The 250,116-nt window shown below is 43.2% G+C and overlaps 2 protein-coding genes and 1 long non-coding RNA gene across 3 annotated transcripts; 2 read left to right on the plus strand and 1 right to left on the minus strand.

The window, feature by feature from the left end:
* The first annotated feature begins 38,970 nt into the window (after window positions 1-38,970).
* SYN2 (synapsin II) lies at window positions 38,971-188,942 on the plus strand. Its single transcript, XM_043442369.1, has 13 exons — window positions 38,971-39,510; window positions 139,422-139,479; window positions 141,217-141,308; window positions 143,634-143,790; window positions 148,741-148,830; window positions 159,387-159,449; window positions 159,877-160,019; window positions 166,152-166,226; window positions 166,687-166,789; window positions 168,091-168,240; window positions 181,547-181,607; window positions 185,333-185,582; window positions 188,023-188,942. Exons 1-13 carry the CDS (start codon window positions 39,125-39,127, stop codon window positions 188,156-188,158), a joined length of 1,764 nt encoding a protein of 587 aa, XP_043298304.1. The 5' UTR covers window positions 38,971-39,124; the 3' UTR covers window positions 188,159-188,942.
* Window positions 147,596-157,366, minus strand: TIMP4 (TIMP metallopeptidase inhibitor 4). Its single transcript, XM_043442370.1, has 5 exons — window positions 157,088-157,366; window positions 155,589-155,686; window positions 155,059-155,173; window positions 151,668-151,792; window positions 147,596-151,053 (listed from the first exon to the last, which is right to left on the minus strand). Exons 1-5 carry the CDS (start codon window positions 157,224-157,226, stop codon window positions 150,856-150,858), a joined length of 675 nt encoding a protein of 224 aa, XP_043298305.1. The 5' UTR covers window positions 157,227-157,366; the 3' UTR covers window positions 147,596-150,855.
* A 28,264-nt stretch (window positions 188,943-217,206) lies between the features above and the next one.
* On the plus strand, window positions 217,207-221,177 carry LOC122424910. The gene is made up of 4 exons (XR_006264608.1): window positions 217,207-217,879; window positions 218,328-218,545; window positions 219,202-219,301; window positions 219,686-221,177. It is a non-coding gene; the product is annotated as an uncharacterized LOC122424910 (long non-coding RNA).
* The last annotated feature ends 28,939 nt before the right edge of the window (window positions 221,178-250,116 follow it).

The following is a 250,116-nucleotide window of genomic DNA, read 5'->3' on the forward strand; positions in this document are numbered from 1 at the left end:
TTTGGAGGGTTGCCAGCCAGAGAGGGGGTGGCCCACGCCCACGTTTGTCTGCTTCTGCGTGCCCGCAGCTGGGAGAACCAGGGCAGGGCGCTGGCTGCCAGACCGTCCGCTGCTCGAGCCTCTGGCCTGGCCCACTTGGTGCCGGCCAGCTCCACATTCTGCCTCCAGCCTTAGGATAACTTTTTAGGCCTTATTTCTGGGGTTCCCCCCAATAATGACAATATTAGTAACATCGATTACCATACTGTGTACTCGTCTCACAAGATAACACGGCTTGCATTTGCAGAAACACGGATGGACCCAGAGATGATCCTCCTAAGTGAAATAAGTCAGGAAGAGAAAGATAAACACTGTACAGTATCACTTGTACACAGGATCTAAAATATGACCCAAATGAACTTATCTATGAAACAGAAACAGGCTCACAGATGCAGAGAATGGAGCTGCGGTTTCCAGGGGGACAGAGGTAGAAAGGGAAGGATTGGGAATTGGGGATTAGCAGATGAAATGAGCATATGCAGGATGGATCAACCGCACGCTCCTACTGCATAGCACGGGGAACTACATGGAATATCCTGTGATAAACCATAATGGAAAAGAATATAAAAAAGAGTATACGTGTGTGTGTGTGTATAACTGAATCAGTTTGCTGTACAACAAGAATTAACACAACATTGTAAATCAACTATACATCGATTAAAAAAAACAAGGAAAGAAAGACACTTGGCTCGGCCATTTATTAGCTCTGTGAATTCAAACTATATGACTGTTACTGAAGCTGGTGGTTCTCAAACTTTGCGAGAGAGTAGAATCACCTGGGGGAGGTTTTTAAAATCCCAATGCCCAGGCCACACCCCTACTAATTACATCAGAATCCATAGAGGCAGGACCCTGGCATCAGCATATTTTTTTAGTCGACACCAAACAGCAGCTGCCTGAGGACCTAAGAACTCACTCTCCAGGCTCAGCCTTTCGCTCAGTGTGGTCCTGGACTGCGGGGTGGACATCACCTGGAAGCTTGCCAGCACTCCTGGGCCTTGGGCCCCACCCCAGACCTACTGAATCAGAATGCCCAGGTGATTCTCCTGCCCATAAACATGGACGGGAGAGGCGCTGGTCCAAGGCTAGCTTTCCTTATCCGTGCGTGCACGCTCAGTTGCTTAGGAGTTCCACTCTTTGGGACCCTGTGGACTTAGCCTACCAGTCTCCTCTGTTCATGGAATTTCCCAGGGTAGAATACTGGAGTGGGTTGCCATTTCCTCCTCTGAGGGAACTTCCTGACCCAGAGATCAAACCCAAGTCTCCTGTTTTTTCTCCTGCACTGCAGTCAGATTTGTTACCTGCTTAGTCATCGGGGAAGCCCCCTCCTAATCAGTAAAGTAGGGATAATAGTAATACCCACTGTGTTTCTCAGACTTACCTGCACACAAGGGTCCCCTGGAACACCTGACGAGAACAGAATCATTAGACCTTACCGCAGCCCCACTGAATCTGAATGTCCAGGGTGAGAGTTTATGAATCTGTAATTATACCATGTTGATTCTTACAACCACGTACATTCTTATAACCAGGTACATTTGGGAAACACTGAGTTCCAATTCTCAGGTTTTTTTTTTTTTTTTAGAAACAAAGATTTTGTTTTGATGTGGATCATTTTTAAAGTCTCTATTGAATTTGTTACAATACTGTTTCTGTTTTATGTTTTGGTTTTTTGGCCCGGAGGCATGTAGGCTCTTATCTCCCCTATCAGAGGTTGAACTGACACTTCCTGCATTGGAAGGCGAAGTCTCAGCCACTGGACCGCCTGGGAGGTCCCTGTTGTCATGATTAAGGTCGCAAGTGTTAGTCGCTCAGTTGTGCCGCACTGTTTGCAACCCCACGGACTGCAGCCCACCAGGCTCCCCTGTCCATGGGGTTTTCCAGGCAAGGATACTGGAGTGGTTTGCCATTTCCTTCTCGAGGGGATCTTCCCGACCCAGGGATCAAACCTGGATCTCCTGCACTGCAGGCAAATTCTTTACCTTCCGAGCTAAGAGGGAAGCCCATTGTCAAGACCAAGTGAGACAATAAAGCTCTATTTTTGTTTCTGTCGTGTGGAGGGTAACTATTTGTGACACAATGCTAGCTCTGTTTTGTGCACTGTCTGATTGAATGAGTGTCTCCACTCATTGCCTACATTTTTACAGAGAAAGCAATGGTTTTACTTTTTGGCTATTAGGAAAAATTTGTTTCTTGGCTGGTTAAAGTTTCCTGGGACCCCTCCCCAACCCCGAGGGCAAAGTCCTCCACATGCCGATGTTCAGGACCAAGACTGGTGCAGTTCTGTGGCTCCACCAGGTCAACCCAAAACCTCTGTATTCACCATGGTGGGAGGACAGAAGCAAAGAGAACTGCCACTTGCTCTTGGCTGCTTAGCCCCGGAAGTGACATATGTCACCTCAACTAAAGCCTGCTGGCCAGAACTAGCCACGTGGCCCTGTATAGTTGCAAAACTGTACTTTCCCTATGCACTCAGAAAGGGGAAAATGGAAACCAGATTTTAGTGAGTACAAGTAATGTCTATCCCAGGCAGGCGAATAATTTGGCATTCCTACAAACCATTATTCTTCAAATATTTGCTAAAAGGGTATTTAGAGAAGACACTGAATGTTGTTGGGTGTTAAAAATGAAAACAAATAGGAGTCCTCTTGACAGTATTTAGTCTCTCTGTTGTCCGAGCCAAACGGCTCTGGATTCAAAGCCACGTCTCCGTTCAGCAGAAGGAAGGCCAGCATTAATCTGAACCTCCTTCCTAGAAGATGAGTTAAGAACCTGTAATTATTGGACTGGAGTCTGAAGTCCAGTGGGCCTTAGGAAGCATCACTACGAGCAGAGCTAGGGGAGGTGATGGAATTCCAGTTGAACTATTTCAAATCCTGAAAGATGATGCTGTGAAAGTGCTGCACTCAATATGCCAGCAAATTTGGAAAAGTCAGCAGTGGCCACAGGACTGGAAAAGGTCAGTTTTCATTGCAATCCCAAAGAAAGGCAATGCCTAAGAATGCTCAAACTACCACACAATTGCACTCATCTCAAATGCTAGGAAAGTATTGCTCAAAATTTTCCAAGCCAGGCTTCAACAGCACATGCATGAACCATGAACTTCCAGATGTTCAAGCTGGATTTAGAAAAGGCAGAGGAACCAGAGATCAAGTTGCCGACATTAGTTGGATCATTGAAAAAGTGAGAGAGTTCCAGAAAAACATCTATTTCTGCTTTATTGACTATGCCAAAGCCTTTGATTGTGTGGATCACAACAAACTGCGGAAAATTCTTAAAGAGGTGGGAATACCAGATCATCTGACCTGACTCCTGAGAAATCTGTATGTAGGTCAAGAAGCAATAGTTAGAACTGGACATGGAACAGCAGACTGGTTCCAAATCAGGAAAGGAGGATGTCAAGGCTGGATATTGTCACCCTGCTTATTTAACTTATATGCAGATTACATCATGGGAAATGCTGAACTGAATGAAGCAGAAGCTGGAGTCAAGATTGCCAGGAGAAATATCAATAACCTCAGATATGCAGATGACACCACCCTCATGGCAGAAAGCAAAGAAGAACTAAAGAACCTCTTGATGAAAGTGAAAGAGGAGAGTGAAAAAGTTGGTTTAAAACTCAACATTCAGAAAACTAAGATCATGGCATCTGGTCCCATCACTCCATGGCAAATAGGTGGGGGAAACAATGGAAACAGTGACAGACTTTATTTTTCTGGGCTCCAAAATCACCGCAGATGGTGATGTCAGCTGTGAAATTAAAAGACGCTTGCTGCTTGGAAGAATAGTTATGACCAACCTAGACAATGTATTAAAAAGCAGAGACATTACTTTGCCAACAAATGTCCATCTAGTCAAAGCTATGGTTTCTCCAGTAGTCATGTATGGATGTGAAAATTGGACCATAAAGAAATCTGAGAGCTGAAGAATTGATGCTTTTGAATTGTGGTGTTGGAAAAGACTCTTGAGAGTCCCTTGGACAGCAAGGAGATCCATCCAGTCCATCCTAAAGGAAATCAGTCCTGAATATTCATTGGAAGGACTAATGTTGAAGCTGAAACTCCAATACTTCGGCCACCTGATGAGAAGAACTGACCCATTGGAAAAGCCCCTGATGCTGGGAAGATTGAAGGTGGGAGGAGAAGGGGACGACAGAGGATGAGATAGTTGGATGGCATCACCAACTCAATGGACATGAGTTTGAGTAAACTCTGGGAGTTAGTGATGGACAGAGAAGCCTGGCTTGCTGCAGTCCATGGGGTCACAAAGAGTCACTCAGACACTACTGAGTGACTGAACTGAACTGAATTATTGGACCATGCTTCTTGGGTGTCCCATCTACCTGAACAGTTCATCAGATAATATTCTTCCCAACCACGCACAGTACTTTCCTCAGACGGAATTCTAAAGATGGAACGGTAGAGATGGCTAACTGCCTATCCAATGTTCAATCTCCTTTCCTTCTTTCTGAATATAGGCTAGCAATGAGAGCTAGCTACTTACCCAGTTACAATTTTCCTTCTTTTTCCTTAAGAGTAGGACTCTGTTGGGAGTAACAATGTACCTATGTGAAAAACTATATTTCTCAGTCTCCCCTGAAGATAAGAGTGGCCAGATGATAGTACTTAGGTGGGACTTCCAGGAAAGCTCTTCTAAGGATGTTGACTGTGCTGAGACAACAAGGTTACCTCTCATGACCCTGACGTTTCCTACCACTTGGAATATAGATGTGATGGCTGGAAAGGCAGCATCACTCTTATCACTATGAGGTGACTCTGCCCATGGAAGCTATTAGATAAGCAACACAGACGGAGGATGGAGTTATCACATCTGTCATGAACTATCCATTTCCAGACTTCTTTTATAAGAAAATGAAAATATGTCTAAGCCTGTAGCTGGTGTTATAGGCTGTCCTCTGCTGCAGGCTGGTCACAGAGAGAAAGAGGTGGAGAATGAGAAGTAGACATAAAAGATGGCATTATTTGTCAATAGTGGAAAAATTAGGAGACACAGAGGAACAACAGGAATAAAGAATGTAGCTATCCCTTGTGGTAGGCACCGTCAGCTGACTAACCTCACGCCAACCAACCCTGGGTTTTTCCCAGCTTCCCTTGCAGCCGGGGTGGCCATGTGACACAGTTTTGGCCAATGAGATGAAAGGGTAAAGTTTTTGATTTTCTGGCTCAGAGGAACAGATGGGGCTCGTGCCATATCTTCTCCCTTGAATGTGGGATGTAACGTGTGGTGTTGCAACCATCTCGAGACCACGGAGAAAGGCCGAGGGAACTGCACAGATGCTGGCCCTGACAATGTTGGGCTGATGAGTTAATGCCAGCAGCCGCCCACTTCCAGACTTCTCATTTTGTGAGAATAAACCTTCGTTATTTTAAGCCACTGTTAGTTGGGTTTTCTGTAACTTTCATCATAGCTATTATTTTAATATACTCTCATCATCCAGGGATCATAAATGATGACATCCCAGCATGCATCTTTTCAGATCTTTTCTGATGCTTATGCAGCAGAAAAATATTTTGAGAGATAAATATTTCGTTTCCTCCTAACACACGCTACTTTGTACCTTGTGTTCTGCACCCACCATTTGGGCATTTTCCAGGCATTACCCATGAGGGACAATAAATAGTTTATAAAAACAAAAAGCCCAAATCTTGGCTACTCTGAGGGTGACTTGAAAACTTAACAGCAGAGACAAAAGCTTAGAAGCCAGAGTACATTTGATTCAGAAGAGCCAGGATTTTGACAGAAAACGAAAAACTTATCTTCAGATTTGCAATAGCCTGACTTTATATATGAAAGAAAAACCTGGGAGCTTCAGAGCACAGAGCTTGGAAGATAAGCCCCAGAATGGAGAAGAATGCAGGCCTGAAGAAAGAGAGACCAGGTAGAATATCCGGAGAGAAAAGGGAACCTGGGAAGGCTGAAAACAGAGCTGAGCCTTGCCTCAGTTCTGAGGAGGGGCTCAGAGCTCTGCCCCACGCCCAAGACTGGCCATGTGCCTTAGGAATCCTGAGTGAGTTTAGCGAGAACAGGAAAACAGGAGGCACTTGAGCTTCTCCCCCTAGGATATGAGTCCATTAAAGTCTCTCCATGTCAAACCTGGAGCCTTGAGAGGCAAAGTAGCCATTGCTTGAGTGGAGGTGGTGAGACAGAGGGTATCCTTTCAGATGTGGGAAAGCATCTAAGAATCCCCCCCATGGGCCCCTGTGAAGGATACCAAATGGGCTGAAAATAAATTGGGACCAGGAAGACCAGGGCGTGCATACATTTCTCAACTAACAATTAGGACCAGACCAGAGACTTAAGTAGCAGATGCCAGAGCTTGATGATGGGGACCAGAAAAGATGACCTGCAGAGGCCAAGGGAAAGACAGAGAGAAGGGTGGGACCAGATGACACTTCTCTGGATTCCAGGACAGCACATCTGTCTACAGAAGAGCTGGAGAAGCAGGGGAGGAGGAAGAAATGGAGAGGATCTTGAACTGACCATCTTAAATTAGGAAGTGTCAGAGTTACTCTGAGTTTTAAGATTAAGTTTTCTACAATCAGCAAGAATGTGGGATAGTAGGATTAGTTGGGTTTTTAGGAATAAAGTTTGTTTTTGAGGGGTGGGGCCTCCCAAGTATATATTCTGTAAATTTCAGCTCACCACCATTCATACAGTAAAGAATCTGCCTGCAATGCAGGAAACCTGGGTTTGATCAGGAAGATCCCCTGGAGAAGGAAAAGGCAACCCATTCCAGTATTCTTGCTTGGAGAATCCCCATGGACAGAGGAGCCTGGCGGGCTACAGTCCAGAGGGTCGCAAAGAGTTGGACACGACTGAGTGACTAAGCACCATGCATGCATTTATAACACATATTCAATTATTCTCAATATGGAAAAATATTGAACATGCTGTTTTGTCAATTTCTGTTCTCCCAATATATTGTGAACATTTTTCTATGCCTACAAATATTAATTTGAAAAAGTGATACTTAAAACGTTTTCTGAAAATTTTGAGAATCTGAAAAGAATTATGCACCCAGAAAAAGCATATGCAAAAATGTTTGTCTGTCTGTATTTATTTATTTATTTGAAATATTTATTTGGCTGTGCCAGATCTTATTTGTGACACACAGGACCTTTGATCTTCGTTGCAGTGTGTGGGATCTTTAGTTGAGGCATGCAGGATCTAGTATTGATGTATTTAAGGGTACTTGTTTAAGAATGCATATTTAAGAATCCTTTGCCTGCTACAAAATTTTCCGTCCTTAAATAGTATATACTATAGCCACTCTGCTGTCTATTCCTTCAGCCTCATATTGGTGCACATTGAGACTCCAGTTTTCCTCTATTATAGGTGCTCTTTATGATAAATTCCTAGAAGTAGAATTTCCAGTTATGTTAGGAATGTTTCCACTGCATAGAACAGAATACTCAAATAACAATGGTTTGTTTTTCTCCACATTATAAAATATTCAGAGGAAATGGCCTGAAGTCAACTCAATAATGCCATCAAGGATATCATACTTATCAATAATGCCATCAAGGACGCATACTTTTGCTCTCTTTCTGCTCTGCTCTGCTTTACTTTTTGGTTTGTCACCTCATGGCTACAAAATGGCTGTTGCAGCACCAGACATCACATCCTTCTTTAAGGCAGGATAAAGAGAGGAAAAGGTAACACTTTTTTATCAGCAAAGTCAATTTTTGCTTAAGTCTGCATAGCCAGAGCTAGATAACATGTCTGTAGGTCTCTAAGGGAGGCTGAAAAAGTAAGTATTCCATTTGCCCAGACTTTTTTAGTGGAAGCAGTTAAGGGAGAAGAATGTCAGTGGTGGATCTTAGGTTAATCGGTATGCCACACAGGGACTAAGTCTGAACATTTTAAAGGAATTGATCTACAGAGGCAATATACTTGAAAAGGTTTTATAAACCAACCAAATATTCCATGCAAATGTGAGGTATATAATTTACTAGAAATGATGCTGTGTTTCCCCAGTAGATTGAATATGTAGTATTATTGCTAATCTCCGGGCAGCTGCCTTTCTAATTGGCCACCTCTGTTCAGAAATAAACTGTTAAAAGCTCTTTCTTATAGAAACAGCTTTTCCATCCCCAGTGACCAAATTACTTGTTTAGACCCTGTTTTGATTCTTCAGTCACCTCCTGCTGAGGTGTCAGGGAAAAGACTGTAGGCATGGGGTCCAAAGACCTGAGTTGATTTCTGAGTTTTGCTTTCTGACCACAAGAAAGCCATTTCCCATCCCCACCCCCACCCCCCAGGCCTTGGATTCCTTATCTATAGGACATGAATAATAATTTCTACTTTACAGCATTGCTAGTGGGGTAAGGTGCCGTTCTGAGTAGGAATATAAATTTTGGTTACCTCTTTTTTTTTTTTTTTTTTTTAGCACTCATTCTCTCTTTTTTTTTAAATTGTGTATTTACTGTTGGCTGCACTGGGTCTTTGTTGCTACGCTCAGGTTTTCTCTAGCTGTGATGAGTGGGGGCTCCTCTCAAGCTGCGGTGCTCAGGGGCTTCTCACTGCAGTGGCTTCTCTTGCTGCTGAGAACAGGCTCGAGGGCAGGGCTCCGTCACCGCACAGCAGGTACAATCTTCCCAGACCAGGGATGCAACCCACGTCCCCTGAATTGGCGGGCAGACTCTTAACCACTGGACCCCCAGGGGAGTCCTGCACTCAATCTTGCTGGCCGTTTCCAGACCTGTTGAATCAAGGCCAGGACCTGAGGTTTGCTGATAAACTCTCCAGGGGGAGAAAATTAACTTGATTTGTAGTGTTTGGTGATAGGCATGGCAGATTTCAAACTATCAATGGTTTAGCAACTAGCTACAAAATTTCCAGATATTTAACAAATCCTCTCATTAGCTGGGAAGAGCCAGCTCCAGCACGTCCTTGGCCCAGAGCAGACAGTCAGCCACCCTGTAGCCAGCTGTGCTGGCTGGGCCATAATCAGCGTTGGATCCACCTGGCAAGTGTGGTTGGCTTTCCCAGTGGCTCAGTGGTAAAGAATCCACTCGCAATGCAGGAGACGCAGGAGACTCAGGTTTGATCCCTGGGTCTGGAAGATCCCCTAGAGTAGACAATGGCAAACCACTCCAGTATTCTTGCCTAGAGAATCCCATGGACAGAGGAGCCTGGCGGGCTACAGTCTGTGGGGTCACAGAGAGTCAGACATGACTGAAGAGTCAGCACGCACACAGGGCAGGTGTGGTTATCCGCTCTCGCATGTCTTCCCTGTCTCCAGTATCTCTCTGCATACATACCTCTGGATTTTTGAAAGATGTCTATAAACTCCAGAGGGAGTCTAAATGCAAGGTGCTTGAAGAATTGATTTCTAGTAGTGAATAGTTCTAGGCCTGCAAAGAAAGGACCCGAGTTACACAAGGAGAAAAGCTATTGAGAACTCTCTCACTCTTTCTCCTCTTCCTGTTTATTTTTGTCCGGAATCAGGTCTCAGTCAATTTCACGTCATCTCCACTTCTATGTGCCATTCATTTGGTTGATAAGTGACAGAACCCCAAGTCAAACTCATTTAAGAAAGGAGGAAAGTTTATGGGCTCACATCAACATGATACTCGGGATTACGCTGGCTTCAGCAAGGCTGAATCCAGCTTCTCAAACCATGTAACCAGGACCTCAGGAAGGCTTTCTCCAGATGACAAAATGGCCATCAGGAATTTGAGTTTAGCAACCCTGTGTAAGGAGAGCATGTCTTTCCTGGTACAGCCTGTCACACTCCCAGGAATTGCTGATTTGCCCAGTTGGGGTCATGTGCCCGTTGCTGAGCCTTCCATAGTCAACAGAGAAGGTAGTGCTTTCAATGGAAGGCTGGAGCCTTGTACTCATTCCTGGAGCTGGAGTTGTGGTCTGCCCATCTGAAACCACATGGACGGGACTTCCCTGGTGGTCCAATGGTTAAATTTCTGCCCTGTGACACGGAGGACAATCCCTGGTTGGGGAACTAAGATCCCACATGCTGCAGAGCAGCTAGGCCCACGTGCTTTAACTACTGAGCCCATGAGCTCTGAAGCCAACTTGCCAAAACTAGAGAGCCCGTGGGCCTCAACGAAAGATCCCGCATGCCGTAAATAAGATCGGATGCAGCCAAATCAATCAATCAAGAAGCCACGTGGGCTAGGAATGCTGGGAGGTGGGTCACCCAAAGAACAGTGGGATCCCACTAACAGAAGAAGAAGGATCAGTATTTGGCAGGTCAAAATAGCAAATGTCCACAACAATTCTGGTATGCTTCCTGTTACCCTGGGGAGATCTGTGTGGCATCAAAGACAGAAATGACAAATATAGCTAAACATCCCTGGGCTTCATCAGCCTGTGATTCCCAAGGAGGTCGTATTAACACTAATACTCATAATTTCTTTTTTCATTTAAAAAAACCCTACTTTTATTTATTTATTTATATTTTTTATTTTACTAAAAAAATTTTTTTTTAAATTAGAGGATAATTGCTTTACGAGGTTGTGTTGGTTCCTGCTGTCCAACAACATGAATCAGCCACACGTAAACACACACTCCCTCGCTCTCAAGCCTTGTTCCCCACCCCAACCCCCCACCCTACCCCTCTAGGTTGTCACAGAGCGCCGGGCTGGGCTCCTGGTGAAAAAACTGCTTTTAAAGGCGGCCTCTATGATAATTCAGAGCGTCTCTCTGGGTGGATTCACCTGGCCTCATGAATCAGTCTGGGGTACTTACTGCTCCAGCAAAGCGGTCCATCCAGTGCCCAGCTGATCACTGCGACCTCCAGGGCTGTCAGGATAAAAGGGCGTGGGCTCTGCGCCTGGAGCCCCAGCCCAGGGGGCAGCTGAGCTGAACCACAGCTTTGTATATGAAACAGGGACTATAGACCTGGTATTTTACATGTGGCTTCTTTAATCCTCTCAACAACTCTTTTGTTGTTCAGTCTCTCAGTCGTGTCTGACTCTGTGACCCCACGGACTGTGCAGCACGCCAGGCCTCCCTGTCCATCACCAACTCCCGGAGCTCGCTCAAACTCATGTCCATTGAGTCGGCGATCCCAACCAACCATCTCATCCTCTGTTGTCCCCTTCTCCTCCTGCCCTCAATCTTTCCCAGCATCGGGGTCAGGGAATCTGACTTTGAAGGTCAGCGGGATTCAATTACAGAACTTCCACAGGACTGTGCAGAGACCCTGGGAGGGCACAAACAAAACCTTGTGACCCCGCAAGAGACTGAGCCAGACTTGCCTGTGAGTGTTTGGGAGTCTCTGGTGGAGGCGTGGGTCGACAGTGGGTCAACAACCCTTGGAGGTGTGTATTGTATCATCCTGCCCTTGATGATAAAGCTGGAGACTAAAAGTCGTGTTCAGACTAAGTTTGCAGGACAGGGAGTCAGGATTGGCTGATCAGGTGTTTTGATTTTCACTCTCTCACTCTTTCTCCTCTTCCTGTTTATTTCTGTCCAGAATCAAGTCTCAGTCAATTTCACATCACCTCCACCCCTAAAACAGAGCTCCCCTCCCAAGGGAAGCTTAATTAAAGTTGGTTGAATGTAAGAACCTGTCCTTGTCCCTCAGAGGCCACTGGTCTGAACGGGTGAGTTAATCCGTGTAGAGCCGGGTCATGGGGTGAGCTGCACCCTCCAAAATTCACGTGTCCAAGTCCTGACTCCCAGGCCGCATGAAGCGAAGGTGTTTGGAGACAGGATCCGAGAAGAGGTAATGGAATTAAAATCAGGTCTTGTGTATGGGCCCTAATCCAATACAATATAACTGGTGTCCTTATGGGAAGAGGTTAAGATCCAGACCTGCTCAGAGGGAAGAGCAGGTGGGGACAGCGACAAGACAGCCATCTGCAAGCCAAGTGGAGAGGCTTCCGGAGAAGCCAACCTTGCAGGCACCTTGGTGTCGCACTTGTTTTCGCTTCCAGAATTATCAGAAAGTACCTTTCTATTGTTCGAGGCACCCAGTACTTTGTTATGGCAGCCTGGCAAACTAATAAAGCCAGGAGTATCTTTGAAGAAAAGGGAAATCAGAATTAAACACTGCTGAGATGGGGGGAGAATGTCTTCTTTTTTTTTTTATTAAAAAAAAAAAATTGTCTAGGACTTCCCTGGTGGTACAGTGGATAAGAATCCACCTGCCAATGCAGGGGACACGAGTTCAATCCCTGGTCTGGGAAGATCCCACGTGCTAAGGAGTAACTAAGCTCGTGGGCCACAACTACTGAAGCCTGTGGCTCACAAGAGAAGCCTCCGTAACCAAGAGTAAACTCCACCCCCCTGCTCCCCAATACAACTAGAGAAAGCCTTCGCACCAAGCAACCAAGACTCAGCACCGCCAAAATAAAAATAAGTTAATTTTTAAAAAAATTGTCTGGGTAGGACATGGAAGCAACCTAGATGCCCATCAGCAGATGAATGGATAAGGAAGCTGTGGTACATATACACCATGGAATATTACTCAGCCATCAAAAAGAATTCATTTGAATCAGTCCTAATGAGATGGATGAAACTGGAGCCCATTATACAGAGTGAAAGTAAGCCAGAAAGATAAAGAACATTACAGCATACTAACACATATATATGGAATTTAGAAAGATGGTAACGATAACCCTATATGCAAAACAGAAAAAGAGACACAGAAATACAGAACAGACTTTTGAACTCTGTGGGAGAAGGTGAGGGTGGGATGTTTCAAAAGAACAGCATGTATACTATCTATGGTGAAACAGATCACCAGCCCAGGTGGGATGCATGAGACAAGTGCTCGGGCCTGGTGCACTGGGGAAGACCCAGAGGAATCGGGTGGAGAGGGAGGTGGGAGGGGGGATCGGGATGGGGAATACGTGTAAATCTATGGCTGATTCATATCAATGTATGACAAAACCCACTGAAATGTTGTGAAATAATTAGCCTCCAACTAATAAAAAAATTAAAAAAAAAAAAATTGTCTGGGTAATAACACACCCACAGGCAAAAGGCACAAAGTCGCCTTCCTACCTCTGTCCCTCCCTTAAGCCACCTGGTTTCCCTTCAGGAAGGCGAATGGTTACTGATCTCATATTTCCTCCCAGAGTTATTCATTCTCTCTCTCTCCACACACAGGCACAAATGTATATTTAAATAATTTTTTGTTTTGCACACTGTTTTGCACCTTGGTTTCTTTGTTTAATAAAACATGCTAAAGATCCTGCAAGAATGACTTTAACCAAGCATGTTGGGAAAGTCAGAGAAATACCCTGCTGAATCACCAGCGTGATTAAAAACTAAAAGCAACACATTAAAACAGCGCTGCCACCCTGTCAGATATTTTAAGCCTGCCGCCTTCTGCAGAGGCGGGAGGGAGGCCCCAGAAGCTTCGGAGAGGGGCACTGACCGAACCATTAGCGGCTGGAGAGGAGCCTGGCTTGTCGGGAGGGCAAACCTTTGGTTATTCGCTCCCGCCTCAGGCCTCCTCTCTGCCCTTCTCTCCCCCAACACACATCAAAGTAGGTCAGCCGGAGAGATGCTGCCTTGAGCGGGCGGGAGAATGGTCCTGCTGAGTGGGAGGGCCCGCTTCTGGGCCCATATTGGGATGCCATCTGTAATCGTAGACTCTCGGAGCTGCGAGAGATCTTAAAGATCGTCGTGTCTAATTCCTTCGGTTTACAGATGGGGAAGCTGAGCCCAGAGCGATAAAAGAACTTTGCTAAGGTCACCAGCTAGGTGGGGACGGAACAGGGCAGAAAGTCAAAGTCCTGCACGTTTCACAGCTCAGTCCAGACCTGCGGTCCCCAACCTTTTTGGCAGCAGGGACCCGTTTTGTGGAAGACAATGTTTTCCATGAACTGGTGGGGGTGGAGGTGGTTTTGGGATGATTCAAGCGTGTTATATTTATTGTGCACTTTATTTCTATTATTACTGCATCAGCTCCACCTCCGATCGTCAGGCATTAGATCCTGGAGGTGGGGGACCTCTGAACCGTAGACGACACATGAGTGGTACTCTCCGCGGTTGTGCAGTGCAGACTGGGAGACCACACATGGGACGTGGCAGGCGGTGACGAGCTAAATGAAATTGTGCTTGTCTAGGAGAAAATTAAATGTTGGCTATTATTATCATTATCATTCTTATCGTCATCATGAAGAACCAACTGTCTTGTTTCTAGAAGCAGAAAGGAATAGGAGAACTGAGAAGAAAAGTTATCTTTTCATGTTTCTTTTCTGTTATAAAGGTTTAATAAGCATTCAGAACAGAAAGCCTGGAAAGCATGTAATAAAAACAAACCAAGTAACAAGAATAATACAATTCCACCAACCGGAAATAGCCTCTTTTGACATATGGTGTATGGTTTTGCAGATCTTTTATTCCCACCTGCTTTTTAGCTTACAAATACATTGGGGGAACAATTTCCCCCGTCAATAAATGTTCATCTACAATGTCAGCTTCAGAGACAGGACTACAGCCTAGTGGTAAAGAACATGGACTCTGGATCTAAGTGGCCTGTGTTCAGTATCAGCTCTACCCCTTACTAGCTGTGTGACCTTTGGCAAGATAATTAATTTCTCTGTGCTTGAGTTTCTTCATCTGTAAAGTGGAGCTAATATTAATGTCTACCTTGTACAGAGTGTTTTCCATAATACTGTTCTTAGATCAGCCTGTGTAGTATTTTGTGAAAATACTACAGTTTGCAAAGCTGGTCCCCTATTGTTGGCCCTTTAGATGGTTTCCAATTTTTCCCTGTCCTAAATAATGTGGCCACAAATATTCTCAACCGTATATCTTTGAGCACATCTATGGTTTTTTTTTTTTATTAAATTCATAGAAATGGAATTGCCAACATATAGGGGGCTTCCCTGGTAGCTCAGGTGATAAAGAATTGGCCTGCAATGCAGGAGACCCAGATTCCATCCCTGGGTCAGGAAGATCCCCTGGAGAAGGGAATGGTAACCCACTTCAGTATTCTTGCCTGGAGAATCCCATGGACAGAGGAGCCTGGCAGGTTACAGTCCACGGGGTCGCAAAGAGCTGGACACGACTGAGTGACTAACAATTTCATTTTTTCCCCCACCAGGGGATATATTTGCCAAATTATCCAGAGTTTGTGCCAACTTACAGTTTGGCAGCCTTTGGAAGGACTGAAGAGCAGCGTGAGACCCTGGGGTTCTGGAAACAGGCCAGGGGTCTGTGGGGACACAACTTAGGACATGTGATTTATTTATTTATTTTTAAATTTATTTGGCTGTACCGGATTTTAATTGCTGCATGTAAGATCTCCGTTGCAGGGTCTTTTAGTTGTGGCATGTGGTCTCTAGCTCCCTGACCAGGGATTGAGCCCCAGTCCCCACTGGAAACGCAGAGTCTTAACCACTGGGCCTCCAGGGAAGTCCCTCAGACATGCGCTTTAGTTGTCAGTAGACCCATGTAGTTCCCTGGAGAGGCCAAGTCTGCTCGTGCAGCCTAATACCATGCTTCCCACTTTCAGGGTTTTTTCCATATCGAAGAAGGTATATACCATAATATGTTTAATATTGAAAAGAAACTTACTTTAAAGACACCATTTACTTTAAAAGAGAACTTTTGTTGTTCAGTGGCTAACTCCTGTCTGACTGTTTGTGATGCCATGGACTGCAGCATGCCAGGCTTTTCTGACCTTCACTGTCTCCCAGTTTGCTCAAATTCAAATCCATTGAGTCGGTGATGCCATCCAACCATCTCATCCTCTGTCATCCCCTTCTCCTCCTGCCCTCAATCTTTTCCAGCATCAGGGTCTTTTCCAATGAGTTGGCTCTTTACATCATGTGGCCAACAATATTGCAGCTTCAATAAAAGAGAACTGTAAATGACTATAAATGTAAAATCAGAATCACTCAAGTAAAAAATAACTGTAAAAATAAACATAACAGAAGCAAAATATTATTGAATTGTAGCTAGAAGCTTTTGCCTGGGAGGACTCTGACTCCAGGCCCTGCTCTTGGCATCTCTGGTGGGGATTAGCAAATTAGCAGGAGCCAGAGAGGTGTTAAAACATTAACTCCAAGCTGACACTTTCTCTTTGGTATAGTCAGAAAGATCAAGAGAGCATTGAAAAGCGATTTTAGTGGGAATAGAGGGGACATTGATTTTATGTTGAAGGGCCTGTGAAGTTACCTTCTAAAACTGCCCTGTAACCATTTTCTTCAGTTTAGGAAACATGAGCCAGAATTGCTTCACCAAGGGCCAACTTCCCAGGTGTGAAAGAACTCTTTCCTGCACACGTCCATCCCATCAACACGGTGTTATAAGTAATTATCGACTCTGTTTTACAGATGATAAAACTGAGGCATAGAAAGGTTAAGTAACACAGCCAGGATTGCTATAGCTAATGGCCAGCAGGGCTGGCGTTTGGAATTCAGGTAATCTGGCTCCAGAGTTTAAGCTCCTAAATAGCACTGGATACTGGCAACGGCTGATCCTATGACTAGTTACCAGTTACGTCCCCATTTGCATCTCATTCTCAGAGCTGAGAATGTTTAGACAGCAGGACTCACCTTGGACCCCTTTAGCCCTGCTTTAACCGGCTTCTCACCTTGTTAGACTGAGCTCGCTTTGACCTTGACTTGACCCTGAACTTTCCTTGTTACCTGGCCTGATGACGGAGACTCTGCTCTCCTCCGCTGGCACTGATGGCTCTAGGCCTTTTTGAACCAGGGACACTTGGGTCTAGAAGTGAATGTTCCATTGGCATGCATGGTGTGGGGGCTACGGTGTAGAGGGGAGTTACTTTGCCAAGGGCTGCAGAGTGAGCTCTTGCCAAGCCTGAGCTAGAAGAACCCTGATCTGCCGAGTCCTACGTGCTCCACCACATCCTGCATGTTTCTTAATTACAGAAACAATTTGTCTTCATAACAGTGGTTTCTTACTTGCTTTTCCCAGCAATCTTAGGAGACAGGTAAGTGTTGCTGTGAATGATTTATAAATGGGGGAACTGAGGCTGTGTCCAGATAAGAGCTAGTTCTGTATACCAGAGGAAATTCTATCAGAGAGGGGCATGGGACGAGAACCCAGTCCTGTGTGGCTTTAAGTTCAGATCTCTTCCTATTAATACAAATGACCCATCTCCACGTCTGTCTCTCCAGTTTCCCAGGTCCTCTCTCTCATTTCCTAAGACTTTTCATCTTGTCTCTTTTCTTGTAAGGATGGTGGTGCCAAAATATGGGTGATTCATACTGAAGTGTGAATGACTATACCTAGGTCATATGTTTCTCCATCTGGGTGTGTTTGCACTTACAGAGATTGCTCTCTACTGCAACGGAGGGTTTCATTCCTGTATTTGTAATCTACTGCTATGTAACAAATTACCCTAAGACTGGTGGCATGATATTAATACAAGAGCAGTCATTTATTATCTCTCACAAGCTCTGCGTGTCAGAAACCCAGACAGGGCAGACAGGAGAGATCTTGACTCTGTTCCACAATGTCTTGGTCCTCAGCTGCGAGACTCAAAGGTTGGGGGCGGAATGAAGACATTCACTTATGCGTCTGTGGTTGGAGCTGGCTGTCAGCTGGAAACACCCCTCATGGCCTCTCCATGTGTCCTAAACTTTCTCTCAACATGGTAACTGAGTTTCCAGGGCAAGTAACCCAAAAAGAGAGCCAGACAGAATTCACGGCCTTTTTTTTTCTTTTCATATAATAAAAAATATATGTATATTATTTTGGCTGCACCAAAATATTATCAGGACTACTGCTCAGTTGTGGCATGTGGAATCTTTCCTTGTAGCATATTGGATCAAGTTCCCTGACCAGGGATTGAACCCAGGCCCCCTGCCTTGGCAGTGCAGAGTCTTAGCCACTGGACCACCAAAGCAGTCCCTGAACTCATTGCCTTTTATAATCTAGTCTTGCAGTTCATGCAGTGTCGTTTCTGCCTAATCCCACTGGTTGAGGCAGTACCCAAAGCCCATTCACTTCCCAATGCAGGCATGTCAACGTCATATTATGAGAAGGGCATGTGGCATGGGGCACGTATTGGTGTAGCATCTTTGGAAAATACAGTCTGTCACAACTCTCTGTCGCTGGGATCTCAAGCACAAGTCTGTGGGAACAGCTCTTAGGCACTTGGTGGGGAGGGTCTCTCCCTGTCTTTCCCATCAGACTCCCTTGCTCTTGGGGTTCTCTTTGCTCTAGCTTCCTGCATTCCAAATTCTGCTTTGCTCTGCTCTGCATTTATACTGCAGTTAATTTGTGATACATTATTTCTTAAAAGGTTCAGACAGCCCTCTCCACTGATAGGCAGGGGCGTGATCCCGTCTGCCAAGAGGAACTGACATTGAAAATAGAGAGGAATAAAAAGTGCTGATGCAATTCTGTGCCATTGGATGGAGCCCAGCCAACAACGACTAGAAAGTTTCCTCTCTGGAGTAAAGGCCTTCCCTGGTCCCAAATGAGGAATTTAAAGGCTGAAGGTGGGCTCAGCTTTAGGTAAGGGATTGTGTATACTGAGTGTGCACATGTGCATGTTCAGTTGCGTCCAACTCTTTGTGACCCCATGGACTGTATAGCCTGTTAGGTTCCTCTGTCCATGGAATTCTCCAGACAAGAATACTGGGGTGGATTGACATTTCCTTCTCCAGGGGATCTTCCTGATCCAGGGTTCTAACCCACGTCTCCTGCAGCTCCTGCATTGGCAGATGGGTTCTTCTGCCCCTGAGGGTAGAGGGTATCAGGATCTGTCCAGCAAAGTGGTAGCAGTTCCAGAATTCCTAATTTGGGGTGGGAGGTGTTTGGGGGCAGCAATCTGTTTAGCAGAAAGGTTTGGAAGTTCCACTTGCATAACATTTTACAGATATTTGAGAGAGCATCAGTTGTCTATTTCAAGGGTTCGGAAGGGGAGCTGTCTTAGTTTGAATTTGACCGCAAGCAGACTCTGAGATAGATTCAAGAATGGAGAATATTCTAAAACCCACTGAATTGTACACGTAGGGTGAATTTTATGGAGTGGGCAACCTACAAAAACCCTTTGAGCCTCTGTGTTCTCTTTATGAGAAAGGAATGATAATATTATCAATGCCTATCTCAGGGGGTTGTTGTGAGGCTTCAGTGAGATAGTGCTTCAGACACTCCTGTTGAGATCCTTTGTATTCTTTACTCTGCTTGTTGGTATAGACAAGCCCAGGGGAAAAGCAGGTGTTAGGGCTGAGCTGATTGAGAATTTCTCGGAGGGCAGCAGCATCAGTTTGGAGAGAAGAGCTTATTTCAACGGGCCTCTCTAGGCTGGAGGGAGGAGAGTTTTGGCTGAATTTCAAGCATTCGCTCTCGCTCTCTCAGCACAGTCAGAGGCTGCCTCCCGGGTGGAATTCTGTACCGCCGTAATCGCCTGTCTGGCTTTCTGCCTCAAATCCTTCTCATATCCACAGCTGAGATCTCTGTCACCCCCCCGTGGCCTCAGCATCACCCAGACTTCAGACAGAATCTAAGGAGACTGAGGCAGAGCAGGAGCATCATCATTAACCAATGAAATAGTCTTTCCACGGCTTACATTTATCATGTATTGGCTACACAGCGGGTATCATCCTGGGCTTTGCTGGTGGCTCAGACAGTAAAGAATCCATCTGCAATGCAGGAGACCTGGGTTTGATCCCTGGATCAGGAAGATCCCCTGGAGAAGGGAATGGTTACCCAGTCCAGGATTCTTGCCTGGAGAATTCCATGGACAGAGGAGCCTGGTGGGCTACAGTGCATGGGGTCCCAAAGACTTGGACATGACAGAACAATGAAGACTTACAGGTATTATGCTTAGAACTTCACCCGTGCGATCTCGTTTCATCCCCCCTGATAAACTTACAGGGAGGTCCTGCTATGATCCTCATTTTACCAATGAAGAAACTGAAGTCTCAGAAGGTCATATAAATTGCCAAACCCCTTGCCCCTGCCCGCCCCCGAGCCTTAACTGCCTGGATCGGGATTGGACAGCTGATCCAAGCTGGGTGACTCATTCTCTCTCCCAGAAAATTTGGGGATTGGATTTGGATCCTGGCTAGTGTCTGCTGGCCACTCAAAACGACGACATATAAGCTAGGGAGTTGGAGGGGAGGTGCCTAATAGTCATGTATGTCTGTTTAGTCGCTAAGTCATGTCTGACTCTTTTGTGACCCCATGGACTGCAGCCCACCAGGCGCCTCTGTCCACGGGATTTCCTAGGCAAGAATACTGGAGTGGGTTGTCCTTTCCTTCTCCACCTTAATGGTCATATGTGCACACAAAGGTGGAAACGAATGAGGCAGACATGCAGAAAGACACAGAGATGAATGGGCTTTTGGAGAAAGAGACAGTGAGAGAGAGAGAAGTGCTTTCTAGATTAACCAACTATATACTTCTTTCCTGTGTTAGTCAGGGCTCTAGGAAGTCAATGATAGAGGTCTGACTCCTTCTGACTTAAATGAAATCTATTGACTCTAGGAATAACGCTGGCCCCAGCAATGGCTGGATTGGGGGATCCTGTTTTCTTTTTGCTGATCTTTATTTCTTATAAAGAAACTGCATTTACTTGCGAATTAAAGAGAAGATATAGAAAAGAAATCCATGACACTGTAGGGAGCTCAGGTAAGAGGAGGCATTTTATTTTTTATTTTTTTTATTTTTTTGAGGCATTTTAAAATATGATAAACATGTTAATTTTTTTTGGCCGTGCCCCACGGCATGGGGGATCTACGCCCCCTGCATTGGAAGCACTGAGTCTTAACCACTGGACCACCAGGGAAGACCCAAAACATGCTACCTTTTGATGAATAAAATATACACACACTTTTCCGTTGAATAGTTTCTTGAGTGTGGTTCGTGCTGAATTATCACAAACTTTTGAGCTGCTGGAATCCAACCTTATTCCCAAGAAGACTACATAAAATGTGATATTTTCCTGCCCCCTTGTTAATTAAAGAACTAATCATGTTACAATGCTGACCAGGTGTGACATATTGATTTCGCTTTAAAAATACTTTCCAGGGAGCTGATTATGAAAACATAAGGAGGATAATGTGCTTCTTTCAATACTGAACCCAATTAATTTTGGTGACTCATAAATGCTAGGGTGAAAAATTAGAATACTAAAGCTCCATTTGTTTAAGAAAGGAACTATTTTCCATGTTCTCAGTAGACTTTCAGTTGTCTTGAACATAAATTTCTCTCTCAAGTTAGGTTAGAGAATTCATTGAAACTAAAGGAAAGCTCATCCCCAAGTGTTATTGAAAGTATATCCAACTGTCAGGTGACAGACTGCTAGCTGAAGAATTGATCACCCTGTAAGGAAAGAGAGGCAATGTCTTTGTGGCCCCATGGACTACACAGTCCATGGAATTCTCCAGGCCAGAGTACTGGAGTGAGTAGCCTATCCCTTCTCCAGCAGATCTTCCTGACCCAGGAATAGAACTGGGGTCTCCTGCATTATAAGTGGATTCTTTACCAGCTGAGTTACCAGGGAAGCCCAATGATTATTGTAACTCATATTTATTGAACCCTTTCATGGACCACACGATTTGTTGAATTTGTCACAATACTGTGAGGCAGGTAATTTTTTTTGACAATTTTGTTTTTTTGGAGTGTGGATCATTTTTAAAGTCTTTATTGAATTTGGTACAATATTACTAATGTTCTTTTTTTTTCTCTTTTTTTGGCTACAAGGCATGTGGGATCTTATCTCCTTGACCCGGGATCCAATCCTCATCTGCTGCATTGAAAGGTGAAATCTTAACCACTGGACTGCCAGGGAAGTCCTCTGAGGCAGATATTTAATTCCCATTATACAGAAGGGGAAAATAAGGCTTAGAGAGGTTTAGTGAGTTGAGAAGTTCTTCCAGATGGTAAGTAATAGACATGATACCCTAATCTAAGTCTATTTGGAGAGCCGTGATCTTTAAAAATCCACCACTAAATTCTAACATGTCAAGGGGAGATTGTAAGATGCAATCTCCAATGCTTACACATGAGGAAAGCAAAGTTTCAGACGATTCCTGGTCCAGGGTGGTTTCTAATGCACCAAATGCCTTTTACTGAAATGGGCCCACATCTATAAAGCTGGTGAAATTGATCTGTTTGTAACGCATAGGTGATTCCCTATTGGTATGACTTTAAGAGCCCTGGGAAGACTTTGTTTTCTCCAAGATAAGATTTCCCCTCCATTAGATGATCTCTGAGGTCCTACCATTAATTCCTCCAACTTAAGCCATTCTCATGTTTTTCTTAAAATGCAGTTGCTCAAGCATTCCAGTGCCAGTGTGTGCACCTTTTCCTGAGAGCAGATTTTAACCGGAGAGAGGGAAACAGGAGAGAGAAGAGGAGCCGACTGACGTGAGTCCTGGGACAAGAGAAAGAAGAATGAAGAAAACATGAAAAAAGGGGAGGTGGGGTCTGAGGATCCGGATGGCAAATCTCTCTAACTACTGTGCTAAAGAACTGCTTTTGACTAAAGAGGGACACTTAAGGGTTCATGATACATTTTTGTTTTGAATGGGGATAAAGACGACATTGGGCAGATCTGCTTTCTCACACTAAAGTCACTTACAGATATGACGCGGATGTGGAGCACAGCTTCAAAGAGCTGGAACCGGAGACTTCGTTGTTCTTGTGACCTTGAGCAAGTCACTCCACCCTGCTCCCACCTGGCTTTAGTTTTAAGACTTGCTGTCAGGTGGGGCAAGTGAGCAAGGGTCAAAACTGAGAATTGTTTTGGCTGCTGAGTAGACATATTTTTGAAGCATTTGGAATCTCTGCTGTGTTCCTCCAATAGCTTCTCCACTCTGCATAGGGTTCAAACAATATTGACATTCAGTTCAGTTCAGTTCAGTCGCTCAGTCGTGTCTGACTCTTTGCGACCCCATGGACTGCAGCACGCCAGGCCATCTTGTCCATCACCAACTCCCTGAGTTTACTCAAACTCATATCCATTGAGTCAGTGATGCCATCCAACCATCTCACCTCCATTAAGCATTAAGCATGCTCAGTCACTCAGTTGTGTCCAACTCTTCACGACCCCGTGGACTGTAGCCCATCAGGCTACTCTGTCCATGGGATTTTCCAGGCGACAATACTGGACTGGGTTGCCATTTTGTCCTTCTAGAGAGTTCTCAGTTCCCAGCAGCTCCTCTGGTTCATTTCCCTCTCCTGCTTTGTGGTCATTAGTGGAGCAGACTCAGTTGTCCTTCGAGTTCTTGTTTGGCCAGAGAAGCCTCTGCTAAGGTCCTTTTCCTGGAAGGGTCCTTTCTCACCTCTGGGTGAAGCAGCAGGAGAAAGAAACAGTTTATGTAATGGTGTGATTGCATGAATGCCTCAAATTCATTTTTTCTCCAATTACCACATTTTCTGACAGCTAGTTTGGAAGTTGTTAACCAAAAAAATTTTTTTCCAGCCAGAGAGCTTCCAGTTAGAGATCCAAGTTTATCAGAGCATAACTTTAAAGAACACATTGAAAGAGAAATTCAGGTTTTAAGAGCGAGACAATGAGTGCTTTTTCATGGATGACACAGAGTGGGAAGAGGATGACTCTAAGAAACCTAGTAAAAGATATTGGTGTTCAGTTGCTCAGTCATGTCTTTCCCTCTGCGACCCCATGGACTACAGCATGCCTGGGTTCCCTGTCCTTCACTGTCTCTTGGAGTTTGCTCAAATTCATGTCTGTTGAGTCAACGATGCCATCCAACCATCTCATCCTCTGTTTGCCCCCTTCTCCTTCTGCCCTCAATCTTTCCCAGCATCAGGGTCTTTCCAATGAGTCGGCTCTTTGCATTAGGTGGCCAAAGTATTGGAACTTCAGCTTCAGCATCAGTCCTTCCAATGAATATTTGGGGTTGATTTCCTTTAGGATTGACTGGCTTGATCGCCTAGCAGTCCAAGAGACTTTCAAGAGCCTTCTCCAGCACCATAGTCCAAAAGCGTCAATTCTTCGGTGCTCAGCTTTCTTTATGGTTCAGTTCCCACATCTGTACATGACTACTGGAAAAACCATAGCTTTGACTAGATGGACCTTTGTCAGCACAGTGATATCTCTGTTTTTTAAAACGCTGTCTAGGTTTGTCATTGGTAACTTGGCTGCTAAATTCCTTGAACATTTAATTTGTTAAATATGTGCTGCTTCTCAAAGGACTGGATGAAGAGACTCCTTCAGGAGAGCCTGCTGTGGGAAGCAGGGGTGACTGAAAGGCCTCGCTGTTCACCCCTGGACCCATAACTGCATTTTGCTGAGGCCACATTTCCCCTAGACTGTTTCGAGGCAATAACTGAGCAGGTGGGGGGTCAATATTGGACCAATACTCTATTGGGCAACCTTGGCTTGGTGACTCCCCATAGGGCGGGCCCAAACATTCTTAGAACTGTGCTGGAGTCAGAGACTTTCCTAACCAGTCCTCTCTCCTTCCGTGTCTCTTTTCCTAGGTCAGACCTGCACTGCAGTCCAGGCTCTCCCTGTCCTACTCCTTCTCACTCCCCACTATCCTCCATGGGGGTTTCCCTAAGGAATCCCTTCTATGTCTAATCCCACTTGGTACTCGCTTTTCAAAAGATGAACTAACATAAATAATAAAAAGGGTTGTGGGTAAGTCTTGTATTTTACCTTAGAATTTCTATCCACCATAAAGACTATTGTTCTTTAATTCAGTTTCTTTCTTTCTTTCTTTCTTTTTAACCTCCAGGAGAAAGACTAATTGACTTGGCTTGAGCCAGGTAAATCAATGAACTGTGGTCAAGAGAGTGAGTCATGTGGACACATGGCAGTCATGTGGATGGATCATGGGGGAAAATTCTCAAGAAAAGGTTGGAGGAGAGGATACCAGATGGTAATACGATAAAAAATTTCCACAGGGTCTTGAAGGCATTGCACGTTTTCAGAACTCTTTGGAAAATCCAAAATCAGAACTCTTTGGCAAAAGGGTTGGAAAGAAGCATTTGTAAACCTAATCAGCTGGTGTCTTAAGGGTGCTGACTGTCAACACAGAGAGACGCTTTATGGAAAATGCCAAGAGGAGAACAGCATCATTAAGTCTGGGCCAAGGGCCCTGGGATGGGTGTGGGAAGGAGTTAGAGGCAAATTTGTATCTTCTTCCCAATTTCGCTAGCCTTATCTGGGTTCTCCTTGCGCAGGGGCAGCGATGGAGGTACTTAACAACTATAACAGCTATTCAGATAACAAATAATTTAGGAACCCTGAGGTCTAAATGCCAGGGGAGACACAAGATACAAAAATCTAGAAGGAGCCAGAGGCAGGGATCGAAACCTGGGAATGGAGCCAGGGGTTCAGACCTGGGAGGCAGATAGATCAGAGAGCATTGTGGGATTGCCTGACTTGTCAGCCACCATTTATAGATTGCTTTTAAGGTCTGGCAGGAATATGAGGAGTGGGTGGGATGGCCTTATTGAAAAGTCCTGGGGTAGAAAGGCCGACACACAGGGTAAAATGCACATGTTGAATTCTTACCATGAGCTGAGTTGAGCCACAATGATAGATTAGTGTCCATGGAGCCTTAATGGAATTTTCCAGGAGAACTCAGGGCCAGAGAGCACCATGTAGGTCAACATAAATCTGTAATTCTTGGATATCAGAGGCTTTGGGAAATAAAGAAAATAACTACAGAAAGGGATTTGGGGTATTTGGATCTTCTGAGATAAAGGGAGGTGACTTTGTGACAGTCAGTGGAGTACAGACACAGCCCAACAGCAAACAAGTTGAAGGAGTCAGAGATCTAACACTCTGTACTTATCCTGATTCTGCCCAACCACGAAGCTGTCACACCCACTCTCCTCTGAGCACACGCAAAGTGCCCTTCTTGCGTCTACTGTATGCCAGACATTGCCCTGATCATTTTTTGTGTATTTCCTCTTTGAACCTCAGAAAATCTGTGATCGTTCCCATTTCACAGAGGAGAAAACTGAAGGTCATAGGATGAAATCAACTGCCAAAATCACACAGCTAGCACAAAACAGATCTGGACCTTGAATACCAAGTTCAAGTCCAGAATGAGCAGCCTACTATATTGCCCCTCCACCCTCGCTTTTAATTTAAACTCTCTCAGTTATCAGCTTTATTACTCATTTTCCCACATAAGCCTTTGATGCCCACAGTGGTCCTTTCAACTAGTACCCAGAGTCTTATTGAGTATTATTTTAAAATAGTTTTTGTTTGTCCCCCCCCTTTTTTTTTTAGCTCAGTCTTTTGTTTTTTTTTAACTGGGTAATATAGCCAAATGGTACAAAATTTAGAGACACAAAAGAGCATACAAGTGTTGTTTCCCCATTACCCAGTCTCTATTTATGATGAGGTTTAGAAGTCATTTGTATTTTCTTTCTTTCATGTCTATTACCACCTTCGCTATAGAATTGTTTTTTTCCTTATTGATATGTATTATAGAAGCTTCTAATATATGAAGGGAACTAGTCCTATGCTTGTGGTATGAATTGCCTGTATTTTTCCCAGTTTATCTTTTGCCTTTTGAAAATGTGAAGGTTTTTTCCATCAAGAAACATTGTGGCAGTCAAATCTGTCAATTTTTATATTTTATGACTGGGATATGCCATTCTCAGACAGCTATACCTCACCCCAAGATTATAAAACAAAATTCCCTTCGTTTTCTTCTATTACTGTTCTGGGTTTGATCCGTCTGAAAACTTTTTGCTGTAATGAGATATGGATTCAATTTAAGTTTTTCATAATAACAAGCCAGTTATTCCAACAATGTTTACTGAATAACCTTTGTTCCTCACTGATTTGAAATGCCACATTTATTCTGTGCTAGATCTCTCAATATATTTAGGTTTACTTCTGAGCTATATGTTATGGATATGCTTGTCTCTTGATGTAAGTACCACACTGTTTAAATTACTGCAGCTTAATATCATGTTTTAATAGCTGGGAGACCCAGTCCCTTTCTTTCTACTCTTCCTTTCAGAATTCTCCTGGCTATTTCTGATTGTTTATTTTTCCATGTGAATTTCAGAATTCATCTCTCTAGTTCTCCCCATCTCTAGCACCCACCTCAAAAGCTTTTGTTGTTTTTTCTATTGGAATTGCACTAAATTTACAGATTAATTTAGGGAGAAATGACTTCTTTATGAGTTGAGTCTTCCTATTCAAGAAAAAGTTGTAACTTTCTGGGACTTTCCTGGTAGTCCAGTGGTTGAGGGTCTGCTTTGCAGTGCAGGGGACCTGGGTTCAATTCCTAGTCCAGGAACTAAGACCTCACAGGCCACAGAGCAATTAAGCCTGTGTGTCGTAACTACGGAGCCCAGGCATCACAATGAAAGATCCCACATGGCACAAGTAAGATGCCACGAGCCACAGCTAAGACCCAATACAGTCAGATAAATGAATAAATATATGTTTTTTACAAGATATAACTTTCTTTTTTAAGTGTGTTCTTTGATGTCCCTCGGGAATGTTAATTTTTCAAATAGAATTTGCATGCGTCTTGTTAAGTTAATGAATGGATCAGTTCAGTTCAGTTCAGTCGCTCAGTCGCTCAGTCGTGTCTGACTCTTTGCGACCCCATGGAATGCAGCACGCCAGGCCTCCCTGTCTATCACCAACTCCCGGAGTCCACCGAAACCCATGTCCATTGAGTCGGTGATGCCATCCAACCATCTCATCCTCTGTCGTCCCCTTTTGCTCCTGCCTTCAACCTTTCCCAGCATCAGGATCTTTTCAAATGAGTCAGTTCTTCACATCAGGTGGTCAAAGTATTGGAGTTTCAGCTTCAGCATCAGTCCTTCCAATGAATAGTCAGGACTGATTTCCTTTAAGATGGACTGGTTGGATCTCCTTGCAGTCCAAGGGACTCTCAAGAGTCTTCTCCAACACCACAGTTCAAAAGCATCAATTCTTCGTTGCTCAGCTTTCTTTAGAATCCAACTTTCACATCCATACATACCCACGAGGCTCAGTGGTAAAGGTTCCACCTGCCAGGCAGGAGATGTGGGTTCGACCCCTGGGTCGGGAAGATCCCTGAGAGAAGGAAATGGCAACCCACTCCAGTATTATTGCCTGGGAAATCCCCTGGACAGAGGAGACTGGTGAGCTACAGTCCAGGGGGTCCCAAAAGAGTCAGGTACGACTGAGCCACTAAACAGGAACAGTGGTAGTCTGGCTTTTGAGCTAGGCTTTTGGCTTTTGAGCTAGGCCTTAAAAGGTGAGGAGTAGTTAACCAGTTTGGCAAGGGTGGCAGAGGGTACAAGGATCTATGTATGGGCTTTACCTGAGAGCCACTGGTGGGGGCTGGGCCTAGCTCTTGCCCAGGGCAGGATGTCAGGGGTGGGGGAGGGGTGGTGGTGGTAGTTAACCTTCCCAGGAGCAGAGCTCACCAATCGGGAATGGGATAAATGCCCTAATCCTCACCCACCTCGTGGGACAGCTCCAAAAGGTGTTCTACAATACTGCTCAGTGGATTGGGCCCCAGTTGCCCAAAGGGGAACTTGCTCCCTAACACACATCTTCTCTGCTTCCTTCCCTTTCTGTCCTACTTGTCCATGTCCCCACTGGATCCCTTCCTGGGATCGCCTCTTCAGCAAACTGCGTGCTTGCGTGCTAAGTCGCTTCCGTCGTGTCTGACTGTGATCCCATGGACCGTAGCCCTTCAGGGTCCTCTGTCCATGGGATTCTCCAGGCAGGAATGCTGGAGTGGGTTGTCATTTGTGCTCAAATCCTAACGTCATGGTGTGCGTCTGGGCAACTAACCTCATACAGCAAAGGATTGGCAGAGTGCATTACTGGAAGGAAGAATAGTGTCAGCAAAGGCGCAGAGGTATGGCAAAGCATGACTTGTCTGGGGACCAGAAAGAAGTTAAATACTGGATGGCTGAGGAGTCGCTCCAGCAAGCTCAAGGTGGATGAGCTTGTCAGGCAGTGTGGAGAAACATGGGTGCCCGGGGAACCCCAGTGGCTTGACCCTTTGTGGAGAAAGGATGGTGGGATTAAAATGAAATGTTGTAGAAGTTCAGGCGATGATTTGGTGGTGCGCGGGGACACTGCCTGGGGGCTTCCCGGGGGCTCAGAGGTAAGGAATCCGTTTACAATGCAAGAGAGTCTGCCTGCAACGCAGCAGACGCAGGTTCCATCTCTGGGTCAAGAAGATTCTCCTGGAGAAGGAAATGGTAACCCACTCCAATATTCTAGCCTGGGAACTCCCATGGACAGAGGAGCCTGGCGGGTTACTACAGCGCAGGGGGTCGCTAGGAGGCGGACACGGCTGAAGCGACTAAACCACCAGCACCCGGGCACCGCCTGGGGAGCAGGGAGGAAGAAGACCCTGCCCTCCTCTTCCTCTCCTCTCTCTGACGCTTTTGCCCGGGGCTCGGGGCTCCCAGCGCCAACTCTGGGGCTCAGCACACTCCACCCCACGTGAGCGAGCCTCCTGCCTTCCAGGAGAGATGCTGGCCGCCTCCCCCACCTGCGGCGCCGCGCGGTCGCCGGGGCTGCAGCGCAGGTACCGGCGGAGGTGGGCGGGGCGCCGCCTGCAGCCCCCACGCGCCGCCGTTTCCAGGCCTGGGACGGCTGTCTGTCCCCAGCGGCGGCACAGACGGAATTTTCCTTTCTGCAGCTGCGCCTCCCCGCCACCGTCCCCACTCTCTGAATGCCGGGCTCATCCGAGGCCTCCTGCTCAGGCGGTCATTGATATTCTCATCCTGTTGCTGGCTCCTGTCAATGGAGGATGGAGGAACCGGGAAGGGCTCCCAGAGAGCCTGGGGGAACCAGGGGCCTTTCCTGTCTGCGTGGACGCAGGGACAGGCGTTTCGGGCGAGCAGGTGGTCATAAGCAGACCTGTGCCTGTTTTCTTTCCCTTTTGTCTTTTCTTTTTCTTTCTTTCCTCCTTCCCTTCCTCCTAGGCTCTGAACTAGGCATTCCGGATTCAGAAATGACTCAGTTGAAACCTTTGCCCTCACAAAGCTCCCAGTTGAATGAGGGAAACATGATGACCCAATACTTATACAGTTTTGTGTGCTGAGTACTGTGATTGAATTATTTATGTATTTCAAATATTTGTTGAATGATGAAAGAAAAAAAAATTGAATGAATGTTAGGGCATGGAGGGGGGAGGTGTAGTCAGGGAGATGTCTTTATAGAGACAGTGGTGTCTGAGCTCATTGGGAAGGGCTGGTTATAATCACTAGCTCTTGCTAACTGCCGGGTACCTCACTAGGCCCTTTTAGCTGGAATCCTCATGACAAAACTGTGAGGCAGACAATCCTACTTTACAGAGGAAGAAAACCCCAGAGAGATTGGATAAATTGTCTGAGATCATAAAGGATTCCAGAACAGCTCCATCTTCTGCAAAGCCTGTGGTTTTCCACCAGGCCCGGGGAAGCATATCCCAAACAGAGGGAACAGCTTGAGCACAGGCTTGGGGGGCATTCTATATATGACACAGGAGCTTATTCTCTGAAACCCTTGGCTGTCACGCTCTCTAACATACTTGAGCACTTTCCAAAGCACTCACTGTGGCTTGTAGGAAAAGCAATTGGCAGGTGAGTGTTCAACACTTCCTCCTAGAGTTGGGAATTCGAGTCTGAATCTCAGCTCTTCTCTGACGGGCTCTGTGACCTTGGGGAAGTCCCTTCCCCTCTCTGAGCCTCTTTTCCCTCATTTCTTTAAATGACTTTGTGATTCTTACCCTGTAGAGTTGTAAGAATCCAAGGCAATGTGTGAAGCCTTGAATTATAATCTATCCGTTCAAGGTGACTTTGGGATACCCAGGACTGGCTCTTGATGAAGGGTTTGGCTGAATCACCAGGCAAGGAGACTTTTAGATAATTGGATAGGGAATGCCTTCCATCTTCTAAGAAATGAGGGTGCTGGCAGACAGCCTGCTGCTAGCCTGCTTCAAATGGACCAGATGCTATTTTGGAGATGAGAAAAGACTTTCTCTTGACAGTGGCAGTGTAGAGAGAAGATAAAAACCAAGAAATGGAAATACTGACTGACTCCTGATCAGGATTGGGAGACATGCAAGCCAGCCAGGTGTCTCCAGCCCTTGAGAGGGCCTCTAATCTTGGCAGCATCCTGCAGATGTTCTGGGTAAAAGGGAGGGGATGGAGAGAGAATGCTGATGGACTCTCAGGCTGAATCATACTCATGAAAACGACAGTCACGTGTTTGACCTTGGACTATGACTGTTTTTCTCCAATCCCTGGAGTTGGTTGTTTTCAAGAGTAGAGAAATGGGGCCATCTGCTCAGAGCTGGCCCTGGCACTGAGGAGCCTTTCCTTGGGGACAGCCATGTAGGAACTCATACAATGTGGTGTCAGGGTGGGGGTGGGAAATGTCCTTCTCAAAGTACAGATATTTACATTAAGGAGTAAAGCCATTAATGCCTCATGCCATCTCACCAGTAAAGAAGAGGATGTCTTTTTTTCTTTCTGGCCCAAATCCTAAGGTTCTCGGCAGAGATATTATAACCATACCTGCAAAATAAAATCTTCACAGAGTCTATGAATCTCATCCTGACCTCTTCAAGAAATGGGAGACTCAAAAAAAAAAAAATTGACTGCAGAATATTACATACCTATTAAGCTATTAAGTGGTAAGCCACGGATTCAAATATTAGTCTGTTTCCAAATTGGAACATAAGTTTCATTACACTCTTTTTTTTTTTTTTTAAAGAAATAATTGCAAAAAAAAGAGAGATAATTGCTATCATGAACATGTCCTTACCATGTGCCAGACACTGTATTGGGCACAATTTATACATGATCTCTTAATTTTCTTCGGTAACTCAGCAAAGAATGATTAACCCCACTTTACAGATAAATAAACTGAGTCTCATTACAGAAATTGCAGGAGGCTGCCTGGCTAATAGGTGGCTGAGGCAAAGGATAAATTGCTTGGGTCTGACACTAAGGATCTAATTGATCCTCAGTCTAGGAGTGATGGAGCAGGATGGGGAGTCAAGAACTGCCCACTGTTTCTATAAACAGCTCATTTACTGGCCTCTTGTAAATATCTCGTCCTACTGCCTGGAAGGCACCCCCTTGAAGAGGAACTGTACCAGAGGTAGAGAGAGGGGGTTGCCTCCTGCATGGGCTTGGTACAGAAGGCTCAGCTCTGTCCCTGGGATGGGGTTAAATGCTAAGTGGAAGGGATGCTCTTTTACTTATCAGTGAAGTGGTGTGCAGATGCTGCTACAAAATAACCTCTGATGAATTCTCTGAGTTTCCCAGGCAGGGAAAACCCACTCTGTGCTGCTACTGCGTGCATGACAGAAATGTTCCTCTATCACCATGGCAACAGCCAATACACCCGCATCCCACAAGAGGCCAGAGCTGCTCTGTGGGGAGCTGTGGTCCAAGCTTGGTGGGAGTAGGAGTGGGGTGTATGGGGGGGAGGGGTGTCTCATCAGCTAGATTCTTCTTGTTCCTGGAGCAGGAATGTTTATACAGGATTCTGAGCCTCCTGTGTCTGCAGGAATTTGGGCAAAGGGAGATAGATGGCAGGGAAGCTGAGGAGAGTCCAAGAGGCCTATTATTTTTTCTATGGCTTCCAATAAATGTGTTTATCAGGCAAGCTGCTGATGAATGCCACCCTTCTAAAGATGCCTGTCGATACGCCCTAATGCAGAATCTCATGGGCCTTGCACACAAGCAGACCTGACTTACACCTTTGTAACTTTTTAGTTCTAAGAGGTCATGTTGGTTGGCGTACCCTCTCTGAAGTCTAATTGCTTCACTGGCAAAAGGGGGATATTTAACACCTCCATTATGAGAGGTTAAATGAGATGACACATGGGCAGTTTCTGGTATCCGGTCAGCATCTAATCAGTTGCAGTTATTATTATGTCCCCAGTACTGTCAGAGAAATGGAGACTTGGCGAGGGGACTATTTCTGACTCCCTTAAGTCAGGGGCAGACTTGGAACTAGAATTCATGCCACCTGTGTTGCTTCTGGGTGTCCCAGCTTCTCTCTCTTCCTAAAGCCATCTGCCAGCGTTTAGCTTCTGTCCCTGTGTTCCCCAGCTCAGCCTGGTGATGTCAGGTGCTCACTTCCCCCTGTGGGGCCCTGCCCAGAGAATCTCACAGCACCAGACCTTAGGGATCACCCAGCTTAGCTCCGTCTCCTTCATCTTTTCCAGGCCAGGAAATAGAAGCCTGGAGACTGAAGTGAAGTTCCTTCTTCAAGGTCATCCAGAAAGGCAGAAATCATCAATTAGAGTGCTTGTTACCTTTATTTTGGCAGCTATAACTCAGCCCGGGAGTAGCTGCAGAGGTGAATCTTGTGCCGTCTATGAATTCCCTTGGGTGTGCAATGTGGTGATACGTATGTATGAGAAGAGGTCTTATTTTGCATTTTAGTTGTGCTAGTGGCAAGTTCTATGATTCCCCTGGCATCAGAAATATTAATAACTAACATTTGCACAGTGCTTTACAGCTGATAAAATACACTCACATACTTGATCTTATTTAGGCCTCCAAATAGCCCTTCAAGGTCGTTGTGATAATTATTGCCATTCATTTACAGATCAGGAAACTGAGGCTGAGAGTGACTTCTTCAGAAGGACACAGCTACAACGAGGCAGGTTTAGGAGTTGAACTTATGTTTGTGAGATTCCTAAATACAGCAAAGTGGCCCAGGCGATGTGCCACCTTCAGAGGATTAAAAAATGGGGACATAGCTGTCTTCTGTGCCGGGGTGGAGGAGAAGGGCATCCACAGGGCTGATGGTCACGAAGGCCTACCGGAATGCAGATGACAAACCCTCAGTTCAATCAGGTTCTCCAAATGACAGGTCACAAGATAGTATGGGAGGCAATCATGATGCCTCTTCCAGTAAAACTTTGTCACCTTCAGAGTGTCCCCATGTTATCTCATGAGAGGCCCAAGGAAGACCTGTTCCTTCCGGTTTACATAAGAGGCCCAGGTTGCTGAGCAGCTTGTTGAAAATTGCAAAGCCAGTGAGTGAGTGACAGAGTCAGGACAAGGACCTATTATACTTTCTGAACCCAAACTCTACCTTGCCTTAGGGCAGCTGGGTCTGAATGGGGTCCCAGATCCTAAGGCATGAGGGACGGACAAGGATAGTATCTATGTTTCAACAAACTTCTGTTTGGGAGGAACCGAGACAGTGCACCAAGGTTTGCCTTTAAGCTCTGTTTTTTGAGCTCTGCCTGCAGAACGCTCCTGTAGCCAGCCTGGCTGCCTGTGAGCCTTCTCCACTGCACTGTTGCTCAAGGGGAAGAGAGAAATCCAAGAGGCGGTAAAGCATTTAAATTGGTTCCTGATTTTAGCAGGATTCTTTTCATCTGTGGTCGCCAGATGTTTGCTTGTGTTTACAATTCAGTGGGAAGATAAAGATTACACAGGGAAGGACCTCAAAGAGTCCCAGGCTTCCAGGCTTGGAAGAGACATCCAAGATTCTGACAGTTGGTTTAGTCAATCCCTGAATGATTAAGAAAGATGGGGGAGACACCCCCACCTCCTGCCTTCCTCACCAATTGCTCTGGGAGCAATGCCTTCCCCCCGCAGATGAGGAATGGTGCTAGTTGGTTTCAGAGGAAGATAGGTAGAAAAGGGCCTAAGTGCACCAGAATTTTCTATTTTACAGCATTTCCTAATCCTGCTCCTCCTTCAGTTCCAGACAAAAGGCATTGGTGGCTCAGATGGTCAAGAGTCTGCCTGTCAATACTGGAGACCTGGGTTCAATTCCTGGGTTGGGAAGATCCCCTGGAGAAGGAAATGGCAACCCACTCCAGTATGCCTGCCTGGAGAATCCCGTGGACAGAGGAGCCTGGTGGGCTCCAATCCATGGGGTTGCGAAGAGTCAAGACACGACTGAGCGACTAACACACAAGATAGATGAAGAGCACTATGTTCTCCTTGCATCCGGATCCTAGATCCACAGGTAAGGATAAGGGAAAACTTTGAATTACAGCTCATGAAAAACCCCAGCTCATTTATAATGCAGCGTCTTTGCACGCTGCAAAGACACTTCTCGGCAAGGACTCAGAGGAACACAGAAGATGTTGGTTTAAGCAAGTGTGATTTATAGTTGTGCCAACAAATGATAAACTTCTGACCTTATTCAACTGATTAATAACCTCCCATGCCCAATCATAAGAAAATAGTCTGTTCTTCTGCAAGAGTAATATCTTATAAAAACCAACCAGAAGATAACTGTGAATGAGTGGAATGTTTGATAAATATTTTTACTGGTCTTGTGAGCCTCCATTGTATCAGTGAAGAACTCTCTAGGTAAGCAATTCTCTGGGAACATTTTGATCTAGCAACCAAGACTGGGAGACTTCCTGTGTGTTGGATATTATATCAGGCTTTGCAGATCATTCTAAGAGAACTAGGAGACAGAATTCCTTACTGGGATTGCCATCTAAAGAAGTAGCTGGATAGGGACTTTGCTGGTGGTCCAGTGGCTAAGACTGTGCTCTGAATGCAGGGGGCCTGGGTTCGATCCCTGCTCAGGGAACTAGATCCCACATGCCTCACCTATGAGTTTATATGCCACAGCTAAAGATTCTGCATGTCACAAAGAAGACAGAAGATCCCATGTGCCACAGACCTGGCACAGCCAAATAGTAAATAAAGATATTAAATTTTTTTTAAATAGCTGGATAGACACTAACAAAATAAATATATGCATAACTACAGCCCCTCAGAGCACCTCTATAGACATTTGAGTGCATTCCACATGCCAGGTGCTATTCTAAGGCTTAAGGAGTATAATGTTAATACAGGGAAGGTCTTTGCCACCAAGGAATAGATCTCTACATTCTTATGACTTACCCAGTGCATCGTCCCTGACTTTGCTCTTGCCATTGCCTTTGTCTTGATTGTCTCCTCCAGTCTGTCCTGGTTATCTAAATTCTACCCACTTTATAAGCCCTCCCCTGTGAAATCTTTTCTACCCCGGAGATCTCTTCTTCCTCTGGCTCCTTTGACACTCACTGTCTGCTCCACTTTCTGGTCACACACAGTTGTTGTTGAGTTGCTAGGTCATGTCCAACTATTTGCAACCCCGTGGACTGCAGCACACCAGGCTTCCCTGTACTTCACCATCTCCTGGAGTTTGTTCAAACGCATGTCCATTGAGGTGGTGATGCCATCCAACCATTTTAGCCTCTGTTATCCCCTTCTCCTTATGCTCTCAGTCTTTCCCAGCATCAGGGTCTTTTCCAGTGAGTTGGCTCTTCACATCAGGTGATCAGTTTTGAAGCTTCAGCATCAGTCCTTCAAACGAATATTGAAAGGTCACACACAGACTTCTCTGCTATGGTTAGGTATGTGTTCACCTGTTTCTAAGTTGTCTTCTTATGGGCTGAACTTGTATTTTTTTCATCCTTGAATCTCCTCTACCCTCCAGTGCCTAGCATCATGATTTGTGTGTATCAGTTTCTCAAAACATGTTTGTTAACTGGTTATTAACAGTTAACTGTTAATATTATATGTGCACTACACGCTTAATGGTTAGGGGGAATTACTTAGTGAAATATGAAAAGAAAGATAATCCATTCATCCAAAAAAAAAAAAAGTGATGCAGTGTCTGAAATCCCACGATTAGAGATTCATGCCTTTGAAAAGATTCCCCTCATTTTCTAAAACAGTACTTTTAGGAAGGACAATATACTAATCAAAGTTTATTTACTTAACATATTAATGACTTACTAGTTTTATTCTGCAATAGACTCAAGAACTAAGTTGGGTACAGTTGGATTGTAAAAGAGCAGAGTCCTTGCTATGGATCAGGCAGTGTTCTTGATGCTGGGGTCCAAAGATGACCATGACCCAATCCTATCCTTGAGATGCTTATACTCTAGTCACCAGAATATTTTGTTATCATTTCTTCAGGGACTCTGATGAATCCAAGCACAGGCAATGAAACACAGCCCAACGTGGGGACTGAAGAAAGGCTTCCTGGAGGAGTCATCAAGGTGCATTCCTCCAGGACTTCGCTGTCTTCACGCTTTCCCCACTTCTCTGCTGGTAAACTCTTACAGATGTCACCTCTTCTGAGAAGCCATCCCTAAGCCTAGAAGGCAGAATGAGTCCCTTGTTGTATTACAGCGTTTCTCACATCTTTGTGTGGTGATTGATCTTCCCTACTCTCCCCGCTAGCCCACATGGACAATGAACTCACAAACAGGGGCCACTTCCTAATCATGTCATTAGGGAGATGGGTGAAAGTCGCTCAGTCGTGTCTGACTCTTTGGGACCCCGTGGACTATACTGTCCATGGAATTCTCCAGGCCAGAATACTAGAGTGGGTAGCCTATCCCTTCTCCAGCAGATCTTCCCGACTCAGGAATCAAACCCAGGTCTTCCACACTGCAGGTGGATTCTTTAGCAACTGAGCTATCAGGAAAGCCAGGGAGGAGATGGGAAGACCGCTGTATTACTACAGTTGACCAAAGACCTCTCGGGCATCACTGGGTCTCTGGCTCAGGGCTGGACTGTGCACCTCCAGCTCCCAAGCTGAGTGCCAGCTGGGATGTAGGAAGCAAGGACTGCCTGCCAACATTAGCACCGAGCTGCTCAGTGATTCCATTCAGTCCAGTACATACTTAACTTACTGAGCACTGAGTTCCAATAAGAATAAGAATCTGGCCACCACTCCTAGAATATTTACTGTGTGCCAGGTGCTTTACATATATGATCTCACTGGCTCTGTGTAACACTTTTGTAAAGCGTGATCTCCTTTTACTAGCTGAGGAAAATAGGCTGGGAGGTCTGATTTTGCCAAAGGTCAACATCACTCAGAGTGGTCTGAATGTAATGTGCATCTGCCGTGCCCTGCTCCAATTCAATGTGGGGATTAAGTATATCTCCTGAGAGATGAAAACAAAGGTCTGGGGGTGGGGGGCATACAAGATTTAGGGAGCGTCCACAGGAAGGCACTAATCAGAAAGACTTCATGGAGGTCAAGGCAGATCTGGGCAATAAATGAACTGGAAAAAAGACATTGATCTTAAACAGGTGACTTTCTTGGTACAACACAGGATGTACGAATATCTGTTAGCAAGGATAGAGAAGGGGTGGGGGAGTCTTAGATGTCTCACTTTGGGGGGCTCCTCCGGGGGGAGGGGGACCTCCAGCCTCTCAAGTTTCCTCTCTCTTATGGAAGAGAAGGAGGAGAGGGAGAGGATAGGTGCTCTGAGGTAAGGCATCTCTAAGGTGCAGATGCTGAAAGTGCGTCTCACACACCCTTCTAAGATGGGTGCAGAGAGCCTATCCCCCACCCCCTTACTCCCCAGAGTGGAGGAGATGACCCTTGGCTTCCTCACCAGGTCTTGTCACCTTAGGGTGTGTGTGAGGGGGTGACTTTCTCTCCCAGCACTGAGCAAGGGATAGTTCTTTTTCTTCTTACCATAGGGTGTGTGTGTGTGTGTGTGTTACTAGGGGCGGATTATTCCTTTCTCCCTCACCTGGGGGTTGGGGAGATGGCACTTTCTCCCTGCTTTGGGAAGGGAGGTAGTTCTTTTCTTTCTCATTCCCGCCTCTGTGTGTGTGTGTGTGTGTGTGTGTGTGCGTGTGTGTGTGCGTGTGTGTGTGTGTGTGTGTGCGTGTCCGCGCGCGAGAGAGGAATGGCTCCTCTCTCACCTCAGGGTGGGGAAGCTGACATTTCTCTTCGCTCCCAATGGGGACAGTTTCCCTCGCCTCCATCTCGGGTGGGACACGGTTCTTTTCTCCCCCAGTCAAAAAAGGGGTAGGGGCTCTCGGCTCCCCTTACCCACTTCTTGGGGAGCAGGACTGGCTTCCACGCCCTCCCCACAGAGCCGCGCCCAGGTCGCAGGAGCCCTGGCACTCCGCGGACCTCGAGTCTCCAGACCCCGCAGACTCCGAGTCCCCAGACCCCCGCAGACCCGAGGCTCCCAGCCCGCGGCAATTGGCGGCGAGTCGGGGGCGGCGCCGGCTCTGCGGAGAGGGGCGGGGCGATCTGTGGCCCCGCCCCGGCCCCGCCCGCTTCCTGGCGCTGAGCCTCGCGCCGCCCCGCCCGCCTGGCCCAGTCCTCCGCGGCTGTCTGCTGGGCTCGCGCGCCGCGGACTGAGCTTGGGCCACCTCGGCCACCTCAGCCGCCTCAGCCCTTCGCCGCCGCCTGCGTCTCGCCCTCTGCGCCGCCCGGCCCCGCCGCCCCGCGCGCCCCCAGCCTCTCAGCCAGATGATGAACTTCCTGCGGCGCCGGCTGTCGGACAGCAGCTTCATCGCCAACCTGCCCAATGGCTACATGACCGACCTGCAGCGGCCGGAGCCCCAACAGCCACCGCCGCCGCCCCCCGGCCCGGGCGCGGCCTCGGCCTCGTCGGCGCCCCCAGCCGCCTCACCCGGCCCGGAGCGGAGGCCGCCGCCCGCCCAGGCGCCCGCGCCGCAGCCCGCGCCGCAGCCGGCCCCGGCGCCGTCGGTGGGCAGCAGCTTCTTCAGCTCGCTGTCCCAGGCGGTGAAGCAGACCGCAGCCTCGGCCGGCCTGGTGGACGCGCCCGCGCCCGCGCCCGCCGCTGCCAGGAAGGCCAAGGTGCTGCTGGTCGTCGACGAGCCGCACACCGACTGGTAGGTGCCCGGCCGCCGCCGCTGCCGCCAGGGGCTCGGGGCTCGGGGCTCGGGGCTGGGGGCGCGGGGGCCGCGCGGAAGCTGCTCCGGGGCCCAGGGAGGTGTCACAGCGACGAAACCAGGGTCTGGTGAGGAGAGGTCCTGCGAGCGCGCGTGTGTAGGGGGCGGGGGAGGCACTGATCAGCCTCGAAAGGTGAAGTCTGAGGTAAAACAGCCCCTCAGTTGTCTCAAATCCCTCATAATATGCTGGAGCTACTTTATCCAGTAGAGAAGAGTCGTAAGAAGTTTTTTTTTTTTTTTCTTCTTTCTGAGGGGTCGCGGAGGGGACAGACTTTTCTCCCTCTATACATCAAAAGCTGAGGTGAAAAGGGTCCCAAAGCCCCGGAGGGACATTTAAGGCCAATAAAATGGGTTCTGCTTTATGAGGCTGGGGAGGGGGGCGGGAGTCAGGAATTAAAATAGGTATTTTGAGGGGCGGGGAGGTGAGGTGGAGAGGGCAAAGGTATTTTTTTCACCTGGTCGGTTGAAGGCTGATGTCAATATTGACATCAAGGTTGACCAGAGCACAGATGTGGGAGCCCAGGTGTACACGGACCTGTACAGCATGGGGAAGTCGTTTGAGAATAGTATGATTCTTGTATTTTGTGCAGCCCCAGGTGTATGTGTGTGAGGGGGAGTCGGGATATGTGGATTAATGAAATCGTTTTTGGAAGGGGGTATGTGTTTTGGGGTGGAAGTGATAGTGGCTTTTTCCAGTCGAAAGGATGATGACCGAGGTAAAATATTCTGGATCGTTAAAGGATCACAAATGAAAAAAGATCTGCCTTAGTGCAGGAGGAGATGGGGAACTTAAATTTTTTCGTCTTCTTTTTTTTCTTTCCTTTTTTTAAAAAGGGATATTCCAACTTGGAATGGTGAAGGTTGGGGGAGTATGTGACCTCTGGTTGATAAAAGCATGAATGAGGTCTGTTTAAGACAAATTGGTTAAAAGAGGTTCTAATTTATGGAGGAGGAAATTGACCCAGGGCGCATGGTTGGGGAGGAGGTATAGTGAAATTGACTGGTGAGGGTCTTGAAGAAATGAAAAGGTGAGAGAAAGGGGTTGCTTTTTCTTCTGGACCATGGAAAGGGGTTTTTTTTTTTTTTTTCTGGCTTGTTTGTTGGTGGTTTTTCCTTTCCTCACTAGAGTTGGGGTTGGAGACTAGACCTAAGTCTTTCCTCCCAAGAGGCAGGCACAGAGGGACCACGGAGCTATTTATCTCCATTTCCTCTTCTGACTGCTTCTCTGGTTTTCTCTATCATTTTCCTACTGGGAGACCTACAGGGAGAGATTGCTGGCGTGGGGGTGATGAAAATGAGATGTAGATGTGGAGATGCCTTCCTGCTGGCCTGTAGATACGACCATTCTGAATAGTTACTGGGGTGGCTTGTGTAGTTGGCTTTTTCTTAGGACAGCAGAGTAGAAAATCTAAAGGGACCTTTGTAAGGAAATGACAAAGGCACAGGGAAGAGTGTAATGGGGAAGGTAAGAGAGTGTACGACGGTGCCATTGGCAGTCCCCTAGGAGAATTACTCTAACTCAGTTCAAAATCAACAAGTGCTTAATAAGTGGGAAGGAAAGGTAACTAAGCTTTTTGAGCATTGTTATATGACAAACCCTGTACTAGTTGTTCGAACAGATCTCTTGTCAAATTTTTACCACCAAATTGAGGCTTAGAGAAAGTAAGTAATGTGTTCACATTCAAATGGTAGGACTATAGACCTATTTGACTCCATTATTGCCACTCCATTATATTACCTATTATTATTATTTTATTATTAGTAATATTATTAGCTCCCTCTAGGGGCTAGGCAGTGTACCCACCTCACAGGGAACTCAGACTCTAATTTGAGAGACAAAACGAAAACAAAACAGTTAACAAAAAGGAATCTAGAATAATTAGTTGAGACTAGTGTTTCAGACATTCAATAGATGTAATGATTAGTGAGAGTTAAAGTTATTGGAGAAAGCTTCACAAAGGATGAGTCTTGAAGAAAGGCCAGGAAAAGGAGGGGAGAAACGAGAATGAAATCACTGCTTCATTTTTTATGCAAGAATCTGATCCTCCTGTACATGCTTCTGCTCTCCTACCCTGTTGAAGGCATTTGTTTTGGGTCTAATTACCAGTTAGGTACCCACAGGTAGGAAAATACTCATTTGTATGGGTATGTGTTTATAACTGCTTCAGTGGCTTTGAGATTTGAAACTCTCCTAGGAAGACTACCTGCCTGGCATGAACCACAAAATTTACCTTGCCCTGGAGACTAGACTTCTGATGAAAGTAATAGAGGCCATTTTCCTATGGACTGACTCCCAAAGGTTTTCTCTGAAGTAATAACGTGGATTTATTAAAACTCATAAACCCAGTTTGAGTCTAGCGTCTGACAACAGTTCTGTGCTTCTGTGTTTCTGTGCTTAACAGCAGTTCTCAGACTTGCAGAGTCTGTCTTCTTTAAGGTGTCTATGTTTGTTAAAAACATCTCAGTTAAATATTGCTGAGTGGTTTTATTGAAAGGTTTCTATGAATTAAGAAGCAGATGTCTGTTTATGACAAGCTCAGTGACTTTAAAAGGTGTTTTTTGTTCTAAAGGTTGATTTTAGTAAATTTGTCTCACAGTTTAAGCTACCTACATAGTATTCTGTGAGCAGGTGTCATACATGCCTGATACTGTTTTCTTGGTGCTTGAATAGGAAGTCAAAGTATAGCCTCCCAGTAAAATTTAAGAATTTTGGTCCTATTTGAATTATGGAGTTTTAACAGGTATTTCAATAATTGGAAATCTAAAGGGGGGCTTAGAATAGGCAGCCCTGATACACAGCCGATTCTTTTGAATTTCTGTAGCATAATTGTGGGCAATGGAATTTGGGGATCTTATCACTAACCAGGTTGATGGGAAAATTGGAGGGTGTTTCTCTCTCTCTTTTTTTGGGGGGGGGGGCTTGAAATGTGTTTTCATTGGGTGCCTGAGGCCTTGAGATTAATTGCACATTAAAGAATCATTGAAAAATGTTTCTATTCCACTAAAAAGTGATATCAAGCTATTATATACCTTTTTAGTTAATTATTACTATAATTATTATATATAATAAATAATTTTATTTTAAGAAACTACTATTATATAATAATAGCTGTATTAATATATAATAATATATATGTATATTGTGTGTATACACACACACACACACACACACCTGAAAATGCGTGTCTTCTTTCACAGTTTGTACCTGAATTTGAAGTCCAGTTAAGATTGCATTTTAATGACCTTTGTGCTTAAACAAGGAACAAGCATCCATTTGTATATATTGTTTTTTCTGTGTTTTATATTCTCACTGGTTATGAGGTAAGTTTTCTCTCAGATTCTTCCCTGCCTCTGTTCCTGTGAGCCTAATTCCAGTGACCAAGTGCTTTTTCGACTTCAAATGTCTTAGTGTTTGAAAATCAGAATGGTATAGGTGTTCTAGGGAGTATTTAGAGACTGCGGATTGGTAAATCCACAGATGTTTATTGAACACCTCTGTATAGGGTATATATGCTAAGAAAAATGAGACATAGTATCTCTCTTCTAAGATCTTTCTGTCTGGGTGAATAGACAAGATAAATACATTTAAAAAAGTTTCCAGAAACTTCCCCTCCTATTAGAACTATGGTCCTTGGATCAACAGAGTTGGCATCAACAGGAGCTTTTCTTTTTTTTTTTTAATATATTAAGGGATCATTTTACTACCTCTACTTTTGTCTTTGTTGTTGTTTTTAATTTTTCTAATTATGAAAGTATGATAACACATTTACAGGAGACTTGGAAAATACAGAAGGTTACATATAGTTCCACTATGTATTACAATTATTTTTTTAAGTAGATAAATTAAGATTTTAGTTGAAGTTTCAGTATCACTCAAAAATTAATAGACTGAATATATAGATAAATAGAAGGATATAGTAGACCTGAAAAGTACTATGAACCAATTCAACATAATTTGATGTGTACAACTTTTACACAACAACAGAATTTGTAGGAACTACAATTTCTCTGTAAGTTCCCATAGACTGTAAACTGGGAGACACTGGAACATATCCAGGGATATAAAACAAGGTGCAAAAGTTTTATGGTCTAAATGTATTAAAATCATATGGAGTCTGTTCTCTTATCACTATGGAATTATGTTAGAAATCAGTATCAAAAGATTTGAAAATAATCCACATATTTTCAAGCAAAATGTGACATTTACCAAGAAAGATCTTCAACTTAGCCATCAAATGTCTCAATAAAAAACTGAAAAAAACAGGGTAATTGCAGAGAATAAAGGAGTTAAATGAGAAATTAATATCAAAATGAGGAATTAGTATTAAAGATACTTTAAACAAAATTCCATGTATTTGGAAATTAAATGTCTACTTTTAAATGATGGGTGTATCTAAGAAGCCATAACAAGGAAAATTAGAAACTATTTGTAATAGAATAAAAATGAAAAGAGAATTTATCAGAATTTGTTGCATGCAACTGAAGCTGCTCAAAGCAATTGAAGACAATATGGAGGCTTGAATAGGGTATGAAAACAAATAATGGACACTAGCATAAAATTTTGTGAAATTTAAACAAAATGTGTACTTGAGTTAATAATACTGTATCACTTTTTAATTTCCTGGATTTTTTTTTCAGCATAGTATTTCTTTATATTCTCAGAATTGGATTGGAAGTTTCAAGCCTCATTTGAATTTTTTTTCAATCACTAAGATAATAAATTTTCTCTACTTTTATCAGTAATACTAGATGCCAAAATACATAGAACTATATCAAAGTTTTACATGAATATAAATTAGAAATCTAGCATTCAATTCATACTAAGTAAAACAAGTGGAATCAAAATGTCATAAATTGTTTTAGCTAGGCAAAAATTCATAAATTTTCTAAAATATATATATTATACATTATATAGACTTCCCTGATGGCTCAGATGGTAAAGAACCCGCCTGGCAATGCAGGAGACATAGAGACATGGATTTGATCCCTGGGTCAGGAGGATCCCCTGGAGAAGGAAATGGCAACCCACTCCAGTATTCTTGCCTAGAGAATCCATCCCATGGACAGAGAAGCCTTGCAGGCTACAGTCTCTGGAGTTGCAGAGTCGTGCACGACTGAGCGACTAACACAGTCACACACATGCATTATATATACATATACCTACACACACACACACACACACAACCTCTACTTTTAATATACTTGGGCATTAGGACTTGCTTATTCTTTAATACACAGCAATATTAATTAAAAGGCACAAATAGACAATGGTTAGGCAATGAACTTGTCTGAAGACTGATGGGCACAGAACCTTTCTTAAGCAGGAGCTTTTTGAACTACAGATTATCAGGTCCCACTTGACGCCTACAGAATCATAATTTGCATTTGAATAAGATCTCCAGGTGATTCACAAGCACATTAAATTTAGGATGCGCTGAATTAAAGGCTATGTGATTAGTGCTAAAGTGTGGTAAAGCACCAACTGCTATCCTTTTTTGAGCCACTGCTATATGTCGTGTGTGGTGCCACGTTCTTTACAAATACCGTTTAATCTCTACCACAACAGTGTATTGTATTGTGGATGTTTGAAAGAGGGAGAGATGGATGTGGGCTAGAATGGAAATAGTGAGATTTGAACTGAGCTGTAAAGAATTTAAATCAAAAGAGACGAGTTGGCTCAGTCCAGACAGTGGATGGCATAAGCAAAGTGCTCCAGTAGAAAAGATGGAGACCATCATGAGACCAGCTTGATGTGTGGTCTGGGAAGCACGTGTTTCCATTCCTCTCTGGTCAGTCTTTGGGCATTTCATTAAGAATAGGGGAATTCAAAGTACAGTAGCCTGGACCAGTGCTTATGTGTAGTTCGAGAGAAATATTTGAATTAAAACTTGGGGTGGGAAGCTCAAGTGAGGTCTGAGGTTTCTCTCTGCCAAATGTTTTATCAATACGTCCTGTTTCTAATACAAACATACCAATTCCATAGAATTTCATTGTTCATAGCAACAGTAGCCTATAGCTTAGAATCCTAGGTTGTTAGAGCTGTTGTATCATCAGATTATTTTATAAATGAGGGAAATGTGGATCTGAAGAGGTAAAGTGGCTTGTTCAAGTTTACCGAGAACTAGGATCTAGAATTTCTAAGTCTTTCTTCTAAGCCCAGAGAAATGGAATGGTTTGCCCAAGGTCAAATAAGAAGTTAGTGAAAGAATGGAGACCAGAATTCTCATCTTCTGACTCTTTAGTTACTCTATCAGTAGATTCCTTAAATTTAACCCCTTTACTCTGTGAAAATTCTGTTGTGTCTGCTTCTTTTAAAGAGTTATTGTGGAGTTGTGAATGCTTCAAAAGGAACCACATGAGCATAATATTGCACTAAATCTCCACCAGTAATTTCACTATCTTATTTGTGTTATTGTTGTTTCAGCAAAGGTCATGGTAAAATGATTGAAGGAGACTCTTAGAGCCTACTCATCAAACTCCAACAGTATAGTAAAGTTAGTAGGACTGTGGTATTAGGATGACCTTGCTCCCAGGGACGCATTTTTACCTTAGTGTCCCTATCTGCCTCAGACTGTTTACTGTCTTTCTGTACCCAAGTTCAGAATGGAGGCCAAAATAGCAAGTTTCCCAGAATCTCATACCTTCCCCTCAAATTTACAGAACAGTTAACTGGGATGTGTTCAGTTCACTTGAACGTCTAAACATAAGCCAGGTGCTGGGTATGTAAGATTAAGTTGGGCGTAGGCCTTGTCCACTGAGATCTTCCAGTCCAGAAGGGGAGAGGACAGACATTTAAGTAGGATTTTAGTATAGCATGGTAATTAGTATGCATAAGATGCTGTAGGAACACAGAAGAATGATGTTGTGGTTAGAAGTGTTTGTACCACTACTCGTTAAAAATGTGCCACTACTGAGCCTGATGGAGAAGGAAACGGCACCCAACTCCAGTATTTCTGCCTGGGAAATCCCATGGACAGAGGAGCCTGGCAGGCTACAGTCCTTGGAGTCACAAAGGGTCGGACACGACTGAGTGACTGAGCAGCCCTGAGCCTCCGCTCCAGAGCCTGGAAGCCACGACGACTGAAGTCCTGGGGCCTGTGCTCAGCAACAAGAGAAGCCTCCACACTGAGAGTCCTGTGCACCGCAACTAGAGAGGAGCCCCCCGCCCAATGCAGCTAGAGAAAGGCCCAGGCACCAACGAAGACCCAGGACAGCAAGTAAAGACATAAATAAAAATTATTTTAAAACATGTACCACTGTTACTCTTAGTTAAACCACGTCGCGTCTTTGGAGTTTGATTCTCTAAACTCTTGTCAAATGAGAGCACTGAAACAGACATCCTCTAAGATCCTTTACGGCACGACATTAGTTCCATGTTATAGTTTTTGTGCATTTTTCTTTCAAAGACTTTGGCTCTGTGATTTGTTCTATGTGGTAATGCTTTTGCAAACTTTTGAAAGAGGGGGCCTAGGTCAGTATATGGCTCACATGTCCTTGGATGAAAAGCTCATCTTCAAGTAGTGTCCTTTCAGTACCCCTTTCTTACAGCATTGCTATCGTGTGGTAGACCCCCCAAAAGGAGTTGATCCTGTAATGCCCACTGTGTGTTTCCTCCTCAGTAGTGGGCACTTGTGGTTGAGTTTCCCTCTCCCTGATAGATGGAAGAACATTTGAATACATACGCTGAAGGGTTGGCTACCCGCATTTATTTCTTCATCCCTGCTGGGTGCACTGTGTTGCACAGTTTGCACAACATATTCATACCCATTGTCTCATTTTATCTTCATGATGATGAACAAACAGGCTCATAAAATTAGTTGCTTGCCAAATATTAAATAGCTATTCAGCTCTCCAGCCCGCCGTTTTTTGATGTGCATGAACACCCGATGCGTGCTCTTCCTTCCTTTCTGGAGAACAGCTATTGTGCTCTCTGCCTCTTCTGCTCTCTCAGCCTGGGCATGAAGATGTCTTTCTTTTTTCTTTCTGTCTAAGACCTTTCTTCCATTCCACTCCTCCCAAGCCCAGCTTTAATCCCTTTCTAGGACATCGTGTGTATCTAGTTCTCGTTTAGGGGACCTACCAACTTTATGAAGTAACTTGAGCCTGATTTAATCCTGCAGAAGGAGGCTTGGGCTTTGTGGGAGTAAACTGGAAATGCCCTCTCTCTATTGTGGGCTTGAATCCTTGGAGGGGCCCTAATATTAATAATAACACAGCTTAAGACTGTGTTTTCTTTTATACCTCCAAGTTTTAGTGATATAGAATGAGTCTTCTGTTGTTGGACGCTGTGATGTGCCTCTTGGCACACCTATGGATATAATTCCCTCTTCAGTCCTATCGCATCCTGAGGCATAGCTGATGATGAGAATTTAAGTTCTGTAGAGTCCTGTGTTTACTAACATTTTAACTCCTGGGGAAAAGGGAAGCAATGAAAGATTGATCTGCTAATCAGTTAGCGAAGAGCTAATAAGTCCAGTGTGTTAGTTTCCATGAAGACTACAAAATAAGTGAAAAACTTAAGAGTCAGATAAATTATATAATGCATGCTTTCACTTTTGAGAACTTGTACAGAATCTTAGGGAAGACAAAATTAGCATTGTATAGTGGAAAGATCATTGCAAACATTTAAAATACCTGGATTCACATCTCTCCTCTGCCATGTAACTTTTGTTTCACTTTTGTTTCAGGCAGTTTAACTGTTGAAGCCTCCTTTTCTATTTCAGAAATTAGGGATTAGAGCTAAATCATTTCTCTTCAGAGTCCTTTAGAAATTTGATTTCTAAAGGTTATATTGTTTGATGGTATAAAGAGTTGTTCAGAGAAGGAAGAAATCACTGTGGTCTGGTAAAGTCACAAAATACGTTGCAGAAGGGCTAGGTCTGAGCTAGGCTTTGAAGGCTGAGTGAGATATTCATAAGGAAGGAGAGAGGCATTACAGTTAAAAGGAAGAGATAGAAAAATTACAACAGCAGTAATGCGTAAAATGTGTGTAAGAGAACTTTAGGCTAGTCAGCGTACACGTTTCAGGACAGGGAAAAGAGGAAGGAAGGTTTGGATAAGCGGGGTGAAATAATGACAGGAGAAATGATGACAATAATATCTAATGATGACAATAATATCTAAAAAGAACCCCTATCACATTGTATAGGGGTTCTTTTATACAGAAGGTTGTTTTTGAGATGGCTTATTTGTAGACACTTTATACTTGAGGACTGTGACATCCATGTCTCATTTAATCCTCCATACAGTAGTATTTGGGCTTTCGAGGTGGTGTGTGTGTGTGTGTGTGTGTGTGTACATATGGGGCTTCCCAGGTGGCTCAGTGGTAAAGAATCCCCTGCCAATGCAGGAGATGTGAGTTCGATCCCTGGGTTGGGAAGATCCCCAGGAGAAGGAAATGATACCCCACTCCAGTATTCTTGCCTGGGAAATCCCATGTACAGAGGAGCCTGGCAGGCTACAATCTGTGGGGTTGCAAAGAGTCAGACATAACGTAGCGACTAAACAGCAGCAGCATATGCATATCTGCTATTTATTTATTATTTCTGATTGCACTGTGGGTCACGCAGAATCTTAGTTTCCCAACCAGGCATTGAACCCGTGCCCCCTGCATTGGGAGCACAGAATCTTAACCTCTGGACCACCAGGGAAATCCCAAAGTGTTCTAAGTAGATGTATTAACTCATTTACTAAGTTATAAAACAGATTACTGTTGTTAATCTAATTTTACAAATGAGGAAACTCATGGTGAATTTGAGATTTGAACCCAGGTAGTTCAACTCTTAAGACTATGTTCTAAAAAAAAAAAAAAAAAAAAAGACTATGTTCTGCAGTCACTAGATAACAATGTTCCAAATTTCTCCTTGGCACGGAACACGTTGGTATTTCTTTTCCTCAATGTCACAGACATGTGTTTTATGTTGAGCGATGTCTTGTTCTCTGTGAACTTCAGTTTCTTCAACTGTAAAGAGGAAATAAAGTATATTTCAAAGGGTTCTTGTGAGAATCCGTTGACATAAACTCTCAAAAATGCTTAATGTGACTAGGACCTGGGAAATATTAAATAAATGTTCCATCATGACAAGCAGATTTTCATAGCAGCTTTGAGGCAGCAGCTTACATATGAGTATTTATAGGAGCCTTCAAGTCAAGTAAAATCATTTGTAGACAGGTTTCTATGACACTAAAAATAATTTTGAAAAATAGGACAAACCTAAATGAATATTCCTTCATTTTGATTGGAGTAGTTTGTTGCACATAGTTGAGAAAACATTGATTACTAATGTTTTGAAACAGTCTTGGGGTAAGTAGTTTTTGAGATGGCTCAGTTGTAGAAATTATACTTTGAGGACTGTCACATCCATTTTCTCATTTAATCCTCCATACAGTAGTTTTGGGGCTTCCTAGACAGCACTAGTGGTAAAGAACTCACCTGTCAATGCAGGAGATGTAAGAGACACAGGTTTGATCCCTGGGTCAGGAAGATTCCCCTGGAGGAGGGCATGGCTACCCACTCCAGTATTCTTGCCTAGTGAATCCCATGGACAGAGGAGCCTGGCGGGTTAGCATCCTTGGGGTTGCAAAGAGCTGGTCGGACACAACTTAGCGTGGGTGCATGGTAGTATTTGTGGGGCAATAATTAATGCTATTTTAATTTACCTATGAAAGAATTAAGGTGGGAAGGTTACCCAAGGTCAAATAGCCAGGAAGTGATACAGTCAGGACTACCACCCAGGTCTCTGTCTTTGAATCTTGTGCATTTTTTCTATGGGCTTCCTAGACTGAGTTGCAGGTGCCATAGAGCTAGCTGGTTAACTAATTTAGTTAGAAACTTGTTTTATTTTTTTTTATTTTATTTTTTTTTAGAAACTTGTTTTAAATGAACAATATTATTAGTTATTCCAGCCATTTGTTAAACTTTGTTTGCCATGAGTATTTAGATTAATGATTTTCCTTTAGTGCTACCTTGGGGTTCTCTTGCAGAAACTGTTATATTTGACACAAAAAAACAGTGAAACAGTGCCATGAAAGATGGTCACAGGAAGGTTGGAACTGGTATTTATCTTCTCTGGCGAGCCTGGAGCCAAAAGACCTCAAGAAGCACCGTGATGTTCTGGACAGCTTTGGAGATTTGTAGTCAGAAGGTCTGGGTTTAATTTAATGATAGCAAGCTGCTATTCTCTGAGTCTCAGTTTCTTCATCCTTAAAACTGAAGTCATAAAACCTGCTCTGCTTTCTTCATAGGATTGTTGTGAGGTCAGATTTCAAACAGTAACATCCACAACAGATTAAAATATGTACATATTGAAACTCTAGCCACAGGTGGGCCTAAGAGTAGATATGAGGAAGAATTCCACACTTAATTTCCTTCTAGGTATTGTCATGGGATTCCCAGGTGGCCAAGTGGTAAAGAATTCACTTGCCAGTGCAGGAGGACATAGGTTTGATCCCTGGGTCAGGAAGATCCCCTAGAGAAGGAAATGGCAACCCACTCCAGCATTCTTGTCTGGAGAATCCCATGGACAGAGGAGCCTGGTGAATTACAGTCCATGGGTGTGGAAACAGTTGAACACAACTGAGTGACAGAGCACACACAAAGTATTGTCATGGGCAATTTTTCTATTTAATTAGGAGTAAGCATTTAGGGGGAAAAATAGTTTTTTCCCAAGTATCAGGGCTGCTGATTCTAATTAGAACTGTGGAAACTGTGGTTAATTTTGTTTTTTCACTTTTCTGTGCCTTCCCTCTCCACCGATGCCTTTCATTCTTTGTCCATGGCCTCCTGTGGCCTAGGACCCATTCCAGAGGTGAACATATTTTCTAAAACAAATTTGGGAATGAGGTCTTGTTTTTCAGTAAGAAAATAGTCTGAGAGATGTTAGATGCTGAAATATGGAAATTGGGGGGAAATTTGGGTCTTCCCTGGTGGCTCAGATGGTAAAGAATCTGCCTGCAATGCAGGAGACCCGGGTTCAATCCCTGGGCCGGGAAGATCCCCTGGAAGGGGGCATGGCAACCCACTCCAGTATTCTTGCCTGGAGAATCCCATGGACAGAGGAGCCTGGCAGGCTACAGTCCATGGGTCACAAAGAGTAGGACATGACTGAGCGACTAAAACATTTTGGAGGTTGAAGACAATGGTGGTTGCTGATAGGAACCTCTTTGAAATCCATAGATTCCTGGCCAAGTTGTTGTTGGCCTCCTTATATCTGAGCTTTTCATTTTCAGCAGGCTGAGTTAATCTTTGTTCAGTATGAGTTGTCAGTGGCTATTGACAATCCCTTTTTACAGGTTTTTGCATTTTCATAGAAAGAGCTGGAAAATAGAAAAATCTTCTGTAACCCTAAGTAATGAACAGTGCAATTTTAGCATTAAGATAGGAGGAAAACGAGAATCATACTTTATTGCCACCCACTCACATGAAAAGTCTACTCTTTAAAAGAAAAAATGATCATGACTTGGCAAAGAGGGGTGAGATCAATTTTCCTGTAGCCCCTGAATGACTTACACAGTCAGATCAGGCTGAAAAATGTACTGACCTTAACTTTCACCCTGTAAGGAAATTGTAGCATTTGTGATTCTGTAATAAAGCCATATATTTAAGTAAAAATTTATAACGTATTACATACTTCAACTTGCATGTATCGTCTCATTTAATTGTCACCTTAACTGTGTGAGATAAGTTGGTATGGTTGCCTATTTTGATTAGGAAACCAGTGCTCAGAGAGAGTGTGGTTTATTTAAAGTTACAACATGAAACAAGTAGAGCTGTATCTAAAATCTAGATTCTTCTTTCTCCGCACCCTTCTCTCCTTGCTCAGTGTCCCTTTCTCCATGCAGCTAAACTTTCTGAGCTCTGCATTAGTCAGTAACGATGCTCTTGCCTCAAAGCACCAAGGACAGATGAAAGATTGCCTAAGCTGAAAAGAGCCTGTATGGTCTGTGACAGGTGCTGCGTAGGTTGGTTGAAAAATAACTTAAAGATTGTCTCCTTTCCCTACGTGTTTTTTGTTAATGCTTATAATACTCTGATGACTTAGAGTCCTTCTGGTGCCTCTGGTATATTTCAGACTGCTTTTAAGTTGTCAGGAAAGAGAATGTTCACTCCAGAGCTCAATTCCTTTAAAGCTTCTTATTTTCCTTTTGTACCTGGGTATTTGTTTCTTAGCCAGAGCTACACCCACTCTTCCTCACCTCATTTCCAGCTGGAGTCATACATAAGGTTCTGCGAGTCAAGAGCAGCGAATTTGGAGGCAAAGAATATGAAGCTCCTGTCCCTTCTGACTCTGCCTTTTCCCTGAATATCTGCAACGTCCTGCTGCTGTGTCCACTTAGCAGAACCCTCTGCCTTTCTCTAGACCCTTCAACAGCAAAGGTCGGGGCAGTGGCTTTGAGGGAAGAGAGACTTTCCAGAGATGCTTCAGTGAGATGATTTGGTTTTCCCCATAGTTAGAGCTTAAAAACAGTCATAGAGACCAGCCTTTTGTTTGCTTTTGACCTCGTGCTTTTGGGATCTTAGATTTCCTGGGTTCCCCACTGTGAAAGCATGAAGCCCAAACCACTGGACCACCAGGGAATTTCCACCTTGTCTTTGTTTTTAATTATCCACTTCTTCACCCCTTCTTGGGGATTAGTTTGAGGTTTCCCGTTTATCTCATTAATTCTTTCATGAAATAAGGAACTAGTGCTATAATGCTGAACACAAGTGACATTGTCCTGTCTTCACAAAGCTTATAGTTTATTTGGGAAAGTAGTCAATTAAACAAGCAGTGTAATAAAGTATGCTTTATTATTATATCAACACGATTAAGTGAAGTTTTAAATAGAACATGTTTCTATCATAATTTCACCATAGCAGTAGAGCAGCTGTTACATTTTTATATTCTCTTCCAGTATTTGTCTAAATACAAGCATATTTTTACAGAATTGTGGTTGTTATTTAGCTGTAATTTCATATTTTGTTTTTCCCTTATAAATAATTTTTATATATTGTTACATAGTCTTAATAATTATATATATTTTAAGAACTGTTGTATCATAAATTATTCAGTTATGTTTCTATTAGAGAACTGTGTTGACTTCCAATTTTTCAACATTATTACATAGTAATGCCATAGGCATTTTCGTTTTTCAGGATATGAACTATTTGATCGAATATTATGATAATACGACTCATCATTGGCTCTCTTGGCTCAAATCTCAATGTAAAACACAGCTAGTTGCCAGAATTAATGCAAATTGCAGGACACATTGATCACTGACGCTTTGAATGCCCCTGAGGGCCTGGGGCTATGCCTTGTGAGTGTTGCTTAAAAAAAAGAAAGATTATGATGATATATGTAGCTTTTGGTAGATTTTGCTATATTGTTTCCTATAAAAGGTTTTTCCAGTTTGCAGTCCATCAACTAAATTCACCTCACTTTTCTGCAGTTTTGAATAGTTTATCAAATATTTCTATGAGTACAGATGAGTTGAATGTTTTCCCTAATGTTTGTTGATAAATATGTGAAACAATTGCTCTGGGATTTTTGGCATTTTACTGGTTGATTTGCTAACTTGATGGTTTGATTTTGAATGGGACATTCATTGTCAATGAAGAGGAATGGATAACAGTGGTAGAATGTCTTCTGGGGATTTGCTCTAATTTGACAAAAAACTTCTATGATTGTAGCATTAAGAGTCAGATTGTTTGAGCTAAAATCAGTACTCTGTGTAGACCTGACACCTGTGGGGTCTACAGTGGACTGTGAGCTCCTTCAAGGCAAGACCTATGTTTTATTCTTTGCCTCAGAATTTAGCAGCCTGGCCAATGCTGCTGCTGCTAAGTCACTTCAGTCGTGTCCAACTCTGTGCGACCCCATCCCTGGGATTCTCCAGGCGAGAACACTGGAGTGGGTTGCCATTTCCTTCTCCAATGCATAAAAGTGAAAAGTGAACGTGAAGTCGCTCAGTCATGTCTGACTCTTCGCGACCCCATGGGCTGCAGCCTACCAGGCTCCTCCGTCCATGGGATTTTCCAGGCAAGAGTACTGGAGTGGGGTGCCATTGCCTTCTCCAATACGAGGCCTCAAAAAAAAACAAAAACTGTTGAAGGAATATGAATTTCTTGGGATAGTCTCCTTGGGATAGAATGTCAACATCATTCTCACATCCTTACCATTAAAATTCATTCTTTGGCTCTCAAAGACTTTCTAATCTTGGATGCCTCTAGGAATTTATGAATACCTATAGGAGGATGTGTGGCGCTCTCAGGAACATATTGGAGATTATAACCATAATACAATAGCAACACTCTGAAGAGGTGGAATAAAAAATGGATAATCAGTGATGCAGGTGTAGAGGGGGAGTGAGAGAGATGCTGAGAAGAGTAGTAGGTAGTTGTCAGGAATAAACCTCATTTATTGCAGAGAATCCCAGGAATATGAGAACAGGAAGGTAACATTGGTGATAACCTGAACTTTGGTGTCCATATGTATAAATGCAGATGAGAATATTTGCTTTCCAGGTTTGTTGTGCCACTTTATTTAAATAAAGTAGGTTATAAGAGTGCTTTGTAAACTCTGAAGTGCTATGTGAATAAAAAATCATTGTTATCATGTAGGAAGCCATCATGTAGGAAACCAAGGAGTATAGGGAAAAAGTTACTTTTATTTTTGCCAGGAACTAGATTTCATCTTCATATTTTGCAGTCAGTCTTCATCATTTGAAGATGAAATGGAAGTTTCTAAAGTATTATCTGCGCCCCGACCCCTCGCCAAATATAATAGTGAGGAAGAATGGAGGATGGGGTTGGGTAACTTTAGGGACTGCATAGACTTTGTTAAGCTTTTTGTCAAATGCTTTTAACCAAATGATAAGTTTCTTTGTGCCCAAGTCCTTTTCCTAGAGCATGAAGCATAGCAAAAGAGGAGGATAAAAGAACCTGAGCATGGCTGTGTTCAGAGGTGGTAAGTGATTTGACTGAGGAAGTGGGTTAAGATGTTGAGGAATCATGAGCTGATCCTGGATTAGTAGATTAGGATCCAGCAAGGAGAACCTTGAATACAATGCTTAGACGTGGTCAGTAGAGAACAGTGAAGGTTTTGGAACAGGAGAGTAATTCAATCAGTACTGTGTTTAGGAAGGTTTTTCTAGGATGCCTGCTTAGTTGCTCAGTCGTGTCTGACTCTTTATTGTCCCATGGACTGTAGCCTACCAGGCTCCTCTGACCATAGGATTTTCCAGGCAAAAATACTGGAGTGAGTTGCCATTTCCTACTCCAGGGGATCTTCCCAACCGGGGGATCAAACCCGCGTCTCTTGTATCTCCTGCGTCTCCTGCACTAGCAGGCAGATTCTTTACTGATGTACTACCTGGGAAGCCCATTTATCTGGGGATGGTGTAGAAAATGGGGAGGGGGAAGAACTTGTGCAGGGCTGGAGACCGATTTGGTGCATGCTTTGGTTGTCCATCTGTGAGACACTGAAGGCTTCTAAAAGGACTATGGTAGTGGAAAAGAAGGGGTCAACAAAGGATGTCAGAGAATGTAGTCCCAAGCTGAAGGAACTCTGGGACATTATGACCTTTAACCTGTTATCTCTCCCAGAGATTTTTTTCCCCTGTAAACTTTTTTGAAAATTGAAGTATAAAAATACATGAATAGTAATAGTTCAGTGAGTTTTTACAGAGTATAAAGTCTGAGCCAAGTCAAGATATACAACATAACCTCTAAGCCTCTGTAAGCCTCAGTCCTGGCTCAGACAGAAAAGAATCTGCCTGCAGTGCAGGAGACCTGGGTTCAATCCCTGTATTGGTAAGATCCCCTTGAGAAGGAAATGGTAACCCACTCCAGTATTCTTGCCTGGAGAATTCCATGGACAGAGGAGCCTGGCGGGCTACAGTCCATGGGGTCACAAAGAGTCAGACATGACTGAGCGACCAACACTTTCACCTTCAAGCCTCTATAACCCCTTCAGTCATTACTTCTCCCTCCCCAACAGGTAACTATTATTTTGACTTCCTTCACTATATGTTAATGTTGCCTGGTTTTGAGCTTCCTATAAATAGAATCAGGCGGTACTAACTCTTTTGTCTGGCTTCTTTTGTTTGACATTATGTTTTTGAGATTTCTCTGTTTTCTGGTATGGAACATTAGTTCATTCTTTTTTAGTGCTCATTTGTATTTCACTGTATGACTATATCATTTATCCATTTTGCTATTGATGGACATGTAAGTTGTTCCCAGTTTGAGGCTGAATAATCAATTTATTCAAGTTATGAATCATACTGCTATGAGAAATTCCTTTACATGTCTTCTGATAAATGTAAGCTCTTGTTTCCTACCCAAGAGTGTAATCTGCTGGGTTATAGGGCATATGCAAATTCAGCTTTAGTTCAGTTCAGTTCAGTCGCTCAGTTGTGTCCGACTCTTTGTGACCCCATGAATCGCAGCACACCAGGCCTCCCTGTCCATCACCAACTCCTGTGTCTTGGTCAGCTTGGGGTGCTGCAGTACATACCACAGGCTGGTTTAATGAGCAGTTATTTCTTTCTCACAGTTGTGAGGCTAAAAGTCCCAGATCAGGTTGCCAGCATGACCAAGTTCTTTTGAAAGTCCTCTTCTTGGCTTGTTGATACCACCTGCTTGCTTTATCTTCGCATGGTAGAGAAACAGCCCTGATCTCATCAGCTCCTTATGAGGGAACCAATTCTGGTGGGGCTCCACTCTTATGAGTTCTTCTAAACCCAATTACCCCCCAAATGCCCCAAAACTCCACTCCAACAGGGGCTCCACTCTTATGAGTTCATCTAAACCTAATTACCCCCCAAATGCCCCACTTCCAACTACCATCACACTGGGGATTGGGGCTTCAACATAGGGGTTGTGGCAAGGGACACAAACATTCAGTCCATAATAACTCAGTATTGTAATATTTTAAGGGGTTTCCCAGGTGGTGCTAGTGGTAAAGAACCTGCCTGACAGTGTAAGAGATGTAAGAGACGTGGGTTCGATTCCTGGGTCAGGAAGATATAGTGGAGGAGGGCTTGGCAATTCACTCCAGTGTTCTTGCCTGGAGGATCCCATGGACAAAGGAGCCTGGTGGGCTACAGTCCGTAGGGTCGCACAGAGTTGGACACGACCGAAGTGACTTAGCAGCAGCAGAAGTGACTTAACACGCATGCACGTAGTATTTTAAAAGTCAAAGGCTTAAATTATAAGAAACTTGAACAGAGAGGGCTGAACCTAGCATAAAGGAAGAAAGGGACTGCAGTCCTCCCTTTGCATCCTCAGGGGATTGGTTCCAGGACCCCTGTCCCTACAAATCTATGAATACTCAAGTCCCTTGTATAATAATGGTGAAGTATTTTCCATACAAACTATGCCCGTCCTCTCATATACCTTAAATCATCTCTGGATTACTTATAATACCTTCAATACTGGAGTGTGTTGCCATGCCGTTCTCTAGAGGATCTTCCCAACCCAAGGACTGAACCTGGGTCTCCTGCATTGCAGGCAGATTCTTTGCCATCTGCGCTACCAGGGAAGTCGAATACAATGTAAGTGCTATGTAAATAGCTGTTGCATGGCAAATTCAAATTTTGCTTTTTGGGGGAACTTTCTGGAATTTTTTTCCCCAAATGTTTTTGAACCCCAGTTGGTTGAATCTGTGGATGCAGTATCTCAGGTACAGAGAGCCGACTGTGCTGGTTATTGGAGGCCTGCCATATACCAGATACTGCCTCAGTGCTTTTACTTACATTGTCTCATTTAATCAAGATAACTTGCATGTACACTGTGAGCTCAGTGTTATTGCATTGATGTTACAGGCCAGAAAACAGACTCACAGGTCAGGGAGCTCATAATTACTTCCAGAATCCAACCTAGATCTGCTTGAATCAAACAGTCACATCACATAAAACTGCAGTTTGTCAGTGAGGCGTTTTTGGTTTTTTGGTGTGTAAAGGGGGCTCTTCCTGATGACCCCGAAGTCCCCTCATATACATAGTCCCCTCTGAGACTTAGACTTAGCTGACCCTATAAACAACAGCCTCCCAGCCGGGCATCCCCCTGCCTTGTGCCCTCTCTGCTTCCCCACTGAATCTTCTTAGCAGCCAGTCATTAAGACTGTCTCAGGGTAGTTATTATCCTGACACGTCCTCCAGCTAGGAATTTTTAATGCTAGCCGAGCCTCTTATTTCTCTCTCACCAGTTTTCTTCATGTAGCTTTCCCCCTCCCAAGACTAGGAAGACAGACATGACATGTAATAGAAAGAGCTAGAAGGCAGGAGACCTAATACGAAGTACTAATACTACTAAATACTAATACTGACCCTAAGACTAAGTTGTATGCTCTTGAATGTCACCTGCTCTTGATCCAGGTTTTCTAATTTATTAGAAAGGAGATTGGATTGTGGTTGGTGGTTACATGGGACATCCTCAGGGCTTACTGCGGGAAGACTCAAGCAGAAGATTCTTTGAATCCTCTGTATATGATTGTAAACAGAGCAGCTCTGGTTTTACTTTTGTTGTGTATATATTGAGCTTCCTCCTGAGATTTTAGTTAAGGTGGAAGATTATATGAAAGTACATGTTTGAAATCCACTAGACCAGATGATATCTATTAAGTCAGTGTATCACTTTGTGAAAACTTTATGAAAGATTATGAGTGGCAAAACTGAAATAAGCAAAATTTTCATCCTTCACACACACAGACACACTTACAAGCCTGCATGCTCTTCTGTGATCACTGTAAGGGAGTGGGGCAGATATGATGAGTTTTGCCCAGGGTGGTAGGTTGTGGAAAGATTAACCAAAGAGGACACATCTGAGCTGGACTTAAAGGAAGAGTAGAGCTTCACTAGGTGGATTAGGAGACTGGAGAGAGAAGCCATTTCAGGCAGAGAAATGAGGCAGGAAGGCATGGAGAAACACTGCTCTTTTAGAAGTATTGTGTTCTTGGTGTAGAGGTTGTATATGATGGAAAGAGAAAGGAGGAGGAAAGCCAGGTGACGAGGCCTCTTTGTCAAGGGACTTGAACATTTGAGGACTAATGAAGTGTGGATGTCATTTGAATTAGCACTATTCATTCATCTGGAGCTCCTTTAGTCTCAGGACCCCTGCTCCAACAGCAGTGGTTTTGCATGGTAGCTATGGCAATGGTGATGCTCACATACTCAGAAGTGACTTTGATTAGAGGCAACCTTGCTGATCTGCATTAATTTCTTCTTAATTGGCTAGGAGTACTGGGCATATATGTGTCGTAATTGTATAAAACGAAAGGATAGGTGTGGTGGAGGCTCTGCTTGTGGGCAGCGACTTTCTGCACTGTAATAAACTCAGTAGTGTCTTTACCATTTACATTCATCATCAAGAGTGGAAGTGGCAAGATTGTCATTTTACCTCCTGTGTGAAAAACTAGAGTCAGGCTAGTGGCTCAGACTTCACAGCTCTTCTCTGTAATGGATCTCCTATTCTGTCCCTGGAAACATATGTTTATTTGTAATGCACTCCATTTGTGGTAATTGGAGCACCATGCCTTTTCATTCTCCTGTCAGACGCCTGTCTTACTGCTTGGAGAGCCTCAGAGCCTGATATAAAGAGCCTATGAATTGCATTAAATCGGGAATCAGGTTTCTGATTAAACATGTAGGAGGGGCATCTCACACCCACTTGCCCCTTTTTCTCATTTATGACCTTGAGATGTCCCTAAATCTCATATGAATCCTATCCTGGTTGAGGACAGATTTCAGATTGGAACACATATCTGATTGGGAACACTGCCCAGTTGGAGGCAGTGTCAGCTTCATCCATTTTACAGAACGAGATAGAGTGAGCTGATAGTAACTGAAAAGTTACATGGAGCAGGCACTTTACATACATTGTCTCACTGACTGCTTACACCTAAAAAGAGGGGTTACCAACATTTTGCATATAGACAGATAGTTAAGTAACTTCCCCAAAGTTGTATATAGCTGGAAAGTGATGTGAAGATTTGAATCTTTGTCTGAATTCAAAACTCATTTTTTTTTTTTCCATTTCATGACTCTGAAAGCAGAATGGTTGTGCTAATAGAGTCCTAGGAATTTTGTAGCTCAATGGAAAAATTTAAGGGAGGAGGCTTTAGGCATTAGAGCCAGAGGGGCGGCTTTGGAAAATCAACACTAAAAGCTAATCAAAAGAGTAGCCTTTATAAAATATAGAGAGTAAAGAATTATAAGCTGTTCTATTACTTTCCTCACTTTGGGAATGAAACAAATTATGCTGTGGCCAGTGATAAGTTTAGACGATAGCCAAGTGTGAGGCAGAGTACGGAGCAAGAGATTGATATGATATGTAGCTGGGACTTAAAAACAACCAAGATACAGTTTGCATACCATACAATTCACCTTTATAAAGTGTGCAATTCGTTGGTCTTAGTGTACTTATAAGATTGTATAACCGTCACCACTGTCTAATTCCACAGTCTTTATCACTCCAAAAAGAAAATGACCTGTACCCATTGGCAGTCATTCCCTTCCCCTTGCTCCCTTTCCCCAGGCCCAGGCAACTGATTATCTACTTTTTGTCTCTATGAATTTGCCTGTTCTAGACATTTGATGTAAATGTCTAGAACTACACAGTATGTGACCTTTTCTTCTTCTGTGTCTAGCTTCTTTCACTTAACATTATGTTTTCAAGGTTTATCCACATTGCAGAATGGACATAAAAAGGAACTAAGTAAATAGCACTTAGTAGTACTTAGTTCCTTTTTATACAATTTTATTCCTCTGTTCCTTTTTGTAATATTCCGTCATATGGATGTACCATATTTTATTTACCCATTCATCAGTCAATGGATATTTGGATTGTTCCCACTTCTTTGCTATTGTGATAATGCTGCTATACACATTTGTGTATGAGTTGTTATGAACATGTTTTCACTTTTCTTATGTGTATTCCCAGACGTGGAATAGGAGTGACTCTATGTTTAACTTTCTGAGGGACTGCCAAACTGTTTTCCAGAGCTGCTGTGCTGTTTTACATTGCCATCAGTAATGTGTGATGGTTCCATTTTTTCCCACATCCTCAACAACATTGTTATTGTTCCTTTAAAAATTCTTATTCTAGCCATCTTAGTGTGTGTAAAGTGGTATCTCATTGTGTTTTTTATTTGCATTTCCCTAATGATTAATGATGATGAGCATCTTTTCATGTGATTATTGACTATTTGTATATCTTATTTGGATAAGTATCTATTCAAATATTTTCTTATTTTTAATTGGATTAATTGGGTTGGTTTGTCCTTTTGTTGGTAAGTTGTAAGAGTTTTCTTTATATGTTCTAGTCATAAGTAACCTTACCAGAATATGATTTGTAAATATTTTCTCATACTTAGTGCATTATCTTTTTACTTTTGATAGGGTTTTTTGAAGCACAAACCAAATTTTAAAATTTTGATGAAGTTAAGTTTATCTATTTTTTCTTTTGTTGCTTGTACTTTTGATATATGTCTAGGAAATCATTGCCCAGTTCAAAGTCACCTGTTTTCTTCTTATAGAGCTTTATAGTTTTACCTCTTACATTTAGGCCTTTGATTCATTTTGAATTAATTTTTATAGATGGTATAAGGTAGGAGTCCTACTTCATTCTTATGCATGTGGATATCTATATTTCTCAGCACATTCATTGAAAAGACTCCTCTCTCCTCATTGAATTGTTTCAACACCCAGTTCACTATAGAATTATGGATTCAGTTTTGGATTTTCAGTTCTCTTCCATTGATGAGATGGATTCCAGTGACCTGCTGTCTATCCTTATACAACTATCACACTGCCCACACAGCAGTGGCCTTGATGTAAGCTTTGAAATTGGAAAGTATGAGTCCTCCAACTTTGTTCTTTTATAAGACTTTTGGCTATTCTTGGTTCATTGAATTTTCTTATGGGTTTTAGGATCAGTTTCTCAATTTTTAAAACTTGTTATTTATTTTTGGCTGTGTCACACAGCTTGTGGGGTCTTAGTTCTCTGACCAGGGATTGAACCTGGACCCCAGCAGTGAAAGTGCTAAGTCCTAACCACTGGATTTCCAGGGTTTCTTTTAAAAAGGCATTTGGAATTTGGAATTTTGATAGGGTTTATGTTGAATCTGTAGATCTATTTGAAGAATCTTGGCATCTATTAAGTCTTCTAATCCATGAATACTGTTGATTTTCCACTATTTAGATCTTCTTTAATTATTCTGTAGTTTTCAGTGTATCAGTCTTGTAATTCTTTTTAAACATTTGTTACCAATAATTTTATTCTTTTTGATGCTATTATGAATGGAGTTGTCTTCTTGATTTAACTTTTAAGTATTCATTACTGGTGTATGGGAATACAACTAATTTTTTTATATTGGTTCTGAATCGTGCAACCTTGTTAAACTCATTTATTAGCTCTAATAGAATGTATACATATATTCCTTAGAATTTGTTGTGTATAAGATCATGTCATCTGCAGACAGAGGTAGTTTTACCTCTTCCTTTTCAATCTGGATGTCTTTGATTTCTTTTTCTTGCCTGAATGTCCTGGCTGGAATCGTCCAATGCTAAGTGGAGAGAGCAGACATCTTTGTCTTATTCCTGACCACTGAGGGGAAACTTTCAGTCTTTCACCATTAGTATAAAGTTAACTGTAGTTTTTTTCATAGATGCCTTTTATTAGCTTGAGGAATTTCCTTTTGATCCCTGGGTTGCTGAGGGGTTTTTTTGTTTTGAAAACATACTGGGATTTGTTAAGTACTTTGACTGTGTCTGTGATCGTGTGGTTTTTGTCCTTTGTCATTATTGTGTATTATATTGATATTTATATGTTGAATCAACCTTGCATTGCTGGGATAAATCTCAGTCATCATGTATAATCCTGTTTTTTCCTCTTGAGTGTTTCTTTTTCTTTATTGAGTTCTAGCTGATGTATCGGAAAAGGCAGTGGCACCCCACTCCAGTACTGTTGCCTGGAAAATCCCATGGATGGAGGAGCCTGGTAGGCTGCAGTCCATGGGGTCGCATAGAGTTGGACACGACTGAAGCGACTTAGCAGCAGTTGATGTATAATATTATATATGTTTCAGATATACAACATAGCAATTCACATTTTTTAAGTTATATTCTATTTATAGTTGTTACAAAATGTTGGCTAGTACATAATTATTTTTATACTGGTAGATTTGGTTTGTTAGCATATTGTTTGTAGCTGGAGCTTTTTGCAAAGTGTTTTTAGTAGATCTGACGTTGTACAGAGAGAAATAGAAGGTGCCTCACATTTCACCAATTGCTGTGTGCTGCCACCATGCTAAAAGACTTACTTGTCTTTCTCTTATTTAGACTTCTAGGCTGTATTGTCCCTGTCTTGAAGATGAGAAAACAAAGAGCCAAAAAAAATTTTTTTTGGCTCAGCGCTTATCTTCTCTTAAATAGGGATTGATACTGCAAGGAAAAGGAGTAAGACAGAGCCAGATAGCCAAAAAGGCAGCAGAATTTTTGAAGATGTATCATAAATTATAAAGCTAGCTTTATGTATGTAATAACAGAACTGAACCTGTCATGGATATAATCGTAAGCTAGACATCTCATATAAGGTAAAGGGTAGGGGATAGAAAGAAACACAATTTTTTCTTGGCTGTATGACTACCCTTTTTTGATATCAGATACGGTCAGGCCTTAACCCTTAAGCCTCAGTTTTAAAGAAGACATAGTTTCCTGCCCTTAAGTATTAATAGTTAGTTTTCTAGTGTGGATGACATGTAAGCTGTTCAGGGAAGTTCTGGGTCACTAGCGATGCCCACATTAACCAAGTGGGCACTGGTGTTGGGGGAGCCTGGAATATTTATGGAATGATTAAGTATAAAATATGCTGATTTGGGACACAGATTGGTGATTTGGGAGATTTGTGTCTGTGTTTGGCAGCAGAGATTCTCAGTTGGATTCCCATGAGTTAAGATTTCATGAGGATTCAGCTTCCAAAGATGATTGGAATTTGATGAGGGATTGCCTGGCAAGTGTGTAGCTTGCAGACAGAAAAGACAGTAAACGTAGATGTCAGAGTGGGAAAGGAGGTCTTTGGACTAGCAAATTAATCTAGTTCTGATGAACAGGAGAGGAGATTGATAAACACTGCATTCTGCATAGTGATTACTTCTGATGAAAGCCAGGGTAAGGCAAGAGGGTTGGATAGAGAGCTTTAATGATATTGGTAAGTTCTGTTTCTTAAAACAACTGGTGGATCCATGAGTGTTCTTTTTATTAGTAGACTTTATAGTAACTTTATCATGTTTTAAAATATATCCAATATTTATTTCAGAAAAGGAGGAGATGAAAAATGATGGAGGAATAAAGGAAGAGAATCAAGTCCCAGCAGGGAACTAATAATGCTAGGCAGTCTTTGCTTAATATCTGTCATGTTGTAGTCATCTTGCCCATTTGGAGTTATTAGGGGATATATGTTTCTCTCTTTTCTTCCATGACTTATAACTGAAAGGTAATTTCTTAGAGCTAAGCTTTGGGAGGAAGAGAAAATGAAGCTGTGAAACAGATTTTGTTTCTCCTTCTCAGGGGAGAAAGTGGAGGGTGTGGGAGTGGGAGCTCGTGTGTCCAGGCACCAAACTTGGCAGACAGCTCCGTCAGAGCAGATGGAGTGAGGATTTCATCGCCTGACAGACTGACTCAGACCTGCCTCCCTGCAGCCAGCCACTACTGGGTATGCTGGGTATGGCTTGAATCTCTGTCAAAAGCGGCAGGATGGTGTTATTTCTCCTTCAACTCTAACAGTGGCATACTCTAACCTTCCCAGATGAAGAACTGCCCAGGACCTGGCAGACCCCGTGTTTGGTCAAGGAACTGGTATATCTGACCTCTGTTGTTTGCGGGGACAGTGGCTTTGGTGGAACAGGCATTTCTTAGACTGAAGTGTTTAGGCAGAGGCTATAACTCGCAGTGGATGACTTCCCCAACCCATGCTGCTGTAGGGAGGATTTTTACATTGAATTAGACCGCCTGTGTGTCCTCTGAGCTTTTTCTCCCCGGAGATTATGAGAAATGTGAAGTGGAAGCTCTTATGTAGTCCATGATTGGTTTAGTGAGGTCAGCATGGGAAAAAAAAACCTTGGGAAAGACCTAGAATTATCACCTAAGAAGTAAGCAGCTTTCCAGAAGTGACAGATCTTGTTGCCAGTCACGATTTTAGCAACCAGTGAAGATGAACATGTGCTGGATTAGGGCCACAGCCTTTTACTTAGTGTCCTTGCCTTTAGTCTCTCCCCTGCCAGTTTAGATTGCAAATGCTGCCAGGCTTTTTTTTCCTAAAAGCCGACTTTCATCATGGCACTTTCCATTCAGGTTTCTCCAATAGCTGCCGCTCTGCATCAAGTCTAGGCTTACTGTCTACCTTTGAAAGTGAAAGTGTGAGTCTGTCAGTCGTGTCCAACTCTTTGCAACCCCATGGACTGTAGCTCACCAGACTCCTCTGTCCATGGACTTCTCCAGGCAAGAATACTGGAATGGGTTGCCATTTCCTTCTCCAGGGCATCTTCCCAACCCAGGGATTGAATCCACATCTCCCGCATTGCGGGTAGATTCTTTACTCTTTGAGCTACCTGGGGAAGCCTTTGAGATGTGTTCTATCTGGCCGCCTTATCTATCTAAAACCTACCAACCTGTCCTGTAAGTCTTAGCTCAGTTTCCTCCTCCTTCAGGCTAACATTGATCACTGTCTTCTGTGTTCTAACAAACACATATAGTAGTTTCTAAACAATGTAGTGATAAATTGTTTCATAATGCTTATTTGTATATGAGTGTTGGACTGAGAGCTCTTTGAAGCTATGGACCATGTTTCCTCCTCTTTCCCATGGTATTTAAGATGGTACCTGGCACTTATCAGTACATTTTGTTAAATTATTGAACACTGAAATTTTTGTAATAACTAGTATCTGTATATTAATAATTTTAGAGTTCACAAGTGCTTTCACATTTATTATTTCATTTAATTCTCCCAGAAATTTTATGATATTCCCATTTAGAGATGAAGAGATTGACTCTTAAAGAGTTGATATAATTTTTCCAAGATCTCATAGTTGCTAACTGGTAGACAGAACTGGAGTCCAAGTTTTTACTTCTGTTGAAAATACCAACTTGCCTCAGGTTTTCTTAGAATCCCAGTTTTCTTTAAGGGATTTGTAGATATTGTTATTCAATACCATGGAAATATACTGGGAGCGCAATGAGAAAGTACTATCTTCCTGTGAACTAGACAGTTATAGAAGATGTTATGTTTCAGACTCAAACAGATCTGAGGAGGAAAGGTATAGTGAATTGAACAGGGTCCCTCTAAAATTCATATCCACCCTTCACCTCAGAATGTGACCTTTTTGGAAAGTAAAGTCTTTGCAGAAGTTAAGGACCTTGAGATGAAATCATCCTAGTTGTAGGGTGGGCTCTGACGTCAATGACTGGAGCCCTCATAAGGAGAAGAGCGCACAGAGAGGAACAGGAGGGAAAGGCCCCATGGAGACAGAAGCAGAGGCATGAGCCAGGCAGCTGCACGCCAGGGAACAGTGAGGGTTCCTGATAGCCGCTTGATGCTGGAAGAAGTGAGGAGCTGATGGTCCCCTACAACTTCCAGGGGAAACATAGCCCTGCCATCACCTTGATTTTAGGCTTAGCCTCCAAGAACTGTGGAGAATAAATTTTGCTTGTTTTCAACCATTATGTTTGTGCTAATTTGTTATAGCAGCCTTAGAAAACTAATACAGAAGGGAAGAAAAAATAATATTTACTGAAAGTCTCTTATATATCAGGCTAGCTCAAGGTGCTATAATATGTTATTTTACTTTATCTTTCAACAACTTTATGTTGGTAGGGTGATTTATCCGTATTTTATGGTCAGGAAAATAAGACTCAGAAAGGTAAAATAGAAAGCTCATGTTTTAAAAATATTCTGTCATTCTGTTTTCAGCTGCATACTTTTCCTTTTTCTGTTGATTACCTGAGGAGCTTATTTTGTGGTCCTCACAGTGCCAGGGCACTGAATTGTGATGGTCTATCCTTATTAGATTGGTCAAAGATGTGAATGGTGGGTTAATCAAACGAGGGCTGAAAGTCTCATATGACCTTTCTCCTGGGCCTGATTTTCAACCTCACTCTCCCAACTTCTTTACCTACATATTCACATAGCCTTCATGAATCTTTCTTAGGTTCCTCTTTACCTAATATTCTCTGTTTCTCTCCCTCTCTTTTTCATCTGAAACTCCATAGCAGCTTATCTATTGAATTTTATTATACTTATCGTTGTCTATCTTTTATCATGTGATTTCTGCCTGTCTAACGCTCCCAGGTGTATTGTTGGTTTCTTAAGATGAGGATCTTGTCTCGTTCATTTTTATATCTTCCATGTTACTTATTGGGAATCCTTAGTTGTAACATCTGTCAATTAATGATGAGTTGAATTTTGCTTTCCTTTTCTTCCTCTTCCCCAGTTTTCAGGTCCCAGTGCCGACCTTTGGAAGGCAAAGTCCGTCTTTGGTTTCTTTCTCTTCCTCTCAGTGACATCACTGCTCTGTGCGCACCTCCTCCCGCTCTGCGCCTTGCTGTCCTCTGGCTGCCACTTCATTCTGTTGTGAGGTGTTGCTGTGCTGTGTTCCAAATCACTTTAAAAGAGGCCTGCCGTAGCACTTCCACAGTGTTACGGTCATGTTAGGTGTCTGCCTCCCAAACTACAAACTCCTCAAATGGAAAAGAACTTTCCTTGCTCATTCTAGTACCCAAATGCCTAGCTCTTTGCTTCACATTCATTAAATGTTGATTGAGTGAGTAAATTAAAAGTGTTTTACTTCATAGGATGTCTGTATTTTTCTAGGAAAACTGGTAACCTGATAGGCCTTCCAAATCTGGTTGAATTTGGTAGTAGAATTTTTAAAAAAATATTAACAAATGTTGAGGTAGAGGTCTGAGTTGGGAGCCTTTTGATTCCCCAAGTATTCAACCTTATAGCTTACTTTCTGTTTTATATGGCTAGTCTTGCCAGGTATAGATGCGAAGTAGATCATAAGGCCAAGGTCATCTTGAAAAGTGATGCCAAAACCCTCCATATGGAGCAGAAGTGTTTCCTGGAGAGTTTTGTGAAGCCGTCCTTTCATGAAAATAGCTTTTAAGAAGCAAAGCAAAGTATTTTAAGCTTCAGATAATCCAAGGCTTAGAGGTGATTGAGATTCTCTTTTATAGTTTCTTCCCCCAGGGGAGTTGCATAGTATGAGAGAAAGAACACCGAACTGGGAGTCACAGTGCAAGTTCTACTCCCAGATATGACTGTAATTAGTTACATGGTTATAGTGGACTCTTGTGGGTTTTGGCTTCTTTTAAATACCAGTGTCCAGGTTTTCCATCTCCTCCCTAGAACTCACACTTTATGCTTTGGACATATCCCGCTTCACCCCTGGCTCCAAGGATACACATGTGACTCATGCCTTGCTAATAAGAGGATTGCATTTTTTCTGATGATGCAAATTGACTTAGGAATGGGCAGCAGTCTCAGTTTGGATCTATGACTGACTTTTTAAAAAAAATTATTTATTTTTTACTTGAAGGATAATTGCTTTACAGAATTTTGTTGTTTTGTGTCAAACCTCAGCATGAATCAGCCATAGGTATACACATATCCCCTCCCTTTTGAACCTCCCTCCCATCTCCCTCCCCATCCCACCCCTCTAGGTTGATACAGAGCCCCTCTTTCAGTTTCCCGAGCCATGCAGCAGATTCCAGTTGGCTATCTATTTTACGTATGGTAATGGAAGTTTCCATGTTACTCTTTCCATACATCTCACCCTCTCCTCCCCTCTCCCCATGTCCGTAAGTCTATTCTCTGTGTCTGTTTCTCCATTGCTGCCCTGTAAATAAATTCTTCAGTACCATTTTTCTAGATTCCATATATGTGCATTAGAATATGGTATTTATCTTTCTCTTTCTGACTTACTTCACTCTGTATAACAGGTTCAGGGCTCATCCACCTCATTAGAACTGACTCAGATGTGTTCCTTTTTACGGCTGAGGAACACTCCCTTGTGTGTATGTACCCCAGCTACTTCATCCATTCATCTGTCAGTGGGCGTCTGGGTTGCCTCCATGTTCCAGCTGTTGTAAATAGTGCCGCAGTGAACAATGGGATACATGTGTCTTTTTCAATTTTAGTCTCCTCAGGGTATATGCCTAGGAGTGGGATTCCTGGGTCATATGGTGGTTTTATTCCTAGTTTTTTAAGGAATCTCCATACCATCTTCCATAGTGGCTGTATCAATTTACATTCCCACCAACAGTGCAAGAGGGTTACCTTTTCTCCACACTCTTTGCAGCATTTATTGTTTATAGACTTTTTGACGATGGCCATTCTGACTGGTGTGAGGTGATATCTCATTGTAGTTTTGATTTGCATTTTTCTAATAATGAGCCATGTTGAACATCTTTTCATGTGTTTGTTAGCCATCTGTATGTCTTCTTTGGAGAAATGTCTGTTTAGGTATTTTTTCAACTTTTTGATTGGGTTGTTTGTTTTTCTGGTATTGAATTGTATGAGCTGCTTGTATATTTTGGAAATGAATCTTTTGTCAGTTGTTTCATTTGCTATTATTTTCTCCCATTCTGAGGGTAGTCTTTTCACCTCACTTACAGTTTCCTTTGCTGTGAAAAACCTTTTAAGTTTAATCAGGTCCCACTTGTTTGCTTTTGTTTTTATTTCCATTATTCTAGGAGGTGGGTCATAGAGGATCTTGCTTTGATTTATGTCATCAAGTGTTCTGCCTATGTTTTCCTCTAAGAGTTTTATAGTTTTGGGTCTTACATTTAGGTCTTTAATCCATTTTGAGTTTATCTTTGTGTATGGTGTTAGGAAGTGTTCGAATTTCATTCTTTTATGTGTAGCTGTCCAGTTTTCCCAGCACTATTTATTGAAGAGGCTGTCTTTGCCCAGTTGTATATTCTTGCCTCCTTTGTCAAAAATAAGGTACCCATAGGTGCATGGGTTAATTTCTGGGCTTTCTATCTTGTTCTGTTGGTCTATATTTCTGTTTTTGTGCCAGTACCATACTCTCTGGATAACTGTAGCTTTGTAATATAATCTGAAGTCAGGAAGGTTGATTCTTCCAGCTCCATTTCCAGCTCCATTCTTCTTTCTCAGGACTGTTTTGGCTATTTGGGGTCTTTTGTGTTTCCATATGAATTGTGAAATTTTTTGTTCTAGTTCTGTGAAAAATGCCATTGGTAATTTGATAGGGATTGCATTGAATCTGTAGATCGCATTTGATAGTATCGTCATTTTCACAATATTGATTTTTCCTACCCAGGAGCACATCTGTTTATATTGTCTTTGATTTCTGTCATTAGTGTCTTATAATTTTCTTTGTACAGTTCTTTTGTCTCCATAGGTAAGTTTATTCCTAGATATTTAATTCTTTTTGTTGCAATGATGAATGGGATTGATTCCTTAATTTCTGTTTCTGATTTTTCATTCTTAGTATATAGAAATGCAAGTGATTTCTGTGTATTGATTTTGTATCCTGCAACTTTGCTAAATTCACCGATTAGCTCTAGTCATTTTCTGATACTATCTTTAGGATTTTCTATGTACAGTATCATGTATGACTGACTTTTGATCAATTTTTTCTTCTTTACAGAAGGCATGTATTCTTTTTATATTGGATATGAACCTGGGAAGATGTAAAGATTGGGGTCCTCAGGAGAAGTTCTGCCTGGGAATGAAACCAAAACAGAGGTGAAGAGCAACCAGGTCCTTTGAACCCCTAAAGTCTGTTGAACTCAAAACCTGGATGTTTCAAAAAAAAAAAAATTTTTTTTGCCTAATTTACTTTTGCAAGTCATCTGAAATGGTGACTTTTGACAAACTTTTTTGAGCCTCTATTTTAGTACCTTTAAAATGAGTAGACGGGGCTCATTAAGAGAGAGATTTCCTTTTATGTTGATAGCTGTTTGAAATAAAACAGATTTTTTCCACACTGGAGTTACACAGATTGGGAGTCTAGGTGTTCCTGGTGCTACTAAATTGTGTTTCCCTGTAGTTAAATCTGGCCACTGATGTTTCAGGGAATTCATAAAGTTGTAGCCTTGTCACTGATTAGATCTGTGAACTTGACCACATCTTTTAGCCTCTGAGGTTTAATTTCCTCTTTTAGGATGTGATGCTGAATGGTGTCTTATTAAACTCACAAAGTCAAATGGTAGAATGAAATTGGAGGGTCAGAAGAGAAGTGTAATTTTGACTGTAAGGATAGGTAGGGTTCAGATGAGGAGAGGAAAGGTAAGGCATGAACATGAATGATGTGAGCAAAGGCAAAAAAGAGTGAGTCAAAGTCTGTAAGACAAATTTGCTCAGATTCCTCATGGAATATTGTGTTTCATTCTGTCTTTCCCACTACATGAATAATTAGAGTACTGAAAGATTTTAAATAAGATCTTTGTGGGAAAGTAAAGGCTTCCAGAAATATGACCGAGAATTTAGTAACTGTCTGTAGTTATCTTGCTCTGTGGTTGAAACAGTTTGAACAACTGTTTTCCATTCTTTCAGAGGAGAGGACTAAAGGAATTAGTGTGAGATATTTGCAATCTAATGAAGACATTTGTTTAAACATTATAACCCCTCAAAATAGGAGGAATCTTTGTCTTGAGTCATGGTCCTCTAGTTTTGTATGGAGGCACTGAAGTTTCCAGAGGTGCAGTTTGCATCCCCTATAAGTCTGCATCCCCTATAAGAACCATGTGGTCGTGGTTCTCGTTGTAAACTACAGATATTTCTGCTGTTGAGGAATAAGCACAATACCTGTGAATAAGTTTTATATATTTTATTAGGCATTAGGCTTACAGAATCATGGAACTTTAGAGCTGAAAGAGATAGAATAATAAAGCAAGTATTTATTGAGTACTAATTGTGTGCTACCCACTGCCCTGATTTCTTTACATATATTAAAGATCTTCCTTGACTTATGATGGAGTTACATTTTTATAAACCTGTTGTAAATTGAGAATATTGTAAGCTGAAAAAATACACTTAATACACCTGACCTCCTGAATCACATCACAGCTTAGCCTGGTGGTATTTTAATCATTAAGTCATGTCCAGCTCTCTGCGACGCTATGGACTGTAGCCCACCAGACTTCTCTGTCCACGGGATTTCCCGGGCAAGAATACTGGAGTGAGTTGCCATTTTCTTCTCTAGGGTATCTTCCCAACCCAGGGATTGAACCAGTGTCTCCCGCATTGCAGGCCGTCTCCTGCATCGTATGCAGATTCTTTACCTACTGAGCCCCCAGGTGGCGCCAGTGAGCTGAAGTTTCAATCCCTGGGTCAGGAAGATCCCCTGGAGGAGAAAAGGCACCCTACTCCAGTATCCTCCCTGGGAGAAGCCCGTGGACAGAGGAGCCTGGTGGGCTACAGTCCATGGGGTCTCAAAGAGTCAGGCACGACTGAGTGTCTGAGCGTAGCACAGACAGAAATAGCACAAATCGACAGTATCGTAAGCTGAAAATGCCCTTAATACACCTAACCTCCTGAACATCACAGCTTAGCCTAGGCTACTTTAAATGTTCCCAGAACACTTACATTTGCCTACAGTTGGGCAAAATCAAGTGTTGAGTCTCTCATGAATACTATACTTGAAAGTAAAAACAGAATGGTAGTCTAGGTACAGAAAGGTTGTAAGTGCGTCATTTGTTTACCCTTGTGTTCGTGTGGCTCTCAGATGTTGGGGAGCTGTGGCCCAGTGGTGCTGCCCAGCATGATGGGAGAGTGCCCTACCACCTGTCGCTAGCCTGGGAAAAGATCAAAATTCAAAATTTGATGTATGGTTTGATGAATGTGTATTGCTCTTGTACCATTGTAAAATTAAAAAATTGGAAGTCAAACCATCATAATTTGGGGACCATCTGTGTGTTTAATTCTCACAGGTACCCTATAAAATAGGTACAGCTCTCACTCCTATTTTTAAAAATTGAAGTATAGTTGACTTACAATGTTTCAGGTGTATAAATCATTCCTACTTTATGAGTGAGGAGATTGAAAGATTAACAGGTTAAGAAATGTACCTCTAGATCATACAACTAAGAAGTGGCAGAGCCAGAATAATTAAAAATTTGTAATTGTATACCTTTAAGTTTCTGTGGTCTGGGGGTTTCCAGCCTGGGCTCCTGGTGTTTGGTCGTCTAGAGTCACAGTCCCCTTCCCTTCCAGGGTCATTGCACTGCACCACCACCAGGGGGCAGTACTCGTGGTATAACAAAATCTGTGCTAAAAATGAAATTTACAGGGAGTTTACTACATTTAGTATTTTAGTGTTTTTTTTTTTTAATATTAACTTCAGTGGCTGCTTAATGACTGAGATGTGATTATAATAAATTAGGACTGTCAGCCTTTTAAGATTTTTCTGATGCAATAAAAGAGTAGATAAAAAGCAAAATGCATAAATTAATTTTCCTTTTGCTGCAAATAAGAATTTTGTATTTAAAGTGATTTAAAATGAGATGCTAAGAATGAATGAGGAGAAATATATTTCAGGTTTTTTTCCTGGGTTAAAAAAGTAAGTGGTGGCGCTATTTCTCTATTTGAATGGGTGGTTTGTTTTTGTTTTTTTCTTGTCCTTTGAGGATTACATTGCTTAGAGAGACCACCACTACTAATAACACTTGAGTAATGTTTTATATTTCACAGAGCACTTTCACTTATGTTATTGTACATATTAGTCTTTCCATCTTTTGTGTTCCCATAGACCTCTGCATAGAGACCTGCACTGTGTTTTATGTGTTATTTACTCCCCACCCAACTGTAGTCTCCAGAATAGTGTTTCCAGAGAACTGATTTGTGGGTCCTGTGGAGTTAGTTAGTATTTCCATGTTGAGTGGTAGGGAGCTCAGAGCTGCCTCCCAGAACTGTATGAACTTTGAATCTGTTGGAGTTAAGAAAAAAGTTAAAATCAGTTTGCTTAGAAATAAAAATGAAGCTTCTATTTCAAGCATAATGTAGCAGTAAAAAAAGCATAGAACTTGGAGTCAGAATACTTGAATCTGAATTCTTTCCCCTATTTACTAGACATTCATTCATGCTTAAAGCACCCTTGTATTTCTTCTCTATAGTATTTATTGTAATTGTAATCAAATAATTATTTGTTTAATGATTATATTTTCTACTAGCATATAAATTTAATCAGGAAAGAGACTGCTGTATTCTTCAAAATTACATTCTCTGCACCTAGCACAGCAACTGATACAGTTTAGGTGCTTAATAAATATTTGTTGAATGAGTAAATGAATGAAAATCCAGTAAATTGGGACAAGGGGGATTAAAATTGGCTTGACGGGATCTGAGGAGTTGGAAATTTTTTAACTGAGGATGTTTTATTTAAAATTGAGACTTGAAGGGTGAAGGGGAGTTGGCAAGGCAAGTAATGAGGAAAATGTTCTGAGGGAAAAAACATCTGGGAAGGGGAAAGAGCCTGGTTAATTTGAAGAAACACGTCCCTGTGTGATTGGAATGTAGAAGGGGCGGGAGGAGTGGTGTGAAGTGAGCCAGGAGTACACAGAGGCAGGATCATGCAGAGGCTTATGGGCTTTGCTAAGGCTTTTGCACTTGATTCTAGTAGAAATGGGATGCTGTCAGAGTTTTGGTAGAGGAGAGCCATGATTAGGTGTCCCTTTTGAAATGGCTGTCCTAGCAGTTGTCTATTGGGGACTGGGTTGGAGGAGGGGGAATGTGGGTCCTGGGAAACCATTAGCAGTCTCTCACAGAAGCCCATGAGGGAGATGATGGTGGCCTGGGCAAAGATAGTGGCAGTGGGGATGGAAGGAGGTGGAACAGTATAGTGTTTGCTAGATAGGATTATCAGGTCTTGGTGACTAACTGGATGTGAGATCGAGAAGAGGGAGGTAGCAAGGTATGTCTAATAGGTTTCTGATGAGGCAGCCGAGTGGATGGGGTGCTGTTTACTGAGAGGTGAGGAACACTGGAGGAGCCTGAAGTAACAGGTTTTAGAGTGGGAGGAGGAGTGTTATTTTAGACATGTTTTTGACACCTGTTTCAAGTGCCTACGAGACATCCAAGCAGAGGATGACTATGGGCAATCAGGCATATGGATTTGAATTTCAGGAATGCGTATGGTATTCTATGACTGTGAGAACAGAAAGAACCACCTTATTCTTTTTTTCATGACTGCATGTTTAAGTCCTAAGGTACCAATTATGTGGCATAATTATCTTAAGGAAAATGTACATAATAGGGAGAGAAAGGAGTAATTATTTTTTGCCCAGATTGTTTTTTTATTGAAGTATAGTTGATTTAAAATTTAGTATTAGTTTTAGGTGTTATGACAGGTGTGATCAGAGCAAGGTGATTGTTATACATATATTTTCTTTTCCAGATTATTTTTCATTACAGGTTATTACAAAATATTGACTACAGTTCCACCCTGAATGCACCCCCCCAATTGTCTAATTTCATAAGGTCAGCAGGGTGGGGCCTACTTGGTTGAGAGAGAAGAGTAGTTTAAAATGTGAGTTTTCTTTAAGAGAAAGGGGAAATGAGGTCCCCCTAACAGGTGGTTTTGGTCTTAGATTAGAGGAGGTCCACCCGATTTATTATTTTAACAGAAGGGATGGAGGAGAATGTACAGAGGGATGGAGGGGAAGATACAGAAAGCTGTGTAGACTGAATGGTGTGAAGTTGAGGACGTATCCATCTGGTGGATTCTATTTTCTTTGTTAAGTAGGAGGCTAGGTCATCTACTGAGATGGCAGAAGGGAGAAGCAAGGGATGCTATTTGAAGGGAGTGAATAAGATTGGAAGTCACCATTGTCTTTTGACCAGACAAACATGTGATTTATTGGCAGTTGAAGACTTTGTTGAGGTCCTTTCTGCCCTTTTATATGTGGGTGTTTTGGCATTCCTCAGCAACTTGGGGACATATTTGGAGAAGGTGGGTAATTGAGCTTATCAAGGGGTTTTGAAGTTTTACCAGGTAGAGAGGATGAAAGGCAAAGGAAATATAGGCTATTGAAATACTGGGTCATGGAATTCAAGTTGAGTGGAGAGGCAGAAGATGATAGGAAAGGAGCAATAGGGTGAGAGAGTGGCACTCAAATTTTAGTGTGCATCAGAATCATTTGGAGGATTTGTTAAGACATAAGTTGCATTCATTTGTAAAACAGGAGGATAAGTTCTGATGCCTTTTTCATTTGATTGTTGTAGAGTATAAGGAGGCAGCATGTGAACATTCTCTTTAATTTGAAGAGAGCTATTAACATGCTTTTTTTTTTTTTTTTGCAGTAAGGCATTCAGATTTAAGGTGGGTCAATAAATTAGCAAGTAATTCTTGGTATAAGGATACTTTCATTTCCTAGGTACCTGATTACACACAGGTGACATGCTTTGTGTATCCCAGCCTTCTGCTCTGACTTACAGGCACAGTGCCCATTGTTTGTCTCCAGTGGGCCCAGCGTTTTCTGTGATCCCTAATGAAAGATTTAACCTCTGTGCCTTTTTAAAAGGAGGCTATCAGTGTTTGCCTTGTTTTGCTTCCCCATGAGGAGAGTATGAGATTTCATTAATTTTTTTTAAATAAAAACTTTTTTTTGTACTTTCAACACTTTTTCACATATAATAAAAGTCTTCATTTTAGTTATAGAATCTGGTGATTTATTATAATGGTGATGATGGCTAACATTTATTGAGCATTAATTGTGTGCCAGTCACTGTCCCAGTTACACAGTAAACAGGACAATCCAAGGAAGTGCTTGCTTAGTGTTTTTATGTGTTTCACTTAATCCTTTCAGTAGTCTTAGGAAGGGATACACTACATTTCCCCTATTTTACAAATAACTTAAGTAAGGCTTAGGTAAGTAATAGGCCCAAGTCATGCAGCATCTATGTGATGGCTAGGGTTCAAATCCAAGGTTATCCAATTCCATACCCCTGTTCATAATCACTAGACTAGAATTGCAGCAGTCAACATAGTAGTGTCTTCTATTGCTCATTGAGTCAGCTGGCTTATTAATTTTGCAGTCACATGCAGACTTAAGCACCAGGGGCTTGTGTGTCATTCTTTTGAGTTCTATTTAAGACGGGATTGTCAGGGTTTATGAATATGCAGATGAGCCTGGAGGCACTTGAAGTTAAGAAATGTTCACGGCCCCATCTTTATCATTTATTCAACAAAAACTTATTGGAAACTTAGGGTTTGTAAGGACATTGTGCTAAGTATATTCTAAGGAAGACAGTCTGAATTCTTACTGGTTAAGCATAACTTAGGGATTTTAACATTGGGGCTCAAAAGAGAAGCAGAGATAAATTGTGGGAAGAAGATTAGATTGAAGCTTGAGAGATCTAGGTTCTAGTCTGGTACCAGAGTGCCATGGATGGGTTGGAGGTTTTATCGGAAATGGTACAGTACTTCCTGTGAAGTGGCTAGAACTTGCTGAATGAAAACCGTGGATGGGAACTAATTTTGTTTTACAGTTCTGTGATATTTTCTGTTATGAAATTCTTCTCTTTTGTTTATTCATATATCCATTGGGCCCATTGGGCAGTGTATATGTTTGTTCCACACCTCTGCCTAGGTGGCTGATCAATTTGGAAACATGCTTGTGTGCAGAGGACTGGAGGGCAGATATAAGCCAAAGGTAGAATCAGTACCCTGGAGAGCTCTAAGTGGGCCTGTGATCCGAAAACAAACCAGTCCTTAAGCTGTCAATGATTGTAATTCTCTGCAAGAACCTTAGAATGTTAACAGATCCTGAAGTTACGCCCTTCATAATATAGATTCCTTGAAAATGATGGCTCCAGTTTGGACTTACTTCATAGGTTTGTAGACTTGGAAAGATCTTTGGGATCATCTCACTAACGTCTTAATTTTAAATATAGAGAAAACAGAGACCCAGAATGAGAATAGCAAAAGAATAAGTGGTCTGGACAAGAATCCAATCTTTTGACTCACAGGCCAGTGCTTCATGTGTGGTGATGGGTCCACCTGTCTTTAAGTGTCCTCTTAATAAAAGCAGTTCAGATTATAAGAATAAAAGAAGTAGTAAATCATACACAGTATTTGTAGCAAGAACTTACAGTTTTCTGAGTGAACCAGGGTTTAAGATGACCTCACAGGACTGTGGCAAAGGGATATATAGTGTCAGTTTCTTTAGATACTCTTGGTACCTTTCAGTGGAGAATATTCTTTTTTTATTATTGGAACATGAACAGAGGGTATTGTGCTGAGAGGTAAATTGCTGCATTGTTCTACACCTCTGGAAGAGGCACGGGCTCTGATAATTTCTTCTGCAGAGCTGCTCCCGGTCTCCTAGTGCAGGGCGGTTGTGGTCTGCTCTTCACGTTGCTGCTGCCCTAGTAAGTTTTCTCAGTGCAAACAGACACCCAGACGTCAGAGCCGAAGGGTCTTACCTAAGGTCCACCTCCTTTATTTTATGGGGTACTTTCAGTTCTGACCTATTCTCCAACTTTAAGTGTATCTCAGGGGCTCTGAAACTGAATCCTCAGGCTTGTTCTTACGTTAACCTACTTGGAAATGGCTTACCAGAGATCTTTTCTGAACCAGAGGAATATACCTTAAATAGGTCATCTGCAGAGAACCTCTTTTGAAGCACACTCTGGAACAGCGTCTGGCCTGAGGTGTTAGGGTAGCATGTCTTCAGGCAAAAACTTTCTCAGAGACTCATTTGACTTCTCCATGAAAGAAGCTGTTTCGTCCACTGTATGTTTTCTTGTTAAGTCCACTCTGTACTTCCCATATGGGTTACTGCCTCTGGGCTGGCTTTCTGCTGGTTTCCTCTTCCATTCTGTTTCTTTATGTTGTACTTTTTAATGATGGTAATTCTTTGCCTTTGACAGGTGTTTCAGTTTTAAAATTGCTGACACATCCTTATTTAATCCTCACACCAATTATATGAAATATATATTATGCACATTTTAGTATATAGATTTAGCAAATATTTATGAATGTTAGCTACATGCTAGACATTGTGCGAGACTCTCATATATACCATTTTTAAAAGTGTCAAGTTATATCCACATTTTAGGAAAGAGAAACTAGAAGCTCAAAGAAATTAAGTAACTTTGATTCCATTCTTTTTTTTTTTTCTTTCTTTCTTTCTTTTTTATACCTATCACCTGATTAGAATTGCTCTTAGCATTTACGAGATGTAAAAGACACGTTTGCTGTTCTCTGGAACTCATGCGGTGTCTTGAGGGAGTCAAGATTTGTAAAGATAGTGTAGACTTTAATCAAGGTTAAGAGTTAATTGTTGGTTATACTTCCAAGAAAAAAAAATTAAGTTGATCTGTTAGAAGAGAGCAAGAAAAATCAGAGTGGACCAAAGAAACAAATACAACTTACTGATGAGAAGATAGAACCTAAATTGAGGGATCTGGAGCCATTATAGGTTCCTGATCTGTGGATAAGATGAGAAAGAGTTAGGTTAGGAATGTTAAACTAACTAGAGGGATTAGTGGGAAAAGAGATTGGAGGCTGAAACACAAACTAGGAAATTGTTTTAATCTAGATTACCCATAGGGGCCAGGCCTGGCCATGTCTTTGAAGTTATAAGAGAAAAGATAATTTTTTTTTTAATACAAAGGATCATAGCATTTCTGAAATTCTTAGCTTTATCCCTGCAGTTAACCTTCAAAGAAGTGGTAATTTAGTGACTTTGAACTCGGATCCCTCTTTTCCTTTGACCCCAAAATGCCGTTTTGAACTTGCTAATACGCTCTTCTCCCATCTCCTGTGTGGAGATCTCCCTCCCAGAACCCTCTGTTCTGTTTCAATCTGTATTATTTGCTATCTAGGCCTATTGCATCCTGGGACTTTGTTTTTTCTTTCAGTACTTTCCTGGGGCTTAGACGCTATTTTATGGATTCAACTTTTTTTCTTTACTTTTATATCCTCATTCTTCAGGAGCACATATTCCAGGAGGTTTTAAGAAAGAGTGCCTAAGAGATGAGTCTTCTGAGAGTTGCATGTTCAAAAAGATTGTTATTCTACTCATACATTTCGCTTACAGTTTTGTCGAATACAGAATTCTAGATTGAAAATAGTAGTTTTCTCCCAAATTTAGAAAATTATTGCTTCTTTCTTGACGGCATCTCATTTTACTTTGAGAAGTTTAATACTGATAGGCAAGAAGGTTAAGAATACTGATAGATTAAGAAGGCACAATTGAAAATTGTAAAGCTCAATGATTGAACTTTTGGTGATTTAGATTTCTGTATCAAATAATTTAAGGATATGTGTGGAACATTTATAAAAATTAATATGAATGAGTCATAGAGAACACATAACGTTTCAGAAATAGAAATTATAATGAATGATCTTTGACTATAACTTAACAAGATCAGAAGTTAATACAAAAAACATAAATTTTTTAATTCTTTTATGTATGTTGAAAATTTAAAAGCCTATAGCTAACCTACGGTATAGCACAGGGTAAATCTGTTCAGTATTGTGTAATAACCTAAATTGGAAAAGAATTTGAAAAAGAATAGATACATGTATATATATAACTGAATCACTTTGCTGTACATGTGAAACTAACACAGCATTGTGGGGATTTTTTGACATTTTAGAAAATTATCAATTAAATTCACATTTTAAGTGCTTCACATTTCTATGTGTGCAGACTGTAACTTTTTTTTTCAGTTCATATGCAGAAGATATTTACCCATTACCCTTATGACACCATTGAATATATTATTGATTTAGAAACAAAGATTTCAGTAGAATTTTAGTTCTGAACACTATGGGGAAAATGCATTTTCTTTGGAATTATCCATTATTAACACGTTGTTAATCAACTGTATTCCAATGTAAAGTAAAAAAAATTTGAAAAGCATATTGCCAAATAAGTAACACAAATTTAAGATGCCTAGAACTGAATGAAAATGAAAACATTGCATAGCAATATTTGAGGGATAAAGCAAAGGTATAGTTTTGAAGAAAATTTATATTTTAAGTACATAAATTAGGTAAGAAATCTTTAAAATGAATGAACTATTTTATGAAGTTAGGAAATGAGGAAAATAAGCTGAAAGGAACAAAGAAGCACATAAAAAAATAATGGTTTTCCATACATCCAGAAAAGACCTGTTGAGATTTTGTGATTGTAATGACTCTATGGACCAGTTTTGGAAGAAATGACATCTTTGCAATTATGAGTCTTCTAGTTCATAAACATGATGTATCCCACCATTTATTTGTTGCTTCTGTAACTTCTCTAAATTTCATTTTGTGGTTTTTCAGTGTGCAAGACTTTTGCATATTTCATTGCCTTTATCCCTGGGTGTTTGGTGGTTTTTTTATGCTATTATAAATGGCATTCTTCTTTGAAATTCATTTTTTATTTATTGACTGCTGGCACATAGAAACATGTAAATTTTTGCAAAAAAAAAAAAAAGACAAAACTAGAATATTATCATTTTGCAACTCCTAGTGAATTCATGTATCTAGGTATTGACCAACAACAGCGGTTCAGTTCAGTTCAGTTGCTTAGTCATGTCGGACTCTTTGCGACCCCATGGACTGCAGCACTCCAGGCTTCCCTGTCCATCACCAGCTCCCAGAGTTTACTCAAACTCATGTCCATTGAATCAGTGATGCCATCCAACCATCTCATCCTCTGTTGTCCCTTTCTCCTCCCGCTTTCAATCTTTCCCAGCATCAGGGTCTTTTCCAGTGAGTCGGCTCTTCATATCAAGTGGTCAAAGTATTGGAGCTTCTATACATTCTATACATGTTTTCTGTGATCTGAACTAATGAGCAAGATTAGTGGAGGAAAGAAGGGAGCTGTATAAGAAAAAGATTTTTTTTTTTTTACTGCTCTATGCTGGTCTCTGTGCTAGGGCGTTTCACAGATAGTATCTTAATATTCAAGACCCACTATCCCTGTTTTACTGAGTCTTACAGAGGTTAAATAACTTGATCATTATAGTGAGTTGGCAGAGTACAAATTAAAGCCCAAACTTGACCTGGTTCCAAAGTACAGATTATTTCTGCTTTTCCCCTTGACTGATATTGGCAAACAGAAATGTGGGGTGTACACTGATTTCTCTCTAAATTCATTCTCTGTTGTATTGGCCCTTTAATTAGTATTTCGTGTATATGAAAAATTTTGTGGAAACATGTATGCTCAATTCTCTTTCTCCAACTGATCAATACAGAAAGACCCATTTATTATTCATTCTAACAGAAAAAAATGATAGTTCTAAGAAGATATCATAAGATATGAAAATACAGTATTACCTTTAAATATCCTTTTTTTAGGGGAATTATTTTTCTAGTGAAACATGGAAAAAAGATAGGAATGAGTTACAAATATAGTCTAGTAGCTGAACAGTACCAGAACAGTCTTATACATATAAAAGTATATGTATTGGTAGAGATATTGTTTTTAATATTTTGTGTTGATTTTAGCCCTAAACACTGTATAAACTTGGATTAGACTTGCCAATAGATTGACAAAAATTTAAAACTGTTATTTTTCTGACTCCAGCTTGATTTTCTAAAGTGTATTTTGTATTTAATTTTGACCTAGACTTATTTCTCTTGGCATTTTATCTGTTGATAACTTTATTTGTACTCTTAGTTCACAAGAAACTGATCTCTTCTACTCTCTGTTGTCCTACTTTTCCTCTCCCACGTTGCCGTTGTTGTTTAGTTGCTCAGTCGTGTCCAACTCTTTGTGACCCCATGGAATGTAGCCTGCCAGGCTCCTCTGTCAATGGGATTTCCCAGGCAAGAATACTGGAGTGGGTTACCATACCCTCCTCCAGGGGATTTTCCCAACAGAGGGCTCAAACCTGCATATGCTGCATTGGCAGGCAGATTCTTTACCACCGAGCCACCAGAGACGCCCTTTCTATTCCCTTATCATGCCTTTATTGTTACTATAAGACAATCAGGGGAGATTTTGTGAAATGCTTAAAACAAGCATATAAATTGAGCTGGTTTTAATTTTAAAGGAATGTTAAAACTAAAAATAATTATATAAATATACCTGAAATATATTGATGGTTTTAATCATTTTAGAGCATGGTTTCTCAAAGTGTGATACTCTTCCTGCCTGCATCAAAAGCCCCAGGATGCTTATGATTGTAGAAGCATACTCCATAGGTCCCTCTCCAACCCTTCTGAATCAGGATCTCTGCATTTCTAAATGAGTGCACGTGTTTAGAATTTGATTTTCATCCTTTTTTCAATTTCCATATCTCTTACCTATAATGTCTTTAATGACATATAGATATCAATAGACCATCTGCAGGTTGACTTGGTAGATTTGTGATGTAAGTGGGAGATAATGAGAGCATAAATACATTTTCTTTCCAACAAATTAATGATCTCTTTAATGATAATATATGATTCTGAATGATTCCCACTTGCATTATCAAAGATATTAAATTAAAATGTTATTAGGCTCTGTGTATATATAGACTAAAAAAGGAATCAAGACTCAGAATTTCTTTTTCCAGAATGAGTGTCAGTTATTGCAGTCATTATTAACCTTTGTATGTCTGTGTGGCTTAAGATAACAGTAATTTACTTCTTTTCCTGACAAGTAGTTGTTCCCTTTCTGTTTAAATATGTCAGAGGCAGGAAGCTCTTTCCTGAAGCACACTGTTCCTTGCAGTGAAGGACAGTTTGCCTCTATTATTTCCACTTATTCTAGGATCAGTTCTTCTGATAATGATTAAGCTCTAGCCTGTCAAAGTGGACCCAGTGAATGAGTCAAGATAAAAGTATTGGGGAAGGGAATACGAAGGCAGTGCTGAAACAGGAAGAGAGGCCTGGGCAGAGAAAAGCCCAGAAAGGAACATGGGCGCTGGAGATCTATTTGATCATTTCGCTTTCCCTGACCTAGTTAAAAGATTCTGTTGGAGTGTCATAAGGTGCTGAGAATGGCTTCCAAATGGAGCACTTACCTTTATTATCTCCCACCCCACCCCACACCCTGAGAGTCCCTTCTCATTTCAGTTCCATGCTGGTTCCAACTACTTTCTCATCTTATAAAACAGTTCTCTAATGGTAGCACTTGAGCCCTAAGTCACCATCAGTTTGGATGAGAAGGCATATTTAAATCTGTCTCTCTGGCTACATGCATCTCAAGTATGATGTTTCCAGGTGGTTCCTTAAGAGGACAATTGATTAAACCATATGGATGAAAATGCAAGCAGCAGGTGTCAGTTCCCACATACAAAGAGCTTAGAAGTCATCACACCCATCCTTACACAAGAAACAACTGAGCAAAATGAAAATTGGTAACTTTTCTTGGACAGTGGGAAATCAGTAATAAGTAACTTTTCTTATCAGAGAGCTGAGATTGCTGCCCCAAAGTATGGAGAGACTTATCCAGAAAAACAGTTGAGATCTGCTTACTTGGGGCAAAAGCTTCTGCAGTCATGAACTGGTAGGAACACCTAGATGGTAATTTAGATGAATTGCTGCAGGCTCAGTGCAGGCTAGCTGGAGAGTGAGAAACTCCTGGGGCCACAATCTTAGAGATGCCCCACATTTTCATATGTTTTACACCCAAGAACCTTATCAGGTTCTCACTGTGAAGAGCCAAGAAAGACCCCATCTTGATTCTGGCAAGAAGAGGAGAGTAACTGTTATGAAATGTACCTGGAGCCTTCTCTGTAACAAAGGTCTGCTTTCCAGGGGAAAAGACTTGGCCAGAGCCCTATTCCACTTGTGGAAAGGACATTTCTGTGACTCCAGCCCCTCATGTCTTATTGTCTCACCTAAGTGAAGAGAGGAGAAAGAAGTTGAGAAACACTGGTGAAGGTCTTAGTCCAGGGACAGAATCCCACTAAAAGACTGAGATATACTCATAAAGACTATAGAACTCTTCCTTCTCCCTTCTCTTACCAGCCCATTAATAGGACTCTGATATAATAACTGGATCACAGCCAACAGTCTAGTAGGATTAGATAGTTGGTGACGTTGACACAGCCTTCTGAATACACTACTGCTGCTGCTGCTGCTAAGTCGCTTCAGCCGTGTCCGACTCTGTGTGGCCCCACAGACGGCAGCCCACCAGGCTCCCTTGTCCCCGGGATTCTCCAGGCAAGAACACTGGAGTGGGTTGCCATTTCCTTCTCCAATGCGTGAAAGTGAAAAGTGAGAGTGAAGTTGCTCAGCCATGTTCGACTCTTAGCAACCCCATGGACCGCAGCCTACCAGGCTCCTCCATCCATGGGATTCTCCAGGCAAGAGTACTGGACTGGGTTGCCATTGCCTTCTCCTCTGAATACACTAGAACTTTCTAAATCGTACACCTTAAAATGGTGAATTTTATCTTATGTAAATCATATTTCAGTAAACTAAGGAAAAGAAATCTGAATAATGTTTCTACTTTAGTTAATAATAATGAATAAAAGAATTTATTAATCTTCATAAGTGTATCATATAAATGTAAGATGTTAATAGACAAAGCTAGGCTTGGGGGTTTTGAGAACTCTCAATCTGAAATTGTCCTAAAAAATAGCGTTGGTTTTAAAACAGGAAAGCCGCTGTTTCAATATCACAAGTGAAAACAAAATCTCACTTATGAAAGCAGGAATAGTTGGAATCATTTGTTTTTGAAAAAAGAAAAAGATTTAGAGGTAGAGAAAACCTAATCACACTGCAAAGGATGGATTGAAGATGTTCACCAAAACTCTTGGGGCCATTTGTAGAAAATCCAGCTGATTCTTATGCAAACTGAATATCTTATTGGCATAACTACTGAGTTTTTCAGCCCAAACATTTCCTGCTCTCCCCCCAACAACATTTGTATACTTACATCAAAATGTTTATAGCATGTTGGATATGGAAATAAATATGCTGGAGCCCTGATATCACAGGGTGATGTGGTAGTGACATTTGGAAGGTAAAGCACTATATTCTGTTTCCAGAATCTCTTCACCAGTTTTGTGAAATTCGTCTCTCTAGGGGAGAAAGGACAGATGCAAATTGTAGCAAGGGAAAGGGAAAGAACAGATCCATGTCAAAATGTACTTCAAGTTGTGTTCTGTGATAAAAAAGGGAATGTTGTTCCTTTATTGTTTGGACTGTCTGATCTTCCCTTGTGAAATTCTTTCCATCCTCCAAGACCGTGTCTTCTATGAAACCTCTGTTTCTCTCTAGTCCTTATTATGTCTCTGTTGAATTGCTCTAACTACAATTGATGTCACTACTTTTGCCCTTAAGTACTTATATATAGTCTGATTATTTGGGACATCACATATCATGTATGACATGTTTCCTTTTTGTGAGAATCTGTGGGAGGAAGTTCATTTTAGTTCTGATTGTGAGATGTAGTTGGGCTTCACAGGTGGTGCTAGTGGTAAAGAACCTGCTTGCCAATACAGGAGACACAGGAGATGAGGGTTCGATCCCTGGGTTGGGAAGATCCCCTGGAGAAGGTCATGGCAACCCACTCCAGTATTCTTGCCTGGAAAATCCCATGGACAGAGGAGCCTGGCGGACTACAGTCCATAACATCACGAAGAGCAGGACACGACTGAAGTGACTTAGCATGCACGTGAGATGTAGCTAGGCTGTATGTGCGTGTGCTTAGTCACTCATTCGTGTCCAGCTCTTTGTAACCCTATGAACTGTAGCCCGCCAGGCTCCTCTGTCCATGGAATTCTCCAGGTAAGAATACTGGAGTGGGTAGCCATTCCCTTCTCCAGGGGAATCTTCAAACTCAGAGATTTTCCTTGCCTTAACACCATCAGTAATTTATTTTGCATTCTCCTCTATTGTACGTATGTTAGGAAGCACTCATAAATCCTTTGTAAAAGGGTTTAAACATTAAAATTACTTGTGGGTGTGTGGTTATTATAGCTGGTATGGTGAGAACAGTAATTAGAAAGTCAGTAGACTTGGGTTCTCAGTGATCTGGGACATTAACTAGTTATTTGCACTTCCTAGCTTCCATTTTGCCACTTGCAATATGAAAGAATACTATCTTATACAATTTCTAAGGACATTTTGTGATATAAAATTCGTGGGACTTCCCTGGTGGTCCAGTGGTTAAGAATCTGCCTTCCAGTGCAGGGGACATGGGTTCCGCCCCTGGTTGAGGAACTAAGATCCCACATGCCGCAGGGCAACTAAGCCTGCCCACCAAAATTTAGACAGTCCATGTGCTACAGTGAAGATCCTGTGTGCTGCAACTAAGATCTGACCCACAGCCAAGTAAATAAACAAACAAATAAATAAACATTAAAAATAAATATGTATGTCAGTCTCATCCCACTACGTGAAATTCTCTGACAGCAGCAACTGTCCTTTGTCTCTTGTATCTCGCAGAGCGTCTTACATAACGCAGAGTACCTGTTGGGATATTAATAAAAAAAAAGTTTAATTAAACATTTTTCCAGGCACTATTCCTGTGTATGGAGTCATGGTTATATTTTCAAGTTGATACCCCACTCATTTTTACTAACAGATGAGGAGGTTCATTTATTTCACAGAATACTGCAGAGTGCAGACTTCTATGCTGCAGGCATTGTGAACTGTTTGCACATACCCTGGGGCTTTCTGCAGGGCAAGTAAGTGGCTGCACTTGTGACAATATCATTGATGTTCCATTTGGCCCATTTATCAAAACTGAAATACTGTAACCTCTGTAGTAGACATTAATGTCAGGCTTTCTGGGAAGAGATAGCAAGTCTCTTCTATCTCTCTAAGATACAAAGGTCTTATCGTTGTTGAAAGGCAGATAGGAGGACATGTAAGAGAGCTGAACTTAGAGTTCTAAGTTCTGGTTCTGGCTCTGCCTTTGATTTTTATTTTTGAAACAATAAAGTTGGTTTTTAAAAATATAATCCCAACATTATTGGTCCCAAATAATTTTACACAGAATTTTTTTTTTCTTTTTTACTTTCTTTTAAACTTTGGAAAATCACTATACGTCCCAGGTCTTTAGACTCTTCATCTTCACACTGAGGAGTTGGACAAGATGATTCTTGCAGTCCTTTCCCAGAGCGAACATTCCAGAACTTGTATGGCTTAAGTGCTTGAAGATGATAGGCTTTGCCTGAAACCCCTGATGGGTGATAAAAGTTCACAGTCACACTCATAGCTTGAGCCTAGAGCACTGAGGGAATCCAGATATTCTCCTTGATAATTTGTATAATCACCTCTAGTGCTTGAGGCACTATTACCTCCCAGATAGATTCACTCAGGTATTTTGCAACAGTACACAGGAAGGTTTGTATGGAATCACGCAGGTGCAGCCTAAGTTCTGTTTTTCATGTCTGAAAGTACTACCCTAGTGCTTAATTGATAGTTACCTGGCCTTGGAGTTCTAGATTGGAAGTCTTTTTCCCTCAGAATGTTGAAGGCATTATCTTCTAGATTCCAGTATTGTTCCTGAGAAGTTCAAAGCCACTTTGATTCCTCATCTTTATTCCTGGTCTTTTCTGTGTGATCTGTTCCCATCGCTCTTCCCTGAAAGCTTTAAGTATTTTCTTTTTGGCCTGCTCTTCTGAAATTTATAATGTTGAACCTTCATGAGAATCTATTTTCCTTCTTTGTGCTGGGCTCTCTGGAGCACTTTCAGTTAGGAAAACAAGTCCTTTGATCTTGAATTCATTCTCTTGAATTACTTCTTTGTTCATTTCCAACCTGTATTTTTCTCATCTCTCTTTCCGGAGCTACTATTATTTGGATGTTGAACTTTCTGAACCAAAATCAGCTAATTTTCTTCTCTTCTGTTTTCCATCTTTCAGTTTTTTAAAAAATGTATCTTTCAGAAGGTCTCCTCAACTTTTCTTCCAACCTTCCTACCTTTTTTTGAGCAATATTTTATTTTTCTCTTAAAAAAACTTCCCATTTAAATCATATTATTCAGTGGTTTCTAGTATTTCCACAGAGCTGTACAGCCAACACTATTTGCTCTTAGAATATATTCTTTCTCATCACCCCTAAAAGAAACTCTGTCCCCATTAGCATCCATCCTATCTCCCCTCGCCTTCAGCTATAGACAGTCACTGATGTAGTAACTAAGGCTGAAGTCACATAACTAGGTAGTCAAAGAGCCAGGACTAAAATACAGGTCTGATGCTCTAAGTTCATGCTGTTCTCATTATGCTGTGGTGCCTTCCAAGGTGAGAAAAAGCAGACTCGTAGGAAGTTAATGAAGTGATGCCCGTGTGAGGTAATAAGTGCCTGTGATACCACAGCTCTTGAATTTTCTTGATGCTAATTTCAGATAGTCTCCTTGTCCCATGAGCCATGAAATGTTTGGCAAAATCCAGTGTTTGGGCATGTAAAATATATTTCTCAGGTTGATTTTTGAACCTAGAAGTAATTTTTTTTTTATTCAGACCATGTGTACCAATATTTTTTTATTACTATAACATGATCACCTTGAGAAGTGAGGCTAAAGGAAAAATGATTTCCAGGGAATAATGCTAAGGTGCCAGACACTATGCCAAGTATTTTACCTGTGTTGATTAATCCTCACAAGAATCCTATTGGGGAGGTATTATTTCCTGCCAAGACTAAGAAAGGTTTAATAACTTATCTAAATATCACATGGCTCCTTAGTAGTAGAGCTGTACTTTGAACCTTCATCTCTGCCATTACAAGGTCCTTGAACATCCCTTCCAGAACATACACTGCTCTGGAAGCAAACTGGCATCACCATTATAGCCCAGGGAGAGATGAATTCAGTCCCAGGAATATTCATGTAGGAATAACCTTCAAACGTGGTTACAGATTTAAAACAAAATCAGCTTAAAATGTTTTAGGGTTTTTTACCATCTTAATTGTGGTGGAAGAAAAATGTTCAACTATAAGAATATGAAGGTTGATAGTTTAGAGGAAAGATAATTAAATTTTTAAATAGTGTGAAGAAAGTAAATAGCATCATCTGTTAGTGTGTTTTCACTGATGAGAGGATTTATCACATCTGGATTTTAGAGCATTTTTAGCCAATAAACAGCAAAGTTTAGTCAAAGGTTAATCTGCACTGTTAGCTTGGTAGTACTTGGCATATAAATGCTTAATAAATGCTCATTGAATAAACAAATGAAAAGCTGCCTTTTATTTAAGCACATTTAAGTCTTTTGTAATGCAGTGCTGTGAGCATGTCCGTAATATCAAATCACAAAAAGAACTTCTTGAAAGGAAAATGGAATAAGTAATGTTACCTTCTGTTGGTTTTGTAAGGAATGGGCTATTGTTCCAGATATTTTTCATTTCTACAATAAAAATACAGATGAAAGATGATTTGCTTTTTTAGCATTCTTCATTTTAGTGCATGATTTTAACCATGACCTTACTAGCATGGGAGATGAATGCAATTGCTTCTTGACAGGAAAGTGATAACAAACCTAGACAGTGTGTTGAAAAGCAGACATTACTCTGCCAAAAAAGGTATGTATGGTCAAGGCTATGGTGTTCCCAGTGGTCATGTACGGTTGTGAGAACTGGACCGTAAAGGAGGCAGACACTAAAGAATTGATGCTTTTGGACTGTGGTGCTGGAGAAGACTCCTGAAAGTCCCTTGGACAGCAAGGAGATCAAACCAGTCACTCTTAAGGGAGATCATCTCTGAATATTCACTGGAAGGACTGATGTTGAAGCTGAAGCTCCAGTATTTTGGTTATCTGATGTGTACAGACGACTCATTGGATAAGTCCCTGATGCTGGAAAAGATCGAGGGCAGAAGGAGAAGAGGGCATCAGAAGATTAGATGACTGGATGGTATCACCAATGCAATGAACATTAACTTGGGCAAACTCCGGGAGATGGTGAGGGACAGGGAGGCCTGGCATGCCATAGTCCATGGGGTCGCAAAGAACTGGACACAACTGGGTGACTGAACAACAACATTTTAGTGCATATTATCCGATTGTTCATTTTAGATATTTGAACTTCTAGCTTCTTCCCTTAATTTACCTTTTTTGTTGTTGTTATCAATGCAAATCACAGAAAGAATACTTGAGGAGACAATTTGGTAATGATCAGTCCTTTATAAGGCTTCCCAGGTGGTGCGAGTAGTAAACAATCTCCCTGCCAACGCGGGAGACATAAAAGGCATGGGTTTGATCCCTGGGTCAGGAAGATCCCCTGGAGAAAAAAATGTCAACCCTCTCCAGTATTCTTGCCTGGAAAATTCCATGGACAAAGGAGTCTGGTGGGCTACAGTCCATGGGGTTGCAAAGAGTCGGACATGACATGACTGAGCACACATACCATCCTTTGTAATAGACTCAATGAATGTATTTTGTACATTTCTGAGTTAGGAAAGATTCTGCAATTGATGATTTGTAACAGTGCTCAAAAATTAAGAGAGTGAGAATTTCAGACTTTTTTTTCTCAATAGCCACCTGAGCCATCCTTCTGCCTCCAAATATGCCCCTCTCCCACCAGTCTTCTGCTTTATCCTGTATCAAAGTGCTTGCCCTATTATCTAAATGGATTGATTTGTAATTTATTTTCCACCTATTTATATGCTACTCATTACTTAAGGCCCAACACAAATATTATTTCCTCTAGTGAGCTTTCCTATGGCTCATGCTGTTCTCTCTTTGTTTGCTTCTTGGTTTGTCATTAACTTTAGCATTTGTTCTCAGGTGTAGAACTGAAGGACCAAGGGGCAGAAACTAAGGGAGAAAAAGGCTCCATCTCTGTGTCAGGAGTCCCTCAGGGCACCCTCAGGTTTGGTGATTTGCTAGGAGGGAAGATTCTCAGGCCTCAGCATATAGTCATCCTCACAGCTAAGATTTATCATAGCAAAAGGATACAAAGCAATGTCAGCGAAGGGAAAAGATGCACAAGATGAAGCGTGGAGAAAACTGTGTGTAAGCTTTGACTCCTCCTTGGTGGAGTCACACAGGATATACTTAATTCCTCCAGCACCAGTTGTGACAAGTAGAAATGCTGTCTTCCAAGAAAGCTCGCTAGAGACTCAGTACCCCAAGTTTTCCCTCGGGCTGGTCACATAGGCACCTTCTGCTTGGCATATACGTAATTCTAGGCCCTACAAGGGAAGAATGGGCTTCCCTGGTGGTTCAGTGGTAAAGAATCCGCCTACCAGTGCAGGAGATGCATGTTCAATCCCTGGGTTGGGAAGAAAAGATATATCCATTGCTGCTCTACAAATCTGGGGACTTTTAGAGTCCCATAATATATGTTATTTTGTAGGTTCTTTGTTCCATGTGTTAGTCCCTTATTACACTGGAGAATAGCACTGGATTAGAAATCAGAAGACCTGAATTTTGACTGACTTACTGCTGGATTATGGGTATTATTTCTGCTATATATTTACTTCTGTCAAAATAATGAAATCTCAAGATTTAGTGGAAATCTCAACAGTGGTCTGGCCTCTATAATTTGCCCATGACTTGACATCTCAGCTTGCTGATTATTGGAATAGAGGACTTGACCCTCAAATAAATGTAAGGCAGCAGCTTATGGGGAACTAGGGAGAGAGATTGTTGAGCCAGAATTTGAGGTGACCAGAATAATCTTTTATGTTTCTTGATCAGTACCAAAGAACCATTGGTATTCTGAGAGTAGCTCTGTATTTTTCCCTTCCCTTCATTTTCATTACTTTTCTCACCAGGGGCACTATGTGACTCTCCTTCTCCAGGATCTGTTTGCCATCCTGATGACCTTCTCTCCTTCAGGGACCCTTTGACTTTGAACTTATCACTTATCCCCTTGGGGCTCCTGTGTCTTCATTAGTAAAATAAAGCCAAAGAAATCTTTAACTTTCTTTCCAGCTCTAATATTCTATGGTGCCATTGTCCAGAAGCTTTGCTAAATGGTGGAGCAAATTATATATCAACATTTCATTGTCATAGAAGCCAAACTGGTTTATTGAACAGGCTCCTGGATAATTAAAACTTATTAATTCAGGCCCCAGATGTACTGGATATATTAGTATTAGTGGTCTCTGTGGGTTTTTAATCCAAGGAAACTTTAGACACAGGAATGCTCTTGGTTGCTGCTGTCAACTGAGAGATGCAAGCTAGGAAAATGTGGTTGACGTCATTAGCCCCTTTTGACAGCGTAATATTATTCTCAGAGCACACCACAGCATATGAGTTATTTTTGTCTCCTGTGGGTCAGAATCTGGGGCTTGTTCCTATTCCCTGGGAAGGTGGGCAGATGGTTTAATGATGGCTTTGCCCGCCAGGACATTTGATCTTAATAATGGGCTCAAATTTTCCTTTGTTCCATTGGGAACTTAAATTGTTTCAAGGAAACTTAGTAGTAAAATACTCTGATGTGGGGAAAAATAAGTACCTCTTGCTGAAATCAGTTTGCTCTCATCATTGATCCTGATCGTGTTTTTCTTATTTCCACATCAGTAACTTTATTTTCTGAATGTCCTGCCCCTCTTTGCTGATATCCTTAATACACATCCTTCCTGTCCTAATAGACCTTTCCAGAAGCCCACTTCCATCCCCTTCCCCCCAACTGCCCTTTCCCCTTTCTCTGAAATTTTATTACAAGAAGACTCTGCTATGCAATGTAATGCTTATATTATAATGTCTTACATATAAGACATTATATATATATATATATATAATGTCTTATTATATAATGTCTTATATTATTATCTCATTGTTTTATGTTTGTTTATTTTGTCTCCTTAAAATATTTGCTTAAGCAAGGAGCAATCTTTGTTCAGCTCTGTAATCCTAATATTGCTGAATTTGCCCCAGAAAAAAAATGTATAGAAGAAGGAGTAAAAGACAGTAAAGGAACTTAATATTTATTGAACTGATACCCAGTACTAGGCATGTGTAACTTATAGTTTATTTAAAATTTTAAAATAATAGCCTAAAGATGGGAAGTATTAGGTCCATTTTACTCCTGAAGAGACTTGGCCTTAGAGAGGTTGAGTAGTAGGGTCAGAGGTAGTGTGGAGTTACAGCATTTAGTCTTGAATCCCTCTTTCTCTGCCATTTACTGTCACAATAAGTTTCTTAACCTTTCTCAGCTTCAGTTTCAAGATGGGGATAATACCTGCTCTACTGGGTATTTATGATCCTTAATGAGAAAGATAATGTAGATGAAGACTCTTTGAATGTTCAATCCATAGACAGTCTGTAAATGAGACATATGTGAAAGTAGAATGAACAGGACTTCCTATTGGATTGATTGTGGTGCACAGGCAGAGAAAAAAATGAAACATGACTCCCAGGTATCTGTCTTGAACTACTGAAAAGACAATGATATAATTTGCAGAGAATTTGACACACTAGGAGAGAAACACCCGTGGAAGGGGAATACAGAGGTTAATTTCGAGATCTTGAACAGGCAATTGAAATGCAATTCTAGAGCTCAGAGGGGAGATCTGAGACAAAGATCCAGTGTAAAATCTGGGAGCCACTGGCCCACATGTGGTAACTGAAGCTCTTAGGTGGAAGGGAGGGAACAGCAATAGATGACCTAAATTCTGAAGAACTTCAACATTTAAAGGTAAGTAGAGGGTAACTCAGCAAAGATGACCGAAAAAAGGCAGCCAGATATTTTGAAGAATCAGGAAAGTACAGTGTCAATGAAGTCAAGGGGAAATTTGTCAAGAAATTTGTCTGTACATGAAGTCGTCTTTTTCTCACCTTCCATTTACTCGTCAGCTCAGTACAGTCTGGTTTCTGCACCTTCCCCTTCAACTGCACTGAAAAGATGCCTTTAAAAGGACAAATACAGCTGGACAAATACAGTGGGCATTTCTCTGTCCTCATTGAAATTGCTGTCAGCAACATTCAGCACAACTGGCCACTCCCTATTTCCTTCTCCTGCCTCAGTGGCTGTTCTTTTTTAGTACCTTTCCTCGTTATTCCCACTCTACCTGATCCCTAAATGTTGGGATTCTTCAGGGCTCAAAACTGAGTCTGTATCTCTTTTGTCTCTGTTAATGATTTTCTTAGGTTATCTCAACCAATACTGTAGATTTTATACTGTCTTGATCTTGTAACTTTCAAATTTTTATTTCTGGTAATATCTGTCCTTTGAGTTTTAATTATCTGCACGACATCTCCACTTAATGTCTTATATTCATCACCAAAAACAGGGCCCTTAAATGTTTTCCCTTTGAAACCCGTCTCCTCCTCAACACTTTCCCCCATCTTAATAAATAATATTAATCTAACCATTCAAGCTATAACTTTTGGATGAGCTTTGACTCCTTTCCCCTTATTCTTCACATCTAAGAAAAGTGAAAGAAAAAGTAAAAGTGTTACTCAGTTGTGTCCAACTCTTTGCAACCCCATGGACTGTAGCGCACCAGGCCTCTCTGTCCACAGAATTCTCCAGGCAAGAATACTGGAGCAGGTTTCCATTTCCTTCTCCAGGGGATCTTCCAACCCAGGGATCAAACTTGCATCTCCTACATTGCAGGCAGATTCTTTACCGTCTGAACTAGCAGGGAAGCCGCTTTACTTTTCACTTTCAGCCTGGCACCAAATCAAATATTTTCTGTCTCCAGAATTTCTCATATCATCTCATTTCACTTTGGTTCAGGTCGCCATCAGTTTTTCCTTAGACTTTTGAAGTAGCCTCCTATCTACTCGTCCTGCTTCCTCTTTGTCTTCTTGTAATGCTTTTTCCATACAGCAGGGAAAGAGAACTCTTAAAAAATATAAATTTGATAGAGCATGTATGGGTTAAAGATGAAATTAATCACTTCCACATTAAAGGGCAGATTCTTTTTGGCTCCTTCAGAATCCTGCACAGGTCAGAGGGTGGATTGAAAGAGAACCCAGGTGTCCAGAGAATCAGTCCAGAGCACCAGAAGGACGTTCTCACTAATCTGATTCCAAGTGATGTTTTCTCAAAGTTAAATAAAAAAAAAATCATATGGTTTTTCTGTTTATTCTGTTAACTCTAAGACTTTTCATTAGATTTGTTTGATAAATTCAGTTGTGACCATCAGCTTCTGCTTTCATCGGAGAACTCAGTGCCTTTGATGAGATTGGTTTTTATTGCCAGTAGAGTGGTAACTTCTTTACTGAGAATCAGTTCAAAAAACATTTTATCAATACTTCTCTGTATTATATTTTAAGTGTACAAAGATGAAAAGGTATAATATATGTCCTGAAAGATTTGCAGTCTAGTAAAGGAGACAGGATGAGATGGTTAGATAGCATCACCAACTCAATGGACGTGAATTTGAACAAACACTGGGAAATAGTGGAGGACAGAGGAGCCTGGCATGCTGCAGTCCATGAGCTTACAGAGTCAGATATGACTTAATGACCGAACAACAACAACAAAGGAAACAGGATACATTAAATATTAGCTATAATAAATGGATGGATATAAAGAGGACTATAGGAAGAGGGGCAGGGATGACTGATTTTGTTCATTGCTAGATGGGGTGAGGAGGACCTAACAGAAGAGTTGATATTTGAACTAGATTATAAAGAATGAATCAGAGTTTGCCATAATAGGAAGAGGGTATTTAGGAACAGAACATGACCACAGATTTTAGAATACGTCAGAGGATGATGTGGAAATGTCTCATAAAATTGCACAGTGACTCTAGATTCAAGAGGAAAGAAATTATGCACCAGAAGATAGTGTGAGGAAACAGGAATAAAGAAAGTGAAGAGTGGGTCAAGTTAAAGAAGAATTGCCTAAGTCAGGAAGGAAATTAAGAGTTGCCTCAGTGAGAATGATGGAGTAAAGACCTCTGACAGTCTTCTCCATAAAAGCAATGAGAGTACTGGCAAAGATTGCCAGAATCAACTTAGTCAGAACTATGGCTATGAACTAAAGGCTTGTGGCAATGCAGAGAGCATTTAAAAAATGGCTAAATCTCAATAAGAACAAAAAATCTTGTGGTGTTGTAACTTGTCCTATTCAAATCCTCACGCCTCAGCTCCACTGTAGCCTTGAAAACCAGTAGCCTACAATCACCATTAAAACCAGAAGACTGTCAGCCACTGGATAGGTAGAATGAGGATGGAGTTCCTTTGAAGCCACATTGCCAGAGAATTGTCATTATTTGACTTGTCTTATGGTTCCCTGTAAGACTTCACTTGCAAGGCTTGACTGACTGGAAAATTGCCCATATACTGACTGATATATTTAAAATTGGTAACATAACAAAGTCCTACTGTGTAGCACAGGGAACTCTGCTCAATGTATGTGGCAACGTGGATGGGAGGGGAGTTTGGGGGAGAATGGATGTGTGTATATGTGTGGCTGAGTCCCTTTGCTGTCCACCTGAAACTATCACAACATTGTTAATCAGCTATTCTCCACTATAGAAGAAAAAGTAAGAAAAAACTTTTTAAAAACTTCATGAATGAAAAAATACAGAGTCCAGGCACTTATTCATCAAAATCAGTAAGCAAACAAATGGGGGAGAAAAACAGCAGCGGGAACAACTAACCTGAATACCTGAGAGATCCTGATCTCCAGAGTTGCCACATTATATTATTTACAATGTCTGCTTTTCAAAAAAACTTGCAAGATATGCAAATAAGCAGAAAAGTATGGCCCATACATGGAGGAAAAAAAAGATACTCAATAGAAACTGTCTCTGAAGACTCCGATTGTGGGACATTTAATAGACAAGCCCTTTAGTTAGCTATGTTAAGTATGTTTAAATAATTTAAGCAAATGGTATATAAAGAATTAAAGGAAAATATGAGTATGATGTCTCCCCAGGTAGAGAATAATAAAAAGATAGAAAATCTGTGTGCATGTATGTGTGTATGTGTACACATATAAAGAAATTCTACAGTACAATAACAGAAATGCAGAATTCACTAGAGAGGTTCAATAGTACATCTAAGCAGGCAGAAAATCAGTGAACTTGAAGATTGGTCAACTGAAATTATATACAATCTGGGGAACTGAAATAAAAAACAAAAGAAAAACAGAACCTCAGAGTCTTCTGGCACATCAACAAGCAACATAAACATAATAGGAGTTCTTAAAGGTGAAAGAAAATGGAAAGAATATTTGAAGAAATAAAGCCAGGAAAAAGAAAGACTGTCTGGAGAAATAAAGCCAGAAAACTTCTCAAATTTGATGAAATACATGATTTTATATATTAAAGAAGCTCAAAAAATTCCACGTGTAGGATAAGCTCAAAAGAGATCCATACCTAGACACATCATAATTCAGTTTTGTTGAAAGCTAAACCCGAAGACAGTCTGAAAGTGGCAAAAGAGAAGTGCCTCATATCATTTATAAGGAATCTTTAAAAAGATTATCAGCTTATTTTTCATCAGAAATGATGAAGGCAGTGGCAGAAGGCAATGGGATGACACATTCAAAATACTAAAAAAACTGTCAATCAAGACCTCAATATCCAACAACTTTATTCTTAAAAAATGGGGAAAATATGATATTCCCAGGTAAACCAAAGTGAGAGAATTAATTGCTGACAATAGTTATGTTTCCCAGGTGGCACAGTGGTAAAGAATCTGTCTGCCAAGCAGGAGGTATGGGTTCGATTGCTAGTTAGGGAAGACCCCCTGGAGACGGAAATGGCAACCTGCAGTATTCCTGCCGGAAAAGTCCCATGGACAGAGGAGCATGGTGAGCTACAGTCCATGGGGTTTCAAAGAGCTGGGCATGACTGAGAGACTGCATACATGCGTGCGCACGCACACACACACACATGGTTCTTAGGAGAAAATATAGATGTCGGTCTTTGTGACCTTGGATTGGACAATGGGGAGTTTTTGTTTCTGTTTTTAGATACTGTGTCAGAAGAATAAGCAATAAAAGAAAAAAACGGATAAATTTCATCAAGGTTAAGAATGTTTGTGTTTCACAGGACACTATCAATAAAGTGAAAACACAAACCACAAAATGGGACAAATTATTTACAAATTACTTATCTGATAAGCATCTAATCAATAGAATATGAAAAGAACTTGTAAAATTCAAAAATGAAAAGACAATGAAAAAAATGGTCAAAGGGTTTGAATAGATGGTTCTCTAAAGAACATGAATACGTGACCAATAAGTAGATGAAAAGTCTCATGAGGACATAGTCCTGAAGGAGTGAAGAGCACTGAGGGAACAGGTGAGATGTTAGATGGCCATTAAATTGGTTGAAAATGAAGCCATAAAGAAGATGAAGAAGCTCTTTTTGTACTGATAACAGAACAATTTCTAAGATATTTTTAAATTAAAAAGAGATGAAGTACAAAGTGTATACAGTCTGTTACTATTTGCATAAAAGAAGAAAAATTATAAATTCAGTTACCTATATAAGTATGAACTTTCCTAGTGACTCGGATGGTAAAGAATCTGCCTGCAGTGCAGGAGACCCTGGTTCAATCCCTGGATCAGCAATATCAAGCCAGTCAATATAAAGAAAATCAACCGTGAATATTCATTAGAAGGATTGATGCTGAAGCTGAAGCTTCAATACTTTGGCCACCTGATGCAAAGAGACAACTCATTGGAAAAGACCCCAATGCTAGGAAAGATCAAGGGCAGAAGGAGAAGAGAGTGACAGAGGGATAAGATGGTTGGATGGCATCACTGACTCAACAGACATGAGTTTGAGAAAACTCCGGGAGATAGTGAAGGACAGGGAAGCCTAGTACACTGCAGTCCATGGGGTCGTGCAAAGTCGGACATGACTTCGCAACTAAACAACAACAGCATAAGTATAGAATGTCTCTGGAAAGAGGCAAAGAAGCTGAAAACATTGGTTGCCTTTAGGGACAGGAGCGGGGTAGAAGGGACAGTGGTGGGGGATGTGGAAGACTTTTTACTGTGATGTCAGCATGGTACAGCAGATTTTAAAGACTCTTCCCATTATGTAACTAGGTCCTTGATAAACTACAGTTAAACTATCATTTTTAATCATTGCTAAGCCCTCAAAAACATAAAGGAAGTCTCTAAAGTTCCCTCATTCATATCCCTCCATGAATTAAGAAAAAAAGGAAAAAGAAAGTGAGTGCAAAATGAATTGGGAAAAAGAAAAAAGAGCGGTGAAATGAAATTAGAAATCAACAACAAGAAGAAAACTGGAAAAATCACAAATTTGTGGAGACTGAGAAACATGCTGTTAAATAACTTTACTCAACAAAGAAATCAAGGGAGAAATTAAAAAATTATCTGAAGATAAAATATGACATACCAAAAATTATGGGATACAGCAAAAGTGATAACTAAGAGGAAAGTTTATAGCAATAGAGGTCAATCTCAAGAAATAAGAAAAATTTCAAATAAATAATCTAATCTCACACCTAAGGGAACTAGTAAGGAAGGAACAAGCAAAGATGAACGTTAGTAGAAGGAAGAAAATAATAAAGATCAGAGCAGAAATAAATGAAATAAGAGAATAAAAGACAGTAGAAAAGCTCAGTGAAACTAAAAGCTGGTTCTTTGAAAAAATCAACAAGATTGATGAACCATTGGCAAAATTAACTAAGAAAAAGTAGAGGACCCTGACAAATCAGAAGTGAAAGAGAAGAAATAACAATATACACCACAGAAATAGAATTATAAGGGAATAAACAGCTATACACCCATAAATTGGGCAATCTACAAGAAATGGACAAATTCTTAGAATCATACAACTTTCCAAGACCTAATCAGGAAGAAATAGAAAATCTGAAGACCACTCACTAGTACAGAGATTGAAACAGTAATCAAAAAGCCCCCCAAAAACTAAAGTCCAGGACCAGATTGCTTCCCAGTTGAATTCTACCACACATTCAAAGAACATTTAATACCTATCCTTCTCAAACTGTCCAAAAAATTAAAGAGAAGGGAACAATTCCTAACTCAGGAAGGAAGGAAGGAAGAAAACCACTGTCTTACACCATACACAATTAACTGAAAATGGATCAAAGACTTGAATGAAAGACCTGAAACCATAAACCTCCTAAAGGCAGTATGCTCTTTGACATTGCTCTTAGCAATATCATTCTAGGTATGTCTCCTCAAGCTAGAGAAACAAAAGCAAAAGTAAACAAATGGGATTACCTCAAACTGAAAAGCTTTTGCACTGCAGAAAAAACCATCAGTCAAGGACAACCTACCAGATTGGAGAAGATATTTGCAAATGATATATCTGATAAGAGATTAATACCTCCAAATATACAGAATTCATACTCAACGACAAAAAAACAACCCAACTTAAAAATGGACAGAAAAGATGAATAGACATTTTTCCAAAGAAGATATACATATCTCCAATAGGCACATGAAAAGATACTAAACATCACTAAGTACTAGGGAAGAGAGGTGAGCAAATAAATGAATAAACTTTCCTCTATAAGTCTAAATGAACATTTTATAAGAATTGTGTATAATTCTGGAATTTTAAAAAGACAATAAAAATCCCAGACAGCATGTGGATCTAAATGGAAACATTTGAAGTAACAGGCTTCCCTGGTGGCTCAGCAATAAAGAACCCACCTGCCAATGCAGGAGACGCAGGCTGGATCACTGGGTCGGGAACATACCCTGGAGGAGGAAACGGCAACCCGCTGTAGTGTTCTTGTCTGGAAAACCCCATGGACAGAGGAGCCTGATGGGCTACAGTCCATGGGGTCACACACACACACACACACACACACACACACACACACAACCCCATGGACAGAGGAGCCTGATGGACTACAGTCCATGGGGTCACACACACACACACACACACACACACACAAAACCCCATGGACAGAGGAGCCTGACACACACACACACACACACACACAAGTACTGCTCTGGTTGGTTGAATCCTCAGATGTGGAGCTTTGGATTCAGTCGGTCTGGAAGGCTGACAGTATTATTTAAAGATTGTCCCCTGAGCTGGGGAGTTGGAGGGATTGATGCTCTTACCCCCCACGCTGTTCTGCAGTCAACTATACATCCTTCTTAAAGCACATATGAAACATTTTTTCAAAACAAAACAAAACTTGAAACAACTAAGAAGGAAGAGATTGGTGATGCAGGTAAGTGTAATACAGATAGTGCAATTTAGTCGCTCAGTCGTGTCTGACTCTTTGAGACCCCATGGGCTGTAGCACTCCAGGCTTCCCTGTCCATCACCAACTCTGGGAGCTTGCTCAAACTCATATCCATTGAGTCAGTGATGCCAGCCAGTCATCTCGTCCTCGTCCTCTCTTGTCCCCTTCTGCTTTCAATCTTTCCCAGCATCAGGGTCTTTTCTAATGAGTTGTCATCAGGTGGCCAAAGTATTGGAGCTTTAAGTCCTTCCAATGACTATCCAGGGTTGATTTCCTTGAGGACTGACTGGTTTGATCTCCTTGTAATACAGATAAGATGGGCTTTTAAAGATTTTCCTTTTAAATCTTTATTTTGAACATTTCTAGCACTAAGTGAGCACAATACATGTAATCACTGGTTCTAAAGCCTTGCTCATCCCTGTGAAACTCATCTATATTTTAAATTTGCAGACACTGCTGTGAATTGAGAGGGAACTGCTTGTGTCTTTGACAACATAATTGAATTGTATGAGCAATCTGATTTCCTCTGTTCATCAGGCTTAAATTAGGAGAATGCCAACTCATGCAGCAGCTGCAGTGTTAGACAATGGCTTTGCATCCAGCAACTAGAATGAGAGGAATAGAGATTTTTGAATTCTGGGAATACAGCCCTTCCTTCAGCATTCTTGATTCCTGAATTGTGACTTCTTTGCTTATGCAAAAGCCCAGTAAAGTAATTTTTTACCTTTCCAATATACCCCATCCCCAGGTAGCCAGAAGTAATCTCCGCCTCTTCTGAGTCACTGCAGCCTTCTATCTATGCACGGTGTTTGGCACGAAGTGGTCAGCTAACAAGTATTTGAAAGAGAAAATAGAAGGGAAAGAGGGAGAAAGATGATCTGTGCTTTCTAGGAGCTTTTGTTGCAGGCAGCCCAGGAGAGGAAAGGAAACCTGACTTAGCAGAAAAGAGGCTTGCTCTAGGGCAAATCTTGTGCTTCCTAAAGAAGGGAAAAGCATCAGAAGCTTCTAGTGAAACAGTCCATAATATTCTCCAAGACCTTTAGCTATAGAATTCATATGGCTACACTTAACGAGTTTTCTCTCAAGATTTCTGGAGAACACGTGGGCTCTGTTACAGTACAAGGGAACTTTCTAGCCTGGTTTGAAGGGAGACTATATATTATTATTATAGCATGGGGTGGCTCAGATGGTAGAGTCCGCCTGCAGTGCAGGAGACCCGGATTCAATCCCTGAATCAGGGAGATCCCCTGGAGAAGGAAATGGCAACCCACTCCAGCATTCTTGCCTGGAAAAGTCCGTGGACAGAGGAGCTTCTGGGGGCTACAGCCCATGGGGTTGGAAAGAGTCATACACAACTGAATAACTAACACACATGCACACACAGTTATGTATTATTTTTCCAGACCTATCTTGCCATTTTAGCAGATGCTCTGAACTCACACAGTTCCTATGGTAATGGTTTGTTGTTATTGCTTTGTAACATCCATTTATTAGTTCACAGTTCTGTAGGTCAGTAGTCTGACAGGGTAGCTAGGTTCTCTGCTTAGGGTATTAAAAGGTCAAAATCAAAGTGTCTGGCTGGGCTGAGTTCTGGTCCAGAGAAATCTGCTTTTTTTCTCATTCTTGTTGGCAGAATTCAGTTCCTTGTGGTTGTAGGCCTTAGAGCTTCTTGTTTCCTTGCCGACTGTTAGCCACAGGCCACTCTCAGCTCCTAGTGTCTGCTTGCATTTCTTAACATGTGGCCTTCTCAATCTTACTCCAGCAATGGCACATCAAATTTTAACTGTGTTTCAAATCTCTGGCTTCTTCTGCCACCAACTGGAGAAAACTGCTTTCAAAGGGCTTGTGTGGTTAGATTAGGTCCACCAGAATAAATTCCCTATATTAAAGTCAGTTGTGCCATATAATAACCTATTCATGGAAATGAAATCCATCATATTCCCCAAGAATCCTGGGAAAGCTGGGGCCATCTTAGAATTCTGCCTACCACATTCTTATGTGTTTTATCTCGTTTATTAGGTCCTAAGAGTCTTGAGGACAAGTTAATGCCTTGCACATAATAATGCTTAGTAAATACTGATATTCACATCAGCAGTGACTAAACATTAATATTACAAGTTGTGTATGAGATTTATAATCTTATTCATGTTTAAATCCGTAGTATCTGACATAGTGTGTGATTTAACTATATGGCTCAGATGATAAAGCATCTGCCTGCAATTCAGGAGACCTGGGTTTAAAAGCACATTCCTGGGTGGGGAAGATTCCCTGGAGAAGTGAATGGCAACCCACTCCAGTATTCTTGCCTGGAAAATCCCATGAACAGAAGAGCCTGGGGAGCTAGAGTCCATGGGGTTGCGAGAGTCGAATACAGCTGAGCAACCAACACTTTTAGCATTTTAGCAAATATTTAGATGAGGTAATGAAAGAATGAATAACTAATTGTGTAATTCAGGGCTATGAAAACTTCTGGTTTTTATGTAGCATGATATATTTTCCTAAAATTATGTGTAATCCAGTTTGTTGTATTTTTGTAGTTTTAATGAATTGATAGAGTACAGATAGTCTTCTAATTACTGATATTTTTAATTGCTATTTTAAAAGCAAAACTTTGCAGATTTCTCTTTCACATAAATATCTTCTATATATTTTTCCTGATAAAGTGATGAGCACTGGAATAGGAAATGAAAGTTAGATTTAGATCTTGACCCTACCACTAACTGGAAATAGGTAGGGAGTGTGTGCCTATGTTCTAAGTGTGGGGACAATTTGGCCTGGATAATCTTTTATGTTCCACTGTCCAGTTCTACTATTGCATATACTGTTCAAACATAATAGTTCACATAACTCTGTGCCTTAAACATTTCGATTTCAGATGCCCAGCAAAAGTATTCCAAGTAAAGAAAGAAATACTTGGAGTTAGATATCAGAGGGATTAACAATTTCCTTCCAGCATCCAGATGGCTGCCAACCTATAATAGGCTCCAAGGTTTCAATTATCTTTGGAATTGAAAGTCTATTACCTGGGACTCTCTAAATGTAAATGTTTTCCTTCCTGCTTGAGTAGCTTTCTAATCTATAGTTTTGAGTGATGGGTATTATGTTGCAATTTAATGACATTAGCTCAGCCCTTATTGATTATCTGTTTAAAAAAATGGATTAGTGGATACTTATTCTATCAGAGAGCTTATCTGTATAATGATGTCACTGTAATCAGACTGGGTAATGTAATTTTCTGCTTAGGTCAGTTGCTAATCCTCATCCAGAGAGGTCATTCCCATTTGAGATGACTCATGTGGAGGCTTCTGGAACACAACACTGTATTTCAGAGAATACCATGTCAGGAGGTTAAAATACGGCTTTTTCATCATCTCTGCTTTTTCAGTGCAGGATGGGTCTTAAGCCAGCGTTTCCTAAAATCATTTGGCTACAAAAGAGCTTCCACCTAACACCTAATAAATTTCACAGAACACAGCTTGGGAAAGTCTGATTTTTTATAATCTAAGACTCTAAGACTAACTCTGGGGAGCATTATAGAGTACTTTTTTAGAAGTAGCTTTAGATGTCATTTGGTTGAACTACCATATTACAGGGCTTCCCTAGTGGCTCAGATGGTAAAGAATCCACCTGCAATGCAGGAAACCTGGGTTTGATCCTTGGCTTGGGAAGATCTGCTAGAGGCAGGCGTGGCAACCCACCGCAGTATTCTTGCCTGTAGAATCCCGTGGACAGAGGAGCCTGGCAGGCTACAGTCAATGGGGTCGTAAAGAGTTGGACACGACTGAGCGACTAAGCACAGCACACAGCACCGTGTTACAACTGGAGAATCTGAGTTTCTGGAGGATTGAAGAGACTTACCCAAGAAAATTGGTGGCAAACTTGGATGAAAGCAATCCAAGTGTCTTGTCTCTCATTTCTGAGCTTTTCTTACTATGATGCATTTCTTAACAAACTGATAAGCCCAGCAACTGTGAGCCATAACCCCTTTGTTGCTAAAGATGACCATACCTTTAACATTGATTGGACTTCAGTTTGGGGGTAGCATTGGGAAGAGGGCTTTGACTAAAAGAATGTACTGAAGTTTTTGTTTTTTAAAGAATGTCACAAGGGACTTTCTGGTGGTCCGGTGGTAACGAATTCACTGTACAATACAGGGAACGTGGGTTCCATCCCTGGTCAGGGAACTAAGATCACACATGGTGCAGCTCAGCTAAGCCCTCGGGCCACAACTGCTGAACCTGACACTGCAAGAAAGATCCCTCATGCTGCAACTGGGACCCGAGGCAGCCAAATAACTAAATAAATATAGTTTTTAAATGTTACTCCTCTAAAAAAAAAGAATTGCCATTCTTAAAAAAAAAATGTTATGAAATAGCTCTTTTCAACTCTAGTTCCATTCTTTTTATGTGCACAGCCCTTGTTTTAAATAAAACCTTCTTATCTTCCCTTCTCCACTCAGGAGTAAACTGTTATTAAGTTATCAGACTCCAGCCATCTTCTTTTCTAACTTCTGCACTATAGTACTGCATGTTATGAGTGGAAACTTGCATTCTTCATACTTTAGCATTTGGGGTTTTTGTTGTTGTTGTTGTTGTTAGTTTGTTTGCTTAGGTGTTTGTTTTTTTTAAAAGATATAATCCATTTAGAAACCAACATTCCCAGAGCTTTTCCTGACCACCTACTTAAAAGAGAGAGAGAGGAAATAGATGCAAAGTGTCGGGAGAGAGATTATATGGAGAAAATGCAAATACCTATTTCTAATATTGAGCTGTTCAATTGAAAAAAGCTACAGAGACCCAATGAGGTTTGCAGGTTGCTCCTGCTTATAGCCAGTTATTCCATCCCTAAATAGCTTTACATGTTGAAGATTTTTCATTCTTTTTTTCTCTTATCAGAAAGTGCCATTATCAGAAATTAAGGGAGTATTTTATAGGATTGGAGTAGGATGGAGGCAGGATAGGAACAAAACTGGGGGTCTGAGAACTTGGAGAATTATTAGGCAGGGAACTTGCACAGAAGATTCAGTTGCCAGAGGCACAGTCCTGAAAAGTTACTGGGTCTTTGAAGTCACCATGCTTTTTGGTTTTGAACTATCCACCTTGGACAAGGTATTTAATCTCCCTAGGCTTTTATCTGATCTCTCAAATGAAGATAACTACCTATCTTCAGGATTATGAAGATTACAGAAATCAAAGTACAAGTGTTTATTATATCAATAGTATTACATTCTATTTTATATTCATCAAACCAGTTAGAGTTTACAGAGGATGAGATGGCTGGATGGCATCACCGACTCGATGGGCATGAGTTTGAGTAAACTCTGGGAGCTGGTGATGGACAGGGAGGCCTGGTGTGCTGCGATTCATGGGGTCGCAAAGAGTCAGACATGACTGAGCAACTGAACTGAACTGAACTTGGGAAGTAAGATTGAAAAAGTTTTTTACTTTCTCCTTTTTACTTGAGATTTTTATGATAATTATATAGTATCAGAAAATCAATAAATATACTTCTGCTTTAATGTAAAAGGAAATATATGAAGTGCCTGATATTTGCCCAATGGTCAATTAGTTCTCTTTTCATCTCTCCAATCCTTCCTTCCCTGTGGCCAAACGTCTTGATCTTTTTTCCTGGTACTGTCTTTTTTCTCTGTAAGGAAGAGAATAAGACCCAACAATACGGGCAACTCACCTCCAGGGTTTGAGGTACGTATGAGATGAGAGGGGTCAATTCTGCCTATCTAAGTGTTCTGTAAGAGGTCACAAAGTGTATAGATTAAAGACTCAACCTTGGGAAAGATTCAGATATGAATTTGTATCCTGGCTCCTATCATTTACTACCTGAGCAAGCTAAGGCAAGTTATCTTGATGAAACTTCTGTTTTTCCTTTTCCCAGGCAAGAATACTGGAGTGAGTTGCCATTTCCTTCTCCAGAGGATCTTCCCAACCCAGGGATCAAACATGTGTCTCCTGTGTTGGCAGGCAGATTCTTTTACCACTGAGCCACCAGGGAAGCATGAATTATAACACTTACCTAATAAATTGTGGTGTGTATATACTTAGCTTAGTATTTGACACATTATGCTGCCCAAATAGATGTTAGTTGCCATTGTTATTATCATCATCCCATCCAGGTCTCCTTCATGTCCTTCAGTTCAGTTCAGTTCAATCGCTCAGTCATGTCCGACTCTTTGCGACCCCATGAATCGCAGCACGCCAGGCCTCCCTGTCCATCACCAGCTCCTGGAGTTTACTCAAACTCATGCCCATCGAGTCAGTGATGCCGTCCAACCATCTCATCCTCTGTCGTCCCCTTCTCCTCCTGCCCCCAAGCCCTCCCAGCATCAGGGTCTTTTCCAATGAATCAACTCTTCTCGTCAGGTGGCCAAAGTACTGGAGTTTCAGCTTCAGCATCAGTCCTTCCAATGAACACCCAGGACTGATCTCCTTTAGGATGGACTGGTTGGATCTCCTTGCAGTTCAAGGGACTCTCAAGAGTCTTCTCCAACACCACAGTTCAAAAGCATCAATTCTTCGGCGCTCAACTTTCTTTATAGTCTAATTCTCAAATCCATACATGACCACTGGAAAAACCATAGCCTTGACCAGATGGACCTTTGTTGGCAAAGTAATGTCTCTGCTTTTTAATATGCTGTCTAGGTTGGGCATAACTTTCCTTCTAAGGAGTAAGCATCTTTTAGCCCTTTCGTGTCCTTAGACAACCCTAAATGAACTTTTAAAGAACTGGTAATTCCTCAGCAGCCCTATAGACTACCTCAGAGAAAGTAATCTTCCTCTTTTAGTAGGTCTTTTTTCTGATCTTCATCTTCATCTTAAATGGGACTTCTAACTCAAAAGCTTTGAATTTGCTTTTGGTGTCAGTTTATTGCCCACTTGACCAGTCTACCAAGTTGTCCTAGTTAGTGGGCTTTTTTTTTTTTTTTTAAAGAAAGAGGAATCTGGAACCTTTTAGCCACGACTCGCTGCACTGAGTCACTTGTCTCTGGGGTGTGGACTCCTGTTCGTGTTGAAGAGTCAGAGAGTCCTTGACATTCACAGTGCTGTTCATCGTTGCCACTGTCTAACTCCAGGACATTTTCACCACCTCAGAAGGAAGCCCTGTGCCATTGAGCTTTTGCTTTACACCTCCCCATCTCCTAACACTCACAACCATTAACTTGTGTTCTATGAATTTGCTTATTTCAGATATTTAATATAAATGAAACCCTCCAGTGTGGTCTTTTGCGTCTAACTTGTTTCACTTAGAATGTTTTCAAGGTTCATTCATATTGTAGTATGTGTTGGTACTTCATTATTTTTTACCACTGAATAATATTCCATTGTTTGGATATAGCACATTTTATTTATTCATTCATTGGTTGATGAACTTTGGGGCTGTTGCCATCTTTTTCCAATTAAAATAGTGCTGCTATGACATTCATGTAAAATATTTGTTTAAATACCTGTTTGCAATTGTTTTGGGTGTATACCAAGCAGTAGAATTACTGAGTCATGTGGTAACTCTACGTTAAATTTGTGAGGAACTGTCAAACTGTTTTCCAAAGTGGCAGCACTGTTTTACATTTCCACCAGTAATGTATGAGAGTTTCCATATCTCCACAAGCTTGCCAACACTTACTGTCTGTCTTTTTTTATTACAGCCATCCTAGTGGGTATGAAAAGGTATCTCAAAGTGGTTTCGATTTTCATTGCCCTAATGGCTAATGATGTTGAAAATCTTTTCATATACTTGTTGGCCCTTTATATGTCTTCTTTGGAGAAATGTTTATTCAAGTCCTTTGCCCTTAAAAAATGGGCTGTCTTTTCGTTGTTGTGTTGCAAGAGTTCTTTTTATAATCTTGCCCTAGGCCCTTATCAGATATATGATTTGCAGATATTCTCTCTCATTCTGTGGGTTGTCTTTTTACTTTCTTGATGATGTCCTTTGATGCACAAAAGGTCTTCATGAAGTCTTTTTTTTTTTTTTGGTTACTTATGCTTTTGGTGCATATCTAAAAAAATATTGCCTAACCCAAGGTCATGAAGATTTATCCCTCTGTATCTCTTAAAAGAAAATTTTAAGAGTTTTATAGCATTCTATCTCACACTAAGGCTATGATCCATTTTGAGTTAGTTTTGAATACAATGTGAGGTAAAGGTTCAACTGTGGGTGGATACAGTTTACATGGGGATATCCAGTTGTCTCAGCACCATTTATTGGAAAGGCTATTCTAACCTTGTCCAACTCAATGAAAGTATGAGGCATGCTGTGTAGGGCCACCCAAGACGGACGGGTCATGGCAGAGAGTTCTGACAAAATGCGGTCCACTGGAGAAGGGAATGGCAAACCACTTCAGTATTCTTGCCTTGAGAACCCCATGAAAAGTATGAAAAGGCAAAAAGATAGGACACTGAAAGATGACTCCCCAGGTCGGTAGGTACCCAATACGCTACCGGAGAAGCATGGAAAAATAACTAAGAAAGAAAGAGAATTAACAGAAAAAGGATTAAGAGACCGAACCAAAGCAAAGACAATGTCCAGCTATGGATTTGACTGGTGATGGAAGTAAAGTCTGATGCTGTAAAGAACAATATTGCATAGGAACCTGGAATGTTAGGTCCATGAATCAAAGTAAATGAGAAGTGGCCAAACAGGAGATGGCAAGAATGAACATTGACATTTTAGGAATTAGTGAACTAAAATGGACTGGAATGGGCAAATTTAACTCAGATGACCATTATATCTACTACTGTGGGCAAGAATCCCTTAAAATAAATGGAGTAGCCCTCATAGTCAACAAATGAGTCAGAAATGCAGTTCTTGGGTGCAATCTCAAAAATGACAAAATGATCTCTGTTTGTTTTCAAGGCAAACCGTTCAATATCACAGTAATCCAAGTATGCCCGAACCAGTAATACTGAAAAAGCTGTACGGTTCTATGAAGACCTACAAGACCTTCTAGAACTAACACCCAAAAAAGATGTCCTTTTCATTATAGGGAACTGGAATGCAAAAGTAGTAAGTCAAGAGATACCTGGAGTAGCAGGCAAATTTGGCCTTGGAGTACAGAATAAAGCAGGGCAAAGGCTGATAGAGTCTTGACAAGAGAACACCCCGGTCATAACAAACACCCTCTTCGAACAACACAAGAGAAAACTCTAAACCTGGACATCACCAGATGGTCAACACTGAAATCAGATTGATTCTATTCTTTGCAGCCAAAGATGGGGAAACTCTCTACAGTTAGCAAAAACAAGACCAGAAGCTGACTGTGGCTCAGATCATGAACTCCTTACCGCCACTTTCAGACTTAAATTGAAGAAAGTAGGTAAAACCACTAGACCATCCAGATATGACCTAAATCAAATCCCTTGCCGTTATACAGTGGAAGTGACAAATAGATTCAAGGGATTAGATCTGATAGACAGAGTGCCTGAAGAACTATGGATGGAGGTTTGTGACATTGTACAGGAGGCAGTGATCAAGACCATCCCCAAGAAATAGAAATGCAAAAGGCAAAATGGTTGTCTGAGGAGACTTTACAAATAGCTGAGAAAAGGAGAGAAGCTAAAGGCAATAGAGAAAAGGAAAGATATACCAAACTGAATGCAGAGGTTCAAAGAATAGCGAGGAGAGATAAGAAAGCCTTCTAAAGTGATCAATGCAAAGAAATAGAGGAAATCAATACAATGGGAAAGACTAGAGATCTCTTCAAGAAAATTAGAGATACCAAGGGAACATTTCATGCAAAAATGGGCACAATAAAGGACAGAAATGCTATGGACCTAACAGAAGCAGAAGATATTAAGAAGAGGTGGCAAGAATACATAGAAGATCTGTACAAAAAAGAGCTTCATGACCAAGATAATCACAACGGTGTGATCACTCACCTAGAGCCAGACATCCTGGAATTCGAAGTCAAGTGGGCCTTAGAAGCATCCCTATGAACAAAGCTAGTGGAGGTGATGGAATTCCAGTTGAGCTATTTCAAATCCTAAAAGATGATGCTATGAAAGTGCTTCACTCAATATGTCAGCAAATTTGGAAAACTCAGCAGTGGCCACAGGACTAGAAAAGGTTTCATTCCAATCGTAAAGAAAGACAATGCCAAAGAATGTTCAAACTACCACACAATTGTACTCATCTCACACACTAGCAAAGTAATGCTCAAAATTCTCCAAGCCAGGCTTCAACAGTATCTGAACTGTGAACTTCCAGATGTTCAAGCTGGATTTAGAAAAGACAGAGGAACCAGAGATCAAATTGCCAACATCTGCTGGATCATCGAAAAAGCAAGAGAGTTCCAGAAAAACATCTACTACTTCTTTATTGATTATGCCAAAGCATTTGACTGTGTGGATCACAACGATCTGTGGAAAATTCTTCAAGAGATGGGAATATCAGACCACCTTACCTGCCTCCTGAGAGATCTGTATGCAGGTCAAGAAGCAACAGTTAGAACTGGACATGTAACAACAGACCGGTTCCAACTTGGGAAAGGAGTACGTCAAGGCTGTATATTGTCACCCTGCTTATTTAACTTCTATGCAGAATACATCATGCAAAATGCTGGGCCGGATGAAGCACAAGCTGGAATCAAGATTTCCGGGAGAAATATCAATAACCTCAGATATGCAGATGACACCACCCTTATGGCAGAAAGCAAAGAAGAACTAAAGAGCCTGTTGATGAAAGTGAAAGAGGAGAGTGAAAAAGTTTGCTTAAAACTCCACATTCAGAAAACGAAGATCATGGCATCTGGTCCCATCACTTCATGGCAAATAGATGGGGAAACCATGGAAACAGTGACAGACATTATTTTTGGGGGCTCCAAAATCTCTGCAGATGGCAACTGCAGTCATGAAATTAAAAGACGCTTGCTCCTTGGAAGAAAAGCTATGAGAAACCTAGACAGCATATTAAAAAGCAGAGACGTTACTTTGCCAACAAAGGTCCATCTAGTCAAAGCTGTGGTTTTTCCAATAGTCATGTATAGATGTGAGAGTTGGACCATAAAGAAGGCTGAGCCCCAGAGAATTGATGCTCTTGAACTGTGGTGTTGGAGAAGACTCTTGGGAGTCCCTAGGACTGCAAGGAGATCCAACCAGTCAATCCCAAAGGAAATTAGTCCTGAATATTCATTGGAAAGACTGATGCTGAAGTTGAAACTCCAATACTTTGGCCACCTGATGCGAAGATCTGACTCATTGGAAAAGACCCATTGAAGCTTCAGTGTCACCCAAGAATTTCTGTAGAGTGAATATATTTCCTGGTAGTTACATGAAATCAATGCAGTTAGTTACAACCACATGCCCCTTTCTTACCTTCATGGATATGTAAAAGGACTCACTTAAAATGTACCAGCACCATGATTTCTCCTTGCTCACAAGCTTCCAAATATAGCATCACTGGACCCAGTTTTTATTCCTAGGGAAAACTACAAAGCACATTCTTTCAGTAATGATTACTAAGTCATTCAGCATATATTTTTTGAGTGACAGCTTTGGATTCAGTGTTGAGAAAGGTGGATTTAGTCCCTAAGTTACATCTTACCAAGGTGCAATCTTTAGGAAAAGGACTCTCCTGTTTTGTTTAAATCTCATCTCAAAATCTACAAAGAAATGCTGGTAATTACTAAAGATGTGCTGCTCTGGATTTTGTACCATTCAGTGCTGACTCTGTAAGTTCTCATCCTTCATTGTTTACAAAGGCCCTGAGAGAGAACTATTTCCCAGCCCACCCTCCCTGAAAAACATCAGGGACTGGAATCAGCAGCACTCTGGATGATATAAGCAGATAGTGCCAGAATCTGTTATATAACCTGCTAAAAGCTCTGCCTTGAGGTTGCAGTTAGTCAAAGTTAAATCCTCTCCTGCTTATCTGTTTTCTGCCTTTTGCCCTTCTTTAAAAGGACTGAACTTCCTGCCCAGCAATCTATAGCATCTTCTCCAGAGGCAAGCTTCAGCCTTCCTGCAGTGTGTTGGGAAACAGGGATTCCCACCCAGCTCTTCCTATCTTGGCCCTCTGTACCACATTTTAAGTGTTAGTGTTAGTTGCTCAGTTGTGTCTGACTCTTTGTGACCCCATGGACTGTAGACCGCCAGGCTCCTCTGTCCATGGAATTCTCCAGGCAAGAATACCGGTGTGGGTTGCCGTTTCCTTCTCCAGGGAATCTTCCTGAGCCAGGGATAGAACCCAGGTCTCTTGCATTGCAGGTGGATTCTTTACCCTCTGAGTCACTTTACTTAGTCTCAATTCTGAGTTCCTGCTGATGATGGGCATTAGATAGTATTGTGGCTTCAGACATGGACATGGCATGGGTAGTACATTCAAAGAACATAGTCTGGTTAAGGAGATGGGAGCATACAGAGGAAGAACTAAACAGCGAGGAAAAGCATTAAGTATCAGACAAGTGAATATTGTGCAGTGACAGGTAGCACAAAGTAATGGAGACAGCAGTGACTACAGTTGGAAGACCCAAGTTCAAAGGCTCAGTTTTATGTACATGACCAAATGAACCTTTTCTTGACTTAGTTTAGTCATCTATAAAGTGGAGAGAATGATCTTTACTCTGTCTAAATCTCTAGGTGGTTGTAAATGTTGAGTAAGATATTGTATGAGAAGCTTTGGGAAATGCAAATTAAAAAGCAAGGTGGAAAGTGATCTTATCTCATTTTACAGTAGAGGAAACTGGCATAGAGATGAAAAACCTTGCTGAAAGTCTCACATGCTTCGATGAAACAGCACTCCATTATTTAAGCACAAAATAGAATTACTTTCTTCATTTGTCTCCCTCACTCGTAGATTTTGTCCACTGCAAGAACTCTAAGTAACCCATATGCTGTTGGCACCAAATAAAGTCTGTTTTGGTAGAGTGTGAGGAAGTTTAGGGGTCCATATTTTATCCTAAAGATATTGGTCAAAGAGATATACTGTCACCACCTTTTTGGGCATGGCAAAGGTTTAAATCAACACTATCCAGTAGAAATGTAATGTAGATGACAAATGTGAGCCTTATGTAAAATTTTAACTTTTCTAGTAGCCACAGTAAATGGGGAAACAGAGACCCAGAGAAGTGAAGCAACTTGCCTAATCCACACAACAAGCTAGTGACAGAATCTGGACTAGAACCCAGGTTTCCTTTCCAGGCCAGTGTTCATTCAGTCCCAGTTTACTGTGGAGAGCCCCATTTCACAAGGGGAGAAAACCGTAACAATGAGTCTTTTATTATATTCTCCTTGATGAGACCTGACAGGGTCCACCTCTTCTTCTCTGCTAGTAAATTGGGTTGGCCCCCCTCTTGTTATTGTTTTTCTCTAGAACCCAGGCTGGGGCTTGCCTTAGCCTTTGTTCTGTTCCCAGTTTTTGCAGTGCCAAGAAGGATGGGGAGAGAGCGGATTCAGGCAGGTCACGGTGGCACAGATGTTTCCTGGTCTTTGCGAGGGAGCTGAATGCCATGGCCAGGTGTGTCTTTCAGGGCCTTCCAAGTCCTTGGAGGTGGTAGGTGTTTATAACCGCAATTTCCTGATTAGCTTCTGTTTGTCACAGGCCTCTAGCCACTACCTGAGGGAGTACATTTAAGCCTCTACTCTGGGAGTCATCAATCACTCAGAGCTCTCTGTAGTTTGGCCATAATCTACCTCTGTATTATTTCCCAGTGTCCCCTTCATGCATCCTGTGTTTTCTCCCAGAGTACTGTTTTCTTCCTTCCCTCCTCATCTTTACCTATTAAAATATTTCTCATCTCTCCATCAAGTTGAAACACCACTTCAAGAAGCCTTCAACCTTATGCTCCCTCCTTCCATCGTATTACTTCTTAGCCCCGTCTCCCACCATTTCCTGCCTCATATTTTATATGCAGGAACTTTGCAACCTGTTATTTTCTACTTCCATTCCTTTGCTAATGCTGTCCATTTGCCTAGAATCCCTACCTTAATTTTTATCTCACTTTTGCCTAGCTGAGTCCCCTGATGCTGGGAAAGATTGAAGGGAGGAGGAGAAGGGGACGACAGAGGATGAGATGATTGGTTGGCATCACCAACTCAATGGACATGAGTTTGAGCAGACTCTAGGAAATGGTGAAGGACAGGGAAACCTGGCATGCTGCAGTTCATGGGGTCACAGAGAGTCGGACATGACTGAGTGACTGAAAAACAACCAAAGTCCCATTTAAATTTAGGACAGGCTATCAGGCATCACCTCTTCCAGGGTGACTTCCCCAACCCTCCACGCTGAGTTCGGCTACTCACACAGTAGAATCTACCTGTCTCTATCTTTGTACTTACATGCTACATTTTATCTATCTGTACCTGACTCCCACACTAGACAATGTTCCAAGGGAGATATCTGCGCTTTACATTTTCTATCTCTGGCAACTAGCAGCATCCCACTAACAACAGATGCTTAATAAATCTTTATGGGATAGGTGAACCAATAACCTTTAAACTATAATATGACCTTTAAACTTTTAAAGGTTTAAAGGCTTAAACCTTTAAACTTTATAATGGTTTGAATTATCTCAGGTAGCCTAGTGGTAAAGAACCTGCCTGCCAGTGCAGGAGACACAGGAAATACGGGGTCAACCCCTAGATCAGGAAGATCCCCTGGAGAAGGGCATCGCAACCCACTCCAATATTCTTGCCTGGAGAATTCCATGGAAAGAGGAGCCTGGCAGGCTATATAGTTCATAGGGTCGCAGAGTCAGACATGGCTGAAGTGACTTAACATGCACTTTATTTTTGGGGGTAACTGTTTGTCTATCACTAGATTATATGTTGTGCGAGGGCAAGAAAAGTGATTGAATCTTATTCATCTTTTTGTCCATCACAGGGCCTTATTCACAATGAATACATTAGTTAGGTTTCTGTGGAGAAACAGATCCAATAGGGGATATATAGATGTGTAGATTGATTTTAAGGAATTGGTTCATGTGGTTGTGGGGGCTGGCAAGGCAGAATCTGTGGGGCAAGCTACAGGCTAGGAACTCGGGCAAGAGTTGATTTTACAGACTTAAATTTGAAATCTGTAGAGCAGGCCAGCAGGCTGGAAACTCAGGCAAGATTTTTCTGTTAACTCTTGAGGCAGAATTCCTTCTCTGGGTAACCTGGGTTTTTGCTTTTAAGACTTTTAACTGATTGGGTGAGTTCCACACACATCAAGTATAATCTCCTTTGCTTAAAGTCAACTGATTGTGGATTTTAATCACATCTACCCACCTAAACTAGTGTTTAACCAAACAGCAGGGCACAAGAGCCTAGCCAAGTTGACACATAAAAATTTCATCATCAGGTAAGTGACCAGTAAATGTTTGCTGAATTGAAGTCTGCTTTTCAACTTCTTATCTGAAGCTCAGAAAAACAGAATAATCTTAATTCTGTCTCCAACAGTAATTTGGACTCAAACCCCCAAATCTTCTACCACTAAACTCCTAACAGCTCTGAATAAAAAGTAACAGCATTCTAATACAGAGCTGAACTTGCAGGAAAGTAAGGGACTCTCCAGGGGCTGGAAATGAAGACAAACTGAGTAGTAAGCGTGTCAGATGATGTTGTATCAGGCCTCTTGAGATATCTGTGTTGGTAACCTTGGAACTTGGATTTAAATACACACACAGAAAGAGAAAATGAAGACTTGAGTCTTCATAAGACAAGCATTAAAGCTGAAACCCACAAGTGAGATGGGACTTTCAGTAACATGGTGGTTAGAAAAAAAAATCTCCTTAATACATAGACACAAGAAAGTTGTCTTTCTCAGCCTAGTCTCTGAGAAGAAAAAAAGTCTCTCTTAGAATTCAAAATGATAGGTCTGTCTGAAGTTGGGTTCAGAGTTTATATTTCTACTACCTGTGTGATATGGATCCTGAAAGTTGATTAATTAACACAAAAAGTATACTCAGCCAGTGATATACTCTGAGGTGAGGTACCTAGCAGAATAAAACAAAAAACCCTCTTCAGGTGATAAAAGATCTAAAACTATAAGATGATTTTTTAATATGTAAAACTAACATATTTAAATAATTAAGAACAAATAAAAAATTAAAAATATGAGTTTAGAAATGGATACCATGAATAATGGGGCTTCCCAGGTGACTCAGATGGTAAAGAATCTGCCTGCAATGCAAGAGATCTGAGTTTGATCCCTGGGTTGAGAAGATACCCTCGATAAGGGAACAGCAACCCACTCTAGTATTCATGTTTAGAGAACCCCATGGACCACAAGAGCTTGGTAGGCTACAGTCCATGAGGTCACAAAGAGTCAGACATGACTAAGCAACTAATACACACACACCATGAATAATATAAGGTAGATATGACAAATAGAGTTTAAACAGGAGATTCAGTTCAGTTCAGTTCAGTTGCTCAGTCGTGTCCGACTCTTTGCGACCCCATGAATCACAGCACGCCAGGCCTCCCTGTCCATCACCAACTCCCGGAGTTTACTCAGACTCATGCCCATCAAGTCGGTGATGCCATCCAGCCATCTCATCCTCTGTCATCCCCTTCTCCTCCTACCCCAAGCCCTCCCAGCATCAGGGTCTTTTCCAATGAATCAACTCTTCGCATGAGGTGGCCAAAGTACTGGAGTTTCAGCTTCAGCATCAGTCCTTCCAATGAACACCCAGGACTGATCTCCTTTAGGATGGACTGGTTGGATCTCCTTGCAGTCCAAGGGATTCTCAAGAGTCTTCTCCAACACCACAGTTGAAAAGCATCAATTTTTCGGCACTCAGCTTTCTTCACAGTCCAACTCTCACATCCATACATGACCACTGGAAAATCCATAGCCTTGACCAGATGGACCTTTGTTGGCAAAGTAATGTCTCTGCTTTTTATTTTTTTTTATTTATTTTTTTGTGTGTGTGTGTCTCTGCTTTTTAATATGCTATCTAGGTTGGTCATAACTTTCCTTCCAAGGAGTAAGCGTCTTTTAATTTCATGGCTGCAGTCACCATCTGCAGTGATTTTGGAGCCCCCAAAAATAATGTCTGACACTGTTTCCACTGTCTCCCCATCTATTTCCCATGAGGTGATGGGACCAGATGCCATGATCTTAGTTTTCTGAATGTTGAGTTTTAAGCCAACTTTTTCACTCTCCTCTTTCACTTTCATCAAGAGGCTCTTTAGTTCCTCTTCACTTTCTGCCATAAGGGTGGTGTCATCTGCCTATCTGAGGTTATTGATATTTCTCCCGGCAATCTTGATTCCAGCTTGTGCTTCCTCCAGCCCAGCGTTTCTCATGATGTGCTCTGCATAGAAGTTAAATAAGCAGGGTGACAATATACAGCCTTGACGTACTCCTTTTCCTATTTGGAACCAGTCTGTTGTTCCATGTCCAGTTCTAACTGTTGCTTCCTGACCTGCATACAGGTTTCTCAAGAGGCAGGTCAGGTGGTCTGGTATTCCCATCTCTTTCAGAATTTTCCACAGTTTTTTGTGATCCACAGTCAAAGGCTTTCGTGTAGTAAATAAAGCAGAAATAGATGTTTTTCTGGAACTCTCTTGCTTTTTCGATGATCCAGCGGATATTAGCAATTTGATCTCTGGTTCCTTTGCCTTTTCTAAAACCAGCTTGAACATCTGGAAGTTCTCAGTTCACGTATTGCTGAAACCTGGCTTGGAGAATTTTGAGCATTACTTTACTGGCGTGTGATATGAGTATAATTGTGTGGTAGTTTGAGCATTCTTTGGCACTGCCTTTCTTAGGGATTGGAATGAAAACTGAACTTTTCTAGTCCTGTGGCCACTGCTGAGTTTTCCAAATTTGCTGGCATATTGAGTGCAGCACTTTCACAGCATCATCTTTCAGGATTTGAAATAGCTCAACTGGAATTCCATCACCTCCACTAGCTTTGTTTGTAGTGATGCTTTCTAAGGCCCACTTGACTTCACATTCCAGGATGTTTGGCTCTAGGTGAGTGATCACACCATTGTGATTATCTGGGTTGTGAAGATCTTTTTTGTACAGTTCTTCTGTGTATTCTTGCCACCTCTTCTTAATATCTTCTGCTTCTGTTTAGACAGTGCTAAAGAGCAAAACTGGTAAACTGGAAGATAAGGTAGAAATTACCCACAATGCCTCTCAAGGAGAAAAAGAAAAGAAAAATATGAAAACAAAGTTAAGAGACATGGAGGATAGAATGAGAAGATGTAATACATGTTTAATAATAGTTCTAGAAAGAGAGAATAGAGAGAATGGAAAAGAGGCAATACTCAGAGGTAATGGTTGAAATTTTTCCAAAACTGATGAAAGACCTCAATTAGTAAGCACATTGAGTTCCAAAGGATAAATCAAAATAAAGCCAATTCTAGACATATTGTGGTGAAACTGCATGGCAGTGAAGATTAAAAGTAGCCATTAAGAACATCCAAAGATAAAAGAGATATCCTACAGGAAATCACAATTTAGCCAAGAACAGTGGCAAAATAAACAAAAGAATAATGCCCTCAGAAGCTGAGAGAAAAAAGAAATCCCATCCCATCTAGAATTTTCCATCTAGTTAGACCTTTGTTCAAGAGTGAGGGTAAAATAGAGACAATTTTAGACAGATAAAGACATCAAGTTTACATCTCAGAGATAATTTCTAAAAGGACTAATAAAAATGGATATTCTTCAGGAAGCAGGAAATTGAGGACTTCCCTGCTGATGCAGTGGCTGTCTCCACACTTTTAATGCAGGGGGTCTGGGTTTGATCCCTGGTCAGGGAACTAGATCCCACATGCGTTGCATCCATCAGTGAAGATCAAAGATCGCAAGTGCCACAACCAAAGACCTGGCACAGCCGAATAAGTAAAGGAACGAATAAATATTTAAACAAAAGAAGAAGCAGGAAATTGAGGAAATTGAACACAAAAGGAAGTAGTGTCATGAAAAAAACAATAGAGACCAGAGAAATAGGTAAAGTGAAAGAAAGTGAAAGTCACTCAGTCATGTCTGACTCTTTGAGGCTAATGCTGGAGTGGGTAGCCTTTTCCTTCTCCAGGGAATCTTTCCAACCCAGGGATTGAACCCAGGTCTCCTGCATTGCAGGCAGATTCTTTACCAACTGAGCTATCAGGGAAACCCAGAGAAATAGGTATACATGTGAGTAAATCTAAAACAAACAAAAACAGAAAAAATGACAGTACAGGATAACAACAAGAATAATGATTAATTTAGAGAGCATGAAAATAAGGTGAAATTAAAGTATCAGGCAATAATACATGACAGGGAGTAAAGGGAGTAAAGAGAAAAGAACTGCGCTCAGTCTTGAAATATACTAAAACTTGGGAGGACAGTAAAGCTACTGATTAAATTTGATGAATAAAATGTGCATGTTTAAAAAAAAGAAGTTGATGGTAACCACACCAAGGATAGAAATAAAACGTGTAATTGCCAGACAATTAAGGGAAAAAGACTTGCACAAAGGACCCCATATAAAAGAAAGATGAACTCTGCATAATTTATAATAACATTCAGAATAACCTAAGTGTCCATCATTGTGAAAAAAAGATAAGTAAATTGTGATATAGTCAAACAATGAAAATAAATGAGCCAAGGTTTTATGATTTACCATGAAAACATGTCATAATTATAAGGTTAACTGGAAAAAGGCAACTTATAGGCAGATATAGAATAGCATAACTTATATAAGGCCCTCAAATAAATGTTGTCCCATCAGCTGCCTGAAAAGGAAAACAAAACAAAAGAAACTTGAAAAATAGTAATTTTTCTGTTGACCCCTTGTTATGAACATTATAGTGTAGATGCTTGCATTGGGATGGGAGGTGGGGTTTGATGGCCAGTTTTATGCTTCCTACACATAAATAATAGAGAGACAGACTTTTAAGTCTTTAAGTCATTCAAATGAACATAGACACATATCAGAACTGTTGACACCAAGAGGGAAACTACTTTTGGCCTCAGGATTTCCTCTTTATCTTGGAAAAAATCCCCAAAGTATAATACAAAATCAAGAACCTGGGAAATAACATTTAAGTAGATAGCTCTCTTCCAGAGTATGTGTCTTAAGGTTTCTGTTTCATCATTCCCAAGATTCCAAATTGTTAGCTTCACAGGTCTTCAGAGGGCCCTTTCCTGGTTATTGGAAACCAGGAAGCAAGGAACTGGCTCCATCCTACCTTTTCAACCTTATCCTCGCAGCCCTTCTGCTGTATGTATATCCTTCATACATCAACCATCACAACCACCACTTAGCAGAGCTTTGTGAATTACACTTTCATGCTGCAATATTTTTGTTTAAGTCACTTTTCTTTTTGAGGTGTCCTTTCCACATCACAAATTGAAATTCTACCAACTCCCAGACTATCAGAGCCTAAAAATGCCTTTAGAAACTGTATGGTTAAAGGAGGGGCAAGAGGAGGGAAGGGGATCGAGAGGTACAGACTAGTAGGTATAAAATAAATAAGATATAAACTATAATATGTATAACTTTAAATAGAATATAATCTATTAAAATATTGAATCACTGTGTTGTACACCCAAAACTAATATAACATTGTAAGTCAACTATACTTCAACTTAAAAAAAGAAAGAAACCATGTGGTTAAATTTTATCAATTGCATATGAAGAAAATGCAATTCAGATGAATTCCTAAGCTACACAAAATTTCTGTTATTCACCCTGTAATAAAAATTTATCACTTCTTTCTCTACTATAACAAAAACAGAAAATCACATATGTGGAATGTCTGGGACTTTATTTGTCCTAAGTTAGCAATTGAAGTTTAAGTATTATAATTCTAAAATAGCACAAGAAATTTTTTATTTTTAATTGGGGTAAAGTACACGTAATATAAAATTTACCATCTTAACCATTTTTAATGTACAGTTTAGTACTGTTAAGCATATTCATGTTGTTATGCAACCAACTTCCAGAAGTCTTTCATCTTGCAAAACAAAATCTTTATATCCATCAGTCATCAAGTCCCCACTGAGCATAAGAAATTATAAAGAGATGTTTCATCCTTTAAGATGTGATAAAAGAAATAAAAGAGCTTTAACATATGTATGTCTTAACTAAAAAGCAAAACTGAAAGTTTAGTTTCAAGAGCTGTAGGTTTTTCTCTTGAATGCCACTATGGGAAAAAAGAAGAGGATTAACACTTATAATGGTTGAATGTTAGTGAGAAGGTTACTAACCTGTACCTAAAGATGTTGGTTGTCTCTACTATCCTGTATTCATTTTCCATTTTTTAGGCTATATTTTTATTACAAAAATCGTACTTCCCAAGAAGCCATTTAAAAGTAGTAATAGAAATTGTTACTCTTAATTGCTTTTATTACAAATTTTTATTTTGAAACTAAAATAGAAAAGCATGCATGAAAATCTAAATCCTCTTTAAAGCATTTAAAAATCTAAATTCTCTTTTTATGGTTTTTAAAATAATTCCATATTTTAGAAGTAGTGTGAAACAATGATTAAGATCTGCTGTGGAGTCAGTTTGCCTGATCTCAAATCCTGAATCCAACCGTTTAGTAGTTGTATATCCTTGAACAAGTTAATTACTCTCTGTGCCTTGGTTATCTTATCTGTAAGATTAGGAGATAATGCTAACTGTCTTATATAACTGATATGAGGATTAATTGAATAAGGTGAGTAAAGTCACTAGTCAGTAATTAGTGCTTCAGTTCAGTTCCGTTCAGTCACTCAGTCATGTCAGACTCTGACATGGGGTCATGACCCCGTGAACTGTGCAGCACACTAGGCTTCCCTGTCCATCACCAACTCCTGGAGCTTGCTCTAACTCATGTCCATCGAGTTGGTGATGCCATCCGACCATCTCATCCTCTGTTGTCCCCTTCTTCTCATGCTTTCAATCTTTCCCAGCATCAAGGTCTTTTCCAATGAGTCAGTTCTTCATATCAGGTGGACAAAGTATTGGAGCTTAGCTGGTATCAATTTTACTGTAGTTGATATAATTCTGATACTTGGACTTTGGGATAAATAATCTCCTGTACTTGTGTTAACGCTGTTTTAACTGTTTGTGGCAGAGCTGGGTCAAGTCTGGGTCTGTAGTCTTTCATTCTCCTACCCTTCACCCACTGCTTTGCATACTGCTGGAAAAATAGTAGGTACCAATGCTGATAAATCTTCGTTAAATGAATAAATGATGAAATTTTTTTAAAGGTTTATAGAGTATATTTCATTATAAAAAATGGATGGTGGACTCTATTTCAAAGGAACGTATGGAGACACTGAGGATAAAATTATTGGTTTTTAAAACCATCCTTTGGGTTTGTTGAATGTGAGGGCCGTATATCCTCAGTGACTCATTAGAGGTGGTTGAGAGGATGGACAAATTAACTGCAGAGGAGAGAGCCAGGACAGTACCTTTGTATTAATACTTCCATACGAAGGCATGAGCTTCTGTCCAAATCCACTCTGAGCTAAGCTTGGTATAACAAAAAGAGCTCTGTTGAGAAGAGATCAGAGTTCCCACAGGGTTCCCACTCATGTCCTTGGCCCACCTTTTCCCTTAAGCCTCCGTTTTTTCACCTATAAAATTGAGAAGGTAGCATCTAAGGTCCGTTTCTCCATTCAAAACACATTTGGTTCCATGTTACTAAACTCTGATGCACCTGGGAGCCTGTGGCATGTGTCTTCCAGGATAGTGACAGTTCTTCTCCAAGTCTGCCAAAATTCAGTCATCAGTGCCCATTCTGGTGAATAGTATCTCCCCCTGAATTGGCGCCAGTTGGAAAATTGTAGAACGGAATGTGCCACCTGGGTTTGAATTTGGAAATCCAAAGTGCTGTTGCCTTGAGGTACGAGGATGTTTCTGCCCAGCCACTGTGGTGAGTAGGCTGATAATACCAGTCGTGGCAGTTTGCACTTGGACTGGGAAAAGAGGGTCAAGTCTCCGTTACTAGTGAGAGCAGAATAAGGAGAAAGCTGTGTTCTTATTTCCTTCAATCTGGTGTATGAACTGTGCACCGGTGATGTAGTATTACAAACAGAATTAATGCATCAGCAAAGTGATAAAAATAAAAAGTTTATTATGCTTCTGTGATGCTTGAAGTAAAAGTGAAAGTGTTAATCGCTCAGTTGTGTCTGACTCTTTGCGACCCCATGGACTGTAGCCGACCAGCTTCCTCTGTCTGTGGGATTTCCCAAGCAAGAATACTGGAGTGGGTTGCCATTTCCTTCTTCAGGGGATCTTCCGAACCCAGGGATCGAACCTGCATTTCCTGTGTGTCCTACATTGGCAGGCGGATTCTTTACCATCTGAGTCACCAGGGAAGCCCTCTGTAATGCTTAGCTGTTTATATTCTTTATTGTACTTGATCTCACAAGCACTTGGAATGGAAATCAAGTCCTCGAATCCTATAATATCCTATAAATGACCATATTTCTGTCTATATTTATAAATGCCTGATCAGCATTCAGTGAATTCATTTTGTTGAAATGCTCTTCATTTCAAAGGACTCACACAGGCACATTGTTTAACCCAGGGATTTTTACAAAAAGAAAAGGGGAGAAAAGGATGTAAAATGTGTGAATGGGTGCTGTGCTAGTTACTTAACATATTCATTAATTCTTTCAGCAAATATTATTGGGCACCTAACATGTACCAGGCATTATAATAGAGCTGGACATATGATTGACACTGCAGTTATCACATCAGCAAGATCTCTGCTCTCAGAAAAGTTACATTTTGGTTGGGGAGATGAGTAATAAATAGTCAAGGTGATTTTAGAATAAAGATAATATCTGTGATGAGGAACTAAAGAGCCTTTTGATGAAGGTGAAAGAGGAAAGTGAAAAAGCTGGCTTAAAACTCGACATTCAAAAACTAAGATCATGGCATCCAGTCCCATCACTTCATGGCAAATTGGTAGGGAAAAAATGTAAACAGTGATAGACTTTATTTTCTTGGGTTCCAAAATCACTGCAGATGGTAACTGCAGCCATGAAATTAAAAGATGCTTGCTCCTTGGAAGGAAAGCTATGACAAACCTAGACAGCATATTAAAAAGTAGAGACATCACTTGTATGTCTAGTCAAAGCTATGGTTTTTCCAGTAGTCATGTATAGATGTGAGAGTTGGACCATAAAGAAGGCTGAGCCCCAGAGAATTGATGTTTTTGAACTGTGGTGTTGGAGAAGACTCTTGAGAGTCCCTTGGACTGCAAGGAGATCCAACCAGTCCATCCTAAAGGAGATCAGTCCTGAATATTCATTGGAAGGACTGATGCTGAAGCTACAACTCCAATACTTTGGCCTGATGTAAAGAACTGACTCATTTGAAAAGATGCTGATGCTGGGAAAGATTGAAGACAGAAGGAGAAGAGGGTGGCAGAGGATGAGATGGTTGGATGGCATCACTGACTCAATGGACATGAGTTTGAGCAAACTCCAGGAGATAGTGAAGGACAGGGAAGCCTGGCGTGCTGCAGTCCATGGGGTCTCAAAGAGTCGGATATGACTTAGCAACTGAAAAACAACAACAAAACAAGCTTTAGGATACATGGTATAATAATTCATAAAATTTGTACCAGAAAAGAAAATGGAAGCCTCTCCATCCCATTTTCTTAAGTCAAGGATAACCTTGACAATAGTTTTTATCAGAGCAGTGAGACAATGATATTTGTCTCAGTGCACTTAAAAATCTAGATGCATTCACTCTTTGTAATATATTAACTAATTGCATCCAGTTAGGTATTAAAAAGCACAATAAAGTAATATTTATTCCTGGACCCAAAGTAGAAAGTCTATGATTGCTTCACAGATGAACACTCCCAAATATTTATGGTAGTCATAATACAAATTCCACAAAAATTCTTATTTCCCAACTCCCTCCATGAAGACAGAATTATTACTCTGACACCAAAGACACCACAAAAAATAGAAAACCACAAACCAAAATCCTCAATAAACATAGTTGCAACAATTCTTAACAGCATTTTAGCAAATTGGATTTCATGATACATAAAAAGGATCATGCGTCATAACCAAATGCAGTTCCACCCAGAACTCAAGTTTCATGTAACATTTGAATATCAATCAGTGTGACTCACCATACAGCAAATGTAAAAAGAAAAACACAGCCTTTGAGATTACCTTCTTCTTCTCTTTCTACTTTTTCTCCTCCTCTTCCTTCCTCTTCCTCTTCCCGTTCTTCTTTGTTTTCTTTGGCAGGAACTCCTAGCAGATTTCAAGTTTTACAATACAGTATTGCTTACTCTCATGCCGTTCATCAGCTCTCCAAAACTCATTCACCTTGCATAATTGGAACTTTGAACTCTTTGATCGACAAATCTTCATTCCCCCCACACTCCCAGCCCCTGACAACCACCATTCTATCCTCTGCTTATCAGTGTGACTATTTTAGATTCTACATGTGAGAGCATGCAGTGTTTATCTTTCTGTGTCTGCCTTATTTCGCTTAGCATAATGTACGCCACGTTCATCCACGTTGCTGCAAATGGCAGCATTTCCCTTTTTTAAAAAATGGCTGGATCATCATATGTGAATGTCACACTTCCTTTATCCATTTGTTCGTCGGTGGGCATTTAGTTTGCTTCCATATACTGGATACTATGAGGAAAGGGTGACCTTTAAATGGACCAGCACACAGAAGTGGTAGTGTGACAGCAGGTTGCTGGGAAACAGCGCGTGGATGGCAGGTTGACCTACTAGTACATTCAGTGTCTGAGTTCAGTGTCTGAACAATAGCAGGACAGGGCACCTGCATATGTTTGTGCAGGGCGTTGACTGACAAGGGCATCTGACCAAGGAGACAAGGAGGGGTGAAGCGCAGCCCCACATTTTACCTGCCAAGCTGCGTACCCTGAAGCAGGAGTGTCCATCTGGAGGAAGGAATGCGTTTTTCTAATTCACGCAGACTCTGGGGCCATCTTGCAGGAGGGATACAGCGAGAGATTAGTTTAGCATAGAAGAATGGGGCCAGATCACGGAGGACCTGTTTGTGTATCTGGAAATGGATGGCTTTGATGGTAGTGGTGATCGAGGGTATAATTTTTGACCCGACACTGGAGTTAAACACGGGTATTTGTCAAGGCTAGGATCCCTGTTTTTCTGGTATAAAAACAATCACATCTTTCAAAATTATATTTGCTAAAATTTTCTCCAGAGCATACATTAGTACCGACCTACTTTAATATCAAATCAGCCTGATTTAATTTTATAAGCCAGTCAGGACTGTGCTATGACTCCAAAGCATTCTGTTCTGTAGCTCCACTGTAATTACAGACAAATGCGTCTAATCTTTCCGTCACGTGTTGTCCTGAGTTACAGGATTCTGTTCCTCCCCCACCACCAGTGTTTGATAATTTTGTTATCTTGTGATACTGCATCATTTAATTATCCCCCAAAATAGAGATCTTCAGAAAATCTGCTCAGAGAAAATGATTTTCTGTTCCCAAGTGGTCACAGCTGGTGTGTTTACTCAGGAATTAGTCATTTTCAGAACTTTGCTTTTTTTCCTGAAGGGATCTCATCTGCCATCTAAGTTGGTTAAAGCCCTCCTGCACATCTCTGGAGGGAATTTTATAAACTCCAGAGAAGACCTCAGTAGGTGTCCTCAGAGATCTACAAGCCGAGGACTCTCGTCAGGCTGAGCATGGTTTTTCTCTCTCTGCTATTAACCTCCAAATGTCTAGCTGTATTCATTTCAATAACTCCATAAACATCTCCTGAGCATCTGTGGTGTGTCCAAGGGTCGGACAGGCATTGAGGCCACAACAATGAGTGGAGCACAGTTCCCATGGCTGTCCAGTGGGTTTCCCTGGCAGTCCAGTGGTTAAGATTCCATGTTTCCACTCCAGGGGGCACGGGTTTGATCCCTGGGCAGAGCACTAAGATCCTGAATGCTGTGCTGCATGGCCAATATAAATAAATCTTGGGCTTCCCAAGTGGCACTAGTGGTAAAGAACCCACCTGCCAATGCAGGAGATCTCAGAGTTGCGGGTTCAATCCCTGGGTCGGGAAGATCCCTTGGAGGAGGGCATGGCAAGCCTTGCCAGTACTCTTGCCCGAAGAATCTCATGGACAGAGGAGCCTGGCAGGCCACAGTCCACAGGGTTGCAAAGAGTTGGATATGACTGAAGCGACTTAGCATACACAGTTCCCATATAAAGGAATATATAGCTTCTAAACTTGATCATCCGAAGTGCTGAAATTTAATTTTATTAGCTCTGCCTCCGACTAACTGCTGCTTTTAAGCAAGTCACTTCATTTACCTGATCTTCATTTTCCTACAAAACCAATAACATTGAAATGAGTTCCTGTAAGGCATGAAATATTGGGAGATTACTTTGGTTGTCTGGGATAAATGATGCATATAGTATGTCACCTCTCAATGTCTCTTTCCCTCCTTTAGACCCTTCTGTCCCCTTTGGACATTTACCTTTACAGACTGAAGAAGATTCATTCTATCAGCCCTTCCTAAAACCAGAGACTTTTCATTTTGTTTTCTTTTTCTCTGGGCCATTTCTGCTTCCCTCATGTCATTTGTGTTTAGACAAGTGGACCTGATATGCTGTATCACAAGTATGAACGTACTGTGACTTGTACAAGATGAAGTCAGTGTGAAAGAAACCCTTTATGCTGAGTTTCCAATAAACTTTCTAATGATGATCAACATTTTTTTTTCACCTTTCAATCTCTCAGTCTTTCTTTGTTTTTCTCTTACGTCTCACAGGACCAGTGTCTTTTTTTTTTTTTTTTAGGACCAGAGTCTTAAGGAAACAGTTTTCTGTTATTTCAGGTTCTTTCTTGAATCGTGGCAGAACACTCATTATCCCCTGATAAAATCATTTTCCACTGAATATGTTTTCTTACACTTAGTCACATTTAAAACTCCTCTGCCACTTTACTGCCCACATCCACATCTTCTTTCACTTTATCCCTAATCTACTTGGCATTTTAATCCCTGGAAGAGCTGAATGCCATCTGCAAACTTGGCATTGCATTCTTTTCCAGATCATTTATATGATTGTTAACTAAGACACCATGCAGCTTGCTTTCCATCTAGGAAGTTGCAGAGATTTTGATTTAACTATTTAATCACTGAGTTAACAATAATACCAAGGACCAGGTGCAGAACATTGCCTTTGTCCAGAAAACTATTCACTTTTTCCTATTTGCTTCTTATTCCTAAACCAATTATCCATAACGGACATTTTTCCATGTACTAAAAATGTTTTATAACTTACGAATTAGATTACAAATCCAAATTGGACTTAAGAACCCCTTTACCAACTAAGTGACTTCCCTGGCAGCTCAGATGGTAAAGCGTCTGCCTACAGTGCAGGAGACCCTGGTTCAATCCCTGGGTCCAGAAGATCTCCTGGAGAAGGAAATGGCAACCCACTTCAGTATTCTTGCCCGCAAATCCCATGGACGGAGGAACCTGGTAGGCTACAGTCCGTGGGGTCGCAAAGAGTCGGACACGACTGAGTGACTTCACTTTCTTTACTTTCTTTACCAACTAAGTCTTGCCAATTTTACTTCTCATATATGTCTTTGTTCCAGAACATCTGTATGAGGTGTCTGTCCTATACCACTTTCTGTCACATAATTAAATCCTATTTCTTAATGTCGGTGTCGTTTGCCAGCTGGCCTCTAAGTTCCTAGGCCTAATCCATCAGATGCTCCATTGAGTTGCCTGATGAGTGTTGTGCAGTAGCTGTTGGTTTGCCATGTACCAGGAAGACAGCAAATCTTGACATCTCATTACTGCAGCTGCTTCCCAAATGATCTGGAGCCCTGGCTGGCTCCTTCCCATCTCTTCTGCATCCCAGACAATGTGACCTCTCAGATCATAGGCACATCTGATCATGTCACCTCTGCTTAAAAGCTTTGGCAGTGTCTTGGGAGACAGTTGGGAAAACTTGAATATAGACTCAGAAAAGACACTTAATATTCAAGTTTTCCCAACTGTCTCCCAAGACTCTGCCAAAGATTGTAAGCAGAGAGGTGACACAATCAGATGCGTGTAAGATCTGAGTTGTCTCGGAGACCCCGGTTCAATTCCTGGGTCGGGAAAATCCCCTAGAAAAAGGATAGGCTACCCACTCAAGTATTCTTGGGCTTCTCTGGTGGCTCAGACCGTAAAGAATATGCCTGCAATGAAGGAGACCAGAGTTCGATCTCTGGGTTGGAAAGATCCCCTGGAGGAGGAAATGGCAATCCGCTCCAGTATTCTTGCCTGGAGAATCCCCATGGACAGAGGTGGGCTACAGTCCATGGGGTCGCAAAGAGACAGGTACAACTGAGCGACGAAGCACAAAGATGCTTTAAATAATGATTGTTATTTAAAAAGTTGTTACCCTAGGATAGGCAAATCTATTTACAAAAAGTAAATTAGGTGTGACCAGAGACTGGGGAGTGGGGAAGGAGTGAGGGATGGACAGTTACTGCTTAATGGCAGCAGAGTTTCTATTTTGGATGATGAAAACGTTTTGGAAATAGTGATTTTGGTCGCACAACAGTGAATGCACTCAATGCCACTAATTGTACACTTGAAAATGGTTAAGATGGCAAATTTTGTTATATATATATATTGCCACAGGAAAAAAAGTTTTTAAGCCATTACCAGTTAGAGATATTACTTAATACTTTGCAAGAAAAATAACATGATATTTGGGATTTGTCTTAAAACACTCAGAGAGTTCCCTGGTGGTCCAGTGGTCAAGACTCCAAACTTCCCCTGCAGAGAGTGTGGGTTCGATTCCTGGTCTGGGAACTAAGATCCCACCTGCTGCACTGCACAGAGAAAATACTAAGAACAAACAAAGGACACTCAAACAGCAGTCCCAACAACAACAGTGAAGGTGATAAATGAAAAACACTGGCCAAATGTTAGTTACTGAGGATAGAATTTTCCATAATAAAAAAATTTTAAAAAGATCTTTTGGAGGCTAGCTCCTACATCCTAACTCCTCAGCCTGAAGTCTAAAATCCTTTGATGGCCTTCCCTTTTTCAGGAGCCTCAGCTCTTGCCGTTCAGCCTGCCTGCCTGCCCTGCCCCCAGGCAGCTGGGCGCTGCAGAGCTCCGTGCGCGGGCAACCACTGTGCTCTCTGCTTCTTGTGTGGCAAATTCCTCCTCGTTCTTTAAGGCTCAGCTGCATCCTGGAGCCTTCCCAGGCTCCTCCAGGCAAAGAGAACTCCCTCCTTCGGGTTCCCACGGCGCCTTGTCTGCACCCCTGGGACGGCTTGGTTATACCCCATATTATCATCTTTTATTCATGCTTCTGTCCTCCGCTAACCTGCAAGCTTCATGAAAATAGAGGCAACTTACTTTGCACTGTACATCTTCCTGAGCTATGTGAAGCTTTCATTGCTGTTGTTTTAGTTGTGTGCATTAAATATTTTTAAAGGAAAAGATTGAAAGGTGGGGATGTGAATATTCATTATAAATCTTAAAAGTTGAAAGGGTCCTTAGAGGTTTACCCATAAGAATATTGGTCTCTTTCTAGACTGTGCTTTCTCCACTTGGCAACCACTGGCGCATTTTTACATTTCCAGTACCTACCACTGGGTGCTCAGTACATTGTTGCTGAGTTTACTCACAGATCACATCCTTTCTTTCTACAGATGGCAGAAAGCCAGCTCTCTAGCTTGGGGTGTGTGGACACACACTTTTTAGAAGAAATGGTGAATTTTCAGGTATGGTTTGTCAGAGCAGCAAGTAAGCTGTCACTGGGCCAGTGGAGTTGGCTCAGTGGGTGGCTGTGCTGGGAGCCAGGCGTGTCTGCAGTACACGTGCTGCCAGGGGGTGGCGGCAGGCGCTCACAGACTCTCTGAGACCGGCAGGCCTGATTCACCCTTTGAGCGTAGGGTGGGAGATGGCCTCCTCTACTATTCCTAGTTTATTTTCTAACTTCTTGATGCCTTGAGATGCTTGGCCAAAAGAATAGGGCCGAAGTTAGAGACAATAAGAGCCAGAAACTAAGCATCTTGTTAGAGGTAAATGTCTAGATCAGCGCTAGGCACTACTGGGTACACTGTTTGTTTTAGTCACTCAGTCGTGTCCTGCTCTTTTGCGACCCCATGGACTATAGTGCGCCAGGCTCCTCTGTCCATGGGGTTTCCCAGGCAAGAATGCTGGAGTGTGTTGCCATTTCCTTCTCCAGGGGATCTTCCTGATCCAGAGATCGAACCCATGTCCCCTGCAATGACAGGCAGATTCTTTACCACTGAGCCACCTGGGAAGCCCCTAGGTACTTCGTTAGTGCTCTCATCTTCTAGCTTGAAGTTTTGATCCCTGTAAGAACTTTAGGCACCCTGGGGGGATTTACACTCCAGGCTGTTTTTTAGGTCCTTTAGTTCCAGTGTGGATGGAAACTGAGAACAGATTTTCATGTGGGGAAGAAGAGGGAAGAGAGAACATGACACCCTGGGACGTGCACTTTCGAGAAGAAAGGAGAAAACGGCTGGACCTGCGGAGACACGGTCCACTCAGTCCTGAGGCGGCCTATTCTGGCTTTCTACATCTCTCCAGCCAACACCATCACTCCTAACATCTCCAGTGAAGAAACAAGCCTTGATTGTGAATAAGGACACAGCTCAGGGAAAGAGTTGGAAATCTTTAGATAAGACGATTCTATTTGTACAGGCCTTAACTCAGAGCACATAATACGAGAAAAGAACATAATCAATATTTAAAATCCAAGATGATGAAAAATCCAGGCTTGTATGCATATGCCTTGCTTTGAAGTATTGCTCCATAATCTAGTGGTCTGAGGCTGGGGTCGGGGAGTGATGCCACAGGTTATTAGATAACTGAGTTTGAAAGGTAACATCAGATGATGAGGCCATGAGCCAAATATCATGAGTAGATGTTAAATGAGACGAAAGTTCAGATGAGAAAGAATCCTGTTAGCTGTGGTGAGAGAGCAATAAAACCTGGTATGTGAATGTTTGTTGCGTTTTGCCAATAGTCAATCCTAAAAGAAATCAACCCTGAGTATTCACTGGAAGTACTGATGCTGAAGCTGAAGCTCCAATACTTCGGCCAACTGATGTGAAGAGCCAACTCATTGGAAAAGACCCTGATGTTGTGAAAGATTGAGGGCAGGAGGAAAAGGGGGCGACAGAAAAATGAGATGGTTGGATGGCATCAACTCAATGGACATGAGTTTGAGCAAACTCCAGGAGATAGTGAAGGACAGGGGAGCCTGGCTTGCTGCAGTCCATGAGGTCTCAAAGAGTCAGACATGACAGAGTGACTGAACAGCAACAACTTTATAATCGCATGATATTTCAGAGTTTCCAGAACACTTTCATGTCATTTTCATCTGGCTTCATTAAATCTTCACAACAGCCTAGTATTATTAAATGAGGTAAAACACATAGAATACTTGGGGCTTCTTAGAATAGTGGTTAGTACGTAGTGAATGTTTACTATTATTATGAAAATCATTATTAGCCCTATTTTATACTTGACAAGTCTGAGGCTCAGAGAGGCTGTTACTTGCCCAAAGTCACACAGCTGAGAAGTGGTAGAACTAGGCCTGAAGTCAGCTCCTGTTTCTAGACCTTTCTCCATTTTCCCATGCGCAAAAAAATTTAAGCTGGGCTTGCCAAGGTTGGGCCAAGTTTTGAGGTGGCCTTAGCAGAATCATCTCTGATGAGGTCTCCTCAGCCTCATGAGCCCTAGTTGGCTGGTGAATGGGAATTCCTGAGAGTGTTCTGTGCCTTGAGTAAGAAGAGTTAAATCTAGAAGCCTGTACTCATTTTAGCAGTGAGGGGAGATGGTTCATTGCCTTGTCGCTCAAGGAAGCTGCAGGCCATTAAACTCACATAGATCCTCAGCTGGTAGGCTTGTTAAGAAAATGTGACAATAGGGGGAAATTGACAACCCAGGCACCATAGATATTTTTAGTCTGTGCTTCAAGGATGTACATCTTGGTTTCTGTTTAGATTGAGCACAAGAGAGTGAATTTGGATTGATTTGACAAGACTGGCAGTCAGAAGGTCCATACTGAGACCCTTCTCTGTGCCCCAACCTAAGCAAGTGACTGAGGGGAGTAACTAAGGGAGGTGAAGTTATTTCCCAGATGTTCAAACACTGTGGAGAGTGGTATAATCTTTTTCTTGGGTGGGAGGCAGTGTGCTGACATCAGTAAAAATTCCGTCTATTCCTTGCACCAGCACTTCTGCAATTAATTATCGTTCTAATGTACAATGGGGTGACTGCAGTTAACAGTACTGTATCATATACTTGAAATTTGCTAAGAGAGTGGATCTGAAGTGTTCTCAGTGCACACGCACGGATGCACACACACGCACACACACAAGGTAATAATGTGAGGTGATGGGTGTGGTAGTTAACCTGATTATGGTTACCCCATTTCACAAAGTAGACATATATCAAGTCATCACAGTGGACACTGAAAATATTACAATTTTATTTGTCAATTTTTCCTTAGTAAAGCTGGAAAAAATAATCTTATGAGTATATTTTTAATTGTAAGCCATTGTAGCTCTGTTTGTAATAGCAAAAACAGTCCAAACACTGGAAATGGAATTTAATGCAACTATTATCAAGAAAGAGTCTTATCAATATGTGCTGAAAGCATATCACTAAGATTTTTTTTTAATTGAAGTAGAACTGACTTACAATATTAGTTTCATGCTTACAACATATAATTCAGTATTTTTTTTATTATACTCTATACAAAGTTATTATAAGGTAGTAAATGGAAAGATATCCCACATTCATAGATTGGAAAAATTAATGTTTTAAAATATATATGCTAACCTAAGATTATTAAGTGCAATAAAAAAATTATGGGGCAAGAAAGAAGAATGTATATAGCATGATGCCATGTGTATGTTCGAAGCATATATGACGGCAGATATATGCACACATTTTCCCCACACTGGAAGGATATACTTGTAACGGGTGATGAGGGGTATGTGTGATAAGGGGAACAGGAGGGGGAAAACGCATTTTTCATCTTATACTTTTAAGTTCTTTTGAAAATAGGTAGAGTTTTTGGTTTAGCCATCTGACATTTTTTTTTTCCTCATTTAAGCCACTTGCCAGAAGTCACAGAACCAAAAAAGTGTACAGCTAAGATTCCCACCCGAGCTAGCACACTGCTTCCTAACAGTGCTCTCTTAGGATCAGAAAGTAATTCTGTCTCTTGTTTGTAAATTACAAAAAATTTTCCATGAAGACACCTGGGAGAATGTGGTCATTCTCAAGAAGGCTCTGCGCTCCGTTGCCTGCCACTTTGGCTCCTGTTCTATGGGACGTGGCACAGCCAGGAGAGGTCAGTGACCTGGAGCCAGGAAACACAAACCAAGATTTCCAACAGGGCAAATTTCCTTCAGGAAAAGACATTAAGATCATTGGAGAGGTGGGGGTGGGGAGGAGGCATGAAAACAGGGTCATTAGCCAACTTGGTCAACGGGCAGGTGCAGGAAGTGGCAGATAAACACAGACAGAATCTATAATTATTCTTCAGTATCAGTGTTCAAAACCCACAAAATAAATGAGTGAATTAAAAAACTTGGCAGCGTCTAAGTGCCTAGATATAAACTCCTAGTGTTAGGCTTAACTCCTATGAACTTCTCTTTGATTTCGAGCATATTATTTAGCTGCTCTGGCTTTCTTTCCCCATTAGTCAAATGGACAGCACAGTCTATCCTGGCCACTTCACAGAGTTGTAAGGAACAAATAAGGCAAGAGATGTGCTTTGAAAATGCAAGACATCATACCAAAGGAAAGGTTGTTGTCGATGCCTCTAGGACATACCTCACAGAAGGAGATCTCCTTTCTCATTAAGCTTTTTTTTTTTTTTAATGGATCCCAAATTCTGTGACCGATTTTTTTCAAGTTGTTTCCATTAAAAAGTACTGATTTTTAAAAACTAATAACTTAAAACTGCCACACATAAAACAAATGGTCCACAAAACATTTATTCTCCTTTCCTGCTGAAGGGTTTACAATGCATTGTTATAATTAACCCGTCTTTTACTAGTAAACTGAAACGACCAACTGAGACGAGCAGGTCTGAGACCGTTCTCCCACCACTGGTTGAGACTGGGGTGGCAGGTATTTAGAGACAGGAAGCTGGGAGGAAGCATCAGGAAAGCATTGCTGGTAGCAAGGTAGACACACCTCACCAACACAAGCGAGAAACCTCATGGGATCATTTTATTCCAGTTCCTTCTGTTTAGAGTCGTGGACAAAGACCTACAGAGTCCACAAGATCCCCAGAGCAGTGATAGTGCAGTGCGTAGACTATTACTTAAAGCCACAAATAAGATGGAACCATGAAAGGGACTGGATGTGCTACATGCCCTTTGCCTGAGGGGCTTGCTGAGTTATGAATGCTGAACAGGACTCTGGAAGCAAGCTGATGAAGCACAGTAAGGAACTGGGACAGAGGTAGGGAGATGAACTTCGGTGATCCAGCTCTAGGACGGCTGAGTGCCTCTAAGGAGCAATTTGAGGGTAGCCCGGGACTTGGACAGGACAAATGACAACTTCCTGGAACAGACTGTTCCAGGACCAGAGAGGAAAGGAAATAGCCTGGCCCCATCCTGGGCAGTTAACAGGAGCTAGGGCGGGAAGTATTTGAAATGGAGCTAGTGCTCACAACATCAAGTGCCTTTTCAGTGGAGGAAGGAAAATGGGACAAGAAACCTGTGACATAGCATACACATCGAGTCAGTTTTCGTCACGGTGGGAATGAAGATGGCAAGAATGAGGAAGACGGTGCTGTGCAGGGCCGACAGCTCTGGGCTCAGACTAGGGCGTGATTACTGCTTCTGTCACTCACTTGCTGTGTGACCTTGAATATGCCAGTTTTCCCTCTGAGTCTCGGTTTTCTTATCTCAAAAATGATTGCCCCTCTCCCCATCTCATAAGTAGTTATGAGAGTTAAATGAGATGTTCTTGAAAGCAACTAACACATAATTCCTAGAATATGATTCCCAGTAAATGTTAGTTTATACCTTTGTTTTGGAGAGGGACTTTAGAAAACCTCCAGTGAGACATGCTGATTTGAAATTTCAAGCACTGGGAAAGCAAGGCCAACCTAGGTACCGTGTGGAAAGGCCTTTTTGACAGATGGAGAAGCAGCCTAAAAAGTCAGACAAGAAACTCTCATGAGAGGAAGGGTAGGTGAAGGGCAAAGTAACACTGGCTATAAATACAAGCACAAACACTGTCCCCTTACCAGCAGCTGTACTGTGAGGTTCCTCCGGCTTGTGACAAAATGGGAAGATAATAAGTACGGTCTATCTAGGCTTGACTCATTCCCTTAACTGCTCTGAAACACAGGAGAGGTTTTGTGTTCAATTATAGTAGTTTTCCTAAGCCTCTCCTGCTGCCACCGCCCCCCACCCACCACCCCCCACTATTTTTCTGGTATAATTAACTCTCTTCATTCATTGACTGTCCTTTCATCCTTGTTTTGTTGATTATATTTGCTTTTTAAATTATCAATTGCCTCAAATCCTTTCTGGAAGTATGGGTATGAAGCGGTAAAATAGTTTTAGTTTCTTCAGAAGCTAAAATTCCAAGGGTGGAAACCAGCTAGAAAACCAGAGTGAAACGCAGGATGGGGAAAGATAGGGAACTACAGGGAGGTATAAATTGACCTAGTTTTTAGCAGGAGTCACATCAGGGAAATCCTACTTCTGGACTTCTTTTGTAGCCAAAACATGACAGCAGCTGTTTTCATAAAAGCACAAAGCCTGGGAGTGAAAGGCCTTTTGGTTTATTTTATAGAAGAAAGGCCATGGTTTGCCAGAGGCTCTCTCATGGTGATCTGGTAGCAGACTAAGGTCTAACACTGACCCAGGTCTCTTGACTCTCATTCTGGGATTCTGTGTGCCGTGGTCCTCCTCATCTTTGTGAGAGTGAATTTCTGATGACAAACACCTGTACAAAACTAATAGGTGTGGGGGTTTTTTTTTCTTTTTTTCCAGGACCAAGTGCTTTCGGGGCAAAAAAGTCCTTGGAGATTATGATATCAAAGTGGAACAGGTAAACCACCCGGGAGCCCAGGATTGCACCTGCATCATTGTGAGGCCCTCTTGACACTCTGGAGTGAACCATCTGGTGCTGCCAAGTGGAAAGATCAGGGTCCATCACTAGCTTCTAGGCTCTCTACCTCCTCCCCCTACCCTTTCCAGGACGTCTCTCTCTATGAGACCTGGTCTTGAAGGCTGCATCTTTCGACTCCCCTGAGTTCTCTTCGTGGCTCTGGGGTCTGTAGGGAGGCAAGCAGTGTAGCTCTCAGGGCCCCTGGGGGTGCAGGGTCCTTGGGCTGAGGAACACTGTAGAGGAATGTCTTCCGAGGACACGGCCACACCTCCATACTGTGTTCGCATGGTCTTGCTCGGTAGATGCATGTCTGCCACTTGGGTGTGCAGCCTCCAGTGAGGCCTCCTCTGTGCCTAAGGCTGCACTTCAGAGAGAGCTTAACAAAGAACACCTCCTGGTTTTAACGCAGTGAAGTCCTGAAAGGCTCAGTTTTTCTCTTCCCGTACCCTTTGCTCCATGATAAATAGAGATTAGGTCCATTTGAGTCGGGGGGAGGAGGGACCTCCTGGTTTTAACGCAGTGAAGTCCTGAAAGGCTCAGTTTTTCTCTTCCCGTACCCTTTGCTCCATGATAAATAGAGATTAGGTCCATTTGAGTCGGGGGGAGGAGGGACCTCCTGGTTTTAACGCAGTGAAGTCCTGAAAGGCTCAGTTTTTCTCTTCCCGTACCCTTTGCTCCATGATAAATAGAGATTAGGTCCATTTGAGTCGGGGGGAGGAGGGACCTCCTGGTTTTAACGCAGTGAAGTCCTGAAAGGCTCAGTTTTTCTCTTCCCGTACCCTTTGCTCCATGATAAATAGAGATTAGGTCCATTTGAGTCGGGGGGAGGAGGGACCTCCTGGTTTTAACGCAGTGAAGTCCTGAAAGGCTCAGTTTTTCTCTTCCCGTACCCTTTGCTCCATGATAAATAGAGATTAGGTCCATTTGAGTCGGGGGGAGGAGGGATGTCCACTTTACACAGAGCATGTATTTTCTATGTAACGATAGAAACTACTCATCATTCCTTACACAGTGTGCTGGGATTTACTGATTTACTGTTTCTATCCATTGCTGCATTCAGTTCTTAGAATAACTTGTTAGGCAAGGTTGATAAAAATTATTTCCATCTTATAGATGGGAGAAACTGTCCACCCAGAGAGAAAAAGTAACTTGCCTGAACATCTTATGCGTCTCATTGGGCCAGAGCAGCACCGAAACCTGATTTCCTAAATGAAAACTTAGTGCTTTTATGTTGAGACTGAGAAAGGGCGTGTTTGCCTCAGTTTGCATTCCTGCTTTGCAGAGAGGCAGCAGAAAAGATGCTGGGTGGGGAGTCGGAAGCCCTGAGTTTTGCTCCCATCTCGGCCAACAGTAAGCTTTGTTTGTCCAGAAAAGTCACTTAACTGCTCCTTTGATAAATAAGGATAATTATTTCTGCCCCTGCTGTCTTATAGAGTGGCTATGAGAGTAGATGGGATCAGTTTGGGAAAATGCTTTGCAAACTGTAAATACATGTTTGGTGGAAAAGATGCTGCTGCTGCTGCTGCTGCTGCTGCTGCTGCTTTATGGGGGTGCCTCTCAGAGTCAGGACTGTGGGGCTTACTCCCCTACTGCTGATTTTATTTAGTTATGTTCTATCATAGTAAGAAACACATAAGGTGAAATCCACGCTCTTAATCCCCTCCTGTTATTTCCCAGGCGGAATTTTCGGAGCTCAACCTGGTGGCCCATGCAGATGGTACCTACGCCGTGGATATGCAGGTGCTCCGGAATGGCACAAAGGTGGTCCGGTAAGGTCCCTTCTGTCCTCGGGGTCACTGCCACCGTCTCTGGCGTGCCATGTGCAGTGTACAGACCTTGATGACATGTGTTGTATGGCGGTGGTGGAAGGAGGCAGAGAAAGCTGGCTCTGGCCCTTGGAGATGTCTTAGTTCCTTGGTGAAGGAAGCTCTGTGGACTCAGAGCTCACTGCCACTGGATGATTCCTGTCAGAGGTGTTGCAGGACTCTGGCCCCACCTCAGCCAGTGCAGCTCTGGACTTTTATCTCTCAGTGTATTTCAACTGGAAAACACGATTCCATTGCCTTAAAAGAAAAGAGCCGGGGGGAGTTTAAAAACCTCTGCTGTGGTCCAGCCTCCCATTATACACGGATTTGCTTCCATTCACTCAGTGAGTTGGCAGCAGAGTCCTGTGTACTATGTGAGTTCTCTTAACACCCTTCCCAGTGTTCTTCTATCCTCCAAATTTCTGGGAACTCCTAAGTCTGATAGGAAAGCCTGGGTCAGAAGGGACATTGTGAGTGGAAGAAAATTTGCAATTACAAAGCACTTACACTGCAGGTGGGGTGCTAGGTGACATGCAGATGTCATCAATTGTAATACAACAATTCTCTGTGGGAGGTGATGAAGATTCCAGAGGAGGGAGCATGGTTTCCACATTGTTATTCTTTCCCAGGACTCAGCGTGGCTTCAGGGTTCCAGGCATCAGGGTCTTGCTCCAGATAGAGGCTTCACTTCACCCTTTTCCCTTTTTCAACCTGCACTGCCCTGACCCCGAGACCACCAGCGTCCAACAGGACCTGGTCCATGACAGGGAAGGCAGAATCAGGTGTCTGGAGCCGAATGTCAGGGAGTGTGAGCTCATCCATCCTGGAGACTGAGGAGGACAGAAAAGAGCTCCTCACCCTTGGTCGGGGAGCACTCAGGAAGCTCCTTCTAGAGACAGTGGTGGGCTCCCCCAGCTGCAAATGGAGTAGGTCATGGGGACCCGTGACACAAACGGGTGGCAACAAGAGGGCCCACATCAGGGTGCTGGGAGGGATGCGGCAAAAACAAGGCGGGCCTCTCCTGTCAGCAGTGTGGGGACCCTGGGCTGACCGCAAGCCTAGAGCTCAGTTTCAGTAACCGGGATGTAAGGCTTGGTCTCAGGCGTATAGACGGAGCCAGTTTCCCAGAACTTGGGCACAAGGAGGTCAGAGCACACACCAGCTGACTTGATGCTCACTCTCCTGAGTGACTGAGGAGGGGTCCTACCACCTTTACTTTGGAAGACTGATCTCTGAGCCCAGGTGGGGCTGGAGCAGTAGGCGGAAATAGGCTGGGTCCCAGGGCAGAGAACCAGGTCCATCACTGTACATGTGTGAAATGGCCGAGGCCTGGAGCCTTGAGGGGAGATGCTGTCTGGGAAGGTGAGGTTCCTCAGGAATCAGGGCATGAAGTCGGGGCCCTGATCCTATGGAGCTCTGCTGTCTGGAGGTGAAACACATGGAGCCTTCCCGTGCCCGGGAACACACTGTACTCTCAGCTTCCTGTAGCCAGTTGCTCAACCTCAGCTCTGTGGAAACATTCGTGCCCCTCCCTAAATCTGCTTTGGAGGAATAACACTGGGGTGTCTGGCATCTGTTCTAAGCCAGCCTGTACCCTGGTTCACCGGGGGAGCTGCTAGGGGCCCAGCATCTTTAAGAAGCAGCTTGAGGAGTCACAGCAGGACGCTGAGGTCAGGGATCTTTGGAGCAGGGCAGTGAAGTCAGCCAAGTGTGGTGTCTTCAGAGTCTGCTGGAACCCCAACTCCAGAGCCACAGGAGCTTCCACTCTCATCCACAGGGACACGGAAAATTCTTGTTGACTTAAGGTGTGGCGGTCGAAAAGTGTTTCTTCCCTCCTCCCTGACGGCTTCTGCACCTTAGAAAAAGACAGTGCTTAACCCAGCGGAATTGTTCAGTCGCTCAGTCATGTCCGACTCTCTGTGACCCCATGGACTGCAGTACGCCAGGCTCACTTGTCCTTCACCATTTCCCGGAGTTTGCTCAAACTCATGTCCTTTGAGTCAGTGATGGCATCCAACCATTTCATCCTCTGTCACCCTCTCCTCCTCCCATACTCAATCTTTCACAGCATCAGGGTCTTTACCAGAGGAAAAGAATTTCAGAAATCTGTTCAAATCTCCTTTGAGAAGTGCCTACATAATACCTAGTCCATAAGAGAACAGTCATAACAAAATGAGGGTCTTAGCTCAGGTAACCCCTTCCCTGTCTTGGGCTTTGGAGACGGGAGACAAGAGGATATGTGTCCTGAGGTTCTGGTTGGTGGCAGACTTGCTTCTACATTCTTTCCAGGTCCTTCCGGCCAGACTTTGTGCTCATCCGGCAGCATGCGTTCGGCATGGCAGAGAATGAGGACTTCCGCCACCTGATCATTGGCATGCAATACGCAGGCCTCCCCAGCATCAACTCCCTGGAGTCCATTTACAACTTCTGTGACAAGCCATGGGTGGTGAGTGAGTCCCCCTTCCCTCAGGTAAAAGGGCAGCATCCTGATCCTCTGTCTCCGGGTCCCCAGAAGGACATCTGTTGATCCAGACACCGTGAGGGGCCAGCTGAGAGGGTGTGGGAGGAGCTTCAGCTGGGGCACGGGGTGGGGCCGGCTCTCACAGTAGGACTTTGTTGTCACTGGCTGGGCTGCCTCTGCTGCAGAAAGGACCTTTGGCCTCACAGCAGAGTCACACAAAGATTCTGTGAAGGAGCCCTTCCAGGTCTGCAGCCATCAGGTATAGCAATAAAAACACCTAATTCTTGCCTCCAAAAGATCTAACCATTGGAAAGGCCTGAGGCCACTGGGGACCAAGGGGATGGTGCACCTCAGAGGGGTGTTAGTGTCAGAGTCCTACCAAGTGTCTCAGCAACCTTCAAATGAGATTCATCCACACACGTACCAAATCAGACACTTTTATGCTCTGGAAGTGCCCTCTGAGATAATTGGCTCTCACTCCTTCATGGCAGAGATGTGACCATTTTCTGAAAGAAGATAAGGAGTATAAGACCACTTACTATGTGATGTCAGCTTCGGAGATTTTCCTACATGAACTTCATTTAATCCTCATAATAGCTTTACAAGGAAGGTGTTATTATTATCATTATTATCAGTTTTTACAGAGAAATGAGACCCAGAGAGGATTCAGTAACTCTCCAAAATTTCAGAGCCAGGATTTCTCTGACACCATCCCTCGCATAAGCGGGGTTACCATGTGAGGAAGAAGCTGGTTTGGTGGTCTCTTCCTGGGCTAGTTTGGGAATCTTGGAGGCAGTGGAAGCATCTGAGCAGAGAGAAGAGTGCAGCTGGGAGAGGAAGCGGCCTGAGATGGTTCTAGGCTGCTCCAGCTTCCCCTCTGACCGCCGAGGAGATCCAGCTCCTAGAACTCTGCCGCTCCAGGCTGCTCCTCTCAGAAGGAAACACCTGCCCCTAGTCACATCCTTCTTTTCTTGTTTTTCAAGGGTTATTTCAGCTCTCACACACCGGCTTGCCAAGGGTCATGGCACTGGTGGCTGATTGTGGAGTTCGCAGACCCCAAGCTTCTCCCGCTCAGGGAGTTGGAGCGGGGGTGTTTTCTTTTTTTAACCAAAAGGACCCGTCACCTCTACTCTTTCACCTGAACTCAGTCCTCCTATTTCCTTGGGAGCCAGAGAGACCTGGCAGTGTGAGAGGAAGACCAGTGAGCAAGGAGTCGAAAGATCTGAGAGCTGCTGTAGCAGCCCCTCACTCAGCCTTTCTCTCTGTCTGGCCTGAGGGCTTGGAGTCCGAGAGTTCTGCAGAAACCAGCTGCAGGACCTGCGTGATTTGAATGGGTTGCTGATCACAGGAGAGCGCATATGAGGCCTTCAACAAGCTTCCCCTTAGTCACACGGCCTTCCGCGCTGCACTCATGCCCTAGCCCTTTCCTCCCTCACCCCTTCAATACTTACTAGAATTTGGCTCCCTCATAGCCACACAGGGTGATTCTGCTAGCATCAGCTTTTTTTCTGGGCTATCTCACTAATCAGCCTCCTGACTAAACCAGTCTGTGCCCTGGTTTCTTTGTCTGTAAACTAGGAGTGGAGGCTTCCCCAGTGGCTCCGTGATAAAAGAATCTGCCTGCCAATGCAGGAGATGCAGGTTTGATCCCTGGGTTGGGAAGATCCCCTGGAGAAGGAAATGGCAACCCACTCCAGTATTCTTGCCTGGAAAATCCCACGGACAGAGGCGCCTGGTGGGTTACAGTCCACGGGGTCGCAAAGAGTCAGACACGACTGAGCGACTGAGCATGAGGATGAAACGAGGAGTAATCGCAGTACCTGCCCCCAGTCTGCCAGCCTGGTGTCACAGCCCCCAGTGTTGGGGATCTGAAAGAAACTTATTCCGTGCTGCGTGTTCCAGAACTGTGCCAGCGGCCAGGGAGGGGCGGGTCAGAAAGCCTGGGCTGGGGCTTTGCCCCTCCTGGGATCTGGGATCTGGTGAGGGTTCACATTCTCACCCGTTCACAGTCCCAGCACATTGCCATTGGCATCGCAGGGGAACAGCAGGGCTCCCTGGCCACACACCAAGTTCTCCCTTCATTTTCACTAAGCAGCTGCCACACTAATGGCATTTTATATATTGTTCTTTGCCTGTTCATGGGGATGAACAAATCTGGTGACTGTGAAGGGGACTTCCCTCTGAGATGATGACTTTGGTGTGTGTTTTCTAAATGTCTCTACTGTGGCTGCTCCTGGCGTGAGGAGAGGTCTCAGCCATGTTGGGAAGGTTCCACCTTGTCTCTGAACACATCCGCTATTTCATAGATTGCCCACGGCAGGCACATGGGGAGTTTGGAAGCAGAAGTAAGACCTATCAGTGAAAGCAGCAAGAGTGCCAGGGAGAGCAAGAGTGCCGCTGCCATATTGCTGCAGATTTATCTGAAAATCCTGTCACTCTATGTGGGGTTTTCTTAGAGGCAAATGCACAAGAGTGTAATTGAAGCACTTTATTTCCAGGAGGGATCAGGGTAACATATTAAATTCAGACTGATCTTGAAATCCCATTTCATCTGAGAAATCTTTCCTGATACATTGGATAAATGGTTATGCTGAGCATTATCTTCCTATTCATTGCCAATACCACCCCCAGCTCCAAGTGCATTCTTTTGTCTATGTGGAGAGGAAATAACCCTTATCAGATATTACTTTTGTTTAATTGGTGACTGTATGCTTGTGACTGAGGCCGAGTTTCCAAGGAGGCAGGCAGGAGTTAGATGCCAAGCCTAGTGCTCTGAGCAGAAGGGACTACAGAAGGTGGAGGAGGGTAGCGTGAGCCCCCAGGCACCCAGCTAGTGCATGGGAACTGGCCGCCATCTTAGTCTTGACTGTGTCAGGACTCTGGGAGCCTGCCGGGGGCCTTCTTGGCATCAGCGTGGTGTCTGTGTAACTCTCCCACATGCTGGGAAGATAGGGCCCCACATGCCTTGGTGCTGTGCCAGGGCGTGGGCTGCAGCAGGACAGAGGTTGTGAGGCAGAGCTGGCATCAGCTGGCTGGGGAGGCTGGAGGGCCTCGGGAGCTCAGGCAGGTATCCAGACGCCGAGAAGGAGTCCAGTCATTCCAAGCGGCCAGCCAGGACCTAAAGGTCAGATGAGGTAGCGGAGGGAGTTGGAGAATGCAGGAAAGGTCTGAGGGGTGGTCTTGGCAGTCAGAGAACGTGGAAGAACCAGAGAACACCAGCAAGCATGGCCGGGTACAGTGACGAGCGTGCTGGGTGGGGAGAGGCCTGGGCCCCGTCCCCGCACAGCCCCAACGCCAGGCATGATGTGGGGGCCTGTGCTCGCCTTTGCTGCTCCGGCCTCGGTCTCCTCATCCGTGAGATGAGATGTCTGGCCTAGAGACTCTCTGAAGTCTCTTCCAATAATAAAATCTTAGGGCCTTGGGGGTCCATCAATCATACTTGCAGCCCCGGAGGAGGCCTCGAGATCTAGAGCCACCAACTGCGTGTCACTGAGGAAAGTGACCCAGAAACTCCAGTGTTTCTCAGCATTTCAAAAATAACAGATTCTATCTCTACTTACAAAAGGACCACAGCCAATGATCACTAAACAGCAGTCTCATCATGGAGTTTAGGAGGAAATATAATGAAAAGATTTTTTTTTTTTTTGGTGTGGTTAAAAAGTTTGAAGAACTGATCAAATTCAGTTGTCTATTTTATACATGAAGAAAATGAGGCCTGGAGAGGAGACATCATTTGCCCAAGGACACCTAGCAAGTTCAAGGCAGAACAAGAAGAATTAGAAGACTCTGGTTTTCTAACAACCCAGCTCTGGCTTTTATTGTCTCCCCGTACCAACACACGTGCTAACATCACTGATTGAAAACAGGAACTGGGCTTTTGAAAAATGTTCTATCTTTCCCTTCTTTAGTAAACAGAAGGTCGGTTTAATCTGGCAACTCTTCCTTCCAGCAGTTCCAGGTATCAGTGGCTTAGAGCGTGAGCCCAGTAGCACGAGAGAGAAGACCTGGATCACTGCCGCTGCCGGGGCTTTGGGGTGGGTGTGTGTGGAGGTGGGGAATGAGTGTGAACGGATTGAACTGGAAAGTTTCCTGTGGGAAGAGCATGGTCTCTTTAGAGCCTGAAAGGCAGCTACATGAAGGAGAAGGAAGAGTTATGGGTTAGGACTAAAGGGGTCTGGCTATGAATCTGGCTCAACTGCTGTGTGACCTTGACTGGGCAACCTCTCTGGGCCTCAGTTTCTCCACTTATAAAGTAGAGGGGTGGGCAGGGGACACCAGGGACGCTACATGTTCGCCAAAGGCAGACCCTGACATTTAAGTATGTGCGCTTCACCCCTTCTCCCTGGAGCTGTTCTGGCTTTTCACAGGTGAAGGGTCCGGTGAGTTCAGTTCTTAGATGAGCAGTAAGTCCAGAAGACGGGGTCTGTCTTTGCTGCATTCTATGATTCCATCCTCCCTTTCTTTTCCTTGGCATTTGAATTTCCAAGACTGGGCCCCTTGTTCCCCCATCCAGCTTCATCACTTTCCATCTCTAGGGATGATGGTGTTTAGAGTTATAGAGACCAAAATTTCAATGCCAGCTGTCCCTTTTTTTGCAGCACTGTGGCTTTAGGCAGTCACCTACCCTTCCTGAGCCTCATGTGTAAAATGAGGATGATAAAGAACCCTAGCTCATCAGTTTGATATGAGGATTAAATGAAATATCATTAACACTGGGTAGGCACTGAATGAATACTAGCTCACTCTCTCCCTTCCTCAACAGAAGCATATGTTCCTGGAGAATAGAGGGTGGGACACCTCTTTTATATCCTCAGAGCACTTTGTACAAAGCCCTCAGTGGAGCAGATGCTCAATAAATACTTGCTCAGTGGGTCGCCGTTTCGTCTGCCCCAGAAGCTGTCTGGGTAAACGGAAACCTTTGCTTCTCTTTTGCAGTTTGCCCAGCTAGTGGCCGTCTACAAGACCCTGGGAGGAGAGAAGTTCCCGCTCATCGAGCAGACTTACTACCCCAACCACAGAGAGATGGTAGGTGGCTGAGGGGCGCCGGCCTCTGCTGTCTGCGCCGAGCTGCCGCGTGGGCCTCTGAGGAGGGCCTCGGCCTCTCAGCCCGAGACTCCACTGAGGCCTCAGACAGCCCTCTGTCTCCAAGACAGAATAGGAAAGAGCAGAAACAGGGGCGTTTTATCAAAAGCTGAGAGTAACAACCTAGATGGATCAATAGTCAGAAGATCCTGCTGCTTGCGATTCTAGCCACAACTCACAGACGGTTATGTTCCCTCACCACGTGTCAGCATCCCAATCCGAAAGGAGAGTGGGCTTAACGATTCCTGGCCAGGATAGCTAACATGGCACTTGCATGATTTCAGTGAGATTCTTTAAGCAAATAGTCTGTGAGGAGTGTGGTGTGCTCCTCAGGTGTAAGCTATTGTTCCTGATATTATTCACCAGACACTTCCTCAAAATTCAGATAAGACAAGGGTTTCACTCTGCCTTCTCTGAGGCCATCCCAGGATGGCAGAAGGAGCAGAACGATGGGATAGACGGTTGGTACAGAGGCTGCCTCTAATGTTTTCCCCCATTCTTCTTCTCTGGCCCCACGTTCTCTGCCCCAGGCCTGCATGGTCAGTGGGTAAGCCTACTTAACCCACCAGTGGAGACTCTCTGCTTTAGCTTTCCAAGTCTTTTGCTCCAGGACAGAGATCTCCAGAAGGAATCTCCGTTTGCACCATTTCTGTGGAACCTTCTTCCAGTGTTTTCTGCATGCCTCAGCTTATCAGCAAGCTGTATAGAACCTTGGGGCCTTGGGAAGAACTACCTTCTCCATCTTTGCCAGAGCTTCCCCGGGAGAGGCCCTGGAACTTTAAGCACTTGTCCCTGATAAATCCTTAAGACCCACATCAGGACAAGTCAGGAAGGCTTGTAGAGGCAGAGGAACCCTCAGGGGCTGTGCTTGTAGATTTCAGGGTGTCCAAGAGGACTGAGCAGAAGGCTGGGGGCAGCGGTTCTCAAAGCAGGCTGACCACTTGAAGAACTGTAACATTTGCAAAGTATATTCCTCACCTACCATCCTTTCCCCCAAGGGCCCTTGTGTTCTTTTTCTCCTGTCCTCTAGCCTAAAATGTGCCCTCAAGAGAGGACACCCACCCCCCACCGCCAAGATCTCTGTGAGGTTTCAAAAGCTAAGGGGGAATTTCAACTCTATAACAGAAAGGCTTTTTTTTTTTTTTTTTTACGCTTAAAAAAGGTTTTGAAGTAGTAATGAAAACATTAGTAATCTAGTAGAGAAGGACTTTCTAAAGGAGACAGAGGAGAAGCCTTTTGGACAGCAGTTGAAGACATTAAGTATAGTCAACCTGGAGAGACAATACCCAAGTCTATTCTTGTCTTGTTAACTGGGCCAGGCCCTGTGCCAAGAATGGTATAGAGGGGATTACATTGTAGGCTTCACACTGAATGACTCCTTGTCCCCCTTTGTCACTCCCCTAAACAGGTGAAAGCGTATCAGAGGATCAGAATGAGTTGAGACTGGAGGAGTAAATGAAACACAGCCAGAGGATGTTGTTCTTTTCATTTCTCCAAGTCAGCCTGTTTATGATACTGTCACCCACCTTCTGGCCTTATATCGCACAAGGCCACCCCATCTCATATGTATAACAGTCATCATTTCTCCCCTGTCAGATCAGTTAGGATAAAAAGAAAACACACTTATCTGGGGAGAAAAAGGAATAGTCCTAGCTTTGAAAACAGAAACTAAGCCAGAATCAGTAACAAATACCAGCTCAACTAGAAGGTTTGGAGGCAAGGATGAAGAGCTGAGGGTGGGAGAGAAAAGTCCTGCTACTTTCCCTAGCCCTTGGCCTGACGTGTTCTGGACTGGGGTCCCGGACACAAGCTGCCACACGCCCCATCCCTGCCCCCATGCTGGCCACACCATCCACCTGATACTTCCCCTTGTCTGGCATCCATGAAGCAGGTGGGGACAGCCAGCGCCCTGCCAGGAAGGAAAAGGGCTTGGTCTTCGGGACTCTCAAAGGGTTGTGGCGATCCCTCCTAGGGCTGGATGATGTCAACAAACTCCTTCCTGAGGGGCAAGCGTCCCTGGTACCAGCTACAGGTGCCATCAACATGCTTCATGCAGACATAATGCTGGGCCTGGTACCCGTAGAGCTTCCGTTCCAATAGCCAGTCTGTCCAGAGGCACTCGTTGGGAGCCGAGATGGTGCAGGGCACCATATAGCAGGTGGTGATCTAGAGCCATAGCCACACAACATCCAAGTGAGTAGGGTGTCCTTTTTCTGTTCTTGCCTTTCAGACTCCTACATGTTCTTACAGCATAGCTCAAATGCCCCCTAGCTTATAAGGTCCTTCCAAGTCTCCAAATTTCTCCCTTAGTTATCTTTCCCCTGTACTCTCCACATACAGTATTGCCTCCCAAAAAGCCCCAAGGCCCTTACTCTACCACTGACCTAAGCAAGTCACTTCACTTCCTACAGCATGAATTTCTTCACCATAAAATGGAAATCTTAACTCTTCACAAATTTGTTTTAAAGACTAAATAGCTTCAATAAATTAACCATTACAGGTCCTGGCAAAAAGAGTAGACTCTCTTTAAGTGGTAGTGTATTATCCCAGCCTGTCTTATATGATGGCTGCCTTCTCAGTCAGAATGCAAGTACCTTGAGATCAGGGACTACGGGCCTTGTTGCTTTCCCACCCCCAACTTTGAACGATGCCTGATCCATCACAAACCTCTAGTACAGCAAGTGAATAGGTCACGTGCATGGGAAGGAGGGAATACCGAAGGATGAGGCTGCATGGCCCTTCACCCACCCCCAAAGACCTTGGAAACGAACAGTCCTTACTTGGCAGCCACAGTTCAGATGGTAGTGGTGATTCAGACTTTCTCTCTGCAGAAAGGATAGGTTCTCCCAGGGCTCGATGTAGTTGCACAGATGGACAAAGACTTTCCCATCACTGAGGATCTGACCTTAAAGGGAAGATAGAGGAGAGCCCACATGAGGAGTCTGCTTGTGGAGCTCCAGGAGTTCTTAAAGAGGCGCAGAATCACAGCCTCCTCGGTATCTTGTGGTGGAAGTGGTGACATGGGGCTCAGTGAAGGAGCCAGAAAAACCTCTACTGTCTTTATGTCAAAGCCATTACCAGATGATGTTTGTATGAGTGAGAGTTGTAGGGCAAAGGCCTTTCCATTAGTGTGGTGCGGACAGAGGGATGTGGGCTTTAAGTCAAAATCTTGGCAGAAATCCCTTCTTTTCTATCATTTACTAGTGTGTGACCATAAGAAAGCCATGTAACTTCTCAGCTGAAAGATAAGAATAATAAGGTTATTGTCAAGATTAAATGAGAGAATGTCTGTGAAGTTCCCAGCACAGTTGTGGACCCACAGAAGATGTTTGATACATAGTAGGTCTCTCTTCCTTTTCAACCTTTTCCAACCTTTGTCCTGCTCCAGTGATATCTTGGTGAGTCTCTCCCCTTCTCCTTTACATATCACACTCTTTCCTATTTTCCAAAGACCCTTTTTAGTACCACCTTGTCCGCAAAGCCATCCCGGGCCATACTAGCCCTCACCTCTCTTAAAACTTCAGTCATTCAGTCATTTACTGGCTGAGCAACTACTATGGCCTGGTACCAGGAATACAGGAAATAAACATGACAGGATTTCTACCCCTAAGGAGCTAAAAACTAGTAGGGAAGACAAATTGTTGTTTTTGTTCAGGTGCTCAGTCGTGTCCAATTCTTTGCGGCCCCATGGACTGCAGCACGCCAGGCTTCCCTGTCCTTCACTATCTCCCAGAGTCTGCTCAAACTCAAGTCCTTTGAGTCGGTAATGCCATCCAACATCTCATCCTCTGTCGTCCCCTTCTCCTCCTGCCCTCAATCTTTCCCAGCATCAGGGTCTTTCCCAGTGAGTCAGCTCTTCGCGTCATGTGGCCAAAGCAGTGGAGCATCAACTTCAGCATCAGTCCTTCCCGTGAATATGCAGGGTTGACAACCAAGTAGAAAATGATACTGTTGTATGATTCTATACAGGATGTGGTATAAGAACAAAGGAAACACAGTTATCTCTGTCTGTGGAAGGGGTGGGGGCAAGAAGGGTGTCTAAGATGATGCTTGTGTTGGCGTTGAAAGGATGGGTAGGAGTTCAGCTGCCAGACGAGTTGGGGAGGGACTTCTGGACACTGGGGCAGAAGGGCACAGCCCTGCAGAATACCTTTTGCACCTGCAAGTAGTTTAAGCTCCAGGGGAAATGAGGGCCTGGGAACGGTCACTGAGTAGTGACAGGAGGCAAGGCTGGGGAGGTCAGCTGGGTCTGGTCACAGAGGGTTTTAGGCAGAAGGGCTGCATCTTCTCCTGCGGACCATGGGCACCACGGATGAGTTTTCAGTAAGCCTACGCTTTGTCATTTAACCCCACCTTCGGGTGGACTTGACCTCCGTGAGGCAGCCAGCACATGTCTGCATCCCTGGTGCACTACAGCCCCTAGCAGGGGGCAGGTGCTCAGGAAGGAGGTGGCCCCGTCAGCTGGTCCTGGGACCTGGAGGGCTCAGGGGCCTGCCCTGCCCCTGCTCTCCCATCCAGAGGTGCCCGGATCAGCACAGTTCCACATCCTCAGACTTGGGGGGCCCCAACCTGCGTGGCCTCCAACACCTGTGACTTCTTAGATTTGAACTGAGGGAGCTCTTTGAGGACTGTGGCATGTTAGTGCATCTCCGCTTGCCTGCCCCAGGCCAGGCAGTGAGGAGGTGGTCACTCATTGCTGAACGGATGGACAGAGAATGGAATTCCTCCTTCCGTTCTCCCCACCTGCTGTGTTTTTCTTTTCCAGGCCTTCTTTCTAAATATGTTTTATCCTTTAGGGAAAATGTAGATCCCACTTACACAATGAAGGCTTCCCTAGTGGCTCAGATGGTAAAGAATCTGCCTGTAATGTGGGAGACCTGGGTTTAGTCCCTGGGTTGGGAAGATCCCCTGGTGAAGGAAATGGCAACCCACTCCAGTATTCTTGCCTTGGAGAATCCCCTGGACAGAGGAGCCTGGCGGGCTACAGTCTGTGGGGTTCCAAAGAGTCAGACATGACTGAGCGACTACACTTTTACTTTCACTTTACACAGTGAGGCTTCCCTGTCTACAGCCACACAGATACCTTCCCTGAACAACAAAATAATTCAGTATTGCGTTCATTCAGTCATGGATTAGACTCTTGTGAGGTACTTTAACTATTCTATCCCAGTCGGGGCAGCATGAGGAGATCTGCCTGGGCCCAAGGGCTGGGAGACAGAGTCGTGTTAGAATCAAGGCTGCTGTTAGGGCCTGTGCTTTACTGCACTCTCAGAAGAAGGCTTTGGGTGTGAGTCAGTCACGAACCAAGAGTGCGAGCCGCCGTGGCCGCCTAAAGCTGATGCTGTCGTAGGCTACAGCGACTACTATGTGTATGTTGTGTGTATGTGGGGGTGAGGTTGCGAATGCACAATCCTCCTTTATTCTGTGTGACTAAGACCTCCCCTGCAGTGTGGTCCCTGGTTCAGGGTCCAGTGCTGGGGAGGGACGGGGACAGGCTCTATCCCGCTGAAAGTGGCCAGGACAGGAAGGGGTCTGGGGACCACGGCCAGCAGAACCTGGAGCTAGAGTACATGTATCTACTGTCCTCAGGCCTCTGAAGGGTCATCCTGGAACAGAGGGCAGAGCTGAACCCACCAGGGGCAGTTTCAGAGCAGCAGAATTTGGCTCAAGATACCAAAAACCTTAGGCTTCCCAGATGGCTCAGTGGTAAAGAATCCGCCTGCTAATGCAGAAGGTGCAAGAGACGCGGGTTCGATCCCTGGATCAGGAAGATCCCCTGGAGGAGGAAATGGCAACCCGCTGCGGTATCCTTGCCTGGGAAATCCCATGGACAGAGGAGCCTGGCAGGTTACCATCCATGGAGTCGCAAAAGAGTCGGACACGACTGAGCATGCATGCACCAAAAATCTTACATCGCTTAAAGCCGTTTGGAAACAGAACCAGCTGCCCTAGGCTGGAACAGCAGCCTGTGAACTAGGAAGGCAGTGGCACTCACAGGGAGGTTACCAAGGCTTCTGCCAACTCAGGCTACCTCTTAGTAACGCAGCTGTTTTGTGCCCAAGAAAATGCCACCTGGCTCAGCTTGCTGCCCAAGGTCAGCTCAGCTGGGCTCCTCCTTGCCTGCGTTCCTAGGGCAGAGACTCATAGGGCCACTGCTGGTCTTTAGCTTACCAGTCAGGAGATACTGCTTCTGGCTGTTAGCTTCCAGTTTCACCCCACAGAGGGAGGAATCAAAAGGCGTATAAATATACTGAATATCGTTGACTTTCTCAAACCCTTTGAACATCTGAAAGGCAATTACGAAAGAGCAGTATTGAGTCAGTGAGTGTACTTTATATCTTAACAGGAAAAACTTTTTCTTAATCTAAAAAAGTTAAGTGAAAGTCTAGTTCAGGACTCGTTGCACACAGATGACACAACTGGGTCTCATCTCCCTAGAAATAATTAAACCTTGGTTTCTTCCAGTGAGAAGGGAGGCGCCTCTAGCAGCCCCATGCACAAACACTGAGGGCCTCTCCTGCACTGTCCTCTGGCTCTGATGGCCTGTCCCCTACACGTCATCCACTCCAGTATCTGTACCCCTAGCATCACTGAGCCAGGCCACCCGAACCACCAGCCCCCCAGCCCCACCCCCCCAGATCACAGCCCCCAACTCCTTCTAACAGCCCAAGGGGGTGACACCCTGTCCTGCCCCCATGTACCTTTATCTGTTTGATTTCATACCGGATCATTTTTTGAGGGTCAGCAGGGTCTGCGCTGGCAGGAACTACCTTCTCACTGGAGATCTTGGCCCGGATAGCTGCACAGGAAGAGAAAAGAGGGGACCTTCAGCAGCCTGTGGGAGCGATCCTCCTGGGATCTGGGTGACCTGTGGCCCCCTGGAGAATTCTGCAGAGGGGTTCTGGGTTTAGGTCTCAGTGGGTTTCGAGGAAGATGCTGCATGTAAGGGATACTCCTCTCTAATTTCTGGAAGTTCCAAACTCCTCGGGCCTACCAGGTCCTTGAGTCTCTCCACTCTGCCTGCTGGTCTGGGGAGTCGAGTTCTCCGCAGCCCAGGGTACAGTGGGGTGGAGACGGGCAGGGTGGAGGAGCCACTTGAGGGCAGTCAGTGTGTAGTCATCCACTGCTGTAGCCCAGGACCTCAGAGAGAGCCCAACCGAGCTGACGTTGGCAAATGTTTATTGAAATAATAAATATCCTCACCGTGCACAGAGGTAGTTCATCTCTTTGTCATTTGGGTATTAATCAAAACCTGTTTCCTCCATGCCTGGTCTAACACTGGGTCCTAGGCCCACAGGCACGATTAAGGACAGGGCCCCCACCCTGCAGAACTCTTGGTCTAGTGGAGAACACTCTTACAAAGACCAACAGCACAGCACAGTAGGAGCACAGAGATACTGGAGATGCTGTGGTAGCACCAGGGGTCAGGAAGCCTTCAGAGAAGAGGAGACCCCCTAGTTTTGAGGGATGAATAGGAGTTTGCCAGGAAGTTAAGGGTTTTTGAGGAAGGGCATTCCAGGCAGAGAGAAAGTGTAAAGGGTGAGTGTTGGAGTGGGGTGGTGGTGACAACCTCAGTTATAGGCTTGGATACAGAGGGATGTTTGTCATGAAAGCCCAACCCCCTGAACCCTCCCCCCCCCCAACCCCCCTAACCAGTGGATCAGAATAATCACTGGGTAGTTCCAGAGACTTGTTCAGTGACATCCCATAACTGCAGTAGATAGGGGAGAGGGGATCACTGTGGAGCCCTTTACACTGTCTTTGTGCTCTTTCTCTCAGTTGTAGCTGACTCTTTGCAACCCCGTAGACTGTAATGAAGCCCGCCAGGCTCCTCCATGGGATTTCCTAGGCGAGAGTATCGGACTGGGTTGCCATGCCCTTCTCCAGCGGATCTTCCCGACCCAGGGATCGAACCCTTGTCTCTTGAGTCTCCTGCATTGGCAGGCGGGGTCTTTACTACTCCGCCTCCTGGGAAGTCCTACACTGTCTTTTATTTTCTGGCAAGTCAGCGGGTCTCTGCGCTTGCAGGGTTGCTATGGCACCGGCCCGGCCCAACCCACCGGCCGCAGCAGGAGGCAACTGGGGCGGGATTTGAGCTCCACCCCTTCCCCCCGAGACTCCAGGTCTGCTGCGCGGCCCCACCTCGACCCCACACACCCCCACCCACAGCTGGGGCCCTCGAGAGCTCCCCCGGACTCACCGAGCGCCGAGTGGCAGACGTGCTGCTGGGGATGCGCGGGGGCGCAGCTGCACGCCTCGCCCAGCCCCGGCGGCCGCAGCAGCGCCAGCAACCGCAGCAGCAGCGCCCAGCTCGGCGCGGGCCGGGGGCTCCGGGGCATGTCTCCGCAGGGCTGCGACTGAGCCTGCGGGGACTGTCAGACCACAGTGCCCCTCCACGGCTTCTCCAGAGCGCGGCGCGCCCCTCGCCCCCGGCTTTATGAGGTGGACCCAGAGCCAATCCCGCCCCGATGGGCTCCGCCCTCCCTTGGCCGCAGGCCACCCTGGGGCTGCCGACCTGCGGCCCTCCTGGCCGGCAGGCTTGGTAAGACGCAGAGGAAAGCCGCGAGAGTCCCCGGTGCTGTTTCCGGGCCTGAGCCCTCTTGAAGTAGAGGGAAGGCACCGGGAAAGGGGATGGCGTCAGGACAGAAGGACAGGGCAGCGTAGACAGATGCATGGGGGTGCAGAGCCCAAGGGGCTGTGACTCAGGCAGAAGGGACGAGCGTGCGGAGAGGCTCAAACAGAAAGAGAGGCACAGCAGAGTCAGAGAGAGGCAGACAGAATTACAACAGGCAAGAGAGACGGCGGCAGAGAAGGCCGGACCTCTTGCTGAGCGGCACACTGGGAATGAGACAAGCTCCTCAGGGCTTCTTTCAGCTGCAGGAAGTGTTTTCAATGCTCTATTTATGAGGCTCCAAAGCAACAGCAAACAGTAATGGAACAGGACAGGGAAAGTTGGGGGGGTGTGTGTGTGTGTGTCTTGGCTCTGTCGGCTGGGGGGTGGGGAGAGACAGCGGAGAAAGCAGCCGCTGCCTCAGAAACCCTTTCCCGTTCCCCTTGCTCATGCAGTGCTCTTTGAGGGGCTCAGAGCGTGGGGTAAGCCCATCACTCGGGGCAAACCTGGGCCCTCAAAGCCCTTTCTCTGCTATTGGCCACCCTTATTTCCTGTCTCAGGGCCTTGAGAGAGCGTCTTGTTATAGAGGGTGGTGCAGCTTTGAAAACAAGTGAGGCACTCGGGGCGTGGGGAGCCCTGTGTGCTGTTTGACAGCATAGTGAGTAGAGAGAGACCCGCAGGGTGGTTGTAGGATGTTTCCACACAGTCTTCCACCAGACAGTAGGAGGCTGGGTGCAGATTCTGTCCCTCAGGAGCTTCACAGCCTTGCCTCTCTGGGCCTCACTTACTTCTCCATAAAGTACGGTGAACTGAACTTGAAGCTCCTTGACCCAGCCTCAGCTGGCCTCAGCCAGGAGTGCTGAAATCCTCAGGTCAGGCACTCCCAGTATCTGGTCACACTCAGGATTGCCATGGGAATCTGACTTTTCATCAGAGTCAATAGTATATCCTCTGAAAGACAACTTTTCGTCTTGATGTGGTCATGATGTTTGAAAAGAACGCAGCTGAGAGAGAACTGAGCCTGACTAAGAAAGGATGAGGTTTGGCATCCAAGTTGGTTCTTCATGCAGACCCAGCCAGGATAAAGTCTGATGTGTGATTGGACAGGATCTTGAAAGCGTCCCGTTCGGCCTCTTCGCTTGGCAGATGTGAAGGCTGAGGCCCAAGGAGGCAAACGGACTTGCGGAGAGACTGGGATGCGGGTCTCCTGACATCTGGTCCCCTCTACCATGTTACTTCTCCCATGGCCACTTTGTAACAGCTTGAAATCCTGCCTTTAGCGGGTGGCTTTTCTTCTTTTAAGTCTTTGTGGTTCCTCTAGTTAAAATATGACTGTCTCAAGGCAGTGGTGAAGGACAGAGAAGTCTGGCGTGCCACCCCCATGGGGTCGCAGAGTCAGACACGAGTGAGTGACTGAACAACAAGGTCGCATTTACCCCCTTAAGCATCTCTCTTGAATGGTAAACATGCTGAGTTATTATGTTAGCTATCTTCCAACCCAAACTAGGCAGAAATCTGCCTTTGCATTCTGAGCTGTGTTCGGTGGTGAGTTTGAGGTGTTGGTGAGCAAGGAAGAGAGTGTGAGAGGGGAGAAAAGCCAGGTTCAGTGCAGGAAAGCTGGACCCATGAAGGTTGAAGCAATGAGTCTTAAAGATGCAGAGAGTACCAAACAGGAGAACAGGCTCCTTGTAGTTCTGCCACTAATATGCTGTGACCTTAGGCCAGTCACTGTCACTCTGTTTTTAAATTTTTTAATTTCTGATGCAAATAGGTTGCACTGGTTCTTTAAAGAGCGCTTCCAAGGGTGTTTCAAAAAAAAATATTTGTAGGATTCCCCAGAGAGACAGATACACTCTGACCAATTCATTCCTTTCTCCTCTGCTTTCAGCTGACTCTGCCCACATTCCCTGTGGTGGTGAAGATCGGCCACGCTCACTCGGGCATGGGCAAGGTAAGGCCAGGGCCGCTGTGCTCTGGGGGTGAGGCCACAACAGGAGCTTTTCCAGAAGCCCGGTTGTGGACTGTTCTGCCTCAGTTGCTGATGTATTCTCGCTGGGGCGAAGATGATATGGCCCCTCTGAAACCATGAGTGTTACCCAGGCCTCTTGCAGCAAGCAGAGTGCAGGCCACCAGACTGTCCCTGTGCTCTTTGCAGCAGATGTGGCTCCCGAGCCCTGGGAAGGGAAGCTCAAGAGTGGGGACCTCCTAGGGAGATGTGGCACCCAGGTTTGCCTCTGGATGTGAGCATCGTGATGAGCCTGGGGGCCCAGGGCTCTTGTGACTCTCAGTGTGTGTGTGTGTGTGTGTGTGTGTGTGTGTGCGTGTGCATGGGCCGCGTGCATCTCCCTTTCTCCCTCTCTGCCTTTCTCCACCATTAGGTCAAAGTGGAAAACCACTACGACTTCCAGGACATTGCCAGCGTGGTGGCCCTCACCCAGACCTACGCCACTGCAGAGCCTTTCATTGATGCCAAGTATGACATCCGGGTCCAGAAGATAGGCACCAACTACAAGGCTTACATGTGAGTGGGGTGGGGCCCCCCAGATGCCCGTCCTTGTCTCCTCAGCTCAGGGACAATGCTCAGCCTCCAGGCAGCAGCCAACTCTCAGTTTTGCCTCCCCTGGCCCCACGAGGCAGAGAACACAGGGAGGGCTCCATTCACATAAGGGAGTCTGGGCCTGGCTTGCTTTCAAGGCAGAGGAGGGGTTCCCGAACTAAGATGAGACAGAAACAGAATATTTACTTTCATTAGCCTCTAAATGAAACCCGACGCTCTCCTCAGTTGTGAGCAGACTGGAGTAGCCGCAGTAGTAGACAGATGTGTGGTTTGTCACCAGCGGTGACCACAGAGGTTTTTGTATCACATATGCTTGTGACAGATATCTCTAAATACCAATTAATTTTATCACTACTTATACTCATGATAGTTAGACTTGCTGCTACATTCGTATCTGTAAATACATTTGTTATTTACAAAAAAAGACATATTTTTACACTAATCAGAGATTTATTGTTTTTGATAACTTTTTTGATAATTATTTTAAATAATTGAGTTCTTTTGTTGTCCTGTGTATTTTATTTCACACCTATACATCTTCAGTATTTCATACATCGAAAGGAATCTGTAGGCTTCATGAGGCTGCCAGAGCACAGAAAAAGCTAAGAAACTGTAAATATGTAGCCGTGTAGACACTACAGAACGTGAAAAGCATAGTGGTTATGAGAATAGGTGTCTGTTCCATGTAACAGGGTCCTTTTGCCAAAATGAGAAGGGAAAGGCTTCCTGCAATAGAATTGAGAAAAAGAAAAGATTTCAAGACTACCTGATCCTCTGAAATATATATCCAAACACAAATGGCTTACAAGTCCAATTTTAGAAATAGTAACTTCACATTTTCCTTGATAGCTCAGTTGGTAAAGAACCCACCCTGCAATGCAGGAGACCCCAGTTCGATTCCTGGGTTGGGAAGATCCCATGGAGAAGGGATAGGCTACCCACTCCAGTATTCTTGGGCGTTCCCTATGGCTCAGTTGGTAAAAAACCCGCCCTGCAATGCAGGAGACCTGGGTTCAATCCCTGGTTTGGGAACATCCCCTGGAGAAGGGAAAGGCTACCCACTGCAATATTCTGGCCTGGAGAATTCCTTGGACTGTATAGACCATGGGGGTCACAAAGAGCCGGACACAACTGAGCGACTTTCACTTTCACTTCAACTTCACACTTTAAAAAAATTTTAAGGTAGTATTTTTCTTCACAAAGAAAGAACATCACAATCTATGAATGTGACCTTTGCCACTCTGGACTTGAGCTCACATCAGGGTAGAGCAGCTTCCCTCCCGCTCACCCACCTGTTTTCATTTTTTCCCCTTCTTTCTTTTTAGGGTTTGTACTCCCTGTCCCTCGAGTGAGTTAGGAGCCCCGTCCCTGTGCGCCCTCTGTAACACCTCGCACACCTCTAGCTGAGCACTCTTCACACATGGGCGTTTGTACTGCGCTCCTCTGAGCTCTCTGGGTGGTAATGACAGAGTAATTGCTGCAACCCTGCTTCCTTGTGCAGCAGCAGACTTGTAGGAGGCGCCCAATAAGTGTGCAGAGAGGAGCCCTGTGGGGAACTGAGGCACAGAATCCTTTTTACCTTTATTGACCAGATTCCTACTTTCTAAGTTTATCATTTTTTATTTAAAGCTATCCTGCTTCAGGAAGGAATTTAGGGTTGCTTTAAAATTACACACAATGTAGGACTTCCCTGATGGTCTAGTGCTTAGGACTCTGCACTCTCACTGCTGAGGGTCCAGGTTCCGTCCCTGGTCAGAGAACTAAGATCCCAAGTGCTGTGCACAGCCAAACAAATAAATAAATAAAATCAAGGCGTATGCACAATATAAGACAGGAAGATGCAGGTTCAATCCCTGGATCAGGAAGATCCCCTGGAGGAAGAAATGGCAACCCATTCCAGTATTCTTGCCTGGGAAATCCCATGGACAGAGGAGCCTGATGGGGTACAGTCCATGGGGTCGCAAAGAGTCGGACACGGCTTAGCGCAATTTAAAAGACCATTATAAAAACTAGCTAAAAGTAGTAGGAAAATCCATGATTTTGGCACTGATGAAAGCAGATTTTCTATCCTTTAATTTTAAAATCCCATAAATAAAAAAGCATCGACGATACTGGAGCAAGAGTGTCTTGATCCTTAAAAGGAGGCACCCCATTTTTAAAGATTGGGGTTTCTGAAAACAACTTAAATGGAGCATAGGAAAAGAGACTCCCCAACAATTGATGAGGGGTAAGCGACCAGAGCAGCTTTAGAAAATATTCGCTTAACTTTTTTACTTGTGAGGGACTGTTGGTTGTTTGGGTGAATGTTTAGGTTCTCGCAGCTCCTCTTCCCCAAACTTTTGGCCATCTTCTTGCTCTCAGGAGAAGGAACTGACGCGACAGTAGCCAAGGTAAGGTTTGAGATTCTTCCCGTCTCCCCAAGCCCTCACCTGGAGACCAGGGGACGGCGAGGGTTGGTGGGAAGAGTGCACCGCCCCCGCTGCTGTCTGTCAGTCAGCAATAAGGGGGGTCCCTCTGTGGAGGTCGGATGGCCTGTGAGTCCCGAGTGGCCATTGAGCTGTCCCTGAATGGCTTCTCAGGTTCCCCTCTGCTCCCATGTGCCCCAGGTGGCCATCATGGATCTGTGCCTGGCATCCCATTGTTAGAGAAAGGTGTGAAGTATAAGGGGCTTTGCTATTACTCACTCAGAAGTTTCTGACACCCTATTATGTACCATGGCCTTGTGCTGCGGACAAGGAAGTGAGGGACTTGGCCCAGCCTGGTCACAGGAGCACACCTATGAACCACCAGTGCTAGGAAGCAGCATTATTTTTACTCTGATCTGTCTTTGTGTTTCTGTTCACATAGAGCAAGCCACTCAACTGTGAGTTGTTCATCTTTTCTGAACTAGGCAGTGGGGTGTAGGGGAAAGCGAAACCCAATGAGGGAACCAAGAGTCCTGGGCTTGTTGTTAAGTCACTAAGTTGCATTCGACTCTGCGACTCCAGGAACTGCTGCACACCAGGCTTCCCTGTCCTTCACTATCTCCTGGAATTTGCTCAGACTTATGTCCATTGAGTTGTTGATGCCATCCAAGCATCTCATCCTCTGCTGCCCATTTCTCCTCTTGCCCTCAATCTTTCCCAGTGTCAGGGTCTTTTCCAGTGAGTTACCCCTGTGCATCAGGTGGTCAAAGGATTGGAGCTTCAGTTTCAGCACCAGTCCTTCCAGTGAATATTCAGGGTTGATTTCTTTTAGGATTGGCTGATTTGATCTCCTTGCAGTCCAAGGGACTCTCAAGAGCCTTCTCCAGCACCACAGTTGGAAAGCACCAATTCTTTGGCACTCAGCCTTCTTTATGGTCCAACTCTCACATCCATACATGACTCAATCCATACATACATGCCTTGATGTACAGACCTTTGTCAGCAAAGTAATGTCTCTGCTTTTTTGATATGCTGTCTAGGTTTGTCATAGCTTTTCTTCCAAGGAGAAAGCATCTTTTAATTTCATGGCTGCAGTCACCATCCACAGTGATTTTGGAGCCCAAGAGAAGAAAATCTGTCACTGTTTCCACTTTTCCCCATCTATTTGCCATGAAGTGATGGAGCTGGATGCCATGACCTTAGTTTTTCCAATGTTGAATTTTAAGCCAGCTTTTTCACTCTCTTCTTTCATCCTCATCAAGAGGCTCTTTAGTTCCTCTTCATTTTCTGCCATTAGAGTGGTATCATCAGCATATCTGAGGTGGTTGATATTTCTCCCGGTAATCTTGATTCCAGCTTGTGATTCATCCAGCCCGGCATTTCACATGATATACTCTGCATAAAAATTAAATAAACAGGGTGACATACAGCCTTGACGTACTCCTTTCTCAATTTGGAACCAGTCTGTTGTTCCATGTCCAATTTTAGCTGTTGCTTCTTGACCTGCATACGGGTTTCTCAGAAGACAGATAAGGTGGTCTGATATTCCTGTCTCTTTAAGAATTTCCCACAGTTTGTTGTGATCCACACAGTCAAAGGCTTTATCGTAGCCAATAATGTAGAAGTAGATGTTTTTCTGGAATTCCCTTGCTTTTTCTATGATGCAGCAGATGTTGGCAATTTGGTCTCTGGTTCCTCTGCCTTTTCTAAATCCATCTTGTACATCTGAAAGTTCATGTTCTGCTGAAGCCTAGCTTGAAGGATTTTGTACATTACCTTGCTAGCATGTGAACCTAGTTTGACTAGATATAAAATCTTGGACGAGTCAGTGAACCTTTCTGAGTCTCAATCTCCTCGTCTGTAAAGCGGGGGCAAAAATTGCAGCCTACTCACACCAGAGAATTTTCAGTGAGGCTCTGGTGAGGGATTTGGGATGGAGCAGCCTTGGAAGGGAATCGGCACTGTACAGATGTGAGGCGTTGTCACTGCCATAGGGTCGGCTCTCTGGGCTGGCGCAGGGCTCTGAAGAACCTGCCATGTGTCTTGGTTTCCCAGCATCTGGTATTGGATCTCCAGGGAGGATACTCCTGAGAACTGCTGAGCAGAGAATCACATCATCAGTCTCCAGTGATAGTGAGTGACAAGGCCAGCATGTGGTAGCAAGTGACTGTGGTAGCAAGTGGGTGAGCGTGGCTTTTCTGTCCCTGGGCCATCCCCTTCCTCTTGACTGTGTCTCAGTGAAGACTAATTTACAGTTTACTTAAAACCTGTATCATTTGGTCCTCATGACAACCCTGTGTTTACAGAAGGATAAGGAAGGCTCAGAGAGGTGAGGTGATTCACCCAAGGTCACCCAGCCAGTCAAGAGCAAATCCAGAACCAGAAACCAGGTCAATTGCCTCCTCCTTAGTCCAAGACTAATTGACTCTATCTAACTTGTGGTCACAGATGGAGGATGCAGAGGGCACAAAAGAGAAGGCTTGGGGACTTGACTCCATGAGCTCCATGTGAGGGATGAGGCAACTTAAGCCTGAAGAGGTCAACCAGCTTGTCCAGAGCCACAGTGCTGATACTGTAGGCCCTCAGTGTTAACTGTTGAAAGAATAAGTGAGCTAGTAAGGAAGCCATGGGAAGATATTCACTGGAGTCTTGAGGGTATTTCCAGGACCAATAGAATTCAGCTTGTGCATACCAAGTCAGCCCAGATAGATGCCAAGTGGGTAGGCTGATGGGAATACTAGACACAATATTTTTTTTTTCTGTACTAATCTGTATTTTTTTTTTTATTAGTTGGAGGCTAATTGCTTTACAATATTGTAGTGGTTTTTGCCATACATTGACATGAATCAGCCATGGATTTACATGTGTTCCCCATCCCGATCCCCCTTCCCACCTCCCTCCCCATCCCATCCCTCTGGGTCTTCCCAGTGCACCAGCCCTGAGCACTTGTCTCATGCATCCAACCTGGGCTGGCGATCTGTTTCACACTTGATAATATACATGTTTCAATGCTATTCTCTCAGATCATCCCACCCTCGCCTTCTCCCACAGAGTCCAAAAGTCTGTTCTATACATCTGTGTCTCACTAGACACAATTTGTTGTTATTGTCTAGTTGCTCAGTTGTGTCTGACTCTTTGCAACCCCATGGCTTCCCTATCCTTCACTATCTCCTGGAGTTTGCTCAAACTTGTCCACTGAGTCACTGATGCCATCCAACCGTCTCATCCTCTGCCACCCTCTTGTCCTCCTGCCCTCAATCTTTCCGAGCACCAAGGTCTTTTCCAATGAGTCAACTGTTCTCATCAGGTGGCCAAAGTACAAGACACAATATATATCTTCAAGTGGTTAATAGATTTGTGAACAGAAGACTTAGCTCAGATAACTAAAGTAAAAAGTAGACACAGGATTTGAAGAGAGGTGGAGGCAAAATCCTCTAGGAATTGTAAGGAGAGCAAGCGCTCATCAGGTTGAAAAGATCAGGGAAGACTCCAGGGCGTCAGGGCAACCTAGGCTGGATTCTTGTAGAAAGGAGGAGAGCATTGTGGGTTGGGGGTTTGGCAGCAGAAGCCAGGCTCTCGGCTCAGCAGACAGGCCCCCAGGCTCTTGGTGGGAGAGGCAGGTGGGGACAGTGACCATGAACCGTCAGCGCAGTGCAGTTCACTGACCCATCTTGGCGGGGCCTTGTTGCAGGAGGACGTCGATCTCAGGGAACTGGAAGACAAACACTGGCTCCGCAATGCTGGAGCAGATCGCCATGTCAGACCGGTGAGCGAGGGGAGGGGGGCAACTCCCCTGTCTGGTGAGGGCGGCTTCTGGAGAAGAGGAGGTGTAAGAAACAAGTCCTGCCCGAAGGGAGCCTCTAATCTGGCCAGACAGATGGAACACAAAGGCCCAAATCCCAGTTAAGAAGATCAGGCAGGACTGGAGATATGATGGAGAATGGTGGAGATAAAGACTGGACTTGCCATAGACGCTCCAGGGCAGGAGGAGTTACTGTGGGCTGAACAGCTGAGGGAGGCTGCCTAGAGTAGGTGAGACCTGCTCTAAGCTTGGGAAGGCAGAGAGGGTCTAGAGAGCAAAGCAAGAGGGCAGTGTGCTTGATTGATGGGAGGAGGGCTGGGGGGTGCACCCATGAGAGGTAGAGGCAGCCAAGATAGCATGACCACAAGCAGGCTAGGTGGGAGCTAGTACCCCAGCCTCAGGACACTCCCCCACCCCACTCCAGGTACAAGCTGTGGGTGGACACCTGCTCTGAGATGTTCGGTGGCCTGGACATCTGTGCCGTCAAAGCTGTGCATGGCAAAGATGGGAAAGACTATATTTTTGAGGTAAGTCTGATCCAAAGAGTATCTCAGGAAGAGACGAGCCCCAGGGCTGGAGGCCAAGCTCTTGGCTTGAGAGCTGCATGGGAGCGCGGACTGCAGTTAGCTTAGAGTCTCCTGAGCCGTGGGAAGGTTCCCAGGTGACACAGCTGGGGAGTGTGCAGAGCCAAACAGCCGCCAGTGCAGCTGTGGTTTCTAACCAGCGGGGCTGACCCACACCACCGGTGAGAGATGCCAGACCCGGGCTCCGGGGTCCTAGCCGGCCACTCCTCCGGGAAGCCTTCAGTCATTTTGCCGTTCTTAGGCTCCGGAAGCTGGCCTTGGGAATCACTGGGTCCAGTCTGCTCTGCCAGTGTGAGAGTGGAGGCCTGATGCCACAAGCAAAGCCACACAGTGAGTTGGTGTCTCAGCTTGGCTAGAGCTCAGGTCTCCTGGACGCAGGAGATTCTTCTTAGCCCTTCTCTGAACCCTGGAGACACTTGACTCCGTCTGGGCCTCTGGCACAACCTTGCTGACCCTTTCCCCACGTTAAAGGGAGAGTCAGCAGCTGTAGGTGTCCTTCACACACATTCCCGTCCAGTCTTCCCGGGAGCAGGAAAGGCTCCTTGCCAGGTGTCGGTGGTATTTGCAGAGGATTCATGTCTGGAGCCCAAAGTGGGCTTCAGAATCTACTCCGTGGCCTGCTCGGCATGTAACTTCTAGATAGTCATACCACCCTCCTCTTGGTGGGCCTTGGTTTTCTTATCCCTGAATGAGAGAGTTGAACTGTGAAGTCTGTGATCCTGGGCAGGCAGACACTTCCTATAGGAGGAAAACATTGATCTGGACCTTGAGGTACAGGAGGCATTGGCTCGGTGGTGAAAGTGAAGGCATCCCAGGTCATGAGCAAAGGCAGGAAGCCAGTCGTTTAATGGGCAGAGTCTCAGTGGGGACAGAGGTTGTGTGGGAGAAGAGTCACAGAGGAGAGAACGGCCTTCTCCTCACCGGAGTTAAGGGCGTGGCCTTGCGTGTCCCTGCTCCCCTGCCTGCCAGCCTCAGAGCCCGGGGCTGGACTACCTGCCTGCCCCCTCCCTCTGCCCACCACCCTCAGTCGCCAGACTGAAGTCCCGCTGAGCCCTGACCCACATGCAGTCTGGGGAGGCCCAAGGCCCAGGCTGCAGGAGAAGGGAATGGAGGCATGCCAACTGAAGACACAAGCACCCACTTCACCCCAGCCTACCTCTGCTGGCCTAAGTCCTGCTCGTTCTGAAAGATGGTCCCAGGCCGTGGGCGTCTCCTTTCCTAACCGGGTTCCCTTCCCCCACCAGGTCATGGACTGTAGTATGCCGCTGATTGGGGAGCACCAGGCGGAGGACAGACAGCTCATCACTGAGCTGGTAGTCAGCAAGATGAACCAGCTGCTGTCGAGGACCCCTGTCCTCTCTCCTCAGAGACCCTTGACCACCCAGCAGCCACAGGTAAGCAGGAAGGAGACACAAGGGCAGCCACAGACCCTTGCCTAGCCCACTGCGGCAGACAGAGGAGCAGAAGTCAGATACCCACAGGCCTGGGTGGACTCTCTGGAGTCTTTTCCTTCTCCCTCTCTTTCCCTTCCCTCCCCTCTGAGATTATCTTCCATCACCCCTTATAGAAACCTCCTCATTAGCAATCTGCAGGATCAGCTGTATAACTGTCCGGAGATGGAGTATCACATCCCTCCCCTCTGAACTTGAGGACTCCAGGGAACTAGACCCTGTTCCCCCTGGGACTTGTAACCTGGGAGGTCTCTGAGGAAGGGCTGGGTCAGGTCTCTCATTAGCTGTTCAGTGCCTGAGGGGTCTGTCACGTTTGTAGAGAAAGAAGGGTGTTTCTGAGACACCTGCTGGTCTGGAGAGGGGGAGAGTCTGGTCCCTCATTCTGGGAGAGAGAGAGTGACAGGTAGAACTCAGATGAGAACTCTGCTTTCCTCCCTAGGGGAGATGAGGCAGCTTCCTAGTTGCCTGTGGTGTGTGACTCAGGTCAGTCACATCCACAATGACAGTACTCCAGCCACAGGTCTAGTGGAAGATCCACACTGAAGCTTTTGTGGACCCTCAGGCCCTGTGGCTCGAGAATGGGCCAAAGAAAGGCAGGGACCCTGGGCCTGAGGGCCTTTAGTCCATCTAGGATGTAGCTCATTTTTCAAAAATATTGCTAAACTCTTCCCTCCACTGTGTAATAGAGTTGTAACAACTTGAAACAGTGAATCCAAGAGCTGAGTCCTAGTCTAGCTCCAAATGGCTGTGTGACTTTGGGGGGAAGTTACCCTTTCTAGGGTTCAGGTTTTATTACTTGTAAATGAAAATCTCTCAGCGATCTTGCTTTCAAGATCCTACTTCAGACATTTAAGGAGGTGGAATCGAACTCAGAATGTGGGCTTTGATGCAAGAACTCTCCAAGTTTGATAGTTTACTGGCTTTGTGACCTTGAACAAGGACTGTATCTCTGACTCAGGAGAGATCTGAACAATAGCACCTGTATTCTAGGGTTGTTACAAGGATCAAATGAAGTAAAGAACATAAACTATGGCATAGCATATCATAAATGCTCAATAAAGGCTACCTGTGTTACTATATAAGTAAGCAGCCTCTGGGTGTAGGTTTCCTCCAGTCTTTGGCTTTGAGATCGTCTCTCCCTTTTCTAAAGACCAGTGCTTTGCTGGGATTATGCTGTAATCTGGAACCAAGTAATTGGATTCTTGAAATCATATGGTAAGAAAGAGGAAAAAGAGGGGTAAAAAAGTATAAACTTGTCTGGGTGATTTAGTATAGAAGCAAATTACCCCCACATTTATCTTCTCATCATTTGAACATCACAGAATCATAGCATAGAAACAAGTTTACAGTCATAACAATGGAGCTGAACCCATTGCATTTTAGTCAGTGTTTCATACGCTGGTCAAGAAGACCAGAAATATGATGTATAAGAAGTGTTTCTGTAGAAAATGGCTAAAATAAAACCACATGGCAAGCGGTAAATCAGTACCCTCTCTCAATCTGTCTCCTCCGCCCTTTCTCCACCCCCATTAATACAAGATGATATCTAAATACCTTTTGAACTTTAAAGATCTCTTCGAGTAGAATTCTCCTTCCATCTTGACTGATGCTGGATAGATGAGAGAGCTTATGGGCTAACTTATGTCTGTGCTATCTTTGTGCCCAAGTTGAGAGTAGCCCATGAGGCGGGATGTTGCCACAGATTAACTCTTGTGTGTGTTACACACCTTCTGTAGGGCTTCGCTGGTGGCTCAGATGGTAAAGAATCTGCCTGCAGTGGAGGAGATCAGGGTTCAGTCGCTGGGCCAGGAAGATCCCATGGAGAAGGGAGGGTAGCATACCTTAGTTGCTTCTTAGAGCTACAAGCCCATTATTTAAATATTGTGCTTAACTAGAGGTGATAGATTTTCCTGGTTGAAATAATATCAGGCCTGCAGTAGATATTATGATTTAGTAAATCTGATGGCATCAAGGTGTCTTCTGGTCCTAGCTGTCTCAGTGGTGGGATTGGCAGATGGTTGCTCATTCCTGCTCTATAGGAAGAGTGACAAGAGTCCCCTTTCCCCCACTCCCCTGAGAAATAGAGAGAATCTGGTAGCTGCTTAAAGAATTTATGACACAGTAAGACAGCCAGTGTTGCCCAGGCAAGATAAACAAAAACGGGCTGCTCTGGGACCCTGTGAGGGTCCCTTCAGGACTTTTATAAACATGTGCTCACTCTCTTGGCTCCTACAGGAAAATCATTCTGACTGGACTGAAGGCTGTGCCGAGGGTCAGGAGACCTGAGTTCAGTCTGTCCTTGCCACTGACTCATGAGGTCGCCTTGGGTAGACTTCCTTTTCTTTCTCCGCCTCAGCATCTCTGTGTGTAAAAGGAAGGGTTGAACCAAGAAATTCACGAAGATCTTTTCTAGCACCAAACTTAATTATTTGAAAATTATAAAATTTCAGTAACAAAGAAAGACTTTCCCCCTAAAAAAGTGTTTTCACCCAATGAAAGCATTAATTCTTCTTTCATGTGATTCCCTTGCTTTGTGAACATTAAATACTTCAACTTAAATATTTTAAAAAGAAAGCCCTCAGAGTCAAGGCAGGAAACCTGGTAAGGAGTGAGCTTCCCTAAACACAGGAGGCCTATAAAAATTCCTTGCAGCAAAGCCCTTGTGGCTTCAGGGTAAGTTTTTCCCCGCTGAGCTTCACAGTTGAAGTTACAACAGGATACTGCAGAAAGCACAGTGTGCTGGGAGTCAAGACACTCAGGGGCCAGCCCCCCTGTGCCGGGATGTTACATGACTGTGGGTGAGTCCCTTCCTACCTCTGGACCTGCTTCCTCACCTGTAAAATGGAACTGGGAGAGACGATCTTTAGATCCCTTTCTTTAGATTCCCTTTCTGAGGTCACAAGAAACCTGAGGTCAGCCCAACTGCGAAATCTGAAGGCAAGTCCTCCACAGACTACCCTTACTCCTGCCACGAGCAGAAAGTTCAGACACTTCCCCAGAGCACCCTCAGGTTCGAGGATTCTCTGGAAGTACTCACAGAACTTCCTGAAAGCCGCTGTACTCCCAGGTGCATTATGGGAAAGGATATAGATCCAAAAATAAAGGCCCAAGAAGGCTGCACAGGGCAGAGTTTAGGAGCGTTCCAAACCCAGAGCTGCTTTTGTCCTTAGGATGTGTTAGTCTCTGGCCTCTGTCACTAATCCGGCACGGGGAGTGTTGCCAACCAGGGAAGCTCACCTGAATTCCAGTGTCCAGGGGTTTTGTTTGGGGTTTCATTTCATAAGCTTGCTGGATTGATTGATCATCTCCTTGAACTCTGGGGTCTCCAACTTTCCCCTCCCTGGAGGTCAGTCTAATACCACAGGGCCTGAGGGTTCCACCCTGAGTTACCTCATTATCATGCACCATCAGGGGTGGTCTGAGGGGGCCCCCACCTTGAATAACAAAGACACTCCTGTCACTCAGGAAATTCCAAAGAGTGCAGAGGCTACTTCCCAACGCAGGGAGGGGGATTGTGAATAAGGGCCAGATCTTTCTTTGGGCAAGGCCAAATTCTTTACTGCATACATAATTAAATTAATTTAGCAAATGTCTCTCAAATACTTTCAAGCCTTATTTGTCCGTGTTTTCTCTGACCAGCATAGGCCTAGCCCAAACTATGTGCTTAAAATTAATTAATAGACTTGGGGTGACAGGGATAAATGCAACATCTTCGTACCATCCTAGCTCATGCCCACCACGCCCTTACCACACTGGTACAGGCCTTTGTGTTAGCTGTGTCCTCTCTCTGACAAATTCTTTCTGTATTTTTGTGTGACTGGCTGCTTTGTGATCATATAACTGATTCTTCCTCAACTGCTGTGTCTCAGGTCTGGCAGAGGCATCCTGGCTACACTAAAGGAGCGGTGTAGGTGTGATCTGCCCAGTACAGTCAGTCTGTACAAAAACCAAATCTGTCTGCTTTTTTATTATCACTACGTGGTAGCCATTCTATATAAATGACAGTGATAAACCACTCCCACTTACTTCTCCCTTGATCTGCCAGTGCAATACATATTTGTTAGACAAATTCCCGGTTATAATAAGTGTCTTTAACAGCCCTAGCAGCGCACTGGACTTGGGGTGGAGATCTGAATGAATTTGGTTGAGTCCAAATGGAAGAGATGCAAATCAAAGCGAGTTTACCTGGGCCTCAGCCAGGGCTTTGAATGGCAATCTGAGCCCATGGATGCTGCCACTAACTCTGGTCTGCTCCTCACCATCAGGCTCCCCAGTCCTGGCCTCATTCTTCTGTGGCTCTAGCAGCTCAGGCTGTGGGAGACTCTGGCCTGTGTCACAAGCCCCAGATGCTGCTTCTTGCCCGTATTCTAGGTCAAGACCAGGACAGACTTCAGTTCAGTTCAGTTGCTCGGTCGTGTCTGCCTCTTCTGACCCCATGGACTGCAGCACACCAGGCTTCCCTGTCCATCACCAACTCCCGGAGCTTGCTCAAATTCATCTCCATCAAGTCAGTGATGCCATCCAACCATTTCATCCTCTGTCATCCTCTTATGACTAGCCGTTGCCAACCTTTCTGTCTCTCTCCCTCTCTCTCCTTGCCTACAGCTCCCTCATTAGAGCTTTGGTTTGTTTCTGTGACTCTAAAAGACAGCCTGAAGGAGGTTAGGAGTGGGGGAGGTGAGCAGAGGGCCTCCCTTACCTTGTCAGCCAGCCGCCTCAGTGGAGTAATTGTAAGAAGCAGGGAGCAAAGTCATGGGGCTGGGCCCAGGCCAGCTGCCAGGCCCAGTTCAGAGGAATAGGGACAGGGGTGTGAGAGGCACGAAGTCGCTGAGAGCAGGAGTGAGTGGCAAACCCTTATCATCTTGGCCTCGCCCTGGCTGGCCTGCCAGCTTCAGGGCTGCCCTGAGAGACCCTCCACTTGGAGTGCCGTTCTCAAGGTGGCAGTGACACCTGGTGGCCAGTGCCGGCCAAAACCTCCAGGCTACGTGCCTGCAGAGCCTCCCCCTCAGGCCTGCTCTCCTCTCCCCTTCTCACTCCCGGCCCTGGGTCCTGTCGCCTGGGATCTGAGCTGGGCCTCATCACATCCTGGGTCCCTGGAGGGCGTCTGCTCCTCCAGGAGCAGGAGCAGGTCTCCTCCGGGGAGACCCCAGGAACCACAGGGGCAGAACTGCAGGTGGAATGGAGCATTCGGGTCACGCCCGCAGAGGAGGTGTCCTGGGCTCTTATTCGTGTGTCTAGTTGTTGTCATTTCCTATCACACGGCTCTGCTTTTTATTCCCCAATAAAATCTTCCAGAGCCAAAGGGCTGAATTGCTCATGAAGGGTTTTCAGAAACCCACCCCTGGTCTTTCTATCTGGCTGTGAGTTAGACCCCTGAGGGTCTAAGATGCTAAGATTCAGCCTTTGGAAACATGAACGCACATAATGTGTCCAGGAAGAACATGAGGCTCTTCCTCATTCTTGAGCTGATCACAGCACACCTCCAATGTCGCTTCCCATCCGAGAGTCACAGCGTAACAAGGCAGGTGCTCAGAGGAGAGAGACCCAGAGGTTGGGGCATTTGGCAGATCCGTTCTATGAGCAGAAGTTAAAAGGGCTGCCGTGGAGCAGCCGAAGTCTCAAGGAGCCTGTGATTCCATATCTTCAGCTCTCTGACAGCTGTCATGGGGTGGATCCGGTGCCAAAGGCAAGCTTATTGGAAGACATGAGTAAAGTCTCTGATGCTGAGAGGGGAAATGGCTGCTTGGGGAAGCGGTACGTGGCTGCCACGTCACTGCTGATGTCCAAGCCACTCCTCAGGCACATGGTGAAAGGCTGGGCTGGAGGCTAGGGCTGTTGGAACAGGCAGCTCTTAACAATCTCCTTGCAGGTCTGAGATACTGTGATTCAGGCCATGCGCTAGCCAGAGACCTGGAAAAGCAGTGATGAGTGTCCCAAATTGAAGGACTGGGGCCTGATAACCTCTGGCCTTGGGCTTCTGGCGGGGCATTATGCAAGTCCTTTTTCACTGATTCTCTGGCCCAGAGAGATACTCAGAAACGTTTCCAGCTAGGTTTTTCCAGCTGCAAAGGGCTCTGAAGTCTCTCGAGTACAAGGAGACCCGAGATTCAGAAGGGGTCCGAGATTGGAATCTAAAGGGCCAGGCAGTTAGGGAGGAGATGCAATTCAGACCCCAAACACAGGCCTCAGAGGGCTTCACTCAGCTCAGAAAAAGTAAATTTCAGGCAAAGAAAGGCCTTCCTGCTTCCCACAGTTGGACCGCTTTAGGGAATTTTTTCCCCAGTGAGTGTAAGCTGAAAATGTGAGTTTTGAGGCAGGTTCATATAAAGTCACTAGTGATCAGATCCCTTAACAGACTATTCAGGGAAACTGACTATTTTGGGGCTGTCTTAACTTGTAAGGGACATCTTTAATCACTTGTCGCTGACATTCTGACCTCGGGTGACCCAGCCCTCGGGGCCCCCTTAGGTCTCATGGACCACCCCACGGGACCTTTCTGGTGTCCATAGGAAATCACTGATCATGGGAGAGCTGCAGTCCAGGACATGCCCCTGCCCTCAGAGCAGCAGCTCCCCTCACTCGAGGAGGAGGAGCAGGTCCCCGGGTGCCTTTTGTAACCTCTCAGCAGAGGGAAGGTGGGCTCTCGGGACAGCAGGAGTGATCCTAGAAAGGTCCCAAGGTGCCTGGAAACATGCTGTCCCCTTTGCTCTGGCTGAACCTACAACCTCCCGGCCACATTCCTTCCCGCTGCCTCATTCCCCCTGGGGTCCTGGACCGGGGGAGCAGGGCCTGGGGAGCCGATCAGAATAGCTCGGTGATGTGTCCAGCGAGGAGCTTGGCCTGGCCTCTTTCCTGGGGCCAGACCCTGAGACCCTTTCCCAATTTCCTGTCTCAGATATGCTGAGCAAGCACAGACTTTCCTCCGTGGTGGGGGCAGCTGGACTCTGGCCAGCGGCCCTCAAGAGTTGAGTCACTCAGTGTCTTTCCTTCCTCAGCTCTCCAGCCTGCTGGGACCTCCGAGGGGAGCTCCTCTCTCACAGCTTGTCTGCTGAAGCCGCAGGCTGGCACATGAAGGGTGCCTTTGGCACAACCCCACAAATCCTCCTCCTTGGACTTGGTTTCTCTCCCAGACGAGTGATTTCCTTTCCAGTCAGCTCAGGAGCTAACATTTACTGTTTTTGAAATGACTTTACTGCATCTTCAGGGACCTTGCTGGAACACGTCAGTGATACACAGAGGGTAGCCCAGCCCCGAGTCCACACCCTACCCTGCCCACCCGGAGCTACTGTGCACTGCTTAATGCAGCTGACAGAAAACCGCCTGGCAGTGTCTTCTCCACTGATGCGTGAAATCCTACCATTAAAGCTTCACTCCTCTGGACTGATAATTTATTAGTATTCAAATAATAGTAATGATGCTCAGATCATTACTTTACCTGGCACTTTGCGGTTTACAAAGCACAGCCATTATTCTGAGCCTCATCGCCTTTCCGTGAGATGCTTTGAGCTGGTGTTTCTGTCTCTGTTTTACATAACAGCAGAGAGAGTGCAAACGATCTGTCCAAGGTCACATAGCTTTTGGGCAGGAGAGCTGGGTCTTCTGGCCCCCAGTTCCACAGACGCTCTGCAGTGCCCTGCACTGTGCCCTTTGGATGCGCCCCCAGAGCTCAGGGACGGTGGGAAGGGAGGGAGCTGGCCCTGGGGACCCTTGCCCTCCTCCTCCTCAGCCCCACGCGGAGCCTCCCAACCTGGAAGCGCCTCCACACTTCATCAGCTCTCTCTTGCTGTCCCCTCCCTGGCTTCCCTGGTCACCAGCACTGCCTGCAGGACACCCCTGCTCAAACCCTGTAGCCTTGGCTTCTTGCTGGGCTCGAGACTCTACAGCTAAGAAAGGCTTGGCTCATACCTCAAGAAAGCGCACAAAGGACCTAATTGGAGGCCCAGAGTCTGTAGAAGTCGCTGCCAGCCTGTGACTACAGAACCCCACCTCCACCCTCCCACCGTCCCCCAACCCCACTCCTCGGACAAGAATTTGTCCAGGCCCTTTTGAACACTGCTGCCAGGAGGCTCACTCCTGCCCACGCCAGCCCTTGACCTTGATCAAATTCATGTCTGAGTGACTTTGAGCTTCTACCTGGTCCTCGGGGTGTCCCCAGTTACCGTATTTACTCCTTTAGACTTGGCTCATTTGGGAAACTGAGACCCAAGAGATTAAGTAACTTGCCCAAAGTCACATGAGGGGAGATGTCATTTCACACTTCTCACCATCCTGTCTGCCCCACGTACCCATTTTATTGCGCTGGTGTCCACCTTTAAAAGAGGCACACAGACCTGGTGATCACTGCTCTGTCATGAGGCCTATCCGTCCAAAGAGCAGTGCACCGGGGACCTCCCCTTGGGACACTGATGCGCCTCCAGCCGCAGCGTTGCCCGCTGACACCCTCTGAGCTGCTTGTCTTTCCGTAAGCCCAGGCTTGTTTGGGGCTTTTCCTTGTGCTGCTGCGAGGCCATCTGTCCTCCTCCTTTGTGCGCAGCTGGGCACGAGCAGTGGACCTCGCATTCTTACCTGTTTGAGTCAACCCAGTTTCCTGAGGGAAACGCTGCTGCTCAGTCTGGCCCCGGGTTCCTGCTGTGGGCTGGCCACGGGCCAGGCTTTGGCAGTGACGCCAGAGTGGCCAGACTTCTGTGGAATTCGGCATCCCAGGCGGCTCTTGGTGACTGGAGACAGATTCCATGGTAGCCAAACCCCACAGGGAGCAGGCCCTCAGCCCCAGCAGACAGAAGGCTTGTGGGTGGGGCCAGAGAGTCTCAGCCTGGCAAGGGCCGGTCCTGGGGGACTCTCCTTCCCCCTCCCGTCACCCCTGGGAAGTCTTCAGTCCACAAGCTCTAGGGGGCGGGGGCCAGAGAAGCTCCCCAGGCGCCAGACAAGGGTGGCCCAGGCACATTCCCAGGCTCCAGCGTGAAGGACAGCTCCTGGGAGTTCTTCCTCTGCAGCCTTTGGAAGGGAACTTGTGGGCTCAGGTCACCGTTGAGGGTCTCAGTCATATAATTCTGAGGCTACAGAGAGGAGAGTCAGGGCCAGGCTTCGTGGTGAAACCCTAACCCCTGGCAGCTCGTGCTGTGAGTTTTACCATCAGAGCTTAATCTAATCTGTGGGAGTTTTTGTTTTTCCTGGAATCATATGTTCTCAGAGTTGGAAGGTGAAGCATAGTGTTCATCTAACCTGTCTCGTATTTCATAGAGGTGTACTCCCTACTGTATCTCTGTCAGGTAATTCTCTAGCCTCTGCATGAACACACCCACCCTCCCAAGATGCCCCTTCCACTGTTTTTGCGATAGGAAGTCCTCCCTGCCACTGACAGTCTGCCTTTCAGAGCTTTTGCCCGTGGGCCCTGGTTCTGCCCTTGTGCCATGTGGACTTCCATAACCTGCTCTGAAAATAGCACTTCTCTGGGAGGAGAGCGTCTTAAGTTGCTCCGCGCAGAGTCTGAGGTGTCTCACGGGCAGCTGTCAGGGGAACAAGCTGAGGCCCTGGGGGAGGGGACCAGCAAGAGCCAGTCTAGTGGCTCCACAAACTGCATGAGTTTCTCTGTCTTTCACCTGAGTATCCATCTCAGGCTGGGAAAGATTGAAGGCAGGAGAAGAAGGGAATGACAGAGGACAAGATGGTTGGATGGCATCACCAACTCAATGGACATGAGTTTGAGCAAACTCCGGGAGATGGTGAAGGACAGGGAAGCCTGGCGTGCTGCAGTCCAGGGGTCGCAAAGAGTCGGACACAACTGAGTGACTGAAGAACAACACTCCATCTCAGGCAGTGAGACCGTGACACCAGGGGCATGTCAGGGAGCTCAGAGGAGACTGTACCTTCACAGCTGAGTCGAGTTCCCCGAAGCCCAGGAACAGGAGCACGCCGAAGGGGGTATTCCATGGTGAGAGTGAGACCTGAGAGATGACAGAGCTTCAGAAGGAAGGACCCATTGGTATCACTATTACCATCATCCATAGTGTCTTATATAGGACCTGCCAGGGACAGGTACTTGTCGATATCTCAATAGATTGATGTATAGGTAGTAGATAGATAGGTGGATAATATCCCTTTATATCATGGGGACCATTTGAAGAAAGATAGGTGCAGAGGGGGAAAATAATTTGCCCAAGGTCACAAAGCTAGGAAGTGGGAGATTTAGATTTAAACCCATCTTCCTAACCCCAAGCCCAAATTCCACTCTGCTGCCCAGTCTTAAAGACTTACTGTCGGAGACCCAATGGAGTGTGTGTGTGTGTGTGTGTGTGTGTGTTGGGCGGTAGGGTTGATAGGCCACTCGGCTAAAAAAGCAGCCCTGGCGTCCTGTATGCCCATTACCACACACCATCCTATGGTCTCCTCTTCCAGTTGGCAGCCAGGCCAGGGGCAGGAAGAGCTCACGATGGGAAAGAACTCTGGGGCCTGAAGTGTCACTAACTTGACTGGATTACGCGGTCTTGATGGAGACCATTTCTGCTTCTGTGAGATGGTTTTGAATTTCCCTTATGCACCAAGCGGGCAGGCCCAGGTAGGAGGCCTCATGTTCTAATTCTCTAACCTGAGCATTTTCAGAGCTGTTCATCCGGGTTGGTCCCAGATATGGGGTGGTTTGACATCTATGGTTTAACGACGTCTTTCTCTTGAAAGACTCACACCCTACTTCATTTTGGACTTTACTGTTGCCGCAGGCTGTTTATCTAATAAGCAGTCAGTAAGGACCTCTTACGTGCTCTGTCCTGTGCCTGGTGACATTGGTAGAATGATGGCAGTCTTCATTTCCAAAATAGTCCCAATCTTAACTATTTTACCTTATAAATAAATAGTTACCACATCAGGCCATATATCCCAGTTTTTCTTTGGAAAAAATGGGCACTGTAATTGTTACGAATTCATGAGAAGGTGAAGACTCACCGTCCTTGCTGTCAAGGATCTGGCGATAGAAACATCATCCCAGCCTTCAAGATGATAACAAGACAGTCTATTAAGTGCTGTTATAGGATTTCAGAGAGGAGACCACAATCAAAAGGGGCAGTCAGAAGAGAGATGTCACAAATGAGGTATAATTTGACTCAGACCTTCAGGATGTGTGGGATTGGATTGGTTGAAAAGGAGAGAAGGTATTTCTGGAGGGTACTTATCATAAAAGCTAGAGTGGCCTAGACTAGAGAACAAGCAGTGAAGGGTCAGGCTGGAAGGAGCAGGCACGTTTAGAACATGAGGGACAGAGGCTCAAGGGGCCTGTCCAGCCATGCTGAAGCAAGTTTCTGGTGTCATCCTGAAGAATGCAGACGTCATCCTGTGGGCGACGGGAAGAGGAGGTTAGACTGCCCGGGCTCGCGTGCCAGCTGCCTCTGTATTACCTGACTTAGCTGGGCCTCAGCTTCCTTATCTAAAAATCGGGGATGTTGATACCTCAGAGAGCTGCTGTGAGGCTTAAGGGAAATACTGCATAAAATTGTCCATCGTGTTGCCTGGCACGTGTATAGTGTTAGCTGTAAATTATTTAGAGCAGTGAAAATGTTACTTGCTCAGTTGTGTCTGACTCTTTGCCACCCCGTGGACTGTAGCCCGCCGGGCTCCTCTGTCCAGGGAGTTCTCCAGGCGAGAATACCGGAGTGGGTAGCCATTTCTTTTTCTAGGGGATCTTCCTGACCCAGGGATAGAACCCAGGTCGTCTGCATTGCAGGAGGATTCTTTATCATCTGAGCCACAAGGGAAGCCCATTTAGAGGAGTAAAGTGATACAATTAGAGAAGGAGTTTAGGAGGGTGATAGGTATCCAGAAGATGGATTGGAAAGGAGACTAAAGAATTGAGAGACTATTCTAGTAGTCTAAACAAGAAATGATACAGGCCTGACCAGAGCTGGTCAGGAGGAAATAGTGAATCTCGGATGCCAAGACGGAGAGCCTGGTGGGTCTTGATGGCTGACTGGAAGGGGTGGGCTCTAGCTGGCTTCGGGATTTCAGGGTCAGGGGTGAGACCCCCCTTGAAGGCCCCATGCAAGAAGGGAAAGGGAAGTGTGGGCGTTCTTGCTGTGATCTGTAAGAGGTCAGGATTGTGGACAGAATGGGCACCCTCTGGTGCAGTGGCACCAAAGACATTTCAGAGGCCCCCCTGCCTTCTCCTGCCTGAAATCCTCTTGGTAGAACAGCTGTAGGCAGTGCTCTCATTGAAAGACCGTGACCCTGGCAAGAGTGGCCCTTTTGCTCTCCCAGCAGTGGAGCCGAAAACAGGCCTGCAGCAGCAGGAAGGCAAATAGAAGGCCAGATCAGGGGCCCATGGGAATGGGGAACAGTTTTAATGTGGGAGTAGGGCTGGGGGGGGCCTGTCACAAGGGAGAGGAGCACTGAAAGAGGAAGTGGGGGTGCTGAGGACTTGCAGGGCCTCTCCCGGCCTCGCCTCCGAAGCTCCCGCTGTGACATCACCGTCTGCACACTTGGCAGCCCCCCGCCTCGTGGAGCATCTCCCCTGAGCTGAATTCAGGCTCCACATGCTCCCTGCCTTCGGTGCAAAGGGTAGATGAACTGAAGTCACAGGCATCTCTGCTCCTGTCGGGGCATAATCAGAATCACAGCTGGGAGGAGAGGAAGCCTGGGAGTGGAGCCATGGTGCTGGATAAAATGCAATTATGCTGTTAGAGAGGGAAAAACAGCTTGGCCTTGAGCACTTTTACAAACATTAAGGTCTTACTCCTTCCCTCTGGGTAAGGAGGGTCCTGGGAAACAAAAGACGGCCCCCCTCCTTCAGGTCCCTCCCCGCGGGAGTTCCAGCCCAGCCCAGAGAGTGGCTCTGACCCCTGAGTCAGCCAACTCAAGGCTTAAGCCTGTCACCTGGCCCAGCCCCCGCTGGCGCTGGGGCTGATCCTTCCCCCAGAAGCCGGCCTGTGAGCCCCAGGGTAGCTGGCCCTCAGGCAGCCCCCAGAGAAGAAGCCAGATGCTCTTGGAAGTTTCTAGAAAGGGTCTAGAAGGAAGGGAAAGGAAAAGGGGGTAAGGGTCTCAGACACTGCCGGCCAGAGTGGTTCTCAGCCCCAGATTGCCTTCACTTAGGTCCCAGCAATACCCCAGAGGCTGAGAACCCCCTTGAGGTGTTTGCAGAACAGCTGAAGCCCTGGGGCCAGATCCCAGTGGATCCCACCGCAGCCCCGCCACAGAGCCACAGGGTTTCTCTTGGGAATCTGCCTGGAGTTTCGTTTTTTATCTCTTTTGCATTTTTGTCTTCCAGAGTGGAATACTTAAGGATCCGGACTCGAGCAAGACCCCGCCTCAGCGGCCAGCCCCCCAAGGTTGTTTACAGTACATTCTCGACTGTAATGGCATTGCAGTAGGGCCCAAACAGGTCCAAGCTTCTTAAAGCGATGGGTAGTTAATTTTTTTCAAAGCAGAAATTTTAAGCCAAAAACAAACAAGGAAAGAAAGGAAAGCGGGGAGGGACGCAGCAGACCCTCCCACTGGTGCCGTTTCTGCGTTCTTTCAATGCTGACTGGACTCTGTTCTTCCTATGCAGTGTCAGCGCCTCTGTCTGGTTGTTCACCTGTTCGTGCTTGTAACGCTCACTTAACGTTTCTCTGTATAACTTGTGAATCCAGGGCTGTTTGTCAACAGTGTACAAAAGAATTGTGCCTCTCCCAAGTTCAGTGCGACTATCCTCTGGGTGGTTTGATAGTATTTTCTTTTTTAAGTATTACACAGTGCGGGGCCCAGTAGGACTGGGGGTGGGGTGGGGTGGACAGGGGAGAAACAGAGACCACAAGATCAAACCTGACTCCCCTCCTTCTCCCCCCAGACTCAGATAAACCGCCCCCCTCGCCTGACCCCCTGCTTACCTCCATGAGTGAGCTTGGGATCTGCAGTGCTTTTTGCTTCCTTTCTGCATGACTCGGGTAAATAGCTAGAAGTTTACAAGATTTCCAAGGTCTCATTCCCATCGCTTCATCCGTTGAATCCGAAGGCGTCTCTCTTTTTCTCCATTTGCTAAACTTTGGTGCATTTGAGTTTCTGTGAATAGGCTGGCCGTGCCCGTGGAGCTCTTGTGTTTTCTAGTGATGACATAAACTATAAAGAACAAGCTTATCTCCAGGGATGTGTTCTGTATTCGACATCCCAGTGTACCTTTCGTTTTATTATTAACTAATTAGCTGTGAGATTAGACAAAAAACAAATGGGGCCGCTGATGTGCAATATCAAAATGACTTTGTGAGTATTTTTTCTGTGTTCATCTCAGTCCCCCCAAATTGTTTCTGAATTGGCCATCTATGCGCTTCTGTGGAACTGAGGCTGCTTCGTTTTCCCCAAAGCTTGACCTGTGTACAGAGGTGATTCCTTAGCGATTTGGGAGCTGCTGGAAGTCTGGGAAGGACTCGATCGCTCTGCCCTTGGCCTCTCTCAAGGCATGGCAACATGGGAGCGAATCGGAACTGTCCTGTTTCCCACGAGCGGGTACACTGCCCCCTGAACTCTAAGGTGGGCGCCTGCTTTAGTTTTCAGCTGTTGCAGGAGCCCTCCTGAGTCCAGAGACTGACTGTCTCAGATTTTAGCCCGTGTGTGTCTGGGGCTGGGGCTCTGGGAGAGCCCTCCGCGCTGTCTCGTCCTCTCTCCTGCGACACGCACCTCCTGGGCAGGGAGGAGGCAGTTCCACACAAGGCCTCGGGTCAGTGCCCCCTCTTGCCGTCTCCTGGCCAGGCTTTCGCATCCCCCCCCCCACCACTGCTGTCACGACACGTCACCTCTCTGGATGGCCAGGCCTGGGGACTCGCTGGTGACGGTGGTGTGTAACATGATTCCTGTGTCCAGGGCTTCGGGCCCTGCTTCCTGTCTTGGCTGCGGGCAGAGTCTGAGCTGCAAGGAGATGCACTGAGTGTGAATGTTCTCGGCTGCGATTCCGCCCTGAGCTGACGTGGATGCCGACGGTAGTGTGTGCTGTAAATAGACACGTGTGTTATATGCAGTTCTGCACGCCCAGGCGGGTTGCCTAGAGAATCAGGTCCTTAAAATACCTCCCAATCTGACGAAATGATAGAAAGGAGTAAAGAGACATTTTTCCCAGAACAGAGGAATACATTTTATTTTTTTAATTTTGTTTTTGTCCAAGCAGTGAGCTGATGATGGTGTTGCTTCTTTGCATGTGATCAGTGTGAACATCCAGGTGCTTTTCATGTGACATTCGTGAGCCACAAACACAAAGTTGCCATTTGAATTCAGTCGGACTGCAGGGCAGTGTTGGCCACAGTCTTGTCAGGTGGGAGAGAGGAGAACTAGGGCTCCCTCCTGCTGTCAGACAGGAGCTGACCACACACCCTGACTGTCCTGTGCCCTCGGGCAGCATGCTAAGGACAACTCTGTGGCCTGAGGCATCCGTATCACAGTAAAAGAGTGCCGTTCAGGTGTTTTGTACCCATTTCTTTTCTTGATGTTGTCCCCCTTTTTTTGTACCAATCCAGCTGGGAGAACCTCATTTAACGCTGGAAGTGTGATTGAAGTACCTCTTTTTTGTGACTCTTGTACAGCTTAATGTGCAATAAAGGAAAAGTTTTATCTGTCTTCAGTGTTAAGTTGTAGTTTCTGGCTGTTCAAGCATCTTTGTACAGGCGGGAAAGCTCTCAGGTGTCTGGTCCAAGAGACTGAGCTCTCAACCTGTGGTACTTGACAAGAAAATGCTGATACGAATGATGCCAAGCTTTGGAAAAGGCGTAAACAGGTTCACATGAAATGATCTGCTAATCTGTCATCTTTACTAGTTATCTGATTTGAACCTAGAGCTTCTTCAACGTGCAAAATTCCATTTATTTATTTACTTGTTTATCTATGTGTAACTAACCCTGGTATGAATTGGTCATTGATGATAAAGTGGAATCCGTACCATGTAGAGGGGAAACCGGCTTACAATCAGGGATGTATAGTGGTATAGATGTATGGTTCTGCCTCTCCTGAGGCCGCAGGTGTCCCTGTGTTTCTAGAAAACTAAGTTACAAGTCTTAGCTGTCCATTGAGTTTCTGTAAGCTCACTCCTTCCAGCGGGCACATGAACAGATACTCTGGGACTGAGACTAAGAAATGAGATTTCCAGGTTGCCAGACTGTTTTCTGTCTCATTCTGGGAGAAAGGGGATCTTGGTCCTTTTCTGGGTGGGTGGGAGGGGGGGCACTTCTTTGCCAAATGGTGCCCACAACATCTCCAGGAGAGAATGGGACTTGATTTTTGGAGAATTTCACCACACACACCTGGCAGGGACAGGAACCCCTAAGGATGGTACTAAGAGGCAGAAGAATTGCCTAGACATGGAAGGTCCTAGTCATGGGTGTGAGTTAACGCTAAAAGAAAGCCCTGTTTGGGGGTGTAGCAACCAGGCACCCAGGCATGGAGTGGGTTAGGACTAAGGCCAGCTCTAAAAAAACACAGTGTAAGTCAGTGATGGTTGTAAAGCACAGAACACTTTCTGAAGAACATTCTTGTCCATTGTCATCTTTGATACACTACCCTCTTGAAAGATAAGTAAGACTGGGTCTTAATTGTTCACAGTTTTCTGGTTGGAAACACTGAAGTCCAGAGAAGTCAGCTGACTTGCTGAGGGACTCGCTGATAGACTGTGTCCGGGGTGTTCTGACCCCCAGGCCAGGACTCTTTCCACCACTCTTTCCACGCTGTGTGTGCCCTGTGGAACTTGAGCCCTCCTGGTACCCCATGGGCCAGGTTGGCCCGCGCCTGAGGAAGCTCTGGGGGAGAGGGGTGGTCCCTGTGTGTGGTCTGGGGGCGTTCTGTAGCAGAGCTCACCCCCGAAGGGGCCGCTCACCCCCTGCTTTCTGCCCGGTGCTCCCACTTCCGCTGTGCCCGCGTTGTCGTGAGTCTGAGGAGGCGCATGTAGAGCCGTGTCCTTGGGGTAACCAGGGACTTGCTTCTTGTGACAGAGTTTATCCTCTGGTAATGAAATAACCACACCCTTCGAGATGTAAATTCTAATAAGGAAACCCTTTGATATGGTTAAATTATGAAGTTTTTCTTGTACTGAACCTAGGGGGCCCTGGGCAACCCCAAGGAATGCAACCCCCAGGCAAGGTGCTGCCTCCACGCCGGCTCCCCCCGGGACCATCAGTGCCACCCTCCTCTTCCTCCTCCTCCTCCTCTTCCTCCTCCTCCTCGGCTCCTCCGCGGCCGGGCGGCCCCACCACCCACGGAGATGCACCCTCCAGCAGCAGCTCCCTGGCAGAGGCCCAGCCACCCCCGGCCGCTCCACCGCAGAAGCCCCAGCCTCACCCACAGCTCAAGTAAGAGACAGCTCAGCCGCTCCCCGCCTCCCCTCTTCCTGGGGCTCCAGAGCTGCTAGGAAGCACCTTCTGTCAGACCTCCTCCAACAGACACTTTTGTGGGGGTTTTTGGGGGTTTGGGTTTCGGTGGGGTTTTTTTTTGTTTTGTTTTTTTGTTTTGTTTTGTTTTTTTTGGGGGGGCATGGTCGGGTTGGCTGGGGAGGGTAAGAAAGAGGGAAGTGAAAGTCTAAGGTCTAGCTAGAAACCCAAACCCTCCCCTTTCTTCCTGGGGAGTGACAGACAATTAAGTCAGTTACTACCCCCTCTCCCATTCTTGTACTAACTTAGGGTTTGCGTTTTGGGTTTGTTTTTTTTTTTAATCCTCTTTCCCACTCTTTTTTTCCATTCCTTTTCTCTCTGTGTGTATGTGTCTCTCTCTTCTTAAAAAAAAAAGTTCTCTTTTCTGCCTCTGACTCACAGTTCAGGGTATGTCAATCAGCAAGGCTGCCCAGAAGGAAAAGGGGGAAGTAGTTAGATCCATCTCAACTTTTTACCTTCAGCTTGGTCAGAAGGAGGTTGGTTTCTGGTGTGGTCATCAAAGGAGAGGCCTAGATACAGACCCTGAGGGACTCCATCCTCTTGGGTTCCCTCATTCCCAACAGTGACCCCAGAGACTCCCACCACACTGTCCGGCCTCAGAAGACAGAACTGGGGGCCCCTGGGAAACAGTGCAGCTGCATATGGGAAGGGGAGCACCAGAGGACTCATCCCCACCTCCCCTAGACCCAGGATGTGTCTCTCCAACAGCCCAGACGCAGATCTCTGTCATCACTGTCAGCTCAGACCCCACCGCCCCGGGGAGTGGAGGCGGTCCGTGAGTGCATCTCAGTAAAGAGATGAGACTCTCAGGGACGGAGGATAGGGGCTGCAGAGCCTGGGGCTCCGATGAGCTACTCAGAGACAGTCTAGTCAGCACAGAGACGGGAAAACCCTGCTCAGAGCTCTGCGTTTCTTTGTTGAAGCCCTTCTGCTCATCAGTGACATAGCCGGGTGAGGGCTCTGGTGGTCGATGACCGCTCCCTCTGAGTCTTTCAGTCCTGTACAATGGGTGGGCCATCCCCCAGTCCAGCTCCCCAGCCCTGGACACGGGCACTTTCCATGTCTCGCCTGCCTCACAGCCTCCCTTCAACCTAGTCGTGTTCTGTTTGCGGGCCTTTTAATCTCTCCCTCCTCCTCTTGAGCTGACTCCGGCTCCAGTCTGAGGGCAGATCTCTGGGTTTGTCACTGCCCCTGGGCTGAGCCAGACAAGTGGGAGGCTGGTCCCAGTGCCCTCGGCCCGTGCGTGCAGAGGAGTCCCTGCTGCCAGCGGCTGGCATGTTGGGGCTCATCTCCGCCCAGTGAAAGGCAGGGCGCCCGTCCAGTCACCACGGGAGAAGAGATGGGCTCACGCTTGTGTAGAAGGGGGTTTCTGGGGCAGCGCCCGAGTTAGGGGGAGAGCTGGGAGCACTGAGACGCCAGGAGAGGAGTTCTGGAGGCAGAGGTGAGCAGGCAAGAGACAAGCTGAAGTCAGGAAGGAGAGCAGATGGCCACGGGGACACCAGACCACGTGTCCCCTCCTAAGTGCTGGGCCTGGCCTCCCCTCTACCTGTGGCCTTCACAGCCTTTCTCTCTGAATCACTAGTGTCTCGGGGGAAAATTGGTCCCTAAAATGTGTGCAATTTGGGCTTTTTTTTTCCTGAGAAAACTATCCAGTAACCTCGTGTGGGCCTGATATCTAGTTCTGTGGCCCCTGGACACCCTGAACCTCACAGCTCTCCCCCAAGGAAGCCTGTGAGGGCCATTATGTCCACTGGAAGGGCTGTCCATGGAGCCGATAGAGCTTGTGCCAAGTCCAGAGGTCCTTTAGGAATCAGAGAAAGAAAAGCAAAGTAGAAAGAGCTGAAAAGGCCTAGAGATAAATATTACCAGACATCAATAGAACACAAGAAAGCAGGAGAGGCATGTGGCTTCCCAAGGTCAAGAGTGGGTGAGGGCTGGAACCAAGACTCTGACCCAGGTCTTCCGACACCGGCTCCACTCGCTCCCGGCGGCGGTGGGAGAGGGAGCACACGAGTCCCCTGGGCCCCGTTCCTGCATTTCATCCGAGAGGCTGAGGTTCCTGGATTGGTCCCCACCCAGTTGGTGCTTTAGCGTTAAGGAAAAGAAAGGGCCTCGAGCCCCCTCTTCCCTCTGCCTCCCCTGCAGCCCCGTCCTTGCCTGCTCCAGTAGCGCTGCAGGGGAAGAGAAGGTGGGGACCGCCCAGCGCTGGGAGCCCTCCCCACGCTGGCTCTCTCCTCTGACACCCGGTCTCCCTGGGGCGGGAGAGCGCGCTCCGGGTGTCATGTCCCCGTGTCACCGTCCCTCCCTTCCTCACCTGGAACAGCACCATCTCACATTCTCTCTGGTTTTTATCTTCTTCAAGCAAGTCGCAGTCCCTGACCAATGCCTTCAGCTTCTCTGAGTCCTCCTTCTTCCGCTCTTCAGCCAGTGAGGATGAAGCCAAAGCAGAGACCATCCGGAGCTTGAGGAAGTCCTTTGCCAGCCTCTTTTCAGATTAGCTCTGCAGACACACAGGGGGCCCCCGGCCCAACCGGGAGAGGCGTCCAAGACACTCGCCAGCAGCCGTTGGCCACGCGGGGTGGTGATGTCCCGTGACCTTGACGTGCGTGGCCCCCTCCTCCGCTCCGTTGTGCTCAGTGACGTAGTACAGCTCAGCAAAGGAACCAGGTGAAGGTCTCAGGGCAAGGTGCCTAACCAGCAACGGGCACCTGGCGTCAGAGAGGGTCGAGCCCCCTTTCCCATAGTCGTGAGAGTTCCCTCTGAGGTCCCCGTTTGCTGTGACTTTAGTGGCCTTACTGTGATAGCGCCGTCATGTCTTACTCTCCCATGTGAAACCAGGGTGCCCCTCACCGAGCTCAGATGCAGTGCTAAGCATGCCCCTCTCCCACCGTAAGTCAGTGCTGCCCATTTGGGGAGGAGAACAGTCTTACCCTCCCCCAAATGTTCTAGGCTGTACATGTTAGGGACTCACCCACACCTGGATCCCTCGTCACACCTATTTAGCTGTTGGAAACATCCCTGCCCAACACACGTGGTTCTTCGACTTCTGTGGTGGTGAAGCACCTGTGGTCTGCTGACTCCAGTGATCAAGGACCTGCGGTCCCCCCGCCCCCCCGCCATCGCCGCCCCCTCCGGCAGGGTCCTCCTGAGCGGACCGTGGTGGTCTTGAGCTCCTCTGAAGCCGTGCTGTAGAGAATGCATGCCAGTGCGCCAAGTTTTGTGTTCCTCTCCAAATAAATGTTAAGACTTGCGGTGTAATAAAAGCAGCAGCATTCACCAGCATTTGATTCAGCCCTGAGGTCTTCCCTAGGCCGCCCTGTTGACTGAGACAGCATTGGTGAGGCCCTCGCGCGAGTGTGCATGAGTGGAGGGCAGAGAAAGGGTGGAGCTGTCAGTGTGTACGTGACTGTCTCTGCACGTGGTTGAGGACATGACTCCCTCAGACACTCCCTAGGCCGCACTTCCTGACGTCGGCTGGGGAGAACCTCGTCCTCCAGGACGGCTGGACCTCCTTCAGTAACTCGGCCGTCCCACCAGTTGTACGGAATGTAGACCCTTTCTGTCAACAATAAGCATGGCCCCCTCGCTTCTGTAGCAGCCAGTCCGAGCCACTTGTCAGGTCCATCGGTTTCCTCAGCTCCAGCCCACACGGAGGTGCCGATGAGGCAGGACAGACCCGCTCTGGTGAATGGGGTCCCCCAGCCCCCAGCATCCTGAAGAAGTCTGCGCTGGAGGGATTTCGGTCTGGCTTCCTCATGACTCTTGCGTGCTCAGGAGTGTGCTCCCCCGACCACAAGTGCTGTGAGGATGCACACTGCGTCTACTCTGATCCCAGCATCTTACCTAAATAATGTCCTGTACACGATGCTCACCCCACCAACCGCTCAACCAGATAACACCCGTCCTGACGCTGCGGCCTTGCTAACTTCTCAGCACCTTCTCTAAACAGTAGGTGCTGAGAGGTCCAAGGATGGAGTCGTCTGGTGCCTGGGTCTCCCTCCGAACTAAGCCCAGGCTCCCAGGGTTCAAGGATCTAGAACTGTGCCTCTTCTTTCTTTTTCTAAAATCTGTTTGTTTACTGGGGCTTCCCTGGCGACTCAGACAGTAAAGAATCTGCCTGCAACGCAGGAGACCTGGGTTTGATCCCTGTGTGGGGAAGATCCCCTGGAGATGGGAATGGCTACTTACTCCAGTGTTCTTGCCTGGGAAATCCCATGGGGACAGAGGAGCCTGGTGGGCTATAGTCCATGGGGTCACAGCTGATCGACTAACACGCACATTTGTGTATTTAATTAAAAAAAATTTTTTGGGGGGGGCCGTGCCACACTACATGTGGGACCTTAGTTCCTTGACCAGGGATTGAACCTGCACCCCCTGCAGAGGAAGTTCAGAATCTTCACCCACCACAATACACATAACCCCGGGCGCAGAGAGCCAACAAAACAAACCAAAGGAGGGTGGGAGGGCAAGACCTGAGCTCAAGGGAATTGATTCTTCATGGTTGCTTCCATTTCCAACCAAGAGTCTCCTACTTGCTGTCACTTCTATCCCCATCAACCTGTTCCAAATGTGTTTTAATACAATGAATTCGTTTCATTAAAAAGTGTTTATTGAGCATTTCTTTTGAGCCTAGACACTGTGATGGATTCAAGGAAATATTTACTAATATATCCACAGTGGCTGCTAAGTTCTGGGCACAATCCTAAGCACTCAACATATATCAATTCATTTGTTCCTTGCAATGTGATAGATGCTATTATTGTTTTACAGATGAGGAAATAGAAGCAAATCAAGAGTCAATAACTTGCCCAAGGTCACCCAGCTGGTCTGTGGTAGAGCTGGGCTTTGAACCCAAGGAGCAGAGCCCCATGGCCTTGCTTACTTTGTGACATTATTTTTATTTAAGCTAGCAGAAGCCGCAAGGTACAGTTTTATTGAACTGTACATAATGTGATAACAAAATTAGAAATGTACACAAAAATTCTTCACATCCATACCTGCCTCCTTCCTTTGCCTTCTGTCTGTCCCTTGGCCCCAGGGAAAGGAGGGGTGGGAGAAGGTTAGGGTACTTGTTACCAGTGTTGACCCCTTGTCCTAGAACGATGAGTAACATACACAATGCATCTTATTCTGATCAAATATAACTCTGGTTCTTAAAAAATTACTCATTCTTCCACATGTGATGTCAGAGCAAAAGCCACAAGTGGCTTATTTAGAAAATGAGTCAGCCTGGAACTGCTGGGGTGTCAGAAGGGGGAGGCATTTACCAGAGGTCACACAGCTTCCTAGTCCAAAGGACACATGGATCCTATCCAGCCCTTGGTAACGGGGTGGGGCCAAAGGTGGGGGAGTTCCATTCAGAAACAGCAATCGTGATATATAAAAAGATAAACCCAGAGAATGGGAAATTTGCTACTCTCAGCAATCAGTAAATATTTAGTGAATACCATGATAAAAAATTATCTACAGCTTGCATCTCCAAAGGTTGGAGACAGTCCTCCATAGATGTTGAAACCTTTGGTTTGTCAGCCAGCTCTGACCACTGTGCCACCTTCGCCGCAGCTGATGGGGATTCCCTACCCACATCCTCACCCCAGATGAACAGCGATAGATGCTTCATCCCTCCCCTCATGGAATCTCCACCTCCTTGGGTCAAGACAAATTCGGTTCTGTTCACCATTTATTTGTTCACAACCCTTTATTGTGTCCTTACTAAGCTCAGTGAATTCTTTGAGTTAAGCAAGGCTTCTGCCCTCACAAAAGTTACAGCCCAGGAGGGGAGGTAGCATATAAACAAATATAAAGTGGAAAACAGTAAGTGCCATGAGGCTAAGGCAGTCAGAATGTTAGTTTGGAAGACTGTTAAGCTTGAGAGCATTGGTGAGGATGTGAGAAACAAGCATATTGCAAGCAGGAACGTATGTTGGCACCAGCACTTTGAGGAACCATTTGGCAATACCTAATCCATAAACCCCCTGGCTCAGCAGTTCCATTTCTGGACATTCATTCTAGAGAATCTCTTGCACATGTAGTCACAGGAGGCAAGCTAAAGAATATTAGTGTCAGCACTGTTAGTGAAAAAATGGAAACAACCGTCTGCCTGCTGTGAAGAAATTAAAACATAAATTGGTTTATTCTAACATTGGAGAACTATATAGGAGATAGGCAAAAAGGTTTGAGGAATTCAGATAAAATATGGAAGGGAAGTGGAAAAGATGAGCCAAGGGAGTGTAACACGGACAACCGCCATACATGTGGTTGGAGGGGCGCTTCCTCCTAGCCAGGCGGTCAGAGGAGGTGGCACTCAGGGGGAGCCGTGAGCAACCCACAGGGCTGGGAGGCCTGCTGGGAACAGGGGGAGCGCATAGAATTCAGGCACTGAGTGTTTCAGCGGGAAGTTTCACCTAGTTCTATCCTCTTCATTTTACAGAGGAGAAAACACAAGACAACTTACGGAGCTTGCCGAGGTCAGGAAGGAAGTTAGTAATAGAAGCAAATGAGGCTGAGTCCCAGATGTCCGATGGGCCGGCCGCTCGGGACACACACTGTCCTTGGTGAGATAAGTGAGTCTCTTTCACTTCCAGGGGCTTCTAGCAAGGGTGGAGCTCCCGGGAGCATTTCCCAGGGGCTGGGAAGAAATGGAAGAGTCAGTGTTGGGCAGTGGAAGGAGTTCTCAATTTATATCTGAGTTTAAATCCTTGCTTGGCTAGTTGTTAGCTAATTGACTTTTGTCAGCTTTTCCGTGCCTTGGTTTCCTGATCTATGAGAATAATTCTATCTTTCTGAGGAGGTTAAGAGTTAAATGAGGGAGTTCACCTAAAGTCTGTTTCTATCACTGGTCAGCATGTGAGAGAATCATAAGATATCCACTCCGTCTCACCCAGAGAAGAGCAGCACAAGCTCCAACCTCCCCCCGCCTCGGCCAGGACTCCCTTGAGAACAGCTACACAAACGCCAGCCATGCCTTTCTTCCTCTCCGGTAACCAGTTGGACCCCAAGAGCACTGTCAGCCCATCCGATGCTTTTTCCTAGGGCTGTGGCTCTTCCAGGTTGAGTTGGTGAAATTGAGTTGAGGGTAGACACCTGGGGAGGCGAAAGCTGCCGCCTAAACATCCCACTAGTAACGAACACAAACACACACACAGGCCAGAAACCACTGCAGCTACAGAAATGACTGCATAGACCCCCTATGACTCTAATGGACTAATTTTTTGTTTGTTTGGTTGGCTTTTTTTTGGACTAATTTTTAAACACTCATACCATATGATCCTCCCTACAGTGGTGTGGTTTCCCTCAACCAGCTCCTTTGGGGAGGCTGAACATTTGTTCCAACAAACCTGCTGCTTTTGCTCAGAAAATAATTGCCCTCAGATCTGTAACCCTCAGAGAGCCTCCCTGACTCAATGGACACGAGTCTGAGCAAACTCCAGGAGACAGTGAAGGACGGGGGAGCCTGGCGTGCTGCAGTCCACGGTGTCTCAAAAAGTCGGACACGATTTAGCTAGCAACCGAACGGCAACGACTGTAGCCCTCAGACTGGAACTTCTGTAACTCTTGGAAGATCCAGAGCTCTTTGCCTCAGAACCTAGAAATTCCCACGCCAACTGTTCTGTGCGTTGTGCACTTTGGCAGGTCCTCAACACACCCCAAAAATGATCAAGAATCACTGTTTAGAGACTGAATTTTGACTTTAAAAAAACACTTAAAATTCTTTTGTACTCAGCTCTCACGATTAAGCTAGATAACATGTAAGGTTCAAAACACAAGGTGACTGTAAATTAGTGAGATCATTTTTTTGTGTGTGTGTGGCTTGTAAACTGGTTTCAAAGGAAATGAATCCCAGAGAAGGAGTCTCGTAGGTTTTGAATAGTTTCTCTTTGAAATAAATGTCAAGCCCCATCAAGATTATAAGATCAATAAGATTCTGAAAGAGAGAAGATACATTTCAACAGGCAAATTCTGTTGTCTGTTTAAAACAGACTTCTTACCGTCTTAATTCTCAGGTCACAGACTACATTCAGAATAATGTTTTCCTCCTCAAATAATTGTGATCATTCTCCCTTACATCTGTGGAGTATTTTGCAGTTCATGTAGCACTTTGGACTTTAAAGGCACTTTACAGTTTATAAAGCACCGATTCATCTCTCAACTTGTTCGATTTTTCACAGCAGCCCCCTGAGCCTGTTCCTCATTAGAAGTGACTCCCGAGTGTCTGAGCTTTGGGCTCAGGCTCCAATAGTGCTCTTCCTCCTACATGTCTCCTTGGGCTTCAAAGCCTGTTGTTTGTAAACGTGGGGAAATCATGCAATTCTTCCTTCTCTCGGGTGGACCCTGCTCTTCTTCAGCACCCTCTCCCTGTCTGAGAACTTGCTTTCCATGTAGTCTCATACACACACACACACACATGCACATTTGTGCTTGTCCACTGGTCTATATTTTCAGAGTCTTTTCTTCTCCTGTTTCATAGTCTGTACTCCCCAACGTGTCACTTTATCGGGGAAATAACTGGAGCGAGAGGGGAAGAGGGAACACCAGACAACTGTTGATGGGACGCTGCCCCACATGTAAATCAATGTCCCCCAGGGAGCACCACCTCTATGGGAATTTTCGTCCACCTCCATATCCGCACACATCTCTTTTGATAAGAATTCCCACCCTCCAGCTGACTCCTCGGGGCAGCTCCCAGCAGAAAGCCACAGCCATCCCAGTGAATCAGGGACAATCATCAGTGATAGCCTAACCAACCCTAACTGCTCTAGATCCAGTTCTGGGGAAAGGGAGATTAGCTCTATCAGATTACTGATGGGAAAGTTGGCTTTGGACCCTTGAATCCACTCTGGAGCTCATCACTAGTGACAGAGAATTGCAAGACTGGACCCAAAGGAGCCCCGTGGGCAGTTCACACAAGCCTCACCTGTCAACATGCTGAAGACCCTCAAACTCTCCCCGAGGCCTAAGCGGCTTGGCGAGTGGACTGGAATGACAATAAATAAAAAAAATGTGTCTTTATTTGTCCTCAGAGCCTCACTAGGCTAATACAATACAATGCTTGGGATCTAATGATACTTTTAATTTGAATATTTAATACCAAAACAGTGATTTTTCTCAATATATTTCAATATTAGTCGGGAAAAGTCAATAGACTATTTCTGCTTAAAGACTATTCCTTTATTCTGTCCCCACAGCTATTTTATTCACACCTTATTGTGACAGCTCCCTAATTGGGTTTCCTAGCTTCCATCTCTTGCCTATTTATGCCAATTTTCTTTTTAAAAATCTCTGATCACCAAAAAATCTTTCAGTGGATCTCCAGGCTTAAGGAGGAGAGCCTAAATTCCTTACTTTGGGATGTAAGGGCCCCTAGAGCCTAGCCTCACTTTTTCCAGGGAGGCAGTATGTGTAGTGGTTAGGGGTTTGGACTTTGGGGTCAGACAATCCTGGTTCCGCTGCTTGTTAGCTGTGTGACCTTGGGCAAATGACTATATACTTCTCTAAACCTTAGTTTCCTTACTAGCAACTATTTTAGTTATAACACCTCATGTTTGTTGAGAGGATTAAGTGAGATAAATACATGGAAAGCGCTCTGTGCAGGTACCTCAAATACTGATATATAAGGAAGATCCTAATCATATTATTTATCACCATCATTACTTTTCAACCTTACCGTTCCCTGTTTAGTTGTAGCTGATGTGAAATTCACTGTTCTTGCTTGTTTTCTTTCTCCACACATATGCTCACTTTATCATTTTCAGCTGTCCTTGGCCCCTTAAAAATTCTATTCCTGGGACTTCCCTGGCAGTCCAATGGCTAAGATTTCACACTTCCCCTGCAGGGGGTGAGGGTTTGATCCCTGGTCTGAGAACTAAGGTCCCATATGCTGTAAGATGTGACCGAAAATATAAACAAAATTCCTTTCCTTAAACTCATTGCCCACCCAAATTACGTATATCCTTCAAAGCCCAGTTGAAATATCACTTACTCCTTGAAGCACTTTTGGCCCAACTTGGTGACCCCCCAGGTTGCTCTCTCCTCTAAACTCTTACCACACATATATTGCCTCTACTACTTACATAAAATTTTTGCAAGTTCACACAATTCTATTAAAATGTATACACCTATTTTGTCTCTTTGTTCTATTTCTAATTTTGATGACTTTTATATTGAATTACTTGCCTTTTTTTTTTTCTACCAAAAAACTTGCTTTAGGCTCTTCTGAACATCACGTTTTTCCCCCAGCATTTTAGTTTGAAAATCTTGAACTACACAGAAAGTTGAAGTAACTGTGTAGTAACTGAATACTCTTGTAGTCACTACCTTATCTACAATTAAGTTTGTATTATGCTCACTTTATCCCATTTCTATCCATCCTTCTATGCGTCCAACAATGCATCTCACATTTTTGATGCATTTCACAGTAGGTAGGAAACATCCGTGCCCTTCACAAATCGTGATACAAATTAGTTCCATCTGGTATGGATTTTGAGATGATTTAATTTATCCCCTCATTTTATAGATAAAAAACCTAAAGCCTTAAGATATGAAACAATTTGTCTAACATCAGTCAGTCAATCAACAAACATATACTGATCATCTACCGTGTGCCTAGTATTCTTCAAGGTCCTGGGAACATAGAAATGAATAAAACAGATAAAGGCTTTGCCATTATGGAGCTTACAGCTTAAGGGGGAAGATAGATGTTGAATCAGTTTAGTTCAGTTCAGTCGCTCAGTCATGTCTGACTCTTCGCGACCCCATGAATCGCAGCACGCCAGGCCTCCCTGTCCATCACAAACTCCCGGAGTTTACTCAAACAATGATGATGTTTGAATAGATAGTTATAAATGGTTAACTAATAAAGTACTTAACTAATAAAAGTACATGGGGATTCAGCTAAGTGGTGGGTTAGAAAAAGGATTCTGAGAGGAGTCATTACCTACTGTTCGGATCTTCAGACCCTCACTGTTGGTAATTTCCAAAAGCTTTCATGTATAATAAGAGACACCTCACAAAGTCCTTCAGAAGAGATCAGGTGCTGTAGGTAGTTGAAGGTGAAGCTTTCATGGACAAGAAGACTCTCAGGGCCATGGAGGCGTCAGCCTGAGCCCACTCAGTAAAGCTACGATGTGGAAACACTGCCCTCCCAGAGCTCAGGTCAGACTGCAGGGAGGACATGAATTCTGGCAGAGGGACCCTAGACTCTCAGGAAGCCCCATGTACGGTGGGCTCAAAGAATTACCAGTGTAAGGATTTCAGAGTGGCCTCCTGAGCTGGACTTGGTACCTATTCTTAGAGTTGCAGCTTCTCAGTAGACTGAGTACATGTGAGTGAAACATGACTTTTCCTTAGGAAATTTCTAGAAGATTCCCTCCCATTGAATGGTTTAAAGATCTCAGTTTCTCTTCCACATTTGTTCTACTGGGATCTATTTTACTGTTCTAAGGTAAATAAATGGGTCCATTGACTGTCTCAAGACAAGGATGTAAGGCAGAGGTTTATCAAGGATTGGTGTCTCATATTTGGACTTCTGAAGCCAGTTGGCCCTAAGCTAAGTTCATAGATTAATTGAGGACACACCCCATAGGATCCTTTTTCCTAAAACTGCCATTTCCAAGAACATCGTTATATCTGAAGGGACTTGGTTTCTTGTCTTTTCTTTCTTGTCTCTTTTTTAAAAATTTATTTTACATTTGTAAGTAGACCACATGTTGTTGTTTAGTCACTAAGTTGTGTCTGACTCTTTGTGACCCCATGGACTGCAGCATGCCAGGCTTCCGTGCTTTCACTGTCTCCCAGAGTTTGCTCAAACTCATGTCCATTGAGTCAGTGATGCCATCAGACCATCTCACCCTCTGTTGCCCCCTTCTCTTCTCTAGATAATCCTAAAAACTTGCTGAGTGAGTGGTTATCATCAACAGAGAGGACTGTGTTTTGTATTGTTGTTCCCAATTATTATTTATTAGTTATTATTCCCAATTATTATTACCCCAGAGTGGTCTCTGAATTCCTCCTGTGGGACACCCAGTGTCTGAAAAAAACCAGTTTATCACTGGTCTAGGTCAACCCTACGACCCAGTGTACAACATCTCTGATGACTGTTCACCCAGCCTGTCTTCAAATATGAGAGTTTAGACTTCCTATTTAGTGGAATCTGAGCTAAGGATATATTATAGCCATCATCAAAATATAGAAGTAGAAGCTGCTGATATCAAGATCTCCCTGGGATACCCAGGACAGGATCCTTCAGGCAACAGTCAGTATGCATGTGGGTCAAAGCACTCAGGGTAACAGGGTAGAGATACAGTATCAACCTCTGAGTCAGATCCAGCTTTCTCCAGCCCAGGGGAGGCAGGCAGGAGGAGTCCTACCGAGCGTTCCTTGGAAAACGGGGTTGGGCTCTTTGGCAGCATCTTTATTCCTCACAATTGCTTTAAGCCTCGAGGCTGCTGGCTGTTTGAAATAGCATTTTAATTAAAACATTTACCCTAAGTGACAGGATCAATCTAATGAAAGGTTGCAAAGACTACGCGCAGAGAGTATTAAAAACGTGTTTCGTATTGCCGTTTGGCCACTAAGGCCCTCTCAGGCCTCTCTCTTCTGTTTTGAAGTCCAAGGCTTCAATAGATGAGGTCTCCTAGGATCACAAAATATGTGTCTCTTTCCCTCCATAAAAGGGAGCTTCTTAACAACCAATAAACCTTTAGAGGTGGCACTGTGGGAAGAGGGCTTCCTCATATCAGTTTCCACATCCGAATGAACTGAGAAGTACTATACGTGACGGGTAATCGTGGATAAGCACGAATGGGAAGCTGGACTTCCTACTGGTCTAGAGCCTCTTGGTGTACCCACCGGAGGGCTAAGCCAGAGTTCCCACTCCACCTGAGTCAGGGGTTAGGGTCTTCCAAACACCTAATACCTAACAAACAAACCCTCAAAGCCCAGGCTTGTGAGAGAGAAGGGTGGAGAGAAAGGCAGAACTCTATATGAAAGGAAGTAATTCATTTTAAAATATACTGTATTTAAATACAATATTCAAGTGAGCGTAGGATTCCACACTCTGCCGTGAGGAAGGGTGTGGCTGCTACAAACCAAACTGGGAAGAGGCAGAGAATGAAAGTTGGGTTTTGGTAGAGGTATCCCAGCCCATGGGTAAAATGCCAGCAAGGAGCCGGCCGGGAGACTTCACATATAGAACACAAAGCGAAGCAGTGTTTCTGACAAAACACCTGGTGAACCCTCAGAGCGGAGAACTCGGGCAGTCACACAGAACTCTGAAACACAGCACAAAACCCGGCAATCAATCTCTTTGCTTCTGAATTACTCTGACAGTGGCGGCATTCTTCCAAATACAAACGGTTGGTTATTGTAAGGTAGCAACAAAGTGCTGGCATGCGTGGTTTCGGGTTGTCAGTGTGTGAATAGGAGTCAGTTGGGTCCCTGTTGCATAATTCCCATTGCTGGAGATAAACCATATCTGCAGTTTCTGTCCCCAACAGATCAAGAGGTGAAGTGTCTTGAGTGGGATGAAGGGACACTGGCTGGTGGTCCTGAAAGCAGGGGGCTCTGAGTGGTAACGGTGAGAATCGTATTCCATCCCCTGCACTTTTGCTGCTTCCACTTTATTCTAAACTCACCTCCTTCAAGAATTTTTCTGGAGACTTCCCTGGTGTTCCCGGGGTTTAGACTTCACTTCCAATGCAGGAGATGGGGGTTCAATCCCCGATCAAGGAGCTAAGATTTCATATGCCTCACGGCCAAACAACCAAAACATAAAGTAGAAGCAATGTTGTAACAAATTCAATAAAGACTTTGCAGTTGGTCCACATCCAAAAAAAAAAAAAATCTTTCTACTTGCTGGCATTCAGTCTAAATACGAGGCACAGAATGACACAGAAATGAGGACATTTGCTTTCTGCTTGAGAGCCAGAAAAATCTTTCAGAGAGAAACATCCACTTAAAAACCAGAATTTTAAAATCTAATTTCCATGTATATGTAGAATAATTAAACCTTGAAATTGGAAAGGATTTCAGAGGGTATCTAGCCTAAACTCACCTATCACCAACCCAGCATGGAGCAGTGTATGAGACTAGCAAAGTACAAACAGATATAGACAGAGAGGGAGATAGACTAGAGAGAGCCCAGTCTTCAGGCCACCATCCTATTTAATGTATGCTTAGTCACATCCGACTCTCTGCGACCGCATGAACTGTATAACCTGCCAGGTTCCTCTGTCCATGGGATTCTCTAGGTAAAAATACGGGAGTGGGTAGCCATTCCCTTCTCCAGGGGATCTTCACAGCCCAAGGATCAAACCCAGGTTTCCTGCGTTGCAGAGGGATTCGTTACCACCTCAGCCTCCAGGGAGCCTAACGTGGTGTGTGTGCTAAGTCGCTCAATCATGTCTGACTCTTATTTAACGACAAACATCAAGGGCACACCCACTAAAACTGAGTTTAAGACAAGGGTGAATACTATCACCATTATTGTTTAACCTGGTATTGGTGTGTTAGTCAATGCTGTTAGAAAAGAGAAAGCAACCAAAGGCGTAACAATTGGAAAAGAAGCATAAAATTATTTCTTTGGGGAAAAATCCAAGAGACTTGATGGAAAACTGCAAATATTTAGAGAGTTTAGTTAAGAAGCAGGAAATTGTGTCTCCCTGCTGCCCCACCGCCCCAATACACACACACATTTAACATGGCACACTTCTGTTTACTCTTGGTTTTATTCCACTAGTCTATTTTTTAATTTGTAGTCCAATGGTACATCATTAAATTACAATATGTTTTGATGGTGTTAGGAAAATCCCAGTCTTTTTTTCCCTTTCAAAGTCATCTTGACTATTTTTTTCTTGCATTTTTTTCCTGTTCAATATGAAACTTAGGGCCAAATGTCAGGTTTCATTAAAAAGTTTTTCGATGTTGTGATTGAGAAGGCCTTGAATTTGCACAAACATCTGTAGGAGAAGTGACATCTCTATGATAGAAGGCTTCCACTGTGTAGCATACATTCCCTCTAAGCAAGGCCTTCCCTGACCACCCTGTTTTAAATTGCATGCCTTCTTTTTTTTTTAAACTGTATTGAAAATAATAAATTTTTTTATTATTTTATGGTTGATTTACAATGTTGTATTAATTTCCTCAGTACAGTAGTGACTCAGTTATGTATATACTATAATAGATGTATTATTTTTCATATTCTTTTCCATTATGATTTTTCATGAGATATTGAATATAGTTCCCTGTGCTATACGGTAGGACCTTGGTGTTTATCCATCATATATATAATATTTGCCTCTGCTAATCCCAACCTCCTAACCCTTCCCTCTTCTACCTACCTGCTCCCCTTTGGCAAGGAACAAGTCTGTTCTCTACGTCTGTGAGTCTGCTTTTGTTTCAAAGATGTGTTGATTTGTATAATATTTTAGATTCCACATGTAAGTGATATCATATGGTGTTTAATGTCTTTCTCTTTCTGACTTACTTTGCTTATGTATAATAATCTCTAGTTCAATCCATGTTGCTGCAAACAGCATTATTTCACTCTTTTTATGGCTGAGTAATATTCCGTTGTACATATAGAGTATGTGATAGGTATGTATGTATCTTTATCCATTCATCTGTCAGTGAACATTGAGGTTGCATCCATGTCTTGACTATTCTAAATAGTGCTGTTATGAACATAAGTGCATTCCTTTTTTTACCTCCTTAGGTAGGTTTATTCCTATGTATTTTATCATAAATCTCTGGAGGTCTGTTTCTAAAATCTCTATTATATTTTATCAGTATATCCTTTTGTAAATATACCATGTTGTCTGAATTATTGTAGCTTTATAGTGAACCTTGTTATGAAGTAGCTTTACCCTCCAGCATTTGTCTACATCAGAACTATTCTTACTATTCTTCACCTTGTCAATTTCCACAAAAAGCCTTCTTTTTAATTAGAATTGTATCAACTACAGAAGAATTGACATGTTTATAACACTGAGTCCACCAACCCGTGAGCATGGTATACCCCTCTATTATTTAGGTCTTCTCTAATTCCTCTATGTAAAGTTTTGGACTTTTCTGTGTAGGCTCTTCCACATATTTTGCTAGTTTTTCTTCCTGGATATTTGACTTTTTTCATGTTATAAATATATATTTATAAATACATATTAAAATAATCATTTAAAATGTCATTGTCTATTTTATTTTTGGTGTAGAGAAATACAATGGACATTTTTGTATTGTATGCTGATCTTCTGCTGCTGCTGCTAAGTCACTGCAGTCGTGTCCGACTCTGTGTGATCCCATAGACAGCAGCCCACCAGGCTGCTCCGTCCCTGGGATTCTCCAGGCAAGAACACTGGAGTGGGTTGCCATTTCCTTCTCCAATGTGTGAAAGTGAAAAGTGAAAGTGAAGTCGCTCAGTCGTGTCTGACTCTTAGCGACCCCATGGACCGCAGCCCACCAGGCTCCTCCGTCCATGGGATTTTCCAGGCAAGAGTCCTGGAGTGGGGCGCCATTGCCTTCTCCGGTGTGCTGATCTAGTATCTAGTAATTTAGTGGTTTGCCTGTAGATTATTTTGGATTCTGCATGTGCAGTCATGTCATTTGTGGATGATGACAGTTTCATTTCTTTTATTCCAATCCTTATATCTTTTTTTTCTTTCTGGCCTTATTATGTAGCTAGGACTTCCAGTATGTTGACTGACATGTGATAGCAGATACTCTTGTGTTGTTCCTGATTTTAAGAGAAAGGCTTTCAATATTTCTCTATTAAATATATTTGCTGTGTCTTTTCTTATTTGGTTGGTTGTGTGTGTGCATGCTAAGTTGCTTCACTCATGTCTGACTCTTTGTGACCCTATGGACTATAGCCCGCCAGGCTACTCTGTCCATGGGCTTCTTCAGGCAAGAATACTGGAGTGGGTTGCCATTTCCTTCTCCAGGGGATCTTCCCAACCCAGGGATTGAACCCAGGTGTCCCGCATTGCAGGCAGATTCTTTATCATCTGAGTCACCTGGGATCTAGATTCTAGATAAACAGATTTTAAATTCAGTAGGTCTTTGTAGATAAGGATGTGATCAAGGAATCTGGGTTTTACAACCAGTCCTCTAAAGATTCTGCTGGTAGCCAGGTTTGAAAACTACTCTCTTAGGGAAGTCTTGGGAGTTTGAATTTTACATGCTGAATTTTAAAAAGCCACAGCTAAGTTTCTACTCACATCCATGTTCCTTTACAATAACAGTCAGAATTTATATTCTCTCTATATATTTTGCAAAGGACTTTTATGTAATTTCATCATTTGACCCTCACAAGTCCTATATTATCCATGAAGTCTAAAGTAAATAGGAAAGAAAAACTAATTTTTTTGTATTCCTTCCAAGTACTGTGCCAAGTGGTTTAACTTGACTCATCTCATGTACTTTTTACAACAGACCTTCATAAAGTATTCTTGCCCTCAAAGACCTTACTTATGCTACTTGCCAGAGGACTTGTAACTAATAAGTACCAAATCGGAATTTAAGGCAGTGAAATGGTTGGGAGTTTGGGCTCCAGGATCAGTATACTTGGGTTCATTTCCTGGTTTTGTCAGTTGTAAGCTGTGTATACTTGGGCAAAGTTACTTAAGCTTTACAATCCTCAGTGTCCTCATCTATACATGGGTAATAATAATAATACCTACTTCACAGATTTATTTATTATGAAGATTCAATAAAACATACAAAGAGCTTAGTACACTGCCAGGCACCTGGTAAACCCTGATAAATGCTAGTGGTGTTTATTATTATTATTATTTTTATTATTATTATATTTTACTCCAAAGCCCACACTTACTCCATCATGCCAATATCTCCATAAAGGAATGTGATGAAGAAAAAAAAATACATAATACCCAGTGGCTCATTATTTATTAATTTTACCTCTAAAGTCCTAAATTATATAACTTCCTATTCAGTAAGAATTTCATAGATATACTTCACAAATTTCCAATTGATAGCATCTGAGCTAACATGTTTGATGCTTTGTCTTACATGGTTGTATGTAGTTTCATGGTGAATGTTCTGCCCCCTTTCATGCCCCCACCAGCTGAATTCGCATTATTTCTGTAAGCTTTTGGAAGCTAGAACTAAGTTTTGCCCCTGTGTAGTACTATGAAATCATTAAAGGATGTGATGTATCACAGTTTGCTTTGTACAATAATTATCTATAAACCTATCTATCTTAAAAGACATCCCAGGGCTAGGCCGTATCTGATTCAACTTTGTATTTCCTCGGTGTTTAGTAAAACGGTGTATTGTTTTAAGTAAATATGACTATTAACTGAATGTTACTATGATCTACTATAATTTTTAAAAAACTTTTAGAAATAAACTTTATTGAGGTATAGTTACACACAATAAAATCTACCCATTTTTAAAAGATACACAGAGTGATGAGATTTGGCGAATGTGTACTCTCGTGTAACTCTCCCCCGGCCAAGGTAGGGAACATTTCTATCACCCCCAAAGCTCCCTCATATCCTTTGCAGTCAATTCCTGCTACCACCCACCCCCAGGCTATAGGCAATCCCTGATCTGGTTTCTCTCACTAAAGATTTGTTTTATCTGCTCTAGAATTCCATTAAATGGAATCACGTAGCGAACACTCTTTTGTATCTGATTCCCTTTGCTTTTTATGTTTTTGAAATCACTCATGTTGCATATACCAGTTTACTCCTTTCTGAGTCATAGTTCTGAGTGGTTTATCCACTCATCTGTTGATGGACATTTGAGCTCTTTAGTTTGGGAGTTTTATAAGTGAAAGTGCCGTAAGCATCCATTTTGAAGTTTTTGTGTGGTTCCTGTTTTTACTTTTCTTGAGGAGTATCTAGGAATGAAATTTCTGGGTCAGATGGCAAGAATACATTGACTTTATAGAAGACTGACAGATAGTTTTCCAAAGTGGTTGAACTATATTACACTCCCTCCAGCAATGTATAGCAGTCCTAGGTGTTCTATTCTTGCTAAAACTTGATAGTATGTCTTTTTCGTTTTAGCCATTCCGGAGTATATAGTGGGATTTCCTGGTGGCTCAGAGGGTAAAGAGTCTGACTGCAATGTGGGAGACCTGAGTTCAATCCCTGGGTCAGGAAAATCCCCTGGAGAAAAAAAATGACAACCCACTCCAGTATTCTTGCCTGGAAAATCCCATGGACAGAGAAGCCTGGTGGGCTACAGTATCCTTGCCTGGAAAATCCCATGAATGGAGGAGGAGGCTGGAGGGCTACAGTCCATAGGGTCACAAAGAGGCAGACAGGACTGGGCAACTTCACTTTCACATTCAGAGTGTATGGGCTTCCCTTGTGGCTCAGCTGGTAAAGAATCTGCCTGCAATGCCTGAAACCTGGGTTCAATCCCTGGGTTGGGAAGATCCCTTGGAGAAGGGAAAGGCTACCCACTCCAGTATCCTGGCCTGGAGAATTGCATGGACTGTATAGTCCATGGGGTCCAAGAAAGTGAAAGTGAAAATTGCTCAGTCATGTCCGACTCTTTGCGACCCCATGGACTGTAGCCTACCAGGCTCCTCCGTCCATGGGATTTTCCAGGCAAGAATACTGGAGTGCCTTATTGTGGTGTTAAGTTGCATTTCCCTAGTGCCTATATTAAGTATCTCTTGTATATCCTTTTTTTGTGAAGTATCTATTCAAATCTTTTGCCCACTTAAAAATAAGTTTCTTTGTCTTCATAATATGTATAGCTTCTTTATATTTTCTACATATAAGTCTCTTGTCAGTTAAATGTTTTTTCTTCCATTCTGTGACTTTTTTTTTCATTTTCTTAGTGGTATTCTTCTAAGAGTAGATTGCAATTTTGATGAAGCCAAATTCATGTTTATTTTTCTCTTACTGTTGGTTCTTTTTGCATCTTATAGAAGAGATCTTTGCTTATTCTAAAGTTTCGAAGATTTTTCTCCTAAATGTTTTTCTAGAGTTTTACAATATTTGATTTTACATATAGGTTTATGATGCATTTCAAGCTAGCTTTGTGAGATGAAGGTGGAGGCTTGTTTCTTTCCAGTTCTTCCAGGACCATTGGTTAAGAAGACTTTTCTATCCCCATTGAATTACCTTGAAATATTTTGTTGAAAATTAATTAAATTATTTATGAATGGGCTTCCTAGGTAGTGCAGTGGTAAAGAATCTGCCTGCAAGTGCAAGAGATGCCAGTTTGATCTCTGAGTCAGGAAGATCCCCTGGAGAAGAAAATGGCAACCCGCTCTAGTATTCTTGCCTGGGAAATTCCATGGACAGAGGGCCCTCGCGGGCTACAGTCCATGGGGTCGCAGAGTTGTACATGACTTAGCAACTAAGTAACAGCAACATATATAAACACACACATATATTTTTTATTGTGCTTTGTAGATACTATATTGTGTTTTGTTTTGTTTTACAAATGGAAGGTTTGTGGTAGCCTTGCATGCAGCAAGGCTATTGGAGCCATTTTTCCAATAGTATTTGCTAACTACTTGTGTCTGTGTCATGCTGTGGCAATACTCGCAATATTTCAAACTCTCTACCAGCAAAAATGATTATGACTCACTAAACCTCAGATAGTGGTCAGCATTTTCTAGCAATAAGTTATTAATATTTTAAAATTAAGGTAGATATATATTTTTGTAGACATAATGCTATTATGCACCTAACAGACTATAGCATAGTATAAACATAACTTTCGTATGCACTGGGAAACTGAAGCATTTTTGTGACTCACTTTACCGCAGTATTCCCTTGTTGATGGTCTAGAACCAAACTCACAATCTCTCTGAGGTCTGCCTATACGAACAAGGGAATATTATTCAGTCACAGAAAGAAATGGAGTTCTGAGACTCTATGTCATCCGTTTCCACATGAATGAAACTTGAAAACATTGTGAAAAAGAGCCAGATACAAAGGGACAAGGATCGTGTGATCCCACTTACTTGAAATAACTGGAGTAGGCAAACTCATAGAGACCAAAGTAGAATAGAAAAAGCCATGGACTGAGGAGTGGATGACAGGAAATGATTTCTCTTGTTGAAGTGTGGTTGATTTACAATATCATGTTAGTTTCAGGTATTCAGCAAAGTGATTTAATTACATCTGTGTCTATTTCAGATTATTTCCATTATAAGTTGTTATAAGATGTTGAATATAGTTCCCTGGACCGTATAGTAAATCCTCGTTGCTTATCCATTTTATGTATGGTAGTTTGTATTTGTTAATCCCATGCTCCTGATTTACCCCTCCCCTTTCCTTCCCCTTTAACCAAGTTTGTTTTCTATGTCTGTGAATCTGTTTCGGTTTTGCGTATAGATTCATTTGTATTATTTTTTAGAGTCCACATATAAGTGATATCGTATATTTGTATTTCTCTTTCTGACCTAACTTTACTTAGTATGATATTTCCTAGGTCCATCCATGTTGCTACAAATGGTTCATTCTTTTTTATGCCTAAGTAATATTCCATTGTATTAATATATACCACATCTCCTTAAGCCAGTCATGTACTGATGGATGCCTGGGTTGTTTCCATGTCTTATATGCTGCTTTGAACCTTGGGGCGCATGTATCTTTTCAAATTAGAGTTTTCATATTTTCTGGATATATGGTCAGAAATGGGATTGCTAGATCATATGGTAGCTCTATTTTAGTTTATTAAAGACCTTCCATATTGTTTTCCAAAGTGGCTGCACCAACTTACCTTCGCACCAACAGTGTAGGAGGATTCCCTTTTCTCCACATCCTCTTCAGCATTTATTATTTTAATGATGGCCATTCTGACTGGTGGGAGGTAGTACCTCATTGTAGTTTTGATTTGCATTTCTCTAATAAGTAGCAATGTAGAGCATCTTTTCATGTGCCTGTTGGCCATCTGTATGTCTTCTGTGGAGAGATGTCTATTTAAGTCTTCTGCTCATCTTTTGATTTTTTTTTTTTATTGAGTTGTATGCACAGTTTGTATGTTTTGGAATTAAGCCCTTGTCAGTTGCATCATTTGCAAATACTTTTTCCCATTCCATAGGTTGTTTTTCTGTTTTGCTATGCTAAAACTTTAAAGTTTTCTTTGGCCCCATTTGTTTATTTTTGCTCTTATTTCTTTTGCCTTGGGAGACTGATTTAAGAAAATATTGATCTGATTTATGTCCAGGAATGCTGTTTTGCTCTTCTAGGAGTTTTATGGTATCAAGTCTTTTATTTAGATGTTTAAACCATTTTGAGTCTATTTTTTTATATGGTGTGAGAGAAGGTAGTCTAATTTCATTGATTAGCATGCAACTGTCTAACTTTCCCAACATCACTTACTGAAGAGACCATCTTTTCTTCACTGTATATTCTTATTTCCTTTGTTGTAGATTAATTAACCATAGGTATGTGGGTTTATTTCTGGGCTCTCTATTGTATTCCATTAATCTGTATGCCTGTTTTTGTGCCAATACCATGCTATTTTGATTACTGTAGCTTTATAGTAGTATGTGAACTCTGGGAGTATTATGCCAGGTAGTTCTTATTTCATGGGCATGGAGTTTCTGTTTTAGATGATGAAATTATTTTGGAAGTAGATAGTGGTGATGTTTGCACAACATTGTGGGTATAATTGATTCTGCTGAACTTAAAATGGTTAAAAAGACAAATTTATGTTCATATATATATATACATATACATTATAGATAGATATATACAGGCCCAATAAAAATTCAAAAATATTCCATTCCTCCCTCCTGCCTTTGTATGCTTTTAAAATTCTGTACATTATCAACACTCAATACCTTGTTGTTATTTTCCCCTCAAATAGTAAATTATTTTTTGAAAGAAATAAAAAAGAAAAAATCTTCTCTATTTGCCCACACATTTGTTATGTCTGAGACTCACCATTCCTTTGTCTAGATCCAAATTTCCCTCTGATATTGTTAGCCTTCATCCTGAAGTGCTTTCTCTAGAACTTTTTGCAGTGGTGGGCTGCTGCTGCTGATTTCTCCCAGAGTCTGTTTGCTTCACAATGTCATTATTTCACCTTTAGTTTTTAAGAATATTTTCACTTTGGAATATTGGAAATTTTTCTTCAGCATTTAAAAATCAACTAGTTTGCATGGTTTTTGAAAAGAAGTTAAAAGTCATTGCTATCTTTGTTCCCTCTGAATTAGAATGTGTCTTTTTTCCTCTGTCTACTTTTAAGATTTTCTGTTTATAACTTGTTTTCAGCAATTTGATTATGAAGTGCCTTGATGTAGTTTTCCTTGTATTTATTTTGCTTGGAATTCATTGAGTGTCTTTGACTCATGGGTTCATAGGTTGGTTTTGTTTTGTTTTTAATTTGAGGGAAAAGAGAAAGTGTTAGTCACTCAGTCACGTCTGACTCTGACTCTTTGTGACAACACAGAGTGTGGCCCTCAAAGCTCCTCTGTCCATGGAATTCTCCAGGCATGAACACTGGAGTGGATTGTCATTCCCTTCTCCAAGGGATCTTCCTGACTCAGGGATCAAACCCAGGTCTCCTGCATTGCTGGCAGATTCTTCACAATCTGAGCCACCAGGGAAGCCAAATTTGAGGGAAATTTGGCCTTCATTTCTCCTTTTTTTTTTTTTTCCTACCTCTTCTCCTTCTTGGACTTTAATTACATTCATGTTTGACCACTTAATTTTGTCACACAAGTCACAAAGGCTCTGTCTATCTTTTTCCAAATCTTTTTTTCTTCTATACCTAGTCTTCATAGTTTCTTATATCTATGGCTTCAGGTTCTCTGATCTTCCTTCACATGTTCTTAATTACTATTAATCTCATCCAGGGAATTTTTCATTTCAGATATTGTATTTTTCATGTCACGTCTGACTCCAGATATTGTATTTTTCAGCTCTAGACTGCCTATTCAGTCCTTTCATACATCTTTAATTTCATCCTTCATTGTGTTCATGTTTTTATTCAAACCTTTGAATATTTGTGTTAGCTTTCAAAGTTCTTGTCTGATATTTCCACCATCTCTGTCATTTTTAGAACTGTCTTTGCTGACTAATTTTTAATCATGCCTATGGATCACATTTCCTGTTTCTTCACAAGTCTAACAACTTTTTCTTGGATATTGGATATTGTGATGTTTTGTGTTGATTGTTTGAATTTTGCTGTCTTCCTTCAAAGAGTATTATGGGCTTTTGGCAGGCAGTTAAAATACCTAGCGATGAATTTGGCCTTTTCAAGGCTTGCTTTTTAAGTTTTGTTATGTATGTATGGAACAACCTTCATCTATAGTTAATTTAGCCTTATTTCTAGAGAAAGAGAAGTTGCTCAGTCGTGTCCGACTCTTTGCGGCCCCATGGACTGTAGCTGACCAGGCTCCTTAATCCATGGGATTTTCCAGACAAGAATACTGGAGTGGGTTGCCATTTCCTTCTCCAGGGGCTCTTCGTGGTCCAGGGATCGAACCCGGGTCTCCCGCACTGCAGGCAGACTGTTTACCATCTGAGCCACCAGGGAAGCCCCAGCAGCCTTATTTCTAAGGTATGGTCGTTTGGGGGTGCGTACTGAGTGATCTAGGTGCTTAAGAGGGTCCGCACGTGAATGTCTCCTGGCATCGTGTGACCTTTGTGTGACCTCTGTGAACGGTGATCCCTGCTGCTCGTGTTTTCCCTGGTAACTGTTACACATCATTGTTGTTAGCCCTGCTTTGCGGCCTCATTCTATTCAGGCTCACACGGCTTCTGGAGCTTTTTCTCAGTGAGGCTCCCACTTCACCATCTTCAGCCTCCCAGAACCCCAGTCTCTGTCTCCTCACTTAGCAAGACCTACATGTTCTGCTTATGTTCCCTTCCCTATACTGAAGTCCAGAAAATGCAGTGGCAGAAAGCTGGGGTGAGCATAGAACTTACCTCTTTTGTTTCTCTTCTCCTGAGGATAGCAGTTCTATGCTATTGTCTAATGTCTGGAAAACAATTGTTTCATAAATTTTGTTCAGTTTTTCAGTTGTCTAGTGGAAGGGCAAGTCTGGTACTAGTTATTCCATCATGGCTGGAAGCAGAACTCCAATCTGCGTTTCAGTCTCATGGAAAAATAATAGCTTATAGCTGTGTTCCTGCTCAAGGTTAAATAGGGATGAGTGAAATATAGTAAAATAAATCACCAATTGTGTAATCAGATCTCCTATAGCTTGGAGAAACTTTAACTTTTCACTTTAAAGAAGAATACTTTAAGTTATATTGCCAGTTTAATTTAAGGTCCATTCTTTCTCCCAGGCCATGCATATTTCTAGAAATTATCCCTTCACAACCAGCCTTTAGTTGATCTTCAAAACAAAAGAAATCTACCTCCAGTGACACAAGCCGTCTTCTGTGATTCCCTTCAACATAAAATTAGGAAAACTTGAGTATATTCCGTATGAGCCTTCAGTCACTGAGGAGCAAATAATAAGCTCCAATTTGCTTCAGTGTTACTGGAATTAAGTCATCCAACCATATTCTTGAGGTCAAGTATAGTAACATTTGTATACGATTTCAAAGAGAAAAAAAATCTTTCTTTATAAGATATGAATGTGTAAGATCTGCTTTTGAAATTATTTCCAATTTTGTTGAGTTAGTTGGCAAAGCGGTTGCCAGGGTGTAATGTGTTACACTTTTCACACTGTGAATCAGTGTGTGTGCTAGAAATGCTATATAAGCCTAAAGGCTTATCTGAGGACAAAGGACAATGAGGGGAGGAGAGAGACAGAGAATGGATCCATTTTGAGGTGCTGAAGATTAGAAGACACCTCAGATCACTAGGAGATAGGAGCACTTCCATCCATGTTTACTGCACCAGCCTTCAGAGTAACCAAGACGCGGAAACAACCTACACGTCCTTCCATGGATACGTGGATAAAGACGATGTGCCATGTGCATATAATGAAATACTATTCAGCCCCCCAAATGAGGGAAATATGAGGCAACATGGATGGACCTTGAGGACGTGATGCTAAGTGAAGTAAGCCAGTCGCGGAAAGACAAATACCTCATGGTTCCACTCATGAAAAATCTAAAATAGTCAAATTCATAGAATCAAAGAGTGGAATGGTGGTTGCCAGAGGCTGGAGGTGGGGGAAATGGGGAGTTACTAATCAATGGGCTAAACAAGACAAATATGTTCTAGAGATCTATACAGCCTTGTACCTAGAATCAACAGAGCTGTATTGTATGCTGAAAAATTTAAACGGGTAGATCTCATGTTAAGTTCTTACGACCATGTGCGTGCTCAGTTGCTCAGTCATGTCTGATTCTTTGCGACCCCATCGACTGTAGCCCACCAGGCTCCTCTGTCCATGGGATTTTCCAGGCAAGAATATTGGAGTGGGTTGCCATTCCCTACTGCCATAAGAATTAAATTTAAAAAAAAAAAAAAAGGATTGCTGATTGTGTTCATGATATGAAGATCTTACAAGAATGTTAAAAAATCAAGGTTAAAAAAAATTGAAGTCCAGTTCTTTAACGACTTTCAGGTTTTTAGCACATGCCTGGTGCTTTGACTTTATGAATGGAAAAAGGTGGCATGTATCCACTGGCTTAATCTAAGGTGTCAACAACAATCCCTCTCTGAAGCTATTGAAATAAGAGGAGTGCCCACAATTACTAAAGATCTTCCGGTGATAAAAGAGAAATTGCATAAACTCCTGGCTCCATGCATCAGAATGATTCAGCGTTTCATAAAAAAAAAAAATAGTACTTTCATTGACTTTCCAGTTAGGTTAATTTTCAGGAATACTTTCTCCTCACACTTAACCGTTGAAACGCAACAGCTGCTCACTGCCCCCAGGTCGCAGGCACACAGCCTCTGAAAGCTGGTCCGAAATCTGCTTTTACTGTGTCTTCTTTACATGACAGGAAAGAGACTGGCTGAATGGCTGAGCCAGAGCAGAATTCTACCTGCTGGCAGGAAATTTTCTTAAGCCACGTTAGCAAGGCAAAGATGACTGATGAGGCAAAGAGCATGCTCCAAACTTGCAATCGACCTGAAAGAATCAGTACGTGGCCTCGTGCTTATCAAGTGCACTCCCTAGGGGACCTGATTAAGGAAGGAAAGAAATGGGATACAGAGCCACTGCCCCAGACGTGCAGTGGGAACATCTACCTAACTAAGCTCTTGTTGAAGTCACGCCTAGTAAGCTTCAGATCCTTCAGAGAAGGGGGTGGAGTCTGAACAGCCGTGAGTAAGCAGTCAAGCTTTTAAACCATCAACTATTCTGGAAGGAAATTGTTCTGAAATCTGTTTTGGCTTTATAAACAAAGTGTAAGGAATACCGCTTTCTTGATGATCTGATCATCAGAGTGATGGGCTGTGTGATAGGATGATGTCATCAGGCGTAGTGAGACACTAGGATCCGTTTTCACTACAACAGTAACTGATTCTGGACACCTTGCCCTTTAAGTTGTTGTTTTTGGTTTTTTTTTTTCCTCCCTTGTGTCATTTTTCTTTGGCTCCTACCTCACAGGTACACTGTCAGTGGTCACAATGTCCTGTTATCAAGACGTTTTTGATTCTCCTCTGCATGTGTTATTTCTCATCGAATGTGGACGTAGGTGATGTACTGCCAGGTTTCTCGTGCAGAGACTCCTGTGAATCAGGTTCGTTATCTGTGGTGCATAGACTTGGTGACCTTTAGTGCAGGCCCCAAGTCCTCCTTCCCCCAGGTCAGGACTATATCCCCCAGTAGCTGACGCACTGGCTGTTGAAAGCTTCCAGTTGAGTTTCTCTCTGGGCATTGCCCTCAGCCCCAGGCAGCTGCTTTACCCAAGGTTACGCTCTCTCCCAGGTGCAGTTTACATCCAGTGACCAGTTCATGGGCTTGTACAAAGACCCAATCTTCTCATTTTGACTTGAGCCAGTTTTGAAAGGCCACCCCAGCTCCAGAACTTTTGGCGGGATCGGCGGAAACCTTCGTTGCAGCTTCTTCACAGCTCGACTTCTCATACCCAGTCCTGCTTCCCTCACTGCCTTCCAGGGCTTGCTGCTGAGGGGATCCCCAACGACCCTCCTGCAGGCAGATCTCTACCTCCAGCTCCGTGTCCCAGGGAACCTCCACCAAGACAGCTGGGAGTGACCTCAGCCCTGCCGGTGCCCTTCACAGCAGTGGCACGTCGGTGCCTTAGGATAGGTCTTCTCTCTTGCCCCGTTTTGCTCCCAGTGCTTGATTTCCATGTTTTCCATAGAATTTCTTCTTTGTGTGCAGATTTTGAAGCTGACTAGTGGAGGTTATAAAAATGAAGTTTCCAAATATATTAGATTATAGGTTAACATTTATTCAGAGAACCACCTTTATTGAAGAGGTCTCTGCTGGTAGACTATGAAGTATCAAGGATTTTTTTTTAATGTTATTTCATTTCTTCAATGTTACAAACGTTTATTTTGATCATCCTCTATGTTTTCTTAACTCTTTTTTTAAACCAAAGTTGATGATTCAAAACTAAAGATTATTTATGGACACATATTTTCCTACTGTTGCTGTTTGTTGTTCAGACACCAAGTCATGTCTAACTCTTTTGTGACCTCATGGACTGCAGCACGCCAAGCTTCCTTTTCCTTCGCTATCTCCAGAAGTTTGCTCAAACTCATGTCCAGTGAATCGGTGATGCCATCCAACCATCTTATCCTCTGTTGTCCCCTTCTCTTCCTGCCCTCAATCTTTCCCAGAATCAGGGTCTTTTCCAATGAGTTGTCTCCTTGCATTTCCTGCTGTGGCTTTCTTCAAATTCCCTAGCTCTCATATTCTTGCTGGTAACATTTAGACAAGTACTATATACTTTCATTCTTTTCTTTGATTTAGGATCTCTGTTCTATTGTTTTGACAGTTTGCTCTAATTATCTCCCTACCCATTAATTTTTTTAATTGAAGTATAATTGACAATCCTACCCCTGGATTGATTCTACCTGGAAGTTTCTAATTTTATTTAAATAGCCTGTTTAACCAAGTGGAATTCAGAGACTGGAAAAGCCATTGACAAAATCCTAAGTATGCTAATATAGTACAGATTTTTATTTACTTAAATCATGTATAAACAGAAATGTGTTACTGATCAAACCTGGCATCCTCTAAACTGATGTCCCCTGTTTTACAGACTAATAGCCACGGAAGGACCTCAGAGATCATGTAATGCAAGCGCCTCTTTCTGTGGAGGCCCCGGGGTGAGGCGACAAGGCCTGGAACGCGCAGTTAGATCCCTCGTCTGTCAGTTCAGAGATTGTACTTCTTCACCACAGTTACCGCTGAATTCCTTTTCCTTTCTCTCTAACTCCCTCCATGAACCCAGGACATTTTCTTGACTCAGTACTTTAGAGACCACAGTTATTTTAACTTCATTACCCTTTCAACCTCAAGCGGGTTTCTGGCATTCCTGCTTCCTAATTCAGTTATGCAATCCATCAGCAGAATTTAACCAACACAAATTAGTTGGGGTGAGAAAATATTTAGGCACTTTCATCCAATACTAGGGCTTTTTGTTTTTTAAAAAATAACTTTATGAGACTTTTCTCCCCCCCTTTAAATCTGTGCCTGTTGACTCAAAGAACCAAGGACCCCAAGTGGCCCATCTGTATGGGCTGCTAAAATACCAAAGACTGGGTGGTTTATTAAAAACAGAAATTTATTTCGCAGTGTTAAGAGGATGGAAGTCCAAATCATGGCATTGGAAGACTCAGTGTCTGGTGAAGGCCTGCATCCTGGCTTATAGACAAAACCTCTTCACTATGTTCTCACATGGTGGGCAGGAGCAAGTAAGCTTTCTTTGGCCACTTTTTAAAGGGCTCTAGTCCACTTTCTAGTAGATTTCCAGCCTCTTAATCACCTCCCAGAGATCCCACCTCCTAGTACCATGACCTTGGGGATTAGGTTTCAATATATGAATTTTGGAGGGACACAGCATTCAGACCATAGCAGATATGACTAATACAAAAGTCAGCGTTATGAGCTGTATGATGTCCTCTCAAAATTCATATGTTGAAAACCTAAGCCTCAACACCTCAGAATATGACTGTATCTTGAGATAAGTTCATTAAAGAGGTAACTACATTAAGATAGAGATGAGACTTTTTTGGAAGCTGTGAAAGAAAGTGAGAAGTGAGAAGTTTTAGTCACTCAGTTGTGTACGACTCTTTGTGACCCCATGGACTGTAGCCCGCCAGGCTCCTCTGTCCATGGGATTTCCCAGGCAAGAATACTGCAGTGATGAGTTGCCATTTCCTTCTCCAGGGGATCTTCACCACCCAGGGATTGAACCCAGGTCTCCTTCATTGCAGGCATATTCTTTTTTTTTTTTTGCAGGCATATTCTTTACCATCTGAGCCATCAGGGAAGCCCTTTATAAGCTCTACTTGAACCCTATGTACTAAAATAATCAGAAAATGTGCAAGTTCCTTTTACAAAGCGCCTTACATACTGTGCTTCTTTGTGTGAGTTTTAGCATCACTTGTGGAAGAATGAGACTCTTATTCTGATCAAAAAGTACGTGCAAATTAGTTCACACCCCGTACACTTAGTCTGCCCCTGAAATAAATTGGTTAGCTAAACGAGTAACAAATAAATTATTCAATGATATAAATATTCGTCATGGAAGGCAGGGTGAGCTTTCAACTTGAATAAGAGTCTTAGAATTACTCTAGAGAGATAAGAGTGGTACCAAGTGGAAGGAGCAAGGACTCTAATTTTATTTCACAAATATTTTCCTTTCCTATCTCTGGTCTTTGTCAGTCTCTCCAGAGTCACCAAGGGAGACAGGCAATTGATAGTTTCTTGCAGTAAATCATTTTGCTGAGAAATCCTGCATAGCAGGTATTGCCTGACTTAGCTGAGAATGATAAACTAGCAATGTTGTTATTCAAGTTAGAAGGACCTGAAGGAGCATAAAGACTACCTGCTGAGTTGTTGTCACGGTATCTCTTTAAAAGAGTGATAAAGAACTTCAGTTTTGGGTGGGAGGTGGCTTGCAACTTTTTTTTTTTTTTTTTTGGCCTTCAGCATGACAGGAAGAATTAGAACTCTCCAAAGCCTTCAATTTGAGTTAAACTATCCAGTAAAGAAGCCGAACCCGGTCTTGACCTTATCTATAATTTCGTCCTCTAGCAGTATCTCCAAAGATACGAGAGAACTACAAAGGTTTCAGTTACAGAAACATCTCCCAGTTGCCTGGCCCTCTCATGGAGTTTTCTCACAAGCCTGATGTGGGCGGATCTGATCTTGCTTCTTATATTTGCCCAGAATGAATGGGCCACGCCAGAATGAACCAGGTCCCTACCTCAGGTTTGGCAGGTGCTGGTTCCTAAGGGCAGCGCATCCATGAGGTGTTCCCGTTTAGAAATCCTTGACTCTCCCACACCATCACCACGACTGCCACCGCCATCACCGCCACCATCCCCATCTAACCACCAATCTCCTGGCGTTCTTTACTGAGGCCCTGAGATTCAGGCTGAGACCTGCTTCCTTACAAAAGACTTGTTTCCTTCCTATCTGACATAGCCCAGGTAGCAATCACATTTCATAATGTTTTTCTCCTTTTGTTCTCAGGTTTTCTAAGCCGGCTCCCCGCAGCGCACATCAATAGTGGAACACCTGGGGCGGACCTGGCTCCCAGACCGCCAGGAGAGACTTGCCAACAAGCTTGCTCAGGATGTCTCCGTAGTGGAAATTCTGGGACTGGGGCCTGTTTGGAAATACCAGAGATAACTCAGTTCGGTTCAGTTCAGTCACTCAGTCGTGTCCAACTCTTTGCGACCCCATGAACCACAGCATGCCAGGCCTCCCTGTCCATCACCAACTCCCGAAGTCCACCCAAACCCATGTCCATTGAGTCGGTGATGCCATCCAACCATCTCATCTGGAGACCCCCCCCCAAAAAAAAAGTAGCATCAGTGCTTCCTATTAGAACAAGACAGAAAAGCACACATATCATTTTAAAGAAGCTGAGCTTTGGACTGGTTGTGAGAGGAGATGGTGGGGAAGAGCCCCCTTCTTACTGAGTGTATTTTGGCTCGTTTCATCGCTCATAATTGGAAAAAGCTCTGTTGCCCTCCTTCTGCCGAGGTGTTCCCTGCATAACTTGGGTTCCATAAAAGCACCAAATGCACACAGTATAAGAAATCCTTCCGTCGCTCTATCTTTTCAATCACAAAGTATGTTGATTCATTAAAGTCCAGACTTTCTGCTGGCACCACCTTGACCTCCACTGCCCTGTCTTGGCCTCTCACGATCAGCTCCATAAAAGCCACAGGTGAGTCAGCTGAAATGGGAAGGAGTAAAGAGGTGTGTTTCTGGCTCCTCCACTCAAGACTCTGAGCAATGAAGGACTGCAAACAAAGTCTTTCAACCTGAAACTCTCAAGGGTAGGGTGTGGGAAAGTGTGCGGCCCAGTGCGTGTTGGGCAGGTCGGACATGTGTACTTTCCTTCCATTTAATGATTAGAAAGGAATTAACTCTCCCTGCCGCACTGCAGTCCAGCTCTCACACTCTCCTCATGGAAAATGCCACCGGGACAACACCAAACTTCAAAACCCTTGTGTTTTCTGGCCAGGGATAAAGGGTTCCCTCTCTCCTACACTGATTTCCGCCCCCACCCCCCGCCCCCCCAGTTTCTCATTGTTCTGAAAATGTTTGTAATTTAATTGTTAAACATGAGAAACCTTTTTAGTAATATTTGGCTCCTCTGGTTGATTCTGTAGAAAGACTTTTTCGCACGTTGATGTCAAGCACCCGTGCACATGTTGGGCGGTGGTCCGCTAACAGCCCAGAGCCTTGGTCTGCCTCCACGCCAGGCTGCAGCGGCAGAGCCCGCTCCTTCGTGCTACACACCAACATTCCTCATAGCTGGGAGAAGTTATCTGCAGGCCAGCCGAGAAGACAACATCGCTCCTCTCATACCTCCGTGGAATGTGGCCCGGTAAGAAATAAGAATTGTTCATTCGAAGCCTGGGGAGTCTGATGGTCTGCCTATCATGAAGGGTCAGCAAATATTTTTTCAGGAATCCTGAATTATTTTCCTTGATGTGAGAGCTTAAAAATCTAGAAAGACATTATGAAATGTGATTTCTATCTACTTGGCAACGAGTGAGGGGATGGTGTTATGTTTAAACACACACACACACACACACACACACACAAAATACACTCTGTGGAGACAGGTCTTAACCTGTATGTTGGAACCCCTGCTTAAATCTCAGGAGACAAAGGCAGAGAGACAGTATAGAATAGGGGTTTCAGCATGTGGACCTGAGTCAGGCTGCCCAGGTTCACAGCCTCACTCCATTCCTTACCAAGCAGGAGACTCTGAGCAAGTTGCTTCATTTCTGTGTGCTGTGGTTCCCCCATCTGCAAATGGGGGACCAGAGTAGTCCCTACCTCATGGAGCCGTTATGAGGATTAAATTAATGTTCGTAAAGTTGCTCACAGCATGCCTGGCACATATAGTAAGCTCTGGAGGTGTTTGTTAAATAAACGAAATAAAGATGCATGTCACAGCCGTGTCAGTCAGATCAGGGCGCCGTGACTACACCACAGGACGGGCGGCTTAAACAACAGACATTTATCGTCTCGCAGTTAGAGGCTGGAAGTCCGAGATGAAGATGGCCTCAGGGCTGGTTCCCCGTGAGGGCTGACCATGATGGAAACATCTGTTCCAGGCCTCTCTCGTTGGCGTGTAAGTGGCTGACTTCTCCCTGAGTCTTCCCTCTTGTACACATCTGTGTCCAAATTTACCCTTCTTCTAAAGAGTATTTATGTGTTTATCATTTACTTGTTTGCAAATAAAAATTTAGTTGCAGCACGTGGGATCTTCGTTGCATCACCTGGGGTACTTCGTTGCGGTGTAGGGACTCCCTAGTTGCAGCAGATGGGCTTAGTTGCTCCACACATGTGGGATCTTAGTTCCACGACCAGAGATCAAACCTGCGTCCCATTCATTACATGGCAGATTCTTAAGCACTGGGCCACCAGGGAAGTCCGCAGATTTATACTTCTTTATAAGAACATCTGTGATACTGGATAAGGGCCCAGCCTAATGACCTCATTTTAACTTAATCAGGTCTGTAGAGATGCTGTCATCAAATGTGGGCACAATCTGAAGTGCTGCGGGTTCAAACTTCAACATATGAACTGGGGGATGACACCCAATTCAGCCTGTAGCAACAGCAGTTTCAACGGGGGCGCCTCATCTCTAGAGGCACCACTTGGAGTGGAAGCAGCCACGTGTAACAGCAGCTGCCAAATCACATGGAAGGGCGGGTCTTTTATTTGCATGTTTTCCTTTAAGTCTGTTGTCTTCATCAATCAAATTCTTATTCAACACTATGCTTAAGCCTCTGCCTCTCCTCGAGACTTAATGAGTTCAATAAGCCCATACTAATTCTTCAGAGTAGCACAGTTCTTAAATGTTGTTTGGCTTATTCAATTGGTCCAAAGTCCATTTTCATGTCCTGTTGGATTCTCCCTAGTTCCAGGGTCCTTCACTAAAATCTGTCAATATTTATTCGACTTTGATGGTGTGCTCATAATCCTTTGTCTTTCCATAAACTCAACACTTTTTATGAATAATTTAAAAATTTTGTTTCCAATTCTTCTTCATGACATGCCTTCATGGGTGAAATACAGAATGCTCCATAACACGCCATGCATGCAATGACTGTAGCTTATGAAAGACTGGATTTGTATTAATATCCACCAGGTCAGAAAATATCTCATGTTCTGAACAGGGAAGAAAACCCAGAGAAATATCACAGAGTCAATCGACTTTAGAAACAGTAGTGAAGATAAAAATCCAAGAATAACATAGGATAAGTTGAAAGGAAATCGTGAATAATTAATACTTCCCCAAACCTGGGATAAGGAGAAGGAGGCGGCAGAGGATGAGTTAAGTTAGATAGCATCACCCAACTCAATGGACATGAATTTGAGCAAACTCTGGAAGCTAGTGGAGGACAGAGGAGCCTGGTGTGCTACAGTCTATGGTGTTGCAAAAAGTTAGACGCGACTTAGCGACTGAATAACAACAACAAAGCTGGGATGCCGTTCACTAGGTTTTGAGCTTCTTAAGAGCAGTACCACCGTCTTACACTGCTCCCTCTCTCGCTCTTTTTAAGCCTCCATGGTGACTGACAGAATTCTGGACATATATAATAGCTCAATGGATATTTGTGTGTTAAAAGCCTTGATCGAGGCTAAGGTTTAAAAGAGACAATATTAGCATTTATCTGTAGGAAACTCATTACATGCCAAAGGCAGCACAACTGGAAAATATATAGAGAGTCATAAAAGAGTTCAGAAGTGGAGGCTTTTTTCTTAAGATATTGTTTAAGGGGAAAAAAAAATCCAAAACAGTCTCATACAAGTGAGGAACTATCTACTTGATTTAAGATAATAATTTAACCCTCCCACTTTAAACATAAGGAGAGAGAATAAGAAATTGCGCACCTTAGGAGGACATTCATCTAGACCAAGTCCCTCAGTTTACGGATGTATAGAAGACTCAGCGATATTAACTTCTCCACGATCATACAGTGAGCTGGACACTTACCTGATTTCCATATGTTATGCTTCCTGCCTTTCTCCTGTTGATTTATTTAGTAAATAAATAATGTAAAAAATAAAATAAAATAAATAAATAAATAAATAATGTAAAATATACTTCAGTTTCCTGATGTGTACCATTAAGAAAGAGGCAAAGGAACTGCTGGAAATGGAAAGCACCCATCGACTGGTGAATGAATGGAGAGACCAGATGTGGTCCATACACACGACGAAACATTGTCCATCCCAAAGGAGGGGGGTGGTCCTGACACATGCCGCAACGTGGACACTAAGTGAAGTGAAGTAAACTCGTCTCAAAGCAACGAAATCTCTAAGAGTCCACTTATTTGAGGTCCCTAGAGTCGTCAGATTCACAGAAAAAGAAGGTAGCATGGTGGTTGCCAGGGACTGAGGGGAGGAGGCGTAGGGACTTGTTCTTTAACGGTCGCAGTTTCAGTTCTGCCAGATGAAGATGTTCTGGAAGTTGGTTGCACATCATTGTCAATATACATAATGCTAGTGAACCGGACACTTAGAAGTGGTTAAGAGGGTAAATTTTGTGTCGTATGATTTTTTTTTTTTTAACCACATTTAAGAGGAGAAAGAGCAAATAAAAAGGAAAGATGAGACAAACACGAAATGATGAGAGAGAAAAAGACAAAGAGGGTGCAATGCAAAAAAAAATAAAAGCAAAGATCAACACAGCATTTCCCAGCCACAGAGCTCCTCACCACCCACCCCCTAGCCCACAAAGCCAACCTCTCTACTGATTCTTAGTTCTGCTTAACTGTGCTAACAAGATCACTCTGCTGTTCATACCAGCAATGCCTGCTCTGCTGGCAAACTCCTGATCCCAACTTCTACACACACACACACACACACACACACACACCATGGCAGGCCCAAACATGCCTCCATTCTGCAGTCCTCGCCTCCCCAGAGCTGACTAAGTCCCCAAACTTAAAATCTTTGTCATCCTGTCTGTCAAGTTGGCCAAGAGTCAGAACTAAACCAAACTGTGAAGATAAAATTCATTTCAGGATTCCCTTCCCCTCCTTCCTCTCCTTCCTTTGGTTGCTCAGGGGCCCATGCAGTTCCCAGGCAGACAAGATGCTCTCACTGTGGTCAACCAGAGGTTCCTGAGTCAGTCCCCCCCTGTTTTGCATACCTTTTTCTCCACGGCCCATGCACCATCTCCTTCCCTCCATCTCTACCCCACCCCACATCTTACTCCCCACTAGGGTCCCCATCACCTGTACAAGCTCTCCGAATTTGCTCTTAGGCAGTGATCATGCTAGAAATAGAATCAGACCATAAAAGTCACACTTTGGCAGCATGGAGGGATACTTTCACCACCAGACACATCGACCACTGAGTGTCAGTTTCAGCTTTGGCTCAGCCGCTTCATTCTTTCTAGAGCTATTCTGCGCTTCCCCAGTACCTTACTGGACACCTTCTGACCTGGGGGCGGGGGGCTCATCTTCTGGGGTCATATCTTTTTGCTTTTTCATACTATTCATGAGATTCTCACAGCAAGATTACTCTAGTAGTTTGCCATTCCTTTCCAGTCTCCAGCGGATCTTCCCAACCCAGGATTTGAAGCAGGGTCCCCTGCCTTGCAGGTGGATTCTTGACCAACTGAGCTATCAGGGAAGCCTATCCAGTGGAGCACGTTTTGTCAAAACTCTTTACTCTGATCATCCATCTTGAGTGGCCCTGCACAACATGGCTCATAGCTTCATTGAGCTGACGTGAGCCCCTTCACCATGACAAGGCTGTGATGTCTGAAGCAGGGAGAGATACTAGTGCATTAATATGTGATGATCTTTCAGGGAATATTTGCTCTGTTTTAGGTTACAATTCAAATGTCTATGTCTTTAATGGTGGCACTTTAGCTATGAGAGACAGGCCTTTGGGAACATGATTTTAGGGTGTTTACTGACTTGGCTGTCTCAAAATTCCTGTTTGTTCACGTGGTCAATTCTGAAGAATCCTCACTGGGAGACTTTGAAGCAGTTAAAATATAATTCTTAAATTCCTGGTAAATAAAATTTCAGCCTCTTCCTCATAGACTTTTCTTGCAAACCTGCTCGCTGCTGTTGCATAAGATACAAATTCTTGTTTGAGCACCACCTTTTAAAATTTCTTGTTGGTTCTGTTGGAGAAGCTAGCGAGCAGGGATATATGATTTTAAAAAAAATTCCTAAGGTGGAAAAGAAATGGTTACAGATATTATGGAATTATCGTCTCCTTATTTCACTAAAGGCCAACTTGGCAGAAAGGATTTTTTTGAACTCTGTGTTTCTATTATGATGGAGTACACGTGGGTTCTGGAGGTGCACCCTTGAAAAGAAATTCTTCTCTGAAAAGCATTTCAATGAATGTCACATATATCCTTCTAAATACCAGAAGAAGGTCAGGCCCTGTGGTCAATATATGGCTGGCATTATGACTGACAAGGAGATTCCCTAGTCACTGTGAATGCAGTAATATGAAGATTTGTGGCTCCTTGTATGTCACTTTTTCTACTTTTGCCACACTGCACAGCATGCAGGATCTTAGTTCCCTGACCAGAGATCAAACCCCATGCCCCTTGCAGTGGAAGCATAGAGTCTTAACCACTGGACCACCAGGGAAGTCCCTCCCTATATGTTTTTTGAATGATAGCTCATCTTTTATTCTCTAGTGAGACATCCAAATATCTGCCTGTCAGGATTCATCCTAAATGAATGGCCTTTCTGTTCTCACTCACTGTGAGTTGTAAGAAGGAAAGATCAGATAATGTTCACTATTTTTGGTTGCATTTGGCTTAAGAGTCCCCTCCTCCCATTTTTCCTTTTATTTCTCTTGAAGTGTCTTGCCAAATAAAGCAAGACTGTCTCCCCTAGCATATTTAAAGCCACCCCCATGTTCCTAGCACCAGGATCAAGCAGGAGAAAGTTCAAAATGAGCATTCATTTTCACAGGAAGGTAAGTAGAAACAAACCATCTCTCTGACACAGAGTGCCATCGAGAAAGAAAAATTTGTAATCGCCAATAAACCAGTGAAGCCACACCACCATCTAGCTAGCATGGTGCCTAGTAGTTAGAATATCTTCAAAAAGCAATCCTGTTCTATAAGGAGAAGCGAAGTGAAAGTGTTCGTCACTAAATCCTGTCCGACTCTTTGTGACCCCATGAACTGCAGCCCACCAGGCTCCTCTCTCCCTGGGATTCTCCAGGCAAGAATACTGGAGCGGGTTGCCATTTCCTTCCCGACCCAGGGACTGGACTCAGGTCGTCTGCATTGCAGGCAGGTTCTTTACCATCTGACCCACCAGGGAAGCCCTCTCTGTGGAGAGGGGTTGTGCTATTTGTGGGTAATCCAATAAAGCTTCCAGTAATTCTGCCTTTTTCTGCTCTCATTTAGTTTTTTCCTTTGCTTATCATTTGGGATGATGACTCATATTTACTATTGGGCAGTTACCTTTGACTATTCAACTTTTATTTTAGACTTGAGGCATACTGCACCCTTTCCAATGGCATAGAATTCCTTTTCCAGGGAACATGTTATGGCAAATCCTAAAGAAAATCCAGAAACCTAAATAAGTCTTATTTATAAACCGGTTACCTCCTTTCATCTCCCGAAAAGGTGTTTATTTTTCTTTTAAACACATTTTAAAAAAAGAAAGAAATACCATAGCCTTCCCAAGGGCTAAAATCTTAGTTTGCCTCTATTTCAAATATTTCTTTATCCCACTTGAATTCCAATATTTTTTTTTAACAAATTAAGCAAAACCTGGTTATTAGGGGCCAGGAAAGAAAGGTGTCTCTTCTTGCTGTTACTGTTCAGTCAGTAAGTCGTGTCTGACTCTTTGCAACCCTGTAGACTGCAGCACGCCAGGCTTCCCTGTCCTTCCTTCTTCTAGGATCCCTCAAATGTTGTTAAGTTTGGCTTGGGATGAGACCCTGGGCTTTCCTGGTGGCTCAGTGGTAAAGAATCTGCCTGCAATGCAGGAGCCTCGGCGATGCAAATTTGATCCCTGGATCCGGAAGATCCCTGGAGGAAGGCAACCCACTCCAGTATTCTCTTGGACAGAGGAGCCTGGCAGGCTATAGTCCATAGAGTTGGACAGACCAAAGTGACTTAGCATGCAGGGGTGGAACCCTAGAGCAATTTAATTAATTTTCTTTTGCTGAAACCAGTGTTTTAAAAGGAGGGGTAAAACAAAAAGATTTTCAGATGTCAGGCATTAGAATGTCAACGTTTGCACTATATTTTATAATTGTCGTCATCATCACATTGAAAAATACTTATTAAGCTATTGAGTGTGTATGGTGCTGTGGTAAGCAGAGTATAAAGAGAACTATGTCGAGATAATTCCCATTTTTCTGGATGGAAAGGGAAGCTGAGACCATGACACAAAATGAAGAATATAGACTGGTTCCAGTGAATAAGGCATTGTGAAGATTAAAAAGAACTGGCTTTTTGTTTGTTTGTTTTCACAGTTAAATTTATTAAAAAGCAAAGCAACCATACAAAATTATAGAAGTAGGAAAAATATTTAATTTTATAGATCAGAAAACCCTGCAAGAGAAAGGCAGACAGAGCGACTTGCCCTCAGCTACAGAAAATTAAAGACACACTCAGGATGACAACAACCTAGTCATCCAGTTTTTAAAAATGTTCATCTGGTTATGAATTTGGCTGTGTTGGGTCTTAGCTGCTGCACGCAGGATCTTCTTTGCATGGCACTGTTTCCTTGTAGCACATGAACTCCCTAGTCGTGGTGTGTGGGCTTAGTCGTCGTCGTGCTCAGGTGTAGTTGCTCTGAGGCATGTGGGATCTTAGTTCCCTGACCAGGGATCAAACCCATGCCCCCTGCACTGCAAGACACATTCTTAGCTACTGGACCACAAGGAGAGTCCCCTCTATCCAAATTTAATGTTCTTTTCATTGTACTATTTTGCCACGATGTTTTCAGTAAGTTGTTTATCTCAGCAAAGATTCAACACTTTAAGGTTAGAAGCTACAGGATTACTTTATGAGAACCAGGAAAAGATCAGAGGCAAGCCAAGAGCATGTCTGGGGGACAGAAAAGTATTGAGAGACAAGCGGGAACGAGGGTGATGCACGCCCCTCTCACGCAGGACGGGAGAACCACAGCAGAGAGCGCAGCGCTGGGGGACGTGACGCCTGGGCCCTGCCTCGAATTAGCTCCAGGACCCAGGATCAGGGACTTAACATCTTCCTTCCTTCCTGAGGAGGGCTTCCCAGGTGGCTCAGACAGTAAAGAATCCGCCTGCAATGCAGGAGGCCTGGGTTCAGTCCCTGGGTCAGGAAGATCCCCTAGAGAAGGAAATGGCAACTCACTCCAATATTCTTGCCTGGAGAATCCCATGGACAGAGGAGCCTGGCGGGCTACAGTCCACGGGGTCGCAAAGAGTCGGACGTGACTAAGGGACTGATAGTCCTTGATGGAGAAGGCAAACGAGTTCAGCTGAATTCCCTCTGAGGTGTCCTTTCCTGCTCCCACGTGTTGCAATTTCATTATTTGATGGGCACCAAACCACAGGTAGTTCTGGAAGGAGAATCCTGTATTGTTATGGAAGAATGGTAAGCTTCCCACAGGGTCACACGTGAAACACTGTGGTCCAGAGCCAAGAAGAATGTTCCCTCTCACTAAAGACCTCAGAAACTCAGAAAACCAGGCAGTGCTTTGGTTTGTTTCCATCTCCATTACTTCTTTATCACATAGGAGGATTTGGTTAGGGACTTCTTTTCACTTAGATGTTAGAACTATGAGAGGTAGTTTTTTGTTGTTGGCTCTAGATCCATATCTATGTATGTACTCATATATATTAAAAGCTTTAGGAGTTACTGATAAAAGGAAGCATTTCTTTCTTTTTCACTCATTTATTTAAATTCTCTCCTCTCTCTTAAGTTTCAAATTTGGAGTAGTAGGTGAGTTTAGGAAAATGTTCCTCCAGGAACTGGGTGCTCCTCATTCTCGAATCTCCTGGGGAAATACTGTGGTCTGAGAGGATACTCATTCTTGCTCTGACTTCAGTTCAACCCCCAAAAAGACAACTAGGTCACACCTGGTTTCTGTTATGTTTAAAAACTCAGCCACCAGGTTGTCCGCTTGAGACCAAACTGATCACTAAAATAAACATAACCAACCCATCCTGACCCAGGTTTAGAAACCCCAGGGTACAAATCTTTTTTTTTTTTTTGATGTGCTAAACCACACAGTCAAACTTGTGCATATGATTATAAGAGTTGCAATCATAACTCATTTCAGCAAAAAGCCAAGCTAACTTAAGACAGATTTAAATAAAGTCATGAGCTCTGCACAGCCCATTTCCTCAGCCCTGAGATCAAGAGCAATGCACACCCAGTCATACCACCCAAGTACCAGGACACAACCTGCAAGTTTCTGTGAAATGTCTGTGTTTGGTGTTATGTCACTTGTTATGTTTTGTCTGCATGGTACTGAGTGTCTAGATGTTTGGAAACATCCAGATCATGGACCTGAAAACTTTCACTTTGACGGGCTATTTGGCATTATAACCAAGAAGCACTTCCAATCAGTAACATTGACATCATCAGCCTTTGATAAAGCATATGCTTTGTTTTATTTCAGATTGACACGAGAGAGGAAAAAACCCCATAACCATAACATTTTAACTCAGCTTTGCATGTTGGCGTCCACTTGCTGTTAATACAAACTGTAAAGCAGTTAAAATGCCTCTCAAGTTTTTAGAACATTCTCACTCCTTGCCTGCTTGCTTGCCTGTCTTTTCTTTTTTTTTTTTTTTTGCATTAAAAATTTGATCTTTGCCTTATTGGAACTATGAAGAAATCTAAATCTGAATAGCCCTTTTTATAATACACAGTCATTGTTTGTACTTGCAAAATTGGATTAAGAAATCACTGGTGTTCTTACACATGTCTTTTTGCCAAAGAAAATTCAGCTTATTTCTGCCTAGCCGTGAAATTTCCACCAACCAGAGTGAGTGATTTTGTACCACCCACACTCTTCTCCTCGGCGTCCCCACTTCCCTAGGGAAATATCAGCTTGAAACCCATAGAACATGTAGAAACTCCTCTTGTGCCCTGCTCTGTTACACCTGTCCTGCAGGTGAAATAATTTCCCAGCTTGTACCACATTATGGGGTCTAGCACCTAATCTGTAAAAATCAAATAAACATCTTTCCTATGTTTCCACCTTTCCATCCTGTTCTTTATCCAAAATTAAAGACAACAACTTTCTCTTGATCTGAACCCCTCTCTCTGTACTTCTTTTTCTTACTCTTAGGTATCAAACTCCACTTGGGTGCTAATTGCTCTCTTGAGCACAAGCATAGGTGGTTCAGTGGTAAACGCAGAAGATGCGGGTTCAATCCCTGGGTCGAGAAGATCCCCTGGAGAAGGGTTTGGCAACCCACTCCAGTATTCTTGCCTAGGGAATCCCGTGGACAGAGGAGCCTGGTGGGTTACGGTCCATGGTGTTACAAAAGAGTCAGACACGACTTAGCCACTAACCAACAACAAAAACAACATGGATGATTAGAAGTTCCTTCTTCAGTTTTGCCGCAAATACTTGATTTATTTAAAACCCAAAACTTTTCTTTTCCTAAAACCAACACACATACACATACACACACACCTCACCCCACATTAATTGTTGTTATCACGTTGCTCAGTTATGTCTGACTCTGCAACTCCATAGACTGCAGCACACGAGGTAGGCTTCCTTGTCCTTCACCATCTCCCAGTGTTTGCTTAAACTCAAGTCCATTGAGTCAGTGATGCCATCCAACCATCTCGTCCTCTGTGGTCCCCTTTTCCTCCTGCCTTCAGCCTTTCCCAGCTTCAGCATCTTTTCCAATGAGTCAGCTCTTCGCATCAGGTGGCCAAAGTATTGGAGCTTCAGCTTCAGCATCAGTCCTTCCAATGAATATTCAGGATTGTTTTCCTTTAGGATTGACTGGTTTGATCTCCTTGGAATCCAAGAGACTCTCAAGAGTCTTCTCCAACACCACAGTTCAAAAGCATCAATTCTTCAGTGCCCAGCCTACTCCATGGTCCAACTCTCACACCCATACATGACCACTGGAAAAACCACAGCTTTGGCTAGACGGACCTTTGTCAGCAAAGTAATGTCTCTGCTTTGTAAATATACTGTCTAGGTTTGTCATAGCTTTTCTTCCAAGGAGCAAGCATTTTTAAATTTCATGGCTGTAGTCACCATCTGCAAGGATTTTGGAGCCCCCCAAAATAAAAAGTCTCTCACTGTTTCCATTGTTTCCCTATCTATTTGCCATGACGTGATGATATCAGATGCCATGATCTTAGTTTTCTGAATGTTGAGTTTTAAGCCATTTTCTTCACTGTCCTCTCTCACCTTCATCAAGAGGCTCTTTAGTTCCTCTTCACTTTCTGCCATAAAGGTGGCGTCATCTGCCTATCTGAGGTCATTGATATTTCTCCCAGCAATCTTGATTCCAGCTTGTGCTTCATCCAGTCTGGCGTTTCACATGATGTACTCTGCATTTAAGTTAAATAAACAGGGTGACAATATACATACAGCCTTGACATACTCCTTTCCCAATTTGGAACCAGTCTGTTGTTCCATGTTTGGTTAACTGTTGCTTCTTGACCTGTTGTGATCCACACAGCCAAAGGCTTTAGCATAGTCAATAAAGCAGAAGTACATGTTTTTCTGGAATTCTCTTGCTTTTTCTATGATCTGGCAGATTTTGGCAATTTGATCTCTGGTGTCTCTGCCTTTTCTAAATCCGGCTTGAACATCTGGAAGTTCTCGGTTCATGTACTGTTAAAGCCTCTCTTGGAGAATTTTGAGCATTACTTTGCTAGCGTGTGAGATGAGTACAATTGTGCAGTAAGTAGTTTCAACATTCTTTGGCATTGCCTTTCTTTGTGATTGGAATGAAAACTGACCTTTTTGAATGTGATCTTGACCCCACACTAATAGTTTTAAACAATTAACATGAGAATATAAGTTTTATCATCAGTATAACAATCAAAAGTTTTTAACTGGCAGCTCCTCTTGGCTTTATCTATATCCTAGTACTATCAAAAAGGGAAATGCAAAAAAAAAAAAAAAAAGGGAAATGCAAAATAAATTTGTAATCATACTGAGCAGAAATCTGGAGTTAAAAGATTTTTTTTGTCTCAACAATGCAAGTATATAAATCAAATAGCATTACAAAGCTTACCGCAAACAAACAACCCATCCCCTCCCCAAAGTACAGTTCACTTCCTCACACCACCATCTCTGAGTTCTCCTCCTTAGAACTTCTCAATCTTTCACCTCTTTCTTCTGCTATTTCTCTGTTACTTCCAATATTTCCCCCTGTATTTCAAAATGATTTGCTTATACTGCTTTTTCTTTATCAGTCAACTTGGGCATTATCTCACTTGCAACTATGGAGGCTGTGAATTTAGCATCTTACATCCTCACCCACCCATGTCCATCCCTTTCCTTCATTCCTTTTTTTTTTTTTTTTCATTTTTCTCAGTATAATTTTCTCACAATATTTGGATAGATGAACATTCTGTGTTTACATGTATTATTTCAGTGTAAATATTGCTCACAAAATATTCCTTTTTTTGTACAAAGTTATTTCCCCCTAGAGTTAATAATTGTTCTTTCTTGCTTTTGGTTTTTATTTTACTGTCATAGCTTCCCTGGTGGCTCAGAGAGTAAAGAATCTGCCTGCAATGCAGGAGACCTGGGTTCGATTCCTGGGTTGGGAAGATCCCTTGGAGAAGGAAATGGCAACCCACTCCAGTATTCTTGCCTGGAAAATCCCATGGACAGAGGAGCCTGGCGGGCTACAGTACATGTGGTCGCAAAGAGCCGGACACGACTGAGCGACTAATATACTTTCTTCCCAAACTCTGTAAAGAACTGTAGAATTCCTTTCAACACAGTCAGATCATCTGTTGGTATTATTCTGGGGCATGGGGTGATACCTTTCTAGAATCTCTCCATCCTCCCCCTCCAGATAGAATTAGTAGTTCTTTTTGGTCTCCTGTGAACTTGCCGACCTTGCTCTCACCATTATCCTGAGAACTGCCCTTTCTTTCCCAATGGTGTTTCCCAGTTTCCTGGATTTTTTGTCTTCTTTGTCATTGTTTCACTCCATTTCTTTGTTGGAGTTCCATCATCAAGTAACTTGCCAAGGAAAGGTGAGTGGGAGGCAGTTTTTAACAACTTTCTCTTTGTAAATAACTTCAAGATTACATGACTAAATTTTAATTTTCCCCAGATTCTCCTATTTGTAACATTTTGCCCCATTTGCACACACATACATGCGTGTATGTGTATACATATAATAAAAATATTTTTTCTGAACCATTTAAAACTAAGTTCTGTACATAATGGTCCTTTATCCCTAAATACTTCAGTTTATATTTCATAAGAATAAAGATACTATCTTGTATGTTTATAGTTCTGTTGTCAATTTTGGTGAATGTAACACTGACACAATACTTTAACCTGCCATTCAGTTTTGTCAGTTGATCCAAAGACGTGTTTTATATTATTTGTTCCCCTCCAGTACGGGATCCAGCCTAGGATCAGGCATTGTGTTCAAGACTCAGGTTTCTTTAGTCTCTTTTAATCTGGAACTTTTCCACAGCCAGTCTTTGTCGTTTATGATGGTTTGTTTTGTTTTTTTAAAGAATAAAGCCCCCCCTTTCTTTTATTTTAAATAGAATGCTCCACATTTTGGTTTCCCAGTGTTTCTTCAGAGTGAGATTCAAGTTATGCGTCCCTGGTCAGAAGTACAACATAAGCAATACTGTGTTTTCCAAGTCATCACATCTGGAGATGCCCAATGTCCATTCGCTTCTCACTAATGATGTTAATTTTGGTCACCTGGTCTAGGTGCTATTCAATTTTTTCCCCATTGGATAGTTATTTTCTCTCCTGTGGTAAGAAACCTGTGGGAAAACACTTTAAGGCCATGCTAATATCTTCTTCATCATTGAAATTTCCCCCTAGATTTCATAGTCATTGATGACTCTTGCTTGAAACAATTTTCAACAACTGCAAATGATGATTTAACTCCTGCATTTACCCGTCAGCACCCAGCATTCTTCCAAAAGCACGTGCACTCCCTTCTCTCCCCATCTGACCATCCATCCTTCTGCCTACCCACCCGTCCTCTATCTATCAATCTATCATGCTGCAGTCCATGGGGTGGCAAAGAGTCGGACACAACTCTGCGACTGAACACCAGTAACACTTACTCCTTTCTAATTCAAGTGGAAATGGCTTCTGGATATGAGTTAGGTGCATGTCAGTTTGTTCTGTGATCAAGGAGAAAGACATGATCCTGAAAGATTAGTGTAAGGGAGAAACGTGGTGCAGCTGTTCAGGGAAGGGCACAAACTACAACAACAAAACACTGTGTTCTATTTCTTTATATAACGTGTAAAATTGCATTTCGTAGGCATTGACCCATATAACCTTCATAGGACAGATTTAGAAAAAATGGGACAACTTTAAGAAGACCTAGTAGCCTGATGTTAAGATGATAGATTTTATTTCACCCTCCTTCATGAGGCTTCCCTGGTGGCTCAGATGGTAAAGAATCTGCCTGCAATGCAGGAGACGGGTTCAGTCACTGGTAGGGGAAGATCCCCTGGAGAAGGAAATGGCAACCCACTCCAGGATTCTTGCCTGGGAAATCTGGCAGCTATAGTCCATGAGATCGCAAAGAGTCTGACACGACCGAGTGAATAACACTTTCACTTTCTCCTTCATGAAGTTAAGCTGCAGGGGGGATTATTACTGTCCTCTTGGAAACCTCTGGGGGTCATCTTGGTAGTTGCTGAAGAATAAAAACTATTTCATTTCAAATAAAATAAAAAAAAAGAAGACCCAGTAATGGAGATTATCTTTTGTATATGATACAAATGACCTACACTTCACCATTTAAAATGACAATTCAAATATAATATGGCATACAGGGATAAATGTAATATAAAATTAAATCAGAACACTACTTTATTTTTGCATATTCAATGACTACTGTCCAACACCTATTATGTGTCAGGCACAATATTAGATGCTTCCTTCCTAGAGTCTCTTGCTACGTTTTCATGAATATCCTCATTAGAAGAAAATGTGTTTTTGACAGAAATGCAGACAAACCCAAGTCACAGTGATGAAATAGGGAAACAATGGTTGACTCTATACAGTTTTAAAAAAACAAAACTGGAGAGTGACTAGAATATAATCTGTCTAGGGTGCAGTTTGACTTATCTCAGAGGGATTCACTCAATAAAATATTGCCTAAGCATCTAGGAAGACTACATTTTATAATTCCGTGACTAACTTGAAATTAAGCAATCTCACGGAGTCAATAGTTTATTTATAAATATTCGTGTGTGTGTGTGTGTAACCACAGCAAATTTTCATGTACAGTTTATCTTCCCAGGGACATAGCGTAGGAAAAGGAAGACCCATTGTATGGTCCACTAGATTCACAGTAAGAAAGTCCATATATTGTTTAGGATTTTCAACTTTATACTCTATTAAAACTTACAGAGTCTTAGTTGAATCATGTGATACAGGAAGAAAGGGATATTTTTCCTACACAATTTCTTTATAGAATTTGTTGCTGGTGAGGGGTAGAGGGAAGGGAGACTGGAACCCTCTACTATGTACTGTTGAATTTAAAAAGGAGGTCATCTATGGCTGATTCATGTTGATGTTAGGGAGAAACCAATACAATTCTGTAAAACAATTATCCTTCAATTAAAAAATAAGTAAATTTGAAATGTTAAAAAAAGGAGGTCATGATATGTACCATCATATCCACTCTGTGTTTAAAGTGAGGGCAATATTCATATATTTATAGAGAGGGTCTACAAGTATTTACATGGTTAAAAGAGTTTATATGAAATTTGCAGCCTACATCAGGCCAACTGGTTACCATCGTATTTCCTGACATTTCAAGACTAGTCAAGGCTTGTGGTCAAGATACCATGTGGGTCAAGATCAATGCTAATATACTTCTACTAGGAGTGAAATTTGGTATAGCCATTTGCAAAGCATTCTAGAACTTCACATCAGAAAAATACAAAATAAAATAATGCACATCAGGTTGGAAGGTTTAAAATCTGACCATACTAAGTGTTGGCAAGTAGGTGGGAAATTTGATACTGTGTATGCTTGATAGATATGTTGTAACTCCAGAGGATCATTTTCAAAAGCACTGTGTGTAATCAGTGGCTCAGTCCTGTCTGACTCTTTGTGACCCCATGGACTGTAGTCCACCAGGCTCCTTGATCCATGGGATTCTACAGATGAGAATACTGGAGTGGGTTGCTATTCCCTTTTCCAGGGGATCTTCCTGACCCAGGGATCGAACCTGTGTCTCCTGAGTCTCCTGCTTTGGCAGACAGATTCTTTACTACTAGTACCACTTGGGATGCTCATGAAGAGCATTGGCAGTGGCTAGTAAAGTTGAAAATAGGCCTTCTCCGTGACTCAGATACTGCAGCTTTTCATTTCAATGGGCTTCTCTTGTCATTCAGCTGGTAAAGAATCCTCCTGCAATGCAGGAGACCTGGGTTCGATCCCTGGGTTGGGAAGATCCCCTAGAGAAGGGAAAGTCTACCCACTCCAGTATTCTGGCCTGGTGAATCCCATGGACTCGATAGTCCATGGGGTCACAAAGAGTCGGACATGACTGAGCGACTTTCACTTCATTTCAATTCCTGGTTGAGTACTTATATCATCAAGTATATTTTCTAGAAATGTTTTATCTCCAGAATCTTTGCCTGTCTGAGGCTATCTATTGCCTGTGTGTTTCTTGTGTTTATCTGTTGCCCGATGACACTTGGGTATAGAATTTTTCAGTGAAAAATCCCTTATCACTCAAGACATTTAGATGTTGCTTCACTGTTTTCAGATGAATGTTACTGTAAAGAAGGCTGAAGGCAGCCTGATTCCTTTTCCTTATGTAAGTGGTTTGACCCCTTGTGCAGGAGGCCAGGAAGAACTTTTCTCTGTCTTCAGCATCCCACCAGTATTCTTCTTGGTGTTATTTTCTATTTTTTCCCCGAATCCCTTTGATATGCAAATTGAACTAATCATTTAAGAAATGTTTCTCTCCATCACTGAATATATCTTTGACATGGTTTTCCACATGTTCATTCCTTGCCTTTTAATTTTTAAAACATCTCTTTGTTCTGGAATTGTGTTGCTTAGTCCTCCATTCTTTTTCTTGGCAAATTCCTTTTGGACCTTATTGGGTTATTTTGTTATTTCATTTTCTTCTTCACTTTCTCATGAGTGTGAAGAATACAATATCTAAACATTTCTTCTCTTTCCAGGGTAAGTTTTCTTTCAATTTGGATTCTTTGCTATGTTTGTAAGTTCTCCTTAACTCCAAACCTTGCTTATCTGAGTAATATTTGAATCCAACCCTCAGAACATGAGTTTAAGGACTCATGTTAATGAGTCCTTGTGGTTATGGTTGTGGTTATGATCTGTCCTGTGAGAGTAGGAAGGGGCTTGAGAGGGTTGGGACTTGGAACAGATGAAGTCTTGGAACTTTGCCCCCACTCTTCCTAATGAGTCTTGTATAAAGAGGTCATTTTCTTGAGTTTCAGGGAAATGGGCTGTCCTTATACTCAAATAGCTAAGGCAGTGAGGTTCTCTTGAGTTTCAGTGATGTTTCCCCGTTCTAGGGTCATCAAGCTCTTGTATTTAGGATGAAAGCACTGGCTGTTTTCAACTTTGAGTTTGGTGTACCCTAATGTTCCTCCCTCCCACCCACTATCCAGAGACTTTATTGGCTACTTAGAACAAAACAAAAATATCTCTTTCACTGGTAAATCCTATGAGGACCTTTAAATTAGATTCATGAACTATTTATCTAAGGTCAGACGGAGGAGCTGTAAGTTAGAAGTTCTCCACATTTTGTCATCTCTGTCTCCAATCTCCATAATACCACACCTCAGTGAGGTTTTCCAGGATTTTCTCTGACTACTGATAACCCCACTGCGTTTCTCTCAGTTGAGAGTCTATTCCCTGTATTCTCCTTTTAACTCAACAAAAGGTGTGTTGTATCTGATGATATTTTCTTGAATTTTGTAGCATAAGACGGAGACCTTTGCATGGGGTCTCCATCAGTTGCATATTCTTTACTCTTTTCACTTCATTTCATACATTTGACTTAACTTAGGAGAATCTTCTCCTGTGATCTTGCATTTTAATTACTGTCTAAAAGTCTTTGCAAGTTCATATTGTGTATATATCTTCCCTGTTGTGAATGTGATTCAATTAAGTACAGAAGATTATTTGCATTGAAATTCTCTATGGCAGATCAGGTCTTCAAAGTTTTATTTGAGTGTTTCCTTCTTTAAAAAATCTTTTGTGATCATCATTGCTATTTTTACATATTTATTCCTATAAGCAGCCTACAGACCAGAAGAAGATGGAAGAAAGGATCTTTTGAGCAAAATACATTTGACTATTTTTAAGTCTTGAGGAAAGGAGTTAACCGTAACAGCATACTTAGAGCAGGTAGTTTTGTTTAGGTTAATGAATAGCATTATCTTAAAGGTCCTCTATCTACTATGAGTTTACCTTTAATATAAACAAGTAGATTATGAAGAAAAATGAAGTTTAATAACTTCCAAGATATTAATAAATTAGGTTTTCACAGAATGATTTTTGTTAGATTTTTTTTAACAAGTATATCTTCTACTTAGATTTACCCAATATATGCCATACATTAAAAGGTCATTTGGACATTTATATTAATAGTCTAACACAAAAATGTCTATAGGAAAATTTTAAACTGGCATTAACAAGCCATTGAAGAGAAAAAATTACAAATAGCCATTAAAAATGGTCACCTTATTAGTTATCAAATACATTCAAATTAAAAGAAGATACCTTATTTGCTCATCAAATTCACAAAGATTAAGATTTTAGTCTAAGCTTTTGAAGAGTGTAATGAGATACTCTGATATGAATAAAAATGAATACAATTTTGATGGAAATGTAATTTGAAAGTTCTTAGAAACAAATATTTGAGAATTTAGCATTTTCATCTAGACATTCAGTTGCTAGGACACCATCCCAAGGAAATGACTGCAAAGAATATAAGTATTTGGGTACAAGAACATTTATTGCATTGTTACTAATAAGAAGGAAAAAACTGAACACAACCTAATGTCAAGTACTAGGAAAATGCGTAAATAAATTTTACTACTTTTAGATATAATATTAAGTAGTCATTAAAATTGTATTCTGGAAGAATTTGGGAAGAGTACAAGGTATAACATTGAGTGAAAGAAGCAGACCATTCTACTTATGTTAAATCATGACATGTTAAACACATGCAATGAACTGGGAAAGATACCAGAATATCCTCAAACTATCTGGGTAAGGGAGGACAGGCTATATATTTTTTTATTTAAATTTGATTGTATTTTCCAAATGTTCTTCAGTGAGCACACATTATTTTATAATAGGTTTTAAAATATGTATTATATACGCCACATATAATATGTATATATCCACAATGTGTCTCTGGCAGGACAGGGACAGACACATCCTTAAGAAGAACATCTCAGGGCCTTCACGTTATGTTCTCTACTTCCTGTACTAATTTTATTGTTTGCCCTTCACAGATCTTTCCCTTCATTTCAGTCATGCTGAAAGCTCTTGCCTAATCTCACTGAACGTGCCACGTTTATCTACAGATGCTGTGTTTTTGTGTGGGGTTTTTTTGGTAATTTTTTGTGTATGCCCTGGGCTTGATTTCAGGAGCAAAGACATTCATTCCCTTGGAGAAATGGCTTGTAAGGACAAGACAGGGCCTAAAGTGGAGAGGGTCTAGGGGCACTGGGCAGAACATGAAGACAGGAACTCAGGTAGAGGGGGATATGGAGGAACTCCAGCTATCAGAATCAGGTCACCAAGAAACACATTAAATTAGTAACTAGAACTACTTGATGTTGAGTTGTCTGCAGAGATTCCCTGGTGGCTCAGTGGTACAGAACCCACCTGCCAATGCAGGAGACCTGGATTTGATCCCCGAGTGGGGAAGATCCCCTGGAGAAGGAAATGGCAACCTACTCCAGTATTCTCGCCTGGGAAATCCCATGGACAGAGGAGCCTGATGGGCTACAGTCCAAGGGGCTGTAAAAGAGTCTGACACGACCGAGCGACTCAACAACAAACACCTGTGGTGCTGGTTTAAAAACCCTTCAATTCCCACACTCAAGGATATGGGAGATGGCCATATTTGTCTAAAACAAAATCAAATTCTAAAGCTAAATTTAAAAATGACTTGCAGTTAGGAAACTCCTGGTGGTCCACTGGTTAGGACTTGGCACTTTCACTGCCAGGGTCTGGGAACTAAGTTAGGGAACTAAGATCCTGCTGCAAGGCCAGAAAAAAAAAAGAAAGACTCAAAATTATTGTTATCATCATTTATTTTCATGAGAAGGCATGGTGGAGAATTTAGTATACCCCAATCCTTACTGAATAATCATCTTGTTCAACCTCTGGCAAGCTTCGTCTAAATATAAGCCTCCCAACCTCTCTCGTATTGTGGAGCACGTGGAAAACGGTGAGAAGGGAATGGCACTTCACTCCAGTATTCTTGCCTGGAGAATTCCATGGACAGAGGAGCCTGGCAGTCTACAGTTCATGGCGTTGCAGAGAGTCGGGCACTACTGAACGACTTCCACTCCACTTCCCTTCACTTCAGGGCTGAATCCAAGAGGACACTTGTGAATGAAAACGGTTGGTCAGCCTTGGGTCTCTGTGGGCCCCAGGCCCTGCCCAGCTCCCCCCAGGGATGAAACGATCACTATCTCTGCACACCCGAAACACATTCCCTGCACACCAGCTCTGATCTACATCGCTTAGCCAGAGGTCCATCTCTTCTGTTTAGAAATGCCCCCAGGAGAAGAGATCCTACCCCTCTTCCAGAGGTAAATTTTTCCTTTTGGCTATCTCCTCAGATTTCCCTATTTGAACAGCAGTCAGAGATCCCTTATTTCAAATCCCGTGCTCCTCTAGGCCACCATATCATTGACGAGCCTTATTTTGGGTGTACACTCACGACTGCATTCTTTAAAGAAGCCATTTCCTGCCGTGCTCTCTTTTGCAAACCACCCTCCGTACGCATACCTCACTCAGTGACCAGGCTCTGACCTGTCCTTTCACAGATTGCTTAAGAAATATCTTTACTATCAGGGGTGAGCAAAACTCTACACGCAGATACAGAAGTAAATCAGTTAGCAATCAGCCGACAGGTAATGTTTCTCGGGTTTGGTGTGGGGTTTGGGGAGAGAACAAGGAACACAAAGAAGAGAAGACATGATGGGTTTGTGTAGACCACTATCTTCTGGTGTTTTCCTATTCATTAGAAACAGGCTTATTTCCATGTTTCTTATTCTCTGCTAAAAGACTGGGCTGAAATTGTTCTGCCTAACTCTGCTGACCGTATTTCAAAGGAACAATGGGTATGGTCAAAGGCATTACATAGAAGCACTGATAGCTTATTTTTTAAGGGAATAATTTAAATACTATCTATTACAAACTGCTTGGGTTTAATTTCTTTCCACTGAGGCCAGGAGAATGACCAAATAGCCTTTGAATTTTAAACATGCCAGTCAATAACTAAACTAGTTCCTACCATGATTGGTTAGGGGGAAGTGGTATGCTAGACTCTAGATTCATTGCTGTTTTTTTTTCTGTCACTCTCCTTCCCCAGTGTAGTAATGTCTGTGTAGAATATCTGTATAACCACGTCTTCTTGCCTTCTACCAAATGCTTCCTTCAGATGATATGTACATCCCTTACACTCAAAAGTTGTAGCTGCTGCCCCTTCCTTAGTTTCTATTTTCTTTATAAATAATACTTAATCCTATTAGTAACAGTGCCCACCTTAGAAGAGTTTCAAAAAGAGGATTTGGGCAAACAACTTACTCTATGGACCTTGAGGAACATCTAGACCTAGGATACTCAGAGCTTTCTCATCATAACTTTTTAACAGAAACAAGTGATAAATGGAATCTGGTGGGTTTTTTTCTTCCTTCCCCAGTGCATATAAACCATGTTATTTGCCATAGGTTTACAGAACGGGAGGTGGAGGCAGGCTTTGATGAAGCTGTTTTCGTTCATCTTAGTCAACATGCTTGCAATTTGGGTACCTGCCAACAGGTTAGAGGTGGAGCCTCGTGTCATGGCTTTATACGGCACCTGGCGAGGTCTTCCCAGCCCTCTGGATGACTGAGAGAGGGGACGGTGCACTGCCTAGTCGGCCTTGTTCTCCTTATTGTAAAAATAGCTCAGTGATACGCAGCAACTCCACTGCCAAGGTGTTTAGCCAAGAGAAATGAAAACATATGTCTACATAAAAACCTGGGTACGATGTTCATATCAACATTATTCATAGTGGCCAAAAAAGGAAAGCAACCCAAATGTCCCTCAACGGACAGATGGGTCAGCAGAGTGTGTGAGTCCATACAATAGACTACTACTCAGCAACGAAGGGCAACACAGTGCTGACACACACGACTACACGGACATGCTCCAAAACATGCTCAGTGAAAGAGGACAGTCTCAAAACACCATGATTCCATTTGTATGAGATGCCCAGAACAGGCAAATCCATAGAGACGGAAAGTAGACTAGGTTGCCGTGGCCTTGGGGAGGGGCTAGGAGAGAAAAAGGGGAATGACCGTTGATGGGTATGAGTTTCTCTATGGGGTGGTGGAAATGTTTTCAAATTGATCGTGGTGGTGAGGTTTTCGCAACTCTGTAAACATACTGAGAGCTACTGAATTGTGCACTTTAAATAGATGAATCATATGGCACATGAATTATGTCTCCATAAAACTGTTATTAGAATAATAGCTCAGTTATAACTCTCCACCCCTTAAGTGTGGGCTGGGAATAGTGACTTCCTTCCAAAGAGGACAGTATAGAAAGAGGGGAAAAAGAGTCACTTCACAGTGGAGAAACCCAACAAACACTACCTTAGCCTGGGATCGGGGTTGACATGATATGGTGAGAATGGCAAAAGGTAAACCTCTATGGTCTGCTCCCCCAACTCCATAGTCCGAGGCTAAACAGGAGAAAAACATCAAACAAATACCAACCGAGGGACCTTCTACGGAACACCTGAACAGCACTCCTCGGAACTGTCAAAGCCACTGCAAGCAAGGAAAGTGTGAGATGCTGACAGCCAAGCAAAGGGCAAGGAGGCATGATGACGAAATGAAACACAGTGCCCTGGATGGGACGCTGGGGCAGAAAGAGGACATGCGGTAAAAACTAAGGGAATGTGAACAGAGCATGAACTTTGATGATAATATATGTAATACTGGCCCATTACCTGTGGCAAAGGCACCGTGCTAATGTATACTGTCCATATCAAAGGAGACTGGGTGTTACCTAACTTCTTCTTGGCTCAGCTTCTTCGCAAAAGTGAGGATAATCATCGTACCCACCTTATTGGTTTGGGGGAATTTCAGCCATTTTACATACAATGCTTGAATGCATGCGTGTGTGCTAAGTTGCCTCAGTCATGTTCCACTCTTTATGACCCCATGGACTGTAGCCCACCAGGCTCCTCTGTCCATGGGATTCTCCAGGCAAGAATACTGGAAAGGACTGCATGTTCTCCTCCAGGGGAGCTTCCAGACTTAGGGCTCGAACCCGTGTCTGTTATGTCTCCTGCATTGGCAGGTGAGCTCTTTAGCACTTGCGCCACCTGGGAAGTCCCATGATGCTTGAATAATGCCTGACAAATCCTAAGTGGTCAATAAATACTAGCTATTATGGTTACTAAAGTCACTCACACTTTCTTGCAGATACTTATTTTAAAATGAGAGAAAGGTTAAGGAAAAAATCGACCTAGTACAACTTATAAGGCCGACTTTTATAAGAGGCTCAGAAATGCTGCCTTTTATGATTTTTTCAAGCAAATACATGCCTATTTCAGAGGGAGGTGATCTGGAATGGAATATATAAGTACATTTTTCTCTTTAAACCACATATATTCCAGATGGAACCGAAAGGAAGTGAAATAATAGATATATATATCCAGGGGGGAAATATAAAGTCAAGAGATTGTTTTAAATTCAGAATTAGCGATAGAGAAACAAGTGAGAAACTTACTGGTTGTTCTCACAAACCCTCATGCTAGAAATAGAAAAATTATTTTTAATTATAGTTTTTTTTTTCACTGTCACTCATCTTTATCCAGTGGCCATCCACAGGAGTAGTAAAATTTCAATGGGAAACTGCACCAGGGATCTCTAAATATAGAAGCAGCAAGGAACTCTAAATACAATTGGTTCCCAAATTAAAAGCACCCAAATACATGTATATGTAAAAGATCAACCATAAAATACTGAATGCTCAGTTAAATTAAATTTCAAATAAACAATACATATTTTTTTAGTATATGTATGTCTCAAATATTACACAGGACATACGTATACTAAATAATTATTTGCTGTTTATATGAATTTAAACTTAACGGAATGTCTCATTTTTATTTATTTATAGGCAACCGTACCTGAGGATAATCATGCTTTTCAATGTTCATGATAGTTTCTTTCTAAAATTTTCCTAAGAAACTTGGAAAAAAATTAACAGAAGCCCCTTTGAATATCTCATACATTTCCTAGCTGGTAATGCTGTAAACCATACTAAGAATGCTTTCTATCTTTCTTTCTTTCTTTCTATCTTTCTATCTTTCTTTCTTTCTATCAAAGATCACCGACCCACAAAGACACAAAAATTAGAAGTTACCACAGCTGTATCCATGAAGAAGTAGACATTGTATCAAATCACCAGCTTTCTCATCTAAACTCAGGAAAGGAAATGCTTTAAATAATAGAGATTTTTTCACAAGAAAAAGAGAGAAAACATGAATGAATGAAAGAGAAACAAGGAGAAGAGCAGACAGAGACAGAGGGAGGCAAGCAGACAGATACAGAAAGAGAAAAAAAATCACGGAAGACAGAGGAGAAGACAAAATGGGGAGGGAGAAGGAAACAGAGGAAGTGAGGCTCGGGGCTGGGGGGGCACTGACACGTGCGTTTGTGTGCAGAGCCTCGGTCTTCACGGAACAGCCGGCAGCACCGCAGGGCTCTTTAGGGTACAGTGGTCCGAATAGCTTGGTCACCGTCTCCCCAAGGACCGGACGCAGTTAAACTGAACATTGCGGGAGTAGCTATCCTACCTGCCCTGATGCCAAAGAATCCTGAGATGACACTTGTGCGAAGGAAGGAAGGGAGGGAGGGAGGAAAGAAGGAAGGAAGAAAATATTCCCAACTTTCTCTTAAGTTCTGTTTTGTTTTTTCCTTCTTAAAAAAAAAAAAAATTGAAGTATAGTTGATTGGCCATGTGTTGGTTTCTGCTGTACTGAAAAGTGATTCAGTTATACATATATATGCATTATTGTTCATTTTCTTTTCCACTACGGTTTACCACAGGATATTGAGTATAGTTTCCTGTGCCATGCATTAGGACATTGTTGTTTATGCATGCTATATATAACAATTTGCATCTGCTAATAGACTCTCAATCCATCCCTTCTCCAGCCCCTCTCCCATGGCAAGCACAGGTCTGTTCTCTGTGACTGTGAGTCCGTTTCTGTTTCACAGATAAGTTCACTTGTGTCATACTTTAGATTCCTTGTATAAGTGATATCACATATCTCTTTAGCTCTGTGTATTTTTTTTTTTTTTTTGTCTACCTGGGCAAAAGAGTCCCCCCTGGAGGAGGGCATGGTGACACTCCAGTATTCCTCCCTGGAGAATCCCGTGGACACAGGAGCCTGGCAGGCTGCAGTCCATGGGGTCGCAAGGAGTCGGACACAGCTGAGCGACTTAGCACACACAAGCACACAGCAAAAGACTCTTTTTAAAAAAAAAAAAAAAAAGGCACTCTGGAGTTTGACTTGGGAATTAAATCTGTCTCTGTCCTTCTCTGTGTCTGTCTTACACACACACACACACACACACACTCACTCACACAGACACCCCCACCCCCGGTGATTTCACTTTACATGTATGACCCTGACTCAGTTCAGCTTCCTTTCAGCATCCTTGAACCTGGTTCAAGTGCTAGAGTGAGAAAGAGCTGAGTCACCAGAGATAAAGTATAATTCAAGTAATCCATCTATAAATCATAAAGATTTAGTTGTACTTTAAGTTGTTATCAGGCCTCAAGGATCAGACTTTGAGAAAAGTTTCTGAGCTGCTATAGTTTGGGTCATTCAAAGAATGGAAATTGGTGTAATAGCATTTTACTACCAAGGATAGGATAGGGTGCATATATCTTTTTAAGGAAATACAGACATGGAAATTTTAGAGGAAAATTTCCTTATGTGTCATGGAAATAAGAAATAAGTGTGACCTTGGTTAAAGCATAGACATATCAAAACTCTTTCTTATATGTGCCCTAGTTCTCTAAAGAGAAAATGATTAATATCAAGAAGCAAGGATGGTGAGAGTTGTCTTTGGGGTTGTTTAATTTAGAAAGAAGGCTGGACAATAGCCAATAAATTTCTTGGCTTTAAATAAGACCCTGATGACATGTTTCATTTTGATTTCTGAGATTAATTAATTATGGGAAAAATCTTAGAATTTATTTAAAGGGTCACATGGGAAAAGTCATACACCAGTAGAGGGGTTTGGTCTGAGATTGAAGAGTTCCAGGACAGGATGACTGGCAAGTGGAAAATTACTAAGAAACAAATTACGGCTAATGTTTCGGCTTTCCAAATTAGAAAAGAGAGATTATTTTTTATCCCACTGTAGAGATCATTAGAATCTTTACAAGCTTTTGCGGGGAAAGAACTTGGTGTACAAGTTATATTGGTTACAGTGAGAATGGGAAACATTTCTGAATTCTTTGGCATTGGGTCTCAAGTGCCTACTACAATGCTTGGCATAAATATATATATATATATATATATATATATATATATATATATATATATATAAACATCAAACACACATATATGCGTTTTGTGTGTAATAAAACAATGGATTGCATGATCAAACCTTCAAATGGAAGAGCACAAATTCAAGAGAAACTTCAAATTCTGATAAATGGAAGATTAATGAAAAGGTTTAACGAAGAAAGAAATCAGATCCTTTTACTAGACTGGATATAGTTTTAGCAATTGAGATTCCTCAAGCATTGGCCAAGATTATGGCCAAAGGACTGCAAAAATAAGAGCAGCAGAAGCATCAGACTTTAACTCACTATAACACTTCTGTTGAACTTTAAAACACAAAGGCGATGATTTATTTTAACCTCTCCTCTATGTCTGAGAAGAGTTTCACATACTTCATTTGCTTTTCAATTTTTGTTGTAAATTATAGACCATTTGAGGGATTTTTCTACATGAAATATATCCCTAAAAACACTTTTTTTTTAAAGAAAAATATAAAATCCAACCAAAGATCTCATCTAGAGACCTCAATTTTAGCTGGTCTTCTCTGCAACTGTCTTTCCTCGTTTGTCTGAGGTTTTCTGCAAAGATAATAAAAATATGACCAAGTCACATGTCCAGTCATATACTCCTTCTTTCTCAACTTCCCTCTTTATCTCACGCCTCTCTGGTGCTGGAATTCTTTTACAACTTCTGATTATTTTTAAAAAGCAGTATTAATAGTTCATCCCTAAAAGTGTTATTAATAGTTTGTTCTATATATTACTTTTGTCAAAAAACTCCTTAACTATCATTTAATTTTTTTTCCACCAAATGTTATCCTTGCTTAATCTGCCTGTAACTCCAGACTTCGCAGCTTTCCACATACATTGCTTCACATTTTCCTATGAAAAGATCACTTTTTTTTTTTTTTAGAATTGCCATTCTAGAAACATTTTTCTTACAAGAACTTCTGCTGAAACTAAATTCATCCCTGCCAAAAGCATCTGTTTAGGTAAACAAATCCCCAAATGATGTTTTCTGTTTGGTACCATTCACAGTATTGAGGAAAAGAATCAAGTAATTTTTAAAAACTATGTAAATAGCATAGCTTGACTCAAAATCATGAAGTTTTCAACTATAGCACTGAGTTATATTCTGCAGTATCTATTCTTCCATGTGAAAACGGCTCAGCATAATCAAACTCTGAAAAAAAAACTTATCACTAATAATTGCTATCCCACAAATTTATCACATTCATGCCAAGAGTAAAACTTTCACTTTTGTGCTGAGTAGTAAGTGGAATGGAAAAGTGGGCTTTAATTCTTTCCCCTAATTTAGGACGACTATTTATTCAGTAGCTACATTTTTTTGGCGCTGCGTGGGGATACAGGTGCAGTTCCTTTCCAGATTTCACATTGTCTGGAATGTTCCATGTTTTGATCCAAAATATACTTTATGTTCCACAAATGAGAGGAAGAGCTTGGAGGCCTGGATTATTTTTACAAAAGTAAGTTTGTAACTTGTAAAAAGTGACTTACTTAAGAAAACTCAGCGCTTCACATATTTTATTCACATTTTCTTGATCAACAGGACACTCTTCTCCCTGTTTCTCCATATCTTACTAAATAAGAAAGTTACATATGAATTTCTGAAAAGTTCAGGAAATAGCAGGCAAAGAAAAATCACCAGTATTCCATACCCTAGAGATAAGACCTTTTAACAACTTGAGGCATTTGTCTTCAGGTTGTCAGTCGATTTTAAATTTTATGCAAGTTTTGCATCTGAATTTTAAATAATACATTGCATGCCTTTCCTTTACAACTTCCTAAGATGGGAAAACAGTTTTATTAGCTACACTCTCTCCTCAAAAAAAGTCTTGGGTGTGCTTATGTGAAATCGGGAGAGAGATTCAGAAATAGAAATATCTGTTGTGACATAATGGAGGGAAGACCACCAAAGGGAGTTAGCCTAACGACCACGTGTGCAAACCGATGAGCCCTAAATACATCACACAAAGCTTATGTGCCTTGACTACCTGCAGGTTGAAGATGCTTACATAAATTTTACCCTGTGAGCCCCTTTAAATCTCTTCCAGTTGGCATTTTTGTCATTTGCTTGGGGTTTTTTGTTTGTTTGCTGGTTTGTTAGTTTGTTTAGTCTGAATGATTACAGGCTTGGAAGTGTTCAGTAGTATTAGGTTATAAGAAATATTCTTTTGGTATCAATATCCTAGGTTTAAACAATGAGTACTAATTGTTACATATTTTCAAATAACTTTTTGGTCTGAATAAATTATGGCACATAAATTCTTTCCCTTAAAATACAGTCACCAAGTAAAAGCAATCAAAGTCTGAGATATTTTACCTTATGATGCATTTAGCGTTCATTAAGCTATTTATTATATTTCAATATTTAACTAATCATTTCTGAAGACAAATATTTACTTCCTTTCAAAAATAAATGAACAAACACGAAGTCTTACTTAGGGTTTAAACTGGGTGGCCTGAAGCTTGTTATTTCTTTCTAAGACAGAACATTTAGGGTAGGTGCTGAACTAACATGTTTATGACTTCTATTGGCATGCAAAATAGAATGTTTTGGTGTTTCTTTGGTTTGGTTTTTGACAGTCAATTTCCTGCACTGATAGTCTGGTCTTAGAATTTTTCATCAGTTTTCAATTCAAGTCATTAAAATGGCAGCATGTGTCACCCTTGTTCTGTTGTTTGTTAACTAAACATTAGCTAATTCTTTAAACTGGAAGTTTCTGGGGAGATGATCCAGAAACAGAGAGAAGATGACCGTTGCCAAATATAATGGGATACATTGCAATGACATTTTCATAAGTAACTTGTAAATCTGTATACTGCCATTTCCCAATACATACTACTTGATCTCTCAGGCCACTGGCTTCAGAAATTACACTCTCCCACAATACAAAAAAATAATGTCACAAAGGTGAAGTCTAAGATACATATTGACAATGAAGGGCCGCAACACACAGTGGGCAAAAGTCCTAACAAACTTGAAAAATATTTAACCGAACAATAATGGAGCAGTGCCAAATGCTAAAAGTCACCAGAGATAATTTTAATTGTTGTAGATATAATGGTGTTCAATGACAGCTGTTTGGGAACAAAAAGGTTATTTCCTGCAAATTTCAGTAAGTTTTCTCCTAAAATAAACTCTCATTGATTGTTAAAATTACCAATTGTCCTTAATGGCAAATGGACACCCAAATTGGCTAATAACTCTGAATATGGAGTCACTGCTACATGTTGATTTGTAAACACTATCTGGAGGAAAAATTAAAAAGACATCATTCAACCCAGGGTTATTTCTCCCTATGGAGATATTACAGGACTCTTATGTAAGAGAAGTAGTTGAAAAAAATGTCTAAAGCAAAAAGCACTTACGAACTGATGTTGCAACTTTCCCAGTAAACACAGCTTCCTCTCTCCTTTCCCCTGTCTTTTTTTGGAAATGACAAGAATAAGCTTTCGAAAAACTGAATTTTGCCAAATTATAAATTAAATATAGTAATCATTTAACAAAAGAAACCTAATATATTAGTCAATAAAAATGAATTTTGTGAGCTGGCCTAATAGTACTAGAACAAACTACTTTAGATGATGTGTTTTATTTATGCATTACACGTCTATTTTTTAGTTTATCTGACATGAGGTTATAATTTAACACATTATGTTTAATGGTCCAATGCTATTTTTTGTTCTTCTAAATTTTAAAAGTTTGACAGCTAACTTGAGTAAAAAGTAATGTGGGAAAATATAAAGAGGCCACAGTTCTTTTTCTTAAATCCAGAGAAATAGTCATTGAGTTCGTTAATTGCTAATTCATTTTATTTTTTCTAATTAAGGAAACAAATGCATACTTATTATTTTTTAAATTGGAAAGTTCAGAAAAAAATAAAGACTGACAATCACCTTGAACTCATCACAAACCTAGCAATAACCACTGGTAAAACATACTTATTTTTCTCTAGGCATTTTTCTATTCATGCATATATAAATGTTTTTTTAAACAAGATGTACACAACATTTTTTTTAAGATTTTAGTTATCAGTTTAACAATGAGGAGAAAAAAACTGAAATATTTAAAAAGAACCCCTTAGATACTATTAGAATTCCCATTATTATTACATATGTAAGAATTTTTAAAATTTTATTTCATTCTGTTTCTGCATCATGGGATCCACAGTTTTCAACTGTAGCTTGTTAGGTAATATTCTAGTATTTTATGCCTAAGGATGCCTTTTAAGAATACTTTGGGGCTTCCCTGGTGGCTCAGTGGTAAAGAATTCGCCTGCCAATGCAGGAGACACGGGTTCGATCTCTGACCCAGGCAGATCCCGCATGCCACAGGATCTGTGCGCCACAGCTATTGAGTCTGTGATCTAGAGGCTGGGAGCCGCAACTACCAAGCCCACGTGACCCAGAGCCCCTGCCCCAACAAGAGAAGCCACTGCGGTGAGAAGCCCGGGCACCCCAGCTAGAGAGCAGCCCCCGCTCGCCACAAGTAAAGAAGAAAAGCCCTTGCAGCAATGAAGACCAGCACAGCCAAAAATAAATACATAAAATACATAAAATTATATACACATATAATACTTTGTTTTGAACAAAATACTGATGTATAGTCTTTTATGCATCAAAATAGCACATTAAATCTATGTTCTTAAAAGACGGAAAAGTTAAGAGGAAATTCCTATGAGGTTTAGTTTTCTCAAACAAGACATGAAACATGGAAGTAATTGAATACAATCACTCCTGTTTGCCCATCAAAGGTTTTAGGACTTAGGCATGTTAGTTCACTCTCTTGTAAGACAAATTTAAAAATGTATTCCATGGTGACTTTAAATAGAATAGATACATATGTTCTGACATGAAAGGCCTTCTTGAGTAAGAAAATTCACAGCACGATGCATTTCAAATAATTTAGGCTAAACAACTGTTAAAGTATGTGTGCTAAAGCCCATACGGA

The sequence above is a fragment of the Cervus canadensis genome, chromosome 22, assembly GCF_019320065.1.
Source record: "Cervus canadensis isolate Bull #8, Minnesota chromosome 22, ASM1932006v1, whole genome shotgun sequence".
Lineage (NCBI taxonomy): Eukaryota > Metazoa > Chordata > Mammalia > Artiodactyla > Cervidae > Cervus > Cervus canadensis.

Bases quoted from the DNA above. Each gene is read 5' to 3' on its own strand.
- SYN2 (XM_043442369.1), top strand. From the start codon at position 39,125: ATGATGAACTTCCTGCGGCGCCGGCTGTCGGACAGCAGCTTCATCGCC. The intron at 39,511-139,421 runs GTAGGTGCCCGG...CTTTTTTTCCAG, and splicing joins GACGAGCCGCACACCGACTG to GACCAAGTGCTTTCGGGGCA. The intron at 166,790-168,090 runs GTAAGTCTGATC...TTCCCCCACCAG, and splicing joins GGAAAGACTATATTTTTGAG to GTCATGGACTGTAGTATGCC.
- TIMP4 (XM_043442370.1), bottom strand. From the start codon at position 157,226: ATGCCCCGGAGCCCCCGGCCCGCGCCGAGCTGGGCGCTGCTGCTGCGG. The intron at 155,174-155,588 runs GTACATGGGGGC...ATTGCCTTTCAG, and splicing joins ATGAAATCAAACAGATAAAG to ATGTTCAAAGGGTTTGAGAA. The intron at 151,793-155,058 runs GTAAGCTAAAGA...CTTCCCTTTAAG, and splicing joins GAAGCAGTATCTCCTGACTG to GTCAGATCCTCAGTGATGGG.